Source organism: Mirounga angustirostris, unplaced genomic scaffold, assembly GCF_029215605.1.
Source record: "Mirounga angustirostris isolate CCGP_5_RB_7025 unplaced genomic scaffold, mMirAng1.0.hap1 SCAF_10, whole genome shotgun sequence".
Classification (NCBI taxonomy): domain Eukaryota; kingdom Metazoa; phylum Chordata; class Mammalia; order Carnivora; family Phocidae; genus Mirounga; species Mirounga angustirostris.
Window position 1 is genome coordinate 2064720 of NW_026991718.1, and position 288358 is coordinate 2353077.

At 40.9% G+C, this 288358-nt stretch overlaps 3 long non-coding RNA genes and 1 other non-coding gene across 4 annotated transcripts; 2 read left to right on the forward strand and 2 right to left on the reverse strand.

Moving 5' to 3' along the window:
* Positions 1 to 13548: 13548 nt before the first annotated feature.
* On the forward strand, positions 13549 to 231366 carry LOC129046092 (uncharacterized). Its single transcript, XR_010405387.1, has 5 exons — positions 13549 to 13780; positions 41760 to 41902; positions 225868 to 226026; positions 226724 to 226846; positions 228526 to 231366. It is a non-coding gene; the product is annotated as an uncharacterized LOC129046092 (long non-coding RNA).
* On the reverse strand, positions 39341 to 41584 carry LOC135361832 (uncharacterized). The gene is made up of 3 exons (XR_010405971.1): positions 41482 to 41584; positions 41109 to 41179; positions 39341 to 40904 (listed from the first exon to the last, which is right to left on the reverse strand). It is a non-coding gene; the product is annotated as an uncharacterized LOC135361832 (long non-coding RNA).
* Positions 103938 to 104042, forward strand: LOC123852186 (U6 spliceosomal RNA). The gene has a single exon (XR_006792803.1). It is a non-coding gene; the product is annotated as a U6 spliceosomal RNA (small nuclear RNA).
* On the reverse strand, positions 117557 to 121705 carry LOC135361833 (uncharacterized). Its single transcript, XR_010405972.1, has 3 exons — positions 121302 to 121705; positions 120298 to 120475; positions 117557 to 118548 (listed from the first exon to the last, which is right to left on the reverse strand). It is a non-coding gene; the product is annotated as an uncharacterized LOC135361833 (long non-coding RNA).
* Positions 231367 to 288358: the final 56992 nt, after the last annotated feature.

The following is a 288358-nucleotide window of genomic DNA, read 5'->3' on the forward strand; positions in this document are numbered from 1 at the left end:
TATTTTCATGTAATCAGTTTATTAGCTTTACCTTTACCATTTGTTCTTTTTAAGTCTTAAGAATTTTTTTGTTATTCAAGGTCATAAATATACTTTCTGATATTAATTTTTTTCTAGGTTTTGCTTTTCACATTTAAGTTCTTAGATTTACTGAAGTTTATTTTTGTAACTAGAATGAGATGAAAATCAATTTTAATGTTCCCATATTCCCATATATATGAACAATTGTTCTCCTCTTGAATTATCGTTCTGTTCCCACTGATATTAATGCAATATCTGTCAAAAATCAAACATGAATTTATGTATATGCCTTGCATTTACTATCATCTTCAGTTATCTCTTACTGCACAAACTCATAGTATTTTAACTACTATATCTTTAAGTTTTGCTTCCTGGTATAGAAGCTTGTTATTTTCCTTTATTAGAGAATTCGTAAACATTGACTCTTTGCTACTAAGGGAAAAAAATTGGCTTGTAAATTTCCAGTTATACTCATAAGAAAAAAGTCTGTTCTGAGTTCATTGGACTTATAATTAATCTTTATATAATTTTTTGTTGGGGTTACCATTTTTATGATAGTGGATGCTACCATTAATGACCTTCATATATCTCTTCACTTATTTAGGTTATCTTTATTGGCTATAAAATAAATTTTATAATTTTTCTCTAAGGATCTTGCATATCATTATTTTTTCATTCAAGGGGATTTTATTTTTTTATTGCTATTGAAAATAGCATCTTTTTGAAACAACACATTTTATGTCTATTGCTGGCAAATAGAAATGCAATTTACTTTTTCTTAGTAATAATCATATCTAAAAAAATTGTTCAACCCTTTCATTGATTTCATAATTGTCTGGAGATTTCTTTGGGGTGCTTTTTGGGAAAAGTATTTTCTGGGAATAATGACACATCATCTTCCCTTTTCAATTCTTAAAACTTTTAATTTTCCTTTTTTGTTTTTTTTTGTTAACACTATAAACTACACAATCTATTCTCAACACTAAGATATAGTACTATATTTGAACTTCGGTTTCTTCGAGTTACAACAGGTATTCTATGTAACCATGTTGTCATTGACAGTAAGTAAACATGAAACATAACTATATAAGTTCATGGCATACAGTAAATGCCTAAAAATGTTTTTTTGTTCCCTACATTTACAAATGCGTAAAGAATGATCCATATTGGGTGCCTGGGTGGCTCAGTCATTAAGCGTCTGCCTTCGGCTCAGGTCATGATCCCGGAGTCCTGGGATCGAGTCCCACATCGGGCTCCCTGCTCGGCGGGAAGCCTGCTTCTCCCTCTCCCACTCCCCCTGCTTGTGTTCCCTCTCTCGCTGTGTCTCTCTCTCTCAAACAAATAAATAAAATCTTTTTAAAAAAAAAGAATGATCCATATTTATGTTTTAAGCTTAATAGTTTCTCCAGATTAATCAAGATTAATAAGATTTCTCTTTTTTAAAAAAGATTTAGTATATTTATTTTGGGGGTGGGAGGGGCAGAGAGAGAAGAGAATCTCAAGCAGACTCTAGAGCTGAGCGCTGAGCCCAAGGCTGGATCTCAGGACCTGAAACCAAGAGACCATGCCCAACGCACTATACCACCCAGGGGCCCCTTAATAAGATTTCTTAATTGTAAATTATACACCTGGTAAGGATGGGGGTAGAGACAAGGTAGAAAATGCACATGCACACACACACATATGCAGGGGCTAAAAAAAGCAGAGAGTATCTTGAAATTGCCTTGTCTTTCTCTGTATCCAATTAGAAATCTTGTAAAGACAAGATAAAGGAAGAATGGCCTTGAATTATTTTAGCTTAAAAGAAGTACTCATAATTGTCCCAAATCTCTGCCTATTATTTGTGCCCAGGGGGTATTACTTAAAACGTGTCTCCTATGAGTTAAAAAATGACAAAGATTGTCACAGAGAGGTGAAAAAATATGGAAACCAAACCTCATTTATGTTGACACATTCATTATGAACAGGGCCTTTGAGGAAATCACTCTTAGGTATTTTTTTTTTCCTGCGTGAATCATAAGTAAAAATAGAATAAATTTTGTCTGTGGGATTATAAACTCAATTCTGTCAGGTAAATTCCTATGATTTTCTTTGAAGTCAGCCCTAATTATACTTTTTCAGAGGTCCTCTGTGAATGTTCAGTTTTACTACAGTTTTGACTTTCATTAATTCACACATTAAAGGAAAGAATTTTCAGAAACCAGCTGAGCAAAATGCTTTTACAATCCCAGCAGTGCTATTGATTCTAATAATTAAAATCTGAAACTAAAATGAGAAATTTATTTGGAAACCGAAAACATGTAGGTATTCCAAATCACAGCAGTGAATAAGCTGAAGTTTCTCTCTGATAGCAGAGTCAAGGTACTGAAGCGATTTCTATAACCTTAGGAAAATTATGGGGTTTTGCATATAAAACTTTATATTTGCTAAATTATTTATTCTGTTTTTTTTATACATAAGCCTGTTCTAATGCTATGCTCTTTCTGTAGATACACGAAGTTGGGTTAGAATTTTTAAAACTTCCAAAAGTGTGACCCAAGGATCCAGAGGTGGGCAGATTTCAAGGACCGGAGAAAAGATCAGGAGCACTGGGTAGGCAGGAAGCCAGGGTTCTGTTGCTATTTTGTGGGTGACTAATTGTTGCTCTTGATCTGCACTCTTTTCCATCTGTAACATGAAGAAGATATTGGGCGAGGATCATCTATGGCAAAGCGTTCCTTTAAAATTGTACATCAGTGTAATTGGCACAAGGGAACACTGAACCAGTCAGATGAGGCTCAACCACATCAAACCCAACACCCAGGCACCAATAAGAGAGAATCAATCCCAGACAACTAAATGATGGGGAAAACAAAGGGATACCAGGTTTTTTTTTTTTTTTTTTTTAATCATTTACTTCTATATGCCTCTTTCAATTTTTGTTTGTTTGGCTTTCCTATATTCCTCATTCTAGAAAACCATCTTGAAGTGATCTCTTACCTCTGGGAGATGCCCTTGGCTTGAGAAAGTCTGAGATGGTGTTTCTCAATGAATACTTGGGATTTTATTGAATGTAGTAGTTCTTAAGTTGGCTCCATAGCTATGGAACCTCTAGTTGGTTTATCTGTAAAATAGCATTGATGATTGCAATAATTATACCTATTTAGTGGTGTTCTAACACATAGGATGATGCATATAAAGTGAGTGCTCAATAAACATTAGCTACTATTATAAATATCATAACAATTATTCTTTCCCAAAGTGCTTATTAAAATTCAAAATTCCTGGCCTCATCTCAGAGTCTGATGGGATAAGGTTGAGGCATGTGTTTTTTTACCAAGCTCTCAGGTGTTTCAGATTCATACTCATTGGATTAGTATTAGCCAAAGGGAAAGATAAAGGAGATAAAAGGACCTAATTTTCATTTGTTCTTGGCCAAAGGAACAAAATGGGCCCTCATAGCTCTTTTGTGGTCTAGCTCAGCTTACCAGAACAAAAGGCCCAACCTACTTCAAATGACACTGTTAGGTTTATTTGGTTTTGCACACTGGGCAGGTATCTTCTGGAATGTAGCAACATAGTTGTAGTAAGAAACAGCTGTGCAGGGTCTCTGATGTGTAGAATCACGATTTATTACCAACTAGGCTTTCTCCCTAGTATCAGGACTAGCAGTTTTATATAAAAAGATAAGTAGATCACTGTCCTTTATTAAACCTGAATTCTCCTAACTCCAAGTGTGAACTTGAATATTTTTGACCTAAGTGTACCCAATTTTATTTATTTATTTATTTAAAATTAAATTAGCCAACATATAGTACATCATTAATTTCAGATGTAGAGTTCAGTAAATCCTCAGTTGCATATCCAATTTTAAAGAGTCATTTCTCCCTCAGGAGTCACAATATGGAAAAAACAAGTTAATATGTGGAATATGCCTCCCAGAAGCTCCTCCCCTTACTTCTCATTAAAAGCGTATCATACCATACAAATCATTTCCTTTCCTCATATTAATGGTTTATCGTCATTTTGGTGTTGGGTTATTATGTTGAAGTCAGTATCCTAAAGGCAGCACTGTAAGATGGATGAATCAACGCTCTGCTACCAAGCAAGCTGGTTAGAAAGGTAGCCCCCTTTGAGAGGTGACAGTTAGTCTTTGGAACCTCTCTTTTGAAATGGGAAAAAATACAGTGAGGATGATATCTGATCACCTTCTATCAATACTTTTAATTATTACCTAAAGTTACCAAAGGATAAGGCAACTGACCTGAATGAGGTAGAGAAATAGGTGGGGAATTCATTTTTCCTTCCGCCTCTTTAGTCTTCTGAGAGCCTTTGCAGAATAAAAATATCTCAAAGTAGGAAAACCATGGCTCAGACAGTGAATCACAGGTATTTGCAGTAGGTAACATCTGTTGTATAGAAGTGAGCCTGCTCGGGTAAAGTATGAGATTGTATTTAATCTATAGATCAATTTGGATACAATTGACATTTTAAAAGTATCAGATATTTCAATCTATGAAAATCACATGAACTTGCATGTATGTAGGTTTCCTGTAATTTCTGTGATATTTTATGGTATTGATAAAAGTATGGAAGTATAGAATTCATAAAAAGCATAAAGGTTTTTGAGTCTTTTATTAGATTGATACGTGTGTATTTGATGTTTTAAAATATTATTTAATATGGTATAATATTTAAATGATGATTTTCTGGGTTTTGTTGCTGGCATATAGGAACACAAATGCTTTTGCTATTGTCCTTGTAGCCAACAATAATGATATATTCACAAATTAAGTCTCATTGTTTGTAGATTACTTTAGATTTTCTATGTATATTATCTGAAAAAAAAAAGTTAAATTTTTTCCAATCTTGCCTCATTTGTGAACTCCAGGAAAAAATGCTTTTAGTACCTCCTGACTAAATGTGATTTACTTTTTTTAATAGATAACCATTATAAAATGAATTAAGTTTCCTTTGTTAATGCAAAGAAACATTTATTATTATCAGTATTACATATTAGCAATTTCCTTTTCTGCATCTATCCAGATCATCCCATGGCATTTCTCCTTTTTGTCCATTATATAATCACATTGTTGAAACGCATTAATTTAGTTTATTAAATGTTAACCACCTGTGTTCTAGAATAAACTACACTTTGCCTTGATATATTATTCTGTTGGTAAATTGTTGGATATGATTTGCATTATATTTCTTAGGATTTTTGCATCTGTGCTTGTGAGAGAAAATAGTTTGTGAATTTTTTTTCTTATAATGCCTTTGTCAGATTTTGACATCAAGTCTCATAACTTAGGAAATGTTACTTCTATTTTGTCCTCTAAAGGATTTTCTTTAGGAGTTGTATTATTACTTCATTAAATGTTTCTAAAAATACATGAGACTGGCTATTTAGACCCAGAGCTTATTTGTTTGGAAAGTTTCCAGTATGGAGTAGAATTTTTTAAATCAACCAATGGGAATTTTCATTTCTTGCCATGTCAGTTTTGATAAATTTCATAGATTGGAACACTCATGGTGTTGTAAAATATTAATTCTTTGAAAATTGATATATAGAGTAAGTGCAATACTAAAATCTAGCAGAATTTGTGTGTGGACATTGGCAAACAGATTCTGAAGTTTACTTGAAATTGCAAAGTGTCAATGGTAGTCAAGTTAATCCAAAAATAAAAGCAAAATTGAAGAGTTAACATTTCCAAACTTCAAGACCTTTTACTTTGAAACCTTTAAAAATAGAAGTAAGGGAAGTGTGATATTGGTACAGGATAGAGCAACTGAACATTAAAACAGAAGAGTTTAAATACTACTCACAAACACTCAAAAACACTCCCCTAAAATATGAGGAAGGAAACATGGCAGTGTCTCAGATGAGGGTCGAATTTTCCCCTCCAGAGATGTTAAGTTCTCTGCGACCAGGATTCAAGTTGGAATGCAGAAGCCAGTAAGCATATATTTGTCAAACAAATAAGGATTGGTAGGCATGTAGACCAGTAACCTATGTTCAAATACAAGCCTAGTTATTGTAATTGTTAATTTGATGTGTCACCTTGACTGGACTAAGAGAGCCTAGATGGCTGGTAAAACATGAGTTCTGGGTGTGTCTGGGAGGGTGTTTCTGGAAGAGATTTGTATTTGAATCAGTAGACTGAGTGAAGATGGTCAGCCCTCACCAATAGGGGTGGGCATCATCCAGTTCTTTGAGGGCCTAAGTAGAACAAAAGGCAGAGGAAAGGTGACTTCTCATGTTGTCTTCTTGAGATGGATATTCATCTTCTCCTGCTCTAGGACATCAGAACTTCTGGTTCTGGGCCTTCAGACTCCAGGACTTACGTCACTATTCCCTCTCTTTCCCCACCCCACATTCATTCTTGAGCCTTCAGGCTTGGACTGGTTTTCCTGGCTTTCCACCTTGCAGACAACAAATAGTGGGACTTCTCGTCCTTCATAACCATGTAAGCCAGTTCAAATAATAAATCTCCTCTTACGTATCTATACATATTTAATTGCTTCCATTTCTCTGGAGAATCCTGACTAATAGAGTCATGTTCTAGTTGTATAAGATTTGGAGCAAATCACTTTACTTTTTTTTAGATCTCAATTTCTTCTCCGTTATAGGGAAATAATAATGGAATCCATATTCTATCATTTCTGAGAGGATATAACAAAAAAAAAATATATCCAAAACTTGGTATAATGAATAGGCCATAGTAAATGTTTAATTAAAATTGGTTATTACTATAACTATAATTTTTGAAACATGATCAGCTCTCTAATCAATAGAGATCTTTTGGTATAGCCTATACTCTATATCATGACTTCCTCCAGAATTACCATGTTCACTTTTGTTTGTGCCCCAGTACAACTATTTCTGTCAATGACATTGATTATATAATACCCTTTAAAGAGTGTGTACTTTGTAGTTTAAGTTGACTGGACCATCCACTACGGAAGTAAAATTCACATCAATAATATAATTCAACACAATATGTGCTGTTGATATTGAAGTTGATGAGCAATTTTCTATGATACATATTATAGTTGCACTATTTTGTCTGAAAAAATCCATTTAAGTATATGTTTAGACTAATATGTTTCCTGACTTGCACACTGGTGAGAAATAAAATATTCATATTATGTGTAGAGTGTCTTATATGACAAACATTCAACAAATACCTGTGGTTTTGTGTTAATCCAAATAGAGACATGATGGTCTTTACTGTTGCTTATTCATATGTTACTATCTCAATTTCAGTGAAAGAAAAGGGTTCACATAGGTTTATACTGAAGTTAGAGAAAAAGACGATGGGAAGAAAAGAGTTATCTAAAAATTGATTAAGAAGTTGGCATTCTTGATTCAGTCTTTACCATTATAGCATTATTAATCATGATAGTTGTGGAAATCTCTTTTTATAGGTGTATCTTGCATAGTTACCAAATTAAATCATTGGCCATTAACATACTTGATTTCTATCAATCTTTGGAATTTTCATGTATCATTTGATTTTATAAAAAGATTTTTAATTTTTTTGTATGTTTCTAATAACACTTTTATCAGTAGTGGGAGACTGATGAAGAAGTTCTAGAGTGGCAATTAGAAATCTCAGAAACTTGGGCGCCTGGGTGGCTCAGTTGGTTAAGCGACTGCTTTCGACTCAGGTCATGATCCTGGAGTCCCTGGATCGAGTCCTGCATCGGACTCCCTGCTCGGCAGGGAGCCTGCTTCTCCCTCTGACCCTCCCCCCTCTCATGTGCTCTCTCTCTCTCTCTCATTCTCTCTGTCTCAAATAAATAAATAAATAAAATCTTTAAAAAAAAAAAAAAGAAATCTCAGAAACTTGCACTGAGACTCATCTCTCTCCAGTCTGTTTTCCACTGGCTCCCAGTGTGTTCTTAAAATGTAAATGATCATGTCACTTCCTGAATAAACCTATGTCATGGCTGTCTTTTATAATGAAGCTAAATTCCAATATCCTTAATAGAATATTCAGTGGTTGTCAAGTTCTGGCCTTTATTTATGTCCTCAGGCTCACATATCACTATTCCCCAATACCTTCATGCTTTGATTGGCTCACCTCCACCCGTATGTCCAATAGAAAGCCCAACAGACCACAGGCACGTGGGAAATCCAAGTGTGAAGTCTGAGCAAGCCAGCAGTGATGGCAGCATACCATTGCAATTTGTCTCCTCTCTAAAAGCAGACAAAGCAACCAAAGAAACCAAAATACAGGCAAAGTTTATATGATAAAACCAAGCAGCTAGGTATTCTCATAAACTCCAAAACATGAGAATGAGTTACCAAATAATAATCACCAACAAAGGCCAGCCCACATTATCAACTGGGCAGAAGAAAATGGAAGGAAGGCCCTGGGATCTCGGAACACAGAATCTAATCATTAACACAGACTGACTCTCCAAAGGGCCCACATGCTGTGTGGGAATCCAAGTGTGCCAATCAAGAACAGATGCAATGAGGAGGGGGTTCGGATGGCTTTATTTTGCTAGGTAGTGTCAAGAAAAGCATGACAATTCCTGGAAATCAGTGTCTTAGGAATATATTTGAGGCTAAGGACCCAAGTGCTTTCCAAGACAGAACCCTGAACTAAAAGGAAATTCTTAGGGACAGAATCTTAATTAGCTAAGACTGAGATACTAGAGGCAAAAGAAAGAGAAACCTTAATGGAGGCAGGATGGGGAGCTGAGAAGGCAGATCTCAGAAACCATAGGGCTTAATTTTTGGGTATTTTGTGTTAGCAACATGAGAAGAAACTACAGAATCATGAATCTAGGAAAGCTATCCTGGTCTAACCTTTCTTCTTGAGAATAAAATAAAACCCATCTGATTTAAATATGGACAAAGAAAAAGAAGTTGAATGAAGGTACAATAAAAGCACATGTCATCCTCTAAAAAGAATTTAGCCTGCTGTTCAAAACTTAAAAAAATTTGAAAGGAGAGGTGATAGAGCTAAAGAAAGAAGAATCGATCTATTATTTCAGAATGGAAGATTATAAGGAATATAAGATCCAAGGAATATTAAAAATAATGCCTCAACTAAATGTAAATGTAGAAGACAAATTTTAAATGGAGAAGAAGATTAAAATGATGTGGAAGAAGTGAGAGATTTAGGAAATTGAAAAGAAAGTCAGATGTATAAAATAGGGGTTCCAAAAGAATTCAGAAGCAATGAAAGAGGGAACATATTTAAAGCATAATTTAATAAAACTTTCCTGAAATAAAGAGTATTTGAATCTATATATTAAAAACATGCACTAATATTTTCAAATAACTTTACTGGACTTTATTTTTTTTAAGATTTATTTATTTTAGAGAGAGAGAACGAGTGGGGGGGGAGGGGGAAGGGGGAAAGAGAGAGAAAGAGAAGCAGACTCCCCCTGAGTATGGAGCCTGCTATGGGACTGGATCTCCGGACCCTGAGATCATGACCTGAGCCAAAATCAAGAGTCGGACTCTAAAACAACTGAGCCACCCAGGTGCCCTGACTTTACTGGACTTTAAAAGTTAATAATAAAAAATTGGGGGCACACCCCAGCTCCTCAAAAAAAAAAACTACTTATAAGGGAACGAAAATCAGATTGACCTCAGAATTTCCAGTAACAAATTCTAACAACCTATTTAAAATATGAATAACCCTAATAGAAAAAAGTTTCTAAAGGAAGAAGAAAATGCTCAACAAACTGAAAGAAAAGTGTGCAAGAAATAAGAACAGTTCACATTTAAAAAAGAAAATAAAACAAGACAAAGAAATCAAGTGGTCCTGAAACAGGAAAAGACCTTAAGAGCAATGAAAGTTAAAACTACATGAGACAGAATTTCTTGATGGTAATATTTTTGGGAAAAATTTGAGATTGTCAACATATTCTGTTGGCAAAGTTGTGGGGAAACAGATTTCTCTCATACGTTGCTGATAGCAATGCCAAAGGATATGTGTGCTATGGAAGAGTATTTGGCAATATCTAGCAAAATTAGATATGCATTTTTTTCTTTGAGCCAGAGATTTCACCAGCAAAAATCTATCACTAAGGTGCACTGCCAAAAATATGAAAAGTTGTATATACAGATCTACTTGTTGGAGCAGTATTTGCAATAGCAAAAGGCTTAAAGTAACCCAAATGTCCACCAGGGATAGTAGGAAAAAAATATGGTAGTTACACAGTGGAGTACTATGCAGATATGAGTGAGGGATATTTGGATAAACTCTTCTAATAAAAGGTAGAGAAAAGTATGTAAATTTGCTACTGTTTTTCTGCATATGTGATCATTCTTCAATAAAATAGTAGCAAATAAGCTATTGCCTTAGGGTATGATATCTTGGAAACCCACATTGAAATACATACCAAAGATACCTGAATCAATAAATGCATAATTTCTATAAAGCAAACAAGAGAAAAACATTATTGGCCACCTTAGCAAGAAGCTAGGAAACCTAGTCTTTATTTTGAAAATCAATTATCTCAACTGTTTTCCCTTGTCAAACTGTACCTCAAGATAACCGAAGTGTTGATGGGATATAGGTTATTTTTATTTCAGAGGTATTGTAGATAATATATATTGGAATAATGATAAAATTAAAATATTAACATTTACAACCTCTACTTCAATAATAGATTGAGACAATGGTCATCAGTAGCTATTAATGTCACAGCAAATGAGATGATAAGGCAATGTGTGCATTCCGGTGGAAATACAGTTTACTAGCTGTGAAGTGGTCAGACCATAAAACCTAAACTGAATCTAATCAAGTTCCTGGACCTAATACTGATTTAGGAGAAATACAGGGTGTAGAGGGACATAATAAAGAAATCATCATATGTTCAGTCAGCAAAATTCACTTTATGAGACTATCCAAGGAAAAATGAACTGCCATATTAAACATAGACTTTACCAAAAAAAATTTAAAAATAAAAAAACAGTTGGAGGAAAACCTATAAAGTTTTAAAAATGCATAAAAGACATGTTGAGTATTTGCAGTACGTGAACATTAATTTAACCTTATTAAAACAAGAAACAAATAGTAAAAATATAAGAGGTGATAGAAGAAATTTGAACCCTGCCTGGATATGATATTTAGGGTATTAAGAAAATGGTATCATATTTTTTAGATGTCATGTGGTATTTTAATCATGCTTTAGAAGAGACATATTTTTAGAGGTATGCAGTGAAATATTATAGATAAAATGAGGTGATACCAGGGGTTGCTTCGAATCAAGCTATTAGTGGGGAGTTTGGGGGGTATTGTTAAAATAAGACAGTCCATGACTTAATGATTATTGAAGCTAGGTGAAGGGTACATGTTTATTATATTCCCTCTGCTTTTGAATATGTCAGAACATGTCTTACAGAAACTCAGGGAAAAAAGAGAAAGAGAGAGAAAATAATGTGTGGAATTAAATTGAACTCCTGTCCTACTGCATCCATTTATGACTGCCACCCATAAATATTTCTTGCTCAGGGAATGTCTGTTCACTCTAGATTAGAACATGACTCATACTCATAACTACTCAGACATTCAGGTGGGAGAAGTTCCCACATCCTACAGCTCCACCATCGAGAACACCTGGCCTTCTTTCTTGCATTAGGAGCAAGAAAACGTGAGAATCGTTGCAAGGGCTTTTCACTGCCTGAGCCTAAAATTGGCAGTATCCCTTTTGCTCACATGTCATTGGCCAAAACTAGTTACATGGCCCTGCCTATCTGCAAGGACTTTAGAGATACAGCATCTCACACAAAAAGGGAGGAAATTGATGGGAATAGATATTGGTAGCACCAACAACATTTACCACAGCATTTCAAGGGATCTTTAAAAATAAATAACATTTTGGGGCACCTGGGTGGCTCAGATGGTCAAGCGTCTGCCTTCGGCTCAGGTCATGATCCCAGGGTCCTGGGATCCAGCCCCACATTGGGCTCCTGGCTCAGCAAGGAGCCTGCTTCTCCCTCTCCCTCTGCCTCTCTCCCTGCTCATGCTCTCTCTTTCTCTGCTATCTCTGTGTCTCAGATGAATAAATTAAAAAATCTTTTAAAAAAATAAATAACATTTTATGAAGCATTTTAGAATGTGTTGTCTCATACAATTCTCGAAGCAGTCTTGAGACACTTGCATAGTCTAATATTCTTATTTAAACATGAAGATGTTAAAAATCTCTTAAGTTCATGCAGTGAAGCAAAACATATATTCAGGGCTCCTGACTTAGAACATTTCTTCCAATCTCCTGTGTTTGTGTAAGAATTAAATAGGTTTATATATTGGGAATCACTTGGTATGCTGCAAAGCATTAAGTGAGTTAGTTAATTTCTCTCTTAAGGAAAGAGACTCATTAATGTTGCTCTGTGCCATATGTGGGGGCAGCTTGGTATGCTTTGGAAACAAGGTGCTGAAAGGCGTGGTGGAATCCTGTTACTATCAGCTGGCCAACTCGCCAAGGATCCTCTTTTGCCAGAAAGAGAGAAGAATGTGCCTTCCTTTCCAATGACCAGCACTTTGCCTTGTCCTCTTCCATTATGTTAACAGCTGAGTCTATAACTTGAAGTCTCAATCCACTGGAATAATTAGCCTGAAATAGTCCTCTGTGGTGCTCACAGAATAAATAGCCATAAACCAAGGCAAAGTGTTTCCAGAAGGGAGAGTCCTACAGCCATTTCCCGGGCCCATGTAACAGATGGCAGCCTCCCTTGGTACCCCGTGGAACTGGTTAGCACCAAGGCTTTCTGGTCCTTTACACAAACAGAAAGGAATGAGAAAGAGAGAATTTATTTGAACTGTGTTTTTAGAGACATTTCCTGAAATAGACCCATGCAAAAGAAGAAAAAGGAAGAAAAACAAACAAAGCTCACAGTGGACACAGCATATTCACTGTCATGCGTACAAGTTCCAGGCACAGTATGAAGCAATAGCGTGAGTGCAAGACCTGAACCCCAGCTTCAGTGAAGGACTCCCCACTCTACCTACATGTCAAGAACTTCCACACTTCCAGAACCTCGCCGACAGTTCTCCCTCTGGCCAAGATTCTGTGACACTCTGACCTATATTTAGAGATTTTCTTCAGCATTTAAGTACCAGAGATTGTCAGCCTATTAAAGCCTTCTTAAATTCCGTTAGCTGTGAGAAAAGCCTTCTCTCCGTAGTTCCTAAATATCCCCCCCAGTAAGCTGTGCCTAATTACTGTACTTCTTTAAAAAATAATTACTTTGATCGCTCTTAATTTTTGACAATACTTGTCCCTATTTCTTCATGTAAGTTTCCAGGGGAAGAGACTGAGACTTGTTTTTCTCTCTGTTTAGACTGTATTACACTGATGATTAATAGACTAGACCAACAAATCTGTATTTAAGGGATAATCATATAAATGATGGGGTAGAAAGTGGATGAAAGAAACAAAGGCCTAAAACAGAAAGGTGAAATCTCAAATATAGCTGGCACAGACTCAGGACCTCTGCCTTAGAAAATGAAAATGTGTGTGCCTAGATTGCCCAACCAAACAATTTCAGGACTAAATGTATTCTGAGAACTCTAAAGGCTTCTGCTAACCTTCACTTATATTGAAGGGAGAAAAGTGGTTAAAAGCCAATTTCACATCCTCCCTCATCCTTCACACTTGAGCACAAATGCCCAACGGTTTTGGACTGTCATCTGTTGTCCTAGTTCCTGGCTGGAGGAAGTGTTAGAACATGCAGCTCCTTGCTCTGCAGAAAATCACCCCATTCCAGAGGACACAACAAGCCTGACTGAAGAATGAGATCTTTGGTGGGGTGAGCAACATGCCTTCTGAATCTGGAAACTACTTGTTTAGGAAGAAATCATGTTTCTCTTTGTATTTTCTCTCTTTGCTTAATATTTGTCTTTAACTACTTATGTGCTAATTAAATTTTCATAGTCATACATCTGGGGTTTTTTCTCATATAATATTTTAGCTTGCCTAAGACTTGAGTTGTGGCTTCATGTTTCTTCAATCTCCATAGAGACCAAAAGAATGACTTTTGTATTGTTGCTTTTTAATTAATATTTGTTTGTAAATTAACAGTATGCATCAAATATGTTCCTAAGGATTAAGAACTGAAGGTGGCTTTGAACATGAAGCATTATTACTAAACAGTCTAGATATACAATTTTGATCTTCCCATTGACCCAGTAGATATGAAAGTTGCCCTCATTTTAACTTCTAATAATTGGAAAAATTTGTAATACAGAATTTTATTTCTTTACTATCTTACTTATTTTTACATTTTTAATACTGCTAGGAGCAGAGAATATGAGTCAAAACTTGTTGAGATTTTATTTGTATGTGTGACTTCCTCTTAGTGGTTATCTGCTATTTTATTCCCTTAGATGCTCTTTACATTGGAGGTTCAGTTCCTTCTTGTGTGGAAGGGGCTGATTCTGCCCTTTACCCAGTCAGCTACAGGGAGGGGACCCATTGCTCAGACTTGGCTGATCAGAGAACTTCGATATCATGGCCACAGTGAATGACTGATAGTAAGGACATGATAAACTCCAATCAGAATAACTCTGGGATTTGTCTCTTACACGTATTAGAAAAAGATTCTGCACTGAGGTCGATAACGCTGGCAGGACAGAAGATGGATGACGTTGATCATCTTGCTCATCAAGTAGAGAGCCTATCTAAGAGTAAGGTAGACAGAGCCTCAGTACCATCATCTGAATACCTCATTCCAACTGTGATAAAGCCAGCAGCACCTCTGGACCCCTGTTCACATGACCAAATATGTTACCTTTTATTTGTTAGCCCATTTGAAATAGACTGCTGTCAACTACAATGGAAGGAATCCTGATAAAATATCTCTAGGATTTTATTCTTTCTGACACTCATGTATTTTCTGTCAATACTCTTGGGTAGTACACCCAGTGGTTTTTGAAATTGTGTCATAGTTTAATTATCTGTCATCACTGTCTTTCTTCATAGTATACAAAATAATGATATGCCTTTCAATTAATGGCATCTTAAAGCTGATGACATGTTGAACAGAATCAAGGTTCTGTCAGCATGCCACATATACTGGAAAAGAAAGTATGGTCAACCCTTGAACAACATGGGTTTGAAGTACACTGTACACAGATGTTTTTCCATACAGTACAGTACTACAAAGGTATTTTCTCTTCCTTATGATTTTCTTAACTTTTTCTTTTCTTTAGCTTACTTTATTGTAAGAATACAGTATATAATACATACAACATACAAAATATGTGTTAATCTACTCTTAATGCTATTGGTAAGGCTTCCAACCAACAGAAGACTATTAAATAGTTAAGTTTTGGGGGAGGCAAAAATTATATGTGGACTTTTGTCTGTGTGTGTTGTCAGTGCCCCTGACACCCATGTTGTTCATGGGTCAGCTAGACATTCTATAAAGCTGCATTAGCCAATAGTGTAGGCACAAATCACTTGGTCTTTGACCACAAATGTGGCTAGTTTGAGTTGAGATGTGTTTTAAGTGTTAACTATTAAGTTAAACAACATAGAGTTGAATACAGGCTTAGTTGCCTATGCGGTCTCTCTTCTATGCTCCCCAAATTCTTGAGTCCGTTATCAAGAAAACAACCAGAGTGAGCTTTCAAAAACTTTGATCGTATTGTAACATTTCCCTGCATGAAATAACCCTCTAATAAATTTTCTAGAACAATGAGATTAAAAAGCAAGTGACGTGCTGTGACCTAGAAGCTATGCATGGTCTGTGACCAGTCCATCTGTCTGTCCGACTTGATCATGTTCTGTCTCTCTCCCTCCTCTCAGCCCTGCCCTAACCACAGGATGCCCTATCTACCCACATCTTCAGGTCTTTAACCTTGTTCTTCCATCATTCTCTCCACATCTCTGCTCAAGTGTCATTTGCTTAGAGAAGCCATTCTGGATCAACGTAAGTTAAAATAGCACATCCCTCATGATTTATTTCCTTTCCTCAGTTTTAATGTTTCTTTGGAGCACTTATTACAGTTTGCTATAACAATATATGTTTATTCATTTGTTTTGATTTTTAAATTTGTCTTCTCCCATTAAAATGCAAGTTTCTTGGACATAGAAAAATCCATCCATCTTATTAGCCACTGTAGCCCCAGAACAAAGAAAGACATCTACTACTTAAAAATGGAGTAACAATGGGTTTAATTAATTAATTATCCAGAAGTAGAATTATCAACTGGCAATTCACACACACCATTATCTTTGCTACATTTGGGAAAATTATCATCAAAGTTGGTTATGCAAAATTACCTTCCAAACAACATGGCATCAGTTGGTGATCTTCCTCATCTTTGTGACCACTTACTATCAGCAGACTTTTTTCAATTGCTGGGAAACAAATGGGTATAAAATTATAACCATCTGTGTTTTCCATTTGATTTTTCTCTATTTACTATGAGGCTGAGCATCATTCTGTTTCTTAGCCTTTGAGGCCTCCTAATTTGTGGCTTGATTGCTCACACATGTTTTCAGAATATTTAAGGATTTATATTTTCTCACTCATTGTAGGAGCTTCTTTGTGTAATCTCAATATTAGTTGCACACATGCCCCTGTTAAATTATCTTATGCAAGAATGCCAGTTGCCTTTTTTTTTAAAGATTTATTTATTTATTTGAGATAAAGAGTGATCATGAGTAGGGGGAGGGGCTGAGGGGGAAGATCCTCCAGCAGACTCCCTGCTGAGGGAGGAGCCCAACACAGGGCTGGACCCTGAGATCATAACCTGAGCTGAAACCAAGATTCAGTCATTCAACCCACTGAGCCAGCCAGGCACCCCTGCCGGTTGCCTTTTAATGTAAAATGATTTGTTGTGTTTTTTTTTTTCCCTTTTTGTACTAAGTACAGAAGTTATACATTTTCTTTTAAAATTTAAAGATTTTCTTTTTATATTTAGAATTTTAATCATCCTTGCAGTACATTTTAGTGTATGACCTAAAGTTGAAATCTGGTTTTATATTATTTTTATATGCAAAGCTTATTATCATAATCATTTATTAACATCTCATATTCTACCCATTAGTCTGTCATATGTGAAATCACCATATATCAGTGGATCTGTTTCTAGGTTCTTTATTGTGTTCCATTGGACTCTCTCTATGCCCACTCCCTGCGGCACTATTTTAAGTATGACTGCTTCATATGAATTCTTTATGATAGAAAAAGTTCTCCCTCATTATTTTCCTTCCAACAATTTTTAACTCATCTTGAATACTTATACATCCATATATATTTTAGGATTAGGAGACACATTCTGTGGGGGAAAAAAGACAACAAACCTTGTTAGTATTTTGGTTAGAATTTTATTTAAACAATAGTTTAATTTGACAAGAATTGACACTATTAAACTAGAGACCCAATGAAATTAAAAAAAATAATAAAGGTAGTCTTTGATATCAAAGTCTATAAATAACTTTTGGGAAATTCAGGAAAGATGTGAAAAGAAATATTTTTTAAGGCTGGACCTTCATTCACCTGTCCATTAAGCTATGTTCATAGACACATTTCTCTTCATTTGGATTGTGGCTAAAAGAAACAGACATTTATATATGTCCTTCAGCAGCTGTGGAGGGATGTTTATCGAGGGAGAGCAGAGAGAAGTGTTCTGTATCTTTCCAATTATCTCAAGCACTGAATATATATATTGGTGTAAGTAAGCAGTTAATTACTGCCAGAGCCATAAAAGCAGGCCAAATCTTTACTTTCTACCATCCATTAACAGTTTATTCTTGATAATAGAGAGAGGTTTACTGAAGTTATCTATTTAAACCCTTAACTGCAGGCTTAATATTTGTATGGAGAATATGTCCATAAATTCATGAGATGGAGCAATGTTCTCTCAGCCCCTGACCTTCCTTGGTGCTAAAACATGAGCAGATGCATATTCAGCTCTTCCCCAGGAGGATAGTGACCTGCAGAAAAAGAGGGAGAGGATGATCATCCATTCAAGTTGAAGATTTAAAAAAACAGTCATACCCACAAAGCACAGAACAGTGAATTAGGGACTATATAAAGCATCTGATTCTGAGAAATTGAATTTTCATTGCAGATGTTGTGAAGAGATAAAGTTCCTCCCTGAAAATATATGCCTGTCATTGCAGCAAAAATACGAAAATGATATTAAAGCAACTCTAGAACATTATATTATTTCTATGGAGGGAGGAAAAATATCATTTTTTGTTCTTTGTAATAAATTGGTTCCTTTAATTTTCTTTTCTGCCAGGAGTGACAGATGATTACAAAGTTGAACACACAAACATGGGGCTGATTTTAAATTATAACAGTGCAAGGAAAATAAGAATGCTTTCCTTTTCCCCCAAGGCAATTTTGGAAGACAAATCATTAAAAGGAGTTCACTAATTTTATAGAGAAATGCCAACATTTTTCAATTACATTACACTAATCTATGTGTTTTTAAAACTTTAATAAACACTTAAAACTATATCCCATTATAAAATAACAGAACAAGGATCTGAATGAAATGGAGGTTGCTCTAAGAGCAAGAAAGCCAGTGAATGAATAAAATTGGAAAGAAAATGAAAAAAAATAAGTATTACCCAAAGGGATAATATTTATTATTCTACCTCAGGCTATTGATACTCATGGCTTTAGACTTACTTTCTTGACATGGGTGTAGAGTAAATGTAATTGGAAAAAATTTTAAAGATTGAAGGAAAATATTGTAGGCTATGAATTTGCAAGGTTCTACTTCCCCTCAGTTACTTATTGTACTCTATGCTCTCTCTCTGTATATATAAATAAAATATATATTTAAGAATATATTAAGTATTAAATATTAAATATATTTAAATATATTTTATTATATATAACATACAATATATAATAAAATATATACATGTATTTATATATGTATATACATATGTATTTGTATAAATAAATATGGGGAGATTTCCTTCCCGGAACACAGAAGGCCTTATTTAAGCAGGGAGAAATCCTCAAAATCACCAGTGGGAAACATCAGAGAAAATGCAAAGAGCGTCGTCACTGGCCTCATGTCCATCACAACTCTAACCCAGCCCATACAGGGAGGTTACAGGTGTGCTGGTTGGTTGAACACACACTCCCAGCAGTTTCTGGTTATCATCAGTTGTGCCATCTATCCCCCATAACTTCAACTCTCTGTCTTAATTGGTGTCTAGCTTCAGATTCTCCCAAAATACCTGTAACCTCTGTATATTCTCCCTTCTCCCTTCCCCCATAAAACTATGGTAAACAAATTTTTAGACCCCAAACTCAACCGAGATTATTTTTTTCTTTTTTTAAAGATTTTATTTTTAAATAATCTCTATGCCCAACATGGGGTTCATACTTACAACCCTGAGATCAAGGGTCACATGTTCTACCGACTGAGCCAGCCAGGTGCCCCACAACTGAGATTGTTTTAATAAGAATCACCATTAAATGACTATTTGATAAACCTTGTAGAATTTTTTTTGATCCTTTTCAAGTCTATCTGTTGTGTCTGTCACTACTAGTCTCCTCTTCTTTGAAATTCTGTGCAGTGCCAACATCCAGATAGACTTTCCTCTTCCTTCTTTGATCTTCACGAACATCTCTTCTCTGCCCCTTCCTGTACCAAGTCTCTGTGCATAGTGAGTTACTCCTGCCATAAGTCGGTTATATCCAATCCCACTGTTTCACATGCCGTATATCTACTATGACTCCAAGTGGTTACTTTTAGCCTTATTTTCTTCATTGGTGTCCCCTGTGTTAGACTTGTAAGTCCAATTAAGCCTGAAAATAATCACCTAGATATTTTACACAGGCCCAAGTTCAACGTATATAGATCAGGTATCATGTTTACAATGAGATTAGATTAGATAACCTACTTTATTTCCCGGAAATGTGACTACACGATAGCTAAGACCCAAACTGGGATTAGATACCCCACTATGCTTAGCCCTAAACATAGATAATTCACGTAATAAATCTCCCCTTAAGGGAGAAACTGGATCATAGGCCAGCTGCTTTAATTCCTCTCGCCAATAAGCAACTCTGAATGATTTTTCTTCTTTCAAATGTGTTTTTCTCCATCTTATTATTATGTCAAAAAGGCAGAGAGATACAGATAGATATATAGATATGGATATATGGTTGGGTTTTTGTTTGTTTTTTGTTTTTTTGTTTTGTTTTGTTTGTTGTTGTTGTTGTTTTGACAAAAGGGTATTTTTCCCTTGGATAGGAGAAAAGTATTAGAGGAACCTCATCCTAGATGTAATGGAGGTGGGAAGAAAGGGCAGCAAGAGAGCTGCCTGCTGGACTCTTGCATGAGTTAGTTCCTTAGCAGTTGGTCCTAACTCCTAATCCTAGGATTCTGGAACTCTAGACTGCCTGTTTTCCTGTGTAATTGTTAATTTTGTGTGGTGACTTGACTACGCAGATAGTTGGTAAAACATTAGTTCTAGATGTATCTGTGAGGGTATTTCCAGGAGAGATTAACATCTGAGTTGGTGAATGGAATAAAGCAGATGACACTCCCCAACATGGGTGGGCATCATCCAGTCTCCTGGGGAGCCCCACAGGACCCCACAGATAAAACAGGAGCCCCACAGAACAAACAGGTGGAGGAAGAGTGAATTCACTCTCTGTTTGAGCTGAAATACTTTTCTTCTGCTTGTGGATGTTGGTGCTCCTGGGTCTCAGGCCTTCAGACCCAGACTGGATTTCACCACCAGCTTCCCTGATCCTCCAGCTTGAGAGTGTGAGACTTCTTAGCTTTGGTAACTGCGTGAGACTATTCCTGATAATAAATCAGTTGCTCTCCCTACTTTTCTCTCTCTTTCTCTCAAGATATCCTACTGGTTGTCTGAAGAACCCCGGCTAATACATCTTGCATCGACACTGTGATCCACACACCATCTGAGAACAGGAACAGTTGGAATAATTTTCCCAGGATCAAGGGAAACTGAAGGGCATAATTCTATATATCATATCAATGCTATGTATTCAATCGATCACTCTATATTCCTTATTTCAACACTTCAAAGGAGATAGCATTATCTCATTTTATAATAAACTGAGGCTCAAGAGATTTTTAACTGCTTCTCTCCAAACCACAGCAGAATTAGAATTGAACACACATGCACTTTCTGGGGCTGCTCTCTATTCTGTCACAGTGGTGTTCAGCAGAGTTGAAATGATCCTCAAGTTCTGCTAAAACCTTTATTTTCATCTCTTGCCACTTTGCCACACTCTTGGCATACCCACCTTTACACACCATGCTATTTCATGTCTACATTCTTATACTCGCGATCCTTCCTCACCTTAAGTAACTTTGCCACTCACTCCTTCTTCTGGCTATGTTTTATCCAACTGCCTTCCTTCCTTCTTACCTTCCTCCCCCCCCCCCTTCTTCTTTTCCTTCCTTCCTCCCTTGCTTCCTTCCTTCCTTCCCTCCCTCCTTCCTTTTTTCCCCTGTTGTGTTGTTTGAATAAATGTTTTTTGAATGTATATGTGATATATCAGAGAGCAGTTAGGGACTTGACAATGAAGAACAAGACACAATATTTACCCTGGAGAAGCTCTATTTAGTGGGGTAGATGGACTTTACACAGATAATTTCAGTAAGGTGTGATAAAGGCCATAATGGGATAATTACAAAGCACTTCACCTAAGCTGTTTACTTCCTTATCCAGGAATCTCCCCTAGACTCCACCTAGGTAGGTACAGTAATCCTTCTCTAAATTTCTGGTAATACCTTCTATGTATCTTATTGCAGTAACTGCATTCCTCAATTTATATTATCTGTTTATATGTGTATTTTCTCCACCTAACCATTAGTTTTCAAGGCAAGGATCATGACCTATTCATATCTGTGTAGCCATTTTTTTGGAAAAGTTAATGACAAATAGCATTAGAGAAATAAGGTTATAGATAATTTATTTGGTTTCTTAAATATTCAGTATTGCTATACAGTATATGGCATTTATAAAATAATTTTAAAAACTGATACATAGAAGTATTTATGCTCAGAAATTTTGGTTTTGCTCCATAAATATTTCATTAGGTATGTCATCTTTATTCATATGAGATATTTTGTAACCATACACTCTGTGTTCTGTAAGGATTACAGATTGAATTCACCATTTTGACGATCTGGTTCTTGTCACACCTGCTATTTCTCAGTAAGGCTACGCTGCTCTAACTTAACACCTGGGACACTGGGCTTGCCTCATCACTTCCACAGTGGAAGTGGGGTATGTAGGGCAGTTTTGGGAATTAGACACAAGATGTTCCATTCTCTAGAGGAAAGGTCAGCCACAGATGGTGCAAGAAAGGATCAAAGGTGGCGACAGGACCAAGAATAGGCTGGGCACATGAAAGTAATTCCCACAGACTCCATTAGAACATCTTTAAAGCTAACCTAATAGCACACATTTTAAGTAAATAGAGTAGTTGTTTTGCAAAGCAATTCAAGATATATATTCTAGTCTCCATCATTCCTCTGCCAGGAGTCACTCCGAATAAATACAAAATTGCTATTTGCAAGGTGTGAAAAGGCAGGTTTCAACACAATCCCTCTTCCTACCAAAGTGTTATTCATGATCTGGAAATTCTGGAGAGAATGAAAGCTCAAGGAGAGCATGTTAAGAAGTGAAAAACATTCCCAAAGTCATCCGAGTAACTATAGTTTGTGTAGTCATCTTTGTGGGTGACTAAATTGGCACAGGGGACCAGTTAAACTCTCAGCCTATGGTGGCATGCTGAGTCCTCTAAGATATGATAGTTCATAGGCTCTTGTAAATTAAGGATGCATAATTTTAATGCTAAATTATTTATCTGGCTCTTCATTTTCATCAAAGATCTTGTTTCTGTTTGTAATTAATGATCATCCAATACTGATCATAGGCATTCTGTTTCCCCAGCCCAGGCAGCATACACTGGGGAAAAGATCATGTTTTTATGAGACCAGCGATATTTTTTTAATGCTTTCAGTTTTGCTCACAGAGGAACACTCTGATTCATCCCTCCCCTGCTGGTTTATCCTCTGGTCTTTTATTCCTCAGGGTTTTGCTTGCTAATTTTAATTTGCTAAGGCATCAGAAATTTGGTATCCAGACTAAAATAGCAATGGGTCTTTTAGAACCTTTTCTGTGTGAAAGTTAAATATGTGACCCTTAGCTTTTATCTAGAGATACATTTAAAATATGCATGTATATGAATTTGGATTCTTCATTTACTGTGCAAATCTGTGAGAAGACTTGGTTGTTCATATTTTATCATCCTCTGTGTAAAACACCACATGAGGGGAAAAAAATCTTTCAAAAATTTAGTCTAGGATATTCTGAAAAAGAATATCAATAACAACAAAACCTCTGCCCCCAAGAAGCTTCTCCATTTCGATCATTCTACTAAGAGCTTCTTTTTTTTTTTTCCTACTAAGAGCTTCTTAATGGACAATAGACTCTCTCTGTGCTAAGGGCATGAAGACTACATTCAAGTACTTCCTTAATCATAAGGAATATCTTTTTTTTAAAAGATTTATTTCTTTTAGAGGGAGAGAGAATGTGCATGAGCGGGGGAGGGGCAGAGGGAGAGACTCATTAAGCAGAGTCCCCACTGAGTGTGGATCCTGATGTGGGGCTTGACCTCATGACCCTGAGATCATGACCTGAGTTGAAACCAAGAGTCGGTCATTAACTAACTGAGCCACCAAGGCATCCCTCATAATGTATATCTTGACACATCATGTTAGCAAATATATTTCCTCCTTTCCTCAATCCTGTTTTCTCTTTTCAACTTGTATGTTGTTTTTGTAAGTTTATTTAATGTCTTATTTGAAAATGGATGTGGTAACATAAATGTTAGTCAGTTTGTTTGTATTACCTGGTTTTCTGTTTTATTGCATTTCATGTAATTAAATCAGAGTATAGTGAAAAAACGCAGGATTTGAGGTAAGAAAATCAACCTATAACTCTCAACTATGAATGTAAACATAAGCATTCTAATGAAATACTAGAAAGCCTACAGGAACTTATAGATTTTACAGGAATTGAAGTTATGGGAATCTAAAGATTTTTCCTGGGAATGTGAGAATCACTTAATATCAGAATATGTGTTACAATATTATACCATACCAGTTGGTCCAATAGGAAATATCATTATTTGTGTTGAAATGATATCTTACTGATTTTCTAAATGGTGATGCTTCTGTTTCCATACCTATGGTGCTTTCTGCTCAAACAGAGCAGCTTCCTGAATTTTGATTGGATTGACACAGATTTTCTTTTTTAAAGATTTTATTTATTTATATGACAGAGAGAGAGACACAGTGAGAGAGGGAGCACAAGCAGGGGGAGTGGTAGAGGGAGAAGCAGAGTTCCCGCAGAGCAGGGAGCCCAATGCGGGGCTCGATCCCAGGACCCTGGGACCATGACCTGAGCCAAAGGCAGATGCTTAACGACTGAGCCACCCAGGCACCCCTGGATTGACACAGATTTATTGAGTTTATTTTTTCTCACTCAAAAATATTCATTGGAGAGGATTTCTATGACAAACCCTATTCTAGACACCAGAGGAAGAAAAAATTAAATGTAAATGAGGGGTCCTCCTCTATAGAATCTCATATTATGTAACAAAAGGGCTTTTATAGCTTAACTAGCCCAGTGGTTCTGGACACCTGGCCCTGACACCTGAGCTAAGTTAGCTCCCCAAGGTTTACCTGGGGAAGGAAAAGTTAAACTATAGATTCCTGGTCCCCAGCAGAGCTACTGAATCAAAGTCCTCAATTGTGGAGTGAAGAAATCTGTATTTCTTAAAGGTAACTTGGACGAAGTGTCTGGGGCCACTGGCTAGTCATACTTTGCATCTAATCCTTCGAATAGTTCAATATCCGATGCCAGGACAATGAGTAGAATTCTTTCTTTCTTTCTTTCTTTCTTTCTTTCTTTCTTTCTTTCTTTCTTTCTTTCTTTCTTTCTTTCTTTTTTTTTTGAGAGAGAGAGAGAGAGAGCGCGTGCCCATGTACTAGCCGGGGTTAGGGAGGAGCAGAGGGAGAGGGAGAGAGAATCTTAAACAGCCTCCATGTTCAGCATGGAGGCTGACACAGAGCTCAATCTCACAACCCTGAGATCATGACCTGAGCCGAAATGAAGAGTTGGACACTTAAACGACTCAGCCACCCAAGTGTCCTAAGAAGACAATGAGTAAAGAGTATGAGAGATGAGAAAGAACCAGGAACTTGAAGCCTAAAAGAATAACCTCACTAGGACTCTAAAGTCATATTTTTTTTTCTTGAGAATCACTTCATTATGTGTTCTTCCAAATATTTCCTTAAGACTCAAACAAGAGTAGACCTGAAAGATATTTTGAATATGTGCATCACCTTATTAAACTGAACATCCCCAAAGCTTATGGGAATCTTATAAGATAGAAAGGGGGTAATTGTATCCACTCCAACACTGATTGGATCCCACCTGGAGCTGAGCAGAGGGTGGGACAAAATAAACCCATGGTCTGTTCAGAAGTGCAGCCAGGTTTATCATGGTATCAAACATGGTATTGTTACATGAGGAGTAACAAAGATGTTAAAATGATGTTTTCCAGTGTGTAACAGTGAAAACATAGCTGAACCCGGAGTCCAATCCTTGCTGTCACACTCACCAGGTACAGTAAGACACAGTTTCCTCTGTGAGCCCCTCTTCAGACTGATGCACACATCTGTAGTTACCAGGCACATCTGGGCCATGCTCTCAGTCACCAGATTCTGCCTCCACAAGTCTATGTCTTCTCCATGGGGTGGCCCATGGCCAGTGGCAAGCTGATGTGGGTTTACATGTGTTCAGCGCCTTTGTCTCAATTTGGGACATCATGGAAGGGCCATCCCAGCTCCAGATCTCCTCAGAGGAACAGTGGAAGCCTCACTTGAAACCCTTGTGGGTCAACTTTTTCCTCTGCCCAGCCCTGCTTTCCTCCTTCCTTGCTGTGTACCTCCTGAGAAGACCCCCCAAGGAAGCCCCTGCACACAGATCTCAGTCTCAGAGTGTGATTCCAGGGAGGCTAACCTAAGACACTAGGTGTATACAACTTAACAAATCAATGTCTTAGTGCTTTGGTTTCCTCATCTGTAAAGTGGGGAATAAAAGAGCTTTTGGAGGATTAAATGAGAGAAACCACACATACACGCATACAAACACACAGGACATAGCTGGGGATTACTCAGTGGCTATATGTTTAGTTATTTTTTTAGATGCTGTAACATATACTAACCAAAACCCAATTGTAAGTTGAACAGTTCCTTAATCTATAACTCTACATTGTATAGAACATCATTAGATTCATGGTCTCATTAAAAAACATGGATTTTCTGTTGGGAAGATAGCAACCTTTCCCGATCTTCCTGTTGATCCTCTCCGGTGAGAAATGAATATTGTTATTTCATGACATCATTTCTGTGGTTAATTGAGCCTTTATTTATCATTTTTTTATTTTTCTCAAAGTTTGCATGTGCTATATAAATGAAAAATAATTGGAAATCTGTTTCCCCATTAGCTAATTTTTTTTCTTTTTGGGGAGATAAGAAACCAAATTCTATCCGTAGGGAAGCCAAGGGGAGTAACTTTTTTTGGTGTTAAAATGCAGATTGTGTAAGTAACCAAAAGCAAGGGTATGGAAGGGGGGGGGTGTGGAAAAAAAAAAGTATGAAAATCAGAGGATAAAAGAAGAATCAGAAGAACATAGGGCCAATCAGGCTTTAAAATGGACTATAAATCACATTGTTGTTTGAACTGGGTTTTTACAAAGGGTTAAAATGCAAAAATAGGATTAACCATCTGAAAAAATAGGGAGTGTATTTTATGAGCTGGGTGCCCATCAACAACTAATTGACCAAGATATTACAGAAAACAGTGCATGAACCTCTCTGTAGTCCCAATCATGGTCTAACGCTTTCTGCTTGAAGGAATTAACTTGTCCAAGGCCTCATAGCTAATAAAAGGCAGAGCCAGTATTGAAATCCAGGTCTTTTATTCCAAAATCCTGCATGGCGCCGCATAAATCCACTGTATGCATTATATCAAATGTTCCTCCCTGTGGAACACATTAGCGGGTACAGTATTTTTATAGAGCATGTAAATAAAAACAATGAATATGAAAGCACCTAGCATGGTCCTGGGAACACAGACAGACACTCAGTTGAATACTTGTTAAATCTAAATGCATAGCTGCATCGTTATCTCATCTGTGCTGTTTATGCATTCTTAGGTAATGGAAAAAATTAAGTGACCAGTAATTCTTTGATGTATGAGCTGCAAATAAAGAATTGTAGTTTTAATTGTAATGTAGGTCACTCTGTTAGTTGTGGCTTGTGATACCCTTGCTAACCTAGATCTATGTGTTCCTAAAAGGCAAGGGTTGTCTGCTTCTGTGTCATACACTGTCTCCCCTTGGTCTCACTGCAGAAGACGCCACCTTCAGCAGAGCTAGTGAGTTCAGAATCAGATATGCCTGGGTTTGTGTTCTGCTTCCAGAGCACATTAGTTTTATGACTGTGTCATTTCACATTTAAAAAAAAAAAGATTTATTTAGGGAGAGAGAGCACACGTGTGCGCATGTGTGTGTGCGTGCACGCAAGCAGGGGTAGGGGCAGAAGAAGAGGGAGTGAGAAAGAATCTAAGCAGACGCCCCACCAATGGGGGGGGCTCCATCACATGACCCTGAGATCATGACCTGAGCCGAAATCAAGAGTTTGCCACTTAACCAACTGAGCCACCCAGGAGCCCCCACAATTTTGTGCTTTAAATCTACATATATAAAATAAAAATCGGGGCGGCTGGGTGGCTCAGTCGTTAAGCGTCTGCCTTCGGCCCAGGTCACGATCCCAGGGTCCTGGGATCGAGCCCCTCATCGGGCTCCCTGCTTAGCGGGGAGCCTGCTTCTCCCTCTCCCACTCCCCCTGCTTGTGTTCCCTCTCTAGCTGTGTTTCTCTGTCAAATAAATAAAATCTTTAAAAAAAAAATAAATAAAAATCACGATATCTCTCACACAGGTATTATATGATAGACACTAAATAAAAGAAATATAAAATAAGCTTCATAGGAACATTTCAATGAACATAACTTTCCTCTTCTCTCCCATCTGATATTGTGTATATACAAATACACACACACACACACACATACATACGTGTATAAACATTTCTGTATACATATAAAATATATATGTATATCTTTAGTAAACATTAGTTCCCATCGCTTTATAAGTAAAAAAATAAAAATATCAAACCATGATGTTACATTTAAATACATATATTCAATAGTCATATTAACCCTCTGACTTTAGAGGCAATTGGTCACCATTTACTAAAAGTCAACTTTATTATTTTTATTGCAGGAAATATTCTTCCTCCTATTGAAATGGAACCCTTATACCTATCTAAATGGTCCTATGATAGCGATTTTCTTTCTTGATTCTCCTGAAGCCCCCAATGGGCTTACTGTCCTCAGAGTGGCATGTACCCTCACCTTTAATTGAAGGGAAGTCTGTGGCTCTTGACTGACCATTTCTACTCCCAGAATGAAAACTCGAACAACCACCTAAAGCATTCACAGTTGATGCGGAGATTTTCCAGCATTGATTTTTTGTTTTCACAGCTCAGCAAAAGGTTTGTGAGAACCAGTTTTTGTGTTTTTTTTTCCTTTTCTACTTTTCTCCTAGAATATTACAAAAGGCTCTCATTTTACCGAATTTATTCTCTCCTGGATGTATTTCCCCTCCCCACCCCAGTCACTAGATAAAAAGAGAAAGCACTTTTTAGATGAAAACATTAGTGAGAGAATTCTCTGCTTTTGTGAAAACTGCCAGAAATGGTATTGTAAACACATCTTGCATTTGCTGTTTCTCATTTTCCCCCAGAGTTCTTTAATTTTTCCCTTTGTGTTTGAAGGAACTCTATGCTCTTTTCAGCCAAAGAAGAATTAAAACCAAACCCAGTTTTTCAAATACATACATTTACATTTCAATGTTCTTTAGTGGAAGAAAGGAATGCAGTGCTCACTCAAGGCAGTCCAATGCCTCTGTGCCTGGCAGGTCTCTGCACTTCGCATTTCTTTTCTGGCTCTAGAAGAAACCCAGCCCTTAGCCCAGAATGGGAACTGGAGGGCTGAAAATAAGGACACAAATTTGGTGCAGAACTGCTGGCCTTTCACAGCTCAGAGTGCTGTCCCTTCACCAATCATGAACAGAGCAGCTAATCTGCCCAATCTCTGGAAAAGGCATCCCTGTCCTGAGTTGGTGACATGGCTATGAACACTGCAAACAGGACGCCAGCTGAGAGGCAAAGACCACCCTCTACTCTCATTGAGCTCTCATGACAAAGCTAATAGGTAATTAGGGGTCAGACAGAATGCTTGAATTCCTCAAATATACGGTCACGTAATCATGTTTCTATGTGCAGATAGATCTACAAATTGGAGCAAATAAGGAAGAGTAGTGCGGTTTTAAAATACATATTTAATTTAGACAGCATTTAATTTTTGTGTAAGTTTTTTTTTTTTCTAAATCATACAAGCTCACAGTTTAAAGAGGAAACAAAGAAGCACAACAAAAAGACACAAATTGAGTAGTTCTATAGGTGCTTGTTGAAACACCCAGCAGTCCATCATGCTATGCACAAACCAGGTTCCCATTCTACAGACAACCTCTTTGACTTTTAGTTGATTCCTTGGAGGTTTTTTTCTCCACATCTCTCAATAGCAGGATGACATTGCTATTTGTTGATTTTCAGTCTGAGGCATTGTCTACAGACTCTGCCTGAGGATACCCCACCACAGAAAGCAAATACCTCCCGTCCCCCTCCCAATTTTGCAAATACAATCCTACTGTCATTTGTGTTGGATGAATAGTCAGTCCCCAAGTTATTATGACCTGGTAAATGCTGTTCATGGCTGAGACACACAGCACACTACGATTGTCATTCATTCCCTGTGATATATTTCGTTAAATCTGGAATGTTATTTCAGAGATAATTTTCTAATTTATTTTCCTTGCTTATTGTGTAGTTCACTGTCTACTCTACTTTCCCTGGGTATGTACAAATCTCTCTACCTAAATCCAAAAACGTGAGGTGTTCTTTTCCATGGCCTCTTCAGAAATATTTCCCAGAACCTTTGAACAACTTCACTGTGGGCCGACTGTTATCTCTGGCTCTCTCCTCACCACTCCCCCATGGAATCTCTTCATCTCTAATTTGTTTGATGCCCTCTCTCCTGGATCCCATAGCTTTCTGTCTTTGGTTTTATTTCGCCATAGGTAGAGCACAGCATCTGGAAGTTTCTTTAGAAAAAAGTACATAGCATGTAATTTTGTGATATTCTAAATATCTAAAGATGTGTTTATTCTACTCTCACATTTAAGTGATAGTTGGGATGTAGAAATTTAGGTTGGAGAGGCATTATTATCACTGGTTTTCAGTGTTGCTGTTAAGAAGTGCCCTGCATTTCTGGTGCTTGTTATTTTGTTGGAGGCAGCTTTTCCCCCACTCTCTGGAAATTTGTAGGGCCACCCCATTGTTCCTATTTTTCTGCAATTTCACCAGTGTATCCCTAGGTATAGTCCTAAATTCATATTTTGAGCTAAGCACCATCTATCCATTCCTAATGTGAAACAGCATTGTTTTCCTTTGGGGAACTGATCTGGAAATATGTGATATTTTCTCCCTCTCTTTCTAAAGGTTTGTCTTTCTAGCTCTCAGATAATTCAGATATTCAACTCCTGTACTGATCCTCTCATTTCCCTCTCTTCTTTTTCTCCTATTTCTGTTACTTTACTTTCTGTTATGCTTTTTTGGAGATTTACCTAACTTTATCTTTGGTGGTATTATGAAATATTAGACGTGAGATACCTCAAAAAACAAAACAAAACAAAAAACAAACATCGGGCGCCTGGGTGGCTCAGTCTTTAAGCGTCTGCCTTCGGCTCAGGTCATGATCCCAGGGTCCTGGAATCGAGTCCCACATCGGGCTCCCTGCTCAGCGGGAAGCCTGCTTCTCCCTCTCCCACTCCCCCTGCTTGTGTTCCTGTTCTCGCTGTCTCTCTCTGTCATATAAATAAATAAAATCTTTAAAAAAAACCAAAAACCAAAAACCAAAAAACATCAATTCCCTCAGAGAGATGTAACACATTCCTCCAGTGTTTGGTGGTCCCTCTATGTCTGCTTGTAGCTATAAATAGGACATGATAAAGCTAACTTAACAAAGTACCCTACAGCAATTAAAAGGAATGACTACTGAAATACGGGACAACATAGGGCAAGTTTACAAATATATTGTTGAACCAAAGAAGTTAGACTAAGAGTGTATATGATTTCATTTATATATGTTTTAATCAGACAAACCTCATCCATGTTGTTAGATTCTCTTGGAGGAATTGCTGGTTTGGGGAGGGCATAAGGGTTGCTCAAGGGTGCTGGTGATGTGTTATTTCCTGAGCTGGGTATAACCTACCTAAATGTGTTTTCTTTTTTGATAATTCATCAGACTTAACCATTTTGCATTTCTGAGTATATATTATACTTAACAAATATTTTAAAATTCTTATTGGGACAATCCTTACACATTTTTTTTTTTTTTAATGCACCAAAAGCTCTTTGTGGGAGAAAGTAAAACACAATGATTTAAAAGCATGGGTCTTGGGGTGTGTGGGTGGCTCAGTCGGTTAAGCGCCGACTTTAGCTCAGGTCATGATCTCAGGGTCCTGGGATGGAGCCCCGCATCGGGCTCCCTGCTCAGTGCGGAGTCTACTTCTCCTTCTCCCGCTGCCCCTCCTCCCTTCTCATCTGTTCTCTCTTTCTCTCAAATAAATAAAATCTTTAAAAAAAAACACACAGCTCCTTATTGTAGGATCATCTACCTACACTTATCCTGTGGAGGGAAAATCCTCATATTAGAATCTCCCATTCTTTCCTACTGGGCTGATTTTCTAGGATAGACTATGTGCATCTCCTGACTGAAAGGTAGAGCTTTACCACATTCAGGAAGCTGAGTTCCTCCCTCAGATATGAAGGGGCTATTTGCACATATACACAGACTTTTAAAAAATTAGTAACATGTTTATTACTTTTTAAAGTGTACAATTCAGTGGCCTTACATTATTCAACTCAATCCTTAAAACCCTATAAAGTTGGTATTAATGTCACCCCCACTTTATAGATGCTGACACTGAGGCCAGGAAGGATTAAATGGCTTCCCAAATACCTTGAATGAGAGCATAAATATAAAGTACTAAACAACATACATTCAACAAGATATTCAATAAATATTAATTCTCTTTTCCTTTTGTTAAGTAATTAAGGGACATTTTGGATATTGTCATAATATACCGATCATTATTTAACATTGACTTAGTCTGTGTTCAGTTCCAGGCACATGTGAAATCCTGGGGGATAGTGATGATTGGCCTTTGCCCCTGCCCTCAGAAATGCTCACAGATGCCTGAGAAAGAGACTCATAAACAAACTAATAAACATTTGTCACATTTGTCACATCTGTGACAAATGTTTAGATAACAGTTATCTGGTGATAACCTTATCTGTATCTAGCACAAAGTGTGAGTTAGAGAAAGCAAGTTGGAACCAATTTTCAGTACAAAATTATTATTTAAAACATTTAAAACTCTCTCAAGCAGCATGTAGACATATGAAAAGAGCCAAACATTGATTGCTCATGGAGCTTCCCCATTCAGCAGAGAGACACAGCATATGACCACACACAGTAAAATGAATAATATCTGGTTTCTATGGGAAATAAGAGCCCAGTAAAGAGCAGATCGCCTCCAGCTGGGGCTAGTCTGAGAAGGCTAGAATTAGCACTTAAAAGGAGAGCAAGAATTTAGAAGCTCAGAGAAGCAAAGTGGACACTTAAGATAAGAATGTCTTTAATTTTATTCACTGATTCATGCCACACTTATTTATGAAGCATATAAAATATTCCAGGCATAAGGAAATCACAAGAGGCACAAAGATGAATAAGATATCATTTGTACATGAGAAGAGCTCACTATCCAACAGGAGAGAAATAATTGCATAGACTGAGCCCTGAGTGATGATTCTCTGTGAATGAGTCCACACATATGGGGTTGAAGAGGGCCCTTGATGGGAATTTGGCCCTCCAGGAGGGTCTTTCTCAGAGCGATCCAGAATAGTGGGTTAGCTATATTGCTGCTCATGGTGCTAGTGCTCATGGTTCTTTAGGGGAGTCTTGGCAGCCAGAATCAGCAGGGACAAGTGCAGATATAAAATAAGCAAAGTAGAAGCAGAGACAAAACGCAAGAGTGGGCTGAGATGCGAGTCCAAAGAAGTATGTTGGCAACAGAGTTGACAAAGCCCTGAGGGGTTCTTGCAGAAGGAGCTCCAGTGGTCTGCTGAACTCCCATCGATTGATAGGTTGTGGAACATGGACAACAAGCCTGCCTACAAGCAGAGTCAGGACAGACATTTTGCTACTGCTCTGAACAGTATTCTCCGATCAAACAAGGAGACAGGTCTGTGTTGTTGGTCAAGGGGACAGGAAAGACTTCCCAGAGGAGGTGATGTGTATGTTGGCCTTTGAAAATTGGAGAGGTTTCTGCTGGATGCAGACGGGGGGCCATGAGAGGTCACTTGATGCAGGGCGCACAGCATGTTCAAAGGCTGGGGGCGAACAAGTGCATGGCTACATGGAGTATGCAGGGAATATGAGCATTCTGGCTTTTTTAGCACATCGCATGAGTGGGAAGAAACAGTGGGATATGGTGCTTACAGAGAATTTCAGAGAACTCTAATTAGATGTGAAGGGGGAAGAAAGCTTTGTTGCAGACCTGGTGTGAGTTTTTTTCTTAGTTTTCCAGTTATATGTATTTTCCCTTTAGGTCCAAACAGGATTAAGATTTTATACATTTTACAAATTGAACGGACTTCATTGTTATTTTTCAAAAAGAAGGACTTAACGGTGGTGTGGAGGTTAATTTTATGTGTCAGTTTGACTCGGGTGCCAAGTAGGTGGTCAGACATTATTCTGGGTGTTTCTGTGAGGGTATTTTTGGGTGAGGTTAACATTTAAATCAGTAGACTGATTAAAGCAGACTATGTATGTGCACACACACTCTCTCTCTCTGTTGGTTCTGTTTCTATGGAGACTCCTAATTCAAATGCCAAGAACCTCTTGTCTGACCCACTATCCAGCCATTCTTTATCCAGTTATCAGACTTATGTTTTGAAATACCCCAACATTTCACAAGGAACAACCTGAGATGAATCTGTGGAGCAAGAAACAAATTAGGAAGCGTGAAGTGTCCTATAAGTTTCCTGGGGGTGGGGGGTGAGGGGTCATTAGCGCCTTGATTTCTTCATACACACGTTTGCACACGCATCATGGCTCAGAGACAACTGCTCAGGAATGTGAGTCTCATGGATCTCAGTCCAAATCCCTGCTCCGTTTCCTGCCACTTGCATAATCAGAGGCAATAGCTTAACTTCAGAGGCCTCGATGTATTCCTCTGTAAAATGAGAGCAATATGGAGCTTACCCACAGGTCCAGGTGGGATGAGGGATCCAAACACTTGTCACGTGAAAACCACCGTAAATACCAGGGCCTTCCCTGAGTCCTTGTGAGTGCGAGATTATGTTAGTCCTCCGTCCTCTCTGTGTTTCCTCACCTTGCCTCTAGGACCACCACCACGATGAGAAATGCACAGTAATTGGAAGAAAATCCCTTTTGTAAACCTTTGGGTTTCCAGTGTCTTCTGAGCACACGCAAGTTTCAGTTGTTCCTTGGTTTATTGTCATAGGAAACACCAAGAATAAACTTTCATTATCTATGGCCAGGCGTTTAATATACCATGTAGTCGTCATCCAACAAAGAGATGGTTGTACCCTAAAATATTTTGCCTTTTAGTATGTATGAAGTCATTCAGATAATGAAATCTCAGGAAAAAGAAAGCTAAGGGATCATGCAAATCCATTCTTGCAGAGCTGGGCCTGTGGTTACACACACACACACACACACACACACACACACACACACTCATAAACATTAACAACCACCCACAAATATGTTTTATGAGCTTTCATGAGAAGCCTCCAGGGGCTTTTGCAAAGTCACCTGGTTAATCTCTAAATTAATCTTTGTGCAAACAAAATTCCTATCAGCTGTTTGGCAGGTGACCTCAGAGACAAGGCAATATATAAGCTTCTGACAGTCCATTGTGGGCTCGATGTCTTTAAGATCTCTCTTTTTTGCCCCCGACCAGCACACTGAATACTTCAAACTGTACTCCTTAAGTCCTGATATGTGCATGTATATGTGTGCAGTAGTAGGTTTTTTTTGCCTTTCAATTAAACTCTCCAGACTATAAACATACCCTCAATGTCCTACGTTTCAGGGTCATGGTCTGTTAGAATTGGAAAGAAAGAGCGATCATCTGGCCTGAACCCCTCTTTTTGCAACTGCATAAGATGATAGAAGGAAAACATCAACTTTCCTGCGTTCCTGTTATGGGTTGAATTGTGACCCCAAAAATGATATGTGGAGGTTCTAACCCCTGGTACCTGTGGATTTGACATCATTTGGAAATAGTGTCTTTGTAGGTGTAATTAAGTTAAAATGAGATCACACTGGAGTAGGGTGCACCCTCGATCCAATCTGATTGGTATCCTTATAAGAGGAAAACTCCATGTGAGGAGAGATGCACATAGAGAGGACCCCACGTGAGGACACAGGCACACAGGGGGAAGGCAGCCATGTGACCATGGGGAGAGAGAGACTGCAGGTATGCAGCTCTAAGACAAGAAATGCCAAGGGTTGCTGGAAACAAGCAGAGACTAGGGGAGAGGGCATAGCCCTGCTTGCACGTTGATTTTGGACTTGCAACCTCCAGAATTGTGGGAGAATAAATTTCTGTTGTTTTGAGACACCCGGGTTGTGCTACTTGGTTAAGGAAGCCCTATGAAGCAAATAGAATCACACAATAGAAAACAAGCGGACCATTGCTTGAATACTCTGCTGATTTTCTAGATTGATAAAACAAAGTGAGAGCAGCAGAATTTCTTTGTAAGAGGGATTAAATAACAGTTACATGATGGGAGATTGAAGGTGCCTATGCACAGTATGAGAAATTGTCAATTGCTGATATCAGAAAATGGGAGGGACCGTTGGAATCACGAGAGGTTACACCTAATATCCCTATTCCAAAAAAAGGAAATAGCAAGCATCTTAATTGCTAGACAGCTGATTTGGTGCTCCTTTGGAAGGGCAGAAAATGTAAGAAATTTAAAGCTGAACATATATTGCTCTCTTTCTTCTCATGGCCTTGCTTAGGGAAGTTTGTGAAAGATACTACTCATGCTTGAGACAGGTTTTGTTTTGATTTTTTTTTAAGATTTTATTTATTTATTTATTTATTTGAGAGAGAGACAGAGAGCATGAGTGAGGGGAAGGGTGGAGGGAGAGGTACAAGCCGAGGCCCCGCTGAGCACAGAGCCAGATGTGGGGCTCAATCCTAGGACCCCGAGATCATGATCTGAGCCGAAGTCAGACACTCAACCGACTGAGCCGCCCAGGCACCCCTTGAAACAGGTTTTTTCACCAAATCTTGATCAAAAAGCAATGGATATGATTCATCTTGACGGTGATGATAAAAATAATCCAAGTTCCATTACATCTGTTGCAAGGTTAAACTTACCACAAACTTGTGCCCTGGGGATGAAGCCCAGCCAAACCGCAAAGGCTAATCCAGAGAGAGAATTAGTGAGAATGACTCTTTAGACTCAAACAAGAATGCTTTCACCTCAGTTTGCTATTGAACCAGCAGTCAAATGACACAAAAGGTACTCATGAGACCAGGGATACTTGGAAGCTTGAGCTGTGATCAGTCTTTCCATTAGTCCTCTGGTTCTCCTGATCTCAGAGGGGTAGCCCAAAGTCTACGTGTTTTCAGCAGCCCTCATGATAAGGTTGAAGGACCCTAGAAATGCTGCCTTGAGGTGGAAAAGGAGCTCCATCTCAGTCCTCTGGGGTCCACTCTAGTAACAAATTAACTGAAAAGTAAAAATAAAATACAAGAGTGCACTCAAGTTTCATATTTTACATGGCTATTTGTTATTCCCTCAGCGGGTCTACTTAAATTTTCCTCTAACAGGCTGAACCATAGACACCATGTTATGTATGCCCTGATCAAATGTGTTACAAAGGCAAAGGTTTTTTTGTTTCTTATCTCCTGTCTTGAGACATGTTCTGTAGATCCTCTCTTTGCTTTCTATTAATGCTATTTTATACATACATCATAGGTGTCCAGTTACTTTTCAGTCATAAGAATAAGTCTCATTTTGAAAATTAAGACACTCTGGATTCAGTAAAATACCAAAACAAGAGAACTTATCCAAATGGCCAATACACATATGGAAAAAATAATTAAAGTCACTCCTATCCAGGGACATGCAAATCAAAGTAACAATACCATAACGCATAGCAGGAGGGGAAGAATGAAGCGGGGGAAATCGGAGGGGGAGACGAACCGTGAGAGACGATGGACTCTGAAAAACAAACAGGGTTCTGGGGGGGGGAGGGGAGGATGGGTTAGCCTGGTGATGGGTATTAAAGAGGGCACGTTCTGTATGGAGCACTGGGTGTTATGCACAAACAATGAATCATGGAACACTACATCAAAAACTAATGATGTAATGTATGGTGATTAACATAACAATAAAAAATTTAAAAAAACTGGTAACAGTTTTAAAGTTCTGCATTACACAGTGATGTCAAGAGTGCCACAAAAACATCCCCTCATACATTTTGACAGGAATGTGAATTGTTACAGAGTTTTTAGACAACAGTCTAGCAACATCCATGAAAACGTGAAATTAAACATTTCCTTTGACCCTGAAATCTCACCCCTGGGAATCTCTTCCACAAAATGAAAACGCAAATGTGTCAGAGTATACATGATAGAATCGTTATTAAAACATTGGTTTGTAGAGGGAAAAATGAGAAGACCAGTGAAAGTCCATCAACTGGAGATTGTCAGAATAAAACATGCTGCAGTCACCACAGTGATATTGAATAGTATGTAGTCATTAAAACAAAATACACGAAAGTTTATATAATAGGGCCTCACTAGGAAAGACAAGCAAAGAACAATGATCTTATTAACTTCAGTGTATGTACAAATAAAGAGATATATTTATGTTCATTAATTATATATAATTATATATTTTATATTCTGTTATATATGAATAAATATTGATTTCGTTACATATATTAGCTTATTGACATGAATTATGATTTATCTGGCTGTAGTGAAGGGCAAGTTTGGAGTTGGGAAGAAAGGAAGTAGAGAGGGAGGTTCAAACAAAGTAAAAAAAATGTAAAGTGATAATAATAGCAGGGTGTATGTATACTATGATCACACTAGCATGTGTATGCAATTATATACACACAATTATATTGCATAATTAAATCAGAGACAAATACAGGTATGTATAGATAACTAGACTTGGTGACTCTGTCCATTTCCAAAATTTTGGGACACAAATAAAAACCAGTAAAGCAAGTCCTATTTTCTTTTTTTTTTTTTTTTTTTTTGAGAGAGAGCCCGAGCAGGGGGAGGGACAGGAGAAGAGGGAGAGGGAATCACAAGCCCACTCCACACTGAGCACAGAGCCTCACACAAGGCTCAATCTCACGACCCTGAGATCATGACCTGAGTGGAAACTAAGAGTCCAACGCTTAACCAACAGAGCCACCCAGGTGCCCCCCTACTTTCTATTTTTTAACAACCCACTTATAGGAATTTTTTTTCTGTGTAAAAGTTTGTATGTGGCCAGAAGGGATTAGAACCAAGAGGGCAAGGTTGACAAGCTGGTATCTTCCCTAATAGCTCCAGTATTTCCTAGTCCAACCTGGTGCCCAGAGATCTGCCTTTTTCTGTCTAGTCCCTGAAGTTTAATGGCTTTGTGCAGAATAACCATTTGCTCAAACTAGGGGAAGTGCTTCATGCTGCATTAAGGAGAGCTCCCAAAACTTCTGGGTTCTAAAGGAATGTTTACCCATCTAAAGGACTACATAAATGTATCAGAAATTCTAAAAATTCAAAGATTGACTGTGGAATTATTAAGCCTCTCTCTTGCGTGTGGAAAGGAATTTTTGCTTTATTATTCAGATTTTTAACCTGAATAAAGATTCCAGGAATTCATTCAGTCTATAAATTGTGATCATCAATTAATAATAAATGTGTTTGTATCTTAGAAGGAGCTATTCTATAATTACTCTTATTTCTTAAACAACAGAAAATACATGCACTGCATAATATCTTTATTGCAGATATCATCTGTCATTGCTGTTCCTAATAGAAGTATACTTCCTTGCATATCACTAATATTTCAATTTTTAATGGGACAAGAAAACCTTTTCAGAATCTTGTATTATCACTAACTGCATTTGATTTAATGTCTTAGAGAAACACCCTTGCACTTGTCTTTGTTTTGTCTTTCAAATATTGAAGAAATTCTGGGAATTAAGACATATTTCCCCCAGAACATGCAGAAACAATAAATATTATGGCATGTTGGACAACTGTCCCATTTCCCTACTCAGGGTACTTCGAGAACGGAGCTTACCCCTGGATGCACAGGGACACAGCCACGTCAGTCATGTGACAAAACAGCTGCATCAGCCCCAAGGTGGGAAATCCTTTCCCAAGTGTTTTCTAACAAATTACTATTTTATGTTCACTGAATTTTTATCCTTGAAGGCAAGAGAGAAAATACATTTATGTGAGAGAGGAAGCAGGACTAGTTCAATTAATATCAGAAGAGACAAAGAAGAAAATAACATTTCTTGAAACTTTTTCCACAAGAAAGGAGCAGAAATAGGTATATAAATTGAGAAATTAAATCTCACTGTTTTCTGCAAAAGTGACATGATTCACATGAGAAAGAAGGAAATCCTGCCATTTGCTACAACACAGATGGACCTTCAGTGCGTTATACTAAGTGACATAAGTCAGACAGGAAAAGACAAATACTGTATGATCTCACTCGTATGTGACATCTAATAATACAGTAACACTGAACTCATAGAAGCAGAGAGTAGAACTGGTGGTTGCCAAAGGCTGAGAGAGGCAAGGGAAATTGAGGAAATGCTGGTCAAAGGGTACAAACTTCCAGGGAGAAGGTGAATAGGTTCTAAGGATCTAATGTACAACAGTGTGATTATAGTTAACAATACTGTATTATATATACTTTGAAGTTGCAAAGAGAGTAGATCTTCAATGTTCTTACCACAAAAAATGAAATGATAATTATATAATTTGATGGATGTGTTAGCTAACTCTATGGTGACAATCATATTGCAATATATGAGTCTATCAAATCGAAAGTTGTGCACCTTAAACTTACACAATGTTAAATGCCAAATATATCTCAATACTGCTTGAATGGGGAAGAAGCGGAAAAGCAAAATTGCTAAGCAAATAAAAGGGGGGGTTGCAATAGTATTAGCTACCATTTATTGGGTTCTTATCAAATAGCAGGCATAGTACTGTTTTAAAGTTATATCACTTTCATCCTCACACCTCGTCACAGTGCTATGCCTCATAGCACCATTTTCAGAATATGAAGCTCATTTTGCCTGGAGAAAAGGAAATTCCCAAACAAAGCCATATAACTCTTGGTTTTAGAGCAATGGATCCAGAAGAATTGGGTTTTGCTATAGAAAGTAATTGGGTTCCCCTCCTTAGTACACTGCGAGTCCCCAGTGCCACACATCACTCTGGGTCAACCCTTAAAATCTGTCCATTTGCAGGAACAGCAGAGGAAAGCAGAAAATTCCTTCCCAAGTCAGCTTTCTGTCTGAACGGCAAAGAATAGGTCAGGACTGGACTAACGGAGCAGCTCCTTATGTGTTCCAGTGTCCTACAAAAGACAAAGCATTGTTTGTTCACATCCAACTTTCTATTCCAGAATCAAAATTATATTCCACCTCGATATATTAGAGATCGTGGTTGGCAAGGTTTATACCATAGGTTTCTCTGCAAGAATGTCAACTCTGCACAGACAGAAACTTTTCGTCTTCTGGGCACATCATAAGGTTCACGGAATAAAGAAATGACCACCTACCTTAAGGGGGCGCCCTTGTCTGGTTCACATCTGTATCTCTCTTCCTCTGTCCTTGCATCACCTTCTTGCTCCTGGTGAAGCAAATGGAAGATAAGGCAGAAGCGTGGTTACATGAGAAAAGGCCTAAACTTGCTTTACTCGGGAGGAATGCATAGAAATATGATGATGACAATGCGCTTGTCCTAAGTGCTGGGTAGAAGAGAGATGCATAGATGTATTTTCATCTCATCCCAACCTAGAAGTTACTTTTCCCTCAAAAGGGCAAATCCAGAGCAGTGTATCTCAGAACACAGGCCTTCTTGTAGCACATACAGCAGGAAACAATACTTTTAATAATGATTTTGCTGTTGTTGTTTACCTAAGAGGAACTTACTGAGCAACAGCATAAATGGTGACTAATTTTTTTCCACCTATAGCTACAAAGATCTCCTTTCACAAACAGAAATTCTGGTGCATTCTATTGACTGGGCGTCAAAGGGTTCACACTGCTTTATATTCATCATTTTATTTACACCTCATGGCAACCTTCTGATGTAGATAATTTATGGAATGTTTTTCCAACAGAGATGCCTAGGGGATGAACATTCTCCGTAAACCATATGTTTATGAGAATTTTTTATTTTTTTTTGCTTTTATTGTTATTTTTTTTAGCACTATGGTGACCTGCAGGAAAGTGATAAGGGCGGACTTCCCAACAATATCAAGTAGCAGCTGACTACACAAGATAGGTGAGTTCACTGTGGCCAGCTCTCCAGACCCACTACAGCTTGCTATGTGCGAGGACCTCCAGCCAAGTGAGTCTCTGTGGGATGGGGATTGCATTCTCTTTGGATATCTATGATTAAATGAACAAAACTGTGGTTTTTATCAGCCAAGGAAGTATTATTTTACTGTAGCTTTGTTTCAGTTTCTGGTTTTTTTTTCCCCCCCTGGTGGCCTCTGATCCATAATATCTTGGTTTCTTCTATAGGTAATATAGGTAGGAACTATTACTAATAATTCCATTTTACAGATAAGAAAATAGAAATACAAAGAAGGGATTAAGTATCTTACTCAAAATCACAAAATTAGTAAATGTTAAGGCCAGGATATGGAACACTGAGCACTGTCTTTTTTCCATTGGATATTCTTTCCTGCTTTGTCAAAGATGAGTTGACCATAGAGTTGGGAGTCCATTTCTGGGCTCTCTATTCTGTTCCATTGATCGATGTGTCTGTTTTTATGCCAGTACCATACTGTCTTGATGATGATAGCTTTGTAATAGAGCTTGAAGTCTGTTAATGTGATGCCGCCGCTTTTCTTTTCTTTTTTAAACATTCCTTAGCTATTCAGAGTCTTTTCAGGTTCCATACAAATTTTAGAATTGTTTGTTCCAGCTCTGTGAAAAACGTCGATGGTATTTTGATAGGGATTGCATTGAATGTGTAGATTTCTCTGGGTAGCAGTCAAACTCTCACTCTTGCAGATGACATGATACTTTATGTGGAAAATCCAAAAGACTCCACCCCAAAATTGCTGGAACTCATACAGGTATTCAGCAACGTGGCAGGATATAAAATGAATGCACAGAAATCAGTTGCATTTCTATATACCAACAATGATACAGAAGAAAGAGAAATTAGGAGTTGATCCCATTTACAACTGCACCAAAACCCGTAAGATACCTAGGAATAAACCTAACCAAAGAGGTAAAGAATCTGTACTCTACAAACTACAGAATATTTATGAAAGAAATTGAGGAAGACACAAAGAAATGGAAAAACATTCCATGCTCATGGATTGGAAGAATAAATATTGTTAAAATATCTATGCTACCCACACAGTGATTTCTTAAATAAGGTTGCTTGCTCAAAGGTTATTAAGGTCTTTTCTGAAGAACTTTATACCAGGTCTGTACATGCACTTAATAAATACTTGGTGAAAGAATGACTGATTGAATTAATGAAATAATGAGTGAATGAAGCCCTAAAGAACACATAATATAAATTATGGTATTAAATTTATAAACAGGAAATGATACTTCTGCTCTGGAGGAAATAAAATTAAAACAGATTTCCTCAGGCAGTAGTAATAAAGGTGATTAGAAAAACAGAGACTTTGAAAACTGCATTTTAGAATAAACAGACCTGGATGTGGGCTAAGAGACCAAAGTCTGAGATGTAGCCTAAATATACCCTCACTCTTTAACTTTGCAGAAAGCCCTAGTATCACTGAGCCTCAGTTTCTCCTTCCATGAAAGGAGAAAATAATTGTTACCCTGCCAAACTCAAAGAGCTGCCAGGAAGATCAAAGGTACTCAGGGATGTGAACATGATTTATAAAGTGAATACACTATAGAAAGTAATTATTGGTAGAGAGGGTTGAAATGGGGAAAGTGCTTGAATGTGAATAGGGGGGCAGGACAGAGATTAAACAGGCCAAGAAATATATTAAAATCCATATTAAATAAATATCACACAAATGAACACACACACTTACACACGCACACACACACGCCTGTGAAATCCATTAGGTCCAGAGGAGCTTCTGAAGGGTTTTCACTGGTGGAGTGGAGGATTGTTGTACCTGAGTTGTTTTGCATCACACCCCTACCTAAGTAAGGCACTGTGAGGACACAGGAGGAGCAGCAGGGTTCCAGAATATCCCAACAGAACTGTGGGTCTCCCCGTCCGCTTTCTATCTCACTGGTATTTTCCTTCAAGGAGAAAGAAAATGTTTCCCACTGTAGAAGCAGATCATGAGAAAAGGTTAAGCATTTTTAACAGGGACTGGTAATGAAAATGTTAGGGTTTAAGGGCACCTGGCTGGAGCAGTCAGTTGAATGTCCAACTCTTGGTTTGGCTCAGGTCGGGATCTCAGGGTCATGAGATCGAGCCCCATGCTGGGCTCCATGCTCAGTGAGGATTCTGCTTGAAATTCTCTCTCCCTCTCTCTCTCTGCCCCTCTGACTTGTTCTCTCTCTCTCTAATAAATAAATAAATCTTTAAAAAAGAAAAGAAAATGTTAGGGTTTGGAGGACATAGGGTTTGGGAAAGGAATGGTATCTGCAAAAAAGATGGGTATGTCCTGGGCACAGAAAAACAAGGACCCCTAGAGTGATGCTAGACATCTTTTTTTCTTTTTTTATTATTATGTTATGTTAATCACCATACATTACATCATTAGTTTTTTTTTATTCTTATGTTAATCCCCATACATTACATCATTAGTTTTTGATGTAGTGTTCCATGATTCATTGTTTGCGTATAACACCCAGTGCTCCATGTAGTACGTGGACATCATTTTTCTTATAACTCAGGCTTACCATATTTTATGAGTTAGTAGTTTTCATGAGTTACTTTATCTTTACAAACATTCTAGGGCACAGAAAATACTGCCATTTAGGATGTATTCTGTCAAGGGGAATATCTTCAGTTTTGATGAAAAAAATAGTAAACACAATAATCATAACAATAAAAAAGCTGCTAATATTTACTAAATGCTACTAAGTTCCAGAACATTCTATAAGAAACCTGACTTACTCAATACTGATCCTCCTGGCAGAGCAGGGTAAGTATCCAATTTACTGTTTGAAGAAAGAGAAATTAAGATTAAGGAAGCATTAAGTGAAGCACGTCCAAGGTCACAGAGTTAATAAGTGTTAGAATCAGGTATCCTTCCATTACACCACACTGCCTCAAACACATTTTGAGAAGGTTGGTCAGCCATTTTGTGGCTACAGACCAATCTCCAATGCTAAAATTTTGCATGGTGATGTGGAGAGAATAAATATTTACAGAGCACTTACTATGGTCTATACATATTTCGTGCCTGTGTTTCATTTGATCACAGAACAGCACTAGGAGGTACATGTCTCTATGTCAGGATGACATGGGAGAGCTGAGCATAGAATGCCTTCTAGCAACATGCTCCATCCTCCAAAACATACACTGCCTGGTACGATACATTTTATTTTATTTTATTTTATTAATTTATTTTTTTAAAGTAAGTTCCATGCCCAGTGTGGAGCCCAACTTGGGGCTTGCACTCACTACCCTGAGATCAAGAACTAAGCTGAGGTCAATAGCTGGACACTTAACTGACTCAGCCACCCAGGCACCCCCAGGAAACATTTTACTTTTAGCTTCTGTCAACAGCTGACTTAAATCATGTGAATATTCTACTCTACTCATGCTCCCTGCAGAGTGGAATCACTAGATTTTATCTTCGTTGACTGAACCACACTGGCATATCTTCAACTATCTCTCTGGGCCGTCATATGACATTTTGCGTTGATTGTGTTTCTTCTCTGCACAGGAAAAATTCCATTCAGGTAATTGGCTGTTTAATATAACTTTACAGTATCTTCATTTGTTAACAAATGTATGTGTGCTTGAGCCAACCTGTTGCATAATTACGTGGCAAGTACCTCTCATTGCTTCGCACATGCAGCTCTATAGTGACCAGCATATTCCTATTTCTCCTGGCAAACAGCCTTTTGCTTTGACATTAATTAGGTTTTGCTTTCTAAACCTCCTATAACTAAATATATGAAAAATAAAAATAATTATTTAAAAAAATATATAGTTGAGAAAAGAAATACGCACTGCTTTGCATCACTGAAGACATATGTACATATGAATGGAATAAAAGGAGAAAACACACAAGTGTAGTTGGATACACCATTCTGGGAAATACTGCTACATTTCTTAGAGGGAGACAAGCATGAGGTGAATCTAACAACCCACCCAAGTATCCACAACACCCGGCTTCTTTAAGTTCCTTGGGGACATCCGTGCGAGTCAGCCTGAGAGGTCACATAAAATGTTACCTGCTGACTTTCTTCCCACCACCCACTGTGGTGTAGTCTTCTGTCCCCCTGCTCTGCATGGACTGCAATGGAGATACCAGCCACATGGGGCTGACCAGCAGGAAGAGTCAGCCTGGATTAATCGGGCAGCTCCTGAAGAACCGTGCCCACTGCAAATGTGGGCTCGATGGGCAAGTTCTTGTTCAGTTAAGTCCTCTTTGCAGTTCCAGAAGCATCCATACAAAATGATCCACTCAACACACAAGAGTTAGAACTAGATAGGTGGTTATTGTAGAAATGATGGTTGAGTGATTGCAGTGACCTACCAGTGATTTGTTCCAGGTTAAAAAGGGATGAGGGAAGGACATCTGTACCCCAACAATGTCACTGGTACGATAATAGGAAAGACAAAGGGAGCAATGACAACAGCCATGAGAATCTTGCATAAAGTAACTTCAGAACTCGAATCTTGCATAAAGTAACCTCAGAACTCGAATCTTGCGTAAAGTAACCTCAGAACTCGAATCTTGCATAAAGTAACCTCAGAACTCGAATCTTGCGTAAAGTAACCTCAGAACTCCCGGTGGTGGCCATCATCACCACATCTGATATGCATTTCAAGAAATCTGTTCTCCTGGGCCATCTCCTGTCATAGAAAAAGTCTACAGCATGTTTGGTTTTACAGTTCTGAAAAAGGATCTGGCGCTATGAGAAAATTAGGGTTTCAGGCAAGAAGCCCGGTCAAGCCAAAACCAGTTGACAGTAGGACCCTAAAAAGAACTAGACATTCAGATGAGAAGCTGTGACTAAACAGAGTAGAAGAAACTCAGGTGGTAGTCCAAACTGCTTCGTGGGAAGCATTATACTGGGGCAAATGCACTTACGGCCCTAAGGAATTCACCAGCCATGAACACACACAGTAATTGCCCACATACATTGAGAAAGGAGAAATAGACTGCTCACATACATTTGTGTCCTTGTCCCCAGCAAAGTGTCCATGACAGGACACAGCCTAAAACAGATCACTGCACATCATCCTGAAGAGACAGGATCTGTCAGAGAAAGGCACTTTGATAATTAGAGCTAAAAGAGAAGAAAACACATAGAGTAAGAGAACCAAGAAAGCCAGAGAGATGGCACCTAGGTATATGCAAGTGACTGGCATTTGCAGAAAGAGAATTGAAGCTAGGGGATGTTTTGGCAGGGCTGGTGGGCCAGGGCTGACCTTGGAAGAATTTCTGAGGGGAGAAGGGGGCTTTGGGAAAGGAAGGAAGAGACAGAGAGAGTGACTTCCAGGCTTGAGGAGGTCATGCCGACGCCAGGGATGGCATGTGGGAAAGCAGGCATAGAGGATGCTTACCAATGCAAGAAAGGTAGAGAGGAGAAGAGAAGTGTCATAGGTTTCAGTGTGAAGCTACTGATACGTTTTTCTCATTATTAAGAGTACACAGTTGCATTCTAACTGTGTCAGAATGAGCTGGAGAATATTCCTCATTGGAGAAGTGGCTGTTTCTCAGTCTGCATGACAGTACGAAGAAGATCTTAATTACACTAATAGATTTAAATTATAACTTTGTGTGTTGCACAAGCATGCTCTGAATGAATTACTTTTCTGTAACTTTTACGATCAGGAATCTGAGTTTGTCATTCAGAAGCTTTAGCGGGTAGTGCAGTAGGATTTATGAAGTGCCACAGTGGATACCAAGAAGAAAAGGACTCTATTGTGTCATCCACATAAAAGTTTTCATTGTTGATTTCCTGCCTAAGGCTTCTTAAAATCTGGAGGCATCTACCGTACAAATGGCAGTTGACTTGCCATAATTTAATTAAATGTATATATTCTATTATTGTAAGTGACCATAGAGAGTATACATACATGTGTCTGGCATTTTTGCAAATATTAACCAGTCATTTAAGTATACACACACACATCCATGCACACATCAGCAGATTACTTTTTCTGCAGGTGTTGGGACGGGGCAATTGAATTCAGGTCTTTACAGAGAGCTTTCTAAGTGTTGTCTGTGGCTGCTGATCAGTCTCGGAGCCACACGGGGCAAGCCCATTCCCCACATTCTCCACTGCAATCCATCTTGAGTGATGCTGGATACCATTTTTCCTGGGCCTTCACTCCATCCAATGCACAGGGAGTTGGCATAAGGATAAAAGAAAAGGGCTTTATTACTTTAAACCTGTTCCACACGTGTGCAGAGATTATGCAGAAATGGAGGAGAACATATGGAATCCAGCATCGTGGGCTTTCCTCTGTGCTTTTGAGGAGATTAGAGGTGTGGGTGGGACAGTGACCACATCAGATCCTATAAAACCTCCACGAGCATGACTGAACAAAATAGTTTACTCTTTTACTGTAGTCATTCTTCAAACCAGACAACACTGCAGAAAGCCCTCTCTCATGATGACAGTCTTCCTGGGCCTCTTTAACTGGCTCTCATTATCCTCCAGAATTCCCACAGCATTATATTTGACAGGCACACATCCTAACCTTTCATCAAGGACTTAAACTATAAATAGAGCTTTATTTCTTCCTAACTGTCCTGTAGGCTCCTCAGTAGCATAAGATGATGTCTTTTCTTTCCGTTGCTTGTGCAATACCCTAATTCAGAACAGGTCATAATGTAGTACCTTAATAATAGCATTTGACTAACCAATAGTTTTTGACCTATTAGCCCATCAATCATCTCAAATTTCTTCCTCAACCTGATGCTGATTGAAATCTATAGAATGAGGATGCATAGTTCTTCCTCTCTGAATTTCTCTGTTGGTAATTATACATCTGGGATTTTAACTCTGAGCATTTCTTATAATTTATTTCCTAGTTTATTATTGATAAACTGTTCCTTCCCTCTCTTTGACTATGGGGAAAAAATTTTAAGCTCAGATTGAAATCATAACAAATTCTCAGAAAAGAGGGTGTTTTTTTTTTCTTGTCCTCAGAGGAACTATTATTATTTTAATTCATAATTCGAATTATAGCACTGCTCATTGGGATAATTCTCCAATACCCCCAAAACTACATTTTCTATAAGCATGTTTTGTTGTTAATGTACCATAGATTCCTGGGAAGAACTAAACTATTAATTTGGTATATTTGGGTTTCTTACCAGCTGGAAGAATTAGTTTCTGATACATTTAGAGTGTATTTAATAGCTCATTGATGCTTACTGTATTTTAAACTGGGATTGTCTTAAAATTATGAGTCACAGAGAAGATTGGGGGGGAAATGGAAAGTCTGAATTCCCATACATTATTTATTTCTGGCTTCCTTTAAGTATTATTCTTTCAAATCTTAATAGATTCAGAATGAGAAAAGTAAGATTAAGGTATAAGGGGATGTGAGCTTTATCCAGGATATCACAGATATAGAATAGAATGTAGGATATAAAATAGATCTCATAGATTTACTCTGAAACTTTTGACAAGTCAACCCTTTGGCACTCAGTTTGAATCCATGTGTGATAAGAAACAAAGAAAATTTATCTATATGCTTTCCTTCTTTCTCCTCATTTCCCCTTCTCTCCCTTTCCTTCCTTTCTTCCTTCTGTAACAATCGTTAATGATAACTCATAAAATACAACAAAATACAACTTCACTTTGTCGTCTCCCACCATTACTTTAACTTGAGTTAAATAATGGAAATAATTTTTCCCCATTCCAGGATGGAAATTTGAGTAGATCCCATACAAGTTTTTCACATTCATTCTTAAGTAATGATGCAATCCTACATTTCCTATACAAGAAAAATGCCCTTTTTAATATTTCCAACCAGTACTTGGATAAAATGAATGCTTCATTCAAAGTTTCATTCTGGAATAAGATGTTACCTCTCTCTTGTGGCTTGTGGTTCCCTGCAGGCTGCCTTTGCAGAGAGTGACCTATCCTCTCCTCTCCAGCCCTCCCTTCCCCACTTGTTCCTTAGGGTCACTATAAAAAAGAGGGTTATTTTGCAGAAAAATCTGGATCAGCCTCGTACTTCTTAGTCCCTCTCCCTCTGCTTCATTTCTGTCTTTGGTTACTTTGTTTGCCTGTACTGAGATGAAAGGGGTGATTAACCAGACACCATGTCAACTGATTCGGTTGTACTTTCTGCTTTTGGCTTTGTTGCTGCCTGGCTTGACTCTCTAGCGTCTGATGTCACTCTGTTCCACAGAGCCCTGTCATTCTGAAGTTAAAACTCGGCTCTATCAGCTTCTCCTCATATTTACTTTCTCAGAACTATTGGCTGTGGTAATCACGCCTACTTGCTTGTCATATAGCTCAATTGGGAAATCCACCTCAGCTTTGCAAACTCCAAGAGGTGATGCCTTATGCCACTCCCCAGGGAAACAGGGTCTGATTTCATATAATCTTGGTTTTGGGTGAGTTGTAGCCCAGGCAGCTAGCCTTTCTACCAAGAATCCCATGTATACCCTTCACTCCAGAAGATGTGTTTCTCCATAGATCAGAGATTACCTGGCCCCTTAGTAGTAAGTAAGGGAATAAGTTTTAACCATGGAAGATTCTCTCTGGAAGTTTCCCTGTTTTGAGTTAGACAACTAATAATGTCCTAATGTAACTAATGACAACTAATTAACCGGATTATATTACTTGTCGCACACCTTTTTAATAGAAGGGGAGTTTCTAGGGATGCCAATGACTGACAGTCAGAAGGCTTCCCAGGCACCAAATCTCCTCTTTCACCCCCAGATCCGGGTTTCCATGTCACCATAGATCCCTATTCCACTGGCTCCTTTATCCCAGCTCTTTCCTGTAACATAAAGAATCTGGGCCTCATTATGACTTCCTACCAGAAAGGCCAGATTTTTCTCCATCTTGTCATATGGATCTGAGTAGCAGAAAATACTTTTTCTTTGAAGATTAAGAGTATTTTCTCTCAGAAGAAAATCTATTCTCATTTACATGTACTTTAGTTTAATAATGGTGGTTAATCAACTTTAAACCATGGTGCTGGAAAGTAAAAAGCAAATAGGAAGAGGAAGTACATTCATTTCAGTAAAATGTAGAAAACAAAGATAAAATCGTGTTTTTCCAAGTACTTAAATCATCTTTATCAGGCTCACTACAGGAGGATTTAATTTGAAAAGATAACATGCATTGACTGAGTAGTGGATCTTTGGGTATTTGACAGAGGAATGAGGTCACTAACGAGAAGCTTATCTTTCACAGAGGTTAATTCTCAAGTGGAGAGATTTGTAGACTGAAGTTCAGTGTTTGTGTCATTATAACTGGCTTTATTTCCCTTTCAAAAAATACTGTTTGATGTAAGTAAAAATATTAGTTAAAATCATAAAATATAAGCATAACTTCTTGACAAAGTCACTGAAATTTTGGTGATTAGTATAGTTAGAACCTACTGTAAAAGAGCTTTACTTTTTTTTTTAATTTCCATCATTTTTGCCCTAAGTGAATTTACTGATAAAATTAGTAGGAAAATAAGAATAATTGTTACTTTCTTCTGGGCATATTTCGATCACTTTTCAAATTGTGTTGGGAAGAAACACATCTTGCTTTTTTGAAAGAAAAATATAAATTGTTCTTTAAGTGGTCACAACTGTAATGAAGTATCACAAAGTATCTTTTCCCCCTGAGAAATAATAAGAGGACTAAAACCAATGGTAATAACCTTCACAAGTAAGAACATTTCAATGGCTCAAATTAAGTCCCTTATCTAGCCTTCATTTTGCTCAATTAAAAAATGAGATTATTGGGTAAAGTAGACTGTGCTTCCACCAGGATGGAACATTAATGATCTGCAATGATCTATCACTAAATTTATCATAAAGTGTTCATTTGTTTGTTTGCTTGAGTCCTTATTGTATTGGTGTGGGGTACTAGGTAGGAGGCAGGAAATTATTGGCAAATAAGTACAAGTCTTCCTATACTCTTTAAACCTATACCCAGTTGTCTTGTATTATTAATCACATATAGTAAAAGATCATACAATAAAAAAGAAATGGCCAGAGGTGCCTGGGTGGCTCAGTTGTTTAAGCATCTGACTCTTGGTTTCAGCTCAGGTCATGATCTCAGGGTGGGGAGATCGAGCCCCAAGTTGGGGCTCCAGGCTCAGCTTAGAGTCTGCTTGGGATTCTTTCCCTCTTCCTCTTCCCCCCCTCCCCCTCCCCCAGCTCCTGCACATGTGCAGGCTCACGTGCTCTCTCTCTCTCTCTCAAATAAATAAATAAATAGAAATCTTAAAAAAAAAAGGTTGTTAACAAAAGAACTATGAGGTCAATTCTAATGTTTGTCAAATTAATGAAAATTTATGCTTGTGGCTTAGATCATATATTTGTGTATTGTGAAAGAATGTAACTGTAATGTTTCTAAGAAATTTTAATTTAAAGGAATGTATTACTTAATTTGGTTCTGTATTTTAGTCCTTATTATGTGTACCGTGGAACTAATTACTTTAATTGTTTATGATGCCCAGGAGAAAATATTGAAATGTCTGCTTCAAGATTGAGTCTTTGGACTAGATGATTTCCAATGCCCCATGCAGCTGCCCTGTCTGCACATTCCAGAGTTTTGAGTTCACATCTTCTGTTCCTACCCACATTTCATGGCAGGCTGATAATGCCATTGCATTTAGAAAATAGGTATACAGGAGGGGAAATAACAAGCAATATCTATTTAATATTAAACCTTGGAGAGAGGAAAAGCCTATTGGATAGGCTCTAAACATCCAATAGGTATTTATTGGAATGAAACTATTGTGAAAACTTACACACATAAGTACTGGATACATACATTGTGAGGTAAGATTTCACTGCAGGAGGCTGGATGAAGCTAAGAGAAGTGTAATGCCAAGGGGTTAAGAGAGTCCTGGGTTTGACATCTGCCAGTGAGATTCTCTGGGACAAGTTACTGTGTGTATCCAAGCCTCTACATTGTGGTTTTCCTAGGAGTGGTAAGAATACTTGCTTTGTAAGATCACTATGAGGGGGTTGCCTTCATGGCTCAATTAGTTAAGCATCTGCTTCAGCTCAGGTCATGATCCCAGGGTCCTGGGATCGAGCCCCACGTTGGGCTTCTGCTCAGCAAAGAGTCTGCTTCTCCTTCTCCCTCTGACCCTTCCCCTGCTTATGCTCTCTCTTTCTCTCAAATGAATAAATAAAAAAATCTTTTAAAAATCACTCTCAGCGGGGCGCCTGGGTGACTCAGTCGTTAAGCGTCTGCCTTCGGCTCAGGTCATGATCCCAGGATCCTGGGATCGAGCTCCGCATCGGGCTCCCTGCTCTGCGGGAAGCCTGTTTCTCTCTCTCCCATTCCCCCTGCTTGTGTTCCCTCTCTCGCTATGTCTCTCTCTGTCAAATAAATAAATAAAATCTTTAAAAAAAAAAATCACTCTCAGGATTAGATGAGACAGCATATGGAAAGGACCTGCTCAAAGTCAGTGCTCAAAACATATTTGTCCGTTGTTGTTGTCATCTAGTGTCCTGACCTCTTTATACATGCTCGGAAGTGGTCTACATTTCATGTCTTCTCCCATAGTTTCCATACTAAATAAGCATATCACAGTTATCTATGCAGGCAGACTATTCAGAAATAATTTGGAAAAGGTGATGTCCCATGAGACTAATCTTCCCAGAAAGCCCACCCAACCATGTCCTGAGTTGTTGTTCATCCCTTCACCTTACAAAGTGGGCTTGGAACTTTCCACTCTGGGTTATGGGGGAGTAAAGCACTCTATGTAAACATCAAAGACAATCTCATCCCTGTTCAATTCTCACAAGCCTCTTTTTGCAAACAATAATCCCACAGGGCATCGCATTACTCACTGGGATAATTGTTTCAAATATCAAAAGCTGCCTAATAAAAATAAGAAAATCCTTATTTTTAGAAAGTGCATCCTGGCTGTGCTGCAGAGGACAGACTTAGCTGGGGAAAGTGTAGATATAAGTTAGCAGGCTGCTGGAACATTCTACAGGAGACTTAATGACGTCCTGAACCAAGGTGGAAGATGCCAGAGAAATTGGAACTAATGCCTGTCAAACATCTGGAAGTAAACTTTTGTAAGGAGGAGGTCAACCTTCAGTAGTTCCTCTAAGAATTAAGTAAAACTTTGTGTCTGTATGTGGTGTGTGCTGGAAAGAATCATTAAATCATGCTACCAAAATAGGAATAAAGGTTTCCGTGGGATATGAACAGAACTGCGCAGAGATTTCAGAGGAGTGGCCTTTCATTCATTAATAATCTCCTAACGACTGAGGCTGGCAATGGCCAAACACTGCTGTTCTGAGAATCGAATACTCTGCCTTCTCAACATGACACAAAATGGTTACTCTGTGGATACCCAAAAAATGTTGTTCTGACCTCCAAAAATAGCAGTCATGATTAATTGAACACCTACTATGTACCAAATGCTATATAGCTTAGGACACATTTACCAGCTGTAATTAGTTTGTGGCTAAAAAATTTGAGCCAAATGCTGAGTGACATACTCAGAATTATACAATCAGTAAATAGCCAAACTAGAATGGGAGATCAGGCTATGTCTAATTGTAAAACTGCTTCTTATACCATCACACCAATTCTTCCTCTGTAAAGAAATATGTATGTGTGTGTATATAATATATACAATGTGTGTGTGTGTGTATATATATATATATATACTGTATATAATATATACAGTATATATAATATAAACACAATATATGTATAATGTATATATGCACAATATATAGAAATATGTATGTATATATACAATTTCAAAAAGCTACTAAAATTACACTATTGAGGTAAATGTATTGAGTTGCAGTGATGTTGAAAATAATTCTTGACTGAAAAAAATTATGGTCACACAAAACCCTGTACGCAAATGTCCGTAATTGCTTTATCATGATAGCCAAGAACCAGAGATGACCCAGCTGTCCTACAGTGAATGAATGGATAAACAAAGGGTGGTACAACCATTCAATGGAATATTACTCAGCAATAAAAAAGGAATGAATGGTTGATACATGCAACAACTTTTATGAGTCTCTAGGGAATTGTGCTGAGTGATAAAAGCCAAGTTGAAAAGGTCAACTGTGTGATGCCATTTATAGAATATTCTTGAGATGACAAAATTATAGAAATGGGAATTAAATTAGCCAGGAGTTAGGGACTGTGATCGGTGTGGCAGGAGCAGGTGAATGTGATTATAACAAGGTAACACAAGAGATCCTTGTGGCAATGGACACATGAATCTACATATATAGTAAAATTATGTAGAATTAAACACACACACACACACAGACACACACACACACACGATGTAGAAATAAAACTGGGGAAATCTGAATAAGATCTGCAAATTGTATCAATGGCAATATCCTGGCTGTGATGTGCTACAATTTTGCAAGATGTTACCACTAAAGGAAACTTTGAAAAGGGTACAAGGATCTCCCAGTGTTATTTCTTATATTTGCATGTGAATATACTGTACAATTATTTCAAAATAAGAAGTTTAATTTGAAAAAAGATAACAGACATTTGTTGGATGTTTAATATTAATGATGATTTAAGATAATGCTAGGAAAGATTTTAAAATGTACATACAATAAAAAAGTTCCTTTTGAAATATACAAAAATTATTATCCTGCATTATTTAAGCAATATAGAATAATACAGAACAATTTTAGAATAACAGAAAGAGATCACCTACCATTTGCCTGCCCAATAACAACTTAATGTTTTGGTATATATTCCCTCAGACAATTTTATATACATCTATTGTACACCTTTTTGGTTTTGCTTTATGAAAATGTTATCATTCAGTTTTATAATCGAATATTTTTCAGTTAATAATTATTGGCAACATCACTGCAACTCAATACATTTGTGTAATTTCAGTAGCTGTGTGACATTTCTCTGGGATAAATGCCCAAGAATTCAATTGCTAGGTCATACGGTAATTGCATATTTAGTTTTATGAGAAGCTGCCAAACTGTTTTCCAGACTGACTATACTATTTTACATTCCCATCAGCAATGTACGAGGTTTCGGTTTTTCTGCACCCTTGCCAGCATTTGGTGTTGTTACATTTTTATTTCAGCCGTTATGATAGGTGTATAATGACATATGATTGGTTTCAAAATAATTTTAAGATAAACAAATTAGGATGCTCCATGCTAGTAAAGGATAGGAAAGACATCCTTTCATACAGTGATTTTAGTCAAGTTCATTCCATTTGACATAGTAAATCCACTTCTTGGAGTCTACCCTACATGTAAGGAAAGAGATTTCCTTTGTTCTCATTTCAAATTCACCAAGTCACCTGCTGATTATTTAGCATTCCAGAACAATTTGGCATTAGTTGGGGACAACTCAGGTCATGGAGATGTCAGCCTCCCTGTGTCCTGGACAGTTCTCTTTTTAGTGCAAATGAAGAAAATGAAGGAATTAGCATTCTGGCCCATAGGTCAGCATCCTCCAGTCAGTCCATGTGAAGCTGTCATAGAGACAGAATCTGAGCTGGGCATACTGACCAGTCAGATTTCTGTGAGGCCACAGCCATGAAGGCCAGACCCAGGGCTTTAGAAAGTTTTCTAGAATAATAATGGTCAGTGGGGAGCCGCAGCAATGAGCTCCACCCTGGGGAATACTCGGAAGTTATGCCTGCTTGCAGTTGGCAACTTCTGCAAGAATCATACAGATTTACAGGTGAATCTTTCATGTGGAGAAACTTGATATCCATAGATGAGATCACAGTATTTACTTCCAAAAACAAACAAACAAAAAAAAGAAAACTTTAAGTGATAAAAGAGTTTGGATTTTTCTTTTAATGGAAACTTTTCTTCCTACTATCATCTCAGATTTAGTTCCAGAAAATGTTTATGACCTTGTTAGGTATAAAATTAATGAGCTGAGCACTGAGATTATCAGTAGGGTCATAAAAAAAACCCAGAAGCCTCTCTCATTCACTTTAAGTGGATTAAAAGAAAAATTGAATAAGACCTTCAAAATTCTCTCTTTCTCTCTCATTCTCCCGTTCCCTTCCTCCCTCTCTCCTTCCCCCCCTCCTTCCATCCTTCCCTCCCTCCCTCCTTCCCTCCCTCCCTCCCTCCCTCCCTCCCTTCCTTCCTTCCTTCCTTCCTTCCTTCCTTCCTTCCTTCCTTCCTTCCTTCCTTCCTTCCTTCCCTCTCATACACACACACATACACATACAAAATGGAGGCAGATGAAATACTAGATTATTTCTAATGGAATTAGCGTACAAACCCTTGGACTCTTTCTTACCTTGAACATCAAATGTATTCAACCCAGACTTGCCAAAATTAGATTTAAGAATTATAACTGTGTGTTCATGAATGAAGAAAGAGTCATTAGTAGGAGCAAACATTGTCTCATTGATTTTTTTTTTCTCTGTGTCATTAGTAAAATCAGTTACTAATCCTTGGAGATTACTCAATAATTATTTCCAAAATATTTAAAGTAGGATTTGTGAGATGATGTGTTCTTTATGATGAGTGTCTTAGTGTCTTATTCCTTTGATAGTTTATTAAAAACAGAATACTTAATTCTAACATTTTGGGTGTGCCCAACATTTCTTTTCACTTAAATAATCTTTACATGTATTAATCTTTTTAATCCATATAATCCTGTTTTCAGCTGCTAAAATCAGCCTTTCTGGGGAGGAATAATAATTTTTCATAAACTTATCTAAAGTCTTAAAACTAAAAGGGGTGGGACCAGTCAGAATCCAAACCCAGCCAGTCTCCACTAGTAACCCCGGGGTTCCACTGCCTCCTTGTGCCTACTACCTTCTAGATGCTTGACACGTGCTAAATCATCATGTGCTCAAGGGTTACTGATAAATATAAGCAACTGGTATCTCCCTAACTTCTAAAATGTCTTTCATTTCTCGGGGAAATGAGCATCACAGCAACTAAGGACTAGTGAGCAAAACTAAAGAAAGTGAAGGGTAAAGAAGAAAGTCAGACCCAGTGCTGCCCCCTATAGGTTTGTGAGTTTCAGCGGCAGAAGCTGCTGGGCTGACGGGGTAAGTGAAGAACTGAGTCCAGCTTTCCTCGAACCCCATGCAGTGCTTTTGTACCTAGGAGGCACCTTCTTGAATTGATAAACTGAGAAGTTTATAAAATTCACCCAAAGCTCCAGCTACCCTTGTGCCAGCAAGAAGCTCTATCCACTCTCATGTATGCCCTGAACTTCCTGAGTTATCTTGGACAAGCTTATTTGTTTTTTAAAAGTATATCACCTCACATAGTTCCCATTTTCTGGATGCAAAGCTTGAATTCTGTTTACTGGAGTCTTTTAGGACAGGTTCACAGAGAAAATCACACACTGAAGGATTTTTCAGCCCTCATTGTAAATCCATTTGTAGTTCCTGAAGGCAAAAAAAAAGGGAGGAAGGAAGGAAGGAAAGAAGGAAGGAAGGAAGGAAGGAAGGAAGGAAGGAAGGAAGGAAGGAAGGAAGGAAGGAAGGAAGGAAGGAAGGAAGGAAGAAAAATGGGAGAAATAAACGATGGAATGGAGACCATACTCAATTGCATCTGACCTATCAAGAGGAAAAGCTTAAAGTTCAGAGCATTAGTTTTACTTGTATTTTACAAAAGCAAATTCTCCCTCAATGAAAATTCTCCAAGGACTGAAAAAATGGAAAAGAACATAAATTGTGTCTTAAGATGTTTGATTTGTGGTTTGAGAGCTTAGCAGCAAATCTACCACAAAAGGATTTTGTGTTGTCATTGTTTAAACTCCCTGATATTAAATATGTCATCGTTAATGGTAAGACAAGTAAATTTGAAATTGATTTTGAATTGAAGAAAATTGGAACAAATCTACTGGAATCATTATATTGTCAAGAATTCTTCACATTCTCAATAATTCAGAGGCTAATTATTCTGATTGCTCAGACTTTGCATTTTGCATCTTCTTGTGGCCTTTCTCTTTTGACCACCTCATTAGTGTCTTCTCTGAAGGATGGGCAGAGGAATGAAAGGAACATTCTACTCTAGCATGGTGGGCAGTGAGGATGAGGCTACCAACCCCCGTGAGATTTAGGAACACACCGGGATTGCAACTTCCTGTGATCAGCCCAGAATCCAGCTCTCTGTGAATTCATTGTGTACTGTAAACATTAAAATGGGAACACCATTCATTATAAATGCATAAACGTATGTTTTTACTAAACTGTGTTCCATTTCCTCTTAGTAAACACATATGATATACATCATCATTAAAAAGATCTGTGTTATATTAACAAATAAATTCTCTACTTCTGCTTTTTTCCTTAATATCTCCTTTTACCTTAGACTGCTGAGTCTTGTACTGGGTTAAATAGTACCCTCCAAAAATTCACGCCCACCTGGAAACTGTGAATGTGAACTTATCTGGAAATTGGATATTTGCTGATTTGATCAATTTTAGATGATGTCCTACAGGAGTAGGGTGGGCCTTGAATTCAGTGGCTGGTGTCCTTGTAAAGAGAGAGATCTGAAGACACAGAGGAGACATGGGAGAAGACTACGTGAAGGTGAAGGAAGAGGTCGTAATTCTGCTGCCCCAAGCCAAGGACCTCCAGGGGTTGGCAGCAACCACCAGAAGCCAGATGAAGCAAGGAGGGACTCTTCCCTAGGTGCTTTGGAGAGAGCATGGCCCTGCTGACACCTTAATTTTGAATTTCTAGACTCCATGACTATGAGAGAATAAATTTCTCTTGGTTTCAACCACCCAGCTTGTGTTATTTTGTTACGGAATCCTAGGAAACGAGTATGGACAGTATCGAGAGATTTTTCCCCTTGGCATAAGAGTCTTTAGGAATGTGAAGGCATCATCCTCAAACCTGGAGAAGGTGAGATGTAAAGAAATAAACTGACACAGAGAGGAGGCCTCTGCTTTCAAATTGGATGGATGCAGCCTAATGGGGTGGTCCATATTCCCACCCTTCTCAGCACATATTTCTATGTTCTAATTGTTAACTTGACTGTAAGCTCTAAAAGATAATGTCGAGGTTTGACTCGTAACTGCCTTATCCCCAGTGCCTCATATAGTCTCTAGCACATACTAATGGATCAATAAATATCTGAGGGAAGAAGGAAAGAAGGGATAGAGGGAGAGCAGCATGGAGGGAGGGAAACAAAGCCGAACTCTATAAATGAAGTTGAATTGATCTATATATTGAACTTACTTCCAAAAACATTGATGATGTCTGTGAACACACTGTATTCACAGACTTACTAATGAGAAGTTCAACCTTGATTCTAAAATATAATTTACCACTTGTGGTAATGAGGTCATTCAGTGTTACATCATTTATAATGTTCAGCATTAGAAAAACAAGATGATAATAGACTTTCAGTGTTAATAGGGATTCTAGAAATAATCTTTTCTTCCCTCGTGTTGTATAAAGGAGGAAACCCAGGCCCAGAGATGTGAAGTGGCAGGATTCATGCGTCCTAACTTTGTGTCTTTCCCACTCTCTCCCATGGTCTTGCCAGGACATGGAAGGTGATGTGTGAGGGATGCTTCATTTACAAGAGTATAACTTCTAAACCTTAAGTCACCCCATGTTGCAAAACATTCAACTCAAATAGAAGCAGACTTCTTAACGTGAAGATTTTCTCTTTTTTATCACTGACAGATCCTCACAATGAAAAACAACAAAATTGAATCTGTATCTGTGTCAAGTATTCCTCTCAAATACCGACTGTGCCCTAAAGCAAGACCAACTTCCATGTCACTCTGTGTCCTCATCAGGACATGATAAGACTCACTTTCCTCTGCTTTCTATTTTCTGATGTAAAATGTTGCTGTGAAAAGACAGACTGACAATGAGCGCTCTGCACAATGTTCCCCACACTCTTTTATCCAGGGTTTCTGAGGATCAGAAAACACCCCCCTGGTCTCCAGCCAGCCTCACCTCACACACTGCCTTTCTGACTGCAGCACCTGCTTCATTTGGGGGGCTCATCTCTCCTTCTATTTCTTCATCTGCACCAATGAAAACATCCCTGGTGGTGCTCAGCAAAATGCCATGTCAAGCTGATTCAGTCCTATTGTTTTTCTAATTTAGAACAAAGATAAATGTTAGCTCACTGTGGCAGACAAACATTCTTCTGACATTAAAGAGACCTGTGTCTCAGGCCAAGAGCTGGCAGGATTTTAAAATTTACAAAAGAAGTTGCTGCAAAACTACCGATTTCCACATGGGGATTGTCAAAGTTGACTCCTTGAAAGAAAAAGGATAATGGAATTCATCCTGCAAATAATAACAAATCCAAACTGTATTCTTTGCATCAAAAAGATCCCCAAACATTATCAGGAGTCAAATCTATTAGGATCAGCTTGCCTTTTGGTTTACTCCAATAGCTAGCCCATGCATTTCTTCTGTTTACTGATAAACAGCCATAATTTAAATATATTGGGATTCATTTTCCGGGCATTTTATTAGCTTCTCAGAATTGATTAATGCTTCATAAAGTCTGCTTGAGGGAAAAAAAAGATAGTGATTACATTTTTTTTCATTTTCAATTTCATAACTTTACTAATTTATATCACAGTGCCATCTATTGGAGTAAATTTGCTTTTTCAACAGTAATCAAACAAAACCAATCGCTCTGTTGGCCTCAAGAGAACCACCAAATTAGTTTACTGGTAGGAATGACAATTATTCAAAAGGAATATTAAATTACAGCAGAGCATAAATACCCGTAAAGAATATGGAGGCATAGGTAATAGCAAAGAAATTACATGGATGTAGTCTAAATTATTATATCACATTGAGATATCGCTTTATCAAAGAAGGCATTGTAGCATCATTTTTTATTTTGAATTCTCACACTCTCTTGAAAAATGTGCAGTGCAGATAATCAAAGCAAATGAAATTTGTGACGAGGCAGACTCCCCCGACACCTGAGAAATACTGAGATGTTTGTTCTGTGCTTCCCTTGCATCTTGTAGAGACGCCCACTGTGTGGTACAGTTTTCATCCACTTGCATGTCTATCTGCATGGGTGTACTGTGGATTTAGGAGGACAAGGACAACACCTTCTCAGATCTATATTCCAGTACCACGAGCACAGCTTGGCAGAGTGTTGATTTCCAGAGAGTGGGGAGAGTCTCATAGAAACACAGTTTTCAGACTTCTCTCCCTTATCAGAATGTTATCCTTCCTGGCTCCCATGAAGAGAAGTGCTCACTGGTAGAAGGAATGACATATTCAAGGGAGGCAAACATTGCAGATCAGATTTGGGTATGGTTGAATGCCATCCTGATCTGGAAATGCTAGTGCTAATTTCAGAGCTGCAGAATGAGCATTTAAAACATTCAGCCCATGGTTTTCATCTCTTTTGCAAATATTACACATTGTTCTATATTGTACTTACCTTAAATATTTGCATAGTGTGTGTGCTAATGGCCGGATCTTCATTTGAAAACATAGGTCCAGAAGAAATCATTTTTCGGATCTTTAACTTTCATTGGTAAAATCTCTCACAATAGCTTTGCCTGTAAATATCTTTGAATTCACAACTGGTCTTTTCTCCTCTTTAAAACAGAAACCCATATGCTTTTTCTATTATAAGTTTTACTTTGATGATTTTTCCTGGGATGTAAAAGGTCCTATAACCTCTGTATTTGGGGATCGAGTAGAATAGGGGATCTAAAGCTTAGCAATAGAAAAGTATCTTCACACCTTCTGAATTCAGATATATGATAGAACAGTATAGAAATACCAATACTCTTTATTTATGTTCTTTCCCTCCTCCATTTCCTGAGCTTTTCCAAGAAAAGAAAACATTCCTTTAGAAGGAAAGGCTCCTGAGAACAAAACAAAAAGAGGACCCTACTGTAAGAACTATTTCACATTAAGACAGTAATTTTGCATTAATTTTGACCTAAGAAATTTTTTCCAGCTACTCTTTTTTTAAAGACCTTATTTATTTGAGAAAAAGAGAGAGAGCATGTGTGTGAACAAGGGGAGGGGCAGAGGGAAAGAGAGAGAGAGAATTTCAAGCAGACTCCTTGCTGAGTATGGAGCCCAGCGTAGGGGTTGAGCTCAGTCTCAGGACTCTGAGATCATGACCTGAGCCAAAATCAAGAGTCGGACACCCAACCAGCTCAGCCACCCAGGTGCTCCTATTTCCAGCTACTCTTAAGACTCATCCCTTGGCCCAGTCATCATTTAAAAAGTTTTCTCCTTTGAGCTACCAAAGCAGAAATATGTTAATACTTAGAATCTTTAAAATGCAACTGGAATGTTTTCTGGGACTATCAGATTTGTGTATTACATTGGATAATATCCAAGGATAAAGTTTCCAGGTTATTATTTTCAGATTCACTGTGTTATTCAATAAAGTAGTCAAAAACAGTTTATCAAATTATACCATTAAATGGTTAATTCAATTATAGTTAATCTTCCTCTTATTTTCTTTTAAACATGATTACTTTTTCTCCTTCCAAAACAAGATAACATGATCGTTGTCAAATGATTAGAGTTTTGCTACATGGCTCTTTTTATTAAATGAGATTTTGAATAAGGTTTTATTTCACTAAGAGATATATCTCCATTTTCAAAACAGTAAAGTTTTGTCATATACCTATATCATTTTGGTTAACTGGGTACTATTGATGACAATAATATTTCTTTAACTCAATTCAGAGGAAATTTATAACATTCAAGTCTCAGGAAATAAAACAAATATAAAAATTTCAGTTAATATATGCATTTAATTATATGATAGAGTGATCAGTAAAAGATTTTTAAACTCAGAAATACATTAGATGAGAATGGAAATTGTGGAGAAATTGGAAATGAACTATGAGTTCCAAGAAGAAGAGAAAATAAAAGTTTTGTATACTGAAGAAGAGCTTGTTCATTTATTTTTAAATGAGTAGTGGGGGTATCAAATCACTGGAGAATTTATATTTTATTAAATACAGTTAAATATTGCAATAATTTTATTGTTAAATGTTAATATTTACAATATGACAGATATTGTAACCTTCCATAATCATGAAAAAATGCCAGGATTGACTAAAAGACTTTCAAGTGGAATATATAACTTTTTTTTTTATAGATACATGAGTACACATTGCTCTGACTTTAAGACAGCTCTGGGCATGCAGTAGATGTCTTGAAATGTAATTTTAAAGAATCTCCTCAAAATCGAAAACTAGTTACTATGAATTTTGAAGCCTGTCATGCTCTTACATATTTGGCTAGAAACAGGGACTTTCAATAAGCACTTCTAGGGGCAAATTGGCTCATTTCAAGCACCGATTTAAAGCCAGGTCAAGGTTCCTAGGCTCGTATTCTCTTCCATTTCTTACCAGAGAAACATGAATATTCCTACCAAAGAACAAAAAGAGGAAAAGCAGAATGTGTAAATTCCAGCCATCCAGGCATAGACCAGGTACTATTTTAAGTACTTTAATGACAATAGCTCATCTCTTCTTGTAAAAAAGCAAACAAGGGAGATACTATCATTTTCTTTTTTTGTAAAAGTGAACACTGGCAGTCTTTTTTTTTTGTGGTAGAACCAAGATTTGAATCTATGTCTATCTATCTCTCAAATGTTGACTTCTTCCAAGGAATCAGAAGGGAGTGTCTACTATCACTAGTCTCAGATGGAAGAGGTGGCTGTCATTCAAAAGGAGAGTAAAGAGAAAAGCAAGACATATTCCTCATCCTTGCCTTGTAATGTGCCTGGCAATTTTCAAAACCAAATGGAATTAGTCAAGGAGATAATAAACTCCTTAAGTTGGATCATAGTGGCCTCTTCTGGTGAAAATGAGAATATCAGAAATCTTTGTTAAAAATCACAAGTAATTGTTTAATATAAAATTTGAATAAATTATACAAAATTAATGTCTACACATTTACAAATGATATTTCCTTAGAGATACTAATTCAAAACATGACAGTATGTATGGTAGATCATTCTGGGATGATTTTCCTATATGTCATTAAAACATGTTATGAGAAAGCATATTACATTGGACAAACACAAAGAGGAGCCTATCAGTGATGTGATCTTAGGTAAATTTCGAATCTTTCCCAGGCCTCTATTTTTCAGTATGACAAATAAGAAAGATCCTGATAACAAAAGCAGGAGATATCAAAACCACTATTATGTTTGAGGCCATGGCATAAAATTAAATGATCTTTATATCATAATGATCTTCATAAAAATCCTATGAAATCACTGGGCAGGGTTATACATCCCAAATTATAAATGAGGACACTAAAGCTCACATAGATCCCATATTTTGACCAAGTATATCTCTTAGTTGTGGATCCAAGTTGTAAACCCAGATCTCCTGATTCAAAGTTGAGTGAACTTTCTGCTACAGAGCCCTACTGGTGAGGTGGTGATGGATCCTCTCAATCTCTGCATATGAAAGCTTTCTCAACCTGAGTTCCCTATACCTGCCATCATTATGGACCTGACAATGTCAGGGTAGAAGGGTTGAAAAAATTCTTCAGTCCAGTGGTTTTCAAAATGTATCTCTCTATTAATCCTTCATATTCTTCCCACAGGTGAATAGGAGTAGTGAGTGCACAAATTTCCAGTCTCTACTCCCATATCAGCTTTGTATTAGACCAGGTCCACTTGGGGAATAGATACAACACAGGGAATATTTAACATCAAGAACTATTATTTGATTTAAAGGGTATAGAGAACTCTAAATAACTTAGGTTCAAGGAAGAGTACCCAAGGGAAAAATAAACTTGGAAATGGGAAGCCTTCACCAAGGTTGGGATTTAGACCTTGTTGGAGAAGTTGTGGTTAAAACTCAAAAGATGATGTTCACTTGGCTGTTCTGGGCCAGAACTGGCCCACTGTTGCTGGGCTGAGGCTGGGGAAGAAGGAACCACAGCTTGGATTGGCATGAAGGGAAAGTCCTTCCCTGTTGCAGGTGGTCTAGAGGCCAGAGACTTGCAACTGGACATGGCGAGCAGGAAAGGCCCCTGTAGGATGCAGGGAGGCCCAATGTAAGAAGTCAGCACTAGAGTGCCTGGGACCCTCCCTGGCAATGTACCCAGAAGACTCTGAAATTCAGTGGGAAGTCCACAGAGGTGTGGCTGGAATGTGACTGAAGTAAGCCTCACTGGATCTCCCGCAGACATGCCACTGGCTTCCATGGAAAGCGAGTAAGAAGAATAAATTAGAAGTATCCCAGAACCAGGAAGAGAAACCCCTTCCTCCTGCAGTGTTGCCACTGAGGAATCCAAATGTCATGCTAGATGCAGAATTGAAACACTTACAGGGTCCAGCTCAGTTATCACAGAACAGACATTAAAGGATAGATTTGGAACCAAGAGGCAGTAACATTCATAAAACGTATAGGTTTCAACCAGAGCAGTTCAACTACTCGGCACCCCACCACTCTTGGCCAAGACGCAGCTGAGTTTGACTTGCGCCTAAATGATGGGATTTTCTGGTGTCAGACAGTCTGGTTGTGGGATACGTTCTTAGGGGTTATGTCAGAGTGTCTGCCTTGTTTTGTTTTGTTTTGTTTTTTACAGGTGGCAATATAGAAGCAACAAGAATTTCTGATGTATAGACAATATAAGCAAACATAAGGATTCTCAAGAATACTGAGGGCAGTTAGCTCTAAAAAAAAAAAAATACTAGAGCTTCTGCTGATTTGGCAAGATTGAGCTATTATAACTTGAGTATTAAGGGAAATATGATATCGGCACACATTAACAGGGCCAAGAACATGGTGATAACTCACATATTATTTGTAGTCTTCAGAAGACTATTTCAGTGCATATTATGCACCTTTTACAATTTAAGAAACTGAGATTTATAGAGGTTAATAAATTATCAGAGATGGCCAGGCTACTCAGTGGTGGTGTCTGCACTCAAATCTAGACCTATGAAGACCAAGTCTGTTCTAAGGGGTCCTGGTTTGTTCTATGGGATCTTTAATGTTTATGGGTATTGAGGTTCTTGAAAAATTATTCTAGTATCCTGTCTATGGCAGCATTTCAAAAGTTCTTTCTGTTACATATCTTAGTAATAACCCAAGCATTCCTTAGAAATACATGCTTCAGAATAACTATTAAACTCACTTACTGGGAAGTTCTTATGATACTTAGATCTCAGTTGTTTTAATGCAAAACCAATTACTCATCTTCAGTCTCCCTCCCAGTGTGAGAATAAACACATAATCTTTTGTGACACAAGCAAGGAGATTTTCTTTCCTGGTCACACCCAGCCACATGTCTGTGACGAAGGAGACATCAAAGGTCTATTCAACAAAAACACATAAAACATGTTTATGTAAAATTTAGTATTCATGTCATTTTTTAAAAAGGAATCTTTTTTAAGCCCTTTGAGAATTACTACTTAATTCCTTGCTTTTCCTCTTATTTTTTGAACGTTTTCAAGCTGTCCATACACTTCCTCTGAAGAGGAGGGTCCTGTGGAAATGCCCCAAGAGCTGAGCTGTGGTCTCACTCAGCTTTGTGGGGTCTGCATTTTGGAGCCAGAGCAGCCAATACTTCAGAAAATATTCTTGAGTTTAATTTAATTAAGTAGAGTTGAAATAATCCATTTTAAAAAAAATCCTTTCAAGATCAATTGACTTCAGTTCCTATTTATATGGTTGAATTTTTATGGCCTTGGTCTAAAACAAAACTAACCAAACAAACAAATAATAATAATTTAAAAAGAAAACAAAGCCAAACAAGTCAGCATCCTGTAAACTTGTCAGAAACCCCGTGAACCCTGATTTCCCACTTTCAGCACTGAATAAATGTACCTCCTAGTAGAAAAGGACTCATTTTAAAATTGTGAGTGTTTATTTATCCTTTTCCTCTCTTATTCCCTTTGACCTTGCTGGAAGTGACCTGCTGCTTAGCAGGTTTACTACCTCCTGGAGGTAACTTTGTCAGGAAATGTTTCCCCTTTTGCCGAGTGGAGAGGAACATGTCCCATCAGTACTCTGAGTTAAGAATTTCCAACAATCTGCCCCATTTCCTCTGCTGTCAGTTTTGATGTCTTCCATTATACGGCTTATCTGAAATCTCTTCAAGGAAGTCTTATTCAGTGTTGAATTGGACTCATTGCCCTTCAATGTTTTCATCGTAACTGGCAATGGCTTTTACCAAAATTCTTATTAAAGTTGAATTACAGTTACCCTTTCACCTGTGATCTTCCTCACTGACCTGTAGATTGCTGAGTGAAAGGGCCATGCCTCCTTCACACAGCACGCCCAATGCCCTTCATAACTATCACAGAATCTGTAAAACTAAGTAGTAGTTTGTATGTTGAAAGATCTGTGGCACCATTTCAGATACAGGTGTCCTGAACACAAACTGGAAAATGAAGTAGACTCTTCCCATTCATGGTTCCGGTTTGATGAAAACCATGCCCGATCGTTATGGCTCTTGTAACATTTCCAGATCAACTAAGGAGGCTTAAAGGAAGAATGACTAATTGAGAAACTCTGTCTGGTGAGAAACTGTACCTTTCAGTCCCTGTCTTAGTCTTCGGTACCTTAGATCCACTCCAAGGGAACGTCTTATCACTTCATCTTCCCCAATCCCAGAGCTGCCTCTCCTCTAAGCCTTCCCTAAACTTGACAAGCTGAGCACCCACAGATGTAGGTATATGTACATATATTGGGAAAAATAACCAAGTTTGAATTTAGCTGGCAAAAAACAAAACAAAACAATACACAAATATTTGATGGTTGACTCACTTTTTTTTAAAAAAAGATTTTATTTATTTATTTGACAGAGAGAGAGATAGCGAGAGCAGGAACACAAGCAGGGGGAGTGGGAGAGCGAGAAGCTGGCTTCCTGCCGAGCAGGGAGCCCGATGCGGGACTCGATCCCAGGACCCTGGGATCATGACCTGAGCCAAAGGCAGACGCTTAACGACTGAGCCACCCAGGCGCCCGATGGTTGACTCACTTTTCAAAATAAAGTATTTTCATTGTAGTTTAGCTGTTCTGTACCTCCATGGGGCTGTTTAACTTGAATTGTTAGAATGATAATTTCATCTTTTGATGATAATCCTTCTTTTTACATATATTTATCCCTTACATTATCCATGTAAAAAAGTTTGTAATTTCACTTAATCATTCCCTATTTCTCTGCTGGATCTTAATTCTTAATTCTCTGAGGTATGAACTTCTTTCTATCTATTCAAACGATAAATTTAAATAATCCCCTTCTCATTGGGTAATTAGCCTTTGAGTGCTAATTCCTTTAGTTTACTCTCCACTGGCCCAACCCCACATCTCAGTCCACAGGAGTTGACGGGATGAGACTTTAGAAATCTAATTAAGCATCCTCACACACTCATTCAGTGAGTGAACCCCTCTGAATTTCAGGTAATATGAGAACCTTTCCTGTCACCAACAGTCTCTCCTGTTGCAGAGTCATTGTGTGCCAGGGTCAAGAGAGAATTCTTGAGATGCTTTACAGTTCACCTTAGTAAGTTTATTTAAGCAGCACAGGGACAGGACGCATGGGCAGAAACTGCTGCACTTTTGCTGTGTGAAGCTGGGGTTATATGCTCAGTGTTCAAGGGGGAGGGGACGTGCAAGGAGTACTAGATCATAAATGTCTTCTTGGAATTTATACACTTAAAACTACCCCCACAAGATTGCTCTGATGCTTGCCAGTTCTTCAACATTAACTATCGGTGAGATGTACAGGCAGTCATGAGACCCTTTAAGAAGGTAGCAACAAGTACATGTTTGATCCTTATCAGAACTATGCAGGCTGTAGGTCAGCCTTCTGGATCCATATTTCTGCTCCTATCCTTCATCATTCCCAGACCCTCCCTCTTATTTCCCAACCCTAAGGCCAATGTAGTTGACCTAATAATGGATTCCAGTCTCTCCTACCTTTTCAGGGACCATTCTGGGAAGTGGAGAGCCAGCCCCATTTCACACATTTCATTCCCTCAGGCTCTTCCCACAAACATATAATTATGAAAACATCTCAGTTGTTTCCAACGCAAAACAAAACCTTAACCTCTTTCCATTGCTCCTTGGCCTCTCTTCATTTCTTTCCTCCCCTTTTAGATCCAGAAAGCCCAAGAGACAAGCTCACTCACCCAACTTCCTTTCTACATTTAGTGACGTACTCTAAAACCCTGGAAAAAAAACAAAACAAACAAACAAACAAAAAACAGAGCTGGGATTCTACTCAGAATCCATGCTCTTCGTGGACAAGAAAAAAAATATTGTGTGTGTGAATAATCCTGAACTTCTAATCTAAGACACTTTGACAAATAAGGAGATTGAGGCCTTCTGAGGAAAAATCTAGAGCAAAGGCATCTCCAGAGATCTCAGTGCTCTATCCATCATGCTAAATATAAAGAGGAGGACCCTCTTCATTGCTCCCAAATTGTATCATTAGCTTGTGAGTAACATTTATCACCCTACTTCCTGTCTTGCTTTGTCCATAAGGCCAGAAGGCTGTGATGACATCAGATAAAAGTGAAGAGACCCAGGTTTCTCATGTATCCTGCTACTTTGTTCTCTTAATATCTGTAAGGTTACTTTCCCACCTCTTATTAACCTTTAAAATATGTGATTATCTTAATGTAACCACCTCCCTTCAAGCTGAGTTGTGCTTCCAGAGGAAATGAGACAATATTCTGAGTATAGACACAGGGCTACATTCAGTATCATCCCTTTCCTGCCTGCTCCTCTCCCTTCAGAAGGAGAACAATGTGACAGGGTCATGTGTGCATACCTGAGTTGCCTGGTCCTTTCAGGAAGGCCCTTTTCTAGCTACAGTGCTCACCTTCCAGCCCTCACAGCACCTCACGCATGCCTGGCATCCAAGATGTAACTGAGGCTCCTGAAATGGAATTGGTTCCATCTGTTAAAGGAGTTTGCACTATATACTCTACTGATAGCAAAGCTGCTATAGGGTACTCAGCAGATAGGCAAAATGAGTTAGCATTTTAAAAACATTCCTCTTTAACCTGAGACCTGTCAAAATCACAGGGTAATGACTGGATGCAGGAGGAGGAGTTGTCAGAATACAGATTTACAACAGTGAGGCCAGGAAAATGGCAATGGAGAAGAGAGGACTTACTTTACAAATGCTAAGAAGGAATTCTTGAATAGATGTGGGTATCAAATGGAGGTATAGAGAGAAGGAGAGAAGGTTTAGAAGGGGAGGAATTGTTGAATTAATGGTGAGGTGACTTGAAGTAAGACTTGTCCCCTCTTTGGCACTCAACGCAGTGAACACAGTACTTACAAGATGGATATATTGGAATTAAATCAGAAATAAATGCATCCATGCTTTTCATGTATCTTCACATAGACTTTCCAAGAACAACAAGGAGCATCTTTGTTATCTTTTAATTTTGTTATCTCTTTGAAGATTACTTACGTTTCACAAGTAAGGAGAAGAAAGTTTTAAGCCAAAGGAAGAGAAGTTAAAGTGTAATACAAACATTCATGAATGACACATGAAGGCAAAGAGGTATGGTCGTTCCAGGAGCATTAATGCAGGAGAAGGCAGAAGAGTGCAGTATGAGAGATGAAGCTGGCATGCAGGCTAAGTCAAGACGGGGTTGAGGGATGCCTTGAATGTCATGCCTAGCGGTTTGGGTTTGATGTGAATGGGACATGATTTAGGGTTTTGAAGGAAGAGCAATGATCTAGAGTATTCAGAAAAAGCATAATGATTTCTGCTGCCTGATGGAGGATTGATCTAAAACAGCAAGACCTGAAACAGATACCAAGTGGAGATTCAAAAGAAATGTGGAGCGATATGAGATATTTCATTAGTTAGTGACCCTCTACATTAAATAGGTCTCCACTGTGCTAACTCTTTCAGATATCATGTATAATTTATATCATAAAGATAGCTCATAAACCTAAATAGAGCTTATTATGTGCCAGGCACTAGATTCTCAAATAAATTAACTCATTTCATGGCCACAACAACCATATGAACAAAATTCTCTCATTAGCCCTCTTGTACTGATGGGAAGACTGAGTTGGAGATGGGGAGGAAGCCTTCCCAGGGTCACACAGCTGGGAAGTGTCAGATTCAAGTCCAGGTTTGTTTGGCTCCAAGGTCTTTTCTGTGTAAGCTTATCCAAAGGGGCTCATTCTCTGGATTGTACTCAGTAATACACATGGAGGTAGTCTTCTTTTCTGTCCTGCACCCACCCACCCCCCCACCTGAGCCACACACTCTCTCTCTTTCTCTCTCTCTCTCTCTCTGCTGTCTATTGCCTTAGTATCCAGTTCACCAAATGCGAAGGGGGTCTCTCTCCCATCCATATACTGAATCTATTGACTTTAAGGATTCTTGAACTGATTGAAGTTAGAGTAAGTTTGAATCGGGGAGTTCAGACTTAAATAATACCTCCCTTCTGCTCGCTTAGACCGTAACCCCCTAATTTTATCCAGTACGTTGGATGACGTTTATTTGAATGTCAGCCTCAGAGAATATTATACATTATAGTAAATACTCAGAATGAACCTTCAATATCTTTCATTATAGAGAACTATTATTATCTTCCCTCAACTAAAACATCTAATCAAGAGACTTTGGCCTCTGAAACTTGGTTCCATTTGGGATCTGATGTTTACATCAGGGGCAAATCTGTCCTGCAGTGGAAACCCTACAGGTAGAAAGGAACAAAACTCTCTGTAAAACAATCAGTAATTCTTGACTATGATTCTTTAAAAATATATTCAGAACACACTCCAAGCTCCTCTCACCTGGAAATGGATTGTCAGAATAACCTTCCACAATATGACCGAGTCAGATCAGCCCCAGAAAGAGCTTGTCTAATGAAAAGGACTGCAGGAACCCAAATGCTACTTCTTATCTCAAGCACACCCACGGTTTGCCTGAACTGTATTCCAAGTAGAGCCCAAATTGAAAATCCTAAAACTCATCTGAAAATAACTCTCAGATCTTCCCCCTCCTCTCTCTCCCTTTCTGCCATTAAATGTTCTAGTTGTAGGGGATTTCAATTATAAAGTAGGGCCAGGATAGCTTAGAAAGCAAACCTAATGTAAAGAATGGAAAGATTTACATGACAGGAAAAAGAGCTCAGATACTGGATGGAAAATGAACATGAGTGTGCAGGTGAGAGGATTTGGTTATATGACCACTGCCCTATCTGATCAGGCATCTAGCAGAGACACTGCTAAACACAATGAGCAAACAGTAAGGGAAATCACTGAGTGAGAAAAGCAAGGAAGCTCATCTCCCTGCAATCACTAATAATCACTAAAATATTTTTAAGCCTAAAATGCAAGAGAGTTAGCAATAAAAACAAAAAACAAGCTTCTTGGGCGCCTGGGTGGCTCAGTTGGTTAAGCAACTGCCTTCGGCTCAGGTCATGGTCCTGGAGTCCTGGGATCGAGTCCCACATCGGGCTCCTGGCTCGGCGGGGAGCCTGCTTCTCCCTCTGACCCTCTCCCCTCTCATGCTCTTTCTCTCTCTCTCTCTTTCTCAAATAAATAAATAAAATCTTTAAAAAAGAAAAAACAAGCTTCTTATATAAACCTCCTTATTACCCCTTATAAAGGATTATTAATACACTTTGTAAAAAATGTTATGAAAGTAGAAAAGTTTCTTCTCACTTAAAAATTAAACCTGATGTAAGAAAATTTTGAATAACCATTTCTGCCCTATGTTTAAATGAGCATTCAAGTTATAAAATGTTCACATACAGTTTACAGAAAGGGTAAAAATCAAAACTCACTTGAAAATATTAGGGTGCCAAAGATACAAAATAATGTGCATTTTTTTTTGCACCAAAATGTGATTTCATTCCTGAAAGTTGAACACAAAGATCCTTGGGTCCTGTGTTTCTGATGTGGTGTGTGTACTGGAGGGAGTGGAGAAGGTTATATATATAATTATAGTAAAGAATGAATAATAACAAGGATAATGATCACTACTTTCTTTAGAACTTACTACGTGACAGGCACTATGCTCACCACTTTGTATGCTTCAGCTTACCCACAGATCAATGAAAATAGACCTCTCTGCCATCTGTATTTTTTTAGCCTAGACATTGGCAAACATTTGTGGTGATAGAACACTAACTATAAAGCCCGCATGGTAGTCTGTTTCAAATACATCTCCTTGTTTCTCACACAAAGCTAGCTTAACACCTAGGGAAAAGTAATAAGATAAAAGAGATTGAACTTAGAACATGTGACTTCAAACCTTAACTATGCCAGTTCTTACCTGTGCTATCGAGAAAATGATTATTAACTTCTGGGCCCCCAAATACTTAATGTGGGTCATGATACCTTCCCTGTGAATCTCACCGGTACATATGAAGGCAGAAATGAGATGATGATTACGAAATTTCTTTGGAAATTATAAAATGCCAGAAAATGTAATTGTTAGTTTCTTTTACCTGTATCTACAAAGCACTCCGAATTATCAGTGCTGTGTAACTACATACCATGGGCTCAAACAAGATGCCGAGCAGTAGCTCAACTCACCATCTTATTAGTGCCTTGAAATTGCAAATATTCTTTTAGCCATGCTCAGGCAGACCAAGTACACAGAATTAATCACATCCATTATGTCTGTGGCATAACGACTTTGTTTCTTCATGATTCTGCAGTGTGGAATGGGCTCAGCTGGGCTGTTCTCTGGTTTCACCTTAGCTCACTCTTGCTGTTGTAACATCTGAAGATTCAGAGGGGATGGTGATCCAAGATGGCCTTCATCCCATGGCGCTTCAGTTGAGATGGTTAGAATACCCAGCACCTCTTTCTCCACATGGTCTCTCCAGGGAGATAGTGGGACATCTATGCATGATGGCACAGGCCTCCAAGAGGGTGAAAATGAAAGCTTCCGGGCCTCTTAAGGCTTGGTCCTAGAAGCCACAGAGCATCCCTTTGCAACACTCTCCTGTTCAAAGGAAGTCACAGGGTCAGATCAGATTCCAGGGGAGGGGAAGACAGCATCTCTGGCTGGAGGGAGAGTCTAGATCACATTGCAAAATAGTACAGAGGAAGTGGGGGGTTATAGAGTCACCTTTGACTAGAGTCACCACAGCAGCTTAGTTCCCAAGGAAGTCCTCTCTGCCAGAGAGCCATCCTTTCTGCAGTAAGGGCTCTGTGTGGCTCAGGGCACTGTGCACATCTCACAGAGACAAAAGAAGTAAATCATCCACACTGATGACACTCATTCTCATTGATGAAAATTCTACTGCTTGCTCTTTTAAGGAGAGAAGTGATTTTGTCTCCTTCTGATTGAGGAAAAGAAAAAAAACTAGCAAAAAAATTAGAATGCCACAAGGAACAATGCCTCTCCTTCAAATAAAAGAAAAAACAATATAAGCAGCCCTCTAATATTATTTCATTTCTTCCCCCCTCCCCTACATACTTGTTCAGTAAATATATTTATACCAGATAAATGGGGAACCCATGGGAGGAAAAAGTTTGGGGAGAGAAAAATTATGTTTTGCCCATGTTGGTTGGAACATCCAGGTAGATGGCTTGATATTGACATCATCTTTGTTGTTTCTGTTTTTATGTAAAATTTGCTGCCATCCTCAACAGTGGGCATGAAACAGAATCATTACTGTATGTTATAAACAGCCATCTCAGGCTGCTCTGATCATATAACTAATCCTGATTCTTTCTTTCCTAATGGGAGGACGCTGTATTTTGTCAGCAAAGAGCATAGTAAGCATTCTAATATTGGATCTGTAAATTATAAGGTGGTCTGGGGCATCCTTCCAAGTTTCTTTTGCAAAATAGATCGAACACTTGGTTATTGTGTATAATTGCATTTGAACGTGTATTTTACCCTGCTAGGAGTGAGGAGTTTGATTACTAATAAACTAAACGGAAGCCAAGCCCTAACATGCTGAGCAGTGCTTCCTTGACGGTTTTTACATTGCACAGACAAACTTTGTGGTTCTTTTTTGGCAATTTAGGAATTTTGGCAATCATTTCTGGAGAATAGAAAATAAATTTTCTAGGCTCTTAAAAGCTCAACTCTGTATTAGACCATAGTGTTGGTCCACCAGTGAATGGGTAACCAAAGTATGACCCGTGGGTCAAATCTGACCTACTGCCTGATTTTGTAAGTAAAGTTTCATTGGAACGCAGCCAGGCCCATAAATTTACATACTGTCTGTGAATGGGACAATAGAAACTATATGGCCTGCAAAGTCTGAAACTTAATTTTCTGTCTCTTTACAGAATAAGGTTGCTGACCTCTGGCATATTTAATCACTAAGATTCTCCCCATTCCCAATTTCCATAATTGTATGATTCTAGGTAGGCTTAGGAGCTTTTGAAGGTGTTTGGACAGAGTGGAGGTATGGTGATTTGCATGTCCTACAAATATCATCTGGTGATGTTTTCGATGATGATAGAAGCACAAGGTGGTTGGAGGCAAGAACAGGTATTATCCCAATCTGAGTAAGAATTTATTTCTATTTAGAGACTCAAAATAAATATAATTATTCTGTGAACAAAACATGTGAGGCCTCAGAAGTAAAGTTAGCTTATCTCACAAGTTTGCCTCAAACCAACACTATTTATAAACTTAATTCAAAGAGCATGCCTGCCTCACTGCTGTAGGTTTTTTCCCCTATGAAGAAGCAGAGATTACAAGGCATAGCTGTCAAACCCCAGGGAAAATACATATGAACATTAAAAGGTAAAGAAAGATAAATCCTCAAAAGATACAGCTTACAGGAGACACTGTTTATATTCTGCTATTTAAGACATTGTTCTTTTCCTGTTATTTGCATTTTTCCTATAATTTCAGCAATCAGTAAAGATTACTAGCAATATCTTATCAGTTAATGACAAGAACATCTGGGTCCTATCTCCTTTGATGCATTTTAATCAGGTCATTGAAAGGAAGCTCAGCAGCTGAAAGCTATCTATTTTCTTTGGGAGGATTGCATAATATAATTAAAAGTATTTTATCAGCAATCCATGACAGAAGAGAGAAACTCTATGCTTGTGGCCTCCTGGATGTGAATTACCAGCATTTTTAACACTTGAGGAACTTGTCATGTAAATCATTACCTCATACTTTAAATGCCATTAGATTTGGGTGCTCATGCTTGCTGGCTAGTCAGTGAAAAGACTTCCAGAAAGTCTCTAGCTTTTAGAATCATAAACCCCAGGCAATGTCACTTGCATTGAGAACACTCGTGCAAGGCCAAGTGTCTACCGCATGGACCCATATCCTTTACTCATCAGCTTTCAGAGCCATGCTAAGAAAAAGACACAGGGAGAAGACATCAAACGGTACACTTCCCATAAGAGGAGCCTTCATGAGATTTCAAGTCAAAGGAGCAGAATTCTCTTTCCAGCTGCACCACTTAAGTAGCCATATAAACTGAGAAGTTATTTGATTTCTGGACTCAGTTTCTTCCTAGGGCAGACAGGTCTATACATTAAATTCCTACTTCACAGCATTATGTCCTATGCATTAAGGTGCCCTTGAAGCAAGTGTACATGTGCTGAATAAAGGTTATCTGTTTGCAAATTTAACATATTAATTATCCCCAGCTCCTGGGTGGCTCAGTCGATTAAGCATCCGATTCTTGGTTTCGGCTCAGGTTATGATGTTAGGGTCCTGAGATCGAGCCCCAGGTTGGGCTCCGTACTCAACTCGGAATCTGCTTGTCCCTCTCCCTCTGCTCCTCCCCCACTCTCTCTTTCTCTCTCTCTCTCTCAAATAAATATTTAAAAAAAAAAACATACTAATTTTCCCAATGGGCAATATACTTGGCTATTTTTCACTGTTTTAAACTGAGGTCTAATTTATATATACCAAACTGTACAGATCTTAAATGTCCAGATCTTAAATGTTCAGATAAATAAGTTTTGTAATTTTATATACTCATAGCAACCCTCAAAAGAAACACAATATAGAACTTTTCCACCATGCCAAAAATTCCCTTGGACCCCTTTCCAACCATTCCAGCTGCCTGCTCCCTAAAAGAGATAATCACTTCTGTTTTCAGCACTGCCTCTTCTTGGTCCTCAGATAAATGGAATTGTACCATATGTATTCCTTTGTGCCTGGTGTTTTGCTCTCTACATACTATTTTTGAGCTTTCATCCAAGTAGATGTATGCCTCCTTCTATTAGTATTCGATTCCATGAATCTACCACTATTTGTCTATTATGCTGTCAGTGGACATTCTGGTTGTTTGCAGTTTGGAGCTATTAGGAATGAGGTTGCCATTAACATTATTGAATAAGTGTTTTTGGGGTACCTGTCTTCATTTCTCTTGGGAAATTCTCATTCCCATAATGTGTCACACGCCCAAGAGAGAATGTTTGAGTGTCTAATTACTGTATGTTTGATGACATTTGGTATTGTTTGTATTGTAGTCAGATAGGAGATGTAGGATGGACATTCCCCAGTGCAAAATTTGGTTCGACGTCAAGAATGATGACACCACACTCACCAAAAGATAGAGAAAGGTTTATTACTGATAGAATGAGTCATCTTGGGAAGGACAAAGCAGGCTTCCAAGTAGATCTAAAAATGACATGAGGCTTTCTTGTCATTGTGCCAGGATGTGGGCCAGAAAGGGGGTAATGGGACTTCAAAACTGCCATCAAACATCTAAAATGCAGTCAACTGTGGCTCCTGGGGGGCTCAGTCAGTTAAGCATCGGACTCTTGGTTTCAGCTCAGGTCATGATCTCATGGGTTGTGGGATCAAGCCCTGCATTGAGCTCCATACTTAGCAGGACGTCTGCTTGGAGATTCTCTCTCTCTGCACCCCCACCCCAATAAATAAATAAATCTTTAAAAAAAATGCAATCGATTACAGTTTGTCTTTGGAATTTTAACCTTTCTAGTAAATGTGAAATAGCATTTTATTATGGTCTTACTTTAATTGGGCCTGATAACTTAATGATGATGAATAAATTTAGATGTACTTATTGACCATTTGTATCTTCTTTTGTGAATTATCAATTCAAAGCATTTGCTTCTTTATTTCTTTTCCTTTTTATCAGCAATTTGTTGGAATTCTTCATGTGTTTTGGATATGAGTCCTTTGTGATATATGTATGAATATAGATAGATAGATACTCATATATATTCATAAGTATACATATGTGTGTATACATATTCATGAATATGTATGTAAATAAGTACACACACATACATAGATATGTATATGCATATATATATATACACACACATTCAAAATATCTTCATTTAGTATACAGCTTTGCTTGGAATGCACAATGTTAACATCTTACTTCTTTAAGTGTTGTTACTTTATGTTTTTATGGAAGATATTTCTACCAAATATAAAAAACCTAGGCCGAAAGTTCTTTTTTCCGTCCAGTATTTTTTTTTTAAAGATTTTATTTACTTATTTGAGAGAGAGAATGAGAGAGAGCACATGAGAGGAGGGAGGGTCAGAGGGAGAAGCAGACTCCCTGCTCAGCAGGGAGCCTGATGTGGGACTCGATCCCGGGACTCCAGGATCATGACCTGAGCCGAAGGCAGTCGCTTAACCAACTGAGCCACCCAGGCGCCCTCCGTCCAGTATTTTAAATGCATCATTCCATTGTCTTCTCTTCATTATTGTTTCTTAGGGTAATGCACCTGTAACTCTTATTATCTGCGCTTTCATGTAATCATTCTTTTTCCCCCTCTGGTTGCTTTTAAGACTTTTTCTGTATCTTGAATTTTTTTAGCATGACTAAACTTTTGCTGGGTATAATTTTATTATATTTATCTTCCTTGAGGTAACTGTGCTTCTTGGATATTTGAGTTGATATATTTCAATTTGGAAACTTCTCAGGCAATATGTTTTCAGATATTGCCAGTAACCTATTCTCTTTCTACTCTCAACTTGAGATTCCCGTCACATGTATACTAAACCATTACTTTTTGTTCCATAAGTATCATATACATTAAAAAATATTCTCGTTTTTCTGCTTTAGGTTTTATTTGTTTATTTTTTCACTTTTTGTTGTTTTGTTTATGGGAGGGACACACACATGAGATCTACCCTTTTAACAAACTTTTAAGTGTACAATATAGTATTGTTAATTATAGGCACTACATTGTAGAGCAGATTTCCAGCACTTATTCATCTTGTATAACTGAAGCTTTATATCCATTGAGCAGCAAATTCCCATTTCCTCCTCCCCCAACTGGCAACCACAGTTCTACTCTCAGCTTGTATTCTTCTTGAATATTTTGTTACCTCATATAACTGCAATCATGCAATATCTGTTCTTCTGTGATTTACTTACTTCACTTAATATAATGTCCTCCAAGTTCATCCACATTGTCATAAGTGGCAGAATTTCTTTTTTAAGACCAAGGTAACCTGTTTCCATGTTTTTTTTTTTTAATATATGTTTTCATATGTGTACACACACACACACTGCTTGCCTTTTTTTCCCCCCCATTCTGAAGCTCCTATTTCTCCAAAAGCACTCTGGTTTATAAGGAATTTAACACACATGCACACACACACACACACACACACACACCACTCAAGTGATTTTATCAGAAATAGTTGTATGACCTTTGATATTGTATGTGTTGTACCCAAACAGGAGATGTGGGATGGACACGTGACCATCCATCCATATATCCATGTGATATATATATCACACTTTCTTTATCCATTCATCCATGATGGTCGTTTAGGTTGTATCCGTATGTTGGCTAGTGTGAATAATACTTCAGTGAACATGGGAATTCATATATCTCTTCAAGATCCTGATTTCTTTAGTTAATTTCAGTTGACCTGTCTTCAAATTTGCTGGTACTTTCTCCTTCTGTGTCATGTCTGCTTTTTCGTCACCAAATAAGTTCTTCATTTCTGATTTCTGATTGTTTTTCCATTTCAAGTATTTTTTACTTTATTAATGTGCATGGATCTCCTGGAATCACTTATATCTTTGGTCATGTTGTCTTTCATTCCAACTATATGTGTTAACATAATTTGTCACTGTTACTTTAAAGTCATTGTCTGACAGTTCTTACATCTGAGTCATCTCTGGTCTTGTTTCAATTAACTACTTTTTATCTTAATTATGGACTATATTTTTCAGCTCTTTTGCTTTCTCTTGGCTTATAATTGTATGCCAGAGATTATATGTGAAAGAACAACAGAGACCTGAGGAAAATAATTTATCCTCCAGAGAAGGACATGACTCTTCTTTGGTCAGGTTGCCAATATGAAGACTGAGTGAATCTCATCAGCAGTTAAGCTAGGTCTGGGCTTCACTGCAGCTTTGTTTAGTTCTCAACTTGCTTCAGATATTTTTAAGGCAGAATTAAAATTTTCTATTCAGTATGGCTTTGGGAATTGCCTACTAAGAAGATTCTAAAAATTTCTTTTGTCTTCCATCTCAGCCATCAGCTTTTAAACTCAGAAAACACATGTTCCCCTCTATATCCTGCCTGAGAGTTGAATACTGTGGTATTTTTTTGCTCTCCATCTCCTCCTTTGGCTTTCTATGCACTAGGATATTTATTTCAATTCCACTACTCTGCTTCCAGTTTTCAGAGAGCCATTGCAGTGAAGAACTGCTGTGTCTCAGAGGGATATACCTCATTCTCTGGATCTAACCCCAGTTTTCTGAGGGTCATTCATTGTCTTGCTTTCAGGAAAGGCCTTGGACACTAGAGAATCTTTCCCCACAATACTATCCTATCTCCATTTTTTGTCTCACTACCCTGGAACACATGGTAAAAGCCAGAAACTATGACAATGAGACAGTCTAACAAATATTAAGCTCTTTTCTGACCTGGAAATTTCATTGCTTCTTAATTTATATACCCATTTCTGAATCTGTTTTGGGGGGTGAAATGTCTGTCCAGTGAAGGTCAAATTAAACAAAGGAAAGTTCTTAGAGAAATAAAATGCTATATACAAGCAAGGTCTTATTTCTGTTTGGTATGGTATATTCTGATGCCAATATCTGCTTCTTGAGGAAAGCCTTCTAATACCAGGGAAACCCTCAGATTGTATGTTCTCTTTTTTCAAATACCAGAACACTGTGACTGTAGTAACTGTGTCAAAGACCAAATCAGACCAATTTTTCACTTAGGGAATTATTTTCTAGCCTTCTATCTCTATGTTTAGAGTATTATATAACTGTGATTTTTGAAAGACATTTTTGAGATTCTGTCTCAGGCAGTTTACTTACGGTAACTTATTCAAATTTGAACAAAAAGGTTAATTGTTACCATTACAAATGATGGTATGAAGACTCAGGTATCATGCCCTGGTTAGTATAGAATATCCAGGCTTTAACTTAGAGTCTCAATAACTCCAAATTATGTGTTCTTTCTATCATAGTACACTGATATTTTAGGATTTTGCAATTTGATAGTTTAAATATCTTTTCTCTATCCCCTCAGATTCTTCCAAGACTATAACATTCCTCTTAAAATATGGAAGCCCCAGTTTGTGTCCATTTTCATATAAATTTTATAATATTGCCTCCCTTTGCTAACTCCAGCTCTGTGAATACAGTCAGTTTTCTCTAAGTTCAGAGATTTTTTTTTCTTTTCTTTTTCCATTTAAGCATGTCTAAGTTCTTTTATTTTAAATTATCAGCACCATCTCAGACTGTTTATTAAAGGACTCTGTTTTGCTGGTATATTCAATAGAGTTAATGTTTATCCCTCTAATCTATAATTATTAGTGAATTTCCTGTACCATCTCCAGCATGCCATCTGGAATTGCTCTTTGTTCTCTGTCTCAAGGCAAGACATCTGCCAATGACCTGTTTTCTCCATTCCAAAGCTCCTAGTTCTCCAGAGCACTCTCGTTTATAGGGAATTTAACACACACACAGCCCATAAGTGATTTTATCAGAAATAGAAAAGTTAAATTTGAATAAAATGAGCTTTTCAAATAGTTCATCTGCACTCTTATTCTGGTCTATTGTGTTTCTTTCTTAAATCATCAATCCCTCTAAACTCTGATAAAAATATCTACTTTTTATGTTTTGTCAGGGATCAGGAAATTCATGTGGAAACTGACCTAATTCATTTCTGTACTATTTAAATGTGTGACAGATACTGAAACATTCTTGTAAGACCTTCAGGAGTTGGAATACTGTGGATACTCCAGGATATTTTGTGTTTTGTTTCCCTTGTTTTACTGTGAATTTCTAGACAATACCATTGCTTCAATGATTCTGAACTGAACTGGTCTGTATAACAACAGTTGGAAGATATTGAACTTTCTTTTTCCTTTGGTTATTGTTTTCTTTGTGTTTTTGTTTTCTGTTTACTGATCAAGGAACTGACAGGGAGCATTTACTCAACAAATAATTCAGAGCGCATAATATTCTGGTTTATCACCAGGGGTGTGTATTAGAATCATCATTTTACAATTTAAAATTTTCTGCCTCAAGCCCTAGAACACATAATGTGCTATGTGGACTTGAAGCTCAGGTTAAATCAGCTGTGCTCCCATGAATAAGGATAAATAAGGACCTTCACCCAGTGAAGCACCAGAGAATGCAACAGTGAATATGATCAAGTCTTAGCTCCCAAAGTTCTGGTAATTTATTCAAGAAATAGGCACATAAATGCTCAACTTAAATATAGTGGGTAGTGTGCCCAACTGATGTGAAGAGTAGAAAATGTTTTTGAGAGAAAGTGATATCTTAGCACAGTTCTGAGAAATATGACTCATCCAGATGGAGAGGAGGAAGAACATTCCAGACAGAGGGAGCACTCGTAGCAAAGGCCCAGAAGGGAGAGGAAGCCTTGAATATTTGAGGAATTTTAAGTAAAAATTGTTAGTGGGAGTGGGTGATGAGAGATAACATCATGTAAGCCATGTTAAGTATTCAGATTTCATCCCTATCACAGAGTTGTAAAATGTATAAAATATGAGCCTCATAACTAAACAACCCTGACATCACTTACAAGTGCTAAAACTTTTGGCAAGTCTCTTAAATTCTCTAATCCCCAACCTTCTAATTTCTGAAATAGGACTAATACTACCAACCTCCGGTGTAGGTAGAAGAGTACTGTTCCAAACAAGAAGCATTTCTTTCAGGATTTTTCTCATCACGGAAGATCATTCTCAGTCTGTGTTCTTCAGCTTTCCCTTACCCTGACCATCGGCTCCCAGGCCACAGGCCCCCGGGGGCCTGGAGCCGTAGCTCAGGAAAGGGTAAGCCCAGAACACCGCAACCATCAGGTGCTGAGGCCACTCCACGCGAGAGACAGTACAGATGACACAAATAACAATCCCACATCCAGCAGTGGTGTTTTGCTTTGCTTAAAGAGATGTTTGGAGATGGGTGGACGCAGGCTTGTTAGCTACTGTGATGTGAGATGGCGTGGTGCCCCTGGGACTTGGTCCTTCCTTCGCGGGTGTAAAATGGCAGCTGGGCAGCAGTGAACGAGAGCTGCTCACACCAGCTTCATGAGGAGAAGGGAAGAGGCAGCAGAGAAAGTGTGCGTGTTTGCTCTCGCTATGTCTCTCTCTGTCAAATAAATAAATTAAAAATCTTTAAAAAAAAAAAAAAAAACACCTCGTGGAAAACTGGAGCTGGACCTGAATTGTGGAGGGTGGTAGGAAGTTGTTTTTTTTTTTTAAGTTTTTAATTGCAAAGTCAATTTGCAGCAAAATACATATATAGACATTTTTGAAAGGAGAAAGTAAAAGTCTCCTCAACCACCCCCACACCATAGCTCACTCCCATTCCTTCTGGTTCCTTCCAGTGCCTGGTCCACATGCCCAGCAGGGTTTTACCTTCCTAATGTAGACTGTGGTGGGGAGAGGGGTCTTCTCTGGGACCCCGGATGTTTCATGCCCTTAGTGTAGCCCCTTTTCCCCACACCTTTTTATTCTACGAAGAAAGAAAATCCAAGAAGCCTCAAAAAATGGACCATTTGTACCTCACGACTCAGCTGGCTTTGCTCATCCTTAGATAAGAACACTGGAATTACGTGAATGGTTTACACTAAACATAAATATTAGGACTGGCGGACGCGCCTTCCTTCCTTTCACATCCTGCTACTCCTCTGATCTCTGGACAAAATCAGGTTTCTGTTAGCAAGGAAGAAAATGGATAATGGCTGCTGGGAAGCCAACAGCAGTTATCTGTCAGAGATTGGAGGTCGTGAAGGTGTGGGGGAACTGTGTGTGGAGGGTCGGCAAGGAGCCACGGGTGGGGGGCTTCATACACGGAAATCAAGGCTAAATAGGGACATGGCAAGGACAGTGTTGTTCTGGACAGATGGGAGAGAGACTGCAAACATCTACAGAAACCCGGAGCAAAGAGACCAGTAAAACTATGTAGGACTAGGCTATTGTAGAGAATAAGTCTAACAGAGTAGAAGAAAAATAAAATAGGGCTATAAAACTGACATTTAAATAAGCCCCAGGGACGCCTGGGTGGCTCAGTCGGTTAAGCGGCTGCCTTCGGCCCAGGTCATGATCCCAGGGTCCTGGGATCGAGTCCCATATCGGGCTCCTTGCTCAGTAGGGAACCTGCTTCTCCCTCTTTCTCCCTCTGCTTGTGCTCTGTCAAATAAATAAAATCTTTAAAAAATAAATAAATAAATAAATAAAATAAAATAAATAAATAAGCCCCAATGTGCACTGGGGATTGCAGGTTGATTACTACCTTTTTTTTTTTTTAGATTTTTTAAAGTTTTTTTTTTTTTTTTTTTTTTTGTGAGAGAGAGCAAGACTGGGACACGGGGGCAGAGGGAGAAGGAGAAGCAGACTCTCCACTGAGCAGGGAGCCTGATACCGGACTCAGTCCCAGGACCCCGGGATCATGACCTGAGCCAAAGGCAGACACTTAGCCGACTGAGCCACCCAGGCCCCCCTGATTACTACCTTTTTGCTTGAAACCTTCTCGGCAGCTCAGATAGGGTGTCGGTAGATGCCAGACCCCTCTGCAACCCAGGGCTGGCATACTGAAAACTGTCACATACCTTGCCAATATGCTAACATGTTATGAGTGTCTTCAAGTGGAAATGCTTTTAAACAAAAGCCAGGAAGTTAAAAAACCTCTTCACTGAGAACAAAAAATAAAAGTTTGAAGATCTCCACTGATAAAAGTTAGCACTAAGGCAGATGATTTAAAAATGTCCTCTGGGTTGGTAATATTTCACATACCTGCTTATCTTTCCAGATGAGTCATCCTCCTTGATCTGCTCCGTTATGGGGAAATAGGTGCATAATCCTTGAGTAAACCCTAGTGGCCTGACCTGGGGAGCAATGAGTGTAACTGCAGCCCAAACCAGAAGAGGGAAAATGTCACAGTCAGTTTTCTTGGAATAAGCTTTGAAGTGCATGTGTGCGTGTGTGTGTGTGTGTGTGTGAGAGAGAGAGAGAGAGAGAGAGAGAGAACCTGAGCTCCTCTCATGTGTCAGGCTGGATGTATTCTATACATTGTCTCTAATTCTCCTCACAGTCCTGTGAAGTCATTTCCATTATCCTACCTTTCCGATGAGGAAATGCAGAGGGATTAAGAACTTTCCATCAAGTTTGAGGCCCAGTGGCTAAGTGAGCACCAGGTCCCTTGAGGGCTAGAGTCCATACTTCCTGCCATGTCCCCGTCAGCTCTGGACAACAGCTTGGGACTTATTGTGGTAGAATAGGTGGGTGTCTGCCAACTGGGGCAGCCAGGTTGGGGTGCTCTCATCCTCGAATGGCCTTTTCCTGTCCTGCATCCCACCCCACCCCCCATCTTCCACAGAGAAAACAAGAGCTCATTATGTATCTGGGTGATGTCTGAATTACATATCGAAAAGGGAGTTTCCTCAAAACCCTCAACACCGGACTCCTGCCTCTTCTCTGTTTTCATTCTTTGTAGCCCCACCTGCAGTGAATCGAAGCTAGATTGATATGCACATACCCAAGGACCTAAATAATCTAATAAAATTTTCCACATGAGACCCATCTGAAAAAAATTAAGATTTATTTAATTATAGAACCCAAACATTTTGATCTGTCACACCAGTTAGGGAAACACGCTGGTATATAGAATAGTGTGCATGCTATGGTTTCTGTAGTATTATGCACGACGATACACCGAACAGGACTGTTTGTACAGCTCCACGTATGTGTAGACATACACATACATACACACACATGCTTTTTTTTTTTTTAATTGAAATGCTATTTCTGAATAACCAGCTAGTTTGGGCACTTGTGTTATCAAATGATATCAGAAAATGAAAAAAAAATTATTCTCTATTCCCTTGTTTACTGATGTGATTGCTTCGAGAACTGATCAGGTTTGCCCTGTCAGATTGTTTCCAAAATCATGTTTTTATTTAAAAATTGACCCATTAACTTCACTAGCCTGGTCACCCGCCACCTCTTCAGAATTCAGGTCGTAAACCTCTGGGGGTGTCCCCTCCAGGACCAGAAAAGGAAAATTACTTTCAATCTATCACATGCAGAGTGATCCACTTTAAAGACTTTTTCTTTGCTCTTCAGGACATGCTAGTTAGTCAGCCCAAGGAAGAGAGAGTGGAAATATACTCCTCTTTTTTTTTTTTTTTTTAAGAAAACCCACTCTGTATTGCTAGTTTTTTCCCCCCTCTGACTGCTTTTTATTTTTTATTTTTATTTTATGTTGTGAGTTTTATGTACATATATTCCCATTCTAACTTGGTTCTATTCGATCTTTAAAAGATGTGTTAATTCCTTGTAGGTCTCAGAAGTGATAAAATTTGGACCACAATTAACTAAATACATCATTTGAAAGAGTGCACTACTGTGAAACAGGAACCATACAGTTTTATTGTGGGATTCCTAAGACGTTAGTTTGCACAGAATGTTTGCTTCAGAGCATCCGCCTGCTTTATGAATGCTGTCTGATTCGAGATGGGGCGGGACTGATGCCTTCTTGTACCATCCCTCTGAAGACCAGCTTTGGGGATCTTCAGCGGAGTTGAAGGCCTGAGAGCTTTCCTTTCGGAACCACCAGTCAACCAGACAACCCCCTGCCCCATACGTGTCTCTGGACCTTCCAATGCTATGTGACCCAGCTGCGCCGGCGAGAGTGTGGTCAGTGACCCACCTCTTGAACTTCCCTGCATCCCGCTAGTCCAATATAATGTGGAAGGGACATATTACAGATACGTGTTTCCATACTTCTAATTAAATAACTACCACTGCTGAGGGGCAGTGAAGAATACTGGGCAGAGCTGGGGCTTTGGGGACACCTAGATAGACTTAAGTTAGCATCCTAGCAGTCAGCACCATCTTTGAGGACCTGGACCACTCAGCCGTCCCTTACTTACCTGGAGGAATGACTGTCAGCTACTTGACGAGGGTTTTGAGAAGACAATGCCAAAGGGTTTCTCTAAGTTGCCAGATCATAAAATTCACTTGGGAGGTCTGCCCTGATTCAGGAGATCTGGAATATTCTCCAGAAAACTCTATTTGTAAAAAGCACATTAGGGGGAAACATGAAAGTAACATAAAAATGTTAAACAGTAAATGAATTTTTTAAATGTATATTTCTACGCTTTCACAGAGCACTTGAAAATTATCAGTAGTCAAAGGTGACCAGTACCTAAAAATGACAAAGCTCTTCTGATCCTTTCATCTGTGTTGGCTTCCTAAAGGCCCTGAACATAGCCAGTCCTATTCACTTCTCCTAGGTCGGCTCTGATATCTGACATACACTCCTGTTGGAAACGTTTAAGTCATTCATTTTTTTTTTTTACAAGTGACTGGTAAAGAAAAGGTTTATTAATTCAAGACATGAAGTCATTCATATTTTAAGGCGATGAGCAGATTCCCTGCAATCCTCCTTATTGCCAGCACTGTGATTTCCTTACCTCAATCATTTCATTGGTTTCCCTAAAATCAAACTCACAAAATATGTTAAAAGTATTCACAAACCTAGAAAATGCCATACTTGAACCTGTCTGACTTACTCCCAATGAAGCATATATATAGTCCTACTTCTGTGGTATCCAGTTACCTCTGAAGGAGGACTAATAGCTTTGGAAGTAGATTTGCCCCCAAAAAGATCATTAAGGTGAAAACATTAGCTGGGGTGTGATCAACAGTCTCCCCTGGAACTGGAGATTCCCAGCATTTAACACTAAATGTAAAGGTTGCAGGGCGCCTGGGTGGCTCAGTTGGTTAAGCGACTGCCTTCGGCTCAGGTCATGATCGTGGAGTCCCAGGATCGAGTCCCGCATCGGGCTCCCTGCTCGGCGGGGAGTCTGCTTCTCCCTCTGACCCTCCCCCCTCTCATGTGCTCTCTCTCTCTCATTCTCTCTCTCTCTCAAATAAACAAAAAATCTTTAAAAAAAAAAAATGTAAAGGTTGCAGACATTTTATAAAATGGCAGCTTTTCCTTTTTATGAATCCAAATGGAGTTTCTGCCCCATGACTTCCCAGTGTCCCACTACCCCCGCCCCCTTGGGAAGTAAATCCAAGGTGATCTAGGGTTAGGGTTGTCACGAGCCCTCCTGAAGTTTCCAGCAGGGACACCCAGCCAACTTCCGAGAGGCCAGCCTGAGCTTCTTGGCTTCCGTCCTGTTGCATGATGCTCCTTTCTGCCTCGATGTCTAGCACCTGAGCCCACAGTGCATCCCTGCCACATGTGTGCTTCTAGAACATTCCCGGCACTTCTTGCAGAACTGCCACCTCACATACCAGCCACAGTTTGTGTTCGGTTTCCTGGGTACAAAGCCCATCTGATCTGAGCTCCCTGCGACCTCTGGACCCAGCACCGTGTTTCTCCCCGTTGTTCACAGCCTGAGGCCCAAAGAGCAGCACAGCTTTGTTGTTGTGAACTAAAATCAGCGATAAAAAGAAAGCATTTTAAAATTATTGACCTGTTTCAACCAGGCAGAGAACACCTCAGTCACTTTGGATTTACAATTGGCTGGAACTAGTCTTGGCTGTTACCTGAATGTTAGTTTAAAACATACATACCTGGGCCTCTTGTTCCTCATTTCTTTCTCCTTCTTCTCACAGAATGGTCTCTCTCTTCTCCTCCACTTCTCTGAACTACCTATTTAATGCTATTGACGAATCCTTCCAATTTCATGGACTCCTCAGATGAGCCTTCCTTTGAGGGATGTTTTCTAGAACAAGTCTATCGCGGCTGTCTAGTGGCAGGGAAATCCCGATAACAATCACTAGGTGGCGCCAGAGGCACACTACAAAGCCACCTAAAGGCGACTCCAGGAAGAGGGTGTTTTGTGTTCAGGCATCTGATGGGTTTGTGCTTTCTCTCTAGATCTTCTTCCATCCAGGCTGGTCCCACAAGTCACCTCGATCTTGTCTATTCCTCATTACACCATACCTGCTCAATTTCAGCAGGCAGAAAGGGCATTCTTCCAGCAGCTGCAGGAGCTATTTTTCTCACTGGGATGAGACAAGGGTCTCAGGTTTGCCAGGCAAGAAGCGTTTATCCAAAGCCAGCTATGTGCTTGGCTCTGTTCTCTCTCTTGATTTAAAATCTAGCATTTTGCTTTTGGGTAGGAATGGGGGGTTCCTCTAATGATCTATATCTCCAACCCCTGTTTAATAGGGAGAGATACTGAGGGCCACAGAGGAGAGGGTGCCTGGTTCACACCGTTCAGAGTGCATAGCAGCAATTACATGAAAGGCCAGGCTTCCTAATTCCAGTAGCGTTTACTTAGTGCTCAGTATTATTCCAAAGCAACTAGAGGACGAGCAGCTTAGATTTATCCTATACTCGAGGTCCCAGCATAGGCAAAAAAAGCCTTTGTAGGTGCACCAAAAGATGTGCCAATTGACTGATGGGTAAGCTGGTTTTATTATCCTTTTATTCTGACATAAAAGGTAATGATTTTGATCCGGAAATTCTAATTTTTTGGGGGGGTGGGGAAGAGATATTTTTTAACTTTAAATTCAAATCTAAATTTTAGATAAAGTAATAAAGAATCTTCTAAAATTTAGATAGTGTCTTAGAAATGACCTTTAAGTGTTTATTTGTATCCTTAGCAAGTTATAGATATGCTGTATATCAGCGGTGTCATGAAGATGCTTAATTTTTGCAGCAGTGAAATATTTTTAATAGCATGGTAAAGCTATTAAATATGGAGATTCATTCATTTATTCACAAACGACATGTCCATGCCTTTTTTGCGGTACACATGGCTCTAGTTCTAGGGATGCAGCAGGGAAGGCTCAGCCTTCACAAACATCTGTGCTGGTGAAAGGAGATAAACAATCAACAATAAAGGAGTACCACGATATAGAATGTCAGATAGTGGTCAGTGCTTTGGAGAAATGTCAGGTAATGTCAGTGGTCAATGCTTTGGAGAAAAAACAAAGGAGGGAAGGAGGACCGGAAGTACTTGAAAGGGGGCGGGGCATCCTGTTCTAAATAGCTTGGCAAGGAAAGACCTCACAGAAAAAAGGGTATGCGCACAAGGCATTCTAAGCAAAAGGAATAACAAGTGCAGACTATCCAAGAGAGGGGCATGCCTGATATCTCCAAGAAGAGCAGAAGAGCAAGGAAGCCAACGTTTCTGCAAGCATGTGTGCTAGCAGAGGGAAGAAGCCGGAGATTATTGCATCAGCTTTCTTTTTTTTTTTCTTCCTTTCTTTCTTTCTCTCTCATTCTCTCTCTCTCTTTTTTCTTTTTTCTTTTTCAAAACCAAAGAAGGAAGACTTTGCTTTAGTCTTGGCACCTGGTTAAACTTTTTGAAATAATTCATGATTTTCGTTTTGCTACTGGGGAAAGTACATAAAATGTCTAGGTTACTAATCAAGCTTCAAAGGTAACAGGGGAAAACTGTCATCAGAGAAGTGCTAAGGATTGATTAATATTGAAATAATTTCCATCTCAGGCTGGAAATTCCACCTATCTACTGGAGCTGACAACCAAGATTGATCACCCAAGCCAAGTTAATCATAACAAATGAAAATGTTGGGACGCCTATAATTAATTACTACCTAAATGAGATTCCCCATCTTTGCTAAAGATAGCCTCTGAGTATATCAGGTCATCCATCTTTCAGTTTCTTGTACTAGATTCATAATTTCATTTTCCTTCTGACTCCCCTCAGAACCCGCCACACGTTTACACAGACAATGACTTTTTCCTTCTGGTTTTAAGAGTATTCTATGGAAGATATATGCAATTACAGGAAATTATGAGTCCTGTGATAATGAGAGCCCTTCTCTGCTAGCTCAGAAGAACTGGTATTTATAAATAATTTTGAAGTATATGAACTCTTTCCTACTTTTTATTTTCCTGACCTTCCTTAAAACACTGTGAACTAGGTATTTTTGTCATCATTATTATGATTCCTATTTTACATGAGAAACAATGGCCAAAGTACTTAAACAGCTTTTTGATCCTCTTGTCTTCATCAAAACACCTACTGTTGCAATTCATTTGATACCTTTGTGATCAGCTTGGTCTCATGCATCATTTCAGGTTCAGCAAAGAGTTCTGCACCAGCCACATAATAAGGACAAAATAAGTGTCTGATGGATTGAACTTAACTGTTCTTCGGGAGATGTCTTCTTCTTATTGCCTGTCCTCTGGACACTCACTCAGAAGTCACCTGAGATGCCACTTACTCTGGGAGACTTATACAGAAGTTCTTCTTCCCTCAGAGGACTAGTTTCCCCATCCTCCAACCTGTGTATGTTGTGCACCCAGTATATCATAATCTCTGGAACTACAACTCCCAATTCTATTTGTAGCTCAATAAATACTCATTGAGAAATGGTATTAATAAGTACATCACAAGCCCACAGCTAACATCATACTTAATGGTGAAAAGTTAAAAGCTTTTCCTCTAAGATCAGGAATAAGACAAGGATGCCTACCCTCACCACTTTTATTTATCATAGTACTAGAAGTCCTAGCCAGAGCAATTATGCAAGAAAAATTTAAAAAAGCCATCCAAATTGAAAAGGAAGAAGTAAAGTTATCTTTTTGGCTGATGATGTGATATATATAGAAACCCCTAAAGACTCCACCAAAACCTTTTTTTTTTCCTTTTAATTAGACTCCATGCTCAGTGCAGAGCCCAGTGTGAGGCTTGAACTCACAACCCTGAGATCAAGACCTGAGCTGATATCAAGAGTTGGGCACTTATCCAACTGAGCCACCCACATGTGTCCCTCCACCAAACACTTTTAGAACTAATAAATTTGTGTATATATATATGTATATATATATACATATATATACACATATATATGATGAATATATGTTATTCATCTGTCATATATAATGTTATATTATTCAGCATTAGAAAAAGAAGAAAATCCTTGAGCAAACAAACAAAAAAGCAGACACAGACTCATAAACACACAGAACAGCAGGAGATTCCCAGAGAGGAGGGGGTAGGGGGATGAGTGAAGTAGGTGAAGGGGATTAAGAGGTAAAAACTTCCAGTTATAAAATCAATAAATCGCAGAGATGAAAAGTACAGCATAAGGAATATAGTCAACAATGTTGTAATAACATCGTAGAAGAAAAAAAGAAAATCCTGCCATTTTTGACAATATGGATGAAACTGGAGAGTATTATGCTAAGTGAAATAAGCCAGACAAAGACAAATACTGCATGGCATCACTTATTGGTGGCCTTGGAAAAAAAAAAAAAAAAAGGATCAAACTCATAGAAACAGAGAACACAATGGAGGTTGCCAGGGGCTGGGAAGGTAGGGGGAGGCATAGGGAGAGGCCGGTGGAAAGATTCCAATGTTCAGATAAAAGATGAATAAAGTCTGAGGATCTAGTGTAAACCTAGTGATTATACTCGATAGCATTGTATTGGGTAATAGAAATTTCCTGAGAGAGTAGAACTTATGTTGTTCTCATAACAAAAATAAAAAAGTAAACATGAGAAGCAATGGGTATGTTAGCTCAATAATAGGAATCCTTCCACAGAGTATGTACATCAAGTCATCATGGTGCACACTTTAAATATATTTTATTTAAACATATTTAGATACATATATTTTATATAAATTTAAATTTATATAAATCTAATATAAATTTATATATTCATTATATATATAATATATATTTATATCATATAAATTTAAATTTAAATTTTATGTAGATTTTATGTGTCAGTTATACCTCAATAAAGCTGGGGGAAAAAAAAGACCCATAGAAGGAAAAAAAAGAGTCTTTCATCACCTTAGGAGCCTACTAGAGATATCAAAATCTGGGGAAAAAAAAAAAGATAGAATGCGATAGACCCTGTAGGAGTTCCAGAGATGGAGGGGGACCAGAGGCCACAAATGTGGCCGATAGATGGGGAAAACAGACAGACTCTGCTCTCAAGGAGCTTGCGGTCTAATATGTTAGTAGCATGTTAATTAAAGCAAGTAGACAAATGGAAGACATAAGTGATAAGCATGTGAAAGAAGTAGAGACAAATTCTATTAAAATTCAGAGGGTGGGGAGATTAAATCTGGTTGCTGAGCTCGAGGGGATATCGATGGAGGAAAGAGTATTTGGGGTCAGTTCTGAAGAAGGGAAAGGGCATTGATACCCGGAGTAACATCTGAGGAGCTGGGGGGTGGGATGTGGGTACAGGAAGTGGAAGTCCAGGGCACAGAAGAGCAAAAGGTTTTTGAACACAGTGCTTACTTTGCTTCCAGGGAACCCAGACTTGATCATGACCTCCCTGGGCCCCAAACCCTTTCTGTCTGTGTTTTCCTTCATTCTATCAAGGACCTGGATTGCACAGACACACAGCCCATGATTGATGATTTGCATTGATATGAAACAGATATCAAACATCAAATAAATATAAATATAAGGATGTCTGTGTTTATAATTATATAATTATAATGCTTTGTGCTTGTAGAGTTTGTAAAACTTTCAACATGTTACAGTTGTCAAATGCATCAAAGTTCTGGAATTGGCACTACTTTCTATGGGAACTTTGCTGCCTCCTTCATAGGGTCCTTATGAGCTTTAAATGATGAATGCTTGCAATTTATATCACAGTGCCTATAATGGAGTAAGTGCCCACCAAATGTTATGGTTATTGGCATCATCATCATTACTTTTGCTTTCTAATAGCCTGCTGGAGTCTCCAGGGCAGATGTGATTGTCTCAGTTTTGTAGAGGGGAATCCACAGGGCTCGGGAGGGATAAATGGTTGAGCGTAACCAGATCTGCAAGAAGATTTTAGCTCTTTTACCTCCTGTATAGTGGTCTTTCCCTTGCCATCATGTCTCAACATATCCATGTTAGAAAATTCTTCCAGTTGGGGAAAAAAGTTGGCAGAAAGGAAAGTTAATGAGCCGAATCATGTAGACAGACAGATTGGAAAAATATTGTTCCTTTTGCATGTTATGTTCTTGCCAGAAATCAAGTAGGTGGAGATTTTGAAGAGTAACCAGTTAGATAAATATGGTGGTTTCAGATAACCAAGTTTAGAGCCAAACTGGCTATATTTAAAGTTTGAAGAAAAAAAAAATCAGAAAATTCAGGCATGATGCTGAACTCATTGAGCTTGACTCACTACCAAATTTCTCTCATCTCTCATAATGACTCTGAAGAGTTATAAATACCATAATCCTACATCATGAAGCATAAATTATTTCAAGAAAAGTTTTATATTTAAGTCACCTCAAAATTTTAGGAGTTAACTAAGACTACCAATGTCTAATTCAGACCCCAGTAGCCTAAGAAAAGAATTAAAATGTTGACATAGCAATTAAGGGCTAAGCTTCTCGCTATATGCACCATTCCATCTGCTCAGAGGTCACTTTCTGTCTTTAACCCTTGTCTACAACTCACACTGCCCTCTGTAAGAGAAACCAGGTCCCACCAGCAATGTTCTAGCTTAATGAGATAAAAATCCTGATGATCAGGGCATTAAAGTAAAACTAAGATAAACTAGTATCCGCTACTGATAAATATTTAACAGATGTGGTCCAAATCCCTCTGCCAGCTGGAGGAGGGAAAGACGTTCTATTTCACAGTTCGGATATAATTATTGGCCACATTTCTCCAAGCAAAGACAGTGACATTGGCTCACTCCCCGGGAGAATTTTCTTCTGATCTTGGCACTGGGATTTGCTTTTCTTTCACAGACTGCCTTCATTTGACCCCGTTTATTCATTCAAAAGATACCTGGAACCAAAACCCTGTATGAGAAGTCAAAAAGGAAGGGGCTAGCCCAGGCTCTATTTGTATACCCACCGAAGGGTTCCAGCGAAGTACATATATTCTTGACGCCATTGACTGTGCCTTATCTCTGTGTCAACAGGAGATCAGATTGGCTGACAAATGATCATTTGACCCAGGTAGTACACTCAGGAGTTAGGAGAACTTTCACCCAAGGCCTGAGAGTCACCTTTTTGGACTACTTCATAGACAATCACCATTGTTCCAAGTATTATGCCCTTTTCACTCTTTAAACAGACTATGCACAAATAATTTTCCTAAACATCACCATTGAGACTCCTTCCAGTAACGACTGACTCATCATTTGGATTCCCAAGCAGCTGTTGTATAATATGAGCAGGATGTTTTGACCATGTTCCTTGACCTGACTAGTTTGACCCCGAGGATGTTTTGGTCCAGGAATGCATTCCAGAGCTTAGGTGGGTAACACACCACAACTGTATTCATTTCCTATTTCCACTCTTTTCCCATGTCATCATTTTCCTAACATGGTTACCAGAACAATTTTTTTCTAAATCACTAATCTGATCATGTCATTCCTCTGCTTAAAAAGCCATCAATCATTGGCTTCCTATCAACCACAAAAAAGCAGCACCACATTCTGATCCCATTTGACCTGCCTTTTCTTATCTCCAAACTTCTTACAGAACTGCCCACTGGTCACGAAGCACAGACATCCTGCATGTATCATATGTTAACTTAGGTTTTTTGTTTGTTTTTTGTTTTTTTTTTCCCTTGCCCGAGGCCCTCCTCCTGAATTGTTTTCAAGTCTCATTATTTCTCAATACAAAGAATCTTCAGCATCCATGTCAAGACTCTCTGCATCTAGGAAGCATTTTCGGACAACTCCAGACTTCTCATCCCCCTCTTCTAAACACACAGCACGTGTGTATCCTGTCTCAATCATTATAGGCATTTCCTCACTATTTAATTTATACTTCTATTCATGAGAACATCCCTATCTCACCAATAATTGAGAGTTGAGCCTATGTTTTATTTATTTATTTATTTATTTTTTAAAGATTTTATTTATTTATTTGAGAGAGAGAGAATGAGAGAGAGTGAGTACATGAGAGGGGGGAGGGTCAGAGGGAGAAGCAGACTCCCTGCCGAGCAGGGAGCCCGATGCGGGACTCAATCCAGGGACTCCAGGATCATGACCTGAGCCGAAGGCAGTCGCTTAACCAACTGAGCCACCCAGGTGCCCCTATGTTTTAATTATATAGTTTGCAAGAGCAATGTGATTAGGAATTTGATGCGTTTTTGATTGTGAGAGCAAGAGGATCCTATCAGAATTCTTCCTCCTTCATCCTTGAGTGTCTGTCTCAAAGCTGTGTAGCCCTCCAAAGAGGGCAGAAGAACTTGTCAGACAGAGAAGGATTTGTCATCATCTGGGAGTGTGCACATAGGCTTACTCTCCACCTTAGAAGCTCCAAATCCTGTATGAGGTGACTCTTCTTGGAGTGGCTGGCCCTAGGACCTGCCATAGAGCCAGAGCTGGTTGTTTTAATTCAAGGAATACTGTGGAAAGAGAAGACCCACATGGGAATACACAACTGATGAAACAGGTATTTCCCATGGGATCTGTGCCTCTATAAGGAACAAGTACCAGCAGGTACTGACTCATAGTCAAAATATACATATGATGGTTTTATAAAAAGTTTTATTGATAATTTTATTGTAATTTGAACATTAAGAATCTGTGATCTGGAGAGTCATTTGTTTGTTTATTATTTCAAAAAGTATTTATTGAGTCCTTGGACTGTGCCTAGGATACAGAGAGGGCAATACGATCCCTGCTCTTGAGGAATGTCCCTTAGAGATGGACCAGCTGAAGCTCAGCAAGAGCGAGTGATGGCCACTGGGCAAACACTGGTTGGCCTGGACTCAAGCTCAGATCCTCTGATTCCTGTCTTGGCCCTCTTTCCCATCTATGTTGCTCCATGGTCTATGGTCAGGGAGTAACACTGCTCCTCCTGGGTTTTTTAAATCTTGTCTGGATGGCTGGCAAGCTTGGGGTAAAGATACAATTTGAGGGAATAGGCCCTATTTTCTATCTGACTTGAAGGAGAGAGCAGAGCAACCTTTCTGAGTTGAGTGGAAACTGTGTGGCTAAAACAGCCTCCCAAAGACAGATCCTGGTCACAGAAACTATCTGGATTATTTTTCCCCTGAAGTTTGCATTTCAAATGCTTCTTTCCACTGGCACTCATGCTCAGTAAGACCTCACAGTTTCCCTGGGATGTATGCCAATTTGATTACCTCTTTTTTCCATGCTTGGAAGCTGCTCTGTCATAATCCTTTAACCTCTGCAAAGCCAGGAAAAATGTGACAGCAAAGGCAATGTTAGTACTGGAGAACATTTTCCCCTTTTAGATGTTGAAGATCTATCACGTATTTACAAAGAGGTACACAAAAGTCCGTCACTTACACTTGGTGTTATCCTGATCAGCTCGGAGTTCTGAATGGTTCCTTCCTTTTCCCACAGAAACTAGAAGGTCCTTAGGAAAATAGCAACACTTCAGACACCCTTCCCCACTTGGCTCTTCCATTCTTAACCCTTGTGTTTTGATCTTTAACATCATTAAGAATCTCTCTGACTTTTAAAATTGGTTTTAATATTCCTCCCTGCCTCTTTTAATTAAGCCTTGATAGGATGATCAATGTGGTTTCAGATTCTTCTCGGTCCTTGAAACCAGCCTTAAAGCATCCTTGGTCCTAGTATCCCTAGACTTCCCAGGCCAGGCCCCAAAGCTTCCTGCTTAATTCAGCTCATCAGGTTCTAAGAAGAGAGTGTAGACAGGCCACGGGGCGGGGTGGGGGGTGGGGGAGAGAAGAGAAAGAGAAAGAGAGGAAGGTGACTAATGGATTTCCTATAAAGTTTTATTTTTTTCCCTTTGATAGATGAAGTATTTATTTATTTATTTTTGATAAGTGTTGTAGAGGTTGCCTGGGTATTCACAAACAGATTTCCTCTCACCCCTAAACCCATTGCTAGGCAATATTTCCCAGCCTTCCTTACAGTTACATATGACCATGAGTGACTCATTTCTAGTCCATGAAAATGCAGGTGAACCTGACATACACCACATTTAGGCTTGCATTATAAAAGCTTCCTACAAACTGTGCCCCAGTCTCCCTCCTTTGTCTATTGGCACATAGAACTTATTATCCTAGGAGACAGTGGAACAACTAAATAGAGATACCCAAGGTTGGTCTCTGACTTAGCATTGGAAAGCCACCACTGAGTACATTATTGGATTTTATGTGACTGAAAAATGAGCACCTATAATGTTAAGCAACTGAAGTGTGGGGGTTTATATGTTTCAAAAACATATGCTACCACCAACTGTTATAGAAATCAATATGTTGGCATTGGCTTAGTGGTTGGTTCTTGGGTGGCAAGTAAAGAGATAAATTAGGCCAAAAGAGAAAGAGCTTTGTTTTGTTGTGACAAAATATTTGGTTGCCTTCAATTTTAGAAGGCAGCCCACTTGATTCCTTACTTCTAAAGAAAGTGGTTAGAAAAAGTCAGAGTAATTGTGTATCAAATTGTATTGATTTAACTTAGCACAGTATTAAAAAAAAAAAAAAAAAGAGAGGAGTTCAGGCAAGAATAGACTGCTTTCCAAAGAGGTGTCCATGGCAATTGAGATACAAGATCCTACAATGTTGGAAAAGCAAGATGCTGCCAGATCTCAAACAGTAACAGGATGGAAAAAGATTTTTAGTGACTAAAGCCAGGTAAATATTCTTAGTTGACCTAAATAGCTAGTCTAAGGCAGCCTTTCCTGAATGGTATGGTCTTCCCAAGTATTATTTCACATAGCATCAAGATAATCACCATTAAGTTGAGAAAAAGGATAGGAATAGGTTTAAAAAGAAAGAAAAAAAGATAAATATAATAAAATAAATAAAACAAAAAGAGAGAATTATGTCCAAGAAAGGGCCTTGAAGGTGGCTATAGGGACATGGAACTGCTTAGAAGAAAATTGATCAGAAATCTATAGAGTTTATGAAAGAAAATAATTTTCAAAAAATTCACAGGTGGAGCCTGAAAAGCCCTTGGCTGGCAAAGCTTTAAATAAGCCCTGGGCTTCGAATTTACACAAGCAGGAAAGAAGATATGAAATACGATCAACCTGCAAGGAGAGCATACTCTCTGGTCCTCACTTCATACAAGGGAACTTTCCCCAGAGAGCCAGCAGCTGTGCTGGGCTTCTGGTTTTAAAAAAGGAATTTCCTGTACTGCCAGGACAGAGAGACCTCTGTTCATCAAGAATCACAATTGCTGAGAATCAAGGTCTCTCCCATCCTTAATTTTTCCAATAAGAGTCTACAATGTTTTTGTACTGCCTCTTCTCCACTATTGTATTTTTTGTATGTGTTGAAAGTGGATAGTAGATGCTTTGGCTTTTTTAGAGAACAGGTCTCTAGAATACGAGGAGCTAACTCCATATCTGGTGGATAGAATGTCTATATTGCCCAAAAGTCCTGGATTTTGAGCTGGATGCAGTGACTGGATGGGACTTTAGGGTATCTTCCCTAGGTAAGGGACTGAACTTGTTCCCTTCATGAGAAGATGAAACTGATAGTGACAATTTCCTCTTCTTTCTTGGCTATCTAGTTAATCAACCTCATTTCTCAGCCTTCCTTATGGATGTGTAAGGTGATTAGGCAATGTTACTACTTCCAGAACCGAGCCATAAAAACCTAGATACTTCTAAACATAAATTAATCTCTCCATTTCCCATAAGCCTATGGCAGTATGTTTATATCTGTATATACCTGTTTTTTTTTTCTCTTCACTAAACTGTTAGCGTAATGAATTCTAAAATAGTAGAGATAGAGATGAATACAGAAGGGTGACTATCACAGATTTGGGAGGCCAGAGAAAGCATTAAGGATATTTATGTCTAACAAATGAAGGTAGAGAAGTTAGCTGAGCATCAGGGTCAGGGGCAAGATGCTATCCAAGCAAAAGGAATAGGGAAGGAGACCTAGAGGCACAGAAAAATCCTGTGTAGCAGACAGTGAGAATCCCCCACCAATGTGTCATTAGTCTTTATAATGTCAATGTCAAATGTCAAATGCTTCTTCAAGCATCTACATCTGTATCCCTTTCCCCGAGGCTGTCTTTTGTTGCCTGCACCTGTTCTGCCCCTGTGCAGAAGACAGGAAGTGCCAAGGAACTGATACTCCTCCCTCCCCAGGATTTGGTATATGAATACTCTAAATTGCTTGCCTCTGAGATGCTCATGTTCTACACTGGATCCCAAAGTTCCCCAGCCAGATTCAGTTTTATAAACAATAGTGGTGCTGTGCTTAACTAATAACCCAGTCATGACTTCTCTGTCTCCACTATCCACTACCACACTGGTGCATCCTGAGATCAACTCCCAATTACAGTACATGCATGTGAAGCCTTGTCTCAGGGTTTGCTTTTGGGGGAAGCAAACTACCACACCATGCCATAGTTGAGGAACTAAGGAAAGACCAAATTGATTGAAACAGGGACTATGTTGACCTTTGAACAAATGGGTGTTAGGGGCACCAACCATTCACCCAATCGAAAATCTACATGTAACTTTTGACTCCCCAGAAACATCACTACTAATAGCCTACTGTTGACAGGAAGCCTTACCTATAATATAAACAGTCGGTTGATACATATTTTATATGTTATATACTGTATTCTTACAATAAAATAAGTTAGAGGGACACCTGGGTGGCTCAGTCAGTTAAGCATCTGCCTTCAGCTCAGGTTATGATCCCAGGGTCCTGGGATAGAGTCCTGCGTCCGGCTCCCTGAGCCTGCTTCTCCCTCAGCCTTCCACTCCCCCCTGCTTGTGCTCTCTCTCTCTGACAAATAAATTAATTAAAAACTTTTTAAAAAGTGAGTTAGAGAAAAAACATTATTAAAGAAAATCATAAGGAAGGGAAAATACATTTATAGAACTGTACTGTATGTAGTGAAAGAAACCTGCATGTAAGTGGACCTGAACAGTTCAAACTTGTGTTGTTCAAGAGCCGACTGTATAAGGAAGAGAAATTATAAAAATGCATATGGGAAGGCCACATTCCTACTTTATCTGAAGGACATTTAAATACCACTGCATGGCTTGCTAACTAATAGGAATATAGTTAGACATTAGATTTGTATTAGAAAAAGTATCCATCCAGAAGCAAGAGACAAATGGATCAGTGTGGGGACAGATGGGGCAAAGCCGGGAGAAGGGAGAGAAATTTGGAGGTTTTTAAAGTAATCAAGATTAAAATAATAACTTGAACTTTGATGACAGACAAGTGGATGGAGAAATAAGAGGACTTGAGAGAGATTTGGGTTCAGGTAGAATCAAATGAGGCAAATCAAATAGACAGCTCTGATAAAATGTGAAGAGCAAGAAAGAGGATTAAAATCAAGGACATTCCTTGGGAACTGGTTTGAGAAACTGGATGGAAGGTGACAGCTTTTTCTGAAGGAGGAAACCTAAGAGTTAATCAAAATGAACCAAAAGGAGGTAAAAAATGCTCTGTTTGGGGCATGATCAATTTGTGGCACCAGTAAGATAGGTAAATAGATGTATCTAGTAATCAGTAAGATTTATGGATCAGAAATTCAGGAAAATGATCAGAGCTGGAGCTGTAGATTTGAGTATTATTTAAATATGGATGTTAATAGAGGCAGTAAGATGATGATATCCAGTGAGAGCTTGCAGAGCAGTGGTTGGTTCTACCCCAGGGATACTGCTCCCTTGAAGACAATTCTTTTTTTGTTTTCTTTTCTTTTCTTTTTCTGCCTCTCATAACAATGATTAGAAAAGAACTCATGGATTTTATTTAGAGGGTAGAGGTCAACTATGAAAGATATCTCGCTAGACTGGTATTTAGTAATGTAGGTGAAATATCTATGTGTAATTATCTGCGCCTAGGACCTAAATAATTTTTTTCATATAAATACAAAATTTATTTTGTAAATTTTTTATATGCATTGTATTTTCCAGAAGTAAAACTGTGTGTATTAGAGATTATTTTATGCAGTTTTCTTTGCCTATTTACTAAGAGCTATTCACTATTTTGGAATATAACATAGCAATATAAAATAGCTATCCTGGTTATGACATATATGTTGTATTACAAGGTGATACAATGTATTATATCCATATCTATTTGAAATTTTAGTTTTTGTAAGCACACATATGACGGAGATTTGAAACTTAGAAACATTAAAAGGTGTTTCATATTATCACCCACATAATTTGTGCATAGCAGAATGATAAAATGGGAAATTATGACATTGATTTCTTTTATATCTGAACTTCCGATTGTATTCAACTTGAGTATGATTCAATTTGAATATGTGTTGCACCCATGACTTCTCTACAGTTTTCTGCACTATTGTTTCTTTTTACACTCTGTTCCTTAGGATGCTGTCTATTGAAGGATATTGTCTCCATGTCATTTTGAGCACTGAAAACTGAATTTTGAGATAAGCAATATATTTTCTATGATATTTTATCACATCCTCCCATGCCATCATAAACATAGAGAATTATGTCAGTACTATCAGATTTTCTCATTTTATCTTATTAGACTACCTGTAATTTATATTGGTATGTTACTTCTACTGAGATTAAGGATATTTCCCTTTTTATTCATGCCATTCACAAATTGGTCTGGTTTGTGTTTATCTTAACATTTTTAATCTTGTGTCCAGCCACACATCTGATTTTTCAGTTCCTATACTTCATGGTCATGATGTCTTCTCATCATCTGAATTATATTAAATTCAAACATTTGCATAGTTGCCACACAGAGTCTAACTTTTTCACGTGTATTACTACTTTTTTTCAAAATCTTAACTGGTCAAACTATAGTTGTGTTTCAGTGAATACTTATACAAATACAAAGTTCTTTTCTTTTCACCTAGGCATTAAGGAACAAAATTCATTTTCACTGATGTAGATATTTTGTAGAGCTTACTTCGACAGCATGTTTAGTAAAATTGGAATGATGCAAAGTAGATTACTGTGGCCCCTGGGCAAGGATGACACACACATCCGTGATGTAGATATTTTGTAGAAGTTGATTCTGTCGGTAATTTTCAGGAAGCCACACTTACATATTTGAACCTTCACCTACCTTGGAGTATTGTTGCTGTCTGAACAAATGATTAATGCCAACCCTAAAATAGAAATATTTTAGTAGAAATATCGCAGTGGAATCAAATTTTATTGGTCACTGTTCAAAGAGATAATTGTATTCTTCTGGATCAAATTGCATATTCTAAATGCCATAAGAAATGAACTATAAAAGTTCATTTCTTAGCTCTTTTTGGCACTCTGTGTCTTTCTACACTGTGATTTCAGAAGGCTCCTCCTAGTGGAAGGGCTATTCCTTTCTTCAGAGTCAGAGAAATAAGATCACATGGAGGGGGACAGCTACATATGAGATGGCACAGATGACAAATTACCACCTAACATTATATTATTTATGCAGGTGTTTTTGGTTTACATCTGTGACCTTCACTTCATAGAATGTATGCATCATGTACACGGCATTTTGCAGTGATTTTGAGGAGTCCTGTGACCTCAGGTTATCAAGCCCAATATTTCCTCAAGCTCTGACACTTTATAACTCTATAACTCAAGAGTTATTGTCATGCTCTTCCTCCCACTGATCCTCAGATCAGTGAGACAGAATATTCATATGAACCAATTTGGAAATTTGTCAAAATTCAAACAGACCATTACTGGCAGATCCTAAAATTGCACAAAACTTTTTTTTTTATTTTCTACCCCCCACTCACTCTAAAAAATTCAATTCTTGGGGTGCCTCGGTGGCTCAGACAGTTAAGCGTCTGCCTTCAGCTCAGGTCATGATCCCAGGGTCTGGGATCGAGCCCCACATGGGGCTCCCTACTCAGGGGGAGTCGGCTTCTCCCTCTCCCTCTGCTCTTCTCCCTGCTTGTGCTCTCTATGTTGCTCTCTCCCTCTCTCTCGCTCTTAAATAAATAAATAAAAACCTTTAAAAAAAAATTCAATTCTTTCCACTATGCCGTGCTGCTATTCTATCTTCTCCCACAAGCACTGAACCCATGTGTAATGATTAACATGTCTGAGCAAAACCCAGATCTATCATGGTAATAATTTTTTTTCTCATGTATTCTTTTTATTACTTTTTTTAAAAAGATTTTATTTACTTATTTGACAGAGACACAGCGAGGGAGGGAACACAAGCAGGGGGAGTGGGAGAAACAGGCTGCCCGCCGAGCAGGGAGCCTGATGCGGGGCTCCATCCCAGGACCCTGGGATCATGACCTGAGCCAAAGGCAGATGCTTAATGACTGAGCCACCCAGGCGCCCCTCTTTTTATTACTTTTGATTACATGCAAAATATGTGAACACTTCTTGAATTATCTATTGCTAAACAAATCACTCCCCAGTTAGTGGTTTAAGATAATACTTAATTATTTTGTCATCGGTTCTGCTGTCAGGGAGGTGGGCAGGGCTTAGCTGGGGACCTCTACTCTGGGGCCTCCCACCAAGTTGCAGTCAAGGCCCACAGCCGTTGCCGGGTTCAGCGGGAGCAGGATCGGTTCCCAGCTGATTCCGTGGTTGTTGGCAGGGCTCAGTTCCTCTAGGGCTGCAGACTTGAGGGCCTCAGTTCCATGCTGGCTGTTGAACCAGAGCTGCCCCACTTCCTGGCCAGGTGGCCCTCTGCACCAGAGTCATCACTTGCTGGGGCCAGGGAAGGAAGTCACAAGCTTGTATAACCTGGCCATGGCGTGTCACCTCATCCCTGGGCCGTACTCTCTTCATTCACAGCAAGTCATTGCATTCAGCCCAGTGTGAGGGGGAGGTGATTACACAAGAGTGTGAACAGCAGGAGCTGGGGATCAATGGGAGCCACATCAGAATCTGCCCACCACAAATATACTCGTATTACATGGATTTTTGTAACTCAAATCTCATAAATTCTCTCAAGAGCTCCTTGATTGATGAATGCATGTGGTTTGGGGGAGGAATGGTTTACTTACTAATTCAAATACATATACTTTGTTGGCAAACCCTGCGCTAGATGATCAGAATATGGGAGTGAATACCTGGTCCTTGCCTCAAGGGGCTCAACTTCTGTCTATGGCAGGAGACAGACACATGAGCAAGGTTGTGAACAGGGCTGTAAGGAGGGTGAGTCGTGAGAGGCAGGACCTTTCCATGCCAATATACCCCCTTTGTATGATTTCTCTAAGTTTGTGGCCTGATGTTAGGTGAGTATTAACATTATTTTACTCTTAAAATTTGTTTTATTCAGTTAACCATCCATGGTCACTCCTTACTCCCTCATAGTGAAATGGGAGCTAATAAAGATGATTATAAAACTATGGTACAAGACTGAACAGTTGACCCAAAGAAAGGAGTGGTCGTATCCACGCTGGAGAGCAGTCAGGAAAGGTCTTCATGGGGAGATGGAGTTAGATTTGAGTCCTAAAAGGCAATATCCCAATCGGATGGCTGGGTGTATATGGTTGGTGGTGCCATTTAGCAAGGCATGGAATACATGAAAAGAAGCAGGTTTAGATGCAGTATGAAGGATGATCTTAAAATCACATTAGTCGGGGTTCAGATGAAGAAAATAAAATCCATGCTCTCTAGTTAAAGAAAAAAAAAACAGTGTTTAATATAAGTTCTTGCACAATTCCTAGAAGAGGCTGGCCCTGAGCTGAGGCATCATGGGTCCACTTCCTACATGAGAAAAAGATGTCTTTGAGCCTGCCTCTCTGGAAATGGCATGCATCACTGAATGCAGTGTTTGCTCTAGTCTCCCATCTATAACTATGGTTGTGAGAACGTCTGGAAAATGCAGTCATTCGGTTCTCTAGCCCTGATCAAAGGGCATGGAAATGGCGGAGGCCATCAGTCACATGGAAACGTTGAACATTTTCTTTGAAGTGCCTGTGGGACACCCTTCTGGAGAAGCCCAACAAACTTTGGATAGACAGGGCTGAAGTTCAGGGGCAACCTACACGCAAGAGATCTGGTGGTGGCTGAAACTCCGAAAACATGTATCACCCGAAAAGAATGTGAGAACCAACAAAGGCTCCTAACAACTCTCTGTAGTACTGTATATTCATTTTTAGAAAGAGCCAAGAACATTAGAAACCCTAAGTTGCCAAGAACCAATTAAAGCATCAATTTCAACTTTCGCCTGATATTTGAATTTGTTGGCTTCCTCGCTAAATTAATGAGCAATGACACTGAGCTTAATATCTTTCAAAACTACCCACCCCATTGTCAGACGATGTGTTGTCTTTGACACTATGTTAGATTCATCCAAAATTATTTTCCCATAAACCTCCACCCATTCACTTTTTTTTTCGATACCGGGAGCCTACCAGAATATGTTTGTGACCCATTTCCTTCAAATATCTATCAAAATTTGTAGGGAATTCATAATATTGTCAGCCTCCTCCTTGGATCGATCGCAAGCTATAAGCTACTTTGAATGCTAGCAAACATTTCTGTAAAGAGCCAGTGAAAATCCTAGAGGGTTCTATTTCCTGGTATTCTGTGGGTCCCCAGGGCTTTGAAGAGATTCCTGAAGCTTGATCATCACCACCCTCACCCCAGCTTCATGACCCCCTGCACTGATACGAGATGACATTTGATTCAAAGGGATTGGTTTGCTAAGATGATTATGTAGCGGAGTAAAGCTACCATTTTTTGTTTGTTTGTTTTATTTAAGTTCAAGTTGGTTAATTTCAGGGAAGCTAACAGTTTCTAATCTGTTACGTAATGTAGGTACTGTGCTAGATCTTTTATTTACTGGTTTTATTTAACACCTACTAGTAAGGTAACTGGTGTTCTCTCTTTATCCTAGACAAGAAAATGAAAGCTCAGAGATGTTGGGTAACATGTCCCTCTATTAATTTCTTCATCCTTTAACAGTCCTCTCTTTACTATACTGCCACTGAGAAGCATGGCAGGGTGCAAAACGAAGATCCTTTTTGGTCCGTCCTATCGCTCAGTGGATTAATTTGATCAGATTTAGGTTCCAATGAGAATTCTTAGGATGCTCTCACTTTGTATTTTGTTTTGCTTTATTTTCCCCTGAAAATAGTTTTCCCTTGTCATCACATCGATAAATCCCCATCCAGAACATCTCTCTCGGGTAGCATCCCACGTGGTAGATTTTGGTTCTCAGCTTATCTTACTCCCTATTTGGCTCACGTGGCTTTGGGGCTTCAGTGTCAGGCAGGAGCCTAGAAGAGGGTGTGATTGTTTTCGTCAACTTCTGAGATTAACTGCATCCTTCATGCCTAGAGCAGGGAGAAGCTTGGGATGTATTAAGTGCCATGTGATAAACCTGTTAAGACACTTAGGATATTGTTTAGGAAATTTGAATTGCGAACTCACTGCTATTGGCTGCTTGTTTATTGGCTTAAAGAATATTATTATTTCAATGGACTCTCAACTCTATGGTCAACTCATCTTCGACAAAGCAGGAAAGAATGTCCAATGGAAAAAAGACAGTCTCTTCAACAAATGGTGTGGGGAAAATTGGACAGCCACATGCAGAAGAAGGAAACTGGACCATTTCCTTACACCACACACAAAAATAGACTCCAAATGGTTGAAAGACCTCAATGTGAGACAGGAGTCCATCAAAATCCTAAAGGAGAACACAGGCAGCAACCTCTTCGACCTCAGCCGCAGCAACTTCTTCCTAGAAACATCGCCAAAGGCAAGGGAAGCAAGGGCAAAAACGAACTCTTGGGACTTCATCAAGATAAAAAGCTTTTGCGTAGCAAAAGAAACAGTCAACAAAACCAAAAGACAACCGACAGAATGGGAGAAGATATTTGCAAATGACATATCAGATAAAGGGCTAGTATCCAAAATCCATAAAGAACTTATCAAACTCAACACCCAAAAAACAAAGAATCCAATCAAGAAATGGGCAGAAGACATGAGCAGACATTTTTCCAAAGAAGACATCCAAATGGCCAACAGACATATGAAAAAGTGCTCAACATCATTTGGCATCAGGGAAATCCAAATCAAAACCTCAATGAGATACCACCGCACACCAGTCAGAATGGCTAAAATTAACAAATCAGGAACGACAGATATTGGCAGGGATGCGGAGAAAGGGGAAGCCTCCTACACTGTTGGTGGGAATGCAAGCTGGTGCAGCCACTCCGGAAAACAGTATGGAGGTTCCTCAAAAAGTTGGAAATAGAGCTACCATACGATCCAGCAATTACACTACTGGGTATTTATCCCAAAGATACAAATGTAGGGATCTGAAGGGGTACGTGCACCCCAATGTTTATAGCAGCAATGTCCACAATAGCCAAACTGTGGAAAGAGCCAAGATGTCCATCGACAGATGAATGATAAAGAAGATGTGGTATATATATACAATTGAATATTATGCAGCCATCAAAAGGAATGAGATCTTGCCATTTGCAACGACGTGGATGGAACTGGAGGGTGTTATGCTGAGCGAAGTAAGTCAATCAGAGAAAGACATGTATCATATGACCTCACTGATAAGAGGAATTCTTAATCTCAGGAAACAAACTGAGGGTTGCTGGAGTGGGGGTGGGTGGGAGGGATGGGGTGGCTGGGTGATAGACATTGGGGAGGGTATGTGCTTTGGTGAGTGCTGTGAATTGTGCAAGACTGTTGAATCACAGATCTCTACCTCTGAAACAAATAATGCAATATATGTTAAGAAAAAAAAAGAAGAAGATAGCAGGAGGGGAAGAATGAAGGGGGGAAATCGGAGGGGGAGACGAACCATGAGAGACGATGGACTCTGAAAAACAAACTGAGGGTTCTAGAGGGGAGGGGGGTGGGAGGATGGGTTAGCCTGGTGATGGGTATTGAGGAGGGCACATTCTGCATGGAGCACTGGGTGTTATGCACAAACAATGAATCATGGAACACTGCATCAAAAACTAATGATGTAATGTATGGTGATTAACATAACAATATTTTTTTTTTTTAAAGAATATTATTATTTCAAGAGATCTGGGGTCCAGAAGCCTTGACCCATTTCCTGTTGGTTTTACAGATTCATTTTACAGATGAAATAATTGAGACAGTACATGATGGAATAATGAAGTGTCTTTTCCAAAGTCATAGAGAAAATTAGTAAAGTAAAAGAAAATGGGCCATAACTCAGAATTATGAAGTCTTATGTCCAAACTCTCACCCCCACCCCCCGCCCACACGCGCGCACACAGACACACACACACACACAGACTCCAACTAAACCCTTTTCTTCCTCTCTGAGAGATAACATCCTTCATGGAGGTACATTACCCACAGGTCAACATCAGATCAAATGGCCAGAATCTGGTTGGTGCTGGCCATTAAGTGGTGACCTTGGTGCTCTCTCTTAGAGACGAGAATTGCTAGGGGGAGGTTGTAGTATGTACTTATTTTCCTGTATCACATACTTCCATCATCTTATTTCTCCGGACCAAATGGGACATTAGACCACTTGGAAAATTTTTACAATTGCATATTGTATCCATGTGTGGAGTACGAGCCCTGTTTCAAATGTGTACATACATTGGCAACCTCTCTTTTTCCTTTCAGGAAGTTGGAAACAGATGTTTCAGCTAAACTAATAACTGGGCTTCTGTATTTGTGTTTGGCATTCAAAGAACTTCTATCCAGTGAGTTAAAGTCAAATTCATATAGTTTGCCTGATGAAGTGAAAGAATAACGTGTTTGATAAATATAGGAATTTTTTTTGTCATTGGAAGATACTCTTCATTTACTTAAAAAGGTGTGTGAAAACCTATGTGTGAACAGGGGCCTGCATTTCACTTTGTCCAATGACTATAACAAATATCTCCTGCTCGATATCATGAGAACTAATTGACGTATCATCTCATACTGCTTGCTAATGCCTTACGTGTAGCCTATGCCTTATCCGCATAGACAGATGCCAGTCTTCTTAGGCACCAATAAACCATGGTTTAGTCTTTTTTTTTTTTTCATAATTTATTGCCCAGGAACTATCAGAGTAAAGAATTCTTTTTAGTGTAAATGTGCACTAAATAGCTAGCTAGCTAGCTAGCTAGCTAGATAGAACTAATTGTCTATCACGTTCTAGGGTCTCAGAAAGCAAAAATAAATAAGGATTGCTCCTGTCTTCAAGAAGCTCATATTTTCATGGAAGACACACCCATGGATTCAACCAACTGCATGCAATATAATAAATGCTCACAGTGCCACCTGGTGTGCACAGAGCTTCCTGTTCTCTTCCTCCTTCGCTTCAGTGAGGAGGGCATGAATGGCCCAGCTTGACAGATGAAGAGATGCAGGATTACAAGTGCGCGTCACCCACCCCGAGTCCCACAGCAAGTAAGCCACAGAGTGCACGGGACTTCAGGCCCTCTGATCTCTTGTCTAGTGCTTGCCAACCCTCTTCATCAGCCTTTGAAGTGTGAGTCATGTGCTAGAGAGCTAGTTATGCACCAGACCAGAGGGGTGGGAGGCACAGTAGAGGGGAGGGGCCTCCAGCTGAGGAAGCTGCTCTCTCTTTATATTCTTACCCTCTCATCAGGGAGAGAGGTAGATCTGTGCAGAATCTGTGCTTTTATCCAACATCTACACACCAATGAGGACAACAACTCACTCCCTTCCTGGGGCCTCAACTCAGCCTTCCTGCTTATTAGGGTGTGTGTGTGTGTGTGTCTGTGCACCTCTGTTTTTTTAAGAAGTTTGCCTGTAGCATGTTTTCATCTCATAAAATCTTGTTGAAAGCCATTAAACTTGCTATTCATTCTTCACCTGACAATTTTATTGGCCACTATGTTTAATCTAGCAAAGGCACTTGTTCGTGTTCCCTCGTCTTGACCCAGCCTCTGACTGATCTCAAATAAACTAATTAAATTAGCTCGGCAATCACTGTCTATTTGTAAAGTGTGCTGACACCTTGCTCTTGATACTGGAAGAGGTTATTTGTTTCAGTTGTCCAAATTTAAGCTTAGGCTTCTCTGTCTTTAAACTATAAAGAAGGCCCTTCATGTCTTCATTCATTTATACAAACATCTATTGACCACCTCTGTTTATATCAGACTTTGCGTTAGAGATTGGAGATGGCATTATCGGTGGGACGCCGCCCCTCCCCAGGGAGAGGCAGAGTTAATATAATATGGAGTGATAATGTTCTTAGAGAGGTGCACATACTCTACTGTCAGGGCACAGAGAAGGTAGAAAGAAAATATGCCTGGAAAACCAGATTTCACAGAGGAGATGGAATCTGAGCTAACCTTTTGGAGAATAACAGGTGAACCAGATGACTGGTGCAGAGGGTGACTTCTCAAGGTCAAGGGGAGCAGAATGTGCAAAGGCACGGAAGCCAGAAAGTGCTGGGTATGTTCAGGAGCCTGACAGAGTGTGGCGCTGCCAATGTGAAGGGCGTACAGGGCAGAGCGGAGTGAGAAGGGCCTGGAGGCAGAGTTAAGGGGTAGATAAAAGAGTTCGGCAGCCTGAGCAGATGGACCTTTATCCTAAAAGCCAGAAGATCTTAAACTCGGTCCATATGCTGATGTTAGATGTCCATAAGGCAACTAAAATGTCACTTATTTTCTCTCTATATGCAGTTTGGGGGCAAGAGACAATACCGTGGTGAACTTTTCAAAGACATTCTTGACCCAACATATTTTGAAACCCCTTCTTTAGGCAACAATGTACCATTGTGGATCATTAAGATGAAGGGGAAATGATCAAGTCAGTGCTTTAGAAATTCTAAACATGCACTGAAGCCATTTGCTCCCATGTAATTAATATGCGCAAATGCATTTGTTGTTTTCATGATGTGCAGAAAAATACTCTTTGTGATAAGCTACAGGAACGTAAAGATTTTTGACCAGATATGCAGACTCCTTAAATTTTGGCAACTTCTCTGTTTCTTCAGAAATGGGTAACCTGGGAAGGATTGAAAAGGTATTATTGGGAAACAAAGTACTCTATTTGAAAAGACTTGCGACTCTTGCCTATGGGAAGCATGGCATTTGGGGAAAGGTTGGTCATGTGTGCTTTGGGTCTGTGGACCGTGGCCCTGAATGGAACATTGAATGGCTGAAGCATCTGCTGGCATTAACCTCTGCATTTCAGTATTTATAGCTTCTACAGGACTTTTAAACAAATGCTAATACTTTTATCAAGGGGAAAAATGTGAAGCCTGGAGGGCCCCCTGGGAACTTGAGCAGGGGATTTAAACAGGATTTGAACATAGAACTCCTAAATCCACACTGCATGAATTTGCAAATTCTCGAGTTAGGGAAAATGTGATTATGTGTTAGCAATAATTACAGTGTTCATCAAGAAATAAACACTATTTTTTTCCTGATGAATGAATTAAGCAAAATATCCAACAGAGTTCCTGGTATGTGAACTTGATTCAGAGAGAAAGCAGTGGTTGTGCAGTTTTCCAAGGACACATTTCATATAAAGAAAGAGGAGAAAGAGGATACAGTGAAGCAATCTCTGGAGCAGAAAGAACCACTTCAGAGCCCTAATCAGGATCTACCATAGTTAGGCATGGAGGTCTAGGAGTTTATTAGTGGATGTTACAAGTTAAATGGCAGGTAGATAAATGGACAAGTTGGAATAAGAACGGCAATGGACAAAGGAACTCAATCAGGGCTTATAAAGTGCAAGTGCTTTTCTAAGTATGATCCCATGTAAACCTCACAACAACCCTGTAAGACTATTACTATATTTAGCATCTTTATAAAGATTTTTTTTTTTTTAAAGACATTATCTTGGTAAATGGCTGGCTTAAATGAATGAGTGATGAAACTGGTAGTCTGTGTATTAGTTATGCCGGCTATTATAACAAAAATCCCCAAATTTCAATGACATCACAGTTAATTCTCCCTCCTGAACAGTCTAAAATGGGTGTTTCTGGTGGCCAGAGAATCTTCATTTTCTTAATTCTGAGATTTAGCCCTTTCTCGCTTGTGGCTGATCCATCCCTCATGTCTGTGGAGGCCCCTGGTTCTAACCAGGGAAGGGGGAGATGGAGAAAGCTTACCCATCTTGCAGTATTCCGGTGCTTAAAACTAGTCACATAGTGTCAGGTATGAGTTAAGGGGTAGATAAAGAGGAGAAAGAAGGGTTCAAAGTGTAGTTCAGGCTGAGTGTCAACTTCCCAGATACAACTATATATATGGAAAGGTAGCTCAAATTTTTGATAGACAATTAGGGTTCAAAGTGTAGTTCAGGCTGAGTGTCAACTTCCCAGATACAACTATATATATGGAAAGGTAGCTCAAATTTTTGATAGACAATTAGGCAAGAAGGGTTCAAAGTGTAGTTCAGGCTGAGTGTCAACTTCCCAGATACAACTATATATATGGAAAGGTAGCTCAAATTTTTGATAGACAATTACCTGTCTCTGTCAGAGATTCCATCCGAGGTCTATTTATAGTATTAGTGGTTCTCAACCCTGTCAGATCCAAATGTCCCTGTTTTATAACAAATAGTTGAATGCTTTCTCTACCATCTGGAAATAAATTCATAAATTACATAACCTACCTACACACAAATTTTCAAAAAGCAAATAGGATTCTTTCATGTAACCAAATGGAGAAATAAAAGAAACCTGTAATAAGATAGTAGATATTTCAAGATGTAAATACTGAGAAACAACTACCCGACAATGTATTCGTTACTTGTGTATGTATGTAGAAAGACTGCATGTGTGATAGCTACATACTTTGGTGTTTTGTATTAGACATTAAAATTTTATTAGAAATTTTGGGTTACGTGGTTTTCAGTATAGTAAGCAAGTCTTAGTAAACTTCCCAAGAAAAGAATTTACAATCCCCCCTCAATATATACAAGAAATGCATTATATATTGCCTATTAAGATCATGAAAAAGTACCTTGCATTTATATGTAAAATTATAAGTAGTTTTTTGTTTGTTTTTATCTACATGAATAGCCAGAGGTATTCAAAATCCAGTCATTGGTCAGGACCATCCTTCACATTACAGAACACCTGGCTATCCTGTTTGGTCCACTAAATTCAAGGAAAGTTTCCTCAGTTATTACGACAACAGAAGCATCCCTCCAAATTTACAAAATGCCACTTGGGACCGATAACTCCTCTTTATCAAAAACCACTCCAATAAGTCATATTGCCTCCTTGAATTTAAATTTTTATATAAACTCTTTAAATTTTGAAAATAGTTCTAGAATTACAGAAAAATCATAGAGTGTACAGAAAGTTTCCATATATTCACATCCAGTTCCCTTGGTTATTAACATCTTTTATCCATATGGTATATTTGTCATAATTATGAACAAACATTTCTATTTTATTATAAACTCAAGTCCAACTTTCTTCAGTTTTCTTTCGTTTTTACCTATTTTTTTTCTTTCCTAAGATCCCATCCAAGATATCACATGGCATTTAGTTGTCATGTCTGCTTAGGTTCCTCTTGGCTCTGACAGTTTCTCAGAATTTCCTTATTTTTGATAATCTTGACAGTTTTGAGGAGTGCTAGTCAGGTATTTTGTAAAACATTCTTCATTTGGGACATGTCTGATTTTTTTCCCATTATCAGACTGGGGTGATGAGATTTAGAGAGGAAGGCGACAAAGATCAAGTGCCATTTTCATTACATCATGTCAAGGACACATTCTGTCAACATGACTCATCATTGTCCATGTTGACCTTGATCATCCAGTTGATAGTGTTGTCAGGTTTCTCCACTTAAAGGTGATCTACCTCTTTTTCTGTTTTGTATTCTGCAAGGATGTCACTATGTACAGTCCTTACTTAGGAGCAGGGAGATATGTTCTACCTCAATTGAGAAACACAAACTTAATAAATTGGACATAAATTATGTCCAAGAGATTTGTCTCTTCATGATTTTAATTTATCCAATCAATTATTTATATTTATTTACATGGGTATACATCCATGAGTATGTACTGATATAAATAAATTTTACAATTAAAACTAATAATTAAAATATAAATAATAAAGTAAATATAAGTAAGAAGTTAATAGCAAATTCATTTAAAAATCAGGAGAAACAGTTTGGTTTATGGAATACTACTTTATTTATTTTGGTTCTCAAACTGTTCCAGCTTTGGCATTGGTGCTCTTACAGTTAGGCTTTATGTCTCTTTGACACACCCTCAACCACCACCACCACCTTCTTCTCCTTCTCTCCTCCTCCTTCTTTCTCTTTCTCTTCCTCTTCTTCTTTTCCTTCTTCTCCTCTTCCTCCTTCACCTCCTCCTTCTTCCTCATCATAGCACTTCCTTACTTGCTAACACCACAGGATGTTCTAGGCTCATTCAATGCTAGCATATATGTACAGTGGCATCAGAGTTGTTCATCTGTACCCTCATGGGAAGCAATTTTATCAACTAGAACACAGTGCTTTTACTCGTTCCCTGTGCTTTCAGCCTTACAAACACCACTCATCTCCAAAGTGCCAGGGCCACACATTTCCCCAACCCCTTCAGTAAGATTATTTCATTCATTTGTAATATAGTTATGTTACTTTACCAAAGTTCATATTCCATCCCTGGATCCCTCATTCTGCTAAGTATTTTTTTTTTAATTTGTTTACATGAAAGTCCCCTCTTTGTGCTATAAATTTCAATAGCTTTTGACAAATGCATCTTATCTACTGTTAGCATATCATGCAGAGGAGTTTTGGCCCCCTGAGAAATTTTCCTGTGCTTCACCTTTCAACTTGGAAACCACTGGTCTTTTCACTGTCCCTAGAGTTCTCCTTTTCCAGACTGTCAAATAAATGGAATTATACACTCTGTGGCTTTTCAGATTGGTTTCTTTACTTAGCAGTATGCATTTAAGACTCCTTTATATCTTTGTGTGGCTGGATAGTCTATTCCTTTTTACAACTGACTAGTATTCTGTGTATGGATGAACCACTACTTATTTATACTTTCCTACTGAGGGACATGTTGGTTGTTTCTAGTTTTTGATGATTATTGACAAAGCTGCTGTAAACATTCATGTGCAGGCTTTTGTGTCAATGTAAGTTTTTAAATCAGTTGGGTAAATACTTAGGAGTGCAACTGCTTTTTTTTTTTTTTGTATGGTAGGATCATGTTTAGCTTCCAGAAGCCTATGACAGACCATCTTCCAAAGTGCGTATGTCATTTTGCATCCCCACTAACCATGAATGAGTTATGTAATCATGATTATGCCTTATGGTTTGTGTTTCTCAATTGAGGCATGGGTAGCACTGGAGTGGGAATTCTTTGTTTTTCAAGACTGTCTTGCACATTACAGGAGGGTTAGCATTTGTGGCTTCTGGTGCCAAATGCTGGTAATATATGTCCTCAATCAGTGGTACAGCCAAAAAGCACCCTCACACAATTCTAACATCCTCAAGCAAAGGGAAAGTGTAACATCCCATGCTAAAAACTATTGATCTCTCTGAAAAATACGAAACTTAAAAGCTGATGTTATAATAAAAAACATAAAGGATGCCAAATTATCCCACCAACATAAAAAAAAAGTGTGCAAAATATCTTTTAAAAGCTAGAGAGAAAGATACCAACATGTCAAGGATAATCAGCTCTAAGTGTTGAACTCTGAGCAATTTTTACCCTTATTTACCTCCTTTTTTAAGTCTTGATGTAAATAGTATGCAGTACTCTTCTAAGATAAAAATATGCAGTGTTCAAAAATTATGAAATGATTAATAAGTAAGTTTATTATATTAAGTGAACTGTAAGTAGCTTTTTCTATGACAGATAGGTTCTTATTTCTTAACTATACTTCCATTCTTTCCTGAACCCAGGCCAGTGTGCTTCTCACATACTCCCTTTGATTGAAAATAGTGACGAGACAAAAATGAAAGGCAAGGAAAATGATAGAAAACAACCAGAAGGTTGTTTTTTTCTCCCCCATGTTCCGTGTGTGCATGTTTCCAAATGGATTCTGCAAGGATAACAGACCATCTCAACTGTACCTTTCCTTTTCCAAGTGTTTGGAGTCTCCAATTGCAATTTACAGTGTCAGTGTTTTCTATTTAAGATATAGATTTTTTTTTTCACATTGTATTTCAGAGAAAGAGGGGAAAACAAGAGCAAAGCTAACAATATAATGCATGTTGAGGGGAGAAGGCTCTTTAAAACTGTTTTAACGTCTTATAAGACAGGCAATTTTAGCATAAAACATTTTGCCTGGCAACTGTTACCAGTGGATTCTGAGTGTTAAGGGAGATTTCATAGAATATCATATCTTGGCTATTTTCCACTCACTGATGAAAACTAGTTGGACACATTTACAAGAGCGAAATGACGTCTATAGGGACTGCTAGAACATTTTCAGCTGAGTTTGGAAAAAGAATGGACTTTGTGCCAGGCAGATCTAGGTTATAAATACTCCTCTGCTGCTTTCTAGCTCCATGACCTCAGACAAGAGACTCAGTCTCTCCGGGCCTCAATTTCCTTATCTTCAAATGAGGATTGTGACTAGGTTATTGAGAAAATTAAATACATAAGGTCCCCAGCACCCTTGTAGACATTAGCTTTGTCTTCTTAACATCTTTCCGGGACCTGGAATTGAGAGAGGAAATTAATTTCACTCAGCATCAGATTAATGTTTGTTGCTGCTTTGAAAATTGACTTTTTAGGAATTGAATCTTTTCTTACTCTACAGGAGAAAATGAATTCTATTCCATGCACTTTACATGTATATCTGTTATCTATTGCTCTATAACTAATCACCCTAAATCTTTGTGGCTAATAACAATAACGAGTTTATTATTTCTGATGATTCTGTGGGTCAGCTGGATGGTTCTCGTGTCCTCGCCTGGCCTTTGTCATGTGTGGGCACTGAGGCAGAAGTTCAGCTCGGGCAGAAATATTCAAAATGGCTTCATTTACAGGTCTGGCAGCTCATGTTGGTGGTTCGCCGAGCACCCTGTACTCTCTATTTGGCTTCTCATCCTCCAGTAGAGTAGACTGAGCTTGTTTATGTGATGGCAGAGATGTTCCAAGATGCAAGTACGGAAGCTATAACATCACTTTCGGCCCATTCTATTACCAAAACAAGGCACGGGGTAGCCCAGATTCCAGGGGTGGGGAAAGAGGTGCCATCTCTTTATAAATGGAGCTGCAAATACTGTGGCCACATTTTTTTTCAATCTACACAATGTGTTCCTGGACTTTTAATAATTATCACAAATGCTTTGTGACATGGACAGTATGATTCACATCAATGAAATATTAGGTTACACATTTAGAAAGAAGTGATGCATAGTAGTTAAATGTGAAATTTCTGGAATCAGACAGCCTTGGTTAGAATTCAAGCTCCCTCCGTTCCCACTCAAACTAAATTGTGTGCCCTTGGGAGAGTCACTTGATATATTAATTTCCTATTGCTGTTCTAACAAATTACCAAAAACTTAGTGGCTCAAATAACACAAATTACTTCTCCGATAGTCTTGGTGGTCAGAAGTCCAAAATCAGCATGAGTGGGCTAAATTCAAGGTGTCAGCACCTTCGGGAAGATCGGGGGCGACCTTCCCCTTTGCCTTTTCCAGCTGCTGGAGGCTGCCCGCGCTCCTTAGGCCACGGTCCTGCCCCACTCAGCCCTGTACCCCATCTGGAATACATCCAACCCCGGTCCTCCTGCTCCCCTCCTAGAAGGATCCTTGTGATTAGATTTGACCCACCTGGCTAATCTAAAATAACCTCTTCATCTCAAGACACTTAATTTAATCACATCAACAAAGTCCCTTTTGCCAGGCAAGGAAACGTATTTGCAGTTTCCAGGGATCAGGATGTGGACATCTTTGTTTCACGGGGGTGGGGGAGTGAGGAGGTGGGGAGGTGTGTTATTCATACCACAACCCTTGGGCAAGTTGAATTCCATGCTTCAGTTTTCTTACCTATTCATGGGGTAATGTAGCTACTTCATAGCTTTGTTCTGAAGATCCCATGTGTTAAATATGTATGGTATTTATAATAGTGCCTGGCACCAAGTGAGCCCCTTGTAAGTAGCAGCTATGATGATTCTCACTACTACTACTGTTTCCCTGAGCTTACTCAATGGGGAGCAAACACCCAACCTCAGTGTCCTGGCTACACATGGATTCTGAATGAATCGCTCATTTTTTTTAATTGATAATTTTGATACTAAGTCACCGATTCATTTAGGCACAGCGAACACACTGACTATCACGAAACAGTGTCTGGTAGCAAGCTGGTAGAAATAGTTCAAATGTAGAAAAGGGGGTCAAAATGAACTTTAAAAAAACATATACTATGAACACTATGCTGATATGCTGAGTACTTTCTTACTTGTCATCCTGTTGTTCTCAAAGTTCTTCATTATTGGTGACTTCCTCATCAGGGTACACATTGTTTTCATCTTCCAAATGAGAAAACCAAAACTCAGAGTGGTTGAGGATACTGAGGTCCCAAAGCAGTTTAAGTCAGTCCCATTATGAGAATCCTGTTCTTATCCAATCCAGCTGGGCTGTAATAAAAGGAATTTTTATTAAATGACTGTAAGCGAATATTGCAGTTTGCATTTGCATCTGAGACATTGCTGGGCTTTCCTTCCCTTGACTTTCCCAAATAAATAAGAGGAAGAGAAATCTAAGATATGAATCTTTTAGGCACAAACTCTTCCTGGCACAGATGGGAGGCAGCCTGAAAAGGCATTCCTATAAAAGCTCACAAAATACTTAGGCAAATCTTAAAGTTAAACAAGGCACTTAGTCCAAGCCACTTAATTGCATCTCAGAAAAGTGAGCAGAAAGAAAGGGTTTATTGATGGGGATGGGGAAAGTGGGGGTGGATGGAAACAGATTTTCTCCAAAGTGGGCCACTCCCAGCCTGGGTGGTCCTCACAAACTCAGATACTGACTCAGGGCTTGGGCTCCAATGCTGTTGCTTACAGGATCTTTTGGTGTTTGGAGGTGAAAGAAGGGAAATGAAGAGTGAGTCCAGAAGATATTAGGAGACTGGCTGGGAAAGATAAATAGTGGGAACAAGTCATATATTAGTTATTTGTAAAATATTCACAGAAACCAAAGGAGGTGGAAACTCAAGAAAAAGCAGCAGATGATGGACTAAATTAGGCCTTTTATAGTTTAATTTATCTAATGAGGTTGAGAGTTAAGTCATATCCCCATCTTACAGATAAGAAAGTTGAGTCTAATTAATTTTGCCAACATCACAAAGCTGGTATGTGGCAGAACTAGGAATAGAATCTAGGTCTCATTACTCTAAATCCAATATAGTTCCAAAAATACCGAATATAGGTGCTTTCCCCCCAAATGTTCACTTGTTTTTCTTACTATTGCAACATCTGGAGGTGTTGTAGTGATCAGGGTGTCTGCAGAAAACAGGCTCAAAGGTGTAAGCAAAGGCTGTTTAATGAAAGGCTTATGTATAGAGGTGTGAACAGCATTCAGAGAACTAATAAGGTATGAGCACAGTCTTCATCCTCGCTGGGAGCAGATATGGTCTCTAGGCCTGGGAGGACAAGAGGAGGAAGCAAAGTTACAGAACCCAAGACAGCTGGAGCCATGGGAGAGGGGCTGCCCAGCAGGAGCTGTGCGTTGGTAGAGATTACTTTCCAGCCATCAGCCTGATGGGGACAGGAGATGTGAGGATAAACCCTCAGACCTCTCTTCTATATGCTGTCAGGATCTCTTGTTCCTGAAGCCAACCTAAAGTTAGAAGTCAAAGGAATTGAAGGTGCAGAATATAAGTCAGTGTCCTGGGGCACAATGAGAAAAGAGACCATATCTAGAAGAATCAACAGAGAACACCCAGTTCATGTGCTTCTCATTGGAACTTTCAGCTCCCCAATCTAAGAGGATAAGTCAAGTTCCATTTTGTCCACTTTCTGACAGTCCTTTTTTTTTTTTTTTTTTGACCTATGAGCCCATCAATGATTGATAAGCTAAGGCTGAATCAATTGCCAAACAAGTTTTCTGGGAAAAGCTGGAGAAGTTTTCTGGGAAGTGTGGTGATAGCTGTTTTGAGGAACTGAAAAACTATATGGCCAATTTTGCTATGTGTGGAAGGTAACAGGGTTGAGGAGAGAGAGCAGAAAATGTCCTGACTGTGTCCAGAGGATCCCACCGAGGGATGGCAAACCTAAGGTTCTGCTCTTTCCAAACAGCACTTGACAATGGGGTGACCATGCATTAGGGACTAGATGGAAAAGGCTGGAAGGTAAACAGTAGAGATGGGATCAAGGAGGAAGACTCGGTCAAGAATAGTAAGTGGGAAATTAATGCCTCGGGTGGTTTATACAGTAAGTTCTAGGAACTCAGGGCACTATATTACTGTTCCTGGACATTTCAGAAAGTAAGTGTGGGTCCCCCAGGTCACACTTCAATGCTCAGATTACATTTGGCCATCTATATGTGATCTTCTTTGATGAGACAAGTTGCACATTCCAAAGCATCTGACATGGGTCTCAGCCACAATGTTCATTTCTTTTCCCAGTACTGTTAGCATGTGACATCATTCACTTCATCCCATCCTCTTGAGGGCCTACCTGAGTGGTCTCTCTGCTTTGCAAACCTGGTCATGCCCGGGACCAACTCTTTGAAACTCTTCAGGACACCTCAATTTCTCTAGGGCACAGCCCGAGTTCTTAGCAGGGAATTTAAGGCCCACTTAGAATCTGGTTACCTCTAGTTTTCCCCAGACTTACCATGTTAGCCCTTCTCCTTGTGTTTTGAAACTCTGGTGCCCTCCATTTGGAAAGCCCTTTAATATAAGGCTCTCCTTCTGACTCTAATTCTCTCGCAGTTCTACAATGGTCACAGTATGCCAGGAGATTCCGACTTCCAGGCTCCTGGGCTAATACATTCTGGAGAGGTCATTTCTTAGCTATGCTACACTGCTCGTGAATGGCAGAGTAGTACCTCAAGCCAAGGTGTCTTGACTCAGTTTAGTGCTCTGTATATCTCTAGATTGTCTTCTGGCTTTAAGGTTTTGAGTTCTAACGTTTAAAGTTCTAAGTTTTTGCAGTTACAAAATTCATTTGCAAGTTAACTTACTGATAGTCTTAAAACTACAGGGGAAATCGTAAGATTCTTTCCGGATTAAATATCTAAAAATTCTATTTCATTTCATGCTTCCTCATGTAAGGATGTGTGGTTGGAATGCTATTTGGGATGCGCAGATATTTTCCTAATGCTCTGTTCCATTTTGCTGATGCTGCTACTGCTACTCTCTTTCTTCTTCCCCTCCCCCACCCTCTCTCCTCCCCCTCCCCCACCTTCTCCCCTCCCCTCCCCTTCCCCCTCCCCCTCCTCCTCCTTCTTTCTCTTCTCCTCCTCCTCCTCCTCCTCCTCCTCCTCCTCCTCCTCCTCCTCCTCCTCCTCCTCCTTCTTCTTCTTCTTCTTCTTCTTCTTCTTCTTCTTCTTCAGTTGTTTTGGTTGCTCCCTTGGGCAACCTTATTTTTGCAGCTGGGGATAAATCTGGCATTCTATTCAACTTTAATTTCAAGGGGAACCTGAGAATGTCCTGGTAGGGTGGTCTTTGAACATTATTAATATCCTAGAAAAATAGAATAGGTGTCATGTATTTTGTTAAATTCTGTTTGCACACAAGCAATAAAAAAAGAAAATGAGTAAATGACAGTCTTAAAATAGAATTGCTCATGGATCGATGCAGTAACATGATTTAGATACCACCTTTCAGGAATAGAGTAAGAGATTAAAGAAATATAAATCCTCATATTTTTATAATAAACATGGTTTAGATACTGGTTGCATAGAACAACAATGCCAATTATCTGTGTAATTCAGGCAAAAGATATTTACCCAGATATTTTGCCTAGTCTGTGGTAGCACCTTGTCAATTTGGTGAAACAGCAATTTTAAAGAAATGTAAAGCAAGGTATTTTGAGGGTTTTTCTTGTTAATTCATGCCAAACTGTTAATCTAGAAACACAGCTAAATGTCTAAAGTGAAGTAAACTATACTCTATGGATTCTACACTTGAAGTAAAACCTGTGATATGATCATTGTCTACAAATACCTGAAGGGATATTGGCTAGGAAAGAGCTAGCATACTCCCTTTGGTCATGGAAGTTGGGACCACCACTAACAGGTAAATGTTACGGGCCATCGGACTTTAGGTCCAGTTAAGTCAGAACAATCTAAGGGAATTGTTAAAAGCAGAATTGACTACCTCTGGAAGCAGCAAGTTTCCTAGTATAGGAAGTATTAAAACAAAAATACAGATATATCTCTTTACATCATTTACACAATTTTAGTTTTGGAGACAGGGATTGAGCTGCCTGAAAAAAAATGTATTAATCTCCGCTCATTTTCCTCTTTGCTGTGTTTCAATTATATGATTCAGCTCTTGTGTATTAACAAGGAAAGAAGAAAAAGAGAAAGAAAGAAAGAAAGAAAGAAAGAAAGAAAGAAAGAAAGAAAGAAAGAAAGAAGAAAGAGAGAGAGAATATACATATATATCCCTGAACACAGAGGAAACCAATTCAACTGTACTCAGAGTGGGAAGGGAACAGACATGATGATCTCATTGTTGTATTTCTAGGAAAGATGAGTCATACAGTCTGCTCAAATTCAGAGTAGCTAGAGGGAAGCTGGACATCAATGATGCTTTCTTCCTCTTTAATAGGGAACAGAGTCTCATATTTCTTTTAAAATAGAAGGGAAGAAAGAACTTAGACATTGGCCTAAATCAAGGAAATTTCACTAGAATGTTCTGTAAGATATGACTATAAATAAATCAGTTTCAGCTTGAAATTAATTGAGTGTGGGGGTGGGGGTGGGAAGGAGGGATCATATGAACCATCCAAACTCTAGCTCTCCTATTTCTAACTCCCACCAGCCATCATCCCCTAGATCAATTTCAATTTCCCTTTGATTTACTTGCAAGGACAAAGCACCAGTTCAGAGAGGTGAAGGGTTAGAAAGGAGAAGAGCAAGCCAGAGGCATTCACCACGGCACCCGCCCCTACCAAGACACTGAGCAGGGAGCACATACTTCTTTCCAGGAGAAACTTTTGTCACGTGGGCAGTGGAGTATGGCTGCCAGTGCTCTGGAAGGTTATTTTCTCCTAAATTGCCCCAAAGTATATGCCATGTTTTATGATCCTATAAACCAGCATTTATTAAAAGTCTACCATGGACCAGGCACTGTGAAGCGAATTTGTATATATCAAATGGCCATGCTTCTCTACTGGCATCAAATTCCTAACACTGGAGAGGATTCTTTTGTTGCTCACACACTGGCCTCACCCTTTCTAAAAAGCAGGAGACATTCTCTCTAGGAGAGGAAAGAAGAGGTGGGGATACTGACGTTTTTGGAACATGGGAAGATGGGAGCTACTTAACCAATGCTCCATTTCATCAGCGTTTTTATAACCATAGAACAACTTGCAAGTGCATTTTAGATCCTGCTTGTCTGCCTTAATACCATACTTGTAATAAAAGGTTAAAATTAGAAACAAAAAACTTAGTGTTCAAAAACAGCATCCGTATGAGTACACTGAAATCTTAGTAAATACTAAGTAGATCAGTAAAATTTTAGAGTTTTTAAAAGGGTTCGAATCTGAGTTGATGCTCTCATTTATTGAGATGGGAAACTCAAACCTTGCAAGGACCTGCAGTTGGATAATGAGGTAGAAAGTGGAGGTACTGACTGTACGATGTGCAAGATGGTTTCATTATATTACCCCATTTAATGTTTTAAAATTAGTTTTATTTTTATCAAAATTATGCTTGCACATAATTGAAATTGTTCAGCAGCTCTACAAAGCTTATTAGAAAAATGTATTTTTATTCCTAGTTCCCAGACACCCAATTTTAGCTCTTAATTGATTTTCTATCTACTTTTGCAGCTCTAAAGTCAGATGTCGATATTCCTACCTTTTAAAAAGTCCTGATTCATGTATTTTGGCTTAAATTCATACTCTAGTAGCTTCCTAGGGTATAACAAGTAACATTTTTGAAAAGCACTGATTTCTGAAAGAGGCTTTACTCTAACACTTAGCTGATAGTTTGCTTGGATATCAAATTTTACTCTGGACGTTGCTTTTTAAAATGCCAAGTGACTCTTGACTTTAACTTCCAATATTATGGAAGAAGAAACAATAACATTCTGGTTCTTGTACCATTTTGGAAAACTTTATTTTTTTTCTTGAATGGAAGCTTCTCCTATCTTTGGCATCAGTTCTGAAATCTCAGATGGCATTGGGGAAGGCCATTGGATCTATTTTCATCCGTTATGTCTTTGGTGTATAGTGGGCCCCATCCATATGCAAATTCTTATCAGTTCTTATCATGTCTTGGTTTGTTCTTGGGAGGATCTCCGTGCCTCTGTTGGTCTGTCTTTCTGGAGATCCTGTTATTCAGATGGGACACATTTGCCCTCACCCTGTACTCTTCTTCATCTTCTCCTTTCTATCCTTTTGACGTTTTGCTCTAATTGCTTGTAAATTTCTTGTTTTATTATCTAATCCTTCTTTTGAGAGTCTCATTTCTATGATCATGCTTTTAATCTCCAAAGCTTTATTTAATTATCTAAAAATGACTTTTTAGAGAAACCCATCATTGTTTTATGACTGCGTTTTCCCCCTTTCTTCTCTGTGGATGTTAATCTCATCCTGTTTCAAGTTCTCTTTGCCTTCAAGGATTTATAGATTCTGGTTTTTTCCAAACTACTATTTTTTTTCTGGTTGGTTTCTTTATTTCATGTTAGATAATTTCCTCAAAGTCTGGTGATCCTTGGTTGTCTATTACTATTTAAGATCAGAGCACTGAAAAACAGAATGGAAGCTCTGTGGCAGTTTGACCAGAGTCTTGTGCTGCCTTTCTCAACAGGATGTTCTATGAGAACTACTCCCTAATTCCTTAAAGCATTTTATGAAATGAATTAACTTCTCTCCCCTTAATCTAGAATATACTAGTTATATGACATGGGAGAATTCAGAAAATAATCACTCAACTTCTCTCTATATAGTTTAGATGCAGAAATCTGGTTGAAAAGATGATCTAAGTTGGCCATTTTTTTTGAGGGACATCCCCCATTGTCAATATCTTTAGTTTGCTTTTGGGTTTTTTTTGGTTTTTTTTTTCCTCTTGAGCTGTTCAGATTCCCAGGGGGATGTCTTTTGAAATCTTCCCGAAGGCTTTAGTCTGAGCACCTAGTATTCTGGGAGACAAGAGAAGGAAACCTGGAGGTATAAGCATTAGTAAACATTAGTAAATGTCACTAATCTTTTGATTTTTTTAAGGGATTCAAATCTATCTTATGTCCCTCAGGCACAAAACTCTACTTTACTTCTACAAAGAACACAACTTCATTTTCTCCAGCAGAGAGGGAAAGTAACCAGGCTCCAGGAAGTGTGATGAGGTGTGATCAGTGTCTAAATGTCTCTTACACATGGGAATGACTACTCCTGTTCTAAGCCCCACCTCCACTCCCTTTTAGATATACCTGGAGCCACTACCCTGGAGGCTGCCAAGTCTCCAAACTGAAGGGGGTGATCTCCCCATCCTACAAACTCACACACGCCCTCCCCTGGAAATTCCTTACCGCCATTGTTTCTTTCTGCATTGAACTAAACCAATATGCTCACACTTAGCTCCCTTAGTAATTTGTGCTTTGACTGGGGACCTCTTTTTCATTTTTATATCACCTTCTAACCTCTGATGCAGTTTTAAACACAGAGCTGTATCCCTGTTGTGAATATAGGTAGAACGGGTGAAAGAATGAGATGTTGTCTCTCAGATTCTCATCAGACTCTTTGGGGGAATCACATGTATCTTTTTCTTCATTGGATTGCTATCATGGTGCTTGCTGGTCAGTAGTACCTGCCACATAGTAGGAACTCAGTATCTGTGGGCTGAGTGAATCTGTAAAAGAAAGTGTGTTCTCTAAGCCATCCAGAATGGACACTGGGGCTGATGCAGTTCCTATATGTTATCTCAAAGCTTCTGGCATTGCCTACCTTCTGATTAACCGTACCTCAGACACATGAGGCTGAACAGTGTGATGGCCTGAGCATCAGACAAGCCCCAGTTCCAACCACGTGACAGTCCATTTGCTTCCAGCCACCAATTTCCTCCTGTCTCCACTTGAGAATTTATGGCTTTAATATTTGAATCTTAGAGGAAAGAACCATAAAGAAAAATATAAGGTATCAGAATATGTATTTCCCGGTTCCAAGCTTTATACATATGCTTTTAATTGCAAGAAAGCCATCCAGCAAAAAATGTCCAAGTGCCTTGCTACCACTGCCCATGGTGTCAAAGATTGAATTACATCACCAACAAGAAACAGGACCAGTGGCCTGAATATCCAGTCTCTCATCTTCTCAGGCACCTCCCACGTATACATAATGCCCTGTGACTTGCAAGAAAATATCACAAATCTGTGAGCATGTAGCACGGTTTCATAGTGTGGGAAACTAGTCATTTCCTCTTGTGCATGCAGAAAGGAATTTAAAGTTCTTGGGAATTTCAACTTTTTGGAAAGCCTGAGGCAAAGTTAGCATTTCAGTAAAAGCAGAACAAATGTACAAAAGATCTATGTATCTGGGTTAGGGAAGAACTACGTCGGGTATTTTGAAGGGAAGATTCAAAGCTGAGTAAGACATTCATGCGGGAGGCAGATTCAGTACTCATGGATGTTTAAATAAATAACTGTGTACAATCACATCAAAGGCCTATATATGGTTTAAATGAATGCACCTGCTGCTTTTTGGTTCCTAAGTAATGAGGTCTCAGGTATGCAATTTTTGGAGAAATGTGTTTGAAGGCTGCCTGGATCATGGGATAGCTGACATGTCTTGGTTCACCTCAGATGCTGCCATACAAACAACAAGGTTCTACCAGAGCATCTTGGCTATCCATGGTGGACAGAGCAAAGCGGTAACTAATATTTTCTTTGTTAGGTGTTAGCCATTGTGCGAACTGCCTTATCCATGCTACTCCAGTGCATTTGCATAAGGGACAGAGAGGGAGAAGGGAACGGACAAGTTTTAAGCACCTACTGTGTGCTAAACCCTGAATTTTGGGCTTGATTTACATTGTTTTAATTAATGCAATAATCCTTATAGTGGTTTTTATCAGCTTCACTTTATACCTGAGGAAACTGAGTCTCAGGAACATGAAGTCTCATCTATAGGTCTTCTGTTACTTGACGAAGTTAAGATTTAATTCAATGTTTGTCTATAAAGGCAGTACTCTTTTCCTTCACCATTCATACATTTACTGGGAAAAGCAGACCGTGTCCTGTGCTATCTCAGGATTTGGAGAGAATGAGGCAAAGCACCTGCCCGTGAGCATTCCCATTACACCAAGAAATCTGATACTTGAATAATGTGCTAAATGTTCTAACCAAATAATTGCTTGTCATCAACTCAGAGTGACCCTTTTAATCCATCCAAAATTCTCAGCATTGAGGCAAAATACATAGAAGTCAAATCAAGTCATCAAATTTCTGAAATTGAAGATTTACGGTTGGGAAGAGATTACTCCCTCACTAGAACAATATTTATCACATCATGTTACTCAAATCACTTTGCTTGTCTATGTTCTCACTAGATTTGTGGTCTTAGGATGGTCCCTATTTATCCGTGTTTCCATAGCACCCTCAAAGGGCGTGTGCACATCCCAGGGATCAATGCACATTTGTGTATGGATCAGTGAATAAAAGAGTAAATGAATGACAACCATCAAACTTGCTCATGTGGGCAATAGGGCCATAACCAATTTGGAGTGGAAGAAGATGAGTACAGTGTTCTGTCTTAGGAGATTCGTTGGTGGCAGCTGAAATTCTGCTAAGGCTGGGGAGTGGCTGAAAGTGGGAAGACCAGCTCATAGAATTTCATAGGGATTAAGGGATAAAGAAGTGAGGAGGAATGGTGAAAGGCTGTATTTTTAAAAATGGCCAAAGGACAGGCATGTCAAAGCAAAATTGGGATATCTCCACTAGGAGGTGCCTTAGCGGAAGAGGGACACTGAACTAGCAAATATTTCCTGTCAAGTCCTTGCAGTTGGCACTTCAATATTTGATCTCATTTGGGAATCATCATAAAACATAAGGGAGTGCATATCTCTATTTCATAGTAAAGGAAACAGGCTAAGAAAGTATAAATAACCTAGCCTCCTATGGTAACTCGAGGAGCTATGTGAAGTCAGTCTGATGATTCCAAAATTGATGTTCTTCCCACTAGTTCGTATCACCTTTCTAATCAAGATGAAGGAAGAAGAGGCGAGAGCTGAATTCTAAAACTAGAAAAAAAAATTAGAGCATACATCACTTTGGAAATGTGCTTGCTGACTCAGAGTGATATAGAGGTACAGCTAACAATCAAATTAAATGCAGTTCTAGACAAGCTCACCATACTCTAAAGCAATAAGCATGATATATTTATTTTCCATTTCCTCTCTGTGGCTAGAGATTCAAAGGATAAAGTCATTAAAAATCTTTCAGATGTTTGCTTTTTCTGGTGAAATGAGAGTATATCAGGTCTGGACAGAGAATGTTCTAATTAGCAGGGCTTATTATTTGTACTTGATAAAAATAATGAAAAAAAGAATCAGTCCCATCCCTCATCTGTTTGCAAGGATCTTACAATAGTTCAAAGGTATATATTCTTACCACATATGAACTAAAGCCCTGTTTGCCATGAACAGAGCAAGCTGAGACAACACTGACTTTTCATTAAAAAACAAAGCCTCATGTTCCTAAGATGGCTCATCATATTTCCAGCTGATGGTAGCTAGATTTTGCATGCAAAGGAAAAGAAGTAAGTTTGTGGTTAGTAAAGGACCTGCTCAACCACGAAGAGGATGCCAGGCGGTCTCGGGGAGTTTGACTGATCCCACCGCCTTTGCTCCTATAGGCAGAGGATAGTAGAACAGTGGTTTCTTCTCCTCAATAGGTCCGTTGGCTATGAGGTATCAGGACGAAGTGCTTTTTGCAACTCAGATGTTTCTCAGGCTTCTTGAAGGCCCCCTGTCGCCTTAGCATTCTTGGCCCTGACCTGTATGGACCAAGTCCAGCCTTCACACCCAAGGCTGCAGTCACGCTAGATAAATTCAGACTTGTGGCCACAGAGCCACATTTATAACTCCTGCATGCAAGCAGGGCAAATGCCCATCATCTGGAGTCTTACAGCTCACAGCTGCCTGGTTTGCATCTGTACCGCATCAGATTTAGATAACGCAGTGGCATCTGGCCTGAAGGTGGCCAGGGACCTACAGGATGGAGTCATTGTTTGGGGGGGTTCCATCAGCTGCTAATGGAGCCCAGATGACACCAGGCATGAAGTGATAAACAATAACACCCCCAAACCACTCTTGAGCTGCAGCTGCTTGGTTGATGTTTAATGATGCTACCGAGGAAGTACCCTGGGGTCCGCATGTTCAGATTCTAGGCAGAAATGGATGCTTGCCTCCAAGGAAAGGTTTAAAATGTCCCTCCTACTGCTCCAGGTCGCAAAATGACTGGTCCCACAGAGAAAATGCAGACTTCAGTTTAGACAAAGAGAGAGCTGCTGCTTTAACAGACTCAGGAAGCAATATGCAGAGCAAGGCTCAGACAGCAACTCAGACACTTGGGCCTTAGCAGGTCTGCTATGAGCAAATGCTAAAGCAAAACTGAGAGCCAGTTACGTCCCTGAAGTCGGAAGCCTATGCTCTACTGCAGACCAGCCTGCATGCACCAAGAGCAAGCAAACCATCTTGACCAGACAGAAAGGAAACTAGCATCCCAACCTCAAGAGTTTGGGGTTCTTACCAGTATTAGTAATGAGAAGCGGGGGAGTGAGAGCCTATCCTACTCTGTGTAATGGTCCGTAAGTGTGTGTGGTTAACTGCGTGTAACCACCTTCACACAATTTGGACATCTTCATAAAAATTCTAGTTTAGAGGTGCCTGGGTGGCTCAGTTGGTTAAGCATCTGCCTTCGGTTCAGGTCATGATCCCTGGGTCCTGGGATCAAGCCCCTGAGTCTGCTTCTCCCTCCCTCTCCTGTTGCTCCCCCCACCCCACCCTGCTCATAGCTCATACTCTCTCCGGTGCGCTGTCTCTCAAATAAATAAAATCTTTTTTAAAAAAAAATCTAGTTTAAAAATATAAAGGAGGTGGGGGGAAAAACATTTTGTTTTTTCCCCAGAAATCCTTCTGGGGGCTGTTATTTACAGGTGAGGGAGCCGGACGCCTACCTGAGCATCAGCATATAGCAGCACTCCCTTATGAGTGCTGAGCCATACAGGTGCATGCGGTCTGCAGCGGTTACTCAGCAAACATCCTCTGCTCCCCCACAGGATGTCTTCGGCTTCGTATTCCTGAGGCCCCTCTGTGCCTGCCCGCTGCTCAGGTGTTCTTGTTGTGCTATGTTGATTCCCCTTAACAGAATGGAATCCACCCTCGTTGACCATTTCCTTGTTATCCTTTTTTTTTTTTTTTTTTTTTTTGACAGAGAAAGACACAGCCAGAGAGGGAACACAAGCAGGGGGAGTGGGAGAGGGAGAAGCAGGCTTCCCGCTGAGCAGGGAGCCCGATGCGGTGCTCGATCCCAGGACCCTGGGATCATGACCTGAGCCGAAGGCAGACGCTTAACGACTGAGCCACCCAGGTGCCCCTATCCTTTTTTTTTAAAGACTTATTTATTTGAGAGAGAGAGAGAGTAGAAGCAAGAGGGGCGGAGAGAGAGGGAGAGAAAAATTCAAGCAGACTCCACACCAAGCATGGAGCCCTACGTAGGGCTCGATCTCATGACCCAGAGATCACGACCTGAGCCAAAACCAAGAGTTGGACACTTAACCAGCTGCAGCACCCAGGCACACACCCCGCCCCCCATTTCCTTGTTATTCTGGGTCTAGGATTAAAAACTCTGGAAGCCACTTGTTGCCAATAGAGTTGATGTAATCTGTGAATTCGTGGATATGGGAATAGGGAAATGGGAGTTAACACAAAGTTTTGGGTCAGATCTGCAGCCTTTCCAATTATTCCCTGTATGAGCAGTTGTCTTATCTTTAAAATGGAAAAAATATCAGTACCATAGGATGGACCTGAGGATTAGAGGACACAACATGCATAAAGTCCCTAATACATACAGATCCTTTGTACACAGTCAATACTCGAATGTATCCTTCCCATCCTCTGTAATATAAGCAGCATTGGTATAATTCACTAAATATGCAAATAGTTTTGATTAGCATTCTTACATTCCATCTTCATAGCCCTCCTGTGAGGTAGGCAAGAGAGCCACCTTAAGTCCCTCCTTTTAGAATTGGAACATTGAGGTAGTCAGCTGACTCCAAGGAACTGGACCTTAATGCATGACTGTGCTCTTTGTGGTAGGTACCACACTGGAAGGAAGAGCATCCTGGTTTAGCATGTTTTAAGCTGGATGCTTTTAGGTTTGACTTCATTGTCATGTTTCCAGAGAGGTCTGCTCTATTCTCCTACAGGAAATGCCCCCCCACCCCCCACCCCCTCCTTCCCTGGGACTCCTTCCCATATCATCCTAGGTTATTCTTCAAAGCACTAAATACTCTTTGTCCTCATAATTCTTTTTTTAATTTTTATACTTACTTACTGTCTATTTCCTGTCATAAGAATGTAAAATCTATAAGGGCACCACTTGACCTAAGCCTGGCATTCAGCATGTGTGACCAAAAAAACATCTTTTATAAGTTAAACTGAAAGTAACTGATTTTTTTTGAAGGTACCTTTATTTTTAAATTTATTTTTGTTTATTATGTATTTATTTATTTTTGAAAGAGAGAGAGTGTGAGCGGGGAGGGGCAGAGGCAGAGGGAGAAAGAATATCAAGCAGGCTCCATGCCCAGGGCAGAGTCCGACCTGGGGCTCGATCTCACAACCCTGAGATCAGGATCTGAGCCGAAATCAAGAGTCCAATGCTCAATCAACTGAGCCACCCAGGCGCCCCGAGGGTACCTTTATTAATTAGGTATACTTTCATTTAAAATGTTAAAAACCCTCCTAATGATTCCAGATCTTTACTAGTCATTTCTCCATTCTATAACATCACAACAGCTGAAAGCTGGGAGGCTTAATAAGGTCATAGTAACAGGTCCACAATTGTCCACAACTGACCACCACCAATTCTCTCACTGAGCCTTTTGGACTCAGGCTCCTTAACAGAAGGAAGGCAGTGATACTCTTCACACAGCGTACTGGGAACCTCAGGTGAGCACACATGCACTCATTCTGTCTGTGCTTGAGTTTGCAAGTAGATTTCCAAGGTAGAATGGGGAGTAGAGGGGGCATTCTTTCCAAAGGAAGTCATTTTCATTCAGAGGAATGAAACACATACCCCATTCCCCTCAATCAACAACCATGAAATAGTGGATGAACTTTACCATCCGGGGATATTTTTGCATTGCACTTGCTACCATGAATTCCAACCCCTCATGGTATATTGTTAAGTCTGTCTGAGCTCTCAGCCCAAGTCGGGCTTGGATCCCAGAATCAGCCTCGGGACAGCTTATCCCCTTGGAGCACTTCTGAGTTGAAAGAGTAAAAAGAGGACATAAAACTTGTGATTTGAGAAAATCTTAGTATCATACTGAGAAGACCGAATAACCAAATCCTATGCGGGACAGTAGAGACCCCAACAGAGATAACAGAAATCAGGAGTTAGGCACCAAACAGGGATAGGAGGAGAGAAGACAGGTTAGGAGAAAAAGAGAAGGAAAGAGAGAGTCGGGGGAGAGGGGGAGAGAGGGAGAGGGGGAGGGAGCAAGGAGCTGGGGAGCTTGACTGCATCCTATCTGCAGAGAACAGAGCATCAGCATATGTGACCCCTCTCTCTCTGTTGGTAAGAGCCTGGTGCACAGGTGACCACTGGGTTAAAGGAATAGATAGAATCGTGGCAAATTTATAACATGGGAAGTGCTTCACTCAGAGCCCAGTGTATATGGAGGGTAAACAGACAAATACAGTGAGTCATTCCCCCACTTCCTGCACCTCCATGGTCAATACCTGGAGGAGCACTTCTGATCAGTTTCCCCATCCTCTGAGAGGGGTTTCTCAGGAGGCTGATTTCAAGCCACCCTATGTTATGTAGTTTAAAGTTACTTCCAAGGCCCTCTAGTGCCATGCCAAGTTGATCATACACTTGCGCCATGTTGCCTTCAAACATAAATACACAGCATTGCTAATTTCTTACTACAATGTTTTCCATAAGAAATTAATAAATTATGAAGAAAATCTGGTATCCACCAAGCTCTCTTAGGACAAAGAAAAGATTACCACCGCTCAATATTGTGTTTGCTGCCTGAAGAAAGCACTTCAAGGAATGTATTCCATCTGGGTTCAAAACAACAATAGATCCTAAAATTATCCAATCAGTGCTAGGTAATTTTTATTAAGTCTCTAGTATATTTTGGATTTCACTAGCCTCTACAGGCAAACAAATTCCAGTGCATCTTAACATTAAAAATTGTGATTTTTCTAAGTCACAGCCTGTTTTCTAGCAGAATTCCCAAACTTTTCAAAGAGTTGCTTACCCCAATAATTTTGTGGATCTCAGAGAGATCCACATGTGACCAGGACAAAGCTGTCATCTACTTGTTTGAGGCTCTGGACTAGTGAGTAAGCATATGCTGATGCTCAAAGCAAAACCTCATGCTGACTGCATAGCCAGTGGTGGAACCATGAATCTACCGTGGTCCCTGCTAATGGAGCCCGATGGAAAAAGTAACGATCAAATAAAAAATACATAAAATGTATCTCCCCATGAGTTTCTGGTTCTGGGGTTTCTCTTCCTGCCACTTCTGCCTCTGGCATTGCTGAGCTACCTCTTTCTGCTGACAGATGGAGTGAATAAGCCCTAAATAATTCAGGTTCTCATGGCTCCTCAAGGTGATAGAGAACATCCCCTCTTTTTATGATACACAAGGTCAGAGTGCACCAGACCAAAACTGCCTCAGCTCCAACTTGCAGACCTCTTTAAGTTTATGCTGCCAAGATCACTGGGTGCATCCCTCTAACCATCTACCCACTTTGCCAGATTCCACGTCTCCTTTCCAAGGACCTGTGAATTATACAGAACCAATCCATTGCAGCATACTCTCTCCCTCCGTCCCTCAGGAATCGAGGTCTTGGTTCCTTTTATTCTCTGAGGTGTCTCAGCCTCTTACTATATTTATTGATGAAATTAATTGTCTAAAAGGGAATGAGACCACCACATTTTCTTCAATCCTCTAACAGAGACCAAGCTCCATGGCTTATATGCAATCAAAATGGACTTCTAAGGTAACATTTCTTTTGATCCTCAAAAAAACAAAATAAAACAAAAACCACAACAATTCTCTTAAAGAATTTTTTAATCCTAGTCTTATCCATGAGAGAATGCTCCACAGTTATACAGCTGTAAAGTATCAAAGCCTTGCATCTGATACTTGAGGTATCTTATTCAAAATGTGTGCTTTTGCTGTAATCATTAATTCACAGGTTAATATGAAATTGCCTGTTAATTTTTCCATGGCCGTTAGTTGTATGACTGGCCAGACTCAGAGATTCTGAAGGCTAAAGCCCACACCTGTACTTCTTTTTTGTCTCAGCACAGAGACCCCACAAATGATTGACTCTGTACTCGGTGCTCAAAAGAAAGTAATTTTAGCTTGAATCGAACTGAGTCACATTGAATTGGGTAGAATTTAATTCATGCTCTTCATTGATGAGGCTACTTGGCCCCTGTGCAAACCACACTTACCTGTAATTGCTGTGGCCCCTCACACTGAAACCACACGATCACTGAGCTTAGAAAACTATCATTGATAACTACAATGAGTGTAACCCCTGAAGCTATCACTGAGCTTAGAAAACGATCATTGATGACTACAATGAGTGTAACCCCTGAAGCTAGCTATCGTTTCTTCTCATAATTTTCTGAGGTCATAAAAGGTAGTGGAACAAAACATCGCTTTGGAGTCTGAAAAACTTGAGTTAAAAGCCTCTCTCCATTGTATAGAACTGTCCAAACATCGGCAAGTTACGTAATGTCTCTGGGCCTCTGTGTTTGAATCTATAAACGTGGTGATAAGACCACTACGAACAGTGTCATACAATATGTTGAACTGTAGTGTAAACCCTCCAACAATAGCATTTCACTTCTTAGGGTGCTTCTCTTCCACATGAATCCTGGTGTCGAGTGGACTCAATGTACTAATGAAAGGATCAAAGCAAAGCTTTCACAGATTGGATTATTTCTAAGGCTTTCTTTTGGGTCTTGCCCAGTCACTTCTGCAGAATAGAATATAATGTTCTAGCAAGAGCTGAAATATCTGGCTTTTGATAAATGTTTTCTACTGCTCCTGATGTCATCACTGTGATATAAGAGAATATAGTATGTGTGTAGATGAGATGCCAGGTGGGTCCCTGTGGGTCCCCATAGAAAGTGAAATAGTCTATGACTATCCTAGAGAAAATTATAGGGAAGCACTAAGGGCTGAATTCATTAGGATGCAGAATACTTGGCCATTCTGGATGTAAAAGCCAGGAGGAGTGACTGAATGGGGCCAATACCATTATAATATTTTTTGTTCTCTGTAACTGCTAGTATGGTAATCTTTGCTCATCAATGACATTGTCATCAATGACCATTTTTATCCTGTCAACCTTCATAAGACAATGAAGTGGATGATACAAATGGAAAAACAAATGCATGTTTGAAAGACATTTTTTTAAATGGCTCTCTGTTGTTGTTGTTGTTGTTGTTTTATTTCAAAAATGACAAATTCTTCCATAATGGCTATTTCCTCATAAAAATGATGGCTAGGTAAGAGTCCTTAAATCACTGTTCCCCCAGGCCCCATGGAAATATTCATAAAATTCAAATCTATAAACATAAGTCTGTAATCTGCTAGATCCCAGAAAGATTTTTTTTCTTTAATGCTTAATGTCTATGTATCAACAGGTCCCTTTGAAAATTCAGAAACAATATCCCCAGAAAAATATGTATCCACACCTACTACCCAGTCTGAGTGTGCAGGTCAAGCACTGACCTTAGATCCAAAAAGCCAAGATGACAGATGCCTGAACTAGGGTCCCAAGGCCAAACTGGGACTATCCAGAGGGAAACAGAGAGGCAAAATGCACTGTGCCACACTGTCCCCATGGAACCTCGCTTGACTGGACAACAGCCAGGAAATCACACCAATCTACTGTGCAGGGGGCCATTTTACCCTCCTCATCCTCTGCCTAAAATCATGAAATCTTAATATACTGCTTTAGGAAACTTGCCAATTTTCATAGTATGATACAAGCATCAGTTTGTTAAAAGCAAAAAAAAAAAAAACAAAACAAAAAAAACAGGATAGATGCTGATGGGAGGAAAGAAGAAAACTTGGTATGACTGTCCAAGATGACATTGTCACAATAATGGATGGGTTTGCCTGGCTTCGAGGAATAAGACCAGAGCAACAATGCCCTGTGTGCTTTACCCCATAAGCACAAAGGCAGTGAATATAGAGGAGGATGAGGGGAAATTGGGAGAATAAAGGGAAAGGTAAAAAAACATGGAAAGAGAACATTTGGACAGTAAGGAGGAAAGACATTTGTTTGGCCAGCATTAGACAGGAGGGGGGCTGTCCAAAGCATAGCAGAAGGTTTAGCAGCATCCCTGGCTCCTACCCACCAGATGTCAGAAGCACTTCCCTTCCCTTTAGGAACAACTGAAATACGTATCTACAAAAAACTGCCCCCTGAGAGCCAAAATCACACTCAGCTGAGAACCACTAGACTAAACGGGAAGGAGCTAAAAGTTAGTAGCAGAATTCATTGTATGAGATGCTTATGTATTGCATATAATTATGCTTGAGTCAACTATGTAGGAAATTATTTATTTATTTATTTGACAAAGAGAGACAGAGAGAGAGCACAAGTAGATGGAGTGGAAGGCAGAGGGAGACGGAGAAGCAGACTCCCCAGCTGAGCAGGGAGCCCGATGCGGGGCTCCATCCCAGGACCCCGGGATCATGACCTGAGCTGAAGGCAGATGCTCAACCAGGCGCCCCTGTAGGAAATTCTTGATAGTTCTGTACATAAAGGTCCATGCTTTATGAAGATCAGAATTAAAGAATTTCTCAAAGTTTGTTTAGAATTAGATAGATCTGATTTGAATTGGTCCTTCTTGACCATTACATTTAAAATCCTGGTGATTATAGAGAACGTCCATGTAAGCAGCTCACCCAGCAGTGCCTGAGCCTGGCTCGGTTAGCACCGAAGTTACTCATTACCCGTTGACATTGTACCAGGTGAGACTAGTAAAACCACTAGCCAAATGCGTGACACAGGCAGTGGGCATTATATGTTCCTTTATTCAACAGATTATTATTGGGCAGCTACCATGTGAAATTGTATTAGATTCTGGGAAAACAATAGTTTAAAAAGAAAGGTATGGTCTCTGCCCTCATAAATAAGTAGTTTGAATTCAGAGGTAGGAGGAAGGCTTTTGTGGTGCAAGACTCTTGTAAGGCTTCCTCCCAGAGATATAAGAAACCAGTTTTACTGGGATTGGGGGGATTTTTTTTTTTAATTTTTTAAATTTTTTAAAATTTTTTTTATTGTTATGTTAATCAGCATACATTACATCATTAGTTTTTGATGTAGTGTTCCATGATTCATTGTTTGTGCATAACACCCAGTGCTCCATGCAGAACGCACCCTCTTTAATACCCATCACCAGGCTAACCCATCCTCCCACCCGCCTCCCCTCTAGAACCCTCAGTTTGTTTTTCAGAGTCCATTGTCTCTCATGGTTCGTCTCCCCATCGGATTTCCCCTCCTTCATTCTTCCGTTCCTGCTATCTTCTTTTTTTTTTTTCTTAACATATATTGCATTATTTGTTTCAGAGGTAGAGATCTGTGATTCAACAGTCTTGCACAATTCACAGCGCTCACCATAGCACATACCCTCCCCAGTGTCTATCACCCAGCCACCCCATCCCTCCCACCCCACCCCCCACTCCAGCAACCCTCAGTTTGTTTCCTGAGATTAAGAATTCCTCATATCAGTGAGGTATATGATAAATGTCTTTCTCTGATTGACTTATTTCGCTCAGCATAACACCTTCCAGTTCCATCCACGTCGTTGCAAAAGGCAAGATCTCATTCCTTTTGATGGCTGCATAATATTCCATTGTATATATATATACCACTTCATCTTTATCCATTCATCTGTCGATGGACATCTTGGCTCTTTCCACAGTTTGGCTATTGTGGACATTGCTGCTATAAACATCGGGGTGCACATACCCCTTCAGATCCCTACATTTGTATCTTTGGGGTAAATACCCAGTAGTGCAATTGCTGGATCATATGATAGCTCTATTTTCAACTTTTTGAGGAACCTCCATACTGTTTTCCAGAGTGGCTGCACCAGCTTGCATTCCCACCAACAGTGTAGGAGGGTTCCCCTTTCTCCGCATCCCCGCCAACATCTGTCATTTCCTGACTTGTTAATTTTAGCCATTCTGACTGGTGTGAGGTGGTATCTCATTGAGGTTTTGATTTGGATGTCCCTGATGCCGAATGATGTTGAGCACTTTTTCATGTGTCTATTGGCCACTTGGATGTCTTCTTTGGAAAAATGTCTGTTCGTGTCTTCTGCCCATTTCTTGATTGGATTCTTTGTTCTTTGGGTGTTGAGTTTGATGAGTTCTTTATAGATTTTGGATACTAGCCCTTTATCTGATATGTCATTTGCAAATATCTTCTCCCATTCTGTTGGTTGTCTTTTGGTTTTGTTGACTGTTTCTTTTGCTGTGCAGAAGCTTTTTATCTTGATGAAGTCCCAAGAGTTCATTTTTGCCCTTGCTTCCCTTGCCTTTGGCGATGTTTCTAGGAAGAAGTTGCTGTGGCTGAGGTCGAAGAGGTTGCTTCCCGTGTTCTCCTTTAGGATTTTGATGGACTCCTGTCTCACATTGAGGTCTTTCGACCATTTTGAGTCTATTTTTATGTGTGGTGTAAGGAAATGGTCCAGTTTCCTTCTTATGCATGTGACTGTCCAATTTTCCCAACACCACTTGTTGAAGAGACTGCCTTTTTTTTCCATTGGACATTCTTTCCTGCTTTGTTGAAAATGAGTTGACCATAGAATTGAGGGTCCACTTCTGGGCTCTCTATTCTGTTCCATTGATCTATGTGTCTGTTTTTGTGCCAGTACCATACTGTCTTGATGATGACAGCTTTGTAATAGAGCTTGAAGTCTGTTAATGTGATGCCGCCACTTTGCTTTTCTTTTTTAAACATTCCTCTGGCTATTCGGAGTCTTTTCTGGTTCCATACAAATTTTAGGATTATTTGTTCCATTTCTTTGAAAAAAGTTGATGGTATTTTGATAGGGAATGATTTAAATGTGTAGATTGCTCTAGGTAGCATAGATATTTTCATAATATTTGTTCTTCCAATCCATGAGCATGGAACGTTTTTCCATTTCTTTGTGTCTTCCTCAATTTTTTTCATGAGTATTTTATAGTTTTCTGAGTACAGATTTTTTGCCTCTTTTGTTAGATTTATTCCTAGGTATCTTAAGGTATTGGGTGCAATTGTAAATGGGATTGACTCCTTAATTTCTCTTTCTACTGTCTTGTTGTTGGTGTATAGGAATGCCACTGACATCTGTGCATTGATTTTATATCCTGCCACTTTACTGAATTCCTGTATGAGTTCTAGCAGTTTTGGGGTGGAGTCTTTTGGGTTTTCCACATAAAGTATCATATCATCTGCAAAGAGTGAGAGTTTGACTTCTTCTTTGGCAATTTGGAAGCCTTTCATTTCTTTTTGTTGTCTGATTGCTGTGGCTAGGACTTCTAATACTATGTTGAATAGCAGTGGTGATATTGGACATCCCTGCCACATTCCTGACCTGAGGGGGAAAGCTCTCAGTTTTTCCCCATTGAGAATGATATTTGCTGTAGGTTTTTCATAGATGGCTTTTATGATATTGAGGTATGTACCATCTATGCCTATACTCTGAAGAGTTTTGATCAAGAAAGGATGCTGGGGTACCTGGGTGGCTCAGTCGTTAGGCGTCTGCCTTCGGCTCAGGTCATGATCCCAGGGTCCTGGGATCGAGCCCCGCATCGGGCTCCCTGCTCTGCGGGAAGCCTTCTTCTCCCTCTCCCACTCCCCCTGCTTGTGTTCCTTCTCTCGCTGTGTCTCTCTGTCAAATAAATAAATAAAATCTTTAAAAAAAAAAAACTATTAAAAAGAAAGGATGCTGTACTTTGTCAAATGCTTTTTCTGCATCTATTGAGAGGATCCTATGATTCTTGTTCTTTCTTTTGTTTATGTATTGTATCACCTTGATTGATTTGCAGATGTTGAACCAATCTTGCAGCCCAGGGATAAATCCCACTTGGTCGTGGTGAATAATCCTTTTAATGTACTGTTGGATCCTATTGGCTAGTATTTTGGTGAGAATTTTTGCATCCATGTTCATCAGGGATATTGGTCTGTAATTCTCCTTTTTGATGGGGTCTTTGTCTGGTTTTGGGATCAAGGTAATGCTGGCCTCATAAAATGAGTTTGGAAGTTTTCCTTCCATTTCTATTTTTTGGAACAGTTTCAGAAGAATAGGTATTAATTCTTCTTGAAATGTTTGGTAGAATTCCCCTGGGAAGCCATCTGGCCCTGGGCTTTTGTTTTTTGGGAGATTTTTGATGACTGCTTCAATTTCCTTAATGGTTATAGGTCTGTTCAGGTTTTCTATTTTTTCCTGGTTCAGTTTTGGTAGTTGATACATCTCTAGGAATGCATCCATTTCTTCCAGGTTATCTGATTTGCTGGCATAGAGTTGCTCATAATATGTTCTTATAATTGTTTGTATTTCTTTGGTGTTGGTTGTGATCTCTCCTCTTTCATTCATGGTTTTGTTGATTTGGGTCATTTCTCTTTTTTTTTTTTTTTTTTAAAGATTTTATTTATTTATTTGAGAGAGAGAGAATGAGAGACAGAGAGCACGAGAGGGAAGAGGGCAGAGGGAGAAGCAGACCCCCTGCTGAGCAGGGAGCCCGATGTGGGACTCGATCCCGGGACTCCAGGATCATGACCTGAGCCGAAGGCAGTCGCTTAACCAACTGAGCCACCCAGGCGCCCCTCATTTCTCTTTTCTGTTTGATAAGTCTGGCCAGGGGTTTATCAATCTTGTTAATTCTTTCAAAGAACCAGCTCCTAGTTTCATTGATCTGTTCTAATGTTCTTTTGGTTTCTATTTCATTGATTTCTGGTCTGATCTTTATTATTTCTCTTCTCCTGCTGGGTTTAGGCTTTATCTGCTGTCCTTTCTCCAGTTCCTTTAGGTGTAGGGTTAGGTTGTGTACTTGAGACCTTTCTTGTTTCTTGAGAAAGGCTTGTATTGCTATATACTTTCCTCTTAGGACTGCCTTTGCTGCATCCCAAAGATTTTGAACAGTTGTGTTTTCATTTTCATCAGTTTCCATGAATTTTTTAAATTCTTCTTTAATTTCCTGGTTGACCTGTTCATTCTTTAGTAGGATGCTCTTTAGCCTCCATGTATTTGAGTTCTTTCCAACTTTCCTCTTGTGATTGAGTTCTAGTTTCAAAGCATTGTGGTCTGAAAATAGGCAGGGAATGATCCCAATCTTTTGGTACCAGTTGAGACCTGATTTATGACCCAGGATGTGATTGATTCTGGAGAATGTTCCACGGGCACTAGAGAAGAATTTGTATTCCGATGCTTTGGGATGGAATGTTCTGAATATGTCTCTGAAGTCCGTTTGGTCCACTGTGTCATTTAAAGTCTTTATTTCCTTGTTGATCTTTTGCTTAGATGATCTGTCCATTTCAGTGAGGGGGGTGTTAAAGTCCCCCACTATTATTGTATTGCTGTCAATTTGTTTCTTTGCTTTTGTTATTAATTGCCTTATATAATTGGCTGCTCCCATGTTAGGGGCATAGATATTTACAGTTGTTAGATCTTCTTGTTGGATAGACCCTTTAAGTAGGATATAGTATCCTTCCTCATCTCTTATTACAGTCTTTGGTTTAAAATCTAATTTGTCTCATATAAGGATTGCCACCCCAGCTTTCTTTTGGTGTCCATTAGCATGGTAAATGCTACCACCCCCTCACTTTCAATCTGGGGGTGTCTTTGGGTCTAAAATGAGTCTCTTGCAGATAGCATATCGATGGGTCTTGTTTTTTTATCCAATCTGATAGCCTGTGACTTTGATTGGGGCATTTAGCCCATTTACATTCAGGGTAACTATTGAAAGATAGGAATTTAGTGCCATTGTATTGCCTGTAAGGTGACTGTTACTGTCTATTGTCTGTGTTCCTTTCTGGTCTATGTTGCTTTTAGGCTCTCTCTTTGTTTAGAGGACCCCTTTCAAGATTTCTTGTAGGGCTGGTTTCGTGTTTGCAAATTCTTTTAGGTTTTTTTTGTCCTGGAAGTTTTTTATCTCTCCTTCTATTTTCAATACCAGCCTACCTGGATATAGTATTCTTGGCTGCATATTTTCTCATTTAGTGCTCTGAATATATCCTGCCAGTCCTTTCTGGCCTGCCAGGTCTCTGTGGATAGGTCTGTTGCCAATCTAATGTTTCTACCATTGTAGGTTACATATCTCTTCTCCTGAGCTGCTTTCAGGATTTGAGACTTTAAGTTTTACTATTAGATGTTGGGGTGTTGACTTATTTTTATTGATTTTGAGAGGGGTTCTCTGTGCTTCCTGGATTTTGATGCCTGTTTCCTTCCCCAAATTAGGGAAGTTCTCTGCTATAATTTGCTCCAATATACCTTCTGCCCCTCTCTTTCTTCTTCTTCTGAGATCCCAATTATTCTAAAGTTGTTTCGTCTTATGGTATCGCTTATCTCTCGAATTCTGCCCTCGTGATCCAGTAGTTGTTTATCTCTCTTTTTCTCAGCTTCTTTATTCTCCATCATTTGGTCTTCCATATCACTGATTCTCTCTTCTGCCTCATTTATCCTAGCAGTTAGCACCCCCATTTTTGATTGCACCTCATTAATAGCCTTTTTGATTTCGACTTGGTTAGATTTTAGTTCTTTTATTTCTCCAGAAAGGGTTTCTCTAATAACTTCCATGCTTTTTCCAAGCCCAGCTAGTATCTTTAAAGTGATGATTCTGAACTCTAGATCCGACATCGTACTAATGTCCATATTGAGTAGGTCCCTGGCAGTTGGTACTACCTCTTGTTCTTTTTGTTGAGGTGATTTTTTCTGTCTTGTCATTTTGTCCAGAGGAGAATAGATAATGAGAGAACAAAATGCTAACAGGGTAACAATGTCTGCAGAAAATATACTCTAAACAAATCAGAAAAGACCTGAAGCTGGGGGAAAAGAAAGGGAAAGAAAGAAAAAAGAAAAAGAAAAAGATAAAGATAAAAACAAGCAAAAACGGAACAAAACAAAACAAAAAAACAGAATATGATCAAATATGATCAGGCTGGTGCATAGATCAGTGCCACACACTAGATTTTGGGTGTATTTTGGTCTGATAGAAGAAAGTGCCTCCCAAAATTTTAAAGAAAGAAAAACTTATATATGTACAAAAATAAGGGTTGATATGATGAAGGGATGGAATAGGACTGTAAAGATGAAAATTATAAAAAATCTTATAAAAGGAATTGATAAGAAGTTGTTTGAAAAAAGAAAAGAGGATTTAAAAAAAAAAAAGAAAAAAAAGGGAGAGAATGTGATCAGGCAGGAGAGTAGGACAAAACCATACACTAGAGATTTAGGTTATATTCTGATCTGTTAGAAGAAACTTTCTCAAAATTTTGAAGAGAAAACAACTTATATATATATAGGCCAAAAATAAGGGTAATTACTATGAAGGGGTAGAATATGACTCTAAAAATCAAAAATAAAAATGTTTTTTAAAAAAGGGATTGATAAGATGTTGGTTGAAAAAGGGAAAAAGAAAAATTCAAAAAAAAAAAAATACAGTTAAAAAAAAATTAACTTTAAAAGACTAAAGAATCATGGTAAAAAAGCCGTGAATTCTACGTGCAGTAGTCCCCTAGCAAGGGAGTTCTGCCATTCTCATTGATCGGTAAACTTGGTCTTGGCTGGCTGTTCTCGCTGATCTTCTGGGGAGGGGCTGTTGCCGTGGTTTCCAAATGTCTCTGCCGGAGGCGGAATTGCCCCGCCCTTGCCCCCTCCCGGCTAAGTCATCTGCTCGGGTTTGCTCTCCGGGGCTTTTGTTCCCTGCGAGCTTTCCGTACAGCTTTGGAGGCGGAGAGTGAAGATGGCGGCCTCCCAATCTCCGCCCCGGAGGATCCGAGAACTTGGGCCCCGCTCCTCAGTGAGCCCCCAGAGAAAAGCCGTCAGTCACTCCCGTCTCCCCGGTCTCCGGCCACACTCTGTGCTCACCCAGCCTGTGACCGCGCGTTTCTCTCTCTGGCCCCCGACCCCATGTGGAGACTCCAAACCCAGCAGATTCCTGCGGTGCCCTCCTGCACCTCTCCTCCTGGGGGAGGAAGGGGAGTCTCCCCGGATCTGCCGCTTGTTGGGTCCCAGCTGGAGGAGCAGGGGCCCGACTGGGCCGCGGATCACGGTCAATGGCAACCCCGAGCTGAGAGCCCGCACCTGGGCTCCGTCTCTGCAGCCGGCTTCCCGGCTCCGATACCTGGGAGCTCTGCCGCACTCCGGCACCCCCGGTCTTTCTGTGACCCCGAGGGTCCTGAGACCACAATGTCCTGGAGGGTTCCACCCCCCACTTAGCCACCAGAGTGACGTCCCTCAGCGGAGCAGACTTCTAAAACTTCCGATTTTGTGCTCCGCGGCTCTATCACTTGCCAGAAGTGGCCGACAGAGGCCCCCTCCCCCAGCTGTCAATCCTCCCGAATATTGCCTCCGATTCCCTTCTCCGCACGTCCTACCTTCCAGGAAGTGGTCGCTTTTCTGTTCAGAGAGTTGCTGCTATTCTTTTCTTCAATCTCCTGTTGAGATCGTAGGTGTTCAGAATGGTTTGATCCCTGTCCAGCTGAATTCCTGAGGCGAGACGAAATCCAGGTCTCCTACTCCTCTGCCATCTTGCTCTGCCCCTCGATATATTTTTTTTAAGATTTTATTTATTTATTTGAGAGAGAGAGCACGAGAGCAAGAGAGATTGAGAGAATGAGTGGAGGGAGGGGCAGAGGGAGAAGCAGACTCCCTGCGGAGCAGGGAGCCCGACGTGGGACTGGATCCCAGTACCCTGGGATCATGACCCGAGCCAAAAGGCAGACGCTTAACCAACTGAGCCATCCAGGCACCTTGGGGGGATAGTTTTAAGTAATTCTATAGGTATAAGCTTCAGGCCATTTAGGAAATGACTGTTAAAAGCTCCTCACATGGTCCCCAGTATGCTTTTGGAGTCACTCAGGGAGGAGAGGAAAAAAAAAGATGGTGAATCCCTGGAGATTTGGCCAGTGTTAGAAACCCGACTTTGGAGGGAGAGGATTTTGTCTTCAAATGGTAACTGAAGTAACTCTGATAGTGGAGTCATGGTAGATAGGGGAGAGGCTCTTGGATAGAATAAGATACAAGGAGTTCTGAAGATCATTTCTGCAGCTGAAAACCTGAGAAATTTTCTTCCAAATTTTTCCTCTTTATCTACCCACCTATTCACAAGTGGAAAAATATTTCCCCAGCATTGGTATATATGAGACATCGTGATCTCTGACACTTTGTACTTATTTTCTATTTAGTTATAAAAACTATTTCCTGGCTTCAGACAGCATGCTGAATGTTTACTTTCTATCTGAATTTACTGTTTTGGTTTTTCATTAGAGGCTTTTAGACGACCAGTAACAAAGGGACAAATTGATGATGTGGTAACAATATTGTTCTATAAAAGTTTGCAGTCTTTGTTGCATTTTTTTCTTTTTTCTTTTTTTCTTTCTCTCTCTTTTTTTTTTTCCTTTGCAGTAGGTAGCCCACCTGGAACAGATTCCCTTAATACCATATCCAATTGGACTATGGTAGGACTTTGTAGAAATGTATGACATGCATGACCACAACGAAGATCATGGTGTCATGTGATGAAAGAAAACATTGCTATATTACCCATTGTGAACTACTTTAATGTCATTTTCCATCTGTTCTGAGTATGCTATCAATAGCAAGGACATTCTCTGTCTAAAAGGATTTGAGGAGAATGAATGTCAAAAGGTACTTGGACCCAAAGCTTACTGCACTACACTTTCTGGCAAAAGATATACATAGATGTAGATAAAAAATTATGCATTCACTGGATCCACAATGAATCCTGTTTGCTAGATAAGAAGATCTGTTTATGGGTGCCTGGGTGGCTCAGTTGGTTAAGCAACTGCCTTCGGCTCAGGTCATGATCCCGGAGTCCCGGGATCGAGTCCCACATCGGGTTCCCTGCTCGGCGGGGAGTCTGCTTCTCCCTCTAACCCTACCCCCTCTTGCGCTCTCTCTCTCACTCTCTCTCTCTCAAATAAATAAATAAAATCTTTAAAAAAAAAAAAAAAGAAGATCTGTTTATATCACCAACAAGGAAATCCTTGTGAAGGGAGCAATGACAGGGTGATTGCTTAGAATCTCCATCACTGGGAGAAGATGTTTAATGAATACTTTATAATTTGATATATCACTGATCTAAAACACAATGAGTGCTCTTACTTCCAAGAAACCTTCACTGGGCTCAAGTTTTAAAAGTTTTGAGTATGAGGTGTATCTCATGGGCTTGCCCCAAGTCTTATTTCACCCCAGTGATTCTCTGTCTGCAGTATTATTCCTGAAGGAACCTTCTGGATAGTTTCATTAACCAAAAAGTCCTCATAAAATGAGGTGGGTCAGAACTACCAGTCTTAGATGAAGAACACCCTAGGAACTCTGCTAGAATTACAAGCCACTGGATTCTTAGGGGCAACATACTGCGATAGGTTTTGATTTCAGATGGTCTTGAATTTGAATCTCTTGAGTCTGCTATATTCATTCATACTTGTGTCCATGCATTTACATCAGTGAGTATGTAGTTAAGCCCCCCAGGCCTTCATTTCCTGATCTATACAGTGGTGGGGATAATAACCTCATTATCACTAGGTTATTATGAAAATACTCATGTTAATATATAAAAAAATGCTTAGAAAGATTCCTGGTACACTATAATTATATTAATTATTGTCCTGATGAGAATATTAAGGCAATACGAGGTGCTTTCCAAGACAGGGATCATTGCTCCCTGTAAGTGCATAAGGAGTGGATGCTATAAGGTCAGCCAAATATTTGTGAAATGAAATAGCCGGACACCTCCCTGCCACAAGATAGCTAGAAAGCTGAGACTAACTGAAAATTTGAATACTCTTTTACATGCAAAAGTAAGCTACCAAAAAAAATAAATAAATAAGAGAAGTCGGCTAAGGCCAGTAACAAACCAATATATGTCCAGGAAGCTCTGAAGCCACAGCCTTCCCTGGAAATGCCTTCTGATCCCAGAAGGACTGGAATTCAGGGTCATGGACGTATCGATGGGCAGACCTAGAGACATACTTTGCACCCTCACAGAAAGGGAAATTAGACTCCAGAACAATGCATATGCTGACACCTATAAAGAAGGACACCCTCAGGGGCACCTGGGTGGCTCAGTTGGTGAAGCGTCTGCCTTCAGCTCAGGTCATGATCTCAGGGTCCTGGGATCAAGTCCTGCATCGGGCTCCCTGCTCAGTAGGGAGCCTGCTTCTCCCTCTCCCACTCCCCCTGCTTGTGCGCGCGCGCTCTCTCTCTCTCTGTCAGGTAAATAAATAAAATCTTCAAAAAAATAAAACTAAATTAAAAAAAAAAGGACACCCGCAGAGATATCTTGAACTGGAGAATGTCCGTCCTACAGAAGTGGGCAGTGGTCATCTGCCATTAGCTATGGGTGAAGAGGGAAATAAAAATGTGTTCCCTGAGAATTCACGTGTATAAACCAGCCCTGGAGTTGGAATCCACACAGTCTTCGTAAAAACAAACAGCACCAAAAAAAAAAAAAAAAAAAAAAAAAATCCCACAAATAATTTAAACTGCACTGGTTGGTATACTACATTTGCCCGATGAAAGGAAACATAAAAAATACAAAGTTTCTAGACACCCCTAACTAAGGCCTCAAAGAATTACCAAAGAGATTCAAACATGTGAATTGAAAATAAAACAATTCAAAGAAACCAGCACCAAAAATCAGCAACAACAAACAACAGAATTTTTCCAATATATAATAAGTGTATTTAATATGTTTTAAGAAATCAAAAGGGGGAAAATGAGAAAGAGGGAAATAGACATTCAAAAGTATATACAATAACATTTAAAATAATTAAAATATATTGACACATTTGCAGTTAAAATAATCAATAGTCAGACTGCCTTCAAAAACATACCAGCCAATGAATTTTACAAAACCCACATCTAATCATATATATATATATATATATATACATACATATATAAAGCAAAACTTGACAGAACTAAAAAGAACTTATATAAATATAATGGAAAATTTTAACCCAGGCTTGTCATTAATCGAAAGACAAATAGAAATAAAGATAGAAAAAAATGGATTTAAATAACACTGCTTACAGGTTTGAGCTTGATGAACACGGAACCCCAAATCCAGCAATTGCAAGATACACATAATTTTCAAGCAAATGCACAAGTTTTACGTTGATTTGTAATTTTGCAAATCATAAGTCTCAACCAGTTTTAAATAGCCATATCATATTACTGTGATCTCTGATCCCAACACAATTTAGAAATCAGTAGCACCAAATATGTGTTTTAAGTAAACATGTATTTGGAATCCACTACTCAGTAACTCATGTATCAAAACTGAAATTGTAATGGAAGTACACAGTGCCACATGTTCGAGCTTGTAACCACCAATAACACTGAGAGACAGCGGAACACCAGATGAGATATGAAGAGCCCCAGAAATAGATCCTTGGTCCATGATCCAACACGTCAGGGAGGAATGTGATAGATTCAGTGCACGGGGCCGGAAGCGGGCTTATCCACATCAAAAAGAGATGAAAGGGAAATTGGGTCCCTACTTCACAAGATCAAAAAATCAACCTCATATGGAATTAAGATGTAAATGTGAGTGCCAAAACTTTAAAACTTTATGAATACAGCCAGTAAGAGGCATTGGGATATGAGGGTGAGATTTCTTTAAGACAAGACAAATGGTGCAAAAGATAAAGAACAGATGGATGGATTGTACTGTGTTAAAATTAAGAACATGCAACTGTATTCACACTAAATCACCACAATGAAAGTGAAAAGGTAAGTCCCCAACTGGAAGATTATCTTTTTAGCCCTGTGCCTAGTACAGAGACTGAAACAGAATAAATGCTCCTAAGTCATTGTTGAATTATTGAGAAGGAGGAAGGGAAGGAGGAAGGAGGAAGGAGGAAGGAGGGGAGGAAGGAAGGAAGGAAGGAAGGAAGGAAGGAAGGAAGGGAGGGAGGGAGGGAGGGAGGGAGGGAGGGAGGAAGGAAGGGAGGGAGGAAGGAAGGAAGGAAGGAAAGGAGGGAGGGGGAGGAAGGTGGGGAGGGAGGGAGGAAAGAAGGAAGGGAGGAAGGAAGGAAAGGAGGGAGGGAGGGGGAAGGGAGGAAAGGGGGAAGGGAGAAAGGAAGGAAAGGAGGGAGAGAGGGAGGGAGGAAGGGGGGGAGGGAGGAAGGAAGGAAAGAAGGAAGGAAGTCAACAGGTAATGTTTTAATGCTGACTCATCCAAAATAGGGCACTTAGTTCCCCCAGTACAGAAGACAGGCTTTCAATGGAGTTATTAACACTGTCTCGAAGGGTGCGCTCTGAAATACATACATATACATGTAAGGTAGGGACTAGGCAAACACAGCAGCGTGTGACCCTAGGGCACTCTTAGAACTGCCTGCGTCTCTTCAGTAGCAAGTGTGTTCTAATGGGAAGGTCAAAAATCCGTGGAAAGGAAAGCGGTCTGATGCCCTGAAGGCTTGAGATCAAATCCCCGGTACTACTTCTCACTACCTGTGTGATCTTGAACATTCTACCCCACCTCTTTGCTTCTCCGTTTCTGCATCTGCAAAACCTGGATAATCTGTGACATGTAGTCTTTTTTTTTTTTTTTTAAGATTTATTTATTTATTTATTTGAGAGAGAGAGAATGAGAAACAGAGAGCATGAGAGGGAGGAGGGTCAGAGGGAGAAGCAGACTTCCTGCCGAGCAGGGAGCCCGATGCGGGACTCGATCCTGGGACTCCAGGATCATGACCTGAGCCGAAGGCAGTCGCTTAACCAACTGAGCCACCCAGGTGCCCTGTGACATGTAGTCTTGATGTAAGAATTAATGAGTTTCAAGTAATATGTCTGAAACACCTCAGACGGTAACAGGTACGCAAGCAGTGCTCAGAACTGTTGGATCTCCTCGTCCAGGGGTTTGAACGCCAGACTTCACTCACATCAACATACTGCCCCAAATACCTAAGCAACCGGAGACCGCCACATTTCTCTCCAACCCCGGGGTATCTAGGAAGCAGCCGAGAACATTCAGGAACTCAGGGCTCTGCCCATCTCGCCATCCTAGTGAATGAAAGCCTGAGTGAGCCTAAGCCAGCAACTGGGCTTTTCTCATTAGTCTACCTTATTCCGAACTAGAGGCCAAAGCAACCATGGCATCCAGCTGGAATTTCTAACGTTGGAAACACTTCCCACCGTGCTGCCTGGGTGGGTTCCCTGACCCAGCTGAAACAAGGACTTTTACAAGAGCCTCCTCCTCCGAGGTCTGAATGAAATGTTTTCCCTGGCTCTGCACCGGAGCCCTGTATGAACAGCAGAGACATTAGCAAAACACCGACCACAGTTTTTTTTTTCTTTTCTTTTCTGTGGAATGTGGCTTAGTCCTCAGGACTGATGGTGGGTTATTTCTCCCTATGTAACTATTTCTTCTCCGGGGTCTCCATTTAGATGTTGATAGGAAAGATGTAAGCTCTCCCTGGGGACCCACAGACTGGGCTGCCTCTGGGAGGAAGCCCCAACAGGAGTAAAGAACAGCTGGGGAGTCCCCACTCTGAGAAGGGTAGAAAGGTACATACGCTCAGTGACAAAGGGACAACGTGGCTTTTGACACTAAGCCCTCCTTCAGATACACACTCAGGCACACGTGTTCACACACACACACGTCTGCACAAAGAACGAGACAGACTGGAAAGAAGGTGGGAGCCTCAGTGGCTTCTCCCAAGTCTTTATCTTATTTTGTGCTGATCTGACATGTTGGTTTCCATAGCAACCTGGATAACATGGGAAGTTAATTTCAGAGAGGTCTACAGAGCCAGGCAGCACATTTTTGATGAAAGCTCCTACTCGTCTCCCCGGAACTGAAACCGCTGGGCTCCGGGAAGTGCTAGCACATGGAAACTTGGTCATAAAGGTACTCTGCAGCCTGGAAGAAGAAAATGTCCTGGTTCCTTTCGGTCTGAGACTCTGAAATTTGCAAGGGGGAGGGAAAGGCTGTACAAAATCCATGCGAACTCTGCTTAACTTGTAAGACAAAATTTCCCCCAAACAAAGGATCATTCTGTCCTTTAAAGCAGAGTTCAGATTGGTTTTAAGGGCCATGATCAAAACAGAAGGTATGAAATTAGAAGAGATGATACTGAAGAAAGGGGTAAGCAAAGATGATAAATTTTGGCAGGTGTGCTATAGGAACTTAAATAGCTTTAGAGTTTTTAGAGAGAGAGAGAGTGAATTTATTTATTTATGTATTAGGTTTTGTCATGCTTAGAGTCTGTCAGGGGATGTAAATTCATACATCCTTGAGACGTGACCTGAGCCTTCATGTAACTTATATGAATCAAAAACAAGCACCTACGTAGAAAATGATAATATTCTGTGGAGAAGTAACAATAATAATGTGAGTATAAGAACCACTAACCTGCTCCCCACATGTTTGGGAAAATGAGAGGTGGGGTCTGAAGTAGAATCCGAGGGGAAGAAAGCTGGGAAATGTCACAAAATGCTTCTTGAAGGTGAAGCTGGGGCTCAGTCTTACAGGAGAGGTAGGTGTTAGCTCGTCAGCATGGGAAGCAGGAGCAATGAGGAAGGGCACAGCAGGTGAAGACTGCGCCCAGAAAGAGGAAAACAGGTGGAGGTGAGGCTTACATGCCTGCCGTGGGGGCGGGGAGAGCAAGCAGAATGCAGTGGCGAGACCACGTCCCAAGGGAGCTGCAGCTGGAAAGACAGATGAGGAGCAGAATATGAAGTCTTTAGACTAAAGAGCTCCTACCTGAAATCACAGTTGATGGGGGGCAGTTTAAGCTTTCCTACATGGCAGAGATATGACCAGATCAGCCACTGAGACAGTGACTGTGGTGGAGAATGGGTTGGACAAGCCTGAAGACAAACTAAACTGGTCAGGAGGTCTCTCAACAGACTAGGCAGAGACCACAATCAGGACCAAGTCAGTAGGAGCCTGGGAGAAGAAAGTTGATGTATTTAAGAATGATGGGTGAAATCAGTATGGTATAAGTAATTGTTTGGAGGTAGAAGGTTAGGAAGTGAAAAAGAGAGAGGTATCAGCAGATACTCTCAGGGCATCTTTTTTTTTTTTAACATTTTATTTATTTATCTGTCAGAGCGAGAAGGAGAGAGAGAGCACAAGCAGGGGGAGTGGAGGCAGAATGAGAAGCAGGAGCAGGGAGCCCCATGCGAGACTCGATCCCAGGACCCCAGGATCATGACCTGAGCCAAAGGCAGACACTTAACTGACTGAGCCACCCAGGCATCCCTCTCAGGGCATCTTTAACTGGGGTGTGGATGTAGGCTGAGAGAAGAACACAGGGACATAGGAAGTTAATTCATTGTGTTTCTAAAGCCTTTTAGTTTAAAGAGGAGTAATGAGAGAACGCTTAGCTTACTGAGCTCAAAATATCATAAAGCTCTAGCAATCGAGCCAGGGTGGGGGTCATCCAGGAGAGCCAGAGCAGCCAAACTATATGGAAAGTTCAGAAGAGAACAAAGAATTTGTATACATTATAGACATGTTGAAATGTTTGGTGTATTCATGGGACAATGGCAGAGCAACTGGTTACACTTTTGAAAAAATAACCTAAAATCCTTAATTTAGGGCCAAGCTAAAAATTTCCATAAGAAAAATAAATTCGGGGCACCTGGGTGGCTCAGTCGTTAAGCATCTGCCTTCGGCTTGGGTCGTGATCCCAGGATCCTGGGATCGAGCCCCGCATCAGGCTCCCCATGGAGAGCCTGCTTCTCCCTCTCCCACTCCCCCTGCTTGTGTTCCTGCTTTCACTGTGTCTCTCTCTGTCAAATAAATAAACAAAATCTTTAAAAAAAAATAAAATATAAAAGAAAAATAAATTCAAAGAAAATATACATGCAGGCTTACGTAAGGGGGTGAGAAAGGCTTTACCAACTCTTATTCCAAAAGCACAGCCATAAAGGAAGACATGAATAAATTAGATTGAAAAAAATCCCTTCTATCAAAAGATGTCATAAATGAAGTGACAAGACAATGAGCTAAGATGAAATCTGCAGTGTGTAAGACAGTGAAGTTAATACATTAAATATTTAAATATCTAATAAAATGATAAAAAGGAAAAAAAATCCTAGTGGAAAAATTCACAAAGGATTGAACAGGCACAACCTAAAAAGTTATAAATATGATACATATATGTATATAAGATAAAATGTTCAATCTCACTAGAAAGATTTACAAAGATGAAAAAAATTGACAGGAATGTTGGCTGATATGGGCCTTCCAAGAAACAATTTGATATTATGTATCAAAATCATACAGTTTACCCATAAATTCTATTTCCAGGCACCTATCTGATAGCATGCCAAAGAATTTCCATTGCAGTGTTGTTTATAAATGCAAACTGGAAAATAACCTAAATTGTCCAATATTGGAATTATTTACTTAAATTATGGTCTATTTATACAATGGGATTACACAGTCCCATCAATGACCAAAAAAAAAAAGTGAAGTCATATCCCATGATATAGAAACTTTTTCTCTTTCCAGAACACTGGTGTGTTTCATGAGCCTTTATCTGATTTGTTCACTGTCGTAGCTCTGAAGCTTAGAATCTAGCATGTAGCAGACCCTCAATGAATGTGTGTAGAAAGAATGCTTGTTAAATGCGGTAGGCAGAATTCCAAGATGGCCCCGGGTGGCACTTCCATGATATATTCCACTTAATGGCCAAAGGAAGTTTGCCGTGTAATTAAAGTTACTAATCAGTCGATCTTAAACTAGGGGAGATCCTCCAAGTGGGGCTCACGTGATGAAAAGAGGCCTTTAAATATCAAGGGATTTCTCCAGATAGTAGCAGCAGAGGAAGTTAGAGAAATTCAAAGGCTTCGGAGACTCCCTGAGAAGGAGGTTCTCCATTGCTGAGATGGAGAACTCACTGACACGGCCCTGACAGCAGCCTCTAGGCAGGAAGAAGGGATCTCTGGCCAGCACCCAGCAGAACCACAAAGTCCTCAGTCCTATGATTACAAAGAACTAACTTCTGCCAGCTGAATGAGCTTGGAAGGGGATTCTGCCCTAGAGCCTCCAGGTGAGAGCCAAGACCCAAGATACCTTGACTGTGCCCTTGGGGTACCGTCTGCAGAGAACCCATTTAAGCCTGCCCAGACTTCTGACCTCTGGAACCCTGAGATAAATGAGTGTTGTTTTAAGCCATTAAGTTTCTGGTAATTTGGTATACAGCAGTAGAAATCTAATAAATTTGCTCAAATAAGCAGATTACCAAGCAGTACGTACAGTATGATTCTTATGTTGCTGTTGTTTACATATTCTTGTATTTATAAGTTTGCACAAGAAAACTAGCTGAAGCATATACACGATGATGTTAATAGCTGGGCTTTTTGTTATTTTGTTGTTGTTGTTGGAGAATTGAATTAAACCGAACAGACTTTAACCACTAGGCCTGTGGAGAGTCTGATAACCCATTATCTCCATGGCATAGAATCGCATAAAATAAGCTTGGCCATCCTTTAAGGCCTTCTCAAATGCCACCTCACCATTGGAATCACTCTCTCTCCGGGCTATTTGTTCACAGAATGGTGTAGCTCTGGCTTTGGGATACAGAAAATCAGAGTTTGAAAACTAACTTCACTACTTACAAGGCTTTTAAACTTGGATCATTTAAATGACTTCTCATGGATTCAGTTTCCTCAAATCTGAATTGGGAGTGAGGATGCTCACCAGATAGGGTCCTCATGAAGATTAACTGGGATAATAAATGCAGAGCAGATAGTACAGTTATTACTGAGCGCCTGGTAACCCGCACGGCAGATGCTCACTGATTTCTAGATCTTATATTTATCAGGGGTGTGTTGCTATAATACCTTCAGATATGATCTCGGCCACCGTTCTTCTGTAAGTATGTCTGAATGTCCCCAAATGCTTAGCACAGTGCCTGGCACCTGCTAGGTGCTTAGTAACTTCTGGTCCAATTACTGTATGGAAGAGGAAAAAAAATATTGGTAAAATTGAATGTTCGGCTCAGGAGGGGCAACGCAGGCTGCAGTAATACATGACTGCCACAAGATGTCAGTATGAATAGGAAAGCTCTGCATTTCAGGAATATTCTGGATACTCTGCCCCTTCCCTCTTGTAGGACTCCAGGAAAACACACAATTGCAATACTGGAAAGGCAGAAAGCAAACTGCCAGGAATTTACACACCTCCCTCCTATTTCATTGTGTGGATCAATATCTTAAAGGCTGATTTACAGAGAAAAATACCTCTGCTGAGCTACTCGACCTAAAGACTTGGGGCGGGGGTGGTGGTGGTGGGGTACTTCACTGGGGACAATTTTACAGGCACAGCCTTTTTCCTGGCCCTGCCTTAAATCTGCACTTCTGGGCCTGGGTGAAGAGGCAACATGGTAATGGAGAAAATACACCATCAAGTTCTGTTTCCACTGCTGACCATTTCTATGTTTGTCTATGTTCCTCAACCTTTCTGAGCTTCACTGTGTCATGTGAAAAAAGAAGAAAGTGAATATATAGAAATGACAGGTAGACTGTTGCAACCATAGAGACTTATGCAGAACAGCATTCCAGAGTATCCTGGAATCAAAAGGAAGGGTATTCTTTGTAATTCTGGAAGGATTTGGGCATTGAGCCCATAGCTACTTGGCCTGGAGCGTTCTATCGCTAACAGATCCACAAGTTCTCTGAATAAGGCTTGCTTTGACATGGCCTCCAACAGTAGCTTTCCCTTTCAAAAACACACCCTGTTGAGCACACACACACAAAAATTGCTCCTTACCAGACTCTAAAAAAGGGTATGAATGTCATTGTCTCTCTGGTTTCCTGTGGTCTCCATAAAATCTCCAACCAGAGTATTCTGGGCTCATAAAAATGTCCACAGCCCGTTTCTCATCTGCTTTAATGACGTTTCCTAATGGCTGACATTGACATTGGCATCTTTTCTCTGGGGAAAGTGTTCTGAGACTGGCTTCCCCCTTCCCCAAAATAGCTGGTGTGAACAGCCCAGGAGCTGGAATGCAGAACTACAATTTTTCTCTTCCCATGAAGAGATGTATCCTCCACGATGTGGGAACTCTGCCCCATTTCCTGTGGCAGCAGGCGGAGAGGCCCCATCACCATCAGGAAACCATTCACAGCCCGGACCGAGGAGCCCAGCACCATGCTGCTCCCGTAGTTTCGGGGAGGGGATAAAGGAATCGACAGGGAAGACAAGACGTCACTGAGCATTGATTGCATGTAAAAGATGTATAAGCCATGACATAAGGAAATCTTCTTTAGAAAAGAATCACATTATATTGTTCAAAATATGTACCCGCATCACTTGACCAGGCCACTACAAGGAACCTTAAGGGAGAGTCAGCATCAGCTCTAGGGATGAGTATCAGCTGGTCCTTGGGACTGTGAAGAGAGTGTGGTGAGGAGCAGGGATGGGGAAAGGGACGCATCAAATAGAGCACCCTGAGAACCCAGAGGAGGGAGATGTCAGTTGTAACAGAGAACTTCCGCGAAGCTGGCTGGCTGGAGAGGACCAACCATGCCTTTGTCACCCCTCGCTGATCACCTGCTTGGTGGGGAACCCCTGTCCTGCACACTGACACCCATGGCTGTGGGACCCCCGGAGCTGGGCCATGTAGCAGCCTTAAGGAGGAGCAGGCTTTTTTCTGGTTCTGGGGATATAAGGATGAATGATGCCCAAGTTTTGTTCTCCAGGGGCTCACAGTGCAGTGGGAGTAAAAAGCATAAACAGCCAACTGTACAAAAAAGAAAAAAGAAGGAAAATGATGAGCATTTGGAGAGAAATGAAATCAGAGGGCTCAGACTGCACAGCAGAGCGAAGCACACATTGGCCATGTCTCTTCTGGGCAATGGAACCTTCTCTGCTGAGGCCCCATCGTCACTCCCTTTGGGTGTCCCATTTGGTTTGACATAACAGAAGCGCTTCTTCTGATGACTTTGGTTTGTGTTTGCCTGTTAAGTGGTTGGAGAAGACACTCTAGATTATCATAAATTCTAGGTTTAAATCTTGCCTCCTACCCATTGACCTTCAGTCTCCCAACCCCTAAAAATAGAGAAGACAATACATCACTGAGTTACTTGGCTGGTGTTGTTGGGGGAGGGGGATTAACCACGATGATGTTTGCAGTTTCCATGACAGTGGTTAACGCATCTGTCGAAACTCCAAGCACAGCGGTTCTCCCTTTCTTGCCCCTCCCTGTGCCATGACTCTGTCGAGAAAGGGAGCCCTGCACATGTGTTGTTATCTAAATAATGCTGCTAATAATAAAACCAAACACTACTCTTCACCCTCTTCTGGGTAATGGCTATGTCTTTCTTCTTCCACTGCAATCATAGCTGTTGATTTTCCTGCCAGTGCCTTCTGTGTGTTAGGAAGGACGCCTGTTTATCTTTTCTGTCCTTGGGTCCCCTCCTCCCGCCCCCCAGGAAATGACTTTCAGCAACCAGGGTACGAGGAGGGGGATGTGAAAAAGTTTAACCTGCAGGTGGAGAGATGAGAAACTCATTATTCTCCAGTATCTTTTTTGTATCTTGGTTTGATGTTTTTTTTTTTTAATTTTTTTTCTCAGATTCTCTTCCTCTCCCACCCATCCCCCCAAATTATGTTGCATCTGGGTGTCTAAATCCCACTCACAGCTGTGCCAGTGCCTTCCCCACTCTTTCCATCTGCCTGTTTGTTTTTCTTGGTTTTAGTTTGCAGTCTGCTATTTTGTATAAGCAAAATTATCCTTTCATGTCTTACCCGTTTCGGTGGTTTCTTCTGGTTATTGTAAACTGCAGCATCTGTGGTACTTGTCTCCTAATTATATCTCCAGCCTTCTAATAGGAAGGGCAAACAGGCATATGGAACAGCAATACGGAGCCTTCTGCATCCCTGACCTCCATGTAGGAGTCCTCACAGAATCCTCAGAGCTTTCCAGGCTATTTCGTCGAGCTCAGCTTGCTAAGATAATACACAAACCTCTGCTCTATAGAAATGAAGATAACACAGATTTAGACAAAGCTCCTGGGCACGTTTTCCTCATAAATGAGTCATCGTAGCTCTCAGAGTATGACTCTATAAGTAGATACATATTCCCAGTTTCCTGGTTCTAGTGATACTCAAATTATTTGGGCAGCTGAATCAAAGTAAGAACAGAGATGGCAAGAATGATAGTCAAGAGATCAGGATTTGATACCCAATATGGATAATAAGTTGTTGAGTGTTTGGGGGAAGATCCCACAAACTCCCTTGACCTTAGTTTTCAAATCAGTTAAATTAGCAGCTGGTCTAGATGATCTATGAGGTAAATGAGTAGAACTGATTCAACCAATGAATTGTTCATTGTACTGAAAATGTGTTAGATGTTAGGGAAACTAAGATGAATTGAATATGGTCCCTGTTCCGGAATGAGCTCACAGTATAATAATGGGGAAATCCAATAGGTATACAGATGATCTTAGTACAGTAGGTGCTTGCATAAAAGCATGAACAGTTCTCTGCATTGTTCATAGGATGATGTATCTCAAGGATCATTTTCTATAAAGAAAATATATTTCAGGCTTTGCATCCCATGCAATGTCTGTTGCAACTACCCCATTCTGGCATTACAATGTGAAAGCAGCCATAGATAGTAGGCAAACAAAGAGCATGGCTATGTTCCAATAAAACTTTATTTATAAAAACAGGTGGTGGGCTGGATTTGATCCACAGGCTGCAACTCACTCACTAACAAAATTCACTGAGGTTAATCTTCACTGGATTCCTCATTCTCTGAAAAGGACAAAACCCATAACATGGTCTCAAGGCCTTATAAGATGTAATCCCTGCTTCCCTCACCAGTGTTTTCTTTTTTTTAAGATTTTTATTTATATATTTGTCAGAGAGAGAGAGAGAGCACAAGCAGGGGGAGCATCAGGCAGAGCAGGCAGCAGGCAGAGGGAAAAGAGGCTCCCTGCTAAGCAAGGAGCCCGATGTGGGACTCAAACCCAGGACCCTGGGATCATGACCTGAGCTGAAGGCAGACTTATCCAACTGAGCCACCCAGGCGCCCCACCAGTGCTGTCTTGAGCTTCTCTCCTGGACTCCCCACATTCCAACAGCATGGGGCCTTTACAGAGTTTCTCCTCTTGATGGTATGCTCCTTCCTGCCTTGTACCATGACCCTCATACCTTGTTCTTTTCTTCACACCTTCACCTTTTCATCTACTTAATGTCTATCATCCTTCAGAGAGCAGATCAGACAGCTCCTCGTGGGAGCCTCCCTGGATTCCCTAGACTAGGTCCATGCCTGTGTGTCTGTACTCTCCCTGCTCCCTACATGTCTCTTTGATAGCTCCTATCACAATTGTAATTCCTTATCTAGTTTTATAATCAGATCTTTAATTCTTTTCTTCCCTTGTGAAGTGTCAGTTCCATGAGAAGAGTGCCCATATATGTCATGCCATTCATGCAGTTGTATCTTTAGCATCTACATCACAGCGTGGGGCAGACTAACTCCTCCAGAGTATTGTTGAATGGATGGAGAAATAAAATAATGCTACTGATGGGGGACACAGTTATTAACATTGGGCCTGGGAGCAAGGGTAACTTGACTGTTTCACAGAGTAGGTGACAGTCTGAGATGGGGTTCCAAGACAAATAGGGGGCAAGAGGATTGTGTGAGATATTCCAATATAAAAGGTAGAGATTTTGCCCATTGACACTACTATTCTCCTTCACCCAGTCTCCAAATGTTATTCTTCTTAGTTATTCTGTTGGTTGCTTTTAACATTAAATAGCATATTTAAACATCTCTTTTTTATTCCACCAGTGCAGGTCAATATCTAATAGCTGCTACCAGATTGTAAATTCAGGACACTAATGCCTTTATGCTTTGTATCGGTTTCTACCCTACCGTGAATTCCGGCTTAATGTCCACTATACTTTAACCTTATCAATAACATCATCAATAACATCGTTTTATCTGTATTGCCAGGCAACCACGACCAAAACTTCTATTCCTTATCTAAAGGTTAATTCTGTCCATTTGCATTTATGTGATTATATTACATTTATTTATATTTAATTTTGAGAACTAGAGGATCATTCTTCACTGCTAAGCCTATATGGATCAGATGCTAAGATTTATGGAATTCCCAAAGGTGAATATTCCTACTTACTCAGATTACATGGCTTCTCTCCTTAATTTACCTCACTTAATCAGCATGCGGCAATGTGGTTCTTTCCATATTGGTACCAGGTCTTATTTACTCTCTAGCTTCCTTCTCCAAGATGCACATACCAGGGCTCCTAGTTACCTTCTTTCTTTCTGTATTTATTTCCCCTTGTTATATGATCATATGGTTATTGTAGCCCAAACTCTCAATCATAATTTCTATCCATTGAGTACACTTTTTTTTTTTTTTCTTTTCTGGAGATTTCCCACTCTCCCTCCCTGATGCATACTTCCAAATCTTTCTCCTTTTTTTTCCAATCTGGTTCCTTGCCTCCACGATTTATGCTCTCACCCCAGCACTTCCCTTAATGCTCCTTTGGGGTGGATTCTGTTTCCTTTCCTGATTGCCTTCCTCAATTTACTGGAATAAATCCTCAGGTAAATCACTAAAAAGGAATGCATGACATATGTTTGGCCATTCCCAAGTCTGAAAATAAAATATCTTTACATCTTATGCCTAATAGGTAATTTGGCCCAGGTAGTATTCATGATACATTCTGCTGCAAGTGACAAACCATCCCCACAATAGCTCAAGGGAAAAAGATCCTTGATTATCTGAAATAACAGGAAATATGGAGGTAGGTGGTACCAGGCTTGGTGCAGTGACTAAACAATGTTATCAATGACCTAGGCTCTTTCCATTATTCTCTTTGGCCACCAGCAGTGTGTTGGCTTATCACCTTGTAGTCACAAGATGGATGACACAGATCCAAGCATAATATCCTCAAATAACTGAGTTTGAGGCAGGAAGATGGACTGCTGGGGAAAAGAGACCTTCTTGAATAGCTCTCTTTCTATCCGGAAAACAGTTGTTTTCAAAGGCCCAGAAGACTTCTTAGTTAGAACTGCATGACAGTCCCACACTTTGAATAATTAATAGCAAAGAGGAATGCTTTTGTCATAAATGATTTAGACCAATAATTCGTTTTCCATGGCTGTGGAAGGGGCCTTCCCTCCTTAGCATATTCCCGCTCAGCAGATACACAACAGAACTGGAGATGCACCTACAAACAGGAAGAGAAAAAATGGTTGCTGAGTAGGAAACCACAAGTTTCCACCAAAGCTAACTATAGTATTCTATGTTGAAAATATTTTCCCTTGGAACTATGAAAGAATTACACCATTGTATTCTAGTGTCTCATGTTACTAATGAGAAATCCGATGCCTGTTAATTTTCATTCCTATGATGTTTTCAGGATCTCTTTATTCTAGTGTTTGACATTTCATAAGGGTGTGTCTCATCGTGACTTTTTGTTTTCTCTCTTTTTTTTTTAATTGTTCCCTTCATCTTTGACAAATATTTTAACAATGTGATTTATTCGAGGCTAGTTGCCAAGACGCAAATCTATTTCCAGTTAGTGTTGAAACCCTCACCTGTTTTACTTCCTGGTTCCGCTCTCCGTAATCACTATAAATGCTATTACAAAAGGACCCTGCCACTCCCCCTCCAAAATCCTCTCCAAAATTTGAATTCAATATATGTGAAGTTGTTGATTAACTTATGTCAATGAGGCCAAGACCAGCACCTTGTTCTTCACCTTAAGCTCTGTTTTGACTAGACCCTACCTTTTTCTCCAGCTTCCCTCTCTGTGCCTGCCAGGGGGCCCACTGATCAGCAGAGAATCAGGAGAGTAGACCAGGGATAACCATACTGTCATTAAGCACAAGCACATTTCAGTGATAGATGTATATCATGTCTTAGTTCCTACTTTATTAGTATTTCCAACCTTATTTTTGTCTGTATAATAGTCATCTGTTTTTACTTTTTACATCTGTTTTTACAGAGAAGTTTTGGGGTCATTTGTTACACAGCAATAGAAACTGAAACATTAACTAAACATCTGAATAAAATATCTTGGAAGAATATAGATACGGATTGTATAGATGCAGATACAGATAGAGATATATAGGTATGGATACTGTAGGATGCCAAATACAGTGGGAGAGCTAACAAAACATTGGAAAGAGCCTGTCCTGGCATATCTGTTAATACCTTATGAATAGTGCTTAAGCCAAGATGGACCCACATATGTAGCCAAGACTCAAAAAGAGTAAGGTGCTCAGGGAATGGGTAATACTGAAACAAACAAACAAAAACTCTAAGGGAACATAAGGACACTAAAATGGATCAAACTTGACTCTAGGTTGAGGCAGGGGAATACGTTTCCTTAAAATTCAAAAGTACACATTCACATTGTCTGTCTGGCCCACAAGAACCTGGCTGAGAATTTGCTTAATGTAATCCTTAACTGGTAATACTCCCAGGAAAGGTCAATTCTGTGTAGTGGAACAGACCTCATGCTCAGCCTCAAATAATTCACAAAATAATGTCCAAATGTCTTAGAGATGCTGCCTCAACTTTGCCATATTTAATTCAAGTTGAGCTAAAGTTCATTTCATCATCATATTTTAGGTATTAATTTCACTTTTTCCTCTAATATTTTCTTGGACTTTCTGGTATACCGTGATGTTATTCAGATTATCAGTGAATAATGATTGGATAATACTCTGAAATATTTTTAAAAATTTATATGAGTGAGAAAAACATTTATATTTAAGATTGTGCATTATTAAATTTAATTCTAGTGCTATAATATAGCCTAAAATGGTATTTTGTCTTCTTGACTTGACTCGGCTAGTCCCCTACCTAGAAAGCTCTTTCTCCTCCTTCTATTTTGAGTAATTCTTTCATTTTCTTAGTTTCCCTTGACATACTAGCCCCTGCTATCTCTTTTACAACATAAGCAATAGAATTAATTGTCTTTTGGTCTATGTTCTTGTGGTACCTTATTCTCTAGGATAACACTTAGCTGCATGGTCCTCCTTATCTGTAATAGGGAGCTCCTGTGAAGTAAGAACCTATGACTCATCGAAGTCAGTATCCCCAATGTCTAACAGAGTCTGACACACAGGTGACACCTCATAGATATTCATTGAATTTAATACATATACATAATTTGAATGCAAAACTAAGCTGAGAGAAAATGCAGCCTTGATGTCTCTTGTTGTTTCACAGTATACTTCCAGTGTGGGCCACAGGGAGAAAATCACAGTAAGTGGCCCTCCCACATTTCCCATATCCTTCAGGTCACACTACACTGAGTAAAGGTCTTGGGGCTCTTTGGCAATACCCATGTGTCCTTAACAACCAAAAATTATGGGTCCTGGACAGGATGCAAATTATTCTCAGTCAGCCTGGGAAACAACCAAGAGAACACCAGGAGAATGAAAATGATCTGTTCCATCTTTCCTCCCTTGGCCTTTGGGAAGCAACGTCAGCTTTGATAAATGTCAAAAATATAAGAAGCACAGAAATCAAGTGAGTAAATGCCCTTCTCACTCATCTGTTACCATTACTGAAGATAGCCCACCAAAGCTGCTTTATTCTGGGGGTCTTGAGCTTTCAAGAGCTCACATGTTCCAATATCTCTTTAGGACACAACAGATTTAGCGTGTGGTAGGAAATCCATCTTGAATTACTACAGCCACACGATCCTGTTACTAACACTCAGGGCAGGAAGAGCAGATTGATATGAAGGACCTACTGAGATCTCCATCCTAATTAGAATTTATATTAAGAAGTAGAAGTGGGGGTGCCTGAGTGCCTCAATCAGTTAAGTGTCTGACTCGGTTTCGGCTCAGGTCATGATCTTAGGGTTGTGAGATTGCGCCCCATGTCAGGCTCCACACTCAGCATGGAGTCTGCTTGAGAGATTCTCTCCCGCCCTCTCTCTCTCTGCCCCTCTCTCCCTAAAATAAATAAATAAAATCTTAAAAAAAAAAAAAGAAGGAAGTAGGAATGTATACTGTATACCAGGAAACTTGATAGATAGAAAAAAACTCAATAAGATGTATTTTTGTCACTCCGGAATTTTACATTCTAGATGGGTAGTAAAGCACGTAAGTGGGTAATACCAGTTCAATATGAGGAAGTACGGCGGAGTTAGCACCTAACCTAGGGCTGCGTGGTTGTTAGAAATATTAAATCTAGTTTCCTCAGATGACTTGATACTTAAATCTTGAAGGAAGAATAGAAAATCAGCAGGTAAAATGGAAGCATTTTTTTACTGTAATGGGAATGACACACCCGTAATGCAAAGGCATGAAGTCAGGCAAAGCAACACACATTTGGACATTTACAAGGAGCGTGGTGAGCACAGGGAGAGGGGAGGGAGATGAGATGGAAGTGGGCAGAGGCCATACCCTGAAGGGCTTGTGTTTTCGAGCCAGAGGGGTTATTATGGATTATTGACACCAGTAATTTTCAAACTTTGATGTGTTAGAAATCACCTAGCACTCTTTGAAATACAGCATCCAACTCAGTGGGCCTGTGGTGGGGCCTTTCACATGTTTTACAAGCTCCCAGGTTCTAGATTTTCCTAAGTGCAGCAAAGCCAGCCAGCATCACCTGGGTACTTGCTTCAGACACAGGATTCCCAGACCTGATGATCAGCCTCTGCATTTTTACAAGATCCCAGGTCATTCCCATCACATTAAAGTTTGAGAGGTGCTGACCTAGAGCCATGGTTTAAACCCAGCTTCACTTTGGAATCACCTGGAGAATCATTTAAAAATACACAGCTGGGCCACGCCCATTAGATGTTCTGAAGTATTTGGTCTGAAGTGGGCCCCAGGCATGGGTGTTTAAAAAATCTCCAGTGGGGAGTCTATGTACAGTGGGCATGGAGAACTGCTGAGCTCAGTAGAGAATCGAGAGCCCAGAGAGTGGAGACAATTGCTCCAAGTCACACAGCACTGGGCCTAGAGAGAAAGCTGCAGATCGCTAGTAAGGGCATCTTTAACAATATCACTCTGTCGTCCCAAATCTGAACTTCATCCCCAGATGGTGGATCAGACTCCAAAGACCCAAGTTGTCTTTCTTCAATGGTAGAAATGGAGTATTATTTTCTATGAGTTCATATCAACCAAAAGTTTGTCTAACCCACAGAGCATTTAAGGCTTCATTCATTAAATAAAATGGACTTTTTGCCACATGTGAGGTACTATGCTAAGAGTCTGGAGCATAGAAACGGTCTGCAAAGAAGAATCTGAAATAATATTGCTGTTTCGTGAGCTGTGGACTGCACACACCACTATAACGCATATTTGAGGGAAGCTAATGGACCGGAAATGGTCAGATGAGCAGGTGGAGCAATCCATTCTCCAATTTCCCTGCAACACATCATGCACATGCATTTCCTCCGTGAAAGGGTCTCACCTAACCCCTGAAAATTAAAAAAAAAAAAAAAAAAAAAAAAAAAAAGTATTGCAGTAGTCTTAGAAAAGAGATCAACATTTATTTTTAAACCTGACAGTTTAAAAAAGTATTTTTAAGCGTTCATAAACTGTTAGGGAAAAACCTTTGTTATTATTTTTTTTCAAATAGAAATCAGAGCAGGCTTCTAAGTTTTATGAAGACTGCTTTTTATGATTTCTTTTATTAATAAGGAGTTAATCCTGTAATTGTTTCTTTGCATAACAGAACTATTACATAAAATGAATATATTTAAGATAACTACATACTCATTTCTTTCCTTTCTTCTATGAAGTACGTTTTCTTTAGAAGCCAAATTTATGCTTTGGAAGAGGCAGCCAAATAGCCAAAGTTGTAATTTTATGAAACCACAAAAGGCTCCTCTAAAGGGATCTGACTTGAATACACACTGCAAGGAAATTAATGGTCTCAGTTCAAACATCCTCTTTAATCCATCTCATTTTGCCTCGTATAAGGAAGAGAAGAATGCAGTTGTCAGGCTGACTCAGGAGAAGGACAAGTGTTGAGCAACATGCTGTTGGCAGGAGACCACGCAAGTTCTTTCTGGGGTATCTCAGCGGCCTTCGGCAGGAGGGGATGTGTTGTGTGTCATTATCAATTTGCACTCTGATTTCCTAACAGTTCAAGAGGCCCTTTGACAAAAGCCTCCATTTAGATCTAATAATAACTCTGAATTTTTGCTCAACGTCTCACAACCTGGGAAGAGGCCCAATGGCTAAACATACTTGCACGGCCTGAGTTTCTTTTCCTGAGCCCAGAGGGGACAGCCAAGCAGACTAGAAACTGTGTATTGGGGAAATGTTTTCACTTTTAAAAGCTCTTTTCAAAAGAACCATCTTGGTTGGTTTATGAAGTCCATCTGAACAATTATCGTAATTACGGGTCACATTGTTGCTGTCCAGTCTAGGCTGGGATAATAGCAGCTAAAATTCAATAGCTCCCTCTTTCCTTCTACATCCTACAATTATAAAAATCTAATGAACTGAACTGACCTACTTCCCTCTACTTAGTAACACAACATCTAGTCCATTTCTAATAAGTTACAATATCCGATTACACCTCACTATAGCTAGCCCTTCCTGTTAGAATGCCCTTCGGTCATTTCTATGCCTATTTCTCCATGTGAAGCCAGACAAATAGCTCAGCTCCCTCTCCCTCTCAAAAAATTCTTGAGTTTGCACAAAGAGAACCGTACTTCCAACCGTCCCTCTCTTCCAACAAAGTTTTCTTTTCTTCGAGGCAGCTGTGCAATGTCCCCTTGAGGACTTCTCGGGTGGCCTGAGGGCCCTGCGTGTGCTTGGGGCAAGCCGTGAGGGAGAAGACGAGGGAGGTGAGTCAGCAGAAACAGGGGGCAGTGTGCTGGTCAAGAGGAGAATGGAGTCCCGTTCCAAAATCAATAAGCCCAGTATGGCTTTGTCAGAATGGTCTTGGCCACGTTGCCCTGCCTCACAAAACTTCCTGAAAGGCCCTAGTCATTCTGTGTTTCTGTCACAGTCCCCCATCTGAGATATAACTTAGGTGGATGCTTTCATCTATTGCTGTATCTTTGGCTCTCACTCATTGACATGTCCTGCAGGAGACAATGAAGAGGTCCAAGAAGGAGCAGATTAAACTCAAGCTATCAAGAAAATGATCAACCACTGTTCTGTTACTTTTTGCACTTCTTAAAAAGGGTGCTAATGGAGGACAAAGTTGAAATAATTGATTCAAATTCTGTTTACTGCCTCTTTGGAAATGGAATACTTTTCAGATTACTGAGTCGTTCATCTGTCCTGGATACAAGATAGATAGCACGGCACCGACATGCTGTTGTTTTTGAACAGAAAGAGATTTTACATCTAATTGGACTACCCAACCAGAATTAGAACGCCCTTCCAAGACCAGAGCATCTCTCCAGGAATTGGTCATCCAAGCTCTGTCTGGACACTTCCAGAAATATGCCACTCCCAGCCCCAGTTTTCTAGATGCATTCGTGGTGAGTGTAGAATGAACGGTCTTCCTCACAGCAGAGTTGATCTATTACTCCAGGAAGGTCTGCTCTGTGGGACCACTTCTGCCCTCTGGAAGAAAACAAAAACAACAAATCCATATTTTCGTCTACATGACTGCTTCTTAGGAAAAAAGTGGTCCAAAATTATCATGTCAATATTTTTCTAGAATAGAGTATTTGAAATGCCATATGAACTGCAATGAATAGAATAGCATCATAGGAAAAAAAAACACCTTTAACATATTCAACAGAAAGGACAAAATACTTCCTGAGGAGGAAGAGATATTTCAGTACTTAGAGTATTTCCAGGTTCTTTCTGTAGTTTGGAAATATATAAAAATGCTACAAAATACTCATACTTTAGGGGCACCTGGGTGACTCAGTCAGGTAAGCATCCATCTTGATTTTGGCTCAGGTCATGATCTCAGGGTCATGAGATCAAGCCCCGCATTGGGCTCCAGACTCTGGGGAGTCTGCTTGAGGTTCTCTCTCCCTCTGCCCCTCCCCCTGCTCATGCTCTGAATAAATAAACAAGCAAATAAATAAATAAATAAAATCTTTTTTAAAAAAATAAATAAAATGCTCATATTCCTTTTTTGGGACCAGTCCTAAACATCATCCAAAATATGGAAAGAAGTTTTACACACCTCAGTAACCAACCCAGTGATGTTTGTAATAACTGAAAGTTAAAAACACTGCAAATAACCAAATTTCGGAATATAATTTAATAGCCCATGTGTTCTTTGTTCTTACAATAATTGAAAACCATGAAGCTATTCAAAATACTTTTCTTAAACACAATGTATCAACATATGAAATGATACAGGAGGGAAGCAAATGTGTTTACAACAAACCTGGAGCATTGGAAAAGAGGAAGAATAGAACCCCAGGTTCTGGCATTAGCTAGATTTGTTAAGACAATGGATAATTTACCTCCATTTCCCACATTTTTCAAAAAAGTACATGCTTTATATTGTTCTTTGATACAGGTCTGGGAAAGGATAAAGGAGGACACTGGAAGGGTGGAGGATTTTTGAGCTGTGAAAGCAGTGTATGAAGGTCATTATTATTATTGTCTGCAATTTCTCTAAAGTCAGCAATCGATTTGGTGAATACTATATTCACAGAGGCCTTGCCTTCTTACTTACTTACATTAAAAAGGAGGTAAGGATGGAATCTTACAAATTCGGTGTCTGTTGACCATCGCAAAATGCATGGTTCCATTCCATCAGACACTCAGCTAGCAGATCAAGTCTCTGTCGACAGTCTTAATCTTAACCTAATGATCTGTTTATTTGGCAATGCTCATGAGAATCTCCTGGCTGCCTGAGAAATGGGTGTCCAAAATACCAAACGATTACCCCTCTGTGCATTCTTCACAATCGAGATTATGTGCAGTTTTGTTCTGCAAACACAGGCACTGTCTCCTTCCTGGTGGCCTCCCCTAAATGCCATTTCTGGCTTTGTACTTTGGCTAATGCAAAGGAAATGCTACAAGCCTGCTTTTATTTGAGTAAATTTTACTGAAATAATATAAATTGTTTTCTTCTAAGTTGATGTTGTCTCTTACAAATCAAAGTCAGCTAAAACCCGTTTACCCTGAGAGAGTATAATGTGTGAGCCCGGATATACTCTAAAAGTCATTTTCCTGTTACCCATAGCTGGAAGGAGGTAGAGGAGAAAAAAAACAGCATTTTACAGGGGGCTATGTTTAAATTGTCATATTAGTCATAAAATAAGGTTTGTGAAATATTGTCAAAACTGTAACTTTGTTGCATATTATAATTGCAAATTGTCTAGAATAGTTAAAAGGTGAGCTGTTCCTAATCCTTCAGGCAAAAATCCTATGTGCAGTAGGATAATGGGAGACATAGCTGTTAAAGGTGAAAAGCTTATGTGTCCAATAAAATCCCGGAGGCATGCAAGAGAGTGGAGGAAATCCTCTCTTCTTTGATGTGGAAAGAAGCGGCAATGAGCTCCTGTAGGTTAGCCATCCATTTATTTATTCACTTACTAAATAATGTATCCATGTATTCATTAATTACATAACTATACAATTTATGGCTCTAACATTTCATTTCCTCAATCACTACTCAGTAATTTACTGACTTGTTAATTTGATCATTCATTCATGTATTTGGCTTTTTTTCATTGAATAATATGTTCTTTACCTATACATTCATTTTTATAAACAACATTTACCAAGGCATGTTGCTAGGTGCTGGCAATGAGGGAATGAGAAAGACGAGATCTCTGTCCCCAGGGAGCTCACGGTGAATGAGACAGACGTGTGGCTTTGACGAGTGCTTTACTAGAGGTGGGGTGAAAGCACTCAGGGTGCAGAGAGCGAGGTCACCACCTGCATTAGGAGCCCCAAGGAGGTTTTACAGTGTCGCTTGAACGGGGTCTGCCCCATGAGGAGTAGCTCATTAGACAAAGGACAGAGCAGAGGGGGTCAGGAGGGCTCATGTCGGAGACAGAAGGAAGCCTCTTCCCAGGCAGGGGGAAGCAGCTTGAGCCCGGTTGGCACAGCTGTGTGAGAAATCATGCCTTGTTTAGAGAACAGCAAACAGCTTCAAGCTCCTGGAGAAATAGGGCAAGACTGAAATGACCCTAGATAGGACAAACAGGTTGGAGGCCCATTGTGAACAGCCATTCTAACTACTCTTTAGGATGATAAAGGTGTTGAGTCCATTCGCCCAGCAAAGGTGAATGTGTGGGAGACCTCTGGCTTCACCCTCATGAATAACTGGACACGGTTACTGCAGGTATAAGGGAATTGAAGCCTACTTAGCCGTTTCTCCCTCTGTCCCTATTAAACCTTTCAAACTCTTGGTGTCATAGCTCTGCTAAAGCTTTTTTGTTACTTTCCATCTCCCTTATTAGACACAAGGCTCTTGAAGACAGGAACCAGATCATTCAATTCTAGACTTTCACTGGCTATATCTGAGTAGCGGGAGAATTAGTGGATGAATAAATGAGGGTGGGAAAGAAAGAGGGGTAGCAAGTCATGTGGTTTAAATGCTAGGAAGTAACAAGATTAAGGGAAGAATTAAGATTACCTTAGAATTATTATAATTATTATCATATTAAAAATTATTACATTATATGCAATATATGGTAAGAAAAAAAAAGATAGCAAAAGGGGAAGAATGAAGGGGGGAAATCGGAGGGGGAGACGAACCATGAGAGACGATGGACTCTGAAAAACAAACTGAGGGTTCTAGAGGGGAGGGGGTGGGAGGATGGGTTGGCCTGGTGGTGGGTATTGAGGAGGGCACATTCTGCATGGAGCACTGGGTGTTATGCACAAACAATGAATCATGGAACACTTCATCTAAAACTAATGATGTAATGTATGGGGATTAACATAACAATAAAAAATTTAAAAAAACGAGTACTAAACAGATTAAAATGAAAAAAATTATTACATTATAAAAAGATTACTTCAATTATTAAAATAATTGTAGCATATGATTATTACATTAAAAAAAAAAAGATTTCCCTTCGGCAGCCCGGTTCCTACCCCCTCACCCCAGGTTTAGGGTTTGTGTTGCACATGGCACCCATGAGAAATTAATCATACCATTTTTCTTACTGCAAATCCTTTCCATCAAAGTAGACTGTTCGTGTTACTCAAGATATTAATTAAAATATATTTTTAATAACATAGATAAGAGTTTTCTTATGTTAGAGACTTTGGGTTTTTCCTCTTGTATCCTGATATTATCTGATTTGGTAAGTTCTAACCATTCATGCTGGTCGGATGAATGAATTCAGGACCCTGTCAATGAATATGTGAGATGATAAGAAAAAGATAGGATGCTATTTACAAAAAAATGAATATATATATATATGCGCTTATGAAAATAAGAGCACATGAGTATGATACCCTTTCAAATCACCAGTTGTTCAGATGTCCTCTCTGCATCTTATTGATGTATTGGCAAGAATTTTAACAACTCAGAACATATAGGCACAATCAGTATTTAGCTGTTCAATTACACAGCTAAATTTATACCTACAGTGTATTTTTATTTAAGCATTTTATATGAAAATAGTATCAGAGGGGCGCCTGGGTGGCTCAGTCGGTTAAGCGACTGCCTTCGGCTCAGGTCATGATCCTGGAGTCCCAGGATCGAGTCCCGCATCGGGCTCCCTGCTCGGCAGGGAGTCTGCTTCTCCCTCTGACCCTCCTCCCTCTCATGCTCTCTGTCTCTCATTCTCTCTCTCTCTCAAATAAATAAATAAAATCTTAAAAAAAAAATAGTATCAGAGAGGCTATTAAAGAAAACTTGTCAGCAGATAGCTCTTAAGAACCCCAGCCGTGACATTCTTTTCTTTTTCCAAATTCCTGACTTTTCCTTGTTCGACTTGTCATCACAATGAAGACATTTTTTCTTCTAACTCTCCACATCTGTAAAACTATTTTCATGATTTCATATAATCATATCATACTTTAAAAACTAAAGAATAGGGGAGGCGGGGGGGCTCAGTAGGTTAAGTGTGTGACTCTTGATTTCAGCTCAGGTTGTGATCTCAGTGTCGTGAAATCCAGCCCCTCGTCTGGCTCTGCATTCAGTGCAGAGTCTGCTTGAGATTCTTTCCTTCTGCCCCTCCCCCTGCTCCCACTTCTTAAATAAATAAATATCTTTAAAACCTGGGGAAGAATAATTTGTTAACTTTTTCTGGCTGTTGGCTCTGTCAGTGTTTGTCATTTGGCAGATTTCTATTGCTCCTGATGTCCCTGCTGCTCTCCTGCTTTCCAACATGGTTGAACAAATTTACAATGCCACCAGCAATATAAGTGTTATGCTCTGCTACAATTTCCCCAGCATTCAGGTTATTATATCTTACTATTGTTAGCTTAGGCAAAAAATGTTTCTCCAATATTGCTGTTATTTGCTCTGTGATTACTGAGAAATTCAAGTAATACAATTATATTACATTAATAATGGTCCGTAATTTTGGCTTTTCGCTGAGTCATAATGATGCTTCCCCCACTTAGGTCTACTCCTTGAGAGTGTTATAACTTGCAAAACTACATATGGGGTCATTAGACCAGGAAATTTGGGGGTTTCTATTTTACTTCTATTCCTACAATCTCAAAAGAGCATGTTTGTTTTTTTTGTTTTTTTTTCTGCAGTAGACTTAATTTTGCCCTCCATGTGGTTTATGTTTCTAATGGAATTTGGTTAATGGATTCTACTACTTTTAACTCTAACATATGCTTAGTCGGATGATCCCAGACTAGCCTAGGCTTTCCCAAAGAATATTCAATGAAACTGTGTTTCTGGGGGATGTTAAAATTGCTTATGTGCTCAAAATTGTTCCATAATTTGGGAACTGATGGGGTAAGCAAAGTAAAACAAGTTTCTTTAATGCATATATTCTTACTTTAGGCATGGTGTGTTTCTAAGAGAAGGATATTAGTACTGAAAACCTAAAAGAGGAGCATAGAAGGTATTGGGCCTCCATCCATGATAGAGTCGAGTCTTCATTCATGGACAGGGATTCTGTATCTAGATTAACCAATCAAAGGAGAACCCAACAAAGCAGGTCCACTTGTCCCTGTTTACAATGACCCCTGGCAAACGTATCACTTTTGTTTTTTCTGACCTATTGTTTATTTTCTTATAAATAAACTTATAAATATAAATAAATAAACTCCAAAATTTTGGCAACTCCAAAAATTCTGTGCCCCAATGGAAAAGGGACAGCTTCAGAACTGATGTACCAGGATAATCCTCAATGTTCTTTGATGGCCCCAATTAAATGGTATATTGATGAGATCAGAAAACAACACAATCCTAACCAAAGCAGCTAATTAGGGGCTGCAGAGTGAATAAACTTTGTTGTGTGGAAATGTAGAAACAGTGTGCAGAATGCCTGCAAATGAAGTACTCAAAAGAAATAAAAGCAGCAGGTACCATCAAGGGTTCTCAATGTATTTCGGTGCATTCCCTTGTAAAAATGAGTACGGTTTGAAATCTCAGGCAGTAAGCAAGAGAGCATAGCTAGGTTCTTTGTCCCTGTTTCCAAGACAGGGTTTTAACATAATTTCTTCATTAGTAAAGAGATCCTTCCTCCAAAGGGGTCCTCAACATCCCTGCTTATGTTAAATTGCAATAATAACTCCCATTTATACAGTTCTTACCATGCAGTAAACACTATGTTGGGCACAATCCACACCCCCATGACAACTTTGCAAAATAGGTTTGATTATTATTCCCCCTCATACTTATGTGGAGGCTGAAAATGAGAATTTAAATAGCTCGCCCACGATCACACAGCTAGTGGTCAGCAGAACATAGCTGGGACTCTCTCAAATCTTTTCCCGCACTGAATTTCCTTTACGCCGTAAGGACACATGAGTGCCCCTCAACCCATTAAAGTGGCTCCATGGGCTGTCACCATGCAGAACCCTTCCCAATCTCTTGTTTCAGAACCAAATAGCAGTTTGACATTTAAAATTCAAAGTAACAACAAAAAACCCCTAGAAGGCAAATAGCCTATTTGCTGTTGTTTTTCCTCCCAAGGGAAGCTCATTTAACATGGGAAAGTCAAATTAAAATGTTGAAGGGCAGTTGAATGCCCAGACAGATACAGAGATAGTCAGGAAGCACATGGTGACTCTTGAGGGATGGCAAGAATGCAGGCCCTGATGTCAGAGAGAAACATGCTCAAGTCCCTTCCTTCCTCAAGGTCCAGGTTCTTCACCTGTAAAATACAAGGGTTCGGCCAAGTGATGAGTATATTAGTCAGAATCCCCTTGTGTTCAGACAACCCACACCAGATCAAATGTGAATGATGGAAGACGATGAGAGATAAATGATACATAAGTACATAGAAGCACAGACAGATGATGGATGCAAGGGTGATGGATGGATGCATGGGTAGAATAGATTAGATGGAAAGGAAGGGTTGAAATCTGCCTCGGAATCAACTACGTCTCATCCTGGCTTCACCTGTGCACTGGGTCACAGGGGATTCCACTGGTCTCCTGTAAGAGAAAGAAGACTCAGAGCATGAGCAGGTCAGGCTCACATTACCAATGGCTGCAGCCAAAGTAAAAGAGGTAGTTACCCTTTCTTGTCCAACTCTGAAAATTCCCCAGAATGACCCTGATTGACCCAGAATAACTCATTGTTCCCTTCATGCGGTTGGATCCTACTGACTCATGAAATGCAGCACCAGGCAACAATGTGGCTAGCTCAACATGCTTTCATAGTCTGCTTATAGATTACATGCTATTCTTCATTTTTAGCTCCTTGTTTCTTGCCCTCCTGGCTTGTGATATTCAGACATTTCTATAACATGCTCATCATTAGAATGTAAATGATGATAGGAAGATTAGTAGGTCAAAGGTGAGCAGTTAGAAAATGAGCTTAAAAATTGATTAGATTTCTCTTGATAAATTGCCAGCACAACTGATACCATGGTCTGTAACATTTCTCCTCACTCAATTGTGCCATTGTGGGAGGCAGAATAATGATCCCCCAGCAATGCCTATGTCCTATTCCCTGGGTATAGGGTTAGGGGTATAGACCTCAAAACAGGGGTGTTTTCCTGGATTGTCCAGGTGGGTCTAATCTAATCACCTGGGCCCTTAAAGTGGAAGAGGAAGTCAAAAGAGTCAATCAGAGAGAGACCACACCAGAAGGGACCAGAAAGAAGTGAAATGTGAGAGAGGTGCTTGCCAGTGCCGGCTTTGAAGATGGAAGAAGGGGGCCATGAACTAAAACATATGAGCAGCCTCTAGAAGTTGAACCCTCAGCTGACAGCCAGGAACCCCAAGGAACTGACATCTGCCAACAACCTGAATGGGCAAGGACATAGATTCCCCTCCTGGGCTTCTAGAGAGGAGCACAGGCCAGCAGACACATTGATGGTAGCCCATGAGACCCATCTAGTGCTACTGACCTGCAAAACTGGAAAATAATAAATTTGTAATGTTTAGGCCACTAACTTGGTGGTAATTTGTTACAGCTGCAATAGAAAACTAATACACTGGGTTTTTTGTTTTTTTTTTTAAGAAAATTGTTCCCTAAGTGGATTTCTTAACCTGTTTGTTCAGCCCTAGAAAGCAGAACTGTGGTGGTCTCTATTGGTCAAAGTCCCACCAGGCTCGATTTCTCTTCTTAAGAATAACTAAAGGGACTTTTTCTCATTTTCAGTTTTATAAAGAGGACAAAGTCTCTTGTTAAGAACAGAGTCTGTACTCTGTAGAAAATGGGGTTGGGGAGATACACATTACTTAGAAAAAACAGACTGCAAAAGAGCAATATTGGGTACAGGTGAGATTCATTAGCCAACATGGCCCAGAGAAGCACCTTTCCCTGGCCTGGCTGCCCCGCCTTCCGGCCCGGATGCTCCTTTCTTAAATTGGCTGTGCCATCCATGACCCTTGCTCTTATTTCTTTAGCATTCTGGTTTGCATTTCATTGACTTGTTACTAATCTCAGATCCTCCTAGGATTTGTTTATAATTTTGCTCAAGATAGAAATTCCACCAAATAAGTCATTTCCATAGAGACTTCTCATACTCAAATGGACCCTACAAAATGCTGGCTACCTGTTTGACTCACTAACATGGAAGAGAGCAGTATGATATTGTGATTCTGTCACTAATTATCTTTAAGAGCTGCCCTTTTTCTAACTGCATTTTCTCAGTGTGCTAAGGCAATGCCAAAGCATTCAAACCTGTTTTAACAGTCCTAGGTCTGATAAGATGGCAGGGAAAGATAATGCAAAAAAGGAAGGAAGGAAAGATTGTCTTCACCCAAAATGTAAAAGACAGGATAAAGTATACCCTTGAATTAATAAGGACTTAAAAACCAGAAGTTGAAGCATGTGAGCACATGGTGCACCTGACCTTCAGTGGGTTTATTAAACCCAGAAACAATAGGATCTTGATTGTTAATGCCCACATGAGGCCTGGAGGTGAGACCTTGGGCCTAAATAAACCAGGAATTGTAAATGAGACCACTACTAGGACCCCAAATATCACAACCTCAGTGAAAGGTGAATGGGAAAATAAATCTCCCCTCTGCCCTAAAAACTAGCAAGAAAACTGATCTGTCTCTACCAGCACTTCATATGAGTTTGGACTCTAAATTTATACCACCTGACTCACCAGAAATAAATACACAAAACTTGGAAGGCACTTTAGTAACACAAACTATATAAAACTTTCCACAGGGCACAGAGTAGGGAGAGGAAGGCCTTCTTAATTTGAGCTCACAATCAAAAATTACAAAATGCATGAGGAAACCAACCAGCCTAAGCACAGTGAAGCAGACACAACCAAGCAGACTGTGAAAGCCTAAGGACATTCATTAATAAAACAAGAATCTGAAAGATGAATGATTAAAAAAATAGAAATCAACACTGTAATAAAAGAAAAAAAATATTTGAATGCAAGAAAAGCAGTCAGATGTGACAAAAAAAAAAAATAGAACTTCTGGAAATCAAAAGTCCTTGAAATTAAAAGTTGCTGGGACAGATGGAACAGATTACACTCCTCAGAATAAGGAGTTAGTGCAATGAGAAATCTATTTGGTCCACGTTCCCAGAATAAAGCAAGGAATTCTAAGGACATGGTAAACATAAAGGTTCCTTATGTGAGGATCGAATGAGACGGTCCAATCCACATTGACTGCAGAAGGCAAAAGAAAAAGGGGCAGGGAAGGAATATTTGAAGAGATAATGACTGAAGGTTTCCTGAAGTGATGAAGTAATGTGCATCCTCATATTAAAACAGCACTCAGAGAACAGTGCACATTGAATTAAACACATGCACATGCACAGTTATCTATCAGATAGACACCACATCACTGCAAAGACAGGATTCATGCAATAATATGCATAAGGGCTTGGAACTCACCTGGTACATAGTGCAGAATATTTAACAGTTAGCTCTTCTTCTCATCCTTACTGCTAGAATAATAAAAATACATTGCTACTGGGGCATTTGGGTGGCTCAGTCAGTTAAGCAACTGACTCTTGATTTCAGCTCAGGTCATAATCTCAGGTTTGGGATTTGTGGTCAAGCGCCACATCAGGCTCCACGCTCAGTACGGAGTCCACTTGAGTTTCTCGCTCTTCCTCTCCCTCTGCCCCTCCCCCCAGTCATGCTCTAAATAAAAAAAATTAAAAATAAAGAAATAAAATCTTTAAAAACAATACACTGATATTATTATTCACTTTGCTTCTCTCTACATTAATGAAATTGTGTAAGTAGCGTAAGTGATGAAAGCAAGTGGTTAAAGCATAGTACAAAATCTGTGGCATGAGATTATTTGTGCAAAATTATATGCAAAGGCCAATAGTTCCTATTATTTTATGGGAATGATGCACAGCAAATATGGGGACAGTAGTTCCCTACGGGGGCAAGGGAGGGAGGAGGTAAGGAAGAGAGTGGTCAGCCTCAGGCCAGAGTTCTTAAGGCTTGGGCACAGAAAAATTCTGAAGCAAACACGGCAACATGTTCACTTCTATTTAATCTGGGCCGTGGTTCCTTCCAACCATGGCTGTTCGTTCACTGTGGTGGAGCGCGTTCATGGGGCCCAGCCCTGGCCCCCACTGCCAAACCATGTCTCCTGCTCCCTCATTGCTTCTGCCTGAGAGAAAGCACAAAGACTGAGGCCGTGGTGGCCCTGTGGGTATATGGGTACTGATTATACTTTTCTATGTTTGAAATATTTCATCACTTTGAAAAGGAACCCTGACTTTCCACATGGAGCTTCCACTGAAAACAGAATCCCTGTTGCTCAAAAGTGTCACGATTCCTATGTAACTTTATCCCATCAACCCACTGGTCAGTTTTTTATTTTCAACCAATATAACTCAGGCTACTCTGGGTTTCCACCTCCCTACCTGAGAAACAGGGGGAGGGTTATAGGGTGGTTACCCCAGCCATCAGTGCAAGAAACATAGTTTTCAACTCCCCAAACAACGTAGTTTCCAGTTGTCTTACGAAAGCACTGGAAGGACTGGAAACCGCCTTTTATGTCCTACTTTGAATACATCTCGGGGGGCTTAGATCACAACAGCTGGTTTGGTGGTTAAGGGAGAATTTAGATACAGTAAAAAATGAATGCAAGGAATACCATGGAGATCAGTTATCCAGGCGGGAGGAGTATGATTTTTACAGTCCTTTCAGCTGTGTTAATTCTTCCAAAATGCAAAGCACCACAAAGATCATAGTTTATATTGTTTGATAATCTTTGCCTGGTTACCTGTAAAGAAAAGAAGTCTTCATATACCTCACCTTTTAAATGTGAAATAAGAATAATAATGGCAATGATGATCGGTTTTTCTCCAACCCATTGGCTAACGAGTAAAGCTCAAATGCAAGTGTTCCTGCGTGCTATTTTTTAGTAAAAAGTGCTGTGATAATGTCTGAGGAAAAATAGCATTTTCCTGACAAGGAAAGGCTGGTAGATACATAGATAGATAGGTAGATAGATAGGTAGGTAGATAAATAGATAGAAGATATACAGATATAGGTAGATAAATAGATAGAAGATATACAGATATAGATGGAATTTGTTTGGCTTCTTCTTCTCTCTTCAAAAAAAGATGTCACAAACCACATATCTGACAAAGGACTTGTATCTAGAATATAAAAGAACTCAATAAGCAATGTTAAAAATAAAATCCAGTTACTAAAAAAAGAGGGGGGGGGGAGTGTGCCTGGGTGGCTCAGTCTATTAAGCACCCCACTCTTGATTTCGGCTCAGGTCATAATCTCAGGGTTGTGAGATCGAGTCCTGGAGTTGGGCTCCTTGCTGGGCAGGGAAACTGCTTAAGAGTCTCTCTCTCCTGGGACGCCTGGGTGGCTCAGTCGGAACCAGCGGCTGCCTTCGGCTCAGGTCATGATCTCAGGGTCCTGGGATCGGGACCAGGCTCCTTGCCTCTCTTGAAAGAAAGAAAGGAAGGAAGGAAGGAAGGGAGGAAGGGAGGGAGGGAGGGAGGGAGGGAGGGAGGGAGGGAGGGAGGGAGGGAGGGAGAGAGAGAGAGAGAGAGAGAGAAAGAAAGAAAGAAAGAAAGAAAGAAAGAAAGGAAAGAAAGAAAGAAAGAAAGAAAGAAAGAAAGAAAAGGAAAGGAAAGGAAAGGAAGAAAGAAAGAAAGAAAGAAAGAAAGAAAGAAAGAAAGAAAGAAAGAAAGAAAAGAAAGAAAGAAAGAAAGAAAGAAAAGGAAAGGAAAGGAAAGGAAGAAAGAAGAAAGAAAGAAAGAAAGAAAGAAAGAAAGAAAGAAAGAAAGAAAGAAAGAAAGGAAGAAAGAAAGAAAGAAAGAAAGAAATTTGCCTTAAAAAATAAAATAAAATCCAGTTAGAAAATGAGCAAAAGACATGAGCAGACGTTTCACCAAAGAGGCTATATGGATGAAAAACAGCATATAAAACGATGTTCAGCCTCACTCACCATCATAACAATGCAAATTAAAACTGCGATGAGATATCACTACATCCCTCCTAAAACAAGCTAAAATAGCAGATGCTGGTGAAGTTGCAGAAGTACTGGACACACAGCCGGTAGGAATGTAAGATGGTACAGCTACTCTGGAGAATCGTCTGGCAGTTCTTTAAAGAGCTAAACATACATTTAGTATGTGGCCCAGCGATCATCTTCCTGGGCATTTATTCCAGAAAAAAATGAAGATTATGTCCACATGAAAACCTATACATGAACATTCATAGCAGATTCACTTGCAATTGTCCCCAAACCAAAAACAACCTAAATGATCTTCAGTGGATAGATGGTTAAACACACTGTGGTACATCCATACCGTGGAATAATAGGCAGCAATACTGAGGGATAAATTCTCATGTGATGGTTAATTTTACATGTTAACTTGATGAGGTTAAGAGATGCCCGGATAGCTGGTAAACCTTATTTCTGAGTGTATCTGTGAGGGTGTTTCTGGAAGAGAATATAATTTGCATCGGTAGACTGAGTAATGAAGACTGCCCTCACCAGTGTAGGTGGGCACCATCCTATCCACTGAGGGCATGGCCAGAAGAAAAAGATGGTGGAAGGGTGAATTTGTTCTCTGCTGGAGCTGGGACATCCATCTTCTCCTGCCCGTGGACATCTGTGCTCCTGGTTCTCAGGCCTTTGGGCTCAGATTGGGACTTATATTATTGGCTCCACGTTTGGACCAGAGCTATACTACTGGCTTTCCTGTGCCTCCTGCTTCCAGATGGCAGATCGTGGGCCTTCTCAGTCTCTATAACCATGAGAGCCAGTTCCCCTTTCTATGCGTCTATGTATATCCTCTTGGTTCTGTTTCTATGGAGAACCCTGGCTAATACATCTTGATACATGTCACAGCTCAGAAGGATCACAAGAGCATTGTGCTCAATGAAAATTCAATCTCGAAAGTTTCCTTATTTGATGATTCCATTTATAAAACATTCTTACATGATAAAATTATAGAAACAGCAAACCGATGAGGGGTTGTCAGAAGTTTTGCAGGGGTGGAAGGGATAGTTGCGTGTGAATATACAGAGACAGGAGGAGGGAGATTTTTACTGTGATCAAACAGTCCTGTGTCTAGATTGCAGTGATTACAGATGTCTGCCTGTGTGATAAAGAGTCATAGGACAACACGGAAATAACTTCACATACAACTGATGTCAATTGATGTTGACTTGAACCTGATCCTGGTTTCTAGTTGGAGAAAGAATTGGGTATTTTCTCCACGACTAGAGACTCCTAAAAAGCCTGGATCTGCTTCCAGGTTCATCCACCAAATGACTCCACAACCCCCATTGCTCTCATTAGGCAAGAGGCTCAAAGTTCCACAGTAATTTCTTGGCATGATTAAAATTTCAGCAGAGGAAGAATGACTGCTTTTGGGTCTTATTATTGCTGGCAGGGTAATACCTAGTGAGGTAGAGGCTGATTATCCAACCACCTCTGCTCAGAAAAAAATACCTAACATAGTAGTCTACAAGTCTTTTAAGATAACAGGGTCAGGTAATTATTTCAAAAGAGACTTTATGCTTTCTAATCTCGCCTGTCTGCTGATAAGTGTGGAGATAAATAGGAACAAGTGTAAGAGGCAGGCACAAGATACAATGTCTGGGTTGCGTTCTGTAATGTTCCTTTTTCTTTCTGAGCTGCTTTAACCAACTGCATAAAATACGTTCTCTATGGAATCCAGCAGCTTTCTGGAGAAGTATTCCCTTTTCAACCAGAAATATGGAGCCTACTGACTTCTGAAAAATCTAGTCTACTCATGGTTTTTTCATCTGGCCAACAAAAGCAATCAGGAATTTACTATCTCTTAGGTCAGTGAATCACTGTTTTGCCCCAGATAATCTATGTTCTTATCCTATGTCTGCCACATGCTCACTATAGGATCTTTGATAAGTTAATTTATTTAACTTTGGACCCTCCATTTGTAAAGTACAATCACAGTCGTACCTACAGCGAGAATGTTAGGAGTGTTAAAATATACTAATGTATGAAAATTGTTGAGCACAGTATCGGGGTCATAGGGAAAATTCACATTCAGTAAATGATAATGATTATACCATTATTAGTGTTAAAGAGTCCAAAAAAGAAAAAGCGGTAAGCGCCAAGTCTTGGATTCAATTCTGACATCATTAGAGTGTACATCCTCGAAGACTATAGCTAACCACTAATTACCTAAGTGTTTTCAACTATAAAATAAGGATGGATGCATCTACAACTCAAAAATATGAGTGCAGCAGGGGCTAATAGAGAGAGAGAGAGAGAAATGTTAAGGCTTTAAACAGTTGTAAGGATGTCTTACTGTTCTAATAAAATCTCTCTCTTTCAAAATAAGAGGACATGCCATGGGCCCAGTTTCTGTATGGTTACATGTAAATCCAGGATAATGCCATCCTTGTCCTTGTGGCATCTGTCCTGCACAATTGCTAGAATCCCTTGACCTCCTTCCTACCAGACACTACCTTGTCAACCAAGTTAATATACAATTGAATCAACTCAATAAAGAATGATCTAATCATCGCTCTCTCTTTTTTTATTATGTTATGTTAGTCACCATACAGTACATCATTAGTTTTTGATGTAGTGATCCACACTTCATTGTTTCATAACACCCAGTGCTCCATGCAAAACGTGCCCTCCTTAATACCCATCACCGGGCTAGCCCATCCCCCCACCCCCATCCCCCCTAGAACATATCTCTTCTTTGCTAAAAATGTCCAGTAGATTTTCACAGTCTCAAAACAAAAAACAAAAAAAAAAAGAAGAAGAACACTACAAAATCTGTAAATATATGGTATACATTCAGTCCTCACAATGGTAGATCCAGAATTTATTTTCCACTACCGGCCTTCAGAGGCTTCGCACTTGTAAGCGACTCATTGTCACCCCAGGAGAGCCTGGTGGTTTCCCTCTGCTCAGTCTTCCACACGCTGTCTGCTCTCCTTCAACGTCTTGAGTCCCTCAGTCTTCCACACGCCGTCTGCTCTCCTTCAGCGTCTTGTTGAGTCCCTCAGTCTTCCACACACCGTCTGCTCTCCTTCAACGTCTTGTTGAGTCCCTCAGTCTTCCACATGCCGTCTGCTCTCCTTCAACATTTTGTTGAGTCCCACACGCCTGTGCCCTTGTATAAATACCCCGTAGTCTCCAGAATAGGGTCTAAATACTCTACGTCTTGTTTATTCCCGAGTTTCCTGTGGCTGCTGTAACAAATTACCACAAACTTAAAACTTCAGAGATTTCTTTTCTCACAGATCTGGAGGTGAGAAGTCTGAAATCAAGGTGTCTGCAGAGCTGGGCTCCCTCAGAAAATCTAGGGAAGATTCCATTCCTTCCCTCACCCAGCTGCCGGTGGCTGTCAGCATTCCTTGCCCAGCAGCCTGTGTTAGGCTTCTCCAGAGAAATGAAAACCAATAGGATGGAGATATACATAGATACAGATAACTATGTGTTATATGTCTATGTATTTCTATGTATCTCTCTATATAAGTAGATCTACCTCTCTCTCTCTTTCTTAAAAGAAATCGGGAGATTTCTTTTAAGGAATTGGCTCAAGAGGGTATGGAGAATGGCCAAGTCCAAAATCTGCAGAGATGGGCGGGCAGGCCCGAAACCCAGAGAAGAATTGCCATGGAGCCTGAAGGCTGTTGGCTGGCAGAACTCTGTCTTGCTCTGGAGAGGTCAGCCTTTTGTTCTATTCAGCATTTAAGTGATTGGATGAGACCCACTCACATGATGGAGGGTTATCTGCTTTACTTAGAGTCCACTGATTTAGATGTTGATGCTGTCCAGGGGCACCTGGGTGGCTCAGTCTAAGGTCTGACTCTTGATTTTGGCTTAGGTCCTGATCTCAAAGTCATGAGATCAAGGCCCAGAGGCTCGTGCTCAGTGAGGAGTCTACTTGAGATTCTCTTTTTCCCCCTCTCCTTCTGCACCACCCCCCATGACAAGCGTGTGCAGGTGCTCTCTCAATAGATAGATAGATAGATAGATAGATAGATAGATAGATAGATAGATAGATAAACGTATGTTAATACCATCCCAAAACACCCTCACAGCAATACTCAGACTAATGTTTGAAGAAATATTTGAGTACTGTGGCCCAGCCAAGTTGACACATAAAATTAACCATCAACTGGCCCCATAGCTCCAATCTCTGCTTTTTAAAAAAATATTTTATGTATTTATTTGAGAGAGAGAGAGAGAGCATGAGTAGGGAGAGGGGCAGAGGGAGAAGCAAACTGCCCCCTGAGCAGGGAGCCCAATGCAGGGCTCGATCCCAGGACCCTGGGATCATGACCTGAGCCAAAGGCAGATGCTTAACCGACTGAGCCACCCAGGCACCCCAATCTGCCTCCTTGATCACATTTCCCTCCTCTTCTGCCCATGTGTCTTCTCCTCTGAGTGTCTGTCTTATAAGTATACATGTGATTGCATTTAGATCCCACCCGGATAATCCAGGATAAGCTTCACATTGCAAGATCCTCAACTTACTTATATTTGTAAGGACTCTATCTCTAAATAGGGTGACATTTACCCTTTTCCCATATAAAGTGATATTTGCAGTGCCCAGGGATTAGGATGTAGACATACCATCTTGGGAGCCACCATTCAACTCATATAGTCCCCCATCCAAAAGTGATGTCTCGTTCTTCTAAAGTTGCATACAACATGCCATATGTAACCATTTTGGGTTATATCACTTTATACATTCAAAAGCAAGCATCAATCACCCTACTCCATGGCAGGCAGTGTGCCAACTGCTGGGGTCACAAAGACTCCCACAAGCTCACTACTTAGGGAAAATGTATATGTAAAGAAATAATCCCGGTGATGGGCATTAAGGAGGGCACGTGATGTAATGAGTGTTAATGAATGAATTACTGAACTCTACATCTGAAACTAATGATGTACTCTGTTGTCTAATTGAACTTAAATTTAAAAAATTAAAAAGAAAAGGAAAAAGAAAAAAAGAAATAATCCCAAATCCAATTTATGTATAACATGCAAATTATACCAGATATCCCTCTTTGCTCTCAAATCACCTTGTACCTACCCCTATGATAGCATTTAAAACCTCAGTTGTAATCAGCTGTTTACATGGCTATATCCCTCACTAAACTCTAAGTTCCATGTCTTTTTAAACTTCTGTGTCCCTAATGCCTAAAACAGAAGCCTAGTCTAGGGTGAATCTTCAGTGAAGCATGTTGAATTAATGAAACAATCGAACAAAATCATTAAGCTCCCACTAAATGCCACTAAATGCCAGGTACTTTTCCGGATGCTACATTATACCCTATAGCAGAATACAATCATTCAAAAATCCCTATCCTATGAAGATCTGTTAAACCCTCGTTAAACCCTCGTGGATGGATGAACACATGCATGACTTAATTACCGACTAAACAATGTGCTTTGGAAAGACAAGAAAAGAAGCAACTCTCTTGATGGAGGAGATAAAATAAATGCTGAGTCTGATTCTTGAAAGGATTTCAGAGGTGAGGTGAGAGCACAAAAAAGCCCTCAGATGTCCTGAACGGTATGATGATCATACTTGACTGATCTGTCAGAGACTTCATGATCCTTGAGCAAAGCAGGTGTGTTTTGTTGCTGTTGCTTTGGTTTTCACATTTCCATCCCTTCTGTGTTTAATCCAATGTCTTGAACAGAGACTCTTCTCAAACCTCAGCAGCTGGCTAGACTATCATGCTATTCCTCATGGTAGACACTAGCCCCAAATGGCTGTTTAAATTTTACTTAATTAAATGAAGTTAAAACTTCAGTTCCTCAGTGGCATGAGCTGCATTTCAGTTGCTCTAGAGCTACTTACAGGTGATGAATATAACCAGCCCTGCAGAAAGTTCTCCTGGGCAATGCTGGTCTATAATGACCGAATGAACTGATGATAGTGTTTTAAAAATGTTAGGCCTGAAAGAGTCCTTACATCTCATGAATCCAATTTCCTCATTTTGCATTTGGAGACACCAAGATCCAGACAGGCAAAGCAACTGCCGGATTTTCATAGTGAGTTGGTTCTGGATGTGTTGATATACCATGATGGATTGGAGTCTTTCCTCTGTCCTCATTTATACTGAATTATACTACACCTGGTTTTTACTCTAATGAGTTCCAAGAGGAGAAGTCTTATTGTGAGGTATTCTTTGTAAAAAATCCGCTAAGGTCTTTCTGGGCCAATGTGGGTGAGAAATTTACAAGACAGTTCTCAGATCAATCTGGAGGCTTGATTAGATCAAGGAATGGGTTTAGTCTTGTCACCTGCTGAAAACCAACAGTCCAACCAAGAGTGACAGTGACTAATCATCAGAGATGCAGAAAGAACACTGTGAAAGTGGGGAAGGGGCAGTGAATGACAGCAGAAAGTCTCAGATTAGAAAGGCTTGGGCTCACAGTCCATTTCTCCTCTTTATTTACACTGTGGCCTTTGGTAGATTCCCTTTCTACATTGAGATTGTGTCCTTATCTGCAAAATAGAAATAATGATACCAACATCCTTAAGTGGTTTTGCATATTAAATATTGAGCACAGATTTAGTCCATTCTGGCTGCCGTAACAAAATATCACAGACTGGGTAGCTTATAGGAAACAGAAATGTACAGCTCACAGCTCTGGAGGCTGCATGTCCCTAAGGAGCCAGCATGGTTGCTTTCAGGTGGAACCTCTTTTATGACGTACTAATCCCCTCCATGAGGGCTCCACCTTCATGGTCTAAGCACTTCCCAAAGGCCCAACCTCTTAATACCGTTATCTTTGAGGGGTAGGAATCAACACATGAATTTTGGGGGACACAAACATTCAAATCATGGCATTACATAGCAATGAAGAAGAAGGAGGAGGAAGAGGAAGACAATTATTAGAAAAGCAGATACAGACATAATAAAGGCAAAGACTTACAGAGAGCTCATCATGTACCGAGCCTTGAGCTAAATGTTTTGGGTCTATTAATCCCTTTAATGCTTACAACAAGCTGATGAGAATGGTACTCATGTTATCCCTGTTTCATGAGTGCAGCAACTGAGGCACAGAGTGACTTACCTAAGGTTATGGCTGGGAAATAAATAGGTAAAATCAAACCCAGACCATTGGAAAGTATGCTCCTAACCACCCTGATTCCAAAAGGGAGAGGCCCTGCCTCCCTGCAGAGTAGGGCACTTCTACAGTCTCTCCACTCAGCAGGAGCCTATGAATGAGTCTTTGTTGGTTGAATACCCTGGAACTCAGAAATGAAGCTGGAAAAGCTGAAACCCAGAGTGCTACAGGACTTGGGTTCCAGCCTAATGTGATGGTTCAGAGTACCTGGTTCCCGATGGGTTGCCTCTGGATCTCTCTCAGGTGCTGGTCTGCATTTTCTGTTTAGATTCTCGCCAGGGCAGCCCTGCCACTTGGTTGAGCTAAAATGCAAACAGCCCCAGTTTGGGCTTGTTTCAATCCTCCTGGGTGAGTTCCTGTTTTCAAAACTTCATAGGTAGCTGAAACGCAAACATCCTACCTAATAATTTTAACTTTGCAAAAAGCATCTTGGGTGGAAAAGTGCCCACATCCAGTTTTCATTTGTCCGTTCATGTAATAAATATTGATGGCAGGTTACATGGGCCAAGAACTGTGCACACAGAAACATTACAGACCAGTCCCTTCTGGACGAAGCTCAGAGCCGGTGGCGGACGCGGACACATAAAGAGAAAATCAAGTCAAGCCTTTTAAATTTCGTGAGAAAAGCCTAAATAGGGATCAGAAGAAGCACAAGGGAAAGAGTGGCCCATCCTCTCTGAGAGGCCAAGAAAAATGTAATTGGCTCCCCAGTTACTTAACTTTGCAGATGTTGTCCCCACCACTTCTCTGGAAGAACCTGCATAAGGTCTCATTGAGGAAAGTTCGCCCTTGGCTTTTCTGAGATGTGTGCATTTTCTTCTCAAGTCTCTGCTTTGAGAAACATGAATGAACACTTGCATCGTTTAGGGTCTGGCTGCCTGCCCTATTTGACTTAACCGAAATTTTGAAGCAAATTCTGAGGGGTGGGTTTTTTTTTTTTTTTTTTCCAGTTCCTTAATTAAGCAACTGGTAAGTTCCATGAGATTCATTCATCTTTGTATCTTTTCAAGTGACTTTCACTGAAAGGGCCACTATGTTGAAGTCACCACTTTTCTTTAAATAATATTTCTACTGTGTACTCTAGCTGTTTATTTTTATAGTTCTGTGTATTTGACCTAAAGCTTTTAACCTTGTGTGTGTGCCCTGAAATGACTTTATTGCAAAAGGGTTTGGCTTCTAAATCTAAATAATAAATAATATTCAGCCATAACAGAAGGGAAAGAAATATCAGGACTGCCTGTTCCCTCCAAAACTGTAATCATAAAAATGAAAAAGTGTGATAGGGCTCACGTAAATGAGTGGCCACAGGGGACAGCCAGAAGACACTAAAGTCCTTGAAAAGAATCGAGGGAAATAATGCCTATGAAGTATGCAAACTATGTCAGGAACTCCCCGTTGGTGCTTTGGGATATAAATCTTAGTAGAGCAAATGCTAGGAGACGGGAGAAAAGTCAAGCTCAGAGATGTGAAGAGAGTCCCTAACGTTGCCTAGTGGGCAGGATATAGGGCTGGGAGGAGAACCTGATGGTCTCATTTCGTAGCTGTCGCTTGTTTCATTTTGCCACGTGGCTTCATTATTAAAAGGCATTTCTTATCATGGAACCGGTCAAAAGGTATGTGTCAGGAATTTGGCTTAAGGAATACAGAGACTCATAAGCTATGAAGAGTTCATGGCAGTTGTTAATACCCAGTCTGTTTTCACACCGTGGAATTCCCTTCTATTATTTACTTTTCCTTTACGAACCCTGTCCTTCAAAATAGAGTGTGTGCTGGCTTCCACCTCTCGCAATACTAGAAGTAACAGACCAACATTCCCGCTGTGCAAAACTAGAAAAGCCAGATCAGAAAACCATCCAATAATTACTGAGGCAACCACTATCTGAGGAGTTGAAACCAGGGAATGAAAGGGGTCGCCCCGGAATACCATGATGGATTCGCTGTCACTGGAGGCCTGCCTGCCCCAGCGTGCCCACTGCCGATCTCACTCTGCTGCCCATCATGGGAGTTTCAAGCCTCCCCACCCCTTCTGGCTTCACACCATCCCCTGGCCTCCGCAGTTTCTGCGTCATAACTCTTGCCCCAAAGAGCCTCCCATGTCAGCGTCTCCTGCTGTCAGTTCTCATCTGGAGACCACATCCACCACAGAGCTTCGCATGGATGCTGGTCCCAACCCCTCCCCGCACCCACCCCATTACTCTCTTCTGTCCCTTCTTGGTGCAGGGACATAGTCAGATGCTGATGTCTCTGGTTCTGACTTTGTCAGCTCAGGCGTCATAACAAAATGCTGCAGGCACATTGGGGGTTCAGGCTTCAACATATGAATTTGGGAAGGAACATAATTCAGTCCCTACAAGATACAGATGGAATAAATTCATTCCTTTAGCTTTCTTACCTCTTTCTTAATAATATTCTTCTAAGTCAGCTCTAGCATTTTTACTTTATTTGATCCAGTGACTGAATAAAAGAAGGAAAAACTTCAAAGTCACCAAATTTCACTCCACTTAAGAAATGAGGAAGAATAGGCACCTGGGTGGCTCAATTGGTTAAGCGTCTGCCTTCAGCTCAGGTCATGATCGCAGGGTTCTGGGATGGAGCCCCGTATCGGGCTCCCTGCTCAGCGGGGAGTCTGCTTCTCCCTCTCCCTCTGCTGTTCCACCTGCTTGCGCTTGCTTTCTCTCTCAAATAAATAAATAAAATCTTTAAAAAAAAAAGAAATGAGGAAGAATGGTTATAGGAAAATTAAAAAATGTTGTCTCTCAGATTGTTAAATGTTTTCATTCATTGCTCCAAATTTTATTATTCAATAATTTGCTAAAGCAGATGTTCAGCATAAGATAGCTAATTCCATCCAGCTGATAAGTTTCAAATGAAAAGTGACAAAAATTGGATGATAGTAGTAGTATTTAATATTTATTATTATTGAGGCCCTATCAGGGGTTAGGTACCTGTGCTCTGTCCTTTGTTTCTATTACTTTTAATTCTCAAAACAACTCTGACAGGTATACTTTTTTCCCATTTTACATATTGTAGATAAAGAACCCCATTTTACATATTGTAGATAAAGAACCTGTAGGTCAGCATTGAGTGATGTGCCCTAATTCACACAGCAGATAGGCAGCTGACCACCATGATTTGAACCATGTTTGTTTGATTCCCAAACTAATAAGCTTTCCACATAAGGGAACCTCCAGAAGCTGGTTCAATAACTCTTGGGCTTTATCAAATACCAAAACTGGCTTGCAGACCTCTCTGTCAATATCTTACAAAAGACTGCGAGGCCCAGAAATCTATCATGGGAAACTCTGGTCATACTCAGCCCCTTTATACAAATAAGGCAACTAAAGTCCGGAGAATGGGGTTGCCTTATGACTATCTTGGACCCTAGGCACTTTGGCTTGCATGGACTTATTCATCTATAAGAAATTATTAAAAATTATTGCTTTACACTGTATAGCTATCAAAACAACTTATATATTCGAACATTTTCTTTGACCTAAAAGTTCATTTTTTTCCTTCTGATTTTTTAAAAAGAAATCAAGACATTTTGTGGCCCCTTGAAAGCTCAACCCTGTGCTTCCTATGCCCAGTGGATAATTTGGCCCTGCCAGAGAGGTTAAGCAATTTTTTGATTACTTTCTAGGCTTTCTATACCTATATGTTTTATAAAATGAGATATTATACATACTATATGTATTATATATAAATCCTAATATATAATTCTATTCTATAATTATAACATCATATACATTTATATTCTATATAATAGAATATAGGATATAATTATTATATTTTAATATATATAATGATATTTATTGTAAGGTAAGGACTTAGCTCACACGATTATGGAGGCTGAGAAGTCCCATGATCTGCCACCTGCCAGTTGGAGGGCCAGGAGCAGTTCAAAGGCCTGGGAGCAGGAAAGCCAATGGTATTGATTTGAGTCCCGAGAACCAGGAGCACTTCTGTCAGGAAAAGATTGACGTCACAGCTCAGAAGTCAGGCAGAAAGCAACTTCAACTTTTGTCTACCTTTTTGTTTTATTCAGGCCCTATGGGGACTAGATGATTCCCACTGGCACTGCGTGGGGGGTGGGGGTGCGAGGGGGGCATTGCTTTACTCAGGCTACCAATTAAGTGCTAATCTTAAACAGCCTCCCAGACACACCTGGAAATAATATTTAAGCAGCTATCTGGGCATCCCACGACCTAGTCAAGTCGGCATATGAAATTACCCATCCCAAGGACTGTCATTCTTCTATATTGTAGATACCATCAAAACTTAACAAAGTATGCAGGACATATTCTTTATATTTTATATTCTTTTTTTTGTATTTTATATTCTCTTTATATTTGTTTCTCTTCTTTTACACATAGATTTTAAAGGGCCCAAAACAAATAGAATAGTAGTTTTGCCCTGTGAATCTGAACGGCTTCATCGAACAAAGAAAGGAAAGGCCACACGGAGGAAGAAGGCGAGGCTGGGTGGAGGCATGGCCCCGCGTGGTTTGTTCAAGTGTCACCGGGTCTGTGTAAATCGTCTCCACGTTCCTCTTAAATCCTTTCTCTTTAAGACGTAGTTAATTAGAACCATCTGCTAGCCACTCTTGGTTAGCCGAGGCTAATCCCTGTTTACTGTAAATGTCTAAATGTGTAAGGAAACCTAAGGGTGGAGGGTGGCTGGTGAAAAAAAAAAAAAAAGAAAAAAGAAAAGAAAAATGCTTCGCAAAGAACCAAGGAAGCCTTATAATCGCTGGTGTCCTCCTGGAAGTGAAACATCATTGTGCTTTAATCCTGCCAATGCCAAGGGTGTTGATTCATACAAATGGCTGCCACATGTTCTATAAGATTGAGGTGGTATTTCTGCTGTGGATATGTTCCCAGCAAGTCTGGACAGTCCTGTCTGCAAGCCCAGAGACCCCCCCCCAACCCCTGCTGTGAGGGAGCAGGCCCCCGAACCTCCCTGCACCTGCAGAGGGAGCCGGGCTGGCCTCGAGGGGAAGGTGGACCTGCCTGGGGCTGGCCGCCTGCCTTTGCAGCAGGAACCCAATGCCTTTCCTTGTCCCCCATTCAGTGCCAGGCACACATGTCACCTCAACGTGGCATTCCACCCTTTCATTCCTTGTTGCACATGTGTGGGGTCCTTTTTCACCAGGGATGACCTAAAACAAATGTCCAGTCAAAATCCAACATGAAACAGATTCCAAATCACACATGGTCTCAACTGCTTTTGCAGCTGTCTCAGTCGAATTCTTCCCCACTGACACCAATAGCTTCCTTCTGTCCCCAACCTGTTTAACATTAAATCCTCCCTTCTAGCTCAAATAACCCCGAAGCCTGTGATACACCATCCCCCACCACCCACCACCCAGCTTACCCCCACCCTCTCGTTAATCCTCCTTTCTTCTGTGGAAAAGCTCAGGACGAGTTCAGTTTTTCAAAAGTTCTGTTGTTTCTCTTGGACCCTCATGCTCACCTCCCTTGTCAATAAAAACCCCATTGTGTAAGAAACATAAAACAGCAGAGGGACATCTGACTCAGTGAAAAAAAGGACTTTGATTAGAGGCCAAGATGGGCTCACCTGCTGTTCTTTCTCCACTGCTGTCTCTGTGACTTTGGGCAAAGGATTCCCTGAAGTTGTGCAGTGCACAACCTAGATCACCATATACCATGTCTCTGAGTCGTGGTCCCACATCCATGAAATGGGGGTGATACTACCTTTCTCATATGATTATGGAGAAGATACACCTAATGTGACAACAAATTAGTAATACTAAGGCAAAGATGCCATTAACATCACTGCCAATGTTGTTAGCCATGTTCACAAAAATTGCAATGAGATAGGTAGCTTTCCTTTGAAAGCTTGTTTTGTTTTGTGTTTCCTAAAGACATGAACGCATCGGGCGCCTGGGTGGCTCAGTCGTTAAGCGTCTGCCTTCGGCTCAGGTCATGATCCCAGGGTCCTGGGATCGAGTCCCACATCGGGCTCCCTGCTCGGCGGGAAGCCTGCTTCTCCCTCTCCCACTCCCCCTGCTTGTGTTCCTGCTCTCGCTATCTCTCTCTCTGTCAAATAAATAAATAAAATCTTCAAAAAAAAAAAAAAGACATGAACGCATCATATAGTACAGGAATGCAAAACATCATCAATCCAATATCCTTATTATTTGTCCTGAACTAGGTGGCTTAGTAAAGAAACTTAATGACTTTCTGAGTCACCTGGTTCGATTTGGTTGCAATTAATTGATTCACTAGGTCTAATCTTAATATCTCTATTACCCAAGGCTTGGTTCAGATTATAAGAGGTGGACTTTATTTGAATGCAGGGCAGCCCCCATACCCTCCCACTGGGCTGCAGAGAGAGAAGCGAGTGGGCATGTGTAGGAGGGGTCATTGTTCCCTGAACAAATTCGGCAAAACTGGCTGCTCAGCAACACATTCTTAAGGTTGCAATTGACATGAAGAAACCTCAGTCCATGAAGACAGACTATGAGAAGAAGTCATATGCGATCCGTAATTGGAACACTGAATGTTAGATTCTGAGAAGCATGGAGATGGCCATCCAGGTGCAGCACCTTACAGAGATCTGCTCTGTCGCCAAGAAGATTCAGGGCTCCGATGTCAGGACAGGCTCTGCCTCTGCTTCTAAACTTCCCCAGGAGCACGGTTCGAGTTGGTTGTAACCGGGACACATCAACATGCTTCTCCCTTCTTGCATTTCCAGGAGGCTTCTTCATCTGCTTTGCAAACACAAAGAGTTTAGTTTTCCTAGTGGGCTCACCCTTCATTTGTCCTGACATGTCTCTTCATATCGAAAACTCAATGTGGCGTGTTTTGGACCTAATGCTCTTCTCTCTGCCACGACACCCCTGGGAGCAGCTTAGCACATTCCCTGCACGATATAAAAGAGCCCGAAAAATGTTAGCTCTTAGTTTTCAATATTAAGTGTCCCGAGAGAGCAAGGAGAAGCCACAATGCCTTTAATGACTTGGCTTCAAAAGTCACACACTGTCACCTCCACAGAACACTGTTGGTCAGACAACCAGCTTTGACTCGGTGTGTGAGGAGCTGACCCAGGGTGTGAATACCAGGAGGCGAGGATCACTGGAAACTGGCTACTACGTATATTGTCACACATTTTTACGTTGGCATCTAAAATATTTTTCATAAGTTCAAATACTTGTAAATTTTTATCCTTATGTATTATATATTACCCAAATATATAGTTATGTTAATATATATTGTGGAAACATATGTGTGTATATATATATATATATATATGTATATATATATTTTTTTTTTAAGATTTTATTTTTAAGTAATATCTATGCCCAACATGGGTCTTGAACTCACAACCCAGAGATCAAGAGTCTCAGCCTTGGCCAACTGAGCCAGCCAGGCACCCCTGTGGAAAAAAAAAAAAAAAATGTATATTCTTATATATATATATATATATATATAAGAGATACAGGGGTACTCAGAGAAGAAAGGGAAGAAACAGGAGCACTTTCCTTTTCTGTAACAGGGAGTAGGTTGTAGAAGTCCTTGGTGTTTTTTAACTCTCTGAGTTTCCCTCAGGCATCCCTCCCTCTCTTGAAGGAAGGAAGCAGAGTGTACATTTGTAGCAAACAGGGATGAAGTGGAGAGGGAGAGGCCAGACAGGAGGACCTATTGGCGGACTCCTATGTATCAACTGTTTTATCAGCTGGCGAAGTGGGCTTTCTGTCTCAAGCCTGGTTTTTCTGTCCACCTCCCCATCTCCAGCATGCATAAGAGTGTGGCCGGGATGTTGCTTCAGGAGAAGGAGCCGTCTGTATCCTGAGATGCTGGGGATCTCAAAGAGATTCAGCAGAACCTCCCCCCCGCCCCCGCTCTGCTACCAGCATTCGTTGCCAGACTCTTGAGGATCTCAACATGGCGTTGTTTAATATACCTATTACTAAATCAGAATCATCAGCTTTCATTTGCTGTATATGTTATATGCATGCAAGCTACATAGCCAGAAATCTTTATAAATTAGGCAAGATTCACCTTGGGAACTACAAAAAAAAAAGACTTATTTCTTGAGTCGAGCTATGCACGCAGTGTGTGCGTACTTCGGGATGCAGATGCACTATGGCTCCATCCTCTGCTCACTCTTCAAGGACATAAAAAGGACAATCCCTGAGCTTCAGGTTCCTCATCCATAAAGCAAGAGCTGTGAGGTCATATTGGAGTCTCTGGGATCCCTTTTCCCTCCTCCAAGTCCTGATTCTCTTATATACTACATCGAAGTGAAAATCCCCAACGTCACTTATCAATGGGATTGTTAACCAGCCTTTTTAAAGCCTTCGAGGCCAGGTATCATGTCAATATTGTCCATAATTGGTCAGGAGCACTCACATAGCCTGGTGTGGAGCATAGAGTAGGTGTGAAATAAATAGCTGTTGAATGAATGAACACATCACTGGAGGTGATTAAAGCAGCACTAGAATAGGACACAGTATCTGGGCAGGATTTAGACCCTGGGCTGACTGTGAATCATGCAAGTGGTGCTTCTTGCCAGCATGTCCCAATCATTAACAGAAGACAAATCCAAGCAGTGACATGACTCCTGTGACCTGGTCCTTCTAGAAATATCAGCCAGGCCATTTCCTCATGTCACATGGTAGGCCCTGGGACTGGACTCTTTTCACATCCTTTGGAATGCGAGCTCTTGTCTTCCCAGGGACCCTCAGATACACACCCAGTTGCTAATGTCCTCTGGGGAGCGGCTCTGGGAACCTCGGGCCTTACAGGAAGGAAGAAGGTTCAGGGAAGGCCATGACCCACAGTTATTTTAAGCCTGAATTTTCTCAGTTCAAGCAGAGGTCACACTTTGAGGAGCCTCAAAGCTGGCATGGATTTCATCAAAAGAATACCGGCTTGGGATTCGGTAAAGGTGGCCTTCCCTCTACTTCTGTTCCATTTATGTCCTAGACCTCATCCTTCCCTTCTCTGAGCCTTGGCCTTTCAATCTTTAAAATTCATCTATTCCGAAACTAAGGAGAACCTCCCACTTGCCAGGAGCAGTTCTAGATGCTGAAGATAAGGTTATCAAAAAAAAAAAAGTCCCTGTTTTCATAAAACCTTTAGTGGCAGGAGATAAGCAATAATCAAATAAAAATAAAGTATGGCAGGTGATGGCTTAGGGGCGAAAATGATAGGGCAGAGCAGAAAAAAATCCTTAAGGGGAAGATTTGCTGTTTTATATGGGTATGGGCTGGTCAAGGAAGGTGGTTGAAAGTGCAATGCGCACCCCCCACCCCTCCCCTCCATGGGGGACTGAATGGGGAGATACCCAGCGGGAGGGAGCTGGGAGGATGTCCAGAGGAAGTGCATTCCAGGAAGGGCAAAGGCTCCCAAGGCAGGAGCAGAGCTGTGTTCCTCCCAGGAACAGAAAGCAAGTCATCGGGGCTGGGGAGGAATCAACAGGGAGAGGAGCCCCTGTGAGTCAGGGCCAGGACTTGGCATTTCCTTCTGAGGGGCGTGGAAAAAGGCCACAGGAGGCTCTGGGCAGCGCATTCAGAATGGGCTACAGGGTCGAAGCAAAGAGAACAATTAAGACAAGTTGTCAGATTCTGCATATTTGACGGGATGTGCTCATTGACTTAATAGAGTTCGAGAGAAAGAACATAGTTAACTTTAACTGCAGGATTTTGGGTCTGAGCAACTGGAAAAAAAAAAATCTGAGATTCACTGGAACACTCAAGATTGTTAAAAATAAAAAGCCATTTTACAAACATGGGGGAGTGCAGTTTTGGACCTATTACTTTTAAGATGCCTAGTAGAAATTCAAGTGGACATGTTGAGTACAGAGTTGGGTATCTGAGTCTGGAGACCAGGAGAGAATCCTAGGTTGGTCATGTAGTCTCTCAGAAGCAGGCTCTCTCCCCTGAAACACAGAACACTGAAAATGATTTCAGTAGCTGTTTCCTCAGTTCTCCCAATGATTATTCTTGAATACAATGCCAAATGCAGAGGAGAGAGATTAATTCATTGTATGCAATGTATGCTTTACAGCGGTGGTCCTCAAAATGTCACCCCACACACAGCAGCATTGTATCACCTGGGAACTTGATACAAATGCTGATTGTCAGAACCCCACCCCAGATTTAGTGCATTAGAAACTATGGGGAAGGAGCACACAGTCAAGCCCTCCGATTGTTTTGAACCCCTGGCTTAATGCCTTAGGACATTGGAGTTTAATTTCTTTTGGACCCTGAACGAGGAAGCCGTGAAACCCTAAAATGATTGTAGTTCATGATATTCTGTAAAAGTAAAGCCTTTCTTCTCCTGTACCTTCTATCAGGGTAAAAGACTCAAGCCGTTGGCTTCCATGTATCTGTGTGTTTCCAATTGGCTCGTGTGTCCAAATTGTTGCACTGTCATTGCCTCGCCCAGCCGAGTAGGCAATGGTGAGGAGGTGCTTCCTGTGTCTGAGATTAGCACTAAAGCAGGTGCCTTGAAACGCAGTCGTAAGGATGATAGTAGAAATAGCTCATAGACTCAAAGTTCTTTTAAGAGCTGACCTATCTCCTGAATCTGTCTGTTGGCGAGTGATTCCTTAGAGAAGTATGGAGTCCAGCATTTAATCCATGAATTTTAAATATTCTAAGCCAATCTACAAGTAGTTTCCATTCCTAAAGGAGTAATATGAACCATATCAGAGTGTAATGTCCATTCATTCAATGGACGTATATGCTATATGCTACGTGCTAAATACTATTTTTTTTTTTTTTATTTAAAACAAAATTTAAAAAGAAAGGAAGAGGAGAGTTCCCTAACTGCCTTGGCACAGTTAGGTTTAGCTGCTAGGTGTTCTCAAAGCTCCCTGCCTTGTTCCAGCCCCAGCTTCTCCATGTTCTGGCTGTTACTTAGTTGACCTCAATGGGTTTCAGTTTTTTTCATCTGTCAAATGGGAATAATAATGGTAATGTCTACTTCCAAAGGAGCTAGTCCTCATCACAAGGGACATACTGTCATTAAAACATTATCTTTTTCTAGGGCCATTTTCCTTGATGACATTTGTCATATTTGTAATTACATATATATACTTGTGTGTGTACTTAAAAAACTATTGTATCACTCACTTGAGATAGAAAGGACACGTTTTCTTTTTACATGTTGTATTGTTTCCACTTAATTAAAAATATTCTTGAACTTTCCTTATGATTTTCTTTTGACTCAGTGCTATCTAGATGTATATTTCTTTTCTTTTTTTTAAAGACTTCATTTATTTATTTGAGAGAGAGAGAGAGAGAGAGAGACCATGAAGGGGGAGGGGCAGAGGGAGAAGCAGACTCCACGATGAACAGGGAGCCTGACACGGGGCTCGATCCCAGGACCCTGAGATCATGACGTTTCAACAACTGAGCCACCCAGGTGCCCCTAGATGTATATCTCTTAATTTCCAAATTGATTGTGGAAAGGGAACATACTTTGTGTGATTTAATACTGAATTTCATTGAGGCGTATTTTACTGCCTATTATTAACACGTATGCTCCAAAAGAATGTCCAAAAAGCAATTATTAAATACAGTGTTCGATATTGGGGCATCAGGACACATTTTTCCATCATGTTCCTCAAACATTGTATAAATATGCTGTATGATTACTGATTTTTGCCTTCTTTTTCTGCCAGTTACTGGGATAGGAATGTTACAATCTCCCAGTGTCATGGCTGGTTTGTGTATCTCACGTGAGATTATACCAGCTTCATTTCACATATTTTGAAGTCATATTTTAGGTGTGTTTTAAAATAAAAATGGCTTTTTTTTAAATATTTTATCATTATGAAGTAACCATGACAACTAGTAAGGCTTATTTTGCCCGAAAAACTTTTGAATGTAACATAAATACACCAGCTTTCTTTCCATGACTATTTACATAACATTTTTCTGTCTTTTCTGTGTACCTTTATAGATGTCAAAAACGCTTGTAAAGTACATATATTCTGATACTCTTACTCTCTTAACCAATGTTTAATCCATTTATACTTGGACTTAAATTTAATATATTTATTGTAATTTTAAAAATTTTGTCCACTAGCTTATGTTTTTTTTCTTTTCTTACCTACCTCAGGATCTTTTTAATTATTATGTTTCCCTCTATTATAAAGTGTGTCTTAGTGAACAGTTACAGCTGACACAATTCAAATGAGCTTCATGTGATGTGAGTTTACTTTTAAAGGGACTATTTAAAAAGCAGTGGGAAGGATTAAGGGAAGTCAAAAAGCTTGTAAGGAAAGGGCTGTCTTTTAACCTCTAGCCCTAAAGGAATGAGAGAAGAGAGCAGTTACTAGAATCCGCAGATAGAGAAGTATGAGAGAGAGAGCTGCCTGATGGAAGGGGAAATCATGAGTCAGGGAAGCAGCCAGCCCACTGCAACCAGACAGCCAGCCAGCCAGGCAGTGGAGGAAATAAAAATCCCAGCTTCACACCCAACTTCAGCCTCTCATTCTCCTTACCCCTCTGCCCTCCGCTGGTTCTCCCCTTTGGTGGAATCCCATCAGAAGCCAGAAGGCAAGGGTGCCCATCGATGCAGCCCAAATAGAGCATAGCTCCCAGGCACCACGCAGGGCACAGGGAGGTCAAGAATGGACCTGGGGTAGGATGCCTGGTGGCTCAGTGGGTTGAGCTCCTGTCTTTGGCTCAGGTCATGATCCCAGGGTCCTGGGATCGAGTTCCGAATCGGGCTCCTTGCTCGAGGGGAGCCTTCTTCTCCCTTTCTCGCCTGCCGCTTCCCCTGCTGTGCTCGTGCGCTCTCTCTCAAATAAATATATAAAATCTTAAAAAAAAGATGGACCTGGGGTAGCAAAGGGAAGCTAGCTAAGGAGAGTTTGGCACTGTACCCATTCTTTGACTGGAATTGCCTTTGAAGTTACAGCAGGTGTACCTTCGTCGAAAATTAAACAGTTAATCTGCTGACCTAGAAAATGCAAGGTTCTTAAAACATGTCAACTACATTTACATCTCTTACAATTTACAAATTATCAGGGGCACCTGGGTGGCTCAGTCGGTTAAATGTCTGACTTCGGCTCAGGTCATGATCTTAGGCTCCTGGGATTGAGCCCTGCATCGCACTCCCTGCTCAGAGAGGAGTCTGCTCCTCCCTCTGCCCCTCCCCCGTGCTCATGCTCTCTCTCTCTCTCTCTCTCTCTCTCTCTCTCTAGCTCGCTCACTCTCTCAGATAAATAAAATCTTTGGGAAAAAAATCTTATAAATTATTATACGTTTTGTATTTTTACCTTTCTTACCCAAGCAAGTTAGCATTTGTTCATTTAGGTTCAAATGAACCTTTAGGTTTATTTAGTTTCAAAATTTTCCTTGTCCTTCCTTCTTGCAGCTCAGATCATCCATTTAGTAACAAGTTGAGGAAAATAGATCCTTCAGAATTTCTATTGCTGAGGAACTGGTTGTAAACTTTTAAAATATTCATTTCTCTGAAAATTTTGTTTTCACCTTTCTTCTTGAAATGTTTTCCCTGGGTAGAGTCCTCTCTGATGACATTTTGTTGTTTTTTTCCTGTCCGTATGCTTTGAGGGCAATCTATCTTTTCTCTCACTGATTTAAGATTTTATTTTGGTTTCATGTTTGTTTTTGTGTTTCACCACAATGTGTCTGGGTACGGATTTCTTTTTCTTTTATTTAAGACTTAGTTGGCTTCTATCTGTGTTTTATTTAAGACCAGTGGCTTCTCACTGGTTCTGGAAAATGCTCAGTTTCTCTTCCAATAGTGGTTCTTCTCCATTCTCTCTCTTCCTGTGGAATTCTAATCAGGCATATATTAAACTTCCTAGTCTATGTTTCTTTTTTCCCCATATTGTTTTATCTTTATGTTTCATGCTGATTTTTCAATTCGTTTTCCCTTGCTATATAAAACCTGCATTAATTTTTAAATTATGCTTATTGTATTGTTCAGGTCAAGGTATTCTAATTGACTCTTTTGCAAAGCTGCAATGTTACTTTTTGCAGTTTCCTCTTTCCTCTTGGTATTTCCAGGCTTATCTGTTACCTTTTTAAATAATCATTGTTGCTACTGTTTCCTGTCTGGTAAATCTAATATTTGATGTCTTTGCCGCTATTTTTCTATTGTGTATGAGATACAACACACCCACACAGTTTTGCCTTCCAAACAAGTACCTTTAATTGATTCCTAATTATCAGCAACGACAGGTAAGGGGGGAAAATTGGCTTCAGTGAAATCTCCTGCCCACCTCTGATCCAGGGGATTTATCTAGCAAAGTAGCTCCTTGAAGTTAACCAAAAAGTATACTGGCGAAATGTCAAGAAAGACAAAAGTTGGGATGAATGGATGCACGCACATAAGAATCAGAGACAAAAAGCCATCTTCAAGGAAATAAACACAGGTAATAATCCTAAACTGAAAACTCTAATAAGCAAATAAGAATTCTTTTTAAAGAATTTGGTTTTCAAAGTGATTAAGCCATGTTGGATGTTTGGTGAGTATTTCAAAGTTAATCACTTTGAAAACCAAATGAAGTTATTTATCATCTGTCCTACAGTAAGGAATCTCTCCAGTGTATGAATAACAAAAGTAAGGTTCAAATGATTTAGATGATTTGCTCAGGGTTACAAAGTGGCAGATCTGAGTTTAGGACCCAGTTCCAAAAGCAAAGTTTATTGTGTACTTTTCCAAAGTTAAAGCTATCAACCCTGAAGGAGAGGTAGGATAAGGTGAAGCTGAAATTATGAATCACTTAAACTAGAATGGAGAGATTGGACAAGAAAAGTATGTTGCATAATTTAGCAATTTCCTTGTTTGGGAAACTCTTCACTTTGTTTCCAAGGAAAATGTAGTTCCTTTGCCTCTGGCTGATGTCAGCAAGCCTCAGCAAGCTCCTGTGGCCTTCCACTCTCCCCTCACTTTGGGACTGGAAGAAAGCTATACCACGAAGAAGCCCTAAGAATGAGAAGACATAAAACATTTTGACATATTGCTCACTTGCTCCCTCCTAAGAATTCATATTTCAAAATGAACCATATAGCTTTCTGACCCTTTGAGCCACTTCCTACTAAATTTTATAAACATGCAATTTCAAAATTATAAAATACTAGGCATGATGCTTCCTATTTTATTGAAATAGAAGCAGACCCGAGGAGGTTTAATCACTTATGTAAGGTCACACAGATGGTTAGCAGTATATTGGGACTCCCTCCTTTGCTTGTTTGTCTCCCTAAACATGTGTTTCTTTGCTGAGACTCATGCATATTCAGCACAAAAGCAAAACATTTCTTCTATATTTTTGAATCCTTCGCTTTATTTTTGAATCTTTAGGAAATTATACAGATCTTCAGCTGACCCTCCGGGCAAAGGGAATTTCGTACCTGGGGCCAGGTGATTCCTATTGTTTGTTTCCTCTGAACGCCAGGATTTAGTACTAAAAACAAAGTGTGTTATTTTCTGACTTCATTTCTTCCTCTCAATCGTTATGAAAACTTGGCTTCTCTTTCCTTGTTTGTAAAATGGATGTAGTATGAATTATTAGATTTCTAGGTTCCTTACTCTGTGATTACATGAGTTTGATTTTCATTTCAAATAATATAGGCGGGACTATATATTTTGTACCAGGTTTTGTGATAAGCAAAGATAATACAGAAACTCATTATGTTCCTTGCCTGCCCTCGAGGAACTTGAATTCAAGAGAGGAAGGAAGATCTGAAAACGTAATTTTTACATAGTAAATGCACTGTAATACAAAGATACAATTTGTCTATATTGTCTCCTTTGAGTATTCTATCTGTGATTAAAAAAAAAAAAAAACAAAAACTCCAGACTACTCCCTTAGAAAGCTCATGGGAGGGCAGAGCCTCCTGTTTCAACATATACCAGTCATAAAATGAAAAATCTATCTTTAAACTTACTTCTTTCAGTGGGCTAAGGCTTGCCAGCTGGGGGCAGGGCGTGGATTTCAGATTGTTACAGGATGTTGCAAGTACTTTGTACACAATGCCTTTAAGATCTTAGTGGAATGATGGCTCCCCATCGAGAAATTTCTGTCAACCTTGCAGCTTCTCAGTGGCCAACCCCTCCACTGGCACCTCACAGTTAATCCAGACTAAATGCTTACAGAAATTGCTTGTCTGGAAAGGGTGAGCTCATGCCCCAATGACTGAAATGACTTCCAGGCAGTTCCCAACCCCCACAAACAAGAGCACTGTTTTGGAGGCGATTGTGCAAGACCTATCATCACACCTTGGCTCGAGCTGGCAGTGGGAACCTGCCTTAGTCTTGTCTGTTTATAATTCAACTCCAAGTGAGAGCCAATAGAGAAACATTCCAGAAGTAGAATAAATCCTTGCTATCTGTTGACACATCCTCTTCTATTTACAATGGGGAAACCGAGGCCCTGGAAAGAGTTGTGACTTCTAAAGGGACACAGCATGGCAGGACAAGCCAGAACTAGCGCTCTTAGTGCCTGGTTCAAATTACAGCACTCTTCCCAAAACTCTATATAGCTTGACCTCCATCCTTGGATTTCCCTGGAATATACTGTCATCTACCTATCTATCTATCTATCTATCTATCTATCTATCTATCTATCTATCTATCCATCTGTATTTTTTTAGGCAGCTATTAGCTGAAGCTCTTCTCAGTTCTTCCTTTTTCTGCTTCTCAGCTTTTAACTCAGACTCTAATATTGTTCTGCAGAACACTGTTACTGATCCTGTCTTCTGTTTATGATGGATTTTTGTATCTATTGTATTTTTAAGAATATTGCATTAAAATACTACTCACGATCATTGAGGTTTTGGGGGCCCTATTAAATGATGTGTCCAATATGTGTCCCAGCTCCAATGATGCTCAGGAGGCTGGTCTCCTCAAGGACCACAAATACAGAGAAAGAGTCCATGAGGATGAGCTATTCTAGGAGCAAAGCCAGCTCTCAGAAAATCACCAACAGTGGCTTTCAGACCAGCTTCCGCAGAACTCCTAGGGTGGGGGCGGCCCCAAAAAACTTCACCCAAATTCGGTAAGAGAGAGCTCACATCTGTAAGAAAGTGGGAGTGAACTTCACCCACTAAACAATGACTCTGAAGCATATCAGGGAGCTTGGGCAGTCTTTGGCCTCGATCGTCATGATGCTGAGCCAGTATCTAGAGTTTGGTGCATTGGCGACTAGCCCTCAACAGTTGGGCATCTGATCCGGGGTGGCCGGGCAGATGGGCTGCCACGGTGGTCATTAAATTGATCTCCTGTTGCCTGAGCTGGAGTGCAGGCACAGACTCACTCCAGCCATCACCTCTTCCCAGCCTGGGTGGGGTCTTCTGACAATCTGGCCAGTTGTCTTTTCCTGCTAATGGATGCAAACTTCCCAAAGGCTTTTTCCAGTCACTATCTCCAGCCCAGAACTGAGTAGATGCTCAATATGTGGGACTGAATAAAGGAAAGCAATGAGTTTAAACCGATGGGCCAAGTTTTTCTGGAAAAGCACAGAAAGTCGATATTTTAGTTCTGAAGGCCACGGGGTATCTCTCACAGCTGCCTGGCTTTGCCCCTGCAACGCTCAGAGACACTGGTAAGTGAACGGGTGTGGCTGGGTTACGACAGTTTATTTATGGTCACTGAAATGTGAACTGCATAAAATGTTCATGTTTCATAAAATATTATTATTTTTAGACTGTTTCAACTATTTAAAAATGTAAAAAAAAGAAAATTCTTAACACTTGGGCCACTTTGCCAACCCCAACAAACCTTGTGAGTTCCCCTCCCATCAAAAGCTATTGTATTTCAGTCTGACTTCAAGCCAAATGCCAGCCTTTCTGGGAAAAAAAAAAAAGGCAGTTTAATAAAACAAGTATCCCTAGAAAAGGTAAATAATGATGACATAAAGGGTGTTGATCTTAGTAAAGAAATAATATACATCAGGATCCAAAGACTAGGAAGAGAGATATTCAGGCAGTTTTGTTGGGCGATGAGGTTCTTTTGTTGGGGCATTTTCTGTTTGGTGAAGTTGATTAATTCTGGTTTTTGTTTTTTTTTTTTTAAGATTTATTTATTTATTTGAGAGAGAGAGAGAGAGTATGAGCGGGAGGGGCAGAGGGAGAGGGAGAGGGAAACTTACTCCGTGCTGAACCCGGAGCCCAATGCGAGGCTCAACCTCACAACCCTGAGATCAAGATCTGAGTCAGACGCTTAACTGACAGCCACCCAGGGGCCCCGGGTTTGTCTTTATTATTTCTGTTGTCGTTTGTGCGTTTGGTTTTGTGTTTTGCAAGGAAGACTTGTCAGAGCTAAGGGGTTTCATTAATTCGATGCATTTCTCTAGTGATTAATAGAATAATCCATCCCATACGGCTTCGTCGTTTGTTAAGTAAATTATTTTCCCATATAACCCTTTTGAGAATTCCAGGGAGTAGACAGAACCAAGGTTATTAGCAGCGTAGTTCAGTTATGGATGAAGATGGGAGAGGCTTAGGTGCTGGATCGAACTCACACGGCTAGCACATACGAGGCTGGTGTTCAACCCGAGCTCGGCAATTCACTTGGCTCCACTGCCTCCCTTGTATGCCCCTCCTTTTGTGGCAACAACCTAGAATAAGCACCATGAGAGATCCAGAGGTGAGGAGGTTTTGAGGCAGGAGAGAGAAAAACAAACAATTACTGATAAATAAAAGGTTCAAGAGCCAACAGCTCTGCCTGCCCCGGAGCCTGTGGGTGCCGACCTCAGGGATTGTGGGGGTTTGGGGGTGTGCCTGTGGGAAGGGAAGCTGATCCCCAGTACATGGGTGTCTGCAGTACTCAAGTGATTCACACCACACTGGGGACTGTAGGGTGGAGGGAGTGCCCGGAACTTTCCAAGTCCCTCCATATCCCCACAAACTGAATAGACCGAAAAGTAAGAGGTAATGCTTACCTCTCATGAGCAATACCTCATTCCGTACTAACACAGTCAAAGGGAAACATTCTCCAAAAGCAGCCAGATGTGGGTGTGTCCTGTCCTTCAGGTGCGTGTGTGTGTGCGCGCATGCCCAACAGACCTAGCGAATATTCAGTGCAGAGCTGCCATGATAAGAGCTACAGGTGTTTATTTTTTCTTCTCCCGAGGTCCCCTAACCCTATGAAATGAGAAAGCTGAAGACAACTGTCTTGACTCACACTGGCCTAGAGGAGGGTTATTCACTTACTCCTTCTATTTGACTCCACAACTCCTAATTGGTATGAATTAACATCATGTCACATTAAATATCTACTGTGCCAGCTCATCTGTGTCCGAAAAGCAAGCAAGGGAACCCGAAGTTAGAATTCTTGTCATGCCACACAGAGGCTATAATACATCTCTGGCTTTAAAGCCCTGTTCTGTCAGGATCTGGAGCCTGACTTTAAGGGTGAGAAGTAGATCTTTAATCCAGAGTTGCCTTGACTAGAGGATTCACTGAAGCGAGCCAGGACATTAGCTGTCCAGACCTGGCTAGGAATTCCGCCATGCATTTGAATACCACACGTTAAATAAAGAGCCATCTTAAGTTTGACTAATAACACATGTACCAACAATAATAAAAGTTACATCTTTGAGGCCCTACTGTGCGCCAGGCACAACACTCGGTGCGTTATACACCCTAAGTCTTTTTTTTAAAAGATTTTATTTATTTATTTGAGAGAGAGCATGAACAGTGGGGAGGCGCAGAGGAAGAGGGAGAAGCAGACTCTCCGCTGAGCAGGGAGCCCGATGCAGGACTTGATCCCAGGACCCTGAGATCATGACCTGAGCTGAAGGCAGATGCTTAACCGACTGAGCCACCCAGGCGCCCTTACACACCCTAGGTCTGACCCACATGATGAGCCTGTAAAAGAGCCAACATGATAAAGAGATGAAGTGCAAGGACTCTGAAAACGAACGATCTGTTTGAATCTTGGCTGCACGATCACAGAAAAAGAGCATGAGTAATAATAATAACAGTTGACTGACTCATTGTGGCAGGTTGAATTGTGCCCCCACACCCCCCACCAGAAAAAAAAAAGATATGTCCGTGTATAATCCCTGGAACCTGTGAATGTGACCTTATTTGGAGAAAAGTGTCTTTGCCAATGTAGTTCAGTTAAGGATCTTGAGATGAAGTTATCCTGAATTATCCAGCTGATCCCTAAATCCGATGACAAGTGTCCTTCTAAGTAAAAGGCAGAGAGACATTTGAGACAGACACGCGGGGAACACAGAGGAAGCAGTGTGACGACAGAGGCAGAGATGGGGTGAGGCAGCCCCTGGGCCACAGGTGAAGGCGAGCTCACAGCCACCAGCAGCTGGAAGAGGCGAAGAATAGAGCCTCAGCTCGAGCTTCAGGAGGGGTGCGGCCCTGCTGACTTCTTGATTGGAGACTTTTGGCCTCCAGAACAATGAGAGAACACATTTCTGGTGTTTTAAGCCAAGTTTGACTACCACAAAGCAGGGGTCAGTAGGAGCTGTGGTAGAGGCCACCCACTGCTCGGTTCACTCCCCACCGAGAGGATAGAGTGAACCTTGAAATAATGTCAGTCATGTAACTCTCCAGTTGAAAACTGACTTTCCTGACTTTCCATGATCACATGAGACCCAAATTTCTCTCCATGGCTTTAAGACACTTCATGCTCAGAAGTCTGCTTACCTCTTTCTCTTACTTTCTCTGACTCAGATCATCTCTTTTATTTTTATTCCTCAAACACATTAAATTATTTCATAACTCAGGGAATTTGCTTTGCTTCTGTTTCTGTGTAGAGAGGCCATCCCCAGATGTTCCCAGAGGCCAATGTCCTCCCGTTAGTCGGGCCTCAATATCACCTCTTGAGAGTGAGCCTCCCCAGATTCTCAAGGTTGTGGCCTTCTCTTCCCTCCCTCCAAAGAGCTCCTTATCCTATTGCCTAATTTTATTTTCTTCACTGAACTTACTTCTTTAATTGTTTATTATTAGGCACTCTTACTGGAATATATGCCAAACGCAGTCCGCTTGGTCACCTGGTGCCCAGACAGTACCAAACCCAAGCTGGTCTTGCATCAGATACACTTCAATGTTGTATGGAGAAGCTGGGCTGATTTAGAAGGGCCCAAGGATGGGAAGCCAGGCTGGGGAGCCAGGACATTCTCTTAGGAGACAATCTGTGAACAGGACAAGGATGCATTCAAAAGAAAGATCGAAAGGAATCCAGAAGCAGGTGGACGAGTGATCAGTGGGGAGAGCCTGAATGCAGAGACAAGACAGAGGTAATGTGGGGCCATGGCACAGGGAAGGATGGGGCCTGTGAAATTTTTCATAAAAAATACATTATGGAAATATTCCTACGTGTTTATGCCTGAGTATATCTGGCAGGAATCCAAATAAATCTCTACTTTCCATTCTGAATATCACAGAGTTCATGCAATTCTATTTCTGGCCAATTTTGACTCTTTCAAAAGAGTCAGATATTGTCATAAAAGCAGAAGGGACTTCTGCCACCAAGCATAAGTCACCTTTATCCCATAAAATACTCTCATGTCCCCGTGATCACCAGGCATTTCATACATACTCTGTTGGCGCATTTTGAATCCCCAGCAAAATTGATGACATCTCTTCACTATGTGGTGAGTCATCTATAGTGTCCTTCTATAAACGCATCAGCACAACAGGAAAAAAAAAATATGCCTCAGTGTTCCAGTACCCTTGCCCTGCCTCTAATTTCTCTTTGTGTTTTGTCTTTCCAAGGAGAAAGAGGAGAGGGAACCGAGAGGCACAGAGAGAGAGATCGAGTTTGATTCTCTCGCTGGAGTGGTCATTGGCACTGGATACAAGAACCTTGTCCTGGCATGGAGTTTAGGACAGGAAGTTTAAGCTACATAGCTGTGGTTTCTTAGCCTAGAATTGGGCCAATCCTTCCTTCCTTTTGGTGACTCCGATCATATATTGTTAGAGCTAGAGAGAAACCCACTTCACCCTCAGTTTCCTGATCTGAATAAGGAAGTGGTTGAACTAGATAAGCTTGAAGAAACCAAGATCTGAAAAGCCTATGATTCTAAACATCCCCACATGAAAAAAAAATGAAGCAAGATTTTGCTTGGGGGACCTATGGCATTGTATGCACTCAATAAACATTTGTTGGTTTGATGGTGTTTGATCTTATCTAATCCAACATCATCTGCTTTCCATTTTCAAAAGGATGTGGGTTGTTCAGCTTCTTATCCTTGCTAATGAATTCAATTCCTGATTTCTTGCACAAAATGCTGTGCGTGTGGACAAGACGTTGGCACCAGCTTAGTATGGGCAGCAAGAAAGGAAGCTTCACAGAAGAGGTGATATTTGGGTCCTGAGGCATAAATAGAAGACTGCAAAACAAAAACTGATGAGAAAAGGCATCTAGGGACAAGAGAAGTAAGTGTATAAAAGGGGAGAGAGACAGAAGAGTCGGCTGCACTAGAGAATCCTGGAGCATAGGATAATAGGAGAGATGAGACCAGGCAATGTGACATAAAGAAAGGGGACAGGTGTTGGTTTCGTCTGCCCACTATCCCTTCCCATCACTTCAATAGTTCTTTGAGGACTCCTGCTCCTCTCAGTGTCTATGGGTTGGGTAAGGCTAAGCCCAACCCCTGGCTGTAGATGGAGATACTTTCCCAAGCCTGGCCACACTGCACGCCCTCCCCTGTCCAGGGTTTTCAAATCAAAGATGAGCAAGTAACTCGAGTTGGGCCAATCCCACTCAATGGAATCAGGATTTCTGCTACAGCCAAGGGGAAAGAGACTACTGTTTTGCTGGCATTGCTAATCTGTTAGCCCGAGGTTCTTGTGCTAACATCTGCCATGAGCCCCCTGGGAAGGAAGCCATGATGGATGCCAGGCAGAGCTAAGACATTGAGAGTCTTGGTGTAATGCTTTGTTCATCTGGTCAGGGTTTCTCAAAGGGAAAGCTACTGGCATTCTAGGTAAGACAATTGCCCTTTGAGTGAAATGTTCTGCTCATTGCTGGAACCTCCATCCTCTCCTTGAGGCCCCCTAGATGTCAGTAACCCCCCTCCCCCAAATGTGATAAGCAAAATTCCCCCTATATTTCCAAGTAGCCCCTAAGGAAGTGGTGCTGCCTCAGATAAGAGCCTGATCTCGATGCAGCGTGCCTACCTTGGGGGTTCGAAGGTCCATTTTTGCTTTGCTTTGTTTTGTTTTTGGTTTGGCAGCTTGGAGTTTGTAACACTTGCAAGTAAAATGGTCATAAGTACTTCAAAGAAGCAGGGATTAAACGGTGAAGGTATTTTCTACTTCTACCTCTTAGTATCTGATTCATGATTATATGTGTGTGTGTGTGTGTGTGTGTCTGTTGTCTATTTGGAGAGATAAAAACAGGAGAGGCAATCACCTCTACCTCTGGTGAAACTAGACAAGCCTAATCTGAGGACTGCTAGCTGTCACTTCAATGTCAAAATCCTTAGGGCTAAAAGAGATGTGGATATAAAGAAAAATAGAAAGGACCAGGGAACTTGAGTACCTTCACATAAACTAAGCTTTAAAACCTAGACACCCAGGCAGAATGATATTTAAAATACTTAAGTGATACAGGAAGGACCTGGACCTTTTCAAATGAATCTGCATAGTCAGGGTTCTCCAGAGAAACAAAACTAATAGGATAGGTATATCTATGTATTTAAGAGGAGATTTAATATAGGAATTGTCTCGTGTGGTTATGGAGGCCGAGAAGTCCCACAGTCTGCTGCCTGCAAGCTGGAGACCCCGGAAGGAAGGCCAGTGGTATAACAGTCCAAGTCCTAGCTTCTGAGAACCCAGGGATTGCTGATGTTCAGTCCTGGAGTCCCAGGACCCGAGAACCAGGAGCTCAATGTCCAAGGACTGGAAGAGATGGACATCCCAGCTCAAGAAGAAAGGGAGGGAAATTTCTCTTTGTTCATTTGCTGTTGTTGTTCTACTCAGGTCCCTAATAGACTGGATGATGCCCATCCACACTGTGAGGGCAGATCTCTTCACTCAGTCTACTGAATTTCTTCCAGAAACACCCTCACAGACACACCCAGAAATAATGTCTTATCAGCCATCTGGGTGTCCCTTAGCCCAGTCAAGCTGACACAGAAAATTAACCATGACAGAACCCCATCAATAAGATCGATGCCAGTGGGTAAGAAACAGCTGACCATGAACCCTGCAAAGAGGGGTCTCCATATTCTCACTGAGGTTTAACCATCCTATCATGGTATCTTTACATTATTCTGATTTTAACAACAATCTCCACGAGGACTTTATTTTCTTCTTAAACAATTAAATCCATTACAGTTCGGTACCTTTGGAGTGGATCCTGGATTCCAGGGCATTGCGATGGTAAATGTGCTTTCTCACTGACTGTGCATATAGACTTTTCTTTTTCTGTGCAATGTACTAGCACAGAGAGCTTGATAAAGAACTTGGGGAGAATAAGTTTGATATGATTAGATATGTATTTATACAGCGCATAAGATTTCTGTCTCTTGTTTTATCTTCTGTTTTTCTTTTTTATTCCTTCATCCTTATAAAGAAAAGCACAAAGACTTTTCTTTGCTCAGAAGGCACTAAACACTTTAATCTCTTGTTTCCCCTCATTTAAAAATGTGTCTTACTACTTTCTCAAAGGGGAGAAAAATAACTATGTTTCCAGTTTCTTTCAGTGAGTTGCTTTCCCCTAAAATAATCCATTCACACAAAAGCACTCATGAGCAATATATAATTTACTGAAGATTGCATAGAGCCGACAGAGGGTTTATGTTGGCCCAGCCAACAACAAATTGAAATCTCCCTTAGACATCTCCGTGGTGCCGGAAATTTCCATAGTGGAGGTCAGGCGGTGATTCGCTGCTCTCTTTTACTTCTCTCCCTGCCTCTCTAGCTGTTGTTTTTTTTTTTTTTTTAAATTCTATCTTTAGTTTGCTTTGCTCTATCTTTATCTTGAACCTTGCCCATCTACCCACCACCTAAACTGCGAAAACAAAACAAAACAAAAAAACGTCTCCACATACAGGCACCTATGATGGTTAGAAACAGGGAACTGCAAGGAACAAAACACATTATCTCCTCTCATGCTGGCTCTTCAAGAATGTCTGTGTATTACGTTCAGACCTTGTACAGTGAGGTCCTGCTAAGCACAGATGCTAAGTTGGTATTACAATACACTTTTCAGGACAATCCTTTGTTGCAAGATAAGTAACACCATCACCACGTCCTTGCCCTTCAATGTAGTGTTTGTGACGTGATACTCCTCCTATAACTACAGTTGCCCATCAGACTCAGCTGCTTTTCTGTGCATGAAGAGAAATGAGGAATTCCATTTTAAGTAGAAATGCAGTGGGATTTCCTGTTTGTTTCCCACAGGCAGTGGCCTTTTGAAAACAGGAGGCATATGTCTAGTTCCCCGGTAATAAATCGTAGGTTATATAATAAAACAAAATATTTGGGTTAAAGGAGCATAACCGGTACCCTGCTTTCTTTCCTAAGTATATCATTTGGCCCACTCACTTTCCAGAGAGTTTCATCTTACTGGTATTCGTTTTTCTCATTCATTCAAAAACATCAACCGAGTATCTATGCTGGTCTAGACAGCGTGTTTGGTGTCAGAGATACCAAAACAAATGTCCTGACATCTGCCCTGAGGAATGCTCAATCTAGCCATGTCTGACAAAAGATGAGTGAAGGTTACTTATAAAAATTACAGATAATCATGATTATATGGTGATGGTGGTGAGGATGATGACGGTTTATATTCACTGAGTGCTTACATTCATCATCCCGGGTACCGAGCCACACAACTGACCTACATTATCTCATGTTGTCCTCATGACAATCCCATGAGATATGCACTGTTAATATTCCTGTTCTATCAGTGAGTTAACGGGAGTTAACCACAGTTAGGAAGCTGCTCTGAGGGAAAGCCGGGATTGAATCCAGGTCTGTCTGAGACCAAGTCCATGTTGCTAGCCCTTCCGTTCCATACACAGATTGATGCGGTCAAAGGGGACACGGGGCTGGATTGGAGCAGAGAGGGCCATAACTAAGGGCCCTTGCCTTCGGGTAGTCAGGGAAGAGTGCACAGAGGAGGGGATCTGTTGGCTCTGAACAGTTTGCGGCAGAGATGTGTAAGCATGGGGAAGGAGAGCGTGACCAAACCCATGCTAAAGAAAGGCGCAGAAACAGATTTAGTTTTGGTAGAAGGGAATCCGTGGATGTGGCAAGGGCTTGGCGTTGTTGATAGGAGTTGTCCGGAGGACCGGCCTGAAGATCGTTTTTAATCAGGTCATAGATGACTCCAGACCAGCATGTCTGACCGTCCTCAACTTTATCTCTACATGAGTTTCCCAGAACCACTGCCTCCTGGGGCTATGCCGTTGGGAAAGTGATGACAGTGCTGACGATTTTGAATTATCTTGTCTCTGTCATTCCCCACTCACACTCATCACCGAGTCCTGATGTTTCTAGCTCCAAACTTCATATCAAATACATCCAGTTTCCCTCTACTCCATTGTGTGTCCCCTGGTCAGAGCCACTCCCATCTCTTACTGAGCCCACCACGACAGCCTCCTAAATGGTGGCCTGCTCCCCACTTTGTCCTCCTCAGCTGTCACCTCCACCCACACCACAATCAGGGAAAATCTTCTTTTTTCCCTTATTTTATTTTATTTTCATCATAAGTCTACTATTTAATCCCCATCCCCTATTTCCTGCATCGCCCCCCACCTCCCCTCCAGTAACCATCAGTTTGTTCTCTATAGTTATGAGGGAAAACGTCCTTCTTTTTTTTATAGAGATTTTATTTATTGATTTGAGAGAGAGAGAGAGAGAGCACAAGTAAGGGGATGGGCAGAGGGAGAAGCAGACTCTCCTGATGCGGGGCTCGAACCCAGGACCCTGAGATCATGACCTGAGCCCAAGGCAGATGCTTAACCGACTGAGCCACCCAGGTGAAGAGGGAAAATCTTCTTGAAACACTCACATGTGCCACTCCTTTGATTAAAACCTTTGCATTTAAGATAAACTGCAACAACATTAACAGGATACAAAGCCCCCTGTGGTCAGAGATGGCCTCACTCTGCTGCCCCCTCCAAAAACACTCTTCCTCTGCCACTGATGCTCAATTTACTCCCCCTTCCCACCAACGCACTGAGTATCGCAAGCTCCTTCCCCTTCCCATCCCTGGCCTTCACCCACACTCTTCCCTCGGTGCCATGCTGGCCCCAGACGCTTCCTTTACAAGTCCTATTCAACCTTCTCTGATCGCCACCTCTTCCTGGGAGCAGCCCCCTTCCCTCTCCCACTCGATTCTGGTCTCCCTCTTTGTCTGCCTCCTCTTCATACCACTTATGGTTTGAACTTACATGGTTCTTTGAGGAATTATTCGAACTCCCTCCTTTAATGTAATTAGGAGAGAGACGTGTCTGGTTTGGGTTGCCTCTGTGTCCTCAGTACCTCAACATCACCCAGCACAGCACCTGCTACTTGAACACACACAATGGATACATTCAGATGCATGTTTCATGGACAACACGGGCAAATGAGTGGATAAACACACAGCAATTCCTGTTTGGAAACACATAGAGAACCCTGACACCATCTTGCTCCTCCCTACAAGAGAGATGGACAGCACTCCTCGTCTCCTGAAGTCGATTTGGCTTTTGGGAGATGCTAAGAGTCACCAGGAGGCAAGAGTGTTGGGAAAGGCAGTTGACCGGACCTCAGGAGACCATGGGCTCTGCTAGCCAGGGTCCCCTGAGTTCAGAGGAATTGAATGCATGCAGAAGAGGCGTGCTACCCCTCTCCCAGCGGTGGTTTTCCTAGAAAATCATTCCGAAGGCAAATCCTCCATCTGTAAGTGTGGGGATGGGCCACATTTCATAAGCATCAGGCTCGTGGTTTTTATCAGGAAGCCGCCTTTCACATAAACTGCTAACCCGTGTCTCTCGAACCCAGATTATATAAAATGCTAGAGGGTGCCCTGCCCCTGTCTGCCCCCCACCCCCGGATAAACTGGTTCCATGCAGCATTTGTTTATACAAAATGTCTAAGTGCCTGCATCTGGTTATAAAGTGAAGAGCTATAAAGAGCAATTTGCAGTGGTTTCTAGGGATGTCTGTGCAGGGACTTTCTCATGGGACACGAATCAGTAATTTCGCTACATGTTAGGCCTGATGTTTTTGCTATAGGCAGCTGTCGGGCCTGCCAACTGGCAGCTCACGGAAGCCTTGCTCTCACCCAGAGACAGAACAATTCCTGTCACATGCAGCAGACAATGGGCACACAGGCTCCGTCTGTTGCTTGATCACAGCAGCTGAAACAAAAGCTGCTTCTGTCAGAAGGCATGTCTGTAATATAAAAAGATACTCCTTTCTTTGATTTTCACTATCTGCTCCAGAAAGGCACCTCAAATTCCAAAAAGCAGAGCCCATTTTAGGATGGAAATGGCTCCGTTCTTCTGTTTTCATAATGGGAGACCAGAAGGAACCTCAAAGGATACTGGATCTGGTTTTAGGAGCCCTGGGTCCCCCAAATAAGCTCAATGACTGATACTGTTTGGGCAAGCCTCTCGGCCTGAGTCTCCTCACAGATAAAATTGGGGGTGGAGGGATATGGCTATGACGCTTCTCATTTGCAGAATCCAACACCATCAGGAAACTGATAGTCCTTTCATTTCGATTTTAAACTGTGCTCATGGAAATCACAAATCGGGTCATTTGTTCAAACCCTTAATTTCCAAAACTAGGGACTCAGTGTGGCAAAAACAGAAGAGAAATAGAACAGGAAGCCACACAGAAAACATGGGAACAGATGTCAACCCATGTAGTCTGTGACAGCCCTTCGGCTTCTAGAAGGTTCCTCACAGCCCCGTATGGATCCCATCCCTCACTGACTCCCCGCTCTGTGTTCTCAGGGCCTGGCCAGTCCTCGGTGCTCGCTCGGTGGATGCTTCTGTTCCCACTGCTCTGCTTCCCCAGGGGACCTTGCCCTCTCTTATGTAAGCCTCCTGCATGAGCCTTTGTGGTTTTATTTCTTTGCTCATACCCGCCGCTGCTGCGTCTTGGGATGCCCCTCCCCACACTCTGGCCGCCGTGTACCTCACGTCTGGTCAAGCGGCTTCACTTCCGAAGCTCACCTCCCTCCACACTCACCTCTCTCCTCCATCCAGGGGGTTTTGTCATTGGTTGGGTCTCAGATCACTCCGTCCACACCTCTGTTGAAGCATTGTGGTTCGGGGCGTGGGATCAGAAGAATTCCCCTCCAACCCAGCTCTCGTGGCTCCGGCTCTGTGACTTTGGACAAGTTACTTTGCTGCTTTGAACCTCATTTTCCTCTCTATAAAGTGAGGATAACAATATGTATTAATGGACGCTCTGGCATTTAAATGGAACAAACTAGCTGAAGTCCCTGATCTATAAAAGCTCTCAATATTTGATGGCTTCCTTTCCCTCTACCTTTTTTGGCATTTCCTTATTTTGTTACTGTACATCAGAATTCTTTGTGTCTGTCCCCCTTTTCTCCGCTTCTGGATTGCAAGCTCCTTGAGGACAGGAAAGGTGCCCTCCCTAACTTAATAATCCCACAGTACTTTGTAACTCCAAAGAGGTTAACAACACGTGATACACTGAGTGGAGCAAAGGTAATGCACATAGTCATTGCCAGATAGATGAAAAGAGAATGAAAATCTCAAGTTGTCAGGCGAGCCAGCCACCGCCCGGGGACAGTGGTGAAGTGGTGAGTTAGAGAAAAAGACCCATGCTTCTCTCCCCCACATGAGACATGAACATTCCACCCATTTTAATCAGGGCCTTAGCTAACACATTATGCACATTTCTTTCATTCCCAGCCCCCTTCTGCGGCCCACTATAAAGCATCATTCACCCATCCCACTCATCCCCTCCCCCTCACACTGGACAAAATGCAGGGAACCCCAAATGCCCACCCCAGCAGGATTTCACAGCGTGACCTTTAGTCTTTGGTGGCAGGGTTTCTTCACACACCCTCCAATGTCTTTGACCAAGTCTATGCTGAGTCCTCTGCCACGAGCCGTGGGACTCTCGGGCACGTCCAGTGTCCTTCCTCCGAACCTCTAGTGCCGGGGAAGTTTCACCCAAGCTGCCTTGCGCTGAGGAAGATGGACCTAGCACAGCAAGAAGACCTGCCATTCTGTAGGTCTGGGGGCGTTTATGCACTTGGCCCTGGGCTAGTGGTCTGGCCAGGGTGAAAAAGGGAAGTAATGCTAACGGCAATCCCTGGGCAAATTTCCCTTCATTTCTTTGTTTACACCTTTTAGGACAAACTCGTCTTGTGATGACTTTAGGACCTAAAAAAAAAATAAAAATAAAAACACCCAATATTCAATTCTGATTAGGTAAAGCTACAAGAGTTATAAAAACAGCACAGAGCTGAGGACAGATGAAACAGAGATTGACTAGTTTCCCCCGTAAGAGCTGTTTGACCTTGGAGAAGTGACTTAATGTCTCTGAGTCATTTTTGTATTTATAGATCTAAATCCTACGTGGCTGGGTTGTTATAAGGATCTGAGAAAATGAATACAAAATAGCTGGCAGGCACTGGGCTTAGGCCATTGGATAGTGGTGGTGGCTCCAGTCTTTTTTAAAATTGATTACTTTTTTTTTAAGGTTTTTATTTTAATTCCAGCATGGTATTATGTTAGTTTCAGGGGTACAATATAGTGATTCAACAGTTCGGTACATCACTCCTCAGTGCTCTTCATCCCCTTCACCTGTGTCACCCATCCCTCCCAACCCACCTCCCCTCTGGTATATTTTATTTTAAACCAGTACGCCCAGTTAAAGTTACTATTTTGCTTTCAACAGGAACATTTTTTTTTACTTGGAGCATACTTCAGAATCCATAGTTCTAAAAGACATAGATAAAACATTCCACCCAAGAAAAATAGAATACACATCTTCTTCAAGTATACACAGAAGAATCCCCTGGTTAAGTATTTATGACATAAATACTACAAATTTGGGACGCCTGGGTGGCTCAGTCGGTTAAGCGTCTGCCTCCGGCTCAGGTCATGATCCCAGGGTCCTGGGATCGAGTCCCGCATCGGGCTCCCTGCTCCATGGGGAGCCTGCTTCTCCCTCTGCCTCTGTCTCTCTCTCTGTCTCTCATGAATAAATAAATAAAATCTTTAAAAAAAAAAAATACTACAAATTTAAGAAGACTGAAAGCATAGGAGTTCTATTCTCCAACTACAATGGTACAAAACTAAAGATCAACAATAAAAGCTGGAAAATCGGACGCCTGGGTGGCTCAGTTGGTTAAGCGACTGCCTTCAGCTCAGGTCATGATCCTGGAGTCCCGGGATCGAGTCCCGCATCGGGCTCCCTGCTCGGCAAGGAGTCTGCTTCTCCCTCTGCCTCTGTCTCTCTCTCTGTCTCTCATGAATAAATAAATAAAATCTTAAAAAAAAAAAATACTACAAATTTAAGAAGACTGAAAGCATAGGAGTTCTATTCTCCAACTACAATGGTACAAAACTAAAGATCAACAATAAAAGCTGGAAAATCGGGCGCCTGGGTGGCTCAGTTGGTTAAGCGACTGCCTTCAGCTCAGGTCATGATCCTGGAGTCCCAGGATCGAGTCCCACGTCGGGCTCCCTGCTCAGCAGGGAGTCTGCTTCGCCCTCTGACCCTCTTCCCTCTCTTGCTATCTGTCTCTCATTCTCTCTCTCTCAAATAAATAAATAAAATCTTAAAAAAAAAAAGTCTGGAAAATCTACAATGTAAATATTAAATAGTTACTCTGTAAATATTAAACAACACCCTACTGCACAAGCAATGGGCCAAATAAGAAATCAAACGGCAAGGGCGCCTGGGTGGCTCAGTCATTAAACGTCTGCCTTCGGCTCAGGTCATAATCCCAGAGTCCTGGGATTGAGCCCTGCATGGGGCTCCCTACTCTGCGGGAAGCCTGCTTCTCCCTCTCCCACTCCCCGTGCTTGTGTTGCCTCTCTTGCTGTGTCTCTCTCTCTGTCAAATAAAATCTTAAGGAAAAAAAAAAAAAAGAAATCGAATGGCAAATCAAAATATGCCTCAAAAGAAAGAAGAAACCGCAATATTTTTTTTTTTTTAAGATTTTATTTATTTGAGAGAGAGAGCACGAACACAAGCCAGGGGGGAGGCAGAGGGAGAGGGAGAAGCAGGCTCCCCACTGAGCAGGGAGCCCGACGTGGGGCTCAATCCCAGGAGCCCGGGATCATGACCCAAGCCGAAGGTGGCCGCTCAACCAACTGAGCCACCCACGTGCCCCCCGCAATACTCTTTTGATCCAAATCTCAAAGAGGTAAGACCAGCAGATAGGCAAGGGGAGGAGCCTTTGCAATCTTTGCCTAAATCACCAGCCAACTACTTGCTTGTAGACTGTCTGTCTGGCTCACATGCTCTCCTCCGCCCTGCAGAGGACTGGAAGTCTCTGAACCGCCATCCCGGGGTCCCCGTTCCAGCTGGCTCTCTGTCAGCTATTGCCAGTGGGGGACGCTGCTGGCAGACTGGAAGGCAGGGGGTAGGTTTTCAAATGTGTTCTATTTTCAAATGTGTTCTTTCTGCTGCCAGCAGCACGTGTAGGGGTGGAAACCTGGCTTCATGGCCCCAGGGAGGGTCCCAAGAGCGGGGAGGGAGCCCCAGCAGCTTGGGGAGCATGGTGCTGGTGGGGCCGGTGGTCTCAGCAGCTGTGGTGGGAACACGAGCTCCTGCAGGGTGTTTGGGCCATGGGGGTTCCCATAGCAGCCCCAGCGGTCGTGTTTGGGGTTCTGGGTAACATTATTTTACCCCCCCGCAACACACACACTTTTCCCCTTACTACCCCAGGGATGGTAGCATCTGATTGGAGTTACTAATTTGGGGTAAACTCCCCCCTCCTTTTTATTAAAAAGACTTTTTAAGAACACTTTTAGGTTCACAGCAAACGTGAGCAGAAAGTACAGAGCTATCCCAGATGCTCCCTGATCTCTCTCTCTCACACCCACACACATCACCATCCCTCACCAGAAGGTACATTTGTTACGACTGATGACCTACACGGACACATCATTATCATCTAAAGTCCCTAGTTCACATTAGGGTTCACGTGTGGTGTGGTACATTCCATGAGTTTCACAAATGTATGATAATGTGTATCCACTATTATAGATAGTATCGTACAGAATAGTTTCACTGCCCTAAAAATCCTCTGTGCTCTGCCTCTTCATCCCACCCCCCCCAACCAATCCCTGGCAACCACGGATCTTTTTACTGCCTCCATGGTTTTTCCTTGTCTACAGTGTCATATAGTTAGAATCATACAGGATGTAGACTTCTCATATTGACTTCTTTCACATCGTAATATGCATTTAAGGTTGATGGCTCAGTTATTTTTAGCACTGCATAATATTCCCTTGTCTGGATGGGCCACGGTTTATTTACCCATTCACGTACTAAAGGACATCTTTGTTATTTCTAAGTTTTGGCAATTGTGAATAAAGCTGCTAGAAGCATCCTTGTGCAGGTTTTTGCATGGACGTAAGTTTTCAACTCCTTTAGGTAAATACCAAGCAGTGGGACTGCTGGATCTTAAGATGAAAGTATGTTTAGTTTTGTAAGAAACTGCCAAAGTGTCCTCCAAAGTGGCTGTGCCATTTTGGATTCCCAGCAACAACGAGTGAGACTTCCTGTTTCTTCATATCCTTGCAAGTTTCGGTGTTGTCGGTATTCCTTGTGTTGGCCATTCTCATAAGCGTGTACTGGTATCTCATCTCATGGTTCTCATTTGCATTTCCCTGGTGACCTGTGATCTTGAGCATCTTTCCATGTGCTTGTTTGCCATTGGCGTATCTTCCTTGGTGAGCTATCTGTTCATACCTTTCACCAATTTTTTGTTTTGTCTTGTTTTTGTTTTTTTGTCCAGCTTTATTAAAATATAATTGAGATATGACACTGTGCAAGTTCAAGATTTATAACATGCTGATTTGATACATTTATATGTTGTAAAATAATTATCACCACCGTGTTAGCTAACACCTCCATTATGTCACATAATTACCATTTATTTTTTGTAGTGAGAACATTGAAAACCTATTCTCCTAGCAACTTTCAAGTACATAATACGGTATTATTAACTATAATTACCATGCTGTGCATTAGATACTCAGAAGTTATTTATCTTATAACTGGACGTTTGTACGCTTTGACCAACATCTCTCCATTTCCCCGCTCCCCAAGCCCTTGATAACCACCATTCTACTCTTAGGACTTTTTTTGGAAATGCATGGTTTTCCTGAGTAATTAAGTTTCATTGATCATTAATACCTTGGAATTCACTCATTTACTCATTAATTCATGTATTCTTTTGAAGTGGGATTGAAGGGGGGCACTGCCTGGGTGGCTCAGTCAGTTAAGTGTCTGCCTTCAGCTCAGGTCATGATCTTGGGATCCTGGGATCGCGTCAGGCTCTCTGTCTAGCGGGGAGTCTGCTTCTCCCTCTCCCTCTGCTCCTCCCCCTGCCTTGTGGTCTCTCTCTCTCTCTTTCTCTCAAATGAATAAATAAAATCTTAAAAAAAAAAAAAAAGAAATGGGATTGAAGTTGTGTCCCTCCTTCCCAGGGAGGGGAGTGATAGTTTTATTGGCGTAAACCTTTTTTTCTTGTTTTAGAGATGTTTAGAGGTTGAACTGGTACGTTATGAAATGTACTAGCCAAGTAGAATTTTCTGAGTAAGTAGACCACAGTTCTCGAGGTTGGGTCATAGTCACTAGTACAGACCATTTGTTATGGAGCAGCAGAGTCCCAGAAAGCCTGGTGCCCTACCCACCTCCGTGGAAGCCTGCAAAGTCATGTTTGCATAGAGGTCTGACTCCACTGACCTGCTCTGCCTTAACTTTTCCTGTTTTCAATCTGTCCTTTTGTTGCTATCTTCAGAGAACCCCTCTTAGTTCTCAGCTTGGGGGCAGAAAAACCCATAAAGAGATCACGTTCACACACAATGAGTTTCTATCCAAACTCACCTTCTCTCTGACTGTCAGAGCCCCTGACGTTGGCACTTTTAGCTAATGTTCAGTCGGTGTACATTTTCTCCAGTCCCCGAGCGCTTCCAGCTAATGCATTCATTCCTTGGCACTGAGAAGCTCAGGTGAAAGAACAGTGCCTTTTGTTTTTACAAGAGGGAGACAGGATTCGCGTCTTTCAATCACGCAGCATTTTCAATTAAGCTGAGCTGAGTTCAGCAAACACTGTTCCACCTGGCATCTTTATTTTGTGTCACCAAACAACGTACTAATTATGCTTTTCCATTGAAAATGTAATCGTTTGCTGGTGATTCTAAACTCTATGTCTAGATTATTTCATACTGCATCTCTTTTAAAGGCAACAAATTCTGCCTTTCAGTCACCATTCTGCATTCAGCTTCTATTCTGCCCTTGCCCTATGGCAGCAACCACCCGATGTCTCTCACGCCCCCCTCGGGCTTCCCGTAAATACCTGTTGCACGGCCAGCCAGTCCTCGCCTTTGGAATACTGCCCGGTGGATACGGCTCTCTTACTCCCATGCCCTTGTCCCGAGCACCAAGTCCCAGGACATCCAGGCCATTCATTGTGTGTTGTTTTTCTGCTTCTCCAACCCCATCTTCTTCCACTTCCCCGTGTCCACTTACAGTATTTGGAAAGCATGTTCTTTTCTCTTTCTTGACTACCATCTCTTCTTCCTTTCAGATTATGCTTGAACTTTGTTTCTGCTACAAACAGTTAGATGACAGTTTCCCCTCCTCCCCCCCCAATAAGAGTCCCAGGTCTAAGGGCGCCCAGGTGGCTAAGTTGGTTAAGCGACCGACTCTTGATTTTGGGATTTTGACTCAGGTCTTGACTCAGAGTTGTGAGATTGAGCCCTGCATTGGATTCTGCGGTGGGCATGGAGCCTGCTTACAATTCTCTCTCTCCCTCTCCCTCTGCCCTTCCCCCATTGGTGTATGCTATCTCTCTCTCAAGAAAAAAAAGAAAAAAAAAAAAGGCCCAGATCTTTCTCTTGGCGTTTCTAATACTCTGCATATTCATTAGGTGTAATACCTGGCACACTGTCATAAACTTCATTTGGGTGTCCATGTGCCTACTGACCGAGAGCACCCTGAGAACAGAAAACCTGTATCTGATGCACTAATGCATTCCTAAAGACGAGCAGAGTCTCTGGTGTATAGGAGAAGAACTGGATGGCTGAGCTTGCAAAGCCTTCCATTTTTTTATACAAATCATCTTGAATTTATTGAAAGACCAGATTCCAGGCTCTTGCAGGAATATAAATATGTGGGAGACACACTTTCTGCTCCCAGGCACCCTAGGATGTAGGAGAAGGGGTACCCTACATCGCTACCACACAAATTCCTTCATTAGGACACTGCACGGGAGAAGGAGCCAGAGAGGAGGGGCAACTGCTCTAAGATGGCTGGAGCTACTAGTCAACGAGGCCAAGAGCGTCATGTGACCCAGCAACGGATAGTTGTTTTTCCAGAAAGACAACATGTCTTGGGTTCCTCTCGCATCCCACTGCAGGTGAGGCAGTGCTGAACTTTTCATTGAAAAATGATGATACAGCCCTTGCATAATTGGTTGTTCTAGCTGCAGATCCCCAAACGGCAAATTGCTCTGAGCTGAAAGGTTCTAGAAAATGAAATTTCTTGGGAAATTCACTGGAGATTCTCCATGAAAATTAACATGTCCAATTCTCTTCAGGTAGCAAACGTTAGGTATCTTATTATCCCTCCTCGGTAATTGCAGCCTTTGGGCTTTTTTGAGCTGAAATTACATAAAGGTAGAATGGAATCTTAGAATTGTATTACTGGGAGGAAATTAGAAAAGACTCCACGAATGTTTCATTGGCTGCTTTTAAATGTAAAAAGGTAGTGGATATGCGTATCTGCTACTCAACTCAAATCTCAAACTGTATGCATTCGTTTTCTATTGCTGCCATAACAGATCACTATACACTTACTAGCTTAAAACAACCCACCTATGAACTCACAGTTTTGTGGGTCAAAAGACTAGGATGGTTTTGCTGGTCCTCTGCTTAGAGTCTCAAGAGGCCAAAATCAAGGTGTTGGCAAGGCTGAGCTTTTCCAGAGCTCTGGGGAAGAACCTGCTTCTGGGATCATGCAGGTTGTGAGTTGAAAGGAGTTTTTGCAATTGTAGGACTGGGGTTCCTCTTCTCCTGTTCCTGGAGGTCACTTGCTTTTCTTCCCATGCTTTCCAGGTGGTCCCCCTTCAACAATGGGGGTCAAGTGCCCTCTCACGCTTTGAGTCTCCCCAACTTCTGCCACATCTCTCTGAGCGCGACCTGAGAAAATTCTCTGCTTTTAAGGTCTTGTGTGATTAGGTAGGTCCACCTGGATAATCCAGGATCCTTTCCGTCTTCAAGTCAGTAACCTTAATCACTTCTGAAAGTTTCTTTTGCCATGGAACACAACATAGTCACAGATTCCGGTTGTTAGATTGGGGACATCTTTGGGGAGCCATTATTTTACCTAAGACACTATATACATGTAGTTTGCCATAGTGTTAACATGTGGAGTTTACTCAATTTTTTTTATTTCTGTATGGAGGCCAATTAGACAGGTGTTAAAATAGAATGAAGACCGGGGCACCTGGGTGGCTCAGTAGTTAAGCATCTGCCTCCAGCTCAGGTCATTATCCCAGAGTCCTGAGATCGAGCCCCACATCGGGCTCCCTGCTCCGCGGGAAGCCTGCTTCTCCCTTTCCCACTCCCCCTGCTTGTGTTCCCTCTCTCGCTGTGTCCCTCTCTGTCAAATAAATAAATAAATAAATAAATAAATAAATAAATAAATAAATAAATAAATAAATAAATAGAATGAAGACCACCTGAAAATCCCTGAAGCAGACGAAAACAGTGAAGCCATGTAAGGGAAATGTACTTAATCTAGCTTATTTCATGAACATAAGCAAAATTTAACTTGGGTCAAGTCTTATAAATGCCTCTGATACTTGGAAATAAAACATAAGTTGTCTTCCTAAAATGGTCTAATATAATTACTTTTAGCCAATCCCCTGCAATTTGGAAACACCCATCATAATAGCCGATCAGGTAAAGTTTAAACAACTTTATCCTGCTCACTTTATAATCCATCCTGTAACAATGTGCCTCTGAGCCACTTGCCATCTTTGGGTTGAAATCTCCTTGTTTGCAAATGTTTTGTTTTCCATGTGATAAAATGTTCATAACAAGTAAATGTCTGAATTGTCTTTTGATGCAGTTCTATGAATGAATGTAGTAGATTCAAGCACATAATAGATGTTCGATAAATGTGATTCTGAAAGATACTGATGTGTTTGTTCGTATAACTCCACAGCTAGCCAATAAAGCTAGTTGAACCCATGTACAGACACCAAAACAGACATAATGATTATCTCCATACTCACTATCCATACTCACTCAATATTCCTTGGTGCTTCCCAAGGAATATTGCCATAAAGATTCCAGGTCAAAGGATGAAAGTTCTATTTTCTGATGCTAAGACAGAAGGCAAAGGAAGCCACATCACAAAACAGGGATATTATTGTCTCTTGAGTCCTAGATCCTCAACACTTCCTTCATCTCTGGATGACTCAGTCCACTTCCAATATCTATAAATATAGATCATGTGTGGGAACACTGCAGCCCATTGATTTTCACCTTGTCTTTCTGTGATGGCCACAAACTGTCTCCAATGAACCTAAATACTTAGAGAAAAGACTGTAATTACAAAATCAGTTTAACGGTGGTCAGTAAAGAGTAACTCACAGGACAATACCTGAGACATAATAAAAGTTGAGTAAATGAAGTTCAAGGAGAATGTATCAAACACCCAAACGGGGTTAGATTTCTTCTTTTTCTCCCATTTACTTCTCATGAAACTATCTAATCTGAAGATGCTACCAGCAATTTTGAAAAAAAAATACTGTTTTTAAAGTATTTTGCAAATATTTATTATCAGGTGATTTTTCTTTACCTTCAATGATATATGTTTTTAAGCACTCTGATTTCTAAATTCATTGCAGGGCTTCTAGTGAGCAAACACTATCCAGCAAGTCGGAAACAATATGATGAAACATCACCATTGATATTACTGGAGTTGACTGCTAGAAATTAAGTTTTTCACAAAATGACTACAAAGTTTGCAGTGGGTGAGTTCTCTGTGCTTGGTACCCCACATAACAATAACCAAATGTGATTGGCTTTTGTATCTCTCAACAATAATTGACTTGGTTCCATTTTCCTTCGATTATTACAAATGCAAGATTTCAAGTCCCACAACTTGCTAAAAAGCATCCCTATTTGCCTGTGCTTCTTTCTCTCCCTGAACCAAGAACAGAGCTGCCACCCACATGTATGGTAGTGACTAGCTCACACTTATTTAGAGGCTGGGTGGGAGGAAGCATGGAAGGAAAGTGGGTCATCCCTTCTCCGCTGTTATATACAAAACCAAAAACCAGTTTCAAAGGCCACTATTTAAAATAAATGGAAAAAAAATTGAAGGCTTCCCCCCCATAGTTCAGAAATATAATAAAAAGTTATACATACCCAGATTTGTCTGGTTTTACCCAAACAACACAAAGTAATCAACACAAATCCCACATTTCTAGTCTCCCAGTTGGACTGGCTCCGGAATTGGGTGAATCACGCTGCATGAAGAACAAGCCCACTCCATTCATACAAACAAATTGTTTTTGTTTCTCCTTCATCACTTGTCGGAACAATAGAGTCAGACGAGCTGGCTGACTGTTCAACTTTCTTTAATTCACTCTGAATTTTTTAAACTGATTCCTTGATAGATGATTCTTGGTAGGATTTTGAAAGATTGGGTTGGAAGGATGGACTAAACCCCTATCCTTAGCTATTTATTTAATTCTATGCTATGGGAGATACCGATTCATTATGAGAGTTTACAGCATAAGCAGGATCTCTATTCTGCATATCAGGACTAATTGAGATATTCCTTCTGTAACATTTATAAGTGCCAGATCTTGCTGTAGTAGGTGTATTGAGAACCGTTTGTATATAGCCCTTTATAATTCATAAAGCACTTCCGCATTTTTGTATTACCACAAAACACCATGAAATGTATGTTTCATTATACCAACTTTACAGATGAGAAAATCGGGGCCCAGAAGTTTTAGATGACTTGGCTTTTGCCAGGCAAGAACCAAACCAAGCTTCGTTCGATACAAAGGTAGAATTCTCAATCACTGTGCTGTCCCACCTTGCAAAGGGACTTTTCTCTTCTTTCCCCCCTACCTTCCCACTTACTCTCTTCCCTACCACTTTTCCTCAGAGGAGGAAGCATCCCTTTTCTTTGCAAAATGACCAGTGACCTCCAACTTTCTCCATGTGCATGCTCTGGTCCCTTTCTCACGGTCTTTGCCTTCAACTACCAGTTTTCAAACCCAGGCTTTAACAATGGGCCTAACACGTGCCTGTCTCTGTGCTCAGGAATGAGGGAACAGAGAAGATGTGACCCATGACCCACTTTGGAGCTTTACAGACCTCCTGGGGAAAGTGGCTATACACACTCACTCGGCCTGCACTTACCGAATGTCTGATGTATACCAGGTGTTATCCCGGGCCCCGAATACTCCACGGGGAACACAGTAGACACAGGCCTTGAACTCAGGGAGCTGACAGCTATCAATAAAACAGAGCTGACAACAGATGCTTCATGAAGTTAATGTGAAGATTGAGTGAGACATCGTATTACACAGTGGTGCTCAGTAACAGCCCAACCCACCCCTGTACTGTTTGTTGCTAATGGGCTGTGAACTCCAGAGCTGGTGAGGTGCAGCCCAATTGAAATATACCAATTTCGGGTCAGACAACATATTTAGGTATTTCCTTCTGAGAAGCAGAATTAAACCATAGAATACATTACTAGTGTTGCTAATATTTTAAAGTGCCCGTGATAGGGGCTCCTGGGTGGTACAGTTGGTTGAATATCCAACTCTTGGTTTTGGCTCAGGTCACGATCTCAGGGTCCTGGGATTGAGCCCTGCATCGGGCTCCATGCTCAGTGGGGAGTCTGCTTGAGGTTCTTTCTCCCTCTCGTTCTGCCCCTCCCATTTGTGCTGTCCCTCTCTCTCTCTCTAAAATAAATAAATAAATCTTTTTAAAAAAATCAAGTGCTAGCGATAGAAATTAAAATACTACTAGTTTTTGAGTATCTACTTTGTGCCTATTGGACTAGATGATTTATCATGCATTTTCCCACAGAACAATCTTGTGAGGGAAGTATGTTTATCTCGCTGCTATAGAAGGAGAGACTGAGGGTCAGGAGATTAAGTAAATGGTTCAAGGACACACAATTTCATCGGTTCCAGTTGTGAAATATGCACCCACTCACACTGATTCTCAGCATGGTTTTCTCCCAGGTGGACTCAGAGATGCCCTCAAACTCATAAAGACTTCAAGTGGAATTTTAATGCACAGTGAGATAAAGGGGGTGGGAGGAAAGAAGCCAACAATCCCTCAGAAAGTTCAGGAAAGAGTAGAACCTACAGATGAATCACTGTTAGGATTTTCCCCCTTCTTTACAGGAAACTCAATTTGTCAGACAAGAAGAGGTAGAGAAGCATTTAGCTGTCTCCCTGCAGCCCAACCAGGTCTGAGGAAATTGCTTCTAGAAGTGCAAATTTGGCTTAAAAGCCTGTGGGCTGACAAAAAGCTATTTAGACTCCACTAGAAAGCTCTGTTGCCTATTATGTTTGTGTGAAGGTAAAACTAAGAGGAGATACTTGGGATTTAAACATATTGACCCTTTCACAGCCCTGAGTATGCACGAGGTAGCTGAAAGACTTGAGAAAATCTCAGGTTTGGTTCCCTGCTCCTGCAAGGTAAGGCTCCAGGGTCCGCCGGGGGAGCCCTGGCAAAGGTCATGGAGCAACTGCACCAAGAAAATTTTGTATGAGTCCCCAGCACGGCAGTGCTAGTTTGTGGTAACCAGACCTGAGTTCAACCTTCTCTCTACCAATTAACCAGTGGAATGATCTGGTGCAAAAATCACTTCCTGAAGCCTAGAGTTTCTTCTCCATTAAAGGAGCTCTGCAGGGCTTGCCTGGTAATATTGTTGTTAGAACTGAAAAGTGGTATCAATGGGCTCCTCACAAGAGCACAGTACATGGTCATTAGTATTGTTACTATGACTATTATTACTATCATCATCACCATCATTTTTTGGTATTCTCTTCGCCTGAAATGACTTGGCCACTGAATAACCTTTTAGACAGCTTTCCAAAATAGCATCTGTTAGGGACTGAATGCCCCCCTCCATTCATATATTGTAGCCCCAATCCCAAGGTGACAGCATTTGGAGAGAGGGTCTTTATGGAGGTAATTAAAGTCACAAGTTACATGAGGTGATACAGGTGGGCGCTGATCCAATAGGATTAATGTCCTTCTAAGAAGAGAATCAGAGAGCTGGCTCGTACTCTCTCTATCCACCATCTGAAGACACAGCAAGAAGGCAGCCATCTGCAAGCCAGGAAGAGGGTTCTCACCAGGAACCAAATCAGTTGGCATCTTGATCTTGGACTTCCAGCTTCCAGAACTAGGAGAAATAAATTTCTGTTGTTTAAGTCCCCTGGCCCGTGGTGGTTTGTTGTGGGAGCCCTGGCTGACTGATACACCATCTCCTACAACCTCAGAAGAGATGTGTCTATGCAATGGTACTTCTCTGCTTCTGAACTCCGTAGTGTGTTTCGCCTCCTTCTGTGACGGCCGACGGTTTCTGACCTATATCACAGGCATTTGAATGCACGTCCTCTGTCCTAACAGAAGGTGAACTCACCTCAGGATGGCCAGCCTGCAGCACAGAGATGGACATTCCTAGCAGATGCTTAGCAACTATTGAATACATCAGTGGGTTCACTGAGATATGTTGCTCACAATGGTTAATATTTGCTTGCTTTAGGTAGATAGCACTTTACTTGTGCTGTCCTCTGTAGTTGTACTTAATGTGACATGTTGGGTCCGTATTACATATACAAATATCTGTCTCCATCCATAGGCGTTAAGTGTAGTAACCTATCTGTTGTACCCTGAGAAGCATCTGGAACTCTGTTTAGGTTAATATGACCGTGGAAAGAACATCATAATAATTTGGTAGGTTTGGCTGGAGGCTGGAGACATTTTATTTGCTGGAATTTCAAGGTTGGTGGGAGAGGCACAAGAACCTGGCAAAGAAGCAGACACTTCCTGGGGAGCTAGACAGAGCCAGAAAGTCAAATGCTAAAAACACTGGTGTTGGAAAGGTGTCTGGCAGCCGGGGTGGTGCCTATAAGGGATGGTAAAAAACCATACAGGAGTGATGAGACTTTCAAATTTTCAGAAACATTTACTAGATCCGTAACACTGGATCTTTAACTCAAGTGATTTTTATTGTTTTTTTGTTTGTTTGTTTGTTTGTTTTTTTAATGAGAATGAGTAAAGGGGTCAAATTTTGGACTCGGTCTGGGGCATTCAGAACCAAGAGAGTAGGCACAATACCACAGGAGAAATAGAGGTAAACAGTAGGAAGAAAAGCCAGAATTCTCAGAATTATCCACAGGAGTCTGTACTCATTCAAGCCATGAAATTGGGTGTTTGAACCAAGCTTACCTGAACCCCCAGTGATCCCAGATGACATCTGGCTGCACATTCAAGGAGCTTAGTAAAGAGTTCTGGATGAAAAAAAAAAAAAAAAGAGTTCTGGGTGCCTGCTCTGAGCAAGGCCCTTGGCTGAGCACTGACAATTCAAAGATAAGACATGGTCCCCACCCGGACCGTGAAGATGCTGCACACACAGATAAGGCAGACGGTGTAATTGCTTAGAGATCCACATTCTTCTGAAAGCGAAATAGCCATCTGCATTTAGAAGCACAGGGTGGGATGGAAAATGGATCAGAGATGGAGAAGAGTGCAGAGGAAGAGGTCGGCACTATTTTCACAGCCTTCACAAAAACCTGGGTATGTGCTAAGATCCATGTCCTTAGGTCTATTATAAAGATAAGCAAACAAAAACCCAGTACATGGAATTGATTTAGCCAAGGCCACACCCTGATGGTAGAAATATAGGGACTACACCACGTCTCCCACTGCTGGGCAAGAGGGTCTGGGGAAGAGGGTGCAGACACCGGGATGCCAATACCAGGGTCACCAAGAAGGCACCCCTTTGCAAAACCCGAGATCATATGAAAATGAAGAATGAGGAAGGGACTTCACAGAACCCTCTTAGAGGTCTGAGGGGGTCCATTCATCATGCATATTTGGAATGACACATGCTCAACCACAGACACGTTCATTAGTATGTAAAGGTACTCCCATTATCATGCCATGGTTAATGCAACTTAGCTTTGCCTTTTTTTCTGTAGCTTTCCCCCTTTGTACCTTCCACCTCACCTGATCTCTTCCATATTTTCCTGCATTTTCATATGCTTTCATTCACCCCCTTCATTCATTCACTCACTCTACAGATATTTATTAGGCAGCAATTATGTGCCAAGTATCATACCAGTTGCTGAGGATGAAACGAATGAATAACAACAAACAAACAAACACAAAGATTCCTCATTTCATACAACTTACATGTTCTAATGGGAGGAGATCAACAAAAAGCACTGAAGTAACAACCAGTCAAAAGATAAATTTTGTGGGGAAAAGTAAAGCAGGAGAGGGGGTAAAAACTATCAGGGACAGTGAGTGAGAGTGGAGATGCCTGGCGCGCAGTAGGATGATCTGTGAACAGATACACACACACATATATCAAACTTCCGGCATTGTTTTGTAAAAATGAGGTAATACTATATGCACATGTTCTACTGCTTTCTTTTTCCAATCAATAATGCCTTATAGAAACCCTTGCCAAGTCAATCTGGTTAGCTCTGATGCATTTCTTTGAGTGGCTGTATAGTGTTCTAAAATGTGAGTATACCAGACGTTATTTAGCTTTTCGGTACTGATGGGCATCCTTGAATTATTTTATTTAATTCTTATAATGGTCCAAGGTGATGCCGGAGAAATCAGTGGAGCTTGGAGCCAATGTTCACATTTTCTTATAATACAAATGAGTGCTATTAAACACAGCCGTGCTATAGACAAGGCTTGCAGTGGGGGGAAAGGGACTCTGCTTTTGGTTTCCCTTAATGTGGTCTCACCTCTTCCTTATCACCCCATAAACTTGAGGCTGGCTTTGACTTTGTTCTTGTGGGGAGCTCCTGGGTAGACTAGAAGCTGTAAAAATCTAGAATCAAGTAACAACATCAGAAAAGATCTTAGAAGTTAGCTGGTCTGATTGCCTCAGGCTCTAAGTGGGCAAACTGGAGACCTACAAATAAGAAAGGACTCCCTGGGATGTCTGGGTGGCTCAGTTCGTTGAATGTCTGACTCTTGATTTCGGCTCAGGTCATGATCTCAGGGTCGTGAGATCAAGCCCCACATCGGGCTCCATGCTCAGGAGGGGGTATGCTTATCCCTGTTCCTCTGTTCCTCCCCACTCCGTGATCTCTTGCTCTCTCTCTCTCTCTCTCTCAAATAAATAAATAAATAAAATCTTAAAAAAAAAAAAAAAGGACTTCCCAAGGTCACACAGGCAGTTTGTGACAAAACCTAAAGGATATACTCATATCTTTTTAATTCCAATTTAGTATAATTTCAAGTCTCTTTTACTCCAATATATAGTGTCTGTTTGTACAGACACTGCAATATGAGGGCTCTTCCCAGAGGAAAGAGGAAAGCAGAGGATGGAGGCTTACCTGGGAGATGGACCGGGAATGCATACGTGTGTGTGTGTGTGTGTGTGTGTGTACGTACGTAAGCAGATGCAAAGCACAGATGGAGGAAACGCAATCTGGTATCATCTGGGAAGACAGAGGGATACAGTAACAATAACTAACTTTGTCTATTCCTGTTCCTTTCAAGCAAAATTTCTAAATAATACCAAGAGGCATAAGCATCCCTGATGAATCTCTGGAATAAGACTTTAGATGTCAGCACAAGACCAGGCACACTTGTGTGCGCTCTTAACCAAATCCCAGACCCACAAATAAAAAAGAAAGAGAAAGGGAACAATTTCCCTTTCTTGTCAATAAAACCGTACTTTATACCTTGGCTCTTGGAGGGTTAGCATAGATAAGGAATTGTAAGAAAATGTAGAGTGGGAGGCAACAGATCTATATTTCAGAGTAAATCTAGCCCACTTCCTGAAGGAAATAAGTTCTTAGTTTTCCGAGATGGGAGACACCCATTGTTGGGAAGCAAAAGTGAACATTTTTCTCCTCTTTCAAATGGCCTGTCACTTGTCATTCAACAGTAAACATTCCCAAGGAGATTTTTCACCCCAGAGATAAAAATCTGTGTTCTCTCCACATGAAAAACCTTGCATTTTTTTCATGATCTGTGTCCCTTGCAAAGTATCACTGCTAATAAGAGCACTGTTAAGTTCTGCCTTATAAGTTTTATATCACTGAAACTGTCCAGTCAAATTGAGTCTGGGGAAAGTTATTTTTAGCAAGCTTGTACTGAATTACGACTCGCATATTTTTGAAGCATTCCTTTTGGTCCCCATCTCCACTGCAGGCTGAAAAAACTATTAGTAGGAAAAAAAGAGACAAAACAAAAACAAAAGCAGAAGACAAGCAACGACACCTTCGATGGGTATTTTATTTGCATTTACTCATTGACCTCCTATGTGCCAGCTAGGTTAAGTTTTATCCAAACAACAATCTCTCAAAGAAGATCTTATTCTGGTTTTGGAGATGAAGCATGAGTACCAAAAGAATGAACTTGTCACAATAGAATCCTCCGGAACTGGAAAGAAAAGCTGTGTGTGCACAAGGCTCGGGAGTTCCCCACCGAACCACACTGCTGGTGGAAAGTAGTGTGTCGGAAGCCGTTCACTTTCAGGATGGGTCCCAGGCACCTGACTTAGAATAGCAACTATGGAAAACAATCAAGGAAATGAAATCCCCTTGGGAAGAAGCAGCGAATAAAGCAAGGCAACATGGGCGTTTTCCTGGATGGGCCCCTTGGGCTTCTGGGAAAACATGACCACAAAGCAGAGGGCCTGCCCGGCATTGTGCAACCTCCTTTCAGAAAGGGAAGGCTCTCCTCTCCCTGGCCTGGGCTCCTGCAGGCCTTGCATGACAGTCCCCTTCTCTGGAGCTGGCTTCTCGAGCTCAAGTTGTATGGCAGCAATGAACTTGGAGATCCCAGCTGTCTGGCCAGACAGACGGCCAGCAAGTTGTGAACAAAGCAATCCCACTCCCTCTCTTCCGCTTCGGTCTGAACGAGACAAAAATGACAAAAATGCTCACGTTGCCAGGGATGAGTCTGTGGCCTAAGCTGGCTGTTTGGAAAAGCCCGCTCCCACAGCAGCTGTAAATCACGAGGCGGCCTCTCTCTGAGTCCCACGGCAGCCAACGTGCAGAGAATGATTTATCAGGCAGCTTCTAGCATAGCTTAATTTTGGGAGGCAGGCAAAGGATGCCAAAAGGCTTTAAAAGCTGAGCCAGGATGCCCTGAAAGAGGAAAGCGGGGGACACTTCTTTGAGGAGGGGGGCCCATGAGACAGCTGGGACATCTGGGGCTGCATGTGGTCCTCCTGGGAGCGGGGGCTCCAGGCAAGCTTCCCCACACCCCACCCCACCCCACCCCACCCCCGCCCACCAGCCGTCCTGTGTCTGCATTCAGAAATGGGAATCGCGGGGAGGTCCAATCGGGAGACAAGAATGCTTCTTCCTCTCCCCTCCCTGAACACCCCCTTTCCCCACATGCTTCCTTAGACAGGAAACTTTAAATTGCCGGGATGGGCCACCCTAATTGCTACTCTTTTAATAACTCGGTTCACTCCTTGAAGTCTCTGTAAACATCTTGGAAGCAGGGTATAGTATGGCAAGGAAAGGAAGCGTATGCTCACCTCTCCTGAAGGGACTGGCTTCTGGGGAATCAGAAGAGTGAGTTGATCAATGCCCCCTCCCCCTTAGCCCTCCTCTCTACAGCCCCCCAATACTTAGGTACTGCTGTCCACAGGTGTCCACTTAATTTCCCCTCCCCCTGCATTTAGCAGATGATTTGCCTTCCCTCCAGCACGCATGCGAGCAGAGAACTTCAGGGCAGCCTAACCTGCGAACTTCTCCTTTACACCTTCATTCTGGAAAGGACATAGAGAAGCCATTTCATTCTGTAAGTAAGAATTTTGAGAGAGGGGGCCCGTGGGTGGCTCAGTCGGTTAAGCGTCTGCCTTTGGCTCAGGTCATGGTCTCTGGGTCCTGGGATCGAGCCCTGAGTTGGGCTCCCTGCTCAGCGGGAAGCCTGCTTCTCCCTCTCCCTATGCCCCACCCCCCGCTCATTCTCTCCCTCTCTTTCTCTCTCTCAAATAAAGAAATAAAATCTTAAAAAAAAAAGAGAGAATTCTGAGAGAAGTCAAAAGGTAGAAAGATTTGCCCGGAATAACTCAACAAGGCAGTGTCAGAGCAAAAAAGGCAGCGCCAGCCTCTCGTGGGACCAGCCCGGGGTTCCCTGCTGCCCCAGAGAACCCTGGGCTTTCCCAGAACAACCATCCCGCCTGGAATCTGTGGATCTGGGAGCCAGCCTGTCTGCAGCATCACATAAGGTTTTTATCCCTTTCCTAGCATCTCCATTCGGAGTAAACAAGTGGAAAGAATTATTTGAAAACCAATGAAATAAAATGGAATTGGGAAATACTCGTAAGTTCCTCTAGGCTCCTCTGGGTTTTTCGAAACTTCTGTTCTTTTTGGATGATTGCTTTCTTTTACACTGATTTGGGAAGTCAGACACCTATCGTTTGTCAGAACCCCAGGTCCTTGATTCAGAAATAGGTGAGAGGGTTTGAGAGGTATTTGCTGGTCGGTGGCAGACACAAGAAAAATTCCTATTTCATCTGCCATCAAACAACAAACTGTCAGAATCTCCTTCTCTGGGAGGGGATGGGGCTGGGGCAAGGCAGGCCATCTCAGCAGCAAAATGACGGGTTGAAGGGCATTGAGTTCTTCCCAGGGCATGATAGGCCCGAAGCAAGTGGGAGAGAGACACAGCCAAGGCCAAGACCAGGCATGGGAACAGAGCTTAAAGGGATCAGTAGCAGTTGCAGGCCAGACCCAGGACCAGGTGGAATGGAGTTTGGAAAAAGCATGTCAGGACCCAGGGAAAGGACTGTCTGTCTGTCCTGGGCCCTAGAAGATGTCTGCGGCTATCTTCAAGGACTCCTGGGTAAGTCAGTCTTTAGGGAGTGACTGAATGCCAGGGGTGGGGGATTGACATGAGAAAGTAACTTCTCAGTGAGAGAAGTGATATGTTAGGAGGCCAAAGATGACTTATAAATAAGGCACAGTTAACCATGTTTTAATATAGAGAAGGTTTCCTGAGAATATCTTTTTTTTTTTTAAGATTTTATTTATTTATTCATGAGAGAGAGAGAGGGAGAGGGAGAAGCAGGCTCCCAAGGAGCTCGGGAGCCCAATGTGGGACTCGATCCCAGGACCCTGGGATCATGACCTGAGCCGAAAGCAGACGCTCAACCATCTGAGCCACCCAGGCGCCCTATTTCCTGAGAATATCTTAACTCTGAGATGTTTTGGTGCAAGGCATTCTGGGATTTCAACTACAACTGGCTTCTGAGGAAGGAGAAGGAAGGATTAGAAAATCTACATGGAGTAGGATGGGCAGAGGGAGCTAAGGTGGTCTCCACAGTCAGCCCCAGTTGGGGGGAGGGGGGCCAAGGGAAGTCCAGGGCCCCATCAGCTAAAGAGACGGTCTGGATGTCCGTGCTACGTGGATGGTGAGGATGGTGGTGAGGGGGTGACAGTCTGGAAGGTAGAACGTGGTGAGGAGCAGCGGAGTCTGGAGGGTAAAAACAACTCAGTGTCTAGGTACCGATTAGAGCTTTCCACCTTGCAGGCAGGCAGGCCCTGGTTGGATTTCTGCCCATATCATTTGCTAGGCTGGTGATCTCGGGCAAGTGATCTGAACTCTGAGTCACATTTTTCTCAGCTGGAAAATGAAGATCATTATTTTTGTCTCCTAGGGTCGGTTTAAAGATTAGACATGGTGATGTTGGGGATGAAGTGATTGATAGAACAGGGTGGAGGAAGACAGGAGGTGGGAGGAGGAGGAGGAGGAAGGAGGAGGTCGAAGATGAGGAAGAGGAGGGCCACGGTGGAGGTAATGGGTGTCTTAGAAGCTGATGACACCAAGGTCCATCCTGAATAGACCTCAGCACAGTGAGAGTTAGCAGGTCTCATTCTGCACCCTCACACACCACCCTCAGGGTGAGACTCCTAAAATCTGATAGAAATATTGTAGCTTGAAACTGGCTCAGGAGCTCTGTTCCAGACAGGATGATTCCAGCTGGAAGAATCTGTGGCAAGGTAGGGGTTGACAGTGTTTACCATGTGGAGATTTTACTGATAAAGCACAATGACGTGTGGCCAGCCATCATGTGATATTCAGGATCTCTGTGCATTTAGGTAATATAATAAGAACACACTGACAAAACATAAGCCTCACTGCAAGTCTTGAACCCTATTTAGGGAGGAGGTTGACATATTTTATTCTATGGATCTCATCCTTAAAAATACTGTGTCTACCTTTTAAGCATTTATTTGATAGTTGGCACAGGGGGTGATGGAGGAAGGCATGCTATTTGGGAGGAAAATCAGGAATGTGAACACAATACTTTTGATTCCTTACTAGGAAACCTGGCATCTAGGCTAATTATGTTGTGATGATGTAAAATTCACTCTGCATTTGTTGAATGCCCACACAGTTTTATAGAGGGCACAGGAGGGAAAGAGTTATATCACCAAAATGAACTAAAATCTTGCTTTCATCTGTACCTAATGCACATAATGGAGAGAGAGTATGAGGTAAAGGGGAAAAGTACAGAGTCAGGAAGCCCAGAGTTTCAATGCTGACCGTCAGCTTACTAACTTCATCAGTTTGAGCCCGTTGACTAACCTCTCTGAACCTGATTTTCATATTTAAAATAAGACAACAAAACTTCATTTAAAAAAGGTATGAGTTAATTTCCTTCAAATGCCTACCATGGAGCCTGAGCAAATAATAAATATTCAGCAAGTGGTTAATCACTCAATATGAACTTGTTTGAGTGAACTAGGTGATGAATGATGACCTCTTTCAGCTCCCCAAAAAAGGTTTCCATGAGAATTTTAATCCAATTTTCATCAGTCTCTAAGTGCTATCACATAATTTTTTCTGCCCGCTTAAATAATGTAACGTTTTCTTCACGGTGCAAGATCATCTAAGAAAATAATAGATACTTCCTGAGGGGTTTTCTATAAATATACATGTTCTCAGGTTTTGTACTCTTCTGTTTTCTGACTCCATAATTTCTGAGCTGCTACATTACATTTTTATATCCACACAAAATGTCTTATTTAACAGGAAGAGAGGATGCACTATGTGTTAGTGGGCGACGGGACCCGTAGTTCCAACGGGAGACCATGTCACTCATGACCTCGCCACTCTGGATCTCACTGTTCTCATCTGAAAACAAACAAACACTAAGAAATACCTCCAAGAGGCCTTTCTGGTCTTCCTCTCTGAGCCACTTTTCTCTCAAAAAGCATTTTGGCGGCCCCTCTCTGGATCTCCGTCAGGACTTCAGGGAGACCAAACGGGAGCCATGTTTTTTGTTGTTTTCGTTTTTGCTTTTGAGCAGTTGTAGCCCATGCAGTTGTAGGGATGTGATGGGGTCTTTGTGGAGGAAAAAGGAAGAGCAGGATAGTTGCTTGTTTGGTTGTCAGAGAGAGAGAGATGGAGCAGTGTGCTGCCTGTTAATAGGACCCTTCAATCCGCGGGACCCCTCCACACAAAACCAACACAGACACTATTTATCAGCATCTTCTTGCACGGGAAATGCATCGAGACACTCTCCTCAGACACTACATCAGTTTTAGTGAAGATCTGAATGGAAAGCAAGGAGGCCAGTGAAAATAAAAGCAAAACAAAAGAAAGGGGCACAGAAATTCAGAGAGAAAGGCCAAATGACAAAAAGATAGAAAGAGACAGAAAGGAAGACAAAAAAAAAAACAAAAAACTGGAAAGAGATTCAGAGTACAAGCTGAAGGAGACCTCGACTATTTTCACATTAAGCATGTCTTTTTTCCCATAATCACAGTTACTTCATATCCTCCCAAAGTTGGCATGTTTCTCTTGGGAAGATAAACCCTCTTTGGCAAGCTCCCCACATGCGAGCCAAAGCAGGAAGCCGGAGTCATCATTGCATTATGCAATCCTGCGTCCGGCCAATAATTGCCTATCTGACATGCTAGCCTCCCACATTCCTGAGATTCATCTAGAACAGCCAGAAGATTAGATTAGTGTGTATTTTCAGCTAGCCGCCATCACTCTTAGCTGGTGTGTCTCCTTCTGTCAGCTGAGGCACTCCTGTTTGTCACTGTCCTGTCAACGATGTCTGTCTCTCGGTCAACGAGTTTTTCCTCTGGAAAGAAAAGGGGGACAGAACTTCAGAGAAGATCAGCTTTATCATCAGCCGCTATTACCAAAAAGTATGGTGGTTGGGTTGAAACGCTATGACCACAAAGCGACCAAGAATAATTTAAAAAGTCCAGGTGAACAAATCATTATTCCAGCTTGAGCCTCTGCAGACAACAGCAAGTAGTCCAGAGAATGCAAGTGAAGGTTTAGGAACATGGGGGTGTAAGCCGAGGTCTGCCACTTATTGGCCATGAGATTGGAGAAGTTTCTTTATTTTTCAGAGCCTCAATGTCTTCATCTGTAAATTAGGCACGATGATAATCGCTTCATCAGGTTGTTGAGATGATTACATTAGATCATGTGTATAAAGATGGAACATTTTAACGCTACCTGATCTTCAAACTTGGATGCCAACGCTGTCCTTGCCTCAGCTCAGGTGTAGGAGAGAGCATCTCTGCCATGTCCTTGTGTGTTTCTATGACCGGGCTGCTTCTGTGACAAAGTACCACAAAGTACCATAAAACGGGCGCCTGGGTGGCTCAGTTGGTTAAGCGACTGCTTTCGGCTCAGGTCATGATTCTGGACTCCCGGGATCGAGTCCCGCATCGGGCTCCCTGCTCGGCAGGGAGTCTGCTTCTCCCTCTGACCCTCCTCCCTCTCATGCTCTCTGTCTCTCATTCTCTCTCTCTCAAATAAATAAATAAAATCTTTAAAAAAAAAAAAAAGTACCATAAAACCACACACATTTATTGTCTTACAGTTCTGGAGGCCAAAAGTCTGAAATCATGGTGTTGATGGTGTCATGCTCTCTCTGAAATATGTAGGGAAATCCTTCCTTGCCTTTCTGTAGATTCTCATGCTTCTCAGGATATTGTTGGCGTTCCTTGGCTTGTAGGCACATCACTCCAATCTCCTGTCTTTGTGAGGCTTCTCCCTGGGTGTCTCTATCTTCACATTAGCATTTTCTCAGAAGGACACTGGTCCTATTAGATGAGGAGTCCCTCCCCCAGTGTGGCTTCATGTTAACTCATTACATCTCCAACAACCCCACTTCCAAATAAGGTCATATTCTGAGGCACTAGGAGTTAGGACTCCCAACATATCTTCTTTACGGGGACACAATTCACCCCATAACATGCTGCATTGTACAGCAAAGCCCAGAAGGCCAGGACGTAAGAAAATAAACATTAGAGCAAGGAGAGAGAACTAGGGGGTGAGTGACGTCATTGAGACCAAGACATTACTGTGAATGGTTTTCAGGACTCATTTTTATTGCCTTCCAGCTGAGGGATGAGGCCCTACTCAAAGGCACAGAGGGAAGGTACAGGTGAAGCATCCTATGACAAGCAAGTGCCAGTTGAGGGCCCTCTCTGAGCGACACCCTCTGACCATGGCCACCTGGCAGTCTCAGGTGCGTGTGACAGACCACAAGAGGCTGGCGGAGAACAGGGCGAGGAGAGCTGACGATGAACTCTCTTGAGCCCTGAGGGGAGGGAATTAAAAAGATTGCCTCATGTGTGTAATAAATCTGGAAAGTTGAATAGACCCAACCTCTCTTCAAAAAATAATTTATTAATTACCCTGCCTGTAGAGTCTCACCTTACTGAGTCCTGCAATTTGAAAAATAACTATTGGCCCAACTCAGTCTATTGAAGGGATAATGAGTATTAAAGCAAACCTGGTCTCTGAAGTTGGCTTATGAATCACGATGATTATGAATGACTCACAGACACCCTTTGCATCTTCAAAGGGCTCTCCCCTGATGTGCCTGTGGAGAACTAAATCCCGAGCTTTCTCAAGCAGAGCATGGCGGTGAAGGCCGTGGGGCAAGTGGGACCACCGGGAGAGACGGTCTGGAGGAACATGGGTAGAAGGGGGGGCTGCAGTAGGCAAGCTCAGCTTGTGAAGTTTATTCAGCATAACCTAATGGAAGGAAGGAACGCTTGCCATGTTCCCTTAGCACCAACAAGTGGCCCAGTCTGAGGCCTTTCAAGTGTGTGCCTTGAACCGCCTTGCCTGAGGCCAAGAGGCTGTGCCAGGATAGACCAGCACTTTGATCACACTCCTGTACTCAGAGCACTCAGGGACATCAGGTTTCTTCCAAAAGTGAGATATTCCGTGGACTAACTAGGTCATCAACACTGCGCTATTGAGGGCCGAGAGAGCTTTGGCAAGCAGAAGAAAACATTAAACAGAATGCCTTTTTCCTTCCTCTAATAAAGACCGCTGAGGTGGGGGTGGGGGTGGGGGTGGGTAGAGGGAGGAGGTGCCCCAGAGGCAGAGACTGTCCTCAAAAAAAAAAAAAAAAAAAAAGTATAACTAGCCAATGCCAACTAAAATCCACATCAATGGGTATAAACAAAAAAGTACTATTTTTTAGTATCATGGGAATAGTTTGGTAACAAAATAGTAAGAGTTACTATTTCCTGAGCACTCAAGATGTGTCGGCTTCTTACTAGATGTTTTAGACACAACTGCGAAAGGCTGATATGCTTATCTTCAATTTTTACTTGTTTTAAACATAAGGATCCTGGGATTCACATGGTGATGCAGCCTTTCCAAAGTCCCACTCAGTAAAATGACCAGAGCTAGGGTTCGGACCCAGCACTATATGACCCCCAGGCCCTGCGGCACAAGGATGGGGGAGGACTTTGAATTCTCTTCTTCTTGATTTGAATTGGGCTTCCCATACAGCAAGTTCACCAGCATATGATCACTGAAAATTGAGTGACCCAACTTGCAGACAGGTGGCATGACTGGGCTGTGTCTAGCAGGAAGGCTTCAGAGGGATAAGGCCTATGTGCTTCCTGGAGCACCCTCTTTGCCCCAGAACACCCAGGGCCAAGAAGCTCCTGACACCTTTCACAAGGGCTTTCTGGATCCCGGACCCTGCCCTGATGTGAATCATCAACTTCCAATTACGATTGCTGAATTTGGAGCTCAAATTTATATAATGATGATCATTAATGGGCTTTGCACTCCCACAGTGTTTTCCATCTTCAAAGTGCTCTGTGAACATTAACTAATTAATCTGGGATACAAATTGTGCCAAGGCCCAGAGGGCTTACCCTGCTCAGATCTGGGATGGTCTCCGTTGATGGCCGTGATTACAGAAAGCCTCGAGCTCCCTTTGACCTGGTGCCCAGCGGTGGAGCACGTCACCACCGGGCCACCAAATCCGCCACAGACACTGTCTAGTCCTGCTCCTCTGGGATGGGTCTGCACTTGGGGCTACCAAGAAAAGGAAGCCAGAGGCCTTATTGCAGCAGGTGGCTCGCTAGTAGCCAGAGAAGATAGCGCTTACCGTAAAAATTACAGCTTCGCCTGAATTTATTTGTTCAAATGGGTTCTATTCAAATATCTATTTCACAAATGAAGAAACAGCCTAAGAGGGGTAAGTTGACCAATTCAAGTACAGTCATGCTTTGGGGCAGAGACTGAGTTCCTAAATCTCCAGCAATACATTTTGCCAAGTAAAATAACAGATTATTTATGTAACCCACAACTTGACATACAAGTGAGGAGTGAGAAATAGAAATAACAGATGCTGGAGAAATTCAGAAGCAAGAGATAAAATTTATTTTCTGTAAGTGAGGAAGACTTGCTTGGAGGTTGAATTTGTATAAGGTCTTATTTACTTATTTATTTTGACAACTTTATTAAGTTTTTCTCAGGAATGGATGTTGGGTTTTGTCAAACACTTCTTCTGCATCTATGGACATATAATTTTTTTTTTAGTCCCTTAATACGTGAATGCCCCAAAGTACATATGTTGAAATCTTAATGCCCAATGTGATGCTGTTGGGTGGGGCCTTTGGAGGTGATTAGGTCATGAGGGTGGGCCCACCCCACATGGGATTAGCGCCCTTCTAGAAGAAACCTCAGAGAGCTTGCTTCCTCTCCCTCTGCTTTCCACCATTGTGAGGATACAGCCAGGAAGCACCGGTGGGGATACGACATTGAGGATACATCATTGAGGATACAAGATCTGGAAACCAGGAAGAGGGCTCTCACCAGACACGGGACCTGCTGACCTTGGACATCCCAGACTCCAGAACTGTGTGAAATAAATTTTTGTTGCTTAAGCCATCCAGTCAGCGTTTTTGTTATTGCCACCAGAACTGACTGACAGGGAGTTACATTGATTTTCAAATGTGAAACCCACCTGGAATTCTTGGTATATGCCAAATGTACTTTATTCCATTAGATAAAATTTTATTAAGAATTTTGCACCAATACTAGGGTACCTGGGTGGCTCGGTCAGTTAAGCATCTGACTTCGGCTTCGGTCATGACCTTGGGGTTGTGGGATGGAGCCTTGCATCAGGCTCTGCCCTCAAGGGGAGTCTGCTTCTCTCCCCACTCTCTCCCTCTGCCCCTCCCCCCGCTCATGCTCACGCTCTCTCTCTCTCTCTCTCAAATAAATAAATGAAATCTGCTAAAAAAAAATTTTGCACCAATGTTTATAAGAGGTATTGATCTGTCTTAGTCTTCCTTTGCAAGTCTTTGCCTTTGATATTCAGAGTAATAATGTTAGCCTCTTAGAATGAGCTGGAAATTATTCTCTTTTCTTCAATTTTCTGCAATGCTTTTTGGTAGAATTACTGTTGATTTTTCCTTCGAGTTTTGATAGAATTCATTCGGGAAACTATATGGAGCTGGAGAGAATTTTGTGGGACTGTTTTTCACTATAAATTAATTTCTCTACTAACAGGGCTATTCAAGTTATCCATTCCTTCTTAAGTACTTTTGGTAATTTGTAGGTTTGGTTTTTTTTTTAGGAAATTGTTCATTTCATTCAATTTGTTAAATTTATTTCAATAAACGTTTTCATAATGTTCTTTTATCCTTTAAATATATGTGGCATGAGTATGTTTTTTTAAAGAAAAAAGTAAAGAGGAACCCCTTGGTTTCGACAAATACTCTGAACAACATATTGGAAGTTAGTGTGTTTTTTTAAGTATCTGTCTCTTTCAATAACCTTATCACTCCCCTAGGAAGAGGGTTTTTTGCTTGTTTGTTTTTGTTTTGTTTTTTATTTAAGATTTTATTTATTTATTTGACACAGAGAGAGAGAGAGCACAAGCTGGGTGGGGGGAGAGGGGCAGAGGGAGAGGGAGATGCAGACTCACTGCTGTGCAGGGAGCCCGACGTGGGGCTCGATCCCAGGACCCTGAGATCATGACCTGAGCCGAAGGCAAACGCTTAACCTACTGAGCCACGCAGGTGCCCCTACTAGGAAGAGGATTTTAAAAATGAATCAAATTTATAAGATCCATGCTGAATTAAATTCAATGAAATTTCTACTACTTCTCTTCTGCTTTTTAAATTTAGTTTCTTCTTTGTTCATTTGTTTAATTATGAAGTCTGAATCTCCATGAGATTTAAAAACCAAATACTTACAGTAAAATATATTCCTTATTTCTCTACACAGAAATGTAAAACACATATCTTTAGAGACAATTTTAAAATGTACCAATGGGAGGGGTGCCTGGGCAGCTCAGTCAGTCGAGCCTTTTGGCTCAAGTCATGATCTCATGGGTCCTGAGATCCAGCCCCAAGTCAGGCTCCACAATGAGCAGGGAGTCTGCTTGAAAGATTCTCTCCCTCTGACCCTCCCCCGACTCTCATATACACACTCTTGCACTTTCTCTCTCTCTAAAATAAATAAATCTATAAAAAAATAAATAAAATAAAACGTACCAATGGGAAAAATTAAGAACAAAGAAAAGAACCACACTTTTTCATACCCTCAACTCATTGGTCCTAATGGACTTTCTTCCCAGAATCTAATTTACTCATACTAGTCTGATGCAGTAGTTTGGAAATTGAATAAGGGATGTATGTATCCAGTGTTTGCTTGAATGAACTGTTCAATATGCATATTCATTACTCTGATCACATCTGCAAAAACTTAAGCTTTGTATTTGCATCATATCTGCATTTACACACTTGCCAATTTGAAGTAACCCACTTTTCCTAGCAAGTGGGTGTGAGGAGTTCAGCACCCTTCGTCTCTGTGACAGAATGCTTGGTTAGAATTAAACAAAAACGAGTTAGAAAACAGGGTCAAGTTTGAAATCAATGCTCTGAAATGCACTCAGTTATCATTTTTACTGCCCCCTCAACCTACCTCCAATTCAGTGATGTGCTAGAGCTGGCCTGTATCATCTGGAAGAGCCAATTATTAAATGTTCGGGAAGTTTGTGAGTTGACTGTTAAACAGTAATTTTTAAATGTTGAATTATATGAATTTACCATGAAATTATATTAAAAACTGGGTAATAAATACTCAAAACTCATCACTTCCTACTTTACTACACTTTATCTGAGCTTTTGAGGTTGTTTACATCTGTTGTAACTATATGTTGGAGATACTGTATAATGGTGTGCTACTGAGAATCTCTTCCCAGCTCAGCCTTTGGGGATGTCACCTTGGTTGACTGAAATGAGCCCTGGAGTGTCAACTTACATCATGCAATTTGGCAAATACTGTAATACAAGTTTTCATTTATTGTTTGGTTGATTATCTAGACTTAAGCAGAGTATGGAGAAAATGTTAATGCAGATTAAACTTAACTGAGTGTGTTGCCTGTAAGCTGAAACATGGCAAATAAACATGGTGTGCATTGTGAGTAAGTATTTGTCCAGCGTTTGCAAACGATGATCCAATTCGGCAAAGAAGTTGCTCATGTCGGGGGCGCCTGGGTGGCTCAGTTGGTTAAGCAACTGCCTTCGGCTCAGGTCATGATCCTGGAGTCCCGGGATCGAGTCCCGCATCGGGCTCCCTGCTCGGCGGGGGGTCTGCTTCTCCCTCTGCCCTCTTCCCTCTCGTGCTCTGTCTCTCATTCTCTCTCTCTCAAATAAATAAATAAAATCTTTAAAAAAAAAAAAAAAAAGAAGTTGCTCACGTCGTCGACAAATGAGTGAAGTTCAGACATACTTCTTTGTTGTTTTGCTTTGATTTACTCGTTAAGATAAAGTATAAACCCACATCCATGTTGGGACTGTACTTGTCTATCAGTTGAAACCGTGTTTTGTCTATGGATACAGGAGTTTGGCAAAAGCCAACAAAAGCATTCTGTGAGAAGCAATCGCCTGTACGGAATTTATGTATTTTACATTTATTTTTATATTTTATTATTATTTATAAGTCGTGTACCCTCTATACTTGATATCAGCAAAATTAGACATATTTTTTTCAGCGAGCCAGGTCTTAAATATTTACCAGCTTACCAGTCCCAAATTTCCAATTTTTATGGGCCAATCTCTGTGCATAGATCTTGCCTTTTCCATATTCTCTGGTGATCTTTCAGAGAAGGGAAGATTACAAGATAAAATGACCTGGAGCGTTTCCCTGGCAAATATTGTCTGAACTAATGCAGTTACACTGAATTACTGTCTGACAAGAACTAGGGGGACTGACCAGACCAGGTGATTCCACGTGGGAGGCAAGGAACCTGAATGGTGGGGCTCATTCATGCACAAATTATTGCCCTTCTAATTGTTGCCATGCCCTGAGCATATTGAGAGGAAACTACTGGATTTTTGCATTCTGCTTACAGTCAGAGATTAGTTGTTGCCCCAAAAACAGTGACCAGCGTGCATAAAACATGGAACCCTGGAAAGTTCTGTAATTAAAGGATCGCAGTGATTCGTGATTCATACTCATTTCATAACATTCTGTTTGCTGCTCAGGCAGCAGTCATTTTTTTTTTTTTTAATTTCAAATGTGAAAAGATGTCTGTTCCTGTGGATTTCAGCTGTCATTTAAAAATGCAAACCCTGTGCCCCTACATGCAGAGTGAAGGGGGAAGCTAGCAGTAACTTCAGCAAGGAGCAAGCAGGTGGTGCCCCTCCTGGAGGCAGAGAATTCTTAAGATGTCAAAAGAATGGGGGAAAAAAAAATAGAACCTTCAGCAATTGTCTAAAATCAGAGCCTTACTTGGAAAAGTCTTTGCTAACCACTCTTCCTTGATCTTACAACCAATACTGGAAGTCACCTTTGGTATCATCCCTTATAAAATTTAATGGAGGTTTTTCCTAGTGATAAAATCCATATGCTGAAATGGGAGTGGGCTTAGCGATACAGGGTTTGGATGACTTTTGGTTTGGTTGATGACTGTTTTTTATATTGTTTTCTCATATACTTTTTGGAAGTTTAAGATCTAGTTTAACAAATTCCAATGGTTAATCTACCTCTTACTACATATAGGATTCAGGGAGTGATTTATCCAGAGTCGTCACCTTCTCAATATTAAAACAGAAATCGAAAAATTTCCCTCAGGATTCTGTAAAAGTGTCTGGCCAAGAGCTCATCACAAAGCAGATTCTTAGAAGAATTTCCTGCCTTATTTTTTCCTTGCTCTTTGCCTCCCGGCCTTCTTATTCAGACTCCTTCCTTAATTTCTTTCCTCCTTCCTTCCCAAGTTCTTTGGAATATAAATTATTATGACTGTAGTAATCACTGCAAGCTTTTTCAGGTCAAGTTTCATTGTGTTCCCATTAGCAATACGTGCCTGAACTGTTAACTGACCTCTGGGAAGAAAGTCTCCTTGCTAAGCAGGAAGCCAGGGGCGGAGAGGGAGGGCCGCCTCTTGGAACTCCACCCTCCTCTGGGATGAGGTTCAGGGAGGGCAGGAGAGCCAGATCCAGCCACAGAGCCACGGACGGGGTGGCAGTGTCCTGAAGAATTCAGCAAACAGAACTGAGAACACCTCCCATGCCTCGCCTGTATAAGGCCTGAAGAACAAGACATGAATCAGATCTGCTCCCTGTCCTTAAGGACCTCACTGGCTAGAGGGGACAGACCCACAAATAATTCTAACGCACCGGGGTCTGGGCTGGGCCCCGAGCAAGGCACTTTCTAATGAGCAGGGAAAACATAAAACTCTAAGCTAAGTCACACTGGCTCAGGTATGGAGACTCTGAGTTCAGGGACAAGTAGTATTAAAAAATCCAGAGGGGACATCAGGCCCCAGACCCGCATATTTAATCAAGCATACCAAACCAAGTGAGTGATCATAGTAGCTGCATCAGTAATAATAGTCACACATACTCAAACAGTCCTGACATTGCGGCACGCGCTGTTCTAGGGGTTTTAGGTTCCGTATCACCAAGCCTCAGGGCAAATGGACGAGCTCTCCCTGTTTGCTAATTTGTATCGATAAGGAAATAATTGGGAGAGGAAAAAGGAACTGTAGCATCCTGTCTACTGCTCATTAGGGGCAAAACTGGAAATCGGCACCGAGCTTGCCTCCTTCTAGAGCCACTGTCCTCTCTGCTATCCAGCTCAGGGGACTGTGGAAGATCCCTTACTATTGTATAGAGACAAGGGGAAAAAACTGAGCATCAGAGTTGATGTTGACATTTGCTTGTTTTTCCAGGTTAAATGTAGAAATCCAGTGTTTAGAACTGGAGCCCAAGCTTAGAGAATATTCCCCAGCTAGGTGGACTCTGTGTTCGGTGTGCATGAAAGCTGGATTCGTTCAGTATCCCCTCTATCCCCTCCCCACCCCCAAGACATTTGTCTTGTCCAAATAGCCACTGCCTTATTGGGAAAGAGATGTGGGGGAGTGATGCAGAGCCTTCCAGAAATGCCCACGTTATTCCTTGGGCAGTCATAAAGGGCTGCTAGGTCTGCAAGTCAATTGATACTATCCAAAGCCTTCTCAAAGACATACTGGCTTGGCTTGAGGAGCTGAGAGTGCACCGTGTACTTATTTTTAGCCTTTAATGTTTTCAGATGAGCACAGCTCTGAAATAGAATGGCTGACCCATTTTAGTGACATGTTCACAAGGATATCACAACACTGTGTTTGCCCTTCCTTCAGCCCAGATAAAGTCCGAGTGTTCCTGATTTAAAGGGAACTTCCCTTTCGGGGAGATCAATAGAGAGGCAGTCGGGGCTTGGGTTTAATAATACGTCATCCAGATGGTCATAAGGTCCACTTGATGAGCCTCATTCACCTTTGAAGTATCAAAATTCACCGAAGATTTATTATCTGTGCGCTTTGATTCTTCAAGGGCACACATTCACCCCAGGAGAGACGAGAGTGTGGGATGGCAGGGCAAGCCACAGAGAAATCTGAAATGAGCTAAGAGAATTTCTCATGGATCATTTGTATTTGTTTCTAACAGACAAGGAAGAGGATTCTGGGGTGTCATTTTCCCAAGCCCACTGGGTGGATGAGTGGCAGAGTAGAGGAATGGACAGACATTTGGTGAGATGTGAATGTCCGGACGTTCTTAATATACAAACTACACAGTTTGATTTTACTTTCCTACTGTTCTTTTTTTTCTTTTTTTTTCCTGCAATGGAAAAATAAAATGTAAATATATGAGTAGTCCCCTGTATCTCCAGGGAAGTTTTGAAGTGTAAGACTTGATCTGCCCTAAAGGAAAACAAAAACAATAGCAAGAAAACAAAAACAAAAACAAAACAAAAAACAAATACCCCAAATACAAGTCTTGAGTTTGCTTATTTATTTATTTATTTATTTATTTATTTATTTATTTATTAAAGATTTTATTTATTTATTTGAGAGAGAGAGAATGAGAGACAGAGAGCATGAGAGGGAGGAGGGTCAGAGGGAGAAGCAGACACCCTGCCGAGCAGGGAGCCCGATGTGGGACTCGATCCCGGGACTCCAGGATCATGACCTGAGCCGAAGGCAGTCGCTTAACCAACTGAGCCACCCAGGCACCCTTGAGTTTGCTCATTTAGGTTCTTCCTCTGTTCAGGGCTCTGTGGGTTTGCTCACCAGTGGATACCATGCCCCTGACAGACAGCCGGTAGGATGCATGGGTGGATTCCTCTTCTCTGCCGTGTAGTTCCTGGACAAGGGAATTTTCCTGAGCTTCCTTGTTTGTGTGGGGCCACAATGACGGGGATTCATCTTGCCGGCCCTGATGTCCTCACTGAGAGATCTGTCTGCCCCTTCTCTGGGACACACACCCCCCCACACAGGGTTCCGCCAGCTTCAACTTGAATTCTCCAGTCTCTCGGTGGGATCAGCTGCTGGATTGTTAGCCCTGGGCATGATTTTCTCAGGTTTCCAGTGACTTGGTCCTATATGCCATCCAGTCCCTTATTCTCAGCTGTTCCCCGAGCCCAGTGATTGCACAGTGACTCTCCCAACCTTGCACCGCCTCTACTAGAAAGTGTATTTTCTCTTACAGGGTTACCCTAAACCAGAGTAAGAAAGTCTCCCATCAACTTATTCTTTTCGGTTCCCTTCACTCGGTATCTTTATCATGTTTTCAAACTCATCAGGAAAACGTTGAATGTCAAATTGGCATGGAAAACACTCCAAAGTGTTCGGCAGTGTCCTCCCTGGTGTAGGTTAGCATGTTCTATGTGAGCTACTGAGCTGGTGACACATGGTTTCTCGTCCCCGTGACAATCCTGAGTATTCATATTCCCATTTTATTTTTTTTAAGATTTTTATTTATTTATTTATTTTGAGAGTGAGAGAGAGAGAGAGCACGAGCAGAGGGGAGGGGCAGAGGGAGAGGGAGAAGCAGGCTCTCTGCTGAGCAGGGAACCCGACGCGGGGCTCGATCCCAGGACCCTGAGATCATGACCTGAGCCGAAGGCAGACGCTTAACAGACTGAGCCACCCAGGCGCCCCTCATATTCCCATTTAATAGCCAAAGCTGCTGTCACAGGCAGGTTAGGTTGCTTCCCCAAGGCGGTAACACTAAGTAGGGGTGGAGATGGGATTGTGAAGTGGGTTTTCCCTTTAGTTCCTCTGGTTCATCCAGATACTGTTGCAGCCCAGGGACCGGGGTAGTCCCTCCTGAGGATTGACGTCACTTTCATGCCACGATGGAAGGGAGCCGCACTGGCCACTTGGCAATATCAGCCGGGAATCCCAGTGGAAGGGGGCTGTTTTTCTCTTTATACAATAGGTGGAGATGTGGGGAAATATATGTAGGGAATCACTTTCTGGCTGAAAAAAACAACATAAAATGAAATGGAGCTGTTACACAGTATGACATCGGGATTTACTGTCGCTCACGGAACATGCTTGTGCTCACTGTTTTCCACAACCCACTGCATTCACTGTCACGGTGTTACAGTAAACACTGGGTGCCCCCAAACCACATGGCCAGAGTAGGAACCAGAGAGAATCTGGGAATATTAAATTTGCTGTACTAGTGACTTAGGAGAAATAGACAAGACCCCCCAAAAGGCAGAAGATGTCGACCACAGTTCTTAGAAGGATTTACTGATCTGACAGCCTTGTGATTTGGGGACACTTCAGCCTCTCCCCACATCTTGGGAGAGATGGAGAGGGCATAAATGCTCTTTGCTGTAAAAGTCTCTAAAAGAGCTTCAGTGTTAAGACTGTACATGGGTCCAAGTCCTTAGGCTCTGCTCTTTGCTCTGCATGCTTGGGCCAGGTGGTTGACCCCTCTGTGCCTCAGCTGCCTGGATTAAAGCTTTGAGCAACTAGAAGGGGCTTTTGGAATCATCTGATTCATGTTCCTTCCTTTAGAAGAGAGGCACCTGGACTCAGGATGCTGAGAGCTTGCCGAAGCCCGCACAGCTGCCTGGCCGGCGGCACCAGAGGCCAGGTTCCTGCCGCACACATCCGTGGCTTCATTATGACACCAGCCTGTCACTCACATACCAGCAATGCCTCCATTCATTTTTCTGGGTGAGAAGAACAACATTTATCCACCCCTTTATCATGGCAACCTGAGCTCTGATGATTTGAAATCTTATCTGGGGGGCTTTCTCAAGGTAACAGAAGGTCTGGATGCGCCCCATATTTTCTTTTTTGTACACAGTGTTAAACCATCACACAACTGAAGGTGCTCTGGGTCATAAGTCCCAGAAAAGGACTCTAGAGATACTGAAAAATAAAGGAACTTATGGGATAATTACGGAAGTGAACAGAGATCAGAAGAAAGAGATAAAAATCCTATCTCCGAAGGGCGTGAACCGGTTTGCTGCAGGGAACTCAGAGACGGTATATGGTGAATCTCACCCTCCAGTGATGGTCCCCCGGAGAAAGGATATGAAGGGCTTCACCGAGGCAGTATACACCTGCATTCACGGTCACAGGCACAGCTGCAAGGACAAGGCTGCAGCCCAGACCAGGCTCCCGGAGGCTCTGAGGCAAGCAGCACAGCACTCCAGTCCCTCCCAATCCCCATGCTATCTGTACTGGTGCTGGCCTGGGACTAGGGAAGCCCTTCGGGGGCTGTGCACTCTCTCCACATCCGTCATATGTAAGCAGCAGTGAGATGCTCCCATGCTCAGGTTCCAGGAGGTAAGGGGAGCTGAAAAGCAAGAAATGCCCTTCTGTGCATCCAAAGTATGATCCAGCGAGAAGCCAGGACAACCAAGAACATGAATTTGTCTGCTACCCTGGAGAGTAGAGCAAAAACTTGGGCAGGGAAGGAGCTCAGGCAGGCAGACCCCAAATCATGACTTTGGACGGCTTCAGAAGGAACCTGAAGAGCCTTCCACGTTAGTAACCCCTTCAAGGTTTGAGTCCTCTTTAGAAATGGCACTGCCAAGAGTTACTAAGCTTACTCTTGCACACCCCCAGAGGTGGTAAGATCACTATCTTAAAAATATCTCCTGGTATTGCTGCTCAGATGTTAACGGTGGCAAGCTGACTCTTTTAATCCGGCCTAAACTTGTCTTCCCTTCGCATTCATTCATCCTCATCCTCTCTTGGGTCACATAAGAGATTTAATCCTTCTTCCAGAAAACTCTCCTCCCCTTTTACTACTTATAAAGAGAAGGATGTTTGTGGCTAGGGTCCTCAGTCTATTAAGTGCCCTTAGCTCTTATTTTTTCTCCATCACTTGAAAGAGTAAATGTTCTTAGATAAAATAAGATCATTCAATGATTCACAAGCACGTATTTCATCTCTCATTCCTTCTACCAACTTTGAGGTTACCAAAATACTGTAAAGTAAACAATTCCAAGGAAAGTTGCAAAATGATAGTAAAACAGAAGAAAAAGGGAATTGAAGCCCTAATGAGGTACAATAAGCAAGACTCCAACCACACACCCCTTTACTCCACAGTCCTATTGTAAAGGAAATTCTGGGTTTCACCAGCCTAATAAAGATATTCTGCAACCAGCGTCACAATAACCTTCTTGACTTTGTGTATTCAGTAGAGAGACTCAGCAATGATCAGGCATTTCCCTTTACATGTAACTTAATGAAGACATGAAAGCGAATTTCTTCCTAAGCAAAAGTGAGATCTAATAGCACATGATTCTAATTTCTCCTACCACCCCTTCCCCCAAAAAGATATTTTTAAACATGGAAAAAATACTAAAGACAAAGAAACAGATTTTTTTTTCTTGATCTAAAAAAACTTCTGTTTTGCAGAAACCATGATTATTCCCCAATTTAAATGAATATAATAGTGCTTGATACACCATAAATCATTCCCTTTGGTGCTAATAACAGTCTTCATAATATAAAATAGGTCTGAATAAGATTATTTTAAAATTGAAAGGTTGCTAACTTATTAAAGAAAAAGAATCTTTTATTTGATTGTTTATTCTATTTTTATGCACTTCAACTTCCGCTGAGTAATACTGAATAAACTAACCATTCAGAAATAATTTTCCTGGAACACTGACAAGTGTATTCTTTTTACATTTAACCCAAAACCCACGTTTCCAGTTTTGTGCTCTGCTATGTGCTTGATCTGATTTCTGCTTCTTTCTCAATTCTCTGAGAGTTTTGAGCTGCCCTCTGCGCATCCCTCACCTGCCCGTTTCAGGAGGGACCATTCTGACCTGCATTGTCTCAAAAGCACAGACTGAAATCTCAGATATTTTTCATGGTTAATAACTTCTCTCTGGGTATTTTTTTAGTACCTGGAGGTCTTGAGGAGTAAAGGTAAGAATAACTTATTTTAAGATTTTTCAGAGTGCCGGGCGCCTGGGTGGCTCAGTTGGTTAAGCGACTGCCTTCGGCTAAGCTCATGATCCTGGAGTCCCTGGATCGAGTCCCGCATCGGGCTCCCTGCTCGGTGGGGAGTCTGCTTCTCCCTCTGACCCTCCCCCCTCTCATGTGCTCTCTGTCTCTCTCATTCTCTTTGTCTCAGATAAATAAATAAAATCTTTAAAAAAAAAAAGATTTTTCAGAGTGCCTGTCACATAATACATTATTTAATAAATGCTCATTTAAAAGGGCCACACAACAGAGAGGGGAAGCCCTATGATGTCATCCCACAGAACCGAGCATCCATCAGGTGGCATCTTCACTCTTTTACACCCATCATTGCTGTTTCTTGAGAACCCATCTAAGGAATAAAACCAAGTCTATTTTGATATCTTGCTGAAGACCATTTCTTGTGTAGACCAACAAAAGCTCTGGTTAAACATTAGCTAGGACATCAGTAATGGACATTCCAAGAATCATGACACAAAATAATTTATTGCTAGATTAATTTTTTTCAAAAGATTTCTTTATTTATTTGGGTGGGGGGAACTACCGTGAGCCAGGGGGAGGGGTAGAGGGGGAGGGAGAGGGAAAGAATCCCAAGCAGACTCCCTGCAGAGCATGGAGGCCCATGCGGGCTCCATCTCAGGACTCAGAGACCATGATCTGAGCCGAAATCAAGAGTCAGACACTCAACTGACTGAGCCACCCAGGCACCCCTATTGTTAGATTAATTTTGATGCTTTTACCTACAATGTGAATTTCAAAGTGGATTTGATTTGGGACTGTTTTATCAATTGTTTTTCCAAAAATTGAATAGATCTTGGCATTTCTTGATTTTAAAAAAATCCCTTCTAAAAAAAGCAAAGAAGATTGCATTGCTCTCTGCTGATAAGCTCTTTGATGTGATGTTTTATAGTTCAAACTAATGACCCTTCCTGTATTTCTGCCGTAAAACAGTCAACGATTAAAAAAGGTAAGAATGATTTCTTTGATTTGTAAATTAGTAACTGTCACTCCAGGGAGGCAGGGACTGACAGATTTACACATATGGAGAGTGTTCATTATCCCAAGGATGACAGGACAAGAGATCTTGTGGTGATCTGTGGGTAATAGATTTCTAAAATAATACCACAAAGAATATATCATGATGAAATAATGCACTGTACCCATGAATGAAAACAGATGTTATATATAACATTTTTTCAAATGCACATGCAAAAATTTTTACACTGGTTTTGTAGAAGTTCCACAGCTCTTACTAAAGGGTTAATGCAAATAGCAAGAGATTGTCTTATTTGGTGGAATAAATACAAATAAAATAAACCACATGACTTTCTCGTGTTGAAAGTCTGTTACTCGGATAGCATTGTCTATTTTAGGTTACTATTCATGTTGAGGCTATTTCAAATTATGCTCTGAGCATGTTAAGGGGAAGAAGCAACAACAACATAAAGTCCAACAACACTAAATAAAAGTCCTTGGATTGTGTGGTAAGGAATATACATATATATGTCTGTGTGTTTCTCATGTATGTGAGAAGCCCATCTTCAACATCTGCTCGGCATTTAATGTCAGCTATAGTTCGTAAAGTGTGAGATATCCTGTAGCCTTCATACCTCCAATCTCCAAATTCCATTTTCCTGGGACAGAAACGTCAGTTTGTAATTATCTGTTTTCGACGCCCCTTATAGAAAGAAGATAGAAAGAAGATATGAAAACCATAAGGCAGAGAAGTAATTGAGGAAGCCTTGCCTAGCATCTCAGGGTGGTCTACCAGGAGGACTATCAGAGCATGGGCAATCTCTTAGAAGAGAAGTGTTATTGGGCCTCAAAGTCCAGATGCTACCTTGAAAATGAGGGCATTCCAAAGAGGTCTTCATGCTTTCTTAGGAAAGCTTATGTTATCCAACAATCTGTCCTCTGTCTACTTCTTAGTGTCATCTCCCTACCTCCTCCACATCCCATAATCTGCCCTCTGGCCACACTGGGTTGCTTGCCGATCCCACATTTACTTATGCATATACTATTTTGTCAGCTGGGAATGCTCTTTTCACTTCCCTAATACCTATTTATTCTTCAGAGTTTAGTATAGGTATCACATCTTGTAGAAAGCTCTTCCTGGCCCTTAAACAGAGTTCCATGGCCCTCCTCTTTGCTTCCCTGGCAAGAATTAAACAAGGGTGGAAAGACTCGAAGTTCCCAGGCCCAGTTTTCATTGACTGCCAACCTACTAGCTTGGTGTAAGGACTCATCTGTTTGGTTTAAATGTGCAGGGCAGGACTGGAATATATCCCTGTCCTACTATCAGAAGAACTTTTTCTGAAAGACCAGAGTTTTCTGCCTTCTTCCTCAGTAATACCAAATAGATGATAAAAGCCAAGCCACAGAAATGTAAGAACCAGTAACAAGTCTACCTAGTGCCTCATGGGGTCCCTGAAAATGCAGGTATAATCTGAGAACTTCCCTTCAACCAGAGGTAGACAATTTTTGTTGCCTTGGTTGTCCTTATGGAACTGCAGATTGTGTGTGATTTAGCTGTCCAGTCTGTACCCAATCTCTTCTCCATGCTCTATTAACATATTTTCAGCTATATGCCTGAGGTGGCAGATCATCAAGAACAAAGATTGTTGCCCCATTACAATTCAGGTAAGCTAAACAAACATTGACTTAGTGCAGTCGACGCAGGTGAGCAAGACTCTGCCATGTTGTGGTAACCTATTGCTTTTCAAAGTGTGGTCCCTGGACCAGCACAATGGACATCCACTTGTTAGAAATACAGATTCTTGGGCCTCATCCCAGAACTACTGGATCAGAATCTGCATTCTAACAGGATCTTCAGATGATTCTTATGCTCAATGAAGAGAAGGGAATATGGGGAGTCATCAAGCTCATGAAACAGCTAAGGGCCAGAGCAATCTATGGTGGACCAGGACAGTTCTTTTTGAACCTGTGTCTTGTTTAACCAATACTGGTCTTGTCCTGTTTCTCCATACTTATCTCATAGTTTATTCTGACTATTGATACTAAATGCCCCTACTGCAACCTTGACCTCTTCACTGACACCTACCTAATCTGTAGCTGGTCGGTAGATGAGACATATTAGCAACTAAACATTTTCCCACGAATTGACCTCTAGAAAAGCAATAAGGTGAGTGCAATGATGACAACCAAATCTTCAAGAGTGCTGGTACGATCAGTTTGTTGGATGGATAAATAGGTATTGTTATAACAAAGCCTGGCTGGTAGATAACATTCTAGTGAGCATTAAAAAATACATGGTAGGCATCCTCCTTTTCTAACTGCTCAGGAAACCGAGCTCCTCTGAGTTCCTCTGGGCTTGTTCCCTCTCTCTCTCTCCCTCTCTCTCTCCCTTCTTCCCTCCCTCTTCCGGCCTCCCTCATCATCTATGACCTGACCATTACCTTAAAATGAACAACACATCAGTCCACCTCACACTGGGACTTTTGCCTCATGAAATGACCCCGTTTCCCTTGCTGGATGGCTTGGCTAAGTCTGCCATTTTGCAAACAAACCCTCTTTCCTCCATTTTATGATCTCAATTTCAGTTTCTTCAACTTGAAATGTTTTCTGAGTAAATAGGATCTGTTTTCTTCAAAGCTCTTTCCAGTTTGGTGAGAAACCCTTTTAGTCCTCAGTGTGACTCTTTCACTTAGGAAGGGTGGCAAGCACCACTGATTTTGTTTTATTGAATGCTTGCTGTTGGAATGAAGTACAATGGGATTAAGTAACTCATTTCCTGTGGTCAGCACCAGGGATTTTTGGAGGTATAATGGATCAAATAGGAGAATGGAAATGATGCAAGGCTGGACACACTCACAAGGCGGTGACAGGTCCTCAAGATAGCTGTGGCAGACATACAAAGAAGGTCCAGATGGCACCCGGGACGGCATCATTCCTGTGGGCCGGTGGTTAGAGAAGACGTCCCACAGGAAGGGATTGGAAATAATAAGACTTTAATGACTTATTATGAGTTTATTTATAAACCTGGCTGTGCTGTGGCAAAAATAGCGGTCAGATAAATCAATTTTTTTATGGAAAATGGAACTAAAACAGATGATTCCTTTCCTGGAGATTGAATTTCTCCCAATAAAGATGGTGATTTTCATGTTGGAGTGTGGGGAGTCTTTCTAGATGAATGAGCAAAATGTTAAGAGCAGGAAAGAACCTACTGCTGGCAAAATAGTTGGATGGAAACATAGTTCATGTAACCTAAAAGTTGTATCCAGAGTTTTCTTCTACAAAACACAGGATCTTTTGCACTTAACTTGCCCACCCCTGCAGGTCATGTTCATCCTCTGTGCTTTCCAAGAGTGGAATCTTGCCTCTTCCCCCTCCTCCGTTCTCTCTCATGAATAATTTCCTCCTTGAAAGAAAACCATGCCAAAAAGCCTTCATTATTTCCATGACACTGCTTCTTCATGTTCTATTGTAGTTTTCATTTTACCCTGGGGACTGCAACACCCAATTCCTGAACTGCTTTGTGTTTTTCAGTGTGAGTTAACACATGCTCTTTTAGAAGAAGGGAAAGCTTGCTTCCAAATCAACAAACTAACATCAGCTGGCTCAGAATGCCTCACAAACTCCAGATGGATTTTACCTGGGATCTGATTATGCTATGAGATACTAAGCTTTACTCATTGGTAAAAGACACATACATTTAGGCAGAAAGATGGGGCTTTTGATGGAATCAATGGTTCAAGACTTGGACTCTGCCTTCAGACAGATCCTGATTCAAATCCTGGGTCCATCAATTTCTAACTATAGGAATTTGGGAAATTACTTAAGATTTTTAAAACATAGGACCATCGTCCAAATGTGCAAATAAGAATAGGACCCACTTACAGTCTTGTTGTGGAGATTAAATGAGATAATTTCCTATAAAATGATTAGCATCAATTGGGATTTAGAAAACATTCAATAAACGTGTGATATTATCAGAGGAAGATTGCTGATGATTGGAGATCTTATGCACCAGTTTTTACATCACACAGATTTGATTCTCAGCTTTGTGGCCTTTAGTAATTAGTTCTGAATCTCAGCTTTTATTTTTTTTAATTTTTTAATTTTTTAAAGATTTTATTTATTTATTTGACAGAAAGAGACACAACGAAAGAGGGAACACAAGCAGGGGCAGTGGGAGAGGGAGAAGCAGGCTTCCTGTGGAGCAGGGAGCCCAATGTGGGGCTCGATCCCAGGACCCTGGGACCATGACCTGAGCTGAAGGCAGATGCTTAACAGCTGAGCCACCCAGGCACCCATGAATCTCAGCTTTTAAACTCACAGAAAATATATAATGAGAACTATGTCACTTTTTATGCTTGAGAGAAGCACCTATAGGTTTTACTATGTAGGCTTTAAATCATGATCTCATTATGTTTTGTGATATGAGTCATCTATCAGAAGATATGAGATGATCTCAAAAATATATCCAAAATAAGAAGATGAAATTAATAATTGTGGGTCATGGGCTGGATTAAAGTTTGGAGGAGAAAACAGCTAAAAGGTGTAGAATTACTCAACACAGAAATGCATGGCGTAGTCTCTTGTCCTGTGATTAGATTTAGACCAAAATTTGACATTAGACTTCCTAATGGCCAAAGACAAAAGAGAAGGATGACCAACTCGAGAATCTAAAATATCTCTAAGGTAAAAATAGAGCAAATTTATGGAAGAAATTACAATTATTTTTTAGTTTGTTTTTTCCTAAAATCAGGGGTAACTGCTTTTCTCCACCCCCCCACCCCGCCTTTGTTTGTTTTATTTTGCTTTCCTTTGAGTCCCATTGCTGGGTCAGCACAATGTTACATGATACTATTGGAATTCTGTTGGTCCCTTAAGGTGAAGGGTATCATGGAGTCTCCCCAGCAGAAGTAAATTATCCTCAGAACGGAGAGGACCTTCACTTTCCAGCTGGCGGGCAGCTGGTGTGCATGCTCGACTTTTTGATGAATGGAGTCATTACATTATCTGTCTCCTGTATTCTAGACCACCCAGCACCTTCTTGGCGTTGTCTGTAGATGAGAATAATGGCTCCTTTGTTAGACTCGCCAAAGCAGTGCTTCTGCAATGTGACCCACTGAAGAACTGTTTCTGGGCTGAGCAATTTCCTCTCTGAGAGTGTGGCCTTTTTTGAGCATGGGAGTGCTGTCTGGAGACTGGAAACATACCCTACTCACCAAAAGCACTGTGAAAGTTTAGATCCCTACACCAGCGTTACCACCACCATATCACAAGCACCATCTCCTCTATCACCTTACACCCCCCCACCATCATCATCACCATCATTGCCACTTATTGAAAACCTTCTGTATACCAGATAAATTATATTTCAGTTAATTTAACCAACAAGTCTAAAAGGTCTACTACTGATTTTATATAAGAACCATGGGTAAAATAATCTAACTCGCACAGCAAGAAAGTTGCAGAGTAGGAACTATATTCCAATTCCAAAGTCTATGGTCATCCTAGTATGCAATAATAATCCCATAGAATAATATTGCTGGAAGGACCTTAGAAATAAGGTATCTCAATCTTTTTACTTACTGGTTCAACAAATATTTACCGTGTACCTACAATGGACCAAATACCAATCTGAGCAATGGAGTGAACAATGCATAGAAAGTCCTGTCTTTTAGAACTTCTGTTCTAGAGGCAGAGACAGATTATAAATAATTAATTTGGTTTGAGGTCAGTCAAAAAATTGTTTTTTTTTAATTTTGTTTCATAGCTCAGGATTTTCTGTAGCAGCGTCAGTCTCAGACCACAGATTACTATTATGAGTAATAGATGTCCTGAGAAACTCATTCCCTACCTACTATTGTTACTTTATAGAGAATATCAGTGGAGTTGCTAACTTTAAATGATTCTTTAAAAAATATATTTGTGTTCCTAATTTATTTTTCAAAACTTAACTAAAATCTTTTCTTAGTAGCATTTCATTAAACAGTCGAGGACTGCAGAGACTGGTAAAAACATGGCCTTTACCTGTTCCCTTTTCAGTTCACAGTTGAGATAGGAACTTGTTCAAGTAAATTTACTGTATAAATCCTTGGGGCAAAGTTAAAAGCTTCCTTGGAGTAATTTAGAATCCCTCCTTGTTGATTTTTATGAACAGCAGTAAACTGGCAATGATAAATGGTTTGTTTTTAAAAGTGGCAGGATTCTTTGATTTGCTACAAAAAGAAATGGCAATTGGTGAGTTCCAGATGAATTGTTGCAGGGAATGTGATATTTTTCTTTGGAATTTTGGTTTCTTGGTATTTCCTGTTCTATTTAACATGCCATTATTTGGGTAGTGATAATTTGTAACTTAGACCTGTTTCATCTAATTGTTTTTTTCTCCAACCAAGATTTATCTATTGAAAAATGAATCTAACTCTTTATAAATGTTTTAATAGGTTAATCAGATCAAAATATTATTCCTAGTATGAAATATAAGGATACCATGAAGTTTTTCCTAACATTTAAGCCTTCATGTACTTGCTGTTAAACTTGCAGTAGCCAAACTGTGGAAAGAGCCAAGATGTCCATCGTCAGATGAATGAATAAAGAAGGTGTGGTATATATATATATATATATATATATATATATATATATATATATATATATATATACCATGGAATATTATGCAGCCATCAAAAGGAATGAGATCTTGCCATTTACAACGACATGGATGGAACTGGAGGGTATTATGTTGAGCGAAATAAGTCAATCACAGAAAGACATGTATCATATGACCTCACTGATATGAGGAATTCTTAATCGCAGGAAACAAACTGAGGGTTGCTAGTGGGGGGTGGGGTGGGAGGGAGGGGGTGACTGGGTGATAGACACTGGGGAGGGTATGTGCTCTGGTAAGCGCTGTGAATTGTGCAAGACTGTTGAATCTCAGATCTGTACCTCTGAAACAAATAATGCAATATATGTTAAGAAAAAAAAAAAAGAAGAAGAAGAAGGTAGCAGGAGGGGAAAAGTGAAGGGGGGGAATCGGAGGGGTACAAACCATGAGAGACGATGGACTCTGAAAAACAAACTGAGGGTTCTAGAGGGGAGGGGGTGGGAGGATGGGTTAGCCTGGTGATGGGTATTGAGGAGGGCACATTCTGCATGGAGCACTGGGTGTTATGCACAAACAATGAATCAGGAACACTACATCTAAAACTAATGATGTAATGTATGGGGATTAACATAAGAATAAAAAAATTAAAAAAAAAAAAAAAGAAACTTGCAGTAGACCAATCTTTGGATATAGCTCATTGACTTTAAAAAAAAAAAATTTTTTTTTTTTTTTTTTTGGTCCCATTGCTAATTGACAATCCCTATTTTTCCTTTGGCCTAAAAGATAATTGTGATTCCTCCTCTATCATTTTCAAGTTCAATTTCTTGACTGAGTAGAGGAACTTGAAAGCACTTGTGAAGCAATCTTTGTGCAGACTCCTCGAGGGTTTCTGTTTCCTTTTATCTGGTATAAACTTCTAGAGTTGTCTTTCTCATGTCTAATTCAACGTTTTTTTAAAATTCATTCACACTTTCAGAGACTCTCCAAAACATTCAAACTCATGGCAACAAGCTCTCTATTTTGCATTCACTGGTTTAAGAGGGACTTAATCAAATTAAATAATTGACATGGCAAGTAAACTGGCATAAACAAGTCTGGGAACAAACACAGCTAAATGGGTAGGCATCAATTAGACTGGTGAAGAGAAGAGAAACATCCTGGTATTGCCAAGAGCAATAGTTAATCTGGCAAGTCAGTTAAGGGGAAGTTAAAAGAGTTTCTATTGTATGATCAAGATGGAAGTATTGCTAAGTGATACAGGATTTTTAAAAGCTGTAACTTTTAAATGAACTTTTGAAATGTTAATGAGATTGGATGTTATCAGTGTGTTTAGTGGCCATTTATATTTTCTTCTTTTGTAAATTTTCTATTCAAATCCTTCATCCATCTTAACTGCAATGTTAATTTCCTTTTTTCTTATCCCTCTATAACAGATATGCTCATGATGTCATATGTTGCAACTGTATTTAATTTTTTTTTCTTTAGCCTCAATTATAGTGTTTTTTTGTTGTTATTGTTGTTATTCAGAGGTCTGAATTTTTACTATACTCAAATCTACCAAACTTGTTTTTATACTTTGAGTTTGAGGTAGAATTTAGAAATGTCTTCCATACCCTGTTATAAAAATATTCATCAAAAAAATACTTATCAGTATTTTATTCTAGTGAGTTTATGATTTTTTAAATGAACTTAATTAAATTTTGAATATATTATGGATATTACAATGAGTCTGTTTGTCCTCCAATCCCTCCTCAAGGCCAGTTAGTTGTCCTGAAGGTATTTACTGATTATTGATATGTATACCACCTTTATGATTCATTCAACCCCATCACACCCATAGATTTCAGGATTCCTTCCTCTGTTTCACTGAGTTGTTGTTGAACTCCTGAGTCAACAACCAAAATCTGTTCTTTACAATGGTGTTCTATTAGGTTTAAATATTTGGTGGGGCATCTTCTCTCATTATTCTTGCTTTTCCAAAAATGTGTTCAGCATTTTAATCATCGTATTCTTCCAGAGGAATTGAGAAGAAAATTTCTATTTCATTAAAATTCTTATTTCCATTAGATTGAATATGAAGATTAGGTTAGAGAGAAAGAGCAGCTTTACAATGTTGAGATTTCAGGTACCATGTATTCAAATTTTCTGTACATCTGTCTGAAGAGGTTTACACTTTTGTTCATATAGGCTGCACATATTTTAATTTAAGCTAATACTTAGTTGTGTCATGTTTCAATGTGACTGTGGTCATTTTTCCATCATATTTACTACATAATTATTATTGCTATATATTAAACTAATTAATTTGTAAGTATTTTGTAACCAACAAACTTATAGCTACCAAAGCTTTATAAAACTTTCACTTGCTCTTCTTGGATTTTTAAGTTGAAGATTTTTAATCTCCCATTGGAAAATAATGACAAATTTGCCTGCTACTTGTTGATATTTACAACTCTTAATTTTGCCTATTCAATCATTTATTCTGTACTAGCTTCAGTCTTGAAAATGGCAGAGAAGGGGAAGGAAAGATAAATAAATGCAAAACAATCAAAAGTAATAGGCAGACTTGAAGAACAGCCACTGGAGATCCAATATCTCATTAACCAATATCTAAAAGAGATCACAGAAGAAATCAGAAAAAATATTCTGAAGATATAAAATATATACACACATTTCTTGAAATGAAAGAAGACCCAAATCCTCCCCACCCACTCCCATCTCTGTAGTCTGAGAATACTTCTCCATCTCATTTTCTTTGAGGTTGCTTATAGGACTTGCTCTGACCCATGGAATATGGGTGCTATTCCAAGCCAAGGTCTGAAGAGGCATCATATGTCAGTCACCACTTTGAACTTCTGACCTCCTTCCTAAGAAAGACATGCTCCAGGTATCAAGGTTCCTTTAGCCTGGACTCTGTGCCACATGTCCTGCTCAGGGCTGGGAGATGAGCCAGCAGCATTCAACTGACCCACAGTTGAAGAGCCACAAACCAATGGGCTGATCAGAGAGTGAGAAATAAATGTTTTTATTTTAGTAAGACATTGTTGGATTTTACTGTACCATCTATAGTATACTAATACCTATGGTATTGTAGGGGAAAAAACAAACAGTTCAATCATATTTTGATCAAGTTAGTAAACTTCAAAGATAAAGAAGCATACCATGAATCAGTTTCTAGACTGAAATTACTAAAAAAGGAAATTAAATTCTTCCGATTCAGACATTGCTCCAGCAATATTAGAAAACAGCATACATTTTTTTTTAATTCTACAGAGATTTGAAAGGAAATTTGTATGACCCAATTTTTTTCAATCACCAGCAAAGTCACTGTGCTAAAGACAACAACAATGAAATGATTCTCATGATAAAAGATCTTAAAAACCAGAACATCTGTGATCTTGAAAAACGTGCTTGAAATAAGAATCAAAATAAAGATGTCATAAGTGAGGAATTTATGGTTTATGAAGAAAGGTAGGGAATATGGAATCAATTTAAACATTCTATCACGTCAGAATAGATAATTTCAAATGAAAAACTACTTAATATAAAATAATAGTTTGCAAACTATTATTGTTGAGGTTCACATTCATTCTGTAGTTCCAGTTTATTATAAAGTTTTAATTCCTATCCTTTCTTCTTTCTTTGTCTTGTTTTTTTGTTTGTTTGTTTATTTCTTTGATTTTAAGATTTCCAAAGAGAACATTAGGAAACATTTATTTACTTCCTCAAATCAACTGAATAGTACTGTCCTAGATGTGTGTGGGTATGTTTCACTGTTGCCCTTTTACATATAAAAAGGATTTTTAATTTTCCAAGTGGCTAATTGCTCTTTAATTTCATAACTGGAAACTGTTATCTAATCTCTGAGTTTCCATGTTTGGCATCTAAATATGTGGATAGACATTATAGTATGCAGTGTTTCAGTGAACATTGAAAAATAACATGTATGTGGAAGTATCTACAAGGGCGAAGAAACTCAACAACTTGTTAGGTATCTGAACACATAATTGGGTATGTCCAGTACCCTCCCAGATGTATAAAAACACCTGCTAATATTTGCATGACTCACCAGACCATAATTTCTTTTTTTTTAAAGATTTTATTTATTTATTTGACAGAGAACAAGCAGGGGGAGCAGCGAGCAGAGAGAGAGGGAGAAGCAGGATCCCCACTGAGCAGGGAGCCTAGTGTGGGGCTCGATCCCAGGACCCTGTGATTATGACCTGAACCGAAGGCAGACGCTTAACCAATTGAGCCACCCAGGCATCCCCTAGACCATAATTTCTTAGAGAACTGGAGCTCATCTTTTTTATCTTTCCATATTTGGTTCTAGTCCAGTGCCCAGCCCATCACCACCCCTCTGGAGACCTGTGTTGGATGCAGGTGGAAAGGGATTTAAAAGGCCTCTCCCATACTCCCTTAAGAAGAGAGTTTGCCTAAGAAAATATATTTCTTGTCTACATTTGTTTCACATTAGTCTTTCGCCAAGGCGATTTAACTTTTGATCACTGGGGACACAGAAGGCCCAATCTTTTTTGCTGTTCACCAGCCTGCCGAACAGTTCCCAGCATGATAGTCTTTTCTGGAAAATATTTAGGAAGAGCAGGGCTTTTCTTGGCCATCTAGGTAAACACATTCAGAATATTTAATATGTGGCTGACACTATGCTAGACATGTTCACAATGATTACCTCATTTAATTTTCATTGCAATTTTTAAGATGGATATTATCAACCACATTTTGCAGATAAGAAATGAAGTTTTAGACATATTGAGCAGTTTGCCCACAGCTAATAAATGTCAGAGCACAGGTTTTGAACCCATCTCTCTGACTCCACATCTAGTTCTCATTCCTGATATTCCACTGTCTAACAAAGAACATCTAGGAGAACATAGATTTCTGTTTCCCTTTCTTCCTTTTGTCCTTTCTCCAAATATTGTTCATACAGTGGAATGGAATTCTAAGGAGATAGAAATAAATTCATTTCTTTTGGAATTCCTTTCCTCTGGAGTCGTTCCCAGGTCTGTGTGAACCATGGCTCAACTTCTACATCCTCTCTTTGACCCCAGTATCCTCTCAGATCCCTTTTCCAAGAATCCTCTCCGATCTCATCTGATTGATCACCTAGTTTGCCTCAAGACAGAAAACAATGGACTCCAACCACCCCATCATCGTCTATGGTAAAATTCTGCAACCACCCACATAATTAGTCTTTCATATCTTATTGAAACAAGTGTATCTAAGAAAGTAATGGATTCCCCACTTTTTTTCTTTAATACATAGAGTATTCAGCAGAAGATTAAATGAAGTGGTCAGGCTTATTTTTCTTCATTTAATCATCCATTCATTTATTGACAGTGTTCACTTTGCATAAGAATTTCGTTAGACGTAAAGAACTCACATGTGAATAAGTTATATTCTCTGTACTGTACATAAGGACACCAAAATCCTGGAGGGGAAGCAAATAAGTAAGCATTACAAAATAATGTGGTAAATTATCTAAGAGGTAGATAGTGTATAGCAGTGTAAGGATCATAGAGGCAAGTTAACCTGCATTTGAAACCTGGCTTTCACATTTACTTGGGTGGGTGCAGGACTCTCAGTCTTTTTTAAAAGATTTTATTTATTTATTTGAGAGAGAGAGCTCATGAGAAACACCATGCAAGCAGGGGGGAAAGGGAGAAGCAGGCTCCCCGCTGAGCAGGGAGCCAGACACTGGGCTTGATCTCAGGACCCTGAGATCATGACCTGAGCCGAAGGCAGACACTTAACTGAGTGAGCCACCCAGGCACTCCAGGACTCTTAGTCTTGAGTTCTACTTTTTTTATCTGTAAAATTGGGATAATATCTATCTGTATGGTCGTTATGAAGATTAAATGAAAGCACAGAGCACATGACCTGAAAAAAAGAACCTAGTATATGCCGAATTCTATGCCACGAGAGGAAAGGAGCAATAATAGTAAGGTATTTTTTCTCAAAACTAAGCCCAAGTTAAGAAACCAAAATAGAGGAAACTTTCACATTCGTTTGAGGATTAAATTACACAAAATTTGAACTAATGTTGCTTACACCTTGTGTTTGATCCACTAAGACCTAAATAAACTAAAATATTAGTAATTAAGGAAATGAGGGGCAGGAAGAGAGATTGTAAGACTTTACTTGATTGTTCACCTAGTTGGCTTAATTATCCACAAATATGTTATGCCATCACTGTTAAAATTATTTTAGAATTATTTAAAATTCTAGTGCTAGAGTGGAAAGTACATGAGAGAAGTGGGAATTCACATGGGGGATACATTGTAAGGATAAAGTCTAGCATACACTGGGCCACCTTTAGAAATAGCAACTTTTATGACACCTAAAGAATTCAAATAAATGTGGTTCCATCTCTTGTCAAAAAGCACGTCATAGAAAAAAGTCAAGTGTCTAGTAAAGTTTGAGAGAGACCTTGAGGCTTTATTAGTCATTCCTGTCGCTGGGAGGGTATACACTTTAGCCTGTGAGCCCCAGCTCCCTGGATAAGCAGGATCCTGGGAAATCCATTCTATTCCGCTTTGCTTGGAAGGAAGGCTGGTGGGATCTGGGGTCCTTTCTCACCACCAGCTCACACTCTCTTAAACTTCAAAGAGAAAACAGAAGAGAGGAGTTGAGCGGTGGGAATTCGAAATCTGTGCCCTAGTCTTAAGGTTATTTTGTTGTTGTTGCTGTTTTATTGTTTTGTTTTTAAAAAGGGGGTACAAAGTGATCATCTGTTGTACATAGAACCTTCTTCCTCATCTTGCCTCCCACGAAGTTAATGGAGGCTTCTTGTGGTCAACGCCATTAAGAGCTCTCTGGATTTGCATAGGACGTTCCAAGTGCTCCTGACAGTGACTCAGGTATGCATGCAATGAAATGGGACAAGGTGGCCCTGCTAAGGAAGATTCAAAATTCACGGTGCGTTCCACTGGCCCAGAGACCCTACTGGTGCTGCCAGCTTCCACAAGTGGGATTGTGCTTGCCCCTAGGAATCCTGTGTTGAGCTGTAACCTCTTTCTCTTTACAAGGGATGAATCTGGACATAGTTTCCTGCATGTGGAGATGGGACATGATGCTGGGGCCTCACTGCCATAGGAAATGGACCCTGGGCTCCAGCCTTCTGGGAATGACTCTGTTTTGCTTACATGAAGGATGCCTACTTTGTGCTATAGTCCAGTGTATATATTTGGACTCTCTGGGTTTAAACCCTAGCTTTCTAGTTGCCTGACTGTGGTCAAGTTAATTAACCTCTCTGAGCTTCAGGGCTTGTCAGCGTTAAATGAGTTTACTTGGGTAAAATTCTAAACCCTAGCGCCTGACATCTACTCAGTTAAGTTGGCCTCGATATTGTCATTAGTGCTGTAACAAATATAATGAAGGCTTTTCAGCTAAAAGTCTAACTCATAGGTCCTATCCAAGCACTAATCTGAATCAATGGCCCCATGCATCTCTCTCTTCCCATCCTTTCTCGCTTCCGATGTCTAGCTTCTGCTACTATGATTGCCCTCCCCTTCCCATGTTTGCCCACCTCCTAATATCCACTGCCCAGCACCACTGCTCCGAACTCACGGTTTGAGCACAAGTCTGGCTTACGGTTCAGCTGGTCCTTGGTGATGTTGCATAATATCTCTCCTTGTCCCACCCAGGGTGCTATTAACTATTTCCATGCCATGAACTTCCTTTAGCAGTGTGATGGAGTCTATAAACCCATTCTCAGAGTATTTTAAATGGGTAAACAAACAAACAAACAAGGATTTTAAAGAAAAGGGGTTATGTTGGAATACATTTATCATATTGAAATAGGTGTATGATATGGTTAATATTTGTGTTTCTTTAACACACTACATTTTAAAAATCTAACAGTAATCTAATACATACCAGAATTCTGAAATAACAATGGGTATAAATTTCCAGATATCTACAACAACTGTAATGGGATATAAAATATGTGTGGTATCTATTGATTTTACAGGTGCTGCAAATGTGACTGTGATTTCTCTCCTACATTCATAAAGGATATGCTAAATTTTAGCTGGAAATTAGTGAAAATAATGATATAAGTTTTCCCATCTCTACTTACAAAGTCCCAAATTCTATCCCCAGACTCTTGGAGGGTTCCTGGACCAGAAATCAAGAACCCTTGGTCTAGCCCAACATCTTCCAGAGGCTCCTCCAGCCAGCATCTCTGGTAAACTCACTCTAGATGTCTGCACGGGTCCCAGACTGTCTCAAGTGCCTCAGAACTCTCTCTCTGGGGATCATTGTACCATCTCTTCATGATGGATGAAAATCTCCAAGTTTCAAGGCACAGGTCAACCCAGCCTTTCTTGAGAAGCCTTCCCTGACCACGGATCCCATGGTATTCTCTCGTATCATGACCTTCACGCCTCTGTCCAGCATTTGTTATTATTCCAGAAGACTGAAGTCATTTGTGTTGGAGGTTTATTGTTGTTCTAAGCACTGCTTAGAAGCATTTGCCTTGCCTCGCTACTACATTTTATAAACCTGAACAGCAGATGTCAATTATCATCATCATCTCAACAAAATCACTTTGCATTTTACAAAGCTTATAAAGTGATCTCCTTTTATTCTTTTTTTTTTAAGATTTTATTTATTTATTTGACAGAGAGAGACACAGCGAGAGAGGGAACACAAGCAGGGGGAGTGGGAGAGGGAGAAGCAGGCTCCCCGCAGAGCAGGGAGCCCGATGCGGGACTCGATCCCAGGACCCTGGGATCATGACCTGAGCTGAAGGCAGTCGCTTAACCAACTGAGCCACCCAGGCGCCCAATCTCCTTTTATTCTTATACCAAGTCTGTGTGTAGGTAGATCACTACCATAATCTTATCTGACATATGAGAAAAAGCCAGGTGGCTTTCTAAAAGGATCTAGTAAGCAACTAATAGGACTGGTATCCCCTTTCTCCTGCCTCTTTGTGTCTACATCCCTCCAACAGCACAGAGTTTGGCAATAACAGCAAATTAGTGAATATATGGCTGATTATTTTAAGACCTCTCTCCATCAAAAACCTCAAGAACTGCAGTTGAAGTGGTCACTGTCTTCAGCAGAGTAGTTCAAGAACTAACTGATCACAAATAAGAGTCTTCAAGAGAAATTGCACTTCAGAGTTCTTCTCTCATTGTCCATGCTACTCTATTTCTAAAACCGTTGCAAGGCTGAGTCTGGCTGTCCATTTAAAGATTGCCAAAAATAAAAAGGCAAAGCATGTAATCACTCACAAAGAATCTGGAGCTGTTTCATGCGACACCCTCATGTTAAAGAGGAAGAAACCAAAGCCAAGAAAAGGAAATGAGCATCACCAAGGTGCAGGAGGGGACCTATATCTCCAGTGTCCCACTGAGATTTTAGGTTTATTTGTTCCAGTAATTAGCATTAACTTCACAAATGCAGTTTATTTTGAAAGATATAATCAACAGGGATATTCATGAGTGCCTACTCCATGCAAAGCACTTTCCCAGACATTCTTGGAAATAAAAAAAAATTATTAAACACAGTCTTGAGCTTCCTCCATAATATATTTTTTGTGCAAAAATATCCATGTTAAATATTTTAAATCTAGGACTTGATAAAGCTACATGCAAGTGTGTCTATATATTGGCATATGTAGAAAAATGTGTATGCCTGCTTACTCATATGGATAATCAGAGATAGCTACGTCATACAAAAATATACACACAAGTAAGTACATATATGGGGTATCACACATTTATGCATACCAAATTTATTTATATGCAGTGCGAAAGAACAAGCCTTGCTATAACTCTATGTAGAAAGCTGATCAGAATGAGGCACACTTAGTACATGCTATATATAATATGTATGTCAAATATATATGTAAGTATACATGTATGCACATGTTCAGATGTGCATAGAGATACACATAGATACATACATTTACATATACAAAGCAGAGAGATATATGCATAATTTAAAATACATTTATATGTTAAATTCATAAAATATGTACATGCATACATACATACTATACTTAGACAATAATGTGTGTGCATAAATCTTCATTTAAATCTACATGAATTACTTTAAAATTCAGTAAATTGTTCATTTGGTTTCCCTTCCTTATATCCTTGACACCCTTCACTACACCCTATTTCATCAGTGAACCCTCTGAGATGGGACTATTTATTGAAATGCTTCACACACCCTCATTCTTCAAGCTGCACACCCTGTTTGGGCGCTGGCTGTGTTCCAGAGTGGAAAGCCAATAAGCCAAGTGCTCAGGAGATGGGACAAATAGAAGGAAGTTGGGGCTGGAAGGAATTCTGGAAACAGCTCATAACGACGTTCTGCTGAGCTCTGACAGAGCTTGTGGACCTGGAGCCACATTACAGGGCTTGAGGCTCTGTTTCCTCAAATGAGATGTCTCTCTTCAGCCCACATGGCTTTCCAGCCAACTCAACATGTGTGACTGCTAAGAAAGTCCCCTTGAGCCCATCATGTGAAGGAACAACAATGGAAAGTATAATTTTAATTGCAAAAATTGCATGAGGAGTTATGAAATTAAAAACTATTTATAAAAGTCATTTCCTCAAATAATAAATCCCATTGAAAGCAGGTGGATGGTTTATTTATATGGCCATTGATTTGGTAAGTAAGTGCTCTCCACCCGCTGTGACTGTGCTGGCCACTGGAAGTAGAGAGATGGAAGCTGTCTGTCCCCCCCCAAGGGAGCTCACAGTGTAGAGATGGGCTTGAGCCCAGAAAATGCAGCACGGTGTTCACAGCTGACTCAGGTGTGCATGCACAGGAAAGTGTCCCCTTGAGATGTGATGGGTGAACAGGAAGGAGGTCGTTAAGAAAGAAGACAGGAAGGCACCTTGACAAAAGGAACAGCATGTGCAGAAACATAGAGATGATGATAATCAGGCATTATTGGGGAGAAACAAATCACTTGTGACTGGAGGAAGGAGGCCGGGGAGGGGGCGGGGGCAGGGATGAGGCAGTGCATAGGGGAGAGTGTACCGTCAGGAGACAGGATTTGACAGAAGACAGGGCCAGATGGGTAACATTCCAAAGTACCAAACAGGACTTCACATCTATGTTAGACATCAGTTAGGGGCCATTGCAGTGTATCTGTGATCTGAAAAGTCCCAGTCTGTAAACCTAAAAACAAGTAACTATAAAGAATTGTACGCCTCAATTTCTTCCATTCCTCATTAGGTTTCAGTTATAGTAAGAATATATCTGATGAGAATTTTATTATCCATCTTTCAACTTAAGTATGTGTGTTACTTAAACCAAGAAAAAGGCAATGTTGAAGTTCCTACTCCTTTACTAAAAACCGAAGAAATGTACAAAACTCAGCATTCTACAGGAGTGACATGCAGGCATAGGGGAAAGATTATAGCTTTGTGGTAAAGTACATGAAGGGCCCAATATTAATGGCCTGTCTATATCCAAACAACTTCTTTACAAGTGTGACTTTAGAGCTCCTCCTACCTACAGATGAAATCTATTTTTCTGCACTTAAATATTCTACTAAACAGATCCAACACAATATCCAAAACAAACATCAACACAATACTCTACCTTGGGTTGGCCAATGGGATAAGGTAGATGTACAGAATGATAGTTTGATACCCAGGCCCGTGAACTCAAGTTCTTGACCGTGGACCCCTGCCATTCCCGGGGAACAAGTCCAGGCTGGCATGCTTGAGGCTGAGAGGCCATGTGGGACAGGAAGCGGGTCTTCCCAGACAACACCATCCAAAATAAGCCTACACCAGCCAATCCAGCAGCTGACCGAAGACCCAGGAGTGCATGCAGCCCCAATCAGTGGATCCTTGTCCAAATGAGCAGAACTTCCCATGTTGCCTATAGACCAGTAAACAAAACTAAATGCCAATGGTTGTTGTTCACTGAGGTTTTGTGGTTGTTCATCACACATTGTTCTTGTGGCACTCGATAACGAATGCAAGTTTGGAATCCAAATGCTCAATCTAAGCCCTTGCCCTTCCCACCCTGAGCTACATGTCCTTGTGAAAGGCATTTCATCTTTCTGAGTCCCAATGTCGTTCTCTATAAAATGGGAATAACCCATATCCATCAGCAGGATTTTGTGAGGATCTGAGTGACATTCTACAAGCTCAGCAACCAGAATTTTAATGATTGATTCCTCTGTGTCATTGTGGGACCCCTGAGCCAATGCCTCTAACAGAACAGACTTTAAAAGTCATGATCTCTGTTGAGGATAGCAAACCAGCGCTGTGAAGTCAAAGTGGTTTGGGGGTTCTGATCACCTCTTCCTTAAGCCTCACTTGTGAAACCACCAGCTAATTTGAAATAGCCTCCTGAGGACAACGGAAGTCTCCACAACTGTAATGACCACCGGGCTGGGAGCTGACTGTGCTGTCTGAATGGTAGGATCTCTGTTTCCCTGTCTGGGCCCCACCACCACTCTGCATGCTTGGAGACCTCCCGTCAGAGCTCAGCAATGGTTAGCAACTGGAGAGTCCCACTCAGACCACCCAGAAGCCTTAGCTGATACACTTGGCTGCTTAATTAGAACATGAACTGATGGGAGCATAATGTTCCAGCAGCCTGGGCTTGCAGGCTGCCCTGACTTTGGCTCTCAGGGTCACTCCGTCGGGGGAGGCAAGGGCTTTGATCTACAAAGCCCACATCCACTTTGATCCTGGTCACCTTCAGGGTCAATCTTTCAACAGCTGGCCCTTCCCACCATGTCAGTCACCTGCACCCTGAGACAGACATTTAATATTTCCAGATGGAGAGAAACCAGGAGAAATGCTGGCTGCTTCTGTGGTGAAGCCAAAAACACAATCCCAAAGAGATCCGAGGTGCTGCACACATTATGTTTTATCTTTTAGGATTCTGTTTGCAATAGGAAAGGAAGGACATAAATTCACTGATATCTCACCAGACAGCAGGCTCTGTTACACCCATTAGCACAACCAACTTGGGATCCATTGCTCTCCAAGCAACTGTGGGAAAGCCCCACACTCTTCCAATCTCACTTTTCCCATTCGGAAAGAGCAACAATTTCTTTAGTAATAATATATGTAAAGTGCCTGGCATTTAAGTATGACCAAACGCAGTTCTCATACCAACTGCATAACTGAGACGTCCCCTCCCACTTTAGAGATGAAGAAATAGATACTCAAGGACTCAGAGTGAGTGAGAGCGGGACTTGAGAAGGGAGCCCAGGTTTTCCAGGACCCAAACACCCTTCCATTAGGTAACCCTGTCCACTGTGAACTGAACACACTTATCCGTGGGTTTTCTCCTCCGTGGATTCTCTCCTTCTCCTGGACTCTTCCTCTGTTGGGAATAGCTGATGAGGCCAGCTGGTGGGTGTGGCAAGGGCAAAAATGAACTGCCTAAAATGAACTCAGTATCCATGTCGTATATTAGCTCTTCCCTGGGAAGTTCATCTACAAACTTTTTGTGTCTAAATAAATAATCCATTTATTTATTCTTCAGTTTTTGAAAGTTTAGCCTTTCCATTGTGGGTAGAAATATTCCTAAAATGATTGATACACTATTATTCCTTTTTGGGAAAGTTTGCTGACTATAGGTTCAAACTTTTCTTGAGGGGGTTGAGGGGGGCGCCTGGGTGGCTCAGTTGGTTGAGTGCTGGATTCTTGATTTCAGCTCAGGTCATGATCTCAGGGTTGTGGGATCGAGCCCGGTGTCAGGCTCTGTGCTTAGCGGGGAGTCTGCTTGTGATTCTCTCTCCCTCTCCTTCTGCCCCTCCTCCCTGTGCACTCACTCTGTCTCTCTCTCTCTCCAAAATAAGTAAATCTTAAAAAGAAAAAAACAAAACAAAAACTTGTCTTGAGGATGCAGTGTCATTACTATAACTATCTATTAGACTCTCACGATTATCCATGAGAAAGTTCTGTTACCCGGTGGTTCTGACAGCCCACTCTCTCCCCAGTCGCCCGTCAGGCCCTCCATTCTGGCCAGCGTTTCTCGCTAGCAACCTTTCCCTGCTTCCATCTGCTGTAGCAGGTGATTCTTACATCAACGTGACTATAATTACCTGGGAAGCTTGCTAGCCATGCAGATACTGGGGCCTCACCCGAGAGATGCTGTAGGTCTGGGGTGAGGCTCAGAACTCCCAGTTTTAACAGGCTCCCCAAGGACACGCTGTTGCAGGTGGTCTGAGAATCACACCATGAGAAATATTATGCTATGGGCTGGAAACCAAGTTATTCAATCATTTATCTATTCAACAAATATTTTCCAGGCTAGGTACTAGGTTTGGGACATGCCAAGATGAAACATCCCAACTTCTGTACCCTGGAAGGTTCACAGTCTTGTGAGCTAACAACCCTAAAACAAATAATCATCAATTCTGGGAATTGAGAGAAGTAAGAAATTTGCACTCAGAAGCTCTCTCAACCCTTCAAGGTTGACTCTGCTGTGGCACGAACCACAAAAGCCCAGTTTTCAAAGATGAATTTCTGTTCCTAGAGCAGGAGCTTCATTCTGGGCCAAGGGAACAGAAGTGCAGAGTCATGGTGCAAAGAGACCCCAGAGATTGTAAGAAATGTGAGTACAGGGCGTGGAGGGCATGTGGAATGAGACTAAGCTAGAACTGAACAAGGCTCATCCTGTGACTATAGTGCCTGAGGGGAACAAAGGTGGCATTTTCTTCTGAAGGTGATCAGAAGCAGGTGGAAGGTTTTCATCAGGGCAGTGGCAGGATTAAAGCTCAGTTTTAGAAAAATGAAGTGTCTCAGGCTCCTTCACCTGGCTCTGTGGCCTTGAACACTGAGTTTCTTACTATACAGAACTGCTTATGTAGGGCATTTTTGACCCAAGCAGATATACAGTCAGGGCCATGAGCCTATGGAGATTTTATTTTTTTTTTATTTATTTTTTTTAAAGATTTTATTTATTTATTTGAGAGAGAGAATGAGAGACAGAGAGCACAAGACGGAAGAGGGTCAGAGGGAGAAGTAGACCCCCCACTGAGCAGGGAGCCCAAAGTGGGACTCGATCCCGGGACTCCAGGATCATGACCTGAGCCGAAGGCAGTCGCTTAACCAACTGAGCCACCCAGGCGCCCCTGGAGATTTTATAGATAAATACACACACACAAATTTCTCCTAACTCTGCCCCTCCCCCTGCTCATGTTTTCATTCTCTCTCTCTCTCTCTCTCAAATGAATAAAAAAAAAAAAAAAAAAAGTGGTGGAGACAGAATTCAGCTCCACATTGTCTGGTTCCAAAGCCTGTTCCCCTTCTTTGCCTCTTAGCTTCTCAGCACCAAATCACCCATGACAACTGAGCAATGGGCAGATATGGGCATTCCTGAGAAATGGTGTCCTACAGATGAATGCAAAACCTCCCTTCATTTTCCCCATATGGAAGGTGATGACGCTTTTCCTATGGACATCCTAATGGACATCTAGAGACATGAGTGTCTCCAAAGTTTCTCCGTCACTCTCTTTTTCTCCAGGAAAGGTAAGACATGAACCCACAAGACTTCTTGCAATATCTTCCCAGGCCCCCAGCTCCCATTGTCACATGGAGTCAAAGTCACCTCCAACCCAGACTTCTATTTGGGTAAAATGATTCCCAAAGCACTTCCTGGGAGAGAGTCTGGCACCAAACGCCAGTAAGCAGCAGACACGGTCCATGTGTCTGGCATTTGCCTGGCATATGACTGAAGCTCCTCAACTGTGGATTTAGTTACCCCACAGCCTTTGAAGAGGTCTGCTTCCAGACAGGGGTCTCCAAGGACCTGCTTCCCCACCATGTCTTTGCTGCTGGTTTCTTCTACCACTGCATCCCCTGAGCTTGAGTTTGCTGACAGTAAGTTCTAGCCTTCCAGGGAAACTTTGGGACTACTTACTTGCCTGGATACTAACAACCAATATGCCTCAAACACTGTCATTCATTGGCCCTTTCCCCCTCCAAGTGCTTGCTCCTCCTGTAACCTTTCTTTCTCTTCCTATAACCGTGAACACTAGTATTAAAATTATTTATTGAGCAATGTTTATGTGACGTAAAAGAAGAGGCACAGCATGTGTTTCTCCTTTACTCACACATACAACTTCAGACACCAGATGTGTGGGTTTTTTCCCCCCACACCAAGTGACTCTCTGAGATGCCAGCTAGGGGTCCTATAACCAATTCAATTCTGACTCTAATGGAAGTTGGTGTGAGGGCTTAATCCCACAAGACACCCACCACTTCAGATGCCACTCACCAGTAGGTCTCAAGGTTGCCCACAACCTCGGTCCAACATGGCTACAAATTAGAGGGTCCCACAACTACTCGTTGGATTTGATCATTTGTTAGAACAGCTCACAGAACTCAGGGAAACACTGACTTACATTTACCAGTTGTTATATAATAAAGGATATGGATGAACACTCAGATGAAGAGGTACACAGGGTGGGGTTTGGAAGAATCCTGAGCACAGGAGCCTCTGTTCCTGTGGAGTTGGGGTACACCACCCCCCCAGCTCACAGGTGTGTTCACCACACCTGGAAGCTCTCCAGAGCCCATACTACTGGGATTCTGCAGTAGAGAAGATTCATCCTGTAGTTGTAATCAATTATTAACTCCATTTCCAGCCCCTCTCCCATCTCTGAAGAATGGGAGGTGGGGCTAAAAGTTCCAAGCTTCTCATCTGGCTTGGTCTTTCTGGTGACCACCCCCATCCAGGAGCCCCCAAGAATTCCCTTTGTAGGACAAAAGACACTCTGATCACCCCAGAAAACGTAAGGATTTTAGGAGCTCTGGGCCAGATACTCCTATCACTCAGGAAATGACAAAGGACTTAGAGCTCTATGTCAGGAACTGGGGTCAAAGACTAAATGGTAGAACAAAAGATTCTCCTAGCACCCCTATTTGTAATGGATTTTAGGAAATTTGTGTCACAAACCAGGGATAGAGATACGTGTGTGTGTGTGTATGTGTGTGTTATTACTTCCCTATGTGCAAGACATTTAAATACATGATCATTTAGGGGCACCTGGGTGGCTCAGTCAGTTGATCATCCGACTTGGTTTTGGCTCAGGTTGTGATCTCAGGGTCATGGGATTGAGACCCGTGTCAGGCTCCATGCTCAGCGTGGAGTCTGCTAAAGTTTCTCTCTCCCTCTTCCTCTGCCCCTGCCCTCCATGCTTGCTCTCTCTCTCTGTCTCTCAGATAAATAAATAATTGTTTTAAAAATGTAAAGACATGATCATTTAATTTAGATCTCAAGCATCATTATCCTCATTTTACAGAAGTAAAAACTGAGGCACAATAATTAAATGACTTACTCAAAATCACTCAGTAGAATGTAGGGTATCTGGGGTTCAAATGAAAGGTTGTAAGCTAGTACCCATTATCCCACTGTCCTATCTCATTTGGTCCTTTTGCCAAAAGCAGGTTTTCACTTTTACTTCCTGTACCCCATGTACTCATGTTGGGGTTCTCAATGTTTGGACTCATACTCTGGATGCCAGCCCTAGAATAACAGTGACTGCCCCAATACTTCTCAGGCACCTACAGAAACTCCAACATACACATCTCTGAACCCAGAGGCATGTGAACCCATTTTTGTCCCAAATGTACCATAAGAAGTCATTTGTGTAATGACAAAGACAAAAACATAGCAACAATGGAAAGGATGTAGAAATGTCAAGTTAAGTTTTTGAAGTTTAAATGTTTATTAATACCATTTGGGAACTGGCTGTTAAATATGGCCATGAAGGAAGGAAAAAAATCCCTCTTGTCTCGCCGCCCTTCAGAGTCCCTCTGTATCACAGCTGTGAGGTTTCAAGGGGGGTGGGGGGAGTTTTGTATAGAAGACATTTCAAAGATGGAATCTCGTGCAGGAATGAGGCAGTGTGGTCCCAGGGGGTGACGCTGAGGCTTTCTTCCTAATTAAATCCTCCTGTTTTTCATGTTCAGCCTCCCAGCATTGCTTTTGGATCCTCTACCACCCCCAAAGAATGCAAAAAATCATCTAGAGCACTTGATAAAATACATATTGAGTAGTACTCTTTCAAGGCTAAAGATACATTTTATAATTAAGGACTCTCAAGAAGCAGGTTTGAAATGAACAGGCCCAGGCTCAGAAATGGTTGAACCAAGTGGATGTCCCTGGGGGTGGTTTTAAGCTAGGTATCCACATGTCCTTGGTGCCAGGTCATAAATCACTCAAAACCAGCCCACCACTCCCGGATTTTCCGTAGCCCTTTTTACATCGTCTGAAGAATCCAGATCTTACCAGAATGTCCATTAGATTTACTTATGCTTCTTTTTAAAATACAAACTCCCTAAGAAATGTGTGGAGGCTTTCATTCACCAACACTTGGGTGCAAATTTATTTCATCAGTGTACTTCCTTTCTAACACCTGGCTCTAAGCCATCAGTTGAGACAATAGAAGAAGGGGGCGGGGCTGGGAGGGAGGAAAGGGAGGGAAAAAAAGTGAAGAGCTCAGAAGAGAACAAAAGTTTCCTAAGATGAAAAGGTCAAAACAGCCTCAGAAGGTCAGAATTTCTGTGTGACGGAAGGTAACCCTCCTAATGTATGGAAGGTGAGCTGAGTTCCTAAGAGTGGGGGCGGTGAATGGAATAGATACGCCTGCCTCCTCTCTCCTGGGGGTGAGGTGCAGACCAAGAGGAGCAGGCGGTGTGGCCTCAGGGAGTCAAACTAGTGCAGGCGTGGAGTTCAAGACACAGGTGCCTAAACAGCCCTCCTTTCAAATCTAAACTCAGCTCTTGGTTTGGGGACTAAGGCGGCTGGCTACATTTGAATACTTCCTGGTCTATATAACAGAAGTGTGCTATTGAGCAAAAAGTCACACTGTACCTGAGTGTTCTCATCTATAAAATTGGAATAATATGATCTGGGGCTGCATGGGTGGCTCAGTCGGTTAAGCGTCTGCCTTGGGCTCAAGTCATGATCCCGGGGTCCTGGGATGGAGCCCCAGGACAGGCTCCCTTGCCCTCTGCCCCTCTGCCCCACTTGTGTTCACTCTCTCCCTTTCTCTCTCAAATAAATAAATAACAAATCTTTAAACAAAAATCCTGAAATAATATGATCTGCTTTATAGGATCATGTGATTATTCTAAGGTCACTCTGCAAGACGGTGGCAGAGGTAGCATTAGAAATCTGATCTCCTCATCCCTGGTCTGTTGTGTAGTGTGTGTGTGTGTGTGTGTGTGTGTATGCCCACATCTGTGTGTGTCATATGATACCACCTTCAAAAGACTCCCCTGTACTGAACACGAGTGCTGCCCAATACCATCAAACTTGACACATTCGTCCTCCCGATCTCGATTCCTGCCTGCATACCTGAAGCAAGTCAAGATGACATTTCTTATCACTAAGAACTCTTTTCTAATTCTCAAGACTATGACCAGATGGTACGAACAGCTGAATCTCCTTAGAAAAATTGGTTAAGAAAAGGCAGGAAATAGATGAATACAAAAATAATTTTCAAACTTTCAGGAGAGAAAAAAAAAAAAAACTCTGCAGAAGAGAGTAAAAGCTATGCATTAAGAAAACCAATTACTGGAGCCGAAGGTGATAAGGGCTGTGAGGGACAACGCCCTTGGTGCCACAGTGAGTGACAAGCAGAACCGCGGGTGAAGGGAAGGCAGGAGGAACTAGCAGGACAGCTCAGTCACCGGAGGGTCGGTAGGAACTGCGTGCTATCCGGTTACCTTCGACCTCTTAGCAAATGAATGAACATCACGCCGCCTCTGTGGCTATAATGATTGCTCCTTCCTCTTGGATATAGTTGCCACATAAAATCTTTTCCTTTGGAAAGAAATGATTGCTTTGTAGTAGTGCATATGCTTTGGTGCACCTGATCGAATGGAAATAGGAAGAAGGAAATGGAATGGAATCGAATTGGGAGCAGGTGCTTGGAGGGCTTGAGAAGGGACCTTTGCTGAGCACCTGCCGAGCACCAGGGAGCACAGCAAGAAGCCACCAGCACTCCTCGAGGGCCCTAATTGTCACATGTTCTGCAAGGGTCACCCTCATTGTGCAGATGAGAAGACCCAGCCTCTGAAAGGAGAAGTGGCTCACTCAGGATGAAGGCAGGAGTTGGATTTAGGATACCAAGGCTCAGGATTCATTTACTTCAGAAGAGGCTGATTAAATGTTTTTCACAACATCGGTAAAGATGATTCGGAAGGGACTTTGCACAGGACGCTGCGATCTGCCTTCTCAACTGTCTCCACATTACTTGGCTTAGTCCCTGGCTCCTGACCGCGATGGGAAGTCTGGGCCTCGACTGCCCACTTCCTAGCATCCTCCTGCCACCTTCTCTGCCCCGCGGCCTAGGAGTTCAAATGCACGCACAAGCCCCTGGGCGGTCGGCGAGTCAGCGAGCCACCAGCCAAGCCGAGTTCTCCGGCAGCCCATCTCTCCGGGCTTGGCCCTGGCAAGGGGACAAGTGCTAATTATCCCACTTCCAGCATCCTTCAGAAACAGCAGTGACTGTGTGCTGACGACCAGCCAGGGCAGCCTGCTCAGCTCCACTGGTTACACAAGTTCTTGCTCAAAGGAAGTCGTGGCAGGACAGATGCCCGTGGGTGGGGGGCACAGGACTGCAGCCTGGAGACCCGTCCCCCGGGGCACGCTAGTCTCCCCGTTTCCTGCCTCTCTCTTCTTCTCCTCTGCCTTTTTTTCCCTCCCCCCTCTCTCCCCCTTCACATCTAGGATTCCAGCCTCCCTGTGTCTTTCTCTACAAGCCGTTCGTCTTCCCACTTCCTTTCATTCCTTTCTTTCTTTCCTCCCTCCCTCCCTTCCTTTTTCCCTTCTTTTCACCTATTCTTCGTGCTTGCTTTCTTGCTTTCTGAGGCCCCACCGTTAGAGTGCTTGGCACAACCCGTGACCTAGTTTTACCAAAAAAACTAAAAGAAAATAGGCCTAACCATATATATTTTTTTAATATCCTGAAGATGTTGGTTTCCTCGGAGCCAAGTGTTGCTCTGTCTTCTGATTGTGGAAAAGACTTCGGTCTCTCGATCTCAAAACTCGGGGGTGTCTCAGAGAACATCTAGTTCATTCCCCCGTTGATGCAGGAATCGCCTTGGCAACACTCCAAGGTATTCCCCAAGGAGCCGTCAAGAGGACTCGGATGTGGTAGAGGAAAGTGGAGAGGTGAGGGAGAGGCAGCTCAGTGCAGCACCCGAGGTCATCCTGGAGGAGTGGAGACTCCACCAAAAGCAGCCAGCCCCAAGATGGGCACCCTTTGTTGAAAATTAATTGAGTCCTTAGAGAAATCTGAGTGACAAGAAATGCATCATGGCCAAGCGAGCTGAGCACATGAAGTGGCCCTGGGTGTTCTGTGGGGTGCCATGGTAATTGAGCAAGACATTACGGAGGAAGACTCTCGTGAAAAGGCAGCTGCCCATCCCTGATTTTATAGAGGAAGAGAAGAAGGGAAAGGTAGATGTCAGTTACTCGCAGAGCTGGGACTAGAACCCAAGTCCTCTGACAGTAATTACTATGTTAGTCCATTGCACGCAGCGATCTCCCTAAATAGAGCGAGCTGGTCTTGCTGAGAGACTTGGCTTCTGAAGATCTACCATTCAGACACACGTGGCAACTACCCTCCTCTGCCATACCCTCCTACATGGCTGGCCTCCTGCTTCTTCCTCCCCACCCCTTCCACCTGACCTCCCCTTAGTTCCCCCGTATCCTTGCTGCTCAGATCTACTCATGACGCATGTTGGCCTTCCCAGACTAGGACCCAGACTTTTGTCCTAAACAACAAGGAAGAATGCCGTGCTAAAATGAAAAGGCAGGAGGCTTTCCCCGGTCAGCACCGGCACGGAGCTCCAGAGCAAGCCCTCATTCCTGGACTCCAGCTGCCCCGCCTATGAAACGGAGAGGTCCTGGATCCTGCTTAGGTTCACTCACGGTGGGTGCAGGGGCAAACACTGGTCTCTAAGACTCTACATGTCTAGATGCATCGGCCTGGATGGCAGTTAGGAGATCAACTCCCCCAGCCTGGTTTGGAATGGAAAGACAAAGCCCAGAGAGGGAAATGACTTGCCAAAAGTCACATGTCATTGAATGATGAATCTGAACTAAAAAGCGGTCGGTCTCTCATCCTGGTCTCCGAGCACCCACCACTGTGCAAGACACAAGAGTAGGTAGCAAATGCTGGTTTTGTTTGTTTATACCCTCATCCCTTCCCTGTCCCTTCCTCCCCTTCCTTCTCGTTAGATTAAAGTAATTTATAAGGACTTTGTGCTTTTTTTTTCCTGTGATTTTTTTCCCCCAAATTTGGTTAGATTTATAGATCTATAATTTTCTCCTTTCATTCATGTCTATAAATGCTCTCAAAGGGGTTCTGAGATCTTTTCTCTGGCCCTCTTCCCTCTTTTCTTCCCATCCTAGACAGAGTGGGGGACAAACTTAAACAAATGACTTCCTACATCCTCTTCAGACTCTGACTGGGCCCACACAAGACTCCCTGCAAGATGGAAGGAGCCCCAAGGAGCCAGACGTCCTCCCAGTCAGGCTGCGGACCCCCACGCTGTTGGCGTGGCCCGGGGGTGCTCATGAGGAGGAGTGGGGCAGGCAGAGAACGAGCCGAGGAAGTTGGAGGTGGCAGGAGTAGGAGTTTCCCATGCTCAGGCAGGCTGTGTCAGTATGAAATGTGCAGTTGGGTTGGCCAAAGACAAAAGTGGAACATTTGCCTACAAATTCCAGAGGATTGAAGCCATTTAAAAAAAAAAATCTCAATGAGAGCAACAATCTTCTTGCCTTCCTCTGGAGATGACTATCAGGGGTTCTTTCCCTCTGGGGACCTAGGTGGGGGGTGGGGGCAGGAAGGTGCAGGGTGTGAAACAGAGCACGGCCGGGCTCTGAGGTCCCATAGACCCTGCTTCCAACCTCGCTGTCACTCGCAGGCTGAGGGACCCCAGCATAGGCAGTCAGCAGACAGGAGTGCCCCAGGCCCACCACTCACAATTGTGTGACCTTGGGGAGGTGATTTAACCTTGGCAAATATCCATTTCCTCACATACATAATGAGGATGATGACACCGACTTAGCAGAATTGTTATAAAAATTAGAACTGATTAGCAGAGTACAGACTAATTGTAGCTGTCCTGATTATTATGATGATCATTACAGAGGAGAGAGGGAGGGCCATTCGAGATCATCCTCCATTTAAGTGGGATTGTTCTGGACAGGACCCTGGCAGGCAGTTAAGCTGTGGCAGAGTGAGCCTTGGGCTTCAGCAGAAGAACTTGCTGTATTTGAGTTGTGTGTCTGGAGGGAAGCACCCAGAATGCTCACCAGATGGGTGTTGTATAAATAGCATCTTTGCCACGCTGTGGTTGTTGCCCAAATTTCCTTACCAAGAAATAAGTTGCGTCTGCCCTTCTCATTGCCCCAGGCACCGCCCCCCGCCCCCCGCCGGCTGCGTGACCCCTGGTCACCCTCGGACTTGTCCCCACTCCAGGGACTCCTGGAGCAGTGGGTAGCTCCCCGGGGCTGCCTCCTCAACCACTGCTTCCATCAAGAGAGCAGCACCAAGGATCCGGCACCAACCACAGCCCCATCCAAGTTAACAGGCGTGTCTCCATCTGGCCCCGCGTCTTCTGTCTGGGACGCGGCCACCCACACCATTCTCCTCCGATCCGCCAGTCGGGCTTGCGATGATTCAGCTCTGCCGGGTGCTGCAGGACCCGCTCTCCTCTCCTCTGAGGCCGGGAGGCCTGTCTGATGAGTGAGCAGGAAGTGTGGGCCGCAGAGCGCGACCGTCTCAGAGTCCGGGAGAGCCCACTCACATCCGTGAGGTTGGGGAAATGTCTCTCCCGTCATCACTTTTAGCTTTGGGAGCTTCACGTTTTCTTTGTGAGCTGAAGCGCAGGGAGGCCAA